Genomic DNA, 288,358 nt, shown 5'->3' with positions numbered 1-288,358 from the left:
TATTAATAGCCACAAAAATGTGGTTCAGGCAACACGTGCATACATGATTATCTCCACTGCATGTATATACTGTATGTATATCTTTTCAGTTTCATTTTAAAAATATGAAACACTAATTTGTGGTTCAGGCAACATGTGCATACTCTGATTATCTTCGCTGTATGTATATGTATAATAAAATAAAATATGACATAAAACACAACCCTGTCTCTTTTTGTTAAATGTCCGTTTTAATACTAGCCATTATGAAAGTATAAATATAAAGTAAAAGAAGATCATAAAATAGGAAATACAGACAAGCAAACAATTCAGTCATACGTAAAAAGCCAGTGTTCTACACCTGTATATATATAAATATAAAGTAATGAAACTTAACTTTGCCCTCATCCAAAATGATATGCCAGGGAACAAATAATAGATTCATAAGACCAAAGACTGCCAGCTAGATATAAACAAGACAAAATATATCTCATATTTAACCATTATAGAGGCATCTGGCAGTCAGTGGCAAATGTCAGAAGATCTAGCCGAGGTAAGACTAGCTGGATCTCACAACTTCGAAAACATCGGACTAAAAAAATGAGATAGGAGGGAAAAATATATGGTATGCTATGTTTCTCTCGTTGTCAGTCCTCTGAGAAACTTTGTCTTTGTTAGAAAAACCTTTGCACATTTGTCTTTGTTACTGCAAGTATAAGCGGTTAATAAGGGTTCCCTCTCAAATCTTCTTTTTGATAAAGCAATTGTTTCCGCAATGCACCGGTATGGCGGTATTTGAAAAATGCATATCGTATCCGAAATGAAAACTGGTATACCAGTTAAATTGGTGTATCATTGACACTCTTGACTCATATAGGCCTACATCATTGGGATCTTTGAAACCCCAAACATTAAAATAATAAAGTCAATCTCAGCAAACATGAGGGTTAAAACATAGATAATTATGTGTGTTGACACTCAAATTTATCCACACAAGTCTTCATTAAAAACATGCTCAAAGATAAAAAAAAATATTACAAAGTGATAACAGCTGAGAAAAACTCAACTGCCCTCACTGACTTCATCTGATTTGCTTCATTGAGAATAGGGTCCTATAGATCCCTTGGCAGGAGTTCTCTGAGTGGGTCTATAAATATTGACCAACCATTTCCTTGACACAACCATAAAGAAGCATGTAAGCTAACAACAACATTGTAGAAGAGCTTTGCAAAAACACCTTAAATGCACTAATCTTAAAGCCTGGATCAGTTAAGAGAGAGTTGTGGTAGGAAGTGTACAAAAATTCCAGCCTTCCAGTTCTATCATGTGCCTAAACTTTTAGAGGTTCAAATGTTGCCTTTTTTAATTGTCAAAATTGTTTTTAGAAATTAAGATTTTGGGGGTAAAGCCCAACAAACACAAAAAGAGTTGGTAACACTTTATTTTTGATGGTCCCTTTTGAACATTCTGCTGACTATAAGTAACTTTGCAACTACATGTCAACTTATTCTAACCCTACCAGTCTACAAATACTCTACTAGACATGCATGTGCAACTTTACTTATGGTCAACAGAATGTGTTAAAGGGACCATTAAAATAAAGTGAAACCAAAGAGCTAAACAAGCATGGCAAGGAGTGTCAGGGCATGTGCCAATATGACATGAGATTTTATGCAAGTTATTGCATAAAACATTATGTGACGCCTTGATATCAAATGTGATGATGTATATGAAAATCATTTGAGAAATCAAAAAAAGGGGGGGGGGGGGTAGGGGGGGGGGGGGGGGGGGTCAATGTATAAGACTGTATTGAATGTTTTGTTTCTAAGTATTGTCAAAACGCCCAAACATTGCGGTCAAGTCATTCATAATTTGATCTCCATGCTTGGGCATATTGACATTGACAATCATTTTGATATGCTCTATGTCTAATTTGTTCATGTCAGTTATACTGTTGCCTTTGGTATGTCTGGAATTTCTTTATATTTCCTGTTTCCTGTCCTTGTGCCATCTCAATTGTTGAATGTATGTAGAAGGTCCGTGTCCCTGTTCCCTGAGTTCCTTGTTTCCCAGTTCAATTCAATTCATATTTATTTGTATAGCACTTTTCACAATACATTGTTTCGAAGCAGCTTTACAGGAAATGCATGACTCCAGTTCTTGTTTTGTTTTTTTAAACAACCCCTGCATTGAGATCCATGTTTCTGCCTTCCATCTCGTCTGCTCCCCCTTGTTACAATGTGTTATTTATGAGTTTTTTTACTAATAAATTTGAATTCCATAACTTTTGTTGGCATGGTCTGAAGATGATGTAGCTCAATTTATAATAATGTGAATAATAATAAAAAATGAGTTAATGGACACATATTATAAGTGTACAGAGCTTGAAATTAAAATTTATATAAGAGCAGATCATTTTAAATGTTATGTTTCCATTCATACTGAGATCTTTTGATTCCAGATTTTGGGTATCTTGTCAAATCTATGCACAGTTCATGGCACTGGCATTAATACAAATAAAGGGATTTTTTTTTTTTTTTTTTTGAGAAACAGGACATAGTAAATTCTCCATTTACTCTCCATTTAATCGTATTGCTGTCTTGAAGAAACAACAGAGATGATATATGGTTATTTCACATTTGCAAAGCAAATCAGTCTGTTCTGCATTCTAATTGAGGTCTCACCATGTACACTGACAAAAAAGGACCAAAATATCTTCCCCGCATTTCCAGAAATCCTTCACAAGCAAATACTACAGTAAATTTTCTGCTTCATTTCTATTACCCCAGGTAAAATATTGCAAAGAAATTCTTACTTTTATCATAATTTGGAACCAACTCAAAAAGTTCATAATGGGATAAAATGAGATCCATATACACTAATATTCTTAATGGATTTAAATGAGAAAAAATCTATTTTGACAAGCACATTTGCACAAATAGTATCAAACACAGAAGAGCGCTTGCACTTTAGCCTGTCCTCGCTTTGTAATTTTGTGCACTATATAGTATGATAAAATAAATAATCAGCCTCAAGCACCACAGCTAAACCTGCATTCTGTAGATCTTCTATTACAATCCCTCTATCTTTTTTGGAGCTTGTAGGTAGGAAGGGAAGAAATATGTTTTTTTTTAGGTGTCCCCGGGCGGTTTTGTAATTTCATGCCTGTGTATGATAATTTTATGCTGTTCTGCCTCACGTAACTCCAAACTGCCAGACTCTGACAGCTGATAAATATGATCTTTTTTCCACTCTGTGCACAAAAACCTGAAATGAAGAGGAGAGAAGAGGAAAGGTGAAGACAAAAAGAAGGCAATAGATAAGGTTTGACATAGTCCAAGGAGGGATGTTGGAATGTGCTATTCTGATGCAGAAGAGGTCTTGGCAAGAGTGAAATGAATGGAGGTCTTTGTTGTCAAGGTAATTTCACGGTTTGCCCATGCACTCAGCTGAGTCCACCTCATTCCCCACCTACCAAGACAACGTCATGGACATTACAGGAGACAGGTCACATCAAATGGCTGTCCAAAAACTAAACACGCATGGTTTTACTTTGAGTCCATGGGTCATGTCCTCTAATTTTCAATAAGAAGGACCTGGAAAAACAAAAAAAGAATATTTGATATCAACAGTCCTGGACAATTTATGACCTCATATTGGCCTGGAAACTACAGTAAATCCACTGAAATGTCTCTTTAGAGCTTAGACTTGGAGTCTAAACTAAAATCTAGTCTACACAAGCAGACCCTATATGGCAGAACTGAATGTGTCCTTCACGAAGTACACTAATTTTGAGGTAAGTGGTTGAGCATAGTACTGGTCAATACTGGTCAGCGTTTGCTGTAGCTGTTTGCAGCACGCATTCAGAAACCCTCCACTTTCCCCAGCTCCACCTGTTTAGATCTGCTACGGGTAATTCATGTCTGCTCTTTTGAACAGCAGCAGCATGTCTTACTTGCTCACATATTGGCAGCAGCAAGTCCCATACTTTCTGCAGCAGCAGCCAATAACCATCAGCAGCAACAGCAACAACAACAGCAGTGTAGCAGATCTATTCCACCATGACCAACATTGTCATAATGATTTCCATTACACGAGAGTAGATGTTAAACCTAAGGCTGATTTGTACTCGGCTTTCGCCAAGATAAGCACAAACTAAGACCTAGCTTTACAGTAACCAATGCTTCTCTCCTCCATCTCTCCATCCATTTACGCTTCTTTCCATATGGTGATGTGAATCTCCTTCTGCCCGGCGTTAACGGCTGCAGTGTACTTGGCGCGTAAGTACACACAACAGCTGCAACTACAGTGTGGTCTCCCCAGTGGACCAGCACGACAACCGTCTGGATTGAGCCGAGTAGGGGACATCTCTAGGGTCTTCAAGTGGGCACTTCGTTAAAGTAGTTTCAGTGGCAACGGTTCCGTATGGCATACTACCTACCGCAAAACACAATATCTGCCCAAACACCAACCCTCATTCACGCAATTTACACAGGAACTTAATAACTGTAATTACTATGCAAACCATACAAATAAACAGACTCTTCGAGTTTTTCAAGAATTCTACGAAACCGTAGCGTGGCGCCCTGTACACAGCCAGCCAGAATCTTTCCGTCTCAACCACACCCAGTTGCTGCTCCTTTCTGCTGCTTCAGATAAGTTATTTACTGTGCGACGCAACTCTTGACCACTGAATCAAACGTCTCTGAGGAACCGGGTTGTAGAGTGTGCCACAAATCCTCGACAGCCCACTTCCACTGGATAAACCTGGACTCTCCATCCTCGCTGTTCTGCGTCAGTGGCCAGATGAGCATACCAACATATAAGTTTCTTCCTCTCATATGCCTCATCTACAGCATCCTCCCATGGCACTGTTAACTCTATCAGTTGAACAATGCGTGCTGATCCAGACCACAAAACAATATCTGGTCGTAGGTTAGTGGTGGCAATCTCAGGTGGAAAAATAAGCCGTTGATCAAGATCAGCCAGCATCTTCCAGTCCCTAGCAGCTTCCAGTTGTCCTGGGCGAGAATTGGTTTTAACACCTTTTCTTGGTGGTTGCTCGCCTGGGCAGAGGAACATTGTCTTCTGCGTGTAATGTTTTGCTAGAACAGGCGGCAACTTATTGGTCATGTTGCGCTTGCCTTCCAATGCTAAAGCCAAACATCGCAGTACTTGGTCATGGCGCCAAGTAAACCGACCTTGGCTAAGAGCCACCTTACATCCTGTCAAAATGTGCCTTAATGTGGCAGGTGATGAACACAAAGGACAAGAGGGATCCTCTCCTACCCAGAGGTTTAGGTTCTGTGGTAATGGGAGAACATCATATGTTGACCTGATAAGGAAACTGATCCTACTCTCTTCCATTGACCAAAGGTCTTGCCAGCCCATCTTGCGTTGTTCCACACTCTCCCATCTCATCCACTCTACTGTACCTGCTTGGCCTGGGAAATGGCCTTTATACACCTCATCCTCTCTTCCTGCTTTCGCACCTCATTAACTACCAGCTTCCTCCTTTGAGCTGGGCCTGCCTTGTGCCATTTAGGAGGATCTAAACTGAGCCCAAAACCCCCTCTTCCATGCTGTACCTGTCCCACGATATCACCAATTTGAAGGGCAGCCTTTGCCTCTACCACAGATTTCTTTGCTGACCACTTCCTACCAGTTTTAAACACAGGTGCTGCCTCCCTTACACATTTGTCACATGACTCTACTACATTTCCAGTCTGACCTTGGCACACTTAAACTCCTCGGTTAAAGCAGAGACTGGCAGCTGCAATATTCCTTTACTATAAAGTCCCACTCTGCTGAGGCAGCGTGGAACTCCCAACCATTTCCTGATGTATGAACTTATTAACGCTTCCAGCTTATCCACTGTTGTCAAAGAAACCTCGTACACAGTCAGTGGCCACATCAACCTTGGCAGTAGACCAAACTGAAAGCACCAGAGTTTTAGTTTGCCTGGTAGAGCACAGCTGTTTATGCTCTTCAAGTCTTCCACTGCTTGTCGTCTAACTTCTGCCACTCCAACTGTGTCCTTTAGATCCCCATCGTGCCATCTCCCAAGACTCTTCACTGGCTTCTCAGAAACTGTTGGTATTGCCTCACCATTAATGAAGAATGTTTTATCTACTACCTTTCCTTTAACTATCGAGATGCTCCTTGATTTAGAGGGCTTAAATTGCATTCTTGCCCATTCAATATTATCGTTTAACTTACCCAATAACCGATTAGTGCAGGCTACTGTTGTAGTCATGGTTGTCATGCCATCCATGTATGCTCTGATTGGTGGTAGTCGCAACCAAGAAGCCAAGCGCTCTCCTCTTACTACCCATCTCGATGTTCTAATGATTACTTCCATTGCCATGGTAAAAGCCAGTGGAGAAATGGTGCATCCTGCCAGTATTCCAACCTCTAAGCATTGCCATATAGTGCTGAATTCTGGAGTTGAGAAACTAAATTGCAAATCTCCAAAATAGGCTTTCACTAAATTTGTTATTGACATTGGTACTCTGAAAAAATCAAATGCTGCCCAAAGAAGCTCATGCGGCACTGAACCATATGCATTAGCCAAATCCAGGAATGTCACATGGAGCTCCTTCCTCTCCTTTTTAGCTGATTGAATTCGTTGCCATATAACATTGATGTGTTCTAAGCATCCTGGGAAGCCTGGAATGCCCGCTTTTTGAACTGAAGTGTCAATGAAGCCATTCTTTAATAGGTAGGTGGACAATCTCTGAGCAATAATGCTGAAGAAAATCTTACCTTCAACGTTTAATAGCGAAACAGGACGAAACTGACTGATGCTTGTAGCATCTTTTTCTTTAGGTATAAAGACTCCACCTGCTCTGCGCCATCCTCTAGGTACAACCTGTTTTTCCCATGCCACTTTTATCAATTTCCACAGAATTCGTAGAACTCCTGAAGCACTCTTGTACACTCTGTACAGAACTCCATTAGGCCCTGGAGATGATGAAGCCCTTGCCTTTCTCACAGCCTGCTCTACCTCTTTCCACTTAGGTGCACAGACCTCCATTTGGTATTCTGGTGGATTGATAGGTGGGATGTCTGATGGAATTGACATAGGCTCATGCCTTTTTGCATCTGCATCGGTCATATACATTACCATGCCAAACACTCAGAGAGTTGTCATGACATATTAATTGGACACAATGGAATTGAATGAAATTAGGACAAAATAAATAATATTTGTGTTGCTTTAGATCATTTTAATTAAGTAAATTGAACAAGCAGCACAAACAAAAATCTAAGCATAAAGAAACATCCAACAAATTGACTCTAACATATCAATAGTTGGTCAAACTTCTTACCTGTTAATTTTTATTATTGATTGATATTCGTTATTATGATTCTTTTTATGCTTTTTAGACATAAGCAAGTTATTGAAAAGTTGATTCTACCTTGTGAAAAATAAATATACTAAAATGTATTTGAAACACATTTATTTAATGCTAAGTATACTACAAATACATGTACATATTTATGTATTTAATATAAATACCCTGCAACTGTACTCTTGGTAATTGGTATACTTAAAGTCTGCTAAATTGGAACAACTAATTTTATTTTGTAAAAATATTCTATTTTAAATCTATTTTGTACTTAATGCATTTTAGTTTTCTGGAAATAGTGCTGAGGTCCAATTAAAGATATACTATATATTTGATTGAGCTAAAGTGGAATTATAGCAAGTATACTTTAGGGACACTTTAAATTTCTTGCATTTAAAGACATATTATACAGTGATCAAACTATCCTTACTAATAGTGATATTAAAACAGATTTTTAGGCTTAATATTAAGAAATGTGCAGTCTGCAATAACGAAGTACTCCAAATAAAGGTTAATTATAATATTTATATCAAGTTTCAAGCGATATGTCAGTAAATGTTAATGGATTTGTAGTATACTTAGTATGAAATAAATGTATTTTAAATACATTTTGGTATAGGTTTTTTTTAGCTAGGGTATGTATCTATGTTCAGAACTAATTACAAAGTTGTTAAATCATTTTTACAGCAAGAGGATGGGTAACCTTTAGAGTTAAAAAAAATCATCTAAGCTATCATAAAATAATCTAAACTATTGTTTATTTTTAGAGTGAGTGAGTTTCTCTAAAACTATGTTTTTGGGTGATATGTATCTAAACATGCTTACATGCTTTTTAGTGCAAACAACCACACATTTACACAGAGTTGTTCTCTCTTTCCATTCCCCCAGAGACAGAAACACTCCCACAGTGACAGTTCCCTTCTTACCTTTCCTAAATCGAGGCAAAAGAAAACAACATGTAAATACAAACAAGTCGTGCATGTCATAAACTGGTACCTCTCATGGGACCGGTAAAATACTGCACTGCTTGGTTAAATCAAACACCTTTGCAAGCATTTAAGTTTTCATAATGAAGTGCTTGAGAAAAGTGGAGCAGATTTTCAAAATGTTATCGTCCTTTTCTTGCATTCATTCCCAAGGGAAACAATATCTCAGGGTTCTCTCACCGCGTCACTAAAGAGACATTGAAATACTGTTGTCAGAAGCACTGGCATAGGATGTGATGCACAAATAGTCCCACCGCGACGCTGTTAAAAGCCCATTAAGTGCTAGCGCCCTTGCTAACGCTGTCAGAGTAGTGTGCTAGTGTTACTGACACCAGAGGGAAATAGTGTTTATTATTTTTATTCTGTCATGTGGTGGAGGAAATCACAGCCAGTTTATATAAAGCAGAAAGTTTGTTTGCTGTTGTGGGTGTACATTTACATTTCCATCTACATTATTCATTGTGAGAAATGTTGTTTTGGGAAATAAGTGTTTTCCCACTTGAATGGACATGTTCACTTCCCCACTATTGAATGAGAAAAAAAACTTGAACGATGAACACACCACTGTTTTCTGCAGAGCCGCTTTATAGCGAATTCATAATTGATACATTTTTGCAACATCAACACTGTTATTGAACTGAACTGAATCAACAATGATCTAACTTGAGCTGAATAATGACACTATTAACTAAAATCTAAATCAAAATCTAAACTGAATGCAGCTGAATGTTACATACAATGCAGCACCAGATGCCATTTATGCCTTGAGGTGATGGCATAAAATACAGACCTGGCCCTCTCTCGTCCTTCACTATCCTCCACCTTTTATCCTTCCAGAGCTCCTCCGTGGGACTCAAGACTGGTGTGGGGAACAGGTGACGCTCATTAATAATCCCGCCACCGTCCTCGCTCTGTTCCCACGGCTCTCTGCCCCACCCTGCCTGCCACATACCCCCATCGCCCTCCGCAAGTATACATGTGAACTCCTGACTTTGCCACAGGTGGACTCCAATCAAAGTGTACAAACATCTCAAAGATAATCCAGAGAATCTAGCATGAAGACTCTGGCCCAGTCCCAATTCTCACTTGAGCCCTAAGGCCTTCCTGGAAGTGGACACTTGTTGAAAGTGCACTTAGCGGAGTAAGTGCGCAAGGGCCCAAAGCTGTGAAGAGCAGAATTGGGACAGTTTTGCACACGTCACTTCTGTTGTGATCAGGAGAGCAAACACCATTCATTTGGCTAATGTGTGTGCTGCTTATAATAGCTGTAACATGACACAATCCTTTGAATGAAAAAAATAATATCTTTTTTTACTCTTAGCTACCAACCTTTCTTTTAATGTTATTAATATTAAAACAGTTTTTGGCTAAGATAAATTGTGATTGGGGTTTACCTGGGCTTATACTGCCTTACCGTATTCACAGCGATTCGAAATGCAATTTTAATTATGTTATTATGGAAATTGATATATGAAATTCTTCCCATCCCATACATGAAAAAAATACATGACGTGTTGGTGATATATTATATATAGGCTAAGGCTATATTAAAAGTCTTACATAGGCTATATGAAATAAAATTTTGTTAAGTTTTATTGATCAATAATAGCCATTATTAAATTATAAGTAGCCTAAAAAGTATAAGAAGCTATATAAGTCAAGAAATAAAGCAAGTTAAAAGATTCAGTCAAACATAAGTCAACAGGCTAACGTTACAACGTTACAGTTAAACAGCATAAAGATATAAAGTTATGAAACTTCACTTTGCCCTCAGCCAAAACGATTTGCCAGGGAACAAATCATAGATTAATGAGACCAAAGATCGCCTGTTAGATATACCAGCAGCGATATACACAAGCCGATTTATAGCTCATGTTTAACCACTAGACACAGAGCCCGCGGGAAACGTCAGAATGACTAGCCGAGGTAAGGCTGTTCCAGGCGGGGTACATGAGCGCTGTGCGCCCGCTGATCCCTGGAACTCCGAAAAAGTCAGATCAAAATTTTAAATAGGCGCTATCTTTATAAACAAACCACAGATTTGAGCTTTAAACAACCATATTCTCGACTGAAAAACTCTTAAAACTACATTTCGTGACACGATAACACTAATATTTTTAAATTTCGCGGCCTTGAAAAACACTTCACCATATCAGCTTCCTTTATCTTCGGAGTTTCCGCTCCCGAACAGCACCATAGCAATCATTCTCCCCCATTGGTTAGCTGTTCCAAACGTCACAACACTACAAGGATTCTGGGTAATATCCCACAGCAAACTGATGCGCACTTGCGAAAGGGGTGCATTAAGTGCCCTTATGATCACCCCTGGAGAACCCTATTAGAGGATCGGGACACCCTACGGTCTTGCACCCCTTAGCGAGAACGCGCATTGAGGGGCACAAGGGCGCAAGTGCGGGTATTGGGACAGGGCCTTGTATTCCGTTTGTCATTCATTCATAAAATTCTACCCAATCAATGTATGGCTTCAACTTTAAACATCCATCACAGCCTATCATTCCGCTATGCTCATTAAGCTGTTGTGGCATCCTCCACCTCCCTCTGTCACCAGTCTCACCCCTATTCTGCTCCAGGGGGTAGGGTAGATCATTGCTGATCTGGTGTTTCGATGAGATTCCATCGACAAAGAATCCATAAAATCTTCTTAAATATATGTTCTTGCACGCATTCTTCTTCTCCCTGACAGAAAGGGGAAGCACCTGAACTAAATTTAAGTGTCACAGCAAAGGATCTGATTTTTTTCTTTTTAATACATTTTATAAAGTTCTCAGAAATAGTTTTTTTGCATTGTCATTATAGGGAATGGAGTTTAGACTGATGTGGAAAAAAATAATAATTCAAAGCATTTTAGCATAAGGATAAATGCAGCTCTGGGACATTGGCTATAATTAATCCAAATGGTTGCTAAGGGAATTGTGGCTCATGGAAAAGTGGAAACACTCACAGATTAAAGAAAGACATGAGCCCCATGGGGAGGAAATAAAAGTATTTACAGCAGAAAGATGGACTTCCGCCAGACCTGCTAATTGCAGTTCATTTATCTCATATTGATTTAATTAGCTTATCCACACTGCTCCAAATTGCTGATTTATTCCCTTATGTGAGAGGGCTTGAGGTGTTGGATATGTGTCTACTATGTTTGCGAAATGTAAAAGTCATAATATCCGGCAAATATTTTAATTTAAAGGAAAAATCTGAATTTTTTTAATTTCCATTTCATACATACAGATCCATTTCTTTCTCAAATAGAACAGAAAATGAATCAAAAGAGAACATAATTTCACATTGAATGCAGTTCTGCTGCCCATCATTGTTTCAGCCTGTCTTCTTCACACTGACATTTCCCACTTGGAATAGGCCTACTCCAAAAACTGACTGCTGGTCTCTACCTAGAGCAGATACTGTATAAATGTCACCTCACACAATTGCAACCCTAATCACTGAATTTATTATCATGACACTCAAGCCAAAATATGAATTTGCTCGGATGTGTATTTCAAGTCTTACATTGCTAAGGTTCTTTTTTAATGTTTGTGACTCTAACATTTTGTTGGAAGAGAAGAACACAGAGGGTGCGTCTCAATCAGCTCCCTATAGTCAGGGCACTGATCTGGGAGTCGGCCATTTTAAGGGCTGTTTCAATCATAAAATCATACGTGCACTGAAACGTTCGCTCCCTAAAAACTCTCACAATGCACCGTGATAACACCGTGATTTATATGTCCCCTAAAAAGGAAGTTCTGAAGTGCGAAACATAAATCACTTGAACCAACACACCACACATTATGGCCCTGTTTACACCTGACATCAAGATGCGTTTTGGTCAATCGGATCGCAGGTGGATGACGCTAAATACAGGTGTGAACGGGGTGTAAAATGCTTTGAGCTCATTCACTTTTTACACCTGGTATTAAGATGCGTTTTGGCCTCTTAAAAGAGCTGTTGGATTAAAGGGTTGTTGTGGGAGATGGAGAAGTAGCCTATGTGATCTGAAGTAACTGCAAGACAGAAAAAAAATTCAATTACATTTGGTGTTTACACAAAAACAACCACTTCTGTCCTGATTTATTCGAGCTTTTTTAGATATTTCGATATACTTGACAAAATAAGCATGCGCAATTTACATATGAACGCACACCGAAGACATTAGCTTTCGTTTTTGCTCTGACAGCCGCAAGACCAGCCGAACACTGTGAGCGTGTGTTAGAAATCAGGAATGGTGAGAGAACATCGAGCTTGATTCGTTTTTCATCTCCACACCAATCTCTGGTCTTCAGCTGACAAAGTTTAAATCCCGTCTGTCTAGTGTGCTTCCCATAATTGTACGCATTAGGTCAGTAGGCAGAGAGTATAGGCTTCTTTTGAAGCTATTCGACCACATGAGCGCTTACACTACGAAAGCAATCCGGTCAAATGCGTTTTTGACTATCTCTGTACAGTAAGTGGTCGAAAGTGGACAAGCTCAAAACATTTTAGACCCCATTTACACCTGAATTTAGCATTGTCCACTTGTGATCCGATCGATCAAAACGCATCTAAATATCAAGTCTGTACAGGGCCTTCGAGAGGTAGTCAAAAACACATTCGACCGGATTCCTTTCGTAGTGTAAACTCTCATGTGGTCGAAAGCATTCAAACAGCCACAAAAGACCGTCTATTCTCCACCTACTGATCTAATGTGTAAACATTATGGGAAGCACACTAGGCAGACAGGATTTGAACTTTGTCGGCTGGAGACCCAAATTTGGTTTGAAGACTAAAATGTACTGAGCACAAGGTTCTCTCAGCATTCCTGATTTCTAACACACACTCACAGCGTTCAGCGTGATCTTGTGGCTGTCAGAGCAGAAACGAAAGCTGATGCTCTCCGTATGTTTTTCCGTCATCTCCAGGCACGTTCATATGTAAATTGCACGAGCTTATTTTTTCCATCAGATCGAAATATCTGAATAAACACTCAAATGTATCCGCCCATAGACCCTTCCCTTGAAGAAATCAGGACAGAAGTTGTTAAAGTGGACAAAAGAGGCGGATTAAAACACCATGTGTAAACAGGTATGGGTCTCCCTCGTCTATTTGTGATCCGATTGACCAAAACACATCTTAATACCAGGTGTAAACAGGTCCAATGACACACGATAGATGTTCCCTTTTGAGGGAACTCCAACTGCGTCGAATGACACTTTGGGGGGAACGCCCCTCAGCGTAGCGCCTCTGAAGTATGAATGAAACTAAGCCAATCTCCGATTGGTGTTGCGTCATGACGTAATGTGTGACGGCACATAGGCGGAAGCTATAAAGGGTCGCCGGCCACATGAAATGTCAGCTTTTTGTTCTTCAGCAAGCGCTCTGTGTCAAACTGTCAGTCTTATTTGGTGTTGTTTGTCCCATAAGAATTGTCCTAAATTATTGCAATATGTAATCTAGTGGCTCGGATCTCGCGTTTGCCGAGGCAGCGTGTAGATTACTGGTCTACTCAGCAATAAAGATTCTGTGACTGGGATCTCGCGTTTGCCGAGGCAGCGCGTAGATTAAAGGTCTGCATTGCAATTCAGAATCTAGGTGCTCGGATCTCGCGTTTGCCGAGGCAGCGTGTAGACGGGTCTACTTTTGCAATAAAGATTCTGTGACTGGGATCGCGCGTTTGCCGAGGCAGCGCGTAGATTTAAGGTCTGCATTGCAATACAGAATCTATAGTGGCTCGGATCTCGCGTTTGCCGAGGCAGCGTGTAGATTAGCTACGAGTCTACTTTGCAATTAGATTCTGTGACTGGGATCTCGCGTTTGCCGAGGCAACGCGTAGATTTAAGGTCTGCATTGCAATAAAGAATCTAGTGACCAGTGATGGGAATAACGGCGTTATAAATAACGCCGTTACTAACGGCATTACTTTTTCCAGTAACGAGTAATCTAATTGATTACTCTTCTCATCTTAATAACGGCGTTACCGTTACTGCCAAAAAATGCGGCGCGTTACTATAACTGATGAAGCTGTTTTTTTTTTTCATCAGACCAACTAGATCTCTGAGCGAGAGGCAAATACTTTTTTTACTGTTCTTCCTTGGTTAGTGGGCAGAGCATGAGACAAGCGCATAAATGCTGACGATTGGCTGAGGTAGAGTAAAATGTCATTGTAAGCCAATCAGAGGTAGAGTTGGGCGGGTGTTCGAAAGCACGCATAGTTGTGATGGGCATTCTGCTCTTTTGACTCAGCTCACTGAAAAGAGCCGGCTCTTTTGGCTCACAAACGGCTCTTTAAATGACTTTGACTATAATATTTCAATTTTTATTACATAATTATTTAATTTCTATAGGCTAAATTTGTAAAAATAGAGTCGGCTCTTCAGATATGCGAGATATGGCTCATAGAGTCGGCTCATTCGCGAATCGCGAACGACCCATAAAAAGCTCATTCGCGAACGAGTCGATCCATCATCACTAACGCTCATTCGCGAACGACCCATCATCACTAACGGCTAACGCTCATGAATTGCGAACGACCCATCATCATAACGTATAGTCGGACAGGACAGGACACACAAGGAACAACACAAGCCAGTCAGTCTTTTTGGTATATTGCTTAACAAGCTTAATTTAATTTTGCCCAGTTGTGGCCTGTTGAGGGGCAACAAATATCAAAAGTTCCAAAACATCTATTGTGTTATTTGCATTGATCCACTATATAAACATAATATCTACATACATGGCATTTGATTGGAGGCTAGTCTCACTTTGTCCCACAGCAACATAATTTGTTTCTGTTAATAATGTATTGTATTAAGTGTCCATTTCATTATAATATTCAGATTTATCATAAATAATTGAACATGCACATGTATTTTAAGTTCCGTTAAAGAGGGGTAGAGGTGGGGTCACATTTGAGCATTTAAAATTTAATTTTACTTGAAAGTAACGCAAAATTTACTTTCTTAAGTAACTAGTTACTTTTAAAATTTGTAACTGAGTAACTAATTTAGTTACTTTTTGGAAGAAGTAACTAGTAACTGTAACTAATTACTTTTTAAAAGTAATTTGCCCAACACTGCTAGTGACTCGGATCTCGCGTTTGTTGAGGCAGCGCGTAGATTCGGTCTACTCTGCAATAAAGATTCTGTGACTGGGATCTCGCGTTTGCCGAGGCAGCGCGTAGATTTAAGGTCTGCATTGCAATAAAGAATCTATAGTGACTCGGATCTCGCGTTTGTCGAGGCAGCGCGTAGATTCGGTCTACTCTGCAATAAAGATTCTGTGTGGGTGCGAGGCATGCACAGTCAGCTCCTGAGGGCGCTGGCTGTGTTCATTGAGAAATATCTCGACGCACACACAGCCGTGTGTTCGGGTGTTTCAGCCTCGCGCCCATTGACTTTCTTCTCGAGAGATGAAAGCCAAATATATTGTGAATGACTCGAATCTCGCCGTTGCCGAGGCAGCGCGTAGATTACGAGTCTACAATAATAGGGACACACAATCTGGGAAATAATACTGTTTTGTGCGAGGCATTCACAGTCAGCTCCTGAGGGTACTGGCAGTGTTCATTGAGAAATATCTCGACGCGTAGGCCTACAAAATTAACCATGCGCTGTCGGATGTTTCAGCCTCACACCTGTTGACCTTTATTCTCGAGGGATGAAAGCCAAATATATTGTTACCGCTCGATTCTCGCGTTTGCCGAGGCAGCGTGCAGATTGCGAGACTGTAATAATATTAAAACAGTATTTTTTGGTGAAAGAGTACCGCTTCTTGAGCCCCTCCTCAAGGAGCTTGGGGGCATAGACGGCACTCTCAGGCGAAGCCTCAGCCTAAACAGGGCGACCTGAGGGTCGTCCTGCAGGGTTAAGAAGGCTTCCTCAAAGAGGTCCTAACCAGCCTAGGTTCTATGCGGGCGGCCCCACCCGTGGTGGAGCGACCGAGGTCGTCTCTTTCGCGGAGCCCGCAGGAAATCGATGTTGCTCTCCCGCCGTTAAACACGCTTCGGGACACATCGGTATCCAGCGAACGCAGGTTGCACTGTCCGCCCCACAGGCTTGCGGTCAGGCAGCATTCACGTCCGCCCATCGAGAATCGTTTTTGGTTCAGCCCTGCCGGGAATCCGCTTCAGGGGGCCGAGAACGAATCCCGATTAATACCCGAAACCAGGCTCGATTCATAGTTCCCAAGAAGGATGGGGGGTTGCTTCCAGTAATAGATCTCAGGCACCTGAACCGTTCTCTGAGGAGATTCAGGTTCAGGATGCTCACTATTCCCATTATCGTGAGTCAAATTCAATCCGAGGATTGGTTTGTCACGATAGATCTAAAGGACGCATACTTCCACATATCCATCCTTCCATCTCACAGGAAGTTCCTGAGATTCGCTTTCGGGGGCGAAGCTTACCAATATCGGGTTCTTCTGTTCGGCCTAGCTCTCTCCCCTCGCACATTTACCAAATGTATGGATGTGGCTCTGGCACCGCTGAGGCTTCAGGCCATCAGGGTGCTCAATTATATCGACGACTGGCTGATTTTAGCACAGTCACAAGAGCTGGCGGTTCGGCATTGAGATGTCGTCCTCGCCCACATCCACAGCCTGGGGTTGAGACTCAACAAGAAAAAGAGCGTGTTGACACCAGCCCAGAGAACCACGTTCCTGGGAGTGGTGTGGGACTCGGTCACGATGCGGGCACAATTGTCTCCCGAGCGGATCGAGTCCATCCTGACCACAGTGTCCGGGATAAAGCTAGGCCAAGCCATCACTGTAAAGCACTTCCAGAGAGTGTTTGGGCTCATGGCAGCAGCGTCCAATATCATTCCATTCGGCCTGCTGCACATGAGGGCCCTTCAGTGGTGGTTAAAAACCAAGGGGTTCTCCCCGAGGGGAAACCCGTTCCGCATGATCAGGGTTACACGCAGATGCCTTCGTTCCATATCTATGTGGAAGAAAGCTTGGTTTCTGTCCCAAGGGCCAGTGTTGGGAGTGTCATGTCGCCGGAGAACCGTTTCGACAGACGCCTCCCTCACGGGCTGGGGCGCGGTCATGGACGGCCGCTTTATGACAGGCCTATGGCAGGACCATCATGCCTCCTGGCACATAAACTGCCTGGAGATGTTGGCGGTCTTCCGAGCTCTGAGGAGCTTCCTGCCGGACCTCAAAGGTCATCATGTCCTTGTGAGGTCAGACAACATGTCGGTAGTGGCCTATATAAACCATCAGGGGGGTCTGAGGTATCGCCCTCTATGCAGACTGGCGCATCAGATCCTCCTGTGGTCCCAGGGGAAACTGTTGTCTCTAAGAGCAACATACATCCCAGGGAGTCAAAATCAGAGAGCAGACATCCTGTCGAGACAGGGGCTGAGGCCCGGGAATGGAGACTCCACCCCGAGGTGGTGGAGTCAATGTCTCAGAGGTTCGGCCCAGTGGAAGTGGACTTGTTCGCGTCTCGAGAGACGACCCACTGTCCACTGTGGTATTCCCTCTCCCATCCAGCCCCGCTGGGGTTGGATGCCATGGTGTAGACGTGGCCGAGGCTACGTCTGTACGCATTTCCCCCGATCGCTCTGCTCCCGGGAGTTCTAGAGAGGGTCCGTCGCGACGGGATCAGTCTACTGCTGGTAGCCCCGTTGTGGCCGGCCCGAGTGTGGTTCTCCGATATAATCTTGCTCCTGGACGGCCCTCCATGGGAGATTCCCATCAGGAGGGACCTGCTGACACAGGCAGAGGGCTCAATATTTCACCCTCGGCCCGAGTTATGGAAACTGTGGGTCTGGCCCCTGAGGGGGCACAGTACCTAGAGGCCGGCCTATCAGCTGGAGTAGTGGAGACCATACTCAGCTCTAGAGCTCCATCCACGAGGAAATTGTACGGCTTAAAGTGGAACGTCTTCACCGTTTGGTGTAGGGAGCGTGAGGTGGACCCAGTTAACTGCCCAGTGGCTTCAGTGCTGGAGTTCCTCCAAGATCGCTTCTCCACTGGTCTTACCCCGTCCACACTCAAGGTGTACGTGGCTGCCATTGCGGCTTTCCACGCTCCTCTGAGTGATGGGCCTCTGGGGAGACACCAGTTGGTCGTACGTTTCCTCCGTGGGGCATGGAGGATGAGACCTGCGGCTCGTACCAGGGTTCCCACATGGGACCTGGCAGTGGTTCTTGAAGGGTTGGCTGAGGCCCCCTTCGAACCGCTGGAGTCGGCTGAGGCCAAGAACCTGTCGCTGAAGGTCGGTTTTCTGTTGGCCATTACATCTCTGAGGAGGGTAGGAGATCTCCAGGCGCTCTCCATATCTAACGAGTGCCTGGAGTTTTCTCCAGGCAACATTAAGGCCATCCTTCACCCTAGGCCCGGCTATCTGCCTAAGGTGCCGTCCAGTGCGGCACGGCCTACGGTTCTGCAGGCTTTCCATCCTCCACCTCACGTGACAGCGGATGAAGAGAGACTTCACTTGCTCTGCCCTGTCAGAGCATTGAATATTTACATTCAGAGGTCCTCTTCATGGCGGAAGTCGGACCAGTTGCTGGTGTGTTTCGGGTCGCCCAGGAAGGGGCTTCCCGCTTCAAAACAGACCATCAGCAACTGGATTGTCCATGCGATTTCCACGGCCTACCAGGTGCGCGGAATGCCTTCACCTTTGGCCGTGAGGGCTCATTCTACCAGAGGCATGGCGTCCTCGTCTAGAGCCCTTCTCGCGGGGGCCCCCATCCAGGAGGTCTGCGATGCATATAATAATTATATATTAAAGCATAAACATACATTGTTAGACAAGTAATACACATAATCTAGGTAACATTTATCATTTATTTACAGCTGAAATGTTTCACGTATATGTAAAAAGCAAATAATTTATCATAATGTAGGCCTACTACTTTAAATAATATCAGTTCTGCTGTTGTTCATAACTACGAGTATTGATATTGTGCAATGAAGACATTGTCATGTTGCCAGAAATAGATTCATCAGTGTCCCAATGTGTAGTGAGCCAGGGTCTTTACTGTCCTTTCCAGTGCCCGAATTCGTGTACACAATATATTGATTAACGACCTAGGAAGCAAGGGAGCTTGCAGAGACGCGCACACAGTGTGCTTTTTCCAGCGACTTCCTTTTCTGCCATTCCGTATGTTCAAGATCAAAATGTAGTGCTGAGGATATCTCATGACATAACCTGACAGCAACTGTCAGAAAAAAAAAAAACAAGACATCACCGTCTGAAGGTAATAGATAATGCCAATTTAGCTGGTCAGATTCTAGACCTCTCAAAAAATCTTTAGTTGCTCAATTATTCCTCTGATTGTTTCTTAAAGAGTACACTGAATACATATAAAATGGTTGTAATATTCTTACCAGTAATACTAAAGCCAAATTCATTTTGTGTGCAAGATTTTTGCCTTAATTGGGAGTTTGTCTGTTTTTAACCATTTTCTAATGAGCTGTTTATTGTCTAACAGTGCAGACCATCATTGTTGAATTAACAAATATCAACTGTACTGGTGTGAGAACAGCCTAATTATCATAAATTACAGCCTTATTGAATGTGGTTGCAGATTAAATACTTATAAATCATTCATTTTTAATACATTGCCGGCTATAAAGCACCAGTTCATCAAAGGACCCACCAGGCGCATATGAGCTTAATAGTTTTTATTAGGCCACACTAAATGTAGTCCCTATAGTCATTATGAGCAATTAGTTTTGCACTGGATTTGTCCACACAAAATTAGAGACAATGATTTGATAACTGGACTCATGTATTGTGAATAGTGTAAAATAATAATGTGAATATAGGGATGCATTGCCACTGTTCATTGTTTTCTTTTTTAAAATATGTCTCTTTATGCTGTATTTCTGTTTTCAAGTGTTTAAAAGCACAGAATTTCATACCTCTGGCTGAAATTTACATGCAGTAAAATGTCGTCATGTAAGCATAATAGCTTGTTGCCTGTAAGCTTTATAATAAGGTTCTATTTTAATATTAAAATATATTAGCATGTAGAAATTACTAATAGTTAATGTTAACTATTGTTAACTAACCTATCTGTAGAAAATGCTAAAATATCTCAATCATTCCTTAGCATGATATTAATTTGATACGTTTGCTCAAATTTTTCTCCAGAGAAAAGTACTATATTCTTATGTCCACATTTATTTATTTGCCTAAAAAATAGACTTTGTTTTGTAGATAATTTCAGTCTTAGCTGTGATTTTCAGTGTTGATTCTCATACAGGTGAAGCTCTGATGCAGCATTTACTTTACAAACCTACCTTACTAAAACCTAAACTTACCGAAATTTAACACTGTTATTTTGCTGCCTTGCAGGGGTGTTTCACAGGAAATGCTAATCTGGTTTCTAAACAGCAATTGTGGACTTTTGCAATCGTGCGCCTCTGAAGAATCAGCATTTGTCCTTTTTCTCACTCTAACAGGCTGGCTCCAGTAAGGAGGGGGAGGGGGAGGGGGAGGGAGGGGGGGGGGGGGGGGGCATACACACTGTTTTATGTTTGTGAATGTGGATTATTTAGGCTACCTGTACATCTGTCAAACGGCCTGGGTAAATGGCTGAACAGTCTCATCCATATTTCAGAGCTTGTGGCAGAAGTAACAATCAGAGCTCTTGTATGGCAGGGAGACCAAACTCATGAAATATTGAAGGCATAAAGATCAGGTTAGATCATCCAGAGACTGTGGCCTGTTAAGCAGCAACTTTAGTATGGGTGGGATGTTTACCCGCTTGTTTCCCCACAAGGAAACCCACCACTTTTAAACACAGAACAGACAGACAACAGACAGTTGAACAGCTTGAAGTGTGTAAGCAATTCAGTTATTTATCATATGGGCACTATCTATCTATCTATCTATCTATCTATCTATCTATCTATCTATCTATCTATCTATCTATCTATCTATCTATCTATATGCAAAAGTGGTTCTAGCCCACATAGAATACATTTGTAAGCTTGCATAAACACTGAAACGTACATTATCAACATATTGACAGCATCTAAAAATGTTATGAACAACTTTAGAGACATGCGGATATTTACAAATCCCTTTAGGGTCATAAAATATTGAATTACAGGTTTCCTCAATTGCTTTGGCACTTTTTTAAAAACAGTCTAAACATTCTCTGTAAGTGCAATTGTCACAACTGTTTCCCGGAACATCACAACTTTATTGCATGTCTGCAAAATGCAGTAACTCAACCAAAACATTGAATTCATGCTTTAAAACCTATGTATTGTGTCAGTAAAATGCCACAAAAAAGTTGGTTTATGTTTTTTTTTTTTTTTTTTTTTGTCATTGTGTGAACTGTTCTGGTAAAAAAAAAGTAAGTTTTTTCACCATGGCAGTCAACCATGGGAATGTTTGTTATATACAAATTTCATGTTTGTTCCATACATTTTTGATGACACTGACTGCTTACTGTCCTATACAAGAATTTTAGTTTTGTCTAGCTGAATGCTCTTTTGTATTACACTGCCCTACTGAAAAATCCAGCATAAACCAGCATGAAGACCTGGTCCAGGCTGGTTTATGCAGGTTAGTGCTGGTATAGTGCAGGTCTACCAGCATAGTCATGCTATTCTCAAGCAAAACGGAGCTGGTGAAGCTGGTTCAAAAGTCTTGCTGGGTTGAGTTGGGTTTGTTCAATAACAGGGTTATGAGTCTTTTTTAAAAGACTTTTTATCCTCATTTGGGAACTGATATGTGTCAATCCAGCAGTCAGTCACTGATTCCAAAAAGTACACATAGTAAAAAGTATGTCATTGCAGTCAGGAGCATGAAATATTGTAGACAATAGTGATAGCATGCAATTTCAACAGTTGCTGAAAGAGATTTAAGCAAAGTCAAGGCCCAAGTGCCCAAGTAAATGGAACACTAATCACCATAATGGTAACTACAAACAGGCTTCAACAACTTTTGTAAATGTACCATATGAAAAAAATAAATCCAAATGGGTTTATAATATGTGAACATGGTAATGCTGTTTTTGAGTTGTATAAGCATATCCTGGTGAGATAGCCTATTATTGATTTTATTTGCAGTTGATTCCATCTAAGGCTAGGTGATTGTAAGTAGTTGTTGTGCTGCCTGCTTGTCTCTTCTCTTTTTTTCTGTTCTTTTTGTTCTTCATCTTCAGTGATTCTGCTTAATTAATTAATTCTCGTATGTGTGATTTCTGATACCGTATTCAAATAGTTACAACATTTTAATTTGGATGAAAATCTGTTCATTTCTATTTTGTTTGCTGTGGGATAACTGCAGCAAAAAAAAAAAAAGAAAAAAAAAAAGATCATGAATGGTAAACATTCTACTCATGCATTATATTTTTCCAAAAATGTCTTTATAATAGTATGTTGTAACTTAAATAAATATTTATTATATATATATTGTTGAAAATATATTGTTGAGAAGTAGTTCTATGACAAAACTACTATAATCGAATTGACATTGCTTTTGTAAACACCTCTAATCAGAAACATTCTGGAAGTTTTGCACTTGATCACTACAGCATGTCATGTGAATTGCAAGATTTGTTTATCAACCTTTTCTGATTGTCTTTGATTGAGCTCAGTAAGTTTTCACCCCATACCATCACTGTCTGTAACAGTCGACATAGTATTAACGGCAGTCGGTTTAGGCAGAACAGTGATTTTGCATGTGTCTGTGAGGGGCCTTGATGATTGAACATCAACTGATTGTGGAAGTCCAGCTGCCTTGAATCATCAGGCATGTTTATTAAAGAGCACACACACTCACACACTTTTTTTTTTATCATGCTCAGGATTTCCCTTCGGCTTCATTTGTCTCTTTGACTTCTTTTCTAGCTAATTAGCTGAAATTTGCCTTACACTTAAACCTAACCCTGATAAAAGGCTGTGTGCATTTTAAGATTGTTCTTAAGTTAGGCTGTTTTGATTGTTGGCCATTGACTTGTCCCCACAATGTTGCTTTCAGGATTTATTATCCTTGTCTGGACATTTAGACCTTACGATGCAAAACATGCATGCACAAATGAATCTTTGTACATGTTACTCAATTTCCTTATCCTCTATAATAGATTATAGTGTAATTTAGGAACACACTACCCTGGTGAAATGTACATACAGTACAGTTTGTGGAGGTTTATTCTAAGAGCTCTATAAAGATTTAAACATTTAAATTTGTAAATAAATAAAAATTCCCCGTGTGTCAATCACAAATCAGAGTGATGACACTTTCTCAGCACATCCTCAGTAGAATTTCCTGTCTGCAAAAAAGAAATGTAATTGTTTTACTTTTTGAAAAATTTACAACAGAAAAAGCGCCACATTTGATCTACTTTAGTCTCTGATTATTTATGGTTTCTACATTTGACCAGTCATTGTACTTTGGGAATTTATTGCATTTTTAGTAATAAAAAAAACACTGTCACCTGTTTTTGGCAATTTGACAAACATTTTTTACATTGCCTTTACAACTTTCTCAAATGAGAACTTTCATCTGTCTACTTACAACTGTTGGTGATGAACTTATCAGAAAGCTCCAGTCAACGGATCCACCTGCACAGGGCCCATTGAGGCTTGTTAAACCCCTGAGGAGGGTCCCTAGTTGGCCCATTTTCCACTGCCCTTAGGGCCAGCTAAGGTTCTGCTCTCTCAGGTCAGGTAGTCTAAGTTTGGGCCACTGGGGTGCTCCAGGCCAGATGACAAAAAAAAGTATAATGCAACCTAGTGAATAGGGAATCAAGGCTGCTTTGCTCTGAGGATCTTTGGGATGGTGTTTGGATAATAATAAGGGTTGAAACTTTTCGGCTTGTTTCCATGGAGACCTGGGTTGCTGTGAGAAAATTGGGAATATAGCCCTGGGCATTGCAGAGGAATGTTGGACATGCTGATGCAATACATATTTCTGCCTAAAAGACCTTTTGTTTTCTTTCAGATTTTATATTTGTTTTTTGTTTTTATATTTCTCGAATCTTATGCCAAGTCTAAAATGACACTATGTTAAATAAGTTATATAAAGAAAGAAGGAAAAAACAGGATGACTTTGAAAAGTGAATGAAATAGTCTCGGGTTACGACTGTAACCCTGGTTCCCTGAAGAGGGAATGAGATGCTGCGTCGAGACGCTGTGGGAAGGCCCCTGCGTGATTGTGTCGTGAAGCACGTGTATAATCAGTCCAATGGAGAGACGAGACGTCATAGGCGGGTGACGTCATCAACCAGGAAACTATAAAGCACACCTGAAAACAGACCGTGCCAGCTTCTGATAGGCCGAAGAAAGTCGATCACAGGCATTCAGGGAGTATGACAGGGCGATGCAACGTCTCGTTCCCTCTACAGTCGTAACCTGAGACGTTCCCTTTCAAGGGAATTCGAGCTGCGTCGAGGCGCTGGGGGAACACCACGATGCCATAGTAACAAGTGCCAGTCCGTGGGAAATCTCTGCGCACACCAAGCCGAAAGAAGTTGCGCCCCTGGAGTGGAGTCGAGGTCAAGGTAAAAAACCTCACTAATGTGTGCGTAGTGACATCCTGCCACATCACAAACATATTGAAGGAAAACTCCTGACAATAATGTTTTAGAAGCAGCCATGCTCCTAGTATCTTGGTCTGACACCTCACAGTGCCACTAAGGAAACGTTACTAGAGGGTGTCTCCCCAATGATACACCACTTAAAGGGATGTGGTAAGCAGCTAAGGCCGCCATGTACACCTTTAGTGTGGAGGGGGATAGACCTGCGGAGAAACGCTCCTGCAGGAACTCTAGCACTGGTACCAGAGGCAGATAACTGGGTCCTGCTGGTGCTCTCCTCTGCGTCCACTTTGACCAGGCGGCACTCACACGTGCGCGGACATCCGGGAGGGTGTCACCGTTCGATGAGAGTATTGATCCAAGGTACTTGAAGTGTTGAACTTTCTTTAGACCCGTTCTGTCGATGCCAATGGTACCATCAGTCTGAGGGCCACACTCCAAGTACTCCGTCTTTGCGAGGTTGAGTCGCAAGCCATTTGCATCCAGGCGATCTGGACTGCTGGAATTTTCTCAATTAAATACAGCCAAATATCAACCAGACAGGTAAACATGGTCTGGATGAAAAAGCTGAATAGTAAATTAATACAGGCATTTAACTTCTCAAAGATCAGATGAGTATTCTGTATTCAATTTTCTCACAAATTAAATGCAGCCAAATAGCAACCAGACAAGTAGAAACGGTCTGGAATCCAAGCTTGAATGGATACTTTGACAACTTTCAATCTGGTTTCTGACCGCATCACAGCACAGAGACAGTGCTCATAAAGATAATAAAAGAATATTCGCTTAAATACTGATTCAGGCAAATTATCAGTGCTGGTTAGGGATGGGAATTGAAAACCGGTTCCACTCGAGAACCGGTTCTAAGTTTTACGATCCATCGATATTGTATGCCCTCGACGTTAACGAGTCCTCTTATCGATGCTCCTGCTCTGAGTCAGCCATAGTATGTAGGCTACAGACCGTGAACTCACAACTGTCCCTTTTGTCCTTTATCAAGCACCATAGCACGGCGTCCAAAGCGAAGTTTTGTACCGTCAAAGTCTTATTTGATCGGTGAGTAATGTAGATGAACTGCTGCACTTGTGACAACACGCATGTTTAACTGAACGGCAGAGAGAGAGAGAGCCCCGGTCGCGCGCGCACACACTCTCTCTCTTCGGAGCAAGGCGGCTTCACCATCTCAAAACTTAGCGCTGTCTTGCTCTCTCCCTCGCACATATTAATCAAAATAAACGACACGATGGTAAGGTCGGGAGACTAAAGTTTCATGTGGAGCATTCGGAGATTTGTTTTTCCTGAATTACCGCTGGGTGTGAATTGTGCTAAAATACGTTGCCTTATCTTCTCTGAAAAGCGCTCCGCACATTCAGCTGACATAAACCACACTTTAAATAAACGAAAAAAACTATCCAGTGATGAAATGTTTTCTGTGATGACACACATCTTGTGGGATGTCCCAACCAGGTGTTCTGACGATTCATGCTACCCATCGAGATTTGCTACTTACTGGTTGCGCATGTGCAGATTCAGTTTTTTTTTTTAAAAGGTACATTTTCATGTGTTATAAAGTAATTTCCCTTTAAAAAATGATAACTACCATATGAATATTTGTACGGTCAGCCAGCTGAACAAGAAAAGGTGTGCTTTGACAAGTCAATATTTGATGATAATTTTTACTTTTCACACCGTTTAAAAAATAAAAACAGTAGTCTACAGTATACAGTAGCTACTCATAACTTAGAATTGTATTATAATTTATTTCATATAATATTAATCGACATTCTGTGATCGATTCACACTACGCTAGCATTTTTCGACAAGGCATCACAAATCGTCAGGCCGAGACCGCCCTGCCTGAGTTTCTCCCTGCCGAGCCTGAGCTTCACGTCAGCCCTGCCGAGCCTATCCTCCACGTCAGCCCTGTCGAGCCTGAGCTTCACGCCAGCCCTGCCGAGCCGTCAGTCCTGTTGAGCCTGAGCTGCTTCACGTCAGTCCTGCCGAGCCTACGCATCACGCCGTGGCCACCAAACCTGAGACTGTTCACGTCATGCCTGCCGCACAAGAGACTGTTCACGTCATGCCTGCCACACAAGAAACTGTTTACATCACGTCTGCCAAGCCAGAGACTGTTCACGTCTCATCTGCCGAGCCAGAGACTGTTCACGTCACGTCCGCCGATCCAGAGACTGTTCACGTCACGTCCACCAAGCCAGTGTCTCCGGACAAGATGGCCGTCGCCTGAGCCCTCAGCAGAGATGGCCACCGCCACGCCTGAACCTGAGCCCTCAGCAAAGATGGCGTCTGTCCCTGAGCCGGTGTCTGTCCCTGTTCCCGAGCCGGTGTCTGTTCCTGTTCCCGAGCTGGTGTCTGTTCCTGTTCACGAGCTGGTGTCTGTTCCTGTTCCCGAGCCGGTGTCTGTTCCTGTTCCCCAGCCGGTGTCTGTTAGTGTGTCCCTTGACAGGACCATGGAGGCTGCGCTGCCATGGCCTCCCGAACTGTCTGAAGGATCGTCACCTCCCTGGCTGCCTGAAGGGTCGTCTCCTTCCTGGCCGCCTGAAGGGTCGTCCCCTCCCTGACCCCCTGAAGGGTAGTCTCCTCCCTGGCCGCCTGAAGGGTCGTCTCCGCCCTGGTCGCCTGCACTGCCTTCCCCACCCTGATCCCCCAAACTGCCTGGTCCACCCTGGCCACCTGAACTGCCTGGCCCACCCTGGCTGCCTGAACTGCCTGGTCCACCCTGGCCGCCTGCTCCGCCCTGGCCTCCCGTCCTGCTGCAGTCTCCAGGCCCTCCATCCCGCCCCCGGGTCCACCTCCGCTCCACCACCCTCCTGGACTATTCTTTCCTGGGGAGTGTCTGGAAGCCACTCTTGGGGTGTGTGTGTGGGGGGGGGTTGGTTATGTCATGATTCACGTCTGTGTTCCCCTGTCTTGTCCCATGTTAGCAGTTCCCGTTATGTTGATTAGTCTCCCCAGGTGTTTCTTATAAGCCACGCCCCCTTGTTATCTTGTTTAGCTTGTTTGCCTGTGTATTTAAATCTCTGTGCTTCAGTTGTTGTTTGTCGGTCATTGTAGATGTAGCTGTTCCTTGTTCCTGTCCCGAGTTCGGTTGTTTGCCCTGGATTTCCTGTTTGTTTCATTAAAGTAGTGCTTGCATGTGGGTTCTCTCTCCGCTTCGTCTTTGCCTCACCGTTACACCTTGTATCAAACAAAATAGAAAAAAATTACAATATACAACAATTTAAGACTAAAGGAAGCTGAGATATAACCTGTTCTCTTTTCGGCGGGGGCCAATTTGGATTTTATGGATAACTGCCACTAGGGGGACCACCCCAACTTGTATCCATTGATTTTTGAAAACCTTAGGCCTATACCTAACACCCTGCCAAAAATCAAAAACTTTTCCAGAAGTGCCCAATTTTCATGAATTGCATCCTAGCTATAATGACTCATTTGAACCAATTTGTTTTAATGAATGGTTAAAACAACTGACCTTTCCAACACTGAACTCAAGGGACATTTAATCGGTGTATAACTAATCGGTAACACTTTACAATAAGGTTCCATTTATTACATAAATTACATAAAAAGTACAGTTTGCATACTGAAGTGTAAGCTTTAAAACAAATAAAACTTTCTTAGTGCTCGTGGAGGCGGCACAGGCTTACGGCGTTCAGACTCTGCTTCTAACTGTAAGCTTCGCAGTTTGATATCCCTGTGAGCCTTTACTTCAATAGCACGGAGTTGAACAACTTTAGTCTCATGCTCCTGCTTTTTAATGGCCAACTCGATCTCTTTTAATTTAATCTCTAGTGAAGGATCCATTCTAGACTTAACAGCCGTAGCACTAGTTTCAGATAAAACATTTTCTTCTTCCTCCTTCTCTTCCTCTTCCTCTTCCTCAGCCTGCAAATCAGCTGGTAAAATACCAGTGCTGGCCAATTCACTGTACAGCTGATCCTTTAAAACTGCCTTTGTCATGTCTTTAGACACAGAAATATTATAGAACTCAGCAATCAACACTAAGTCTTTCTTACGACAACGATCAAAAACTTCTACCGTTGGAGAAAGTGTAAACCCAATCAAATCAAACTCCATCCCTTAGAGTACAACCACTCCACCCGTCAAGAAAAAAAAAAAAAAAGCACAATAGCGGATTAATCTTTAGTTCTATCTATATAGATAGATAGATCTCGGACGAGCCCCCAATTTTCACTGTTACGTCCCAGATGTAAAATTTGTCTAGGTTAAAGGGAGTAGACAGTGAAAAGAAAAGAAATGTGCCTGAGCCCGTTCCCAGCCCCGTACGACAGACACATCAAATTGTAGCTCAAAATTTATTAACATAATATATATAGGTATGATTGACAAAATTAAACAAAAAGGAAAAAAAAACTAATTACCTCAGGAGGGGGGTAAGCCAAAATAACAAACACAAGTACCCTCTGACTAGTTGGGGAAAAAAACTTTTTAATCTGCCAAAAGAAAACAAATAAACCACAGAAAGTTACACTAACTCCCTAACTAGCCAAAAACGGGAGAAAAGATATTACAAAAATAAAAATAGGCACCCACCTCCCTACAGCTTCCAGACCGTTTGGTATACGAAAGTAAAGTAGCAACAACAACAAAAAGAAGTGGTAGTATAGGCTACAATAAACCTTAGCCTGGTGAACAATAAGAAGTCTTAAGATTGTACAACACAACACAATACAACAGCAAGTAGACCAACAAGTGAGAAACAGTCACAACACTCTGGAAGGCAAGCTTCAGTTTGAATGTCCTCCGAAGCCGCGTCTCCAGTATAACGAGCAGCAGGTGCGTTCAATCATCTCTCTCTCTCACCTGGTAGAGCTGCAGAGTTGCAGAGAGGGGGAAAAGAGAAAACACACACAAAACCCCAACACTGCCATAACACAACCACTGAACGTAACAAGCTAAACAAAGAAAAAAGCTGAAGTCACTGCGTTTGGAAACAAAGATGAAGTTCTCAAGGTGAACGCATACCTTGACGCTAGGGGTCTAACAACTAAAAATCAAGTCAGGAATCTCGGTGTGATTCTGGAGTCAGACCTTAGTTTCAGTAGTCATGTCAAAACAATAACTAAATCAGCATACTATCATCTCAAAAACATTGCAAGAATTAGATGCTTTGTTTCCAGACAAGACTTAGAGAATCTTGTTCATGCTTTCATCACCAGCAGGATGGATTATTAATGGACTCCTCACTGGCCTTCCCAAAAAGACCATAAGACAGTTGCCGCTGAGCAGAACCAGAACATATGAACATATCACACCAATCCTCAGGTCTTTGCACTGGCTCCCAGTTAGATTTAGGATTAATTTTAAAGTATTATTACTGGTATATAAATCATTCAATGGCCTAGGACCTCAATACATTGCAGATATGCTCACTGAATATAAACCCAACAGATCACTCAGATCACTAGGATCACTTGAATGAATGAATGAAATACACTTTTTTGTAACCCAAAGGGGAAATTTGTGTTGGACTCAAGGTGTTTACATTGACAACGAAACATTGAAATGCATACATTAAAATCACTAGTATTATAATAAATAACAATTCCTATACACACACATACATACACATACATACACATATATACACACCATTCATCATTTAACAATTTAATTGAAAAAGGGATAAAAGACTTCTTAAAACGGTTATATCTACACATATAACCGTTTTAATCAGCTAGAAATACCAAGGGTTCACTTAAAGCATGGTGAGTCCGCTTTTAACTATTATGCCAGCCGCAGCTGGAACCACCTTCCAGAGGTGATAAGATCTGCTCCTACAGTAGTCACATTCAAATCCAGACTCAAAACACATCTGTTTAGCTGTGCATTTACTGAATGAGTACTGTGCCACAGTGCGTCTGACTGATTACACTATATTTTATTTCTGCATTCTCCGTTTGATTCTAAACTATACTGTATTCTTCCTTTTGATTCTAAACTGAACTCAAATGGCACTGATTGATATGATGAACCGGTGTTTTGCTCTAAATCCTGTGGTGGAGTTTGAGAGGGATTGACTCATGACGGTCAAGGGAACACTGTGGTGACTAGATTACTAGTCTGTTACGGATTATCAAGAGAACACTGTGGTGACTAGTACAGATTACTGGTCTGGACTGGTACAGATTACTAATCTGGTGTGCTCAGATAATCCATGGTACTACTGAAAATCCACAGAAGAATACTGACCGTCATGGGGAAATCTCAAAATCAAAATAAGATACAGCAATGTTTTGCCATCATCTTTTTACTATTTCAATTAATTTTACTCTAATTAATTTTATAATTATATCTCCTTTATATATATCTCCTTTTTATAACTGCTTTAATTTCCCCCTGTCTGTTTTCTGTGCAAAGCTATATGAATTGCTATAGTGTGATTATTATTATTCCTTTCTATGTAAAGCTTTTGAATAACTGTTTGAATTTTCCTTGCTTTTATTTTGTGATTATTTCCTCTCTATGTAAAAAACTTTGAATTGTCATAGTGTATGAAATGTGCTATATAAATAAACTTGCTTTGCCTAGGTGAAAGGCTGAATATAGTGATTTTAATATAGACTTCATATTATAATCTCAAACAATAAAGAATACATAATTAGTTTGCACACAATCATAAGAAAACGATGAGAAAGGGAAATTCCCTTCTGCTCAGTTCCCTGCGCATATTATACATTGCGGACCCATTATGTACACGTTGCCTCGGCAAACGTGAGATCTGAGCATATAAGCTATCGTGGTCTATTTTCAGGTGTGCTTTATAGTTTCCTGGTCAATGCTGTCACCCACCCCACCCATCCTTTGGACTGATTATACACGTGCTTCACGAAGCAATCACGCAGGGGCGTTCCCACAGCGTCTCGACGCAGCTTGAGTTCCCTTGAAAGTGAACCCAAGTTTCTAGCAACATATTCAGTTAGACCCTGACCTGAACGAACCATCAATCATTAATTTAAACCTCTTATCGTTTCTTAACAGGGTTACAAAACTTGCTACCGCTTTAGATTACAGCCCGGAAAGTACTGTGTAATTAAGAGGAATTTACAGAGTAACTTTCGGTAATTATAGTGTACCTATAAATTACTTGCATGTAAGTATAAGGGAACAATATGTAAAGTTTGGGGAATAAAGGGTTAACAACCAGGAGAATTAAAAAAATATTTATACTGTAAGTATTATAGAACTAAGGGGAACTTATTCTACTATTATGATACAACAATCTTACATTTGGGAGCAATTTAGCGAGAACACTGCGTACCTTTTTGTAATAATTGTTTACCAATACATACTGTATAGGCTTTTTTTAAATTACAGGGTACATATCCACGCATTTATACTTTTATTTATTTATTTTTTGATAGCAAAAGTGCAGATGTTTAAGTTGGGCTAACATGTTTCAAGGCAAGTAAAGCTAAGACTATTGCAATTTTTTTAAATACTGGGAAATATATCTTGTTTCATGTGGTGACAGGGTAAGTGGTGCTTGTATAATAAATAAAGGTTTCCGAGTCAGTGATATAAGATTGTGTGTATGCATTTTTATTGTTACAGTTACCCTGTAACTACATGGAACAAGAGGGTAACAAGCACCACTTTAATTTACGGCCCGCAATGTCACACTTACCCTGTAACTACATCGAACAAGAGGGTAACAAGCTACATGAAACAAGAGTATCTTTCCACAATATTTAAGCAAAAGTTGCAATAGTTTTCGTTTTCAGTGCACTTTTGTTAAAAAAAGATTACATTAAAAAAATTACAGGCATATCTATGCATTTATAAAGCCTATACAGTATGTACTGGTTCACCATTATTTCAAAAAGGTATGCAGTGTATGTTCTTGCTAAATTGATCCCAAATGTAAGATTGTTATATCATAATAGTAGAATAAGTACCCCTTAGTTCTATAATACTTACAGTATAAATAATTTTTTAATTCTCCTGGTTGTCACCCCTTATTCCCCAAACGTAAAATATTGTTCCCTTATACTTATATTGTAATTACATTATAGGTACACTATAATTACCGAAAGTCACGCTGTAAAATTGCTTTAATTACGCAGTACTTTCCGGGCTGTAATCTAAAGCGTTACCCAAAACTTTATATTATAATTCAACTATGATCTTGAGGCTTGTACTTGTGTTTGCTTTTAGTTTGTGGAGATCCCCTTCTCTGAAAGGAGTTTCCCAAATTCATGCATTTGCTGGTCCAACACATTCTCACTCCGATCTCGTCACATATTGACGCTTGGTCATGACCCCTTGGCATCACCTTTGAACGCACAAGGTACCCATTTAGCATCATTTTTCAACACGCAGGGACCCCCTTTGCTTTCAATGAGAAACCTTTGGCAACATACACAGACGCGTTGGGCATGGGAATGTTATCGTCATGATGAAATTATATATTGGGTTATACTTTTGACATTATGACATGTCGGAGTTTGATTCTCAATTTAATCAGTCAGCACAATTTTATTTACTTTTATTTATTTATTTATTTTTATTTACGCTTGAACACGTTACCCAACCCCACCCCTAAACCTACCCATTTGCGTATTATGATATAAAACAAAGGAAGAAAACAGGCAGATATGACTACAGGCACAATTTATTTAAAAAGTACAAACACCCCAAGTGTTCCGAGGTCGAGCTATTGATTTGTGTGAAGAAAAGCTCTAAATTAAAATAATTAAAAGCGATCACTGTCTCTATCTGCCGTACATCATATGCACACATTCAAAAAACTGTCACCCTTAGAAACGTTACGTCAGCTTTAATAGTGAAATTTCATTGGCTCTCATATGTCTCATGATCGATTGCTTCATTACATCATACAGCTTTGATTGTGAAATGGGCTTTTTTTGCATGAGACATGACGAAGCGTTTACGAAGCGGGATCATTCAGCAATTAAAACATTAAGATCCACTGTTCTACACATAAAGATATCGTATGGCTTCAGAAGAAGTTTATATATTATACTGTTTTTGGTCAGTTTTTGCAATAAATACCCGTGACTGTACTTTTATTTGCCTGTTGTGTGTTTTATATTGTTCAGAAGTGGGTAGGTTTAGGGTAGGAGTGGGGTTAGTTGCTCCAAAATATAAAAGTAGCCTATAAATATTAATAAAATCATGTCTACTTTTACAAATGCAAAGAATTATGCATCTTGATCTGATGCATAAGGTGAACAACTAAAAGCAATGAGGTACCCTGCGTGTCGAAAAATGAAGCTAATGGGGTACCCTGTGCATTTAAAAGTGATGGCGAGGGGTCATGACCAAGCATCAAGATGTAATGAGTTGGGTATGAGAATGTGTTGGATGGTCTGGTTGCAGTGATGTCTTGGGAAGCCCATTATGGATGGTGAATTGATTGATGCGTAGAAGTCACATGGATGTGTTGAAGTTTGCTTTGGCATAAAGATTAGAGTCAGAAACTGAGGCTTTGTAGGAAAATTTAACTTAGAAAATGAGACCCGAAAACGGTTAGATGTCTTGTTCATGCTGGCAGCCTAGACTAGCCAGGATCAGAGTCCTGTACGCGGGCAAGGGTGAACCACTAATATTTGATGTAAAGGATGAAATAACATTTGTTGTCATTAGCGTTGCGGGTGAGGGTCGGGAATCAATAGGCATGGACGGACTGCTGGTCCAATAGTGACCTACGGTACCTACTGATAGGCAGCTGCTTTCAAACAGTCCCATGCTTATTGGTCACATTCTGTAGTCTGAAGACTATCAAAGATTTCAAATTACAAGGCGATTTGCAGCATTTAGCATTGTTTGTCTATGCTCTTTGAAGCAAAGAAAAACAGTTCATAAGCATTAGACTTTATTTTGATGGTCCTTTTAGACATTCTGCTGACTATAAGTAACATTGCACCTAGCCTCCTACATGTCAAATAACTTTCATTAGAGTATTATTTGAGTATTAGTAGACTGTTAGGGGTGGGGGTAAGTAGGATAAGGGGTTATGGTTAGTACAATAAGATGAAACGTACTTGCAAAATTAATTATAGTCAGTAGATTGTCTATTGGGAGACCATCACAATAAATTGTTAGCAGACAGTCTGTTAATACTCTATACTCTTATAAGAGTTAGTTGACATGTAGGTGCAACTTTAGTTAGTCAACAGAATGTCTAAAGGGGATCATCAAATGAGCCTAGACAAACTAACAAGTTGAAACAAGATGGACATTTAAGGGATAATGTAGTCTTATAAATTATTACACAAATCTCTTTCCCTCAAACGAAAGTTATTTGGAGTCTAAAATCTAATCTTTTGAGTCAGTTTGAGCTACAGTAAAGTAGGGTAGACATGGTTTTGAATCAAGGAATCAGTCATACTGCGAGCATTGGCTCGAGAATGGGGCACTGCCTCCAAAATGATGGCCAGGGGTTCATGATAAACACACTTGACAGGGAGGTAATTGAATCCACACAAGCTTTATTGAACACACAAGCTGAAGCAGAGGTAAACAGGTGAGTGAGTAGTTATCGAGTTTATGGATGGAATGCAGATGATAATGAAATGTCTCTCTTACAGGTGATAGACGGAAGGGGTGGATGGCAGTGGATGGGTGGATTCTAGCTCAAATAAAGGGAATATAATTATAATAACTGATCATGAATATGATCATGAATCACATACATATATTAAATTACCCGTAAAGGGGATACGTTGCCAATGTATCTGTATGGACAACTAAATACAACTGATTATAATCAATTATCCATACAGGTAGGCAAAAATAGATCAATTGTATATATCAATAATAAATCACAACGAATTATAATTAAATATTAATATATCAATTGTCTAGAATCGATCTATTCTCAGGATAACCCTTAATGGAATTAATTTGTTATCGAACAATCTGTTCATGCAGCAAACTGACCGTACGATCTTTCATCAACCCTCAAGAAAAGTTATCCTTCTTATAGACTCTCAAGAAAGGCCATTTTTCTGGCCATGAGCAATAACTTCCCTGTTCTATAAAAATACTATTTAAAATATCAACATTTGTAAAGCTTGTAGCTTAGATCGAACATTTTAGGGACTTCGTAATATGAGCAATAGACAGAGTCAATAAATTAATATAATGGATTTAATAAAAGAAAACTACGTATACCGGTGACTAAAGTTACAAGGAATAAATGTATATACACAAAATAAAGCAACAACAATGAAAGAAAATGAGAATAAGAGAGGGGTAGAAAGAGGGAAAAAATGATCAACAGTTATGGCAAAATCACAGACAAAAGGAAACTTGAGAGAGAGACAACAAGAATCAAATCGCCCTATAGGCGGGGGCAAACAAATCCTAAACGCCTTGAAAGCTCGATAAAACGAATACTTGCATATATAGCTCTCTTGTGTTGCTGAGTAAAGAAGGTGTGTGTGTCGGTCCTTCGGAGCTTCACGCGTTCTCTCGGTTCGTCCGGAGCGAGCGTCGTCACAGGAAGTTTAAATTTCAATTGAACGTAAAGTTTGCCAGCTAATTCAGGCTAAGTTCATTTCACTCGCAAGTAGAAATGAACCAAGGAGAATACGAAAAGGGAAAACAAAAACTGAAGAAGACAAACAAAAGAAAACAGACCCGAAGAAGTCTGAAGGGTAACTGAATAAATAATTGAAGACGAAGAGGAAACTGCTGGTCATGACTTTAAAAGGGGGTCCGGGTTCACACCATCCGGGGTGAACTGACCAATCGACTTGGAGTTCGGTGAGCGGGAAAAATCTTTCTTTGTCTTGTCAAGGCGGCTCATCTGCATAGTTTATAATGGTGTTAAAAGTTGTAATTTCTCCTTCAGAGAAATGTTATACATATAATCATACATTTTACTGTATGCTCATATATATATATACACTCACCGGCCACTTTATTAGGTACCCCATGCTAGTAACGGGTTGGACCCCCTTTTGCCTTCAGAACTGCCTCAATTCTTCGTGGCATAGATTCAACAAGGTGCTGGAAGCATTCCTCAGGGAGTTTGGTCCATATTGACATGATGGCATCACACAGTTGCCGCAGATTTGTCGGCTGCACATCCATGATGCGAATCTCCCGTTCCACCACATCCCAAAGATGCTCTATTGGGTTGAGATCTGGTGACTGTGGAGGCCATTTTAGTACAGTGAACTCATTGTCATGTTCAAGAAACCAATTTGAAATGATTAGAGCTTTGTGACATGGTGGAAGTAGCCATCAGAGGATGGGTACATGGTGGCCATAAAGGGATGGACATGGTCAGAAACAATGCTCAGGTAGGCCGTGGCATTTAAACGATGCCCAATTGGCACTAAGGGGCCTAAAGTGTGCCAGGAAAACATCCCCCACACCATTACACCACCACCACCAGCCTGCACAGTGGTAACAAGGCATGATGGTTCCATGTTCTCATTCTGTTTACGCCAAATTCTGACTCTAACATCTGAATGTCTCAACAGAAATCGAGACTCATCAGACCAGGCAACATTTTTCCAGTCTTCAACTGTTCAATTTTGGTGAGCTCTTGCAAATTGTAGCCTCTTTTTCCTATTTGTAGTGGAGATGAGTGGTACCCGGTGGAGTCTTCTGCTGTTGTAGCCCATCCGCCTCAAGGTTGTGCGTGTTGTGGCTTCACAAATGCTTTGCTGCATACCTCGGTTGTAACGAGTGGTTATTTCAGTCACTGTTGCCCTTCTATCAGCTCGAACCAGTCTGGCCATTGTCCTCTGACCTCTGGCATTAACAAGGCATTTCCGCCCACAGAACTGCCGCTCACTGGATGTTTTTTCTTTTTCGGACCATTCTCTGTAAACCCTAGAGATGGTTGTGCGTGAAAATCCCAGTAGATTAGCAGTTTCTGAAATACTCAGACCAGCCCTTCTGGCACCAACAATCATGCCACGTTCAAAGTCACTCAAATCAACTTTCTTCCCCATACTGATGCTCGGTTTGAACTGCAGGAGATTGTCTTGACCATGTCTACATGCCTAAATGCACTGAGTTGCCGCCATGTGATTGGCTGCTTAGAAATTGAGTGTTAACGAGCAGTTGGACAGGTGTACCTAATAAAGTGGCCGGTGAGTGTATATGGCTTGGTCAGACCAAGAGGATTCTGAAGGTATCAAGAACTGCACGAAAAGGGCATATGAATACAGAGATACATCTTAATTCATAATTACAAGCACTTACAGTTCATTTAATACTACAATAAAATCATAGATACCCCAATATGACATGGGCAAGCAGGCAAACATACAAACATATCAAATATATCTTAGTAATGTCTTTATATGAGGAAGTTAACCCTCTGGGGACCAAGAACGCGCCCGCGCGTTTTGCTGTTTTTTTTTTCACATAGCAGCAACATATACTTAAAATACTCCGTCATTTATGGTCATATAAATAAAATCAATACATGATTATAAACTATAGAGGGTCTTCTTTTTTTGTGTACACTCACATTAACATCAAAACCTTGTTTTTTTTTAAAAAATAAATAAAATAAACAGGGTGCGCTTTCAGCTCACTCTGTCTCCGCAAAAATCTTTCTGAAACATGTCTGGAAAATGAACGGAAACTCCGCTAATAGTTATCACACAAACATGAAACATACGTCTAAAGAACGCTTTAAATTTCTACTTTTAAATAAAACAATTCACATTTAAAACAAATATTCTCCTGCAATGTAATCTGTCTGAAACTAAAGAGAAGTACAGTTTCTCCTGTCTCAGCTCATTATCGTTAATTTGTTCACACCCACTCGCAGAGCGCGCTATTCATAAGATAATGTGTTGAGGCCATTTGCAAAATAGATAAACGCCCCCAGGCAAATGCTGTAAACGCACTATATTTTTTAGTCAGATTAAGATTCGTCTTGCGCGGGTTTGAGGAATAATCCTGGGACATTTAATACAGAAGTGCTGGTTTATTTTCACTTCGAGGAGGAGCAACAGATTCAGCTGAGAACTGTAAGTGTTTTATGGCTGTGCTTTGTTCTAATCGCGATATAGAATAACGCTAGTGTCTGTAAACGGAAAAATAGCATACTGTTTAAATGTGAATCATGTTTCTCTCTGTGTGTGTGTGTAAATGAATGAATGAACGCACAGATACGCACTGTTACAGACGAAATAAAAGACAAAATTTCGTTGACTAGTTTTGGATAAAGTTTTTCAAATCAAATAAGCATTAAATAAGCTTCAAAATAAAGACATCAGCTTTTGTTTGGAGTTTCTGGGGATAGAAGTGTCCAGACTGCACCCTGTATTTTAAAGAAGAACATTTAATTATTTGCGATACATTATTCATTCACAAAGAATTCAGGGACATTATTCACGTCCCTAAAGGTTAGAGTTTTCCTAATTTTTTAATTAAGGCATTAAGATTTTTTTTATTCCTCTTTTTAGTCAACTTTAGCATGGGTGTGTTCTCTTCTCATTCTAAGCAGTGTGTGTGTGTATATATATATATATATATATATATATATAGCCTATAATTAAAAAGCTATTTTAACCAGAAAAATCTACAATGCATGCCCAAAGTCGTGCAGCCATATAGTTTCTCTTGAAATCAGTCCTGCTGACTTCAACATTCACAGGAGACTGTAATGAAAAATCAAACACCTTGGAAATGACAGGTATGTACTATGTTTCAGGAATGGGACAATGCTGTGTGACTGTGCAAGCCTCTGTATTTAGATCAGTGTGTTTACTAAATGTTTACTTAAGATCACTAAATTTGAGGCTTCTGGTCATTCCTAGGATATCTAAGTCCACTAAAGGAGGGCGTTCTCACATTTAGCTCCTAAACTCTGGAATAGCCTTCCTGACATTGTTCGAGGCTCAGACTCGCTGTCCCAGTTTAAAACTAGATTAAAGACGCATCTCTTTAGCCAAGCATTCACATAATGCTTACCTTTTATACCACTGTTGAATCAGATCGAATGCATCAATATTATGAACAGCAGCTACGCTAATTATTTCCCATCTGCTTTTCTGCTGTTATCTCGGGACGCTAGTCCCGAGGTAAATAGCGTTCGTCAGCTCCAGTTTGTATCCAGCCTCTCACGGAGACTTCAGATGCCCCAACACCTGCGATGAGACGACTAAACGCCTGTGAAGAGACGACTCAAAGCCGGCGATATGTTATGCCCTAAATTAATACATGATTAACTAACTGTATTTTTCTATGTACATTTCTGAACTGCACTTTCTGTAAAGCTGCTTTGAAACAATATGTATTGTGAAAAGCGCTATACAAATAAATTTGAATTGAATTGGAATTGAAATTGAATATTTGAGTGACAGGTGTCATTGATTAGAACTTGGGTGACTTGGATCGTTAAATGGTGGTGGTGAGAGAGCCTGGTGAACCCATGGCGAGGAGTTATCAACTCTGGCCCTCGAGGTCCACTTTCCTGCAGAGTTTAGCTCTAAACCTAATCAAACACACCTGAACAAGCAAATCAAGATCAGGATGACTAAAAAGCTACTGGGAGTTAAGTTTGATCAAGGTTGGAGCTAAACTCAGGAAATTTGACCTCAGAGGCCAGAGTTAAGAACCCCTGGATTAGTTGGTTGGTACTGGCTCTGGGACAGGCAAGGTTCAGGTCTGTGTTAAAAAGGGTCTGGGAGACCTGGAGCAGACTTACGAAGTTCCAGGAGGACTAGAGAGTAGTCAGGAAATCCCTGGAAAGACTGAGGTGGATTTTGGAGGCTCTGGGAAAACCGGTATATTAGATAAAGATATTTTTGGTGAAATCCGAGAGGTGTCTGACCCCACATAGGCAGAAACGTCATTGGAACTTTCAAGGCCTAGAAAAGTAGTACACACATCATTAAAATAGTCCATGTGTCTACAGTGGTTCAACGTTAATGTTATGAAGTGACGAGAATACTTTTTGTGTGCAAAACTTTAACAATGTCTTTACTACCTTTCTGGGCCTTGAAAGTTGCAATGAAGTTGCTGCCTATGTGGGGTCAGAAACCTATCCGATTTCCTCAAAAATATCTTAATTTGTGTTCCTAAGATGATCGAAGGTCTTATGAGTTTGAAACGACATGAGGGTGAGAAATTAATGACAGAAATTAAATTTTTGGGTGAACAAACTATTTAAATATTTGGTCAGTGTCTTCTGTAGCAGTTTGCAGTGCTTTTTAAAAGTGCATCTGTACCCTCCACATTCTCCAACTCCTCCTGAATAGATCTACTATGGGTAGACTGTAATGGTATTCATCCCTCTTTTTTGCAATCCAGCATGACTAAAACATTTCTTTCAGCTATGGAGTGGACTGCATTTTCTCTCATTATAGATCTACTATAGTAATTTCATATGTGCTAGTTGTGCAGCAGCAGTATGTCCTACATGCTCACAGCAGCATGTCTGTGTATGTATTGGCAGTAGCAAGTCTCTGTATTTGCAGCAGCATAGCATATTATTTCGCCAAGACCAAATACATTAACGTTGTTATATCAACTACCATGCTAAACTCTTCAAAGAGTTGTCATGATAGAAATATCCTTAAATAAATTGAAGTATAGTTAAACAATTTTTTTTTTCAATTTCTTTTTGATGTCATACAGGGCCATAATTGGAAATCACATAATCCTATTGGGAATTACATGTTCCAAAATATTAGATTGATCTAGTTTGAACCATTAGCTTTAGTTTGATGTTGGAATCCTAAACGACAGTTCCCTGTATGGTTCTAAAAAACTGATTCCAAATAATTCCCAGATGGGAATGGTTCATTAATGAATGTGTACAAATAATTAATGTGGAAGTGGAAATTCCCATTTCCGTTATTCATTCCTTTCACCATCCACAGATATATATATAAAAAAACGCACTTAAAACAAAACAGTGGTGGAATAAGGTTTAGAGTGACTTTGGGAGACATACTAAGAAGAGTGGAACAACCAATACGTATTCTATTAAGAAGCGGTTAAGGACACCCTTGGAGGGTGTTTAAAATTTAATTTCTCAGACAGAGTTGAGAGAGAGAAAGAGGTGAACTGGTTGAGCAGAATAAAAAAGATGACAGAGGGAAGAGACACGGATGTAAAGGGCATAGAAACAAAAGCAGGGAAAAATGGGGGGGGGGTTGTATAATGAGAGAAAATGCAGTCCACTCCATAGCTGAAAGAAATGTTTTATTCATGCTGAGGCCGTAGATGCAAGACATGACAGAACAGAGGATTGCAAAAAAGAGGGATGAATACCATTACAGTCTAGCAAACACCACTGAAATATAAATAACTTGTTTACTACTCACTGAATTATCAGCTTTGTTATTAGTTTAAAAAAATCAGTTTATAGTCAAGTTAAGTTAATCTAGGATTTTATTTGATTCTGAAATTGTTTATGAGTAGCCTAGTATCAAGGAATTCAACATAGGATTTATTTAGGGCCATTTTCTGGCCATTCTCTTCTAGTGAATATGTTAATTCTTTTTTTTAATTGATTTTGAATGCTTGGAGATGTTTTGCTGTAGTTTTGCTATGCTTATCACCTTTGAGGAGTTCACCTTTATAGTTAACAGCTATGCCGTTCCATCACTCTTTGAAGTGCACCTTCCTTCTCTCTTATTGAAAATGCTGTGAGCATCGCCACTCTCTCAGCTCACGGACAAGGATGCTGGAAACACCCGAGCAGACAAGAAAAATGATCCTCATTTTCCAAAGGGCTGCAAGTCACCCAGGAATGTCTATTATTCCATCGACACTGTCTGTATTAAGTTATTTCCCTCTCTAAATACGAAAAAGTTCATGAATATCTATTGAGTTCCAGGTGCGGACTCAGGGGGCTTTTCTTCACCACAATACTGTTCTCTTGTGAGAGATGGAGACTCTATATTCTACCTCGCTAACTTTTTCTCCTGAAATTGAAGTGTAAGACAATAGAATTGGAAATTGGCTTATAAATCCTTTGAGAAAAGCACCACTACATCTTTTTCTTTTCCATGAGAGGGTTAAAGATGTTCTTTGTGTTTTCACCACCTTGTCTCTTGAATTTGATTGCTGGGCAATTCTACACCTGTTTAAGTCTGTACCCTTGTGCCAGCCGAGGCTCATGAGAGAGATTTTAATGTGCTCCAAAGCCTGTGAGAATGGCAGCATGCCAGGACTTGACTGGAGGGTGATGCTGAGTGGAGCTACAAGCTGTTCATGCGCTCCCTCAATCATTTAGGTAAATAATATCATAAATAAAAGGGCCTGAGAGAGCTAGCACATGAGGAATTGAAGAGGGATGAAGGGAAAGAGCAATGTTTGAGACACATACAGTACAAGAAGGGAGGAAATCAGCCTGTGATTTTACCTTTAATCACAGGGAGAATTTAATTTAATCACATTAAATTTAACATTTCATTTAATATTCAACAATAAATTGATCTGCCTGCATTGACACTATTATACAAGATCTGAACTGAGCTGGACGATGACATCACAGTTTACTCCAGAGTGGATATATATACACTGAATGAAATTATAAACGCAACACTTTTGTTTTTGCCTCCATTTTTGATTAGCTGAACTCAAAGATCTAAGACTTTTTCTGTGTACACAAAAGGCCTATTTCTCATAAATATTGTTCACAAATCTGTCTAAATCTGTGTTAGTGGGGCGAGATAATCCATCCACCTCACAGGTGTGGCATATCAAGATGCTGATTAGACAGCATGATTATTGCACAGGTGTGCCTTAGGGTGGCCACAAAAAAAGGCTACTCTAAAATGTGCAGTTTTATCACACAGCACAATGCCACAGATGTCGCAAGTTTTGAGGGAGCGTGCAATTGGCATGCTGACTGCAGGAATGTCCACCAGAGCTGTTGCCCGTGAATTGAATGTTCATTTCTCTACCATAAGCCGTCTCCAAAGGCGTTTCAGAGAATTTGGCAGTACATCCAACCGGCCTCACAACCGCAGACCACGTGTAACCACACCAGCCTAGGACCTCCACAACCAGCATCTTCACCTCCAAGATCGTGTGAGAACACCCGGACAGCTGCTGCAACAATCGGTTTGCATAACCAAAGAATTGAAGAATGCACAAACTGTCAGAAACCGTCTCAGGGAAGCTCATCTGCATGCTCGTCATCCTCATCGGGGTCTCGACCTGACTGCAGATGGCAGATAGCGTGTATGGCGCTGTGTGGGTGAGTGGTTTGCTGATGTCAACGTTGTGAATCGAGTGGCCCATGGTGGCGGTGGGGTTATGGTATGGGCAGGCGTATGTATGGACAACGAACACAGGTGCATTTTATTGATGGCATTTTGAATGCACAGAGATACCGTGACGAGATCCTGAGAACATGAGATCCCCCAGATCCTTGCAACTTGGGGCCGTGCATTATCATGCTGCAACATGAGGTGATGGTTGTGCCATTCATCCACGACCATCACCTCATGTTGCAGCATGATAATGCACGGCCCCATGTTGCAAGGATCTGTACACAATTCCTGGAAACTGAAAACATCCCAGTTCTTGCATGGCCAGCATACTCACCAGACATGTCACCCATTGAGCATGTTTGGGATGCTCTGGATCGGCGTATACGACAGCTTGTTCCAGGTCCTGCCAATATCCAGCAACTTCGCACAGCCATTGAAGAGGAGTGGACCAACATTCCACAGGCCACAATCAACAACCTGATCCACTCTATGCGAAGGAGATGTGTTGCACTGCGGGAGGCAAATGGTGGTCACACCAGAAACTGACTGGTTTTCGAATCCAGTAAAACTGCACATTTTAGAGTGGCCTTTTATTGTGGCCAGCCTAAGGCACACCTGTGCAATCACCGCCGCCGCTCCCACCACGCGCATCACGCGCTGTGCGTAGGGCACCAAGTGCTGAGGGGGCACCAAAAATAGCCTAATGAAAAACCAATCATCAAACTTCTTGTTATAATCAGATTCAGCGCGTTCTTCCTCTTCATTCCGCAGCGGCGCCGAGCAGAGACAGAGAGCACGTCAGAAACACAGGACAGGGTGTGTGTGTGTGATGTGTTCATGTGTGTGTTCATCTGAGCCTCATTGGTCTGTCACTGCTCGTCAATGTCAGAATATTTGAGATGACCAATTAAATCAAAGTAGGCGGGCTTTATGTTCACAGACGCTGAGCGCGAATTTTAACAGTGCAACTCGACGCTTCAGTGTACGGTCAAGTGCGAGATAAGATGTAAGTAGCTAAACTTAACTTTATTTGACAGTTTTTTTTAAGTCATAAATGTTAAACGAATGACAAAAAATAATTAGGCAAACTAATATAGTTTTGTCTAATTTCGCCATTTTGAACTGAAAATAGGGCTATGTAACATGTAGCCTAGTGTAATAGTTTAGGCTACTGTCATTGTGAGGGGACAAGAAACATGAACAAAGCCGTTTTCATCATGTTAGGCACAGGATTTATAATGAATGTGTACATATTGAGAATAAAATACAAATTGTAACCTTTAGTAAATTAAAAAAGCCAACTTTAGGAGGGGAAGAGACAAAGAGAAACAAAGAGAAAAAGAGTGTGATGCTGATGAGGAGAGAAAAATAATCAGCTGCCCACTGACATGGTTTTAAAGCTGTTGTTATCGATTTTTTTTTTTTTTTTTTTTGCCTTCACAACATCTTTAAAATGCACATCTGTAGTTCAGAAAAATCCCAAATTTCCCCCGAACACCCCTAACTAACCTGCCTCAAATTCGGGATCCCAGTGATTATAAAACCATGCCATTGCATAATGAAACTAGTTAATAGTAAGCATTAGACCCTAATCTAAAGTGTTACTTTTTAGCTTTTTAATTTTTTTATAAATCATACCCTCATTGGGGGCTTAGCCCCCCTAAATGAAAATCCTAAATAAAAATGTTTTTTTTTAAGGGGGGGCGGGGGGGCATCATAAAGGAATTATGCTTAGGGCACCAAAATGGCTAGCAGCGGCACTGTGTGCAATAATCATGCTGTCTAATCAGCATCTTGATATGCCACACCTGTGAGGTGGATGGATTATCTCGGCAAAGGAGAAGTGCTCACTAACACAGATTTAGACAGATTTGTGAACAATATTTGAGAGAAATAGGCATTTTGTGTACATAGAAAAAAAATTTACACAAGATCTTCTTAGATCTTTGAGTTCAGCTCATGAAAAATGGGGGCAAAAACAAAAGTGTTGCGTTTATAATTTTGTTCAGTGTAAATAAATGTGACTTGACTTGACATATACCTTTGTAAGGACAATTTTTTAAATTACCTTTTGAAATGTGTCTGTTTTTTATGTGTCAACTATTTAAATGTGTAAACTATTTAATGTGTCAACTATTCAAATTTACAAAATAGAAGCACTTTAATATTTTTGCATATAATTATTAAACATTATTTTGGGGATTCTTGTTTTTTATATAAGTAGTTGTCTACACTGAAAAAAACAATTGTGCAGGATTTATTTGGAAACAACTTGTACACAGTAAATTTCACAAATAATTACGAAAAATAGCAGTAGCACATTGAATTTAAATGTGAAATTTTGAAGTAAAGGCAGAAAATTCGTGTTCCTTTTCATTTTAATTTGTGGTGCTGATATTTAATTACCTGCTATTCAGTCCTTGATTGTGTGATGTGATAATTTAACTCACACATCCTTGCTTCCTCTATCTTTACTTTTCCCAACAAATCCCCCACCCCCACTTTTACACTTTTCACACAGATCTTTCACATCCTCCAACACACATAGCCACACATGTTGCCTCTTGTCAGTTCCCTCTTCGCTAGCGTGATCACACTAATGCTACAGAGGCGATTGTGTAGAAGAAACAGTACTCTTACTGTTACTCAGCATGTACGTGGATATGCAAAAACAAAGAGCCAGAAACAAAGAGAAAGATGCAACCTAAAAATAAACCTTAAAAAGCCCAGACAAAACTGGACAGGACATTATCCTCATTTTATAAAATAGAAAAAAAGCATGTATGAATGATGAGTATTTTGTATAAGTCATTTAATTTTCCAGTAAATGTTCCACAAAAAGTAAAGTCCATTAATTACATTTTTGTCTTATAGATATAAACGAAACTTCCCCCAAAATCAACATTCTGCCATTATTTACTTTATTACTTTCCTTCATTACATCATTTCATATCATTCCAATCCTGCACACTGAAATGTTTTTTTTTTTCCTGTGCAACAGAATCCAACTCTTTTCCATACAACAGTTCATAGTGACCAAAAAACACCATAAAACATGTTTGATTCTAAGTCTTCAGAAAGACTGTATACAAGATATATTGGTTCTTGACAAATGTAGTATGGATTTTTTTATATATATTCTTCAAAATGTCTCCTTTTGTTTTACACAGAATATATAACAACAGCATGTTTGGAACATCTTGAGGGCAAGTAAATAATGATCTTTACATTTAACTGAATTGATTCATTGTATTCACTGGGAATACAATACTTTTAAGAAAAAAAATGTAATCTCTTAAATCTTACTGCTGGCACAAAGTAAACCATACCATACCAATCTTACCATGCCAATGAGTAAAAAATTAATGCTCTATACTTTCTATACACACTTTCCTTTCTCTGCCTCCCTCTCTTTCTTGCTGTCACTCTCTCTCCCTGGTTTTTGCCTTGCTGCTATGTCTCATTTGAATAATTCAGCACAGTACTAGTATTCTCCAGGGCTCCATTGTCTCAGTGTGGCAGTCAAGCAAAGGAGAGAGAGAGTGGAAAGGAGCAAAGAAGGAAGGGCAAAAGCCATAGCAGTGAGGCGTTCTTGCCTGCTCGCCTGACTGTGTAAATCAGTCCTAATGAGCCGGTGAAATGGCAGATAGTCCAACACGCACACACACACAGCAGCCATCATATCTTCCAGAAGCTTAAGGTATTGACTGCTCACCTGACCTTCTCCTTATTCCTCTACTACCATCTCTGTACCTTTTCTCTGCCTTTTCGACTCAATTCAAGCCAATTGTGGTGGCAAACAAGATACAGAATTGTATTTAAATGAATTTAAAGAAGCAGAATTATATTGTAATGAATTCAAATATATTCATTTAGCTGCTGTAAGTTCAGATTTTAATAATGCACTTCATTTGTTTAGTATGAATTACTCTTAAATGTCATCATAACACAACAAATATGTAAAAAATAAAAATAAAATAAAAACATTAGCTAGATCCATCCATCCATTTAGCTGCTTAGCATTCCACATGTCCTTTTACCCTGGCAACTTCCTCTAGTTCCTCTTGATGGATACCAGGGCACTCCCAGGACTGCTGGGAGATAAAATTCCTCCAGTGCGTCCTGGGTCTGCTTGGGGTCTCTTCCCAGTTTGAAATGTCCTGGAACACATCCCGGATATATCCTGACTAGATGCATAAACCATCTCAACCTCTCAGATATCTGAGCTTTGCATCTGGTATCTAAGGGTTAGCCCAGATACCCTATAAAGCTCATTCCAGATACTTGTACTCCTTCTTTCAGTCCCTACCCAACACTAATGACCATAGCTAAGGGTGGGGAAACAGATGCCCTGAAATCACCTTTACTGGAAGACATCATGGATGTATCCTGACCAGATGCATAAACCATCTCAACCTCTCGGATATCTGAGCTTTGCATCTGGAATCTCAGGATTACCCTACAGAGAAAGCATTTCAGACATTTGTATTCCTTCTTTCAGTCACTACCCAAAACTCATGAGTTTCATGACCATAGTTGAGGGTTGGAACACAGATAGACTCATAAATTGAGAGCTTTGCCTTCAAGCTCAGATTCCTCTTTGCAGCTTCCTGCATTATAACAGTCACAGCACCCATCTGCCTATCAACCTCATTCTCCAACCTGCCATCACTTGTGAACAAGACCCTGAGATACTTGAAGTCCTCCACTTAGAGAAGCAACCCCCTAGCCTGGTTAAAAACCAGACCATTCTCAGTTGTAAATGAGTTATGGTCTGGCAAAGCGTCATAGACAAATCATTTCCAGAGGGGCGTCACCAACGTGTTGTTCTTTGCTCGGTTTTTAACAAAAAGGAAACGTTCAAATGGCTTAAAACAGACGCGATAGCTGATTCGAACGAGTGATGTTCGACGGCGGCATCCATCTTTGTAATGTAGGCTACAAAATCTGCTTCAAAATCCCAGCGCTGTCGTCATCGTGTAAAGCCCGCCCCAACGTTTCTGATTGGTGCCTCGATTTCGACGGATTGGAAATGGGCTTGAATGAGCTCTTTGCCAGACTAACTTTCAGAGCAAATCTAAATTTGCCGGAGGTTGTCTGGGTTTTCCCAGGCTAGCAACCCCCTACCCGAAGAGGGCAATCCACCTTTATAGCTAAGAACCATGGCCTTGGATTTGGAGGTGCTTTTCCTCATCCTCACCGGTTTTGAGTTGGTTGTCTAATGGTTTGCAAGAACCTCTTTGAGGCAGACACAAAGTCCTTCTCTATGGCTTTTCCCACAGCCAAGTTTTTGCCTTGACTAACTGTAGCTGCAGCTTAGCTTGCCATTATACCTGTCTATTGCATCTGAAGTCCCACAGGTTAAACAATGCTGAAAGGTCTCCTTCTTCCACCTAACAGCTGTTGGTGTCCACCAACGTCTTTTTTTGGGTTGCCACCATGACAGGCACCAACAAACTTCCAGCCACAGCTCAAAGTAGCTTCTTATGCAATGGAGCCTTTAGAAAACCCACTTGAACTCCATGTCTCTTACCCTGAAAATCCAGAGTTCTCGCGAGAGCACAATTTGAATTTGCTCAGCGAGTCACTCTGGCATTGATTAATGATGCTCATTAACCTGTTAGGCTGCAACCCCACTTTTGAAAAATCCCCAGAAATGGCATACCCAAACTGAAACAGAAATATAGTTCATGAACCCTTTGTACTAAAAGCACAAGTATGATCTCATTTGAAAGCTGACACCTGGCAGTTTATTGTAAATATAGAATTAATTATTGTCATAATGCAAAAAGATTGTTATAAATAGCTTCAAAGTTTTGTAAAGTTATTAGAAATGTATTTTTATGAAACATCTTCATGAAAATAAAATTGAAGTTGGCATTGTATCAATCTAGAAATGCACTGCAGCTATAAAGCCACATGTCTGAACATGTTATATTTAAAATCTGAAGATGACAAGTCTAAAACTCTGTATTTACTGTAGTTAAATGTTTTTCAAGATCATGTGGAGGAGTGAGACGGCTCTCAAATTTAATCAAAAATATCTTAATTTGTGTTCCAAAGATGAAAGAAAGTCTTACGGGGTTGGAACAACATGAGGGTGAGTAATTACTGACAGAATTTTTATTTTTGGGTGAACTAACCCTTTAATACAACAAAATATGCATCCACAAATGGTATTTATTTATCAAAAATATATTAACAAACATTGTATTTACTAGTGATGGGATGGTTGACAGGGGCTCCGATGCTCTGACAGTTTTCAGAGCACTATCACACACTGTACCGATGCATGTATCAAAATGACAATACCACGTGATTGATGACGTTTGAAGCTTCGAAAGTCATGCCGTATCAGAAGGTCAGGACAGCTCATCTGATGCACAAAAAGGAAAATGATTATGGAGGAGGCATTGTTTAAATGTTTTAGGCCTAACACAACACCTCCCCATAACATAATTTATATATTTTTTAACACCCAAAAATATTTTTCAATTACAATTACTATAATTATGATCACATAGGCCTACTTGTATATTTTATATTATTGATCAATATGTGAATCCGTTGACCAGGCTTACACTTGACAAGAGTTGTGGTCTCATTGGCACAAATTAATTTAGATGAGATAGAACTGTATTGATCCCACACTTGTATGTCACGGACTTCCAAAGCTTTGTTTGGTCACGTGCTTTTTCCGCTCTGCGGTGATTTGTTAGATATGGTGGAGAAAACAAGTCAGTTCGGTTCGGTGTACTGGTTCGACCGGTTCACAAAAGAAGAACCAGTTTAAAAGAACGATTCGTTCACGAGCCGGACACCGCTGTCACATCACGGAGCAATATGGGTTGGAGATGTGTGTTCGGTTGCTCAAACACTCGAGTTTTATTCCGTTTTCAGAATGAAATGGCTAGAATTTATTCACACCTCTAATGTTACTATTGAATCCAACGTATCAGCGCTCGGATTCGCTTCCATGATGATGGTGCTGTCAAGTACGACTTGAAGTCTGTGAGGTAAACTAAATGCTATTGGCTATTTGAAAAGGCGGAGCCATTCAATATGTCTCGCCTTAGCTTCCTGTTTCAGTGGAAATTACGTCAACGCATCATACAAAGCTGCACGTTTCAAGGCACTTCAGTGGGCCTTTAAAGGAACACTCCGACTTTTTGGGACTTTAGCCTATTCACCTTATCCCCCAGAGTTAGATAAGTCCATACATACCTTTTTCATCTCCGTGCGTGCTATAAGTCTGTTTGACGCACCCACCGCTAGCCTAGCTTAGCACAAAGACTGGATCTAAATGGTTGCAGCTAGCATACTAATCCAAATAAGTGACAAAATAACGCAAACATTTTCCTATTTACATGTTGTGATTTGTATAGTCACAGAGTGTACAAAAAACAAAGTCACATGAGACACAGACATATGTTTGCTTTATTTTGTCACTTATTTGGATTAGTATGCTAGCTGCAACCATTTAGATCCAGTCTTTGTGCTAAGCTAGGCTAGCGGTGGGTGCGTCAAACAGACTTATAGCACGCACGGAGATGAAAAAGGTATGTATGGACTTATCTAACTCTGGGGGATAAGGTGAATAGGCTAAAGTCCCAAAAAGTCGAAGTGTTCCTTTAAAGGGTTAGTTCACCCAAAAATAAAAATATTTCATTAACCCTCATGTCGTCCCAAGCCCGTAAGACCTCCGTTCATCTTCGGAACACAGTTTAAGATATTTTAGATTTAGTCCGAGAGCTTTCTGTCCCTCCATTGAAAATGTATGTACGGTATACTGTCCTTGTCCAGAAAGGAAATAGAGACATCATCAAAGTAGTCCAAGTGACATCAGTGGGTTAGTTAGAATGTTTTGAAGCATCGGAAATACATTTTGGTCCAAAAATAACAAAAACTACGACTTTAGTCAGCATTGTATTCTCTTCCGGTTCTGTTGTCATCGTTCAGTGACGCTGCTGACGTGTAATCTTGATATTAGTTAGTACAGTTGTTTTTACTGTGATATTTCTGTTTAAACCACAGGAAAATGCCATATATCGTCACCAGAGATGGATTAACACAGTTATGAATGCGCACCATGCCAGATTGACTGATCCCCCATCTGAGCCTGGTTTCTCCCAAGGTTTTTTTTTTTCTTTATTTCTGTCACCTGATGAAGTTTATAATACCGGTATTTATTTTCCTAAAAACAAAAAATCACATAAACTAAAAAGATTATTTATTATAAAGACCATAAACTAAAAGCCTGTCCTTGATTTACATTATTTAATAATGTATATCACTTCCCCATTAAGTAACACAAACATAATTTGTTCGCACATAACTTGGGTTAAAAATGGGTTATTTGTATTTTAAGTGACCGAATAAAGTAATCTCAAAGTGATTTGATATGGTTCCCATGGTTCTCAATTCCAGTTTGGTCCATGCCTTTCTGTGACAATAAACACCAACTTATCCATGTTGAACTGGCATTTTTCCGCACTCTGTCAAACCGCAGATTTCCAGTCTCTTAAGTAGGCTATACTGCATTAGTTTATCATGAGACTCTTTGTCAGGTGCATGATAATGATGTCATTTGAAATGTTCTCTGCCTTTAGTGCCAGCCAGAACAGTGGCTATTTAATACTGGCATGGTTTATCCAAATCTGCTCTCCTTTCACTATGTTGCATTCACATTATCTGATCTCTGCCCCCTTTTTTGGACCCAAGATTCACTGTCTCTTTTACCTTAATTTCTGAAGTGATGTGCATTGCCGCCATCTGCTGTTCAACACGTTCGCACTGTGCTTGACTGTCTTTGTCAATCACAATCTCTCTCTCTCTCTCTCTCTCTCTCTCTCTCTCTCTCTCTCTCTCTCTCTCTCTCTCTCTCTCTCTCTCTCCCTCTCCCTCTCCCTCTCTCTCTCTCTCTCTCTCTCTCTCTCTCTCTCTCTCTCTCTCTCTCTCTCTCTCTCTCTCTCTCTCTCTCTCTCTCTCTCTCTCTCTCTCTCTCTCTCTCTCTCTCTCTCTCTGTGTGAATGCTCTTTTATAGATTTGCACCTCTGAGTTCTCTGAATTCCAACTTCCACCATCCAAGAGAACCTGCTGATTCTTATAAATGCTTGAAATTCTTTCAAAATACTACTACTACTACTAATAATAATTACAACTACAAAAAACTCACAACATCCAAGGTCTAGTTCCAGGAGGCATGAAAAATCAGATTTTTCTTATCTTGTTGAAAACATATATTTCCTTTCTGAATATTTCAGGTTTGTAAATGATGTTTTTTGCATGTGAAAATTAAGCATTTTGATTCCTTCTTCTACAAAATGAGTGTAATGTGTTTGCAAAGACAGTATTATAGGTTTTGGAAATAGGCTAATTGCTTCCTTGTTTAACAAAAGAAAGTTCCCTTTCGAGGGAACTCGCGCTGCGTCGATTACGCTTTGGGAGCGCCTCTACGTGATTGCCTGTGAAGCACGAGTGTCAACTCCAATGGCGAGACAGAATGTCACGGACAGGTGACGTCACGACTAGGAAAGGATAAAAGCACATCTGAAATGACCTGCCTCAGCTCAAACTGTGTGTCTTAGTTAATGTTATCTGCCCCGATTTAGTGCAGTACACAAAATCACACGTATTATGGCGAACCAAACATGCAAACATGCTTCCTAACGGGTGGGGATTCACGACTTGTGTGATGTGTTTGGGAATGGATCATGCTCTGTCAGCCTTTGAGGGGACTGCGAGCATTGTGAGAGGCTGCCGCTTCGCACACTCCACTCCCGCCTGTCACTTTTCGAGGAAAGTGTTCAGGTTTGCTTTACTCATTTTGGCCCCGCTGCTGCCAAGGCAAATGGATCTCTCGGAGGGGTTAGAGACGGGCGCATGTCTCCATCCTTCCACAAAACAGGAAGTTCCTGAGGTTTGCTTTCGGGGGCGAAGCAGTATCGGGTTCTTCTATTCGTTCTAGCTCTATCACCCCAAACATTCACGAAATGCGTTGATGCCGCTCTGGCCCAGCTCAGGCTGCAAGGAATTCGCGTTCTGAACTATATAGACGACTGACTGATATTAGTGCAGTCGGAGCAGATGGCGGTTCGGCATCCAGATGTCGTTCTCGCACACATGCAGAAGTTGGGGTTGAGACTGAATGCCAAGAAGAGTGCTTTCTCCATTAGAGGGGGGAACACCTTTCTTGGTGTGGTGTGGGATTCAGTGACGATGCGGGCCGTCCTATCACCCACTCGTGTTGCTGCTATCCTCACAGTCATAAAGATAAAGCTAGGCCAGTCACTGTGAAACAGTTTCATAGACTATGGGTCTGATGAACAGTGTGAAGAGTGTGCTTTCTCCATTACAGAGGACCACCTTTCTTGGTGTGGTGTGGGATATGTAAGGAAGTAAATAATTAAACAGTTAAAGGGGATTTTAGGGAATAAGAAAAAGCAATAAAAAGTGTAAAATAAGTTAACTGTCTAATTGCAGTTGTGAAGTAATCATTTTACACTATTTGCAATTAATATTTTGTTTTAAAATATGCACACATTCACTCAGATTACTGTTGGTTAACCATGTATTACATTTAGCCTACATTTAATCAGTTAGCAGATGCTTTAATCCAAAGCGGAGGAGAGCAATATAAGCAATTAAACTAACAATAGGACATTTGCAAGTGCTGGGACCCTTCCCAGTTTAGTCTAACGTATTTTTTTTTAAAAGATATAGAATACAAGAGGAAAGAAAAGAAAGTGTTAGTATTAATGGACCAAGTGTTGCCGAAAAAAAAGAGGCGTTTTCTTCAGTCGTTTCTTGAAAATGGCTACGGACTCAGCTCGGGTTGAGTTTGGGTCATTCCACCTGCAGGGAACAGTCAAGGTGAAGGTCCGAGAAAGTGATTTTGTGCCTCTTTGAGATGGCACCACGAGGCGACGTTCACTTGCAGAACGCAAGCTGCTGGATGGGTCGTATGTCTGGAGTAATGAGTTTAGGTAAAAGGGAGCAGAGCCAGTGGTTGTTCTATAGGCAAACATCAGTGCCTTGAATTTGATGTGAGCGGCAACTGGCAACCAGTGCAATTTTGTGAGGAGAGGAGTGACGTGTGCTCTCTTCGGCTCTTTAAAGACTCTCGCTGCTGCATTCTGGATCAGTCACAGAGGTTTGACAGCGCAAGCTAAGGCCTGCCAAGAGAGCATTGCAATAGTCCAGTCTGAATAGAACATGTATTACTGGCTCTGCAAGGCTTTTTAACACATAAAAAAAAAAAATAATAATCTTTGAATTTTTTATCATTTCATTAGTTTACATAACCGCTTTTCATTAAATTCACGAATTCAGTTCCACCAGGAATCCCAGTCTTTGTATTATTATATCAATATACACGATTATCCCATTGAAATCAATGTGATAAACAAGTTAGGTCAAAAGTAACCAAAAGGTAATCAAAAAGAAGTCAGAATACATTATGAAAAATCGATTACATTACTAACTACAATTTTTGTCTTGCATGTCATTTTCTTTAATTTGTAAGTAATTACCCAGCACTGTTTTTATGGCAGTGTAGAATAAATGACATAATAATATCTCAGCAAAGAATTGGATACTCTTCTCTCAATAGATTATTTTATATAATAGGAAAGCATGATTCTGGCAAATATAATAAATGCAGACATTCAGAATGAGAATTTGAAATAGAAAGAATCCAGCACAGAGAATAATTAAACCCCAATTAATATTCTTGTATAGCATATAAACTATTTAAAAGAAATACATTTCTATAAACAGAATAAATATTATGTTATACAAATGTATTTCTTCCCCAGTCCATTCACATATCAACGCGTCACACTCCATCCCAGTAGATGGCGAATGTGTACCGATAGCTTGAAAACCGCTGTAAAACCTAGTAGAAGAAGAGGGGGGAAAGACGAAGAAGAAGACATCGGCGCCAAATTTCAACGTTCATGGCGGAGTTTGGTTTCACTTGTTGATGTATAGATTTTTTATGCAATCATATCTAAGTCTTTTTAAGAAATTGTACTACATGGAAAATCGTCTGGAAACGCCTGTGACATTTTGCGCCTTTTAATTCGAAGTGTCATGCCGGGTGATAGTTAATATTACGCGTCGCGTTTCACCTAAGTTAACTATAAGCGTCAAGAATGTGGAATAACGTCGAACTTCTGCTGAACGAGGACACTAACACAGTCCGACTGTACAGCGATGCTGAACAAGAGTCCGGGAACGCTTTATATCAAGTGGATACCTTGGTTAAAATCTCATCCTCTGAAAGGGTTAGCAAAAACTGTCTTTGTTGCTATTTACAATAACACAAAGTAACGTTACTTGTCATATTGACATATTTTTTGGAACAGTGGTAATGACAGCTGGCATTTGACGTAACGTACCATGCATTACGATCTCATCAATATACAGGACCGGTTAAAAGTTTGGAGACATTACTATTTTTAATGTCAGAAATCTTTCTAATATGCTGATGTGATACTCAATTATTATAAATGTTGGAAACAGTTGTGCTGCTTAATATATTTTTGGAAAACCTGTGATATATATTTTTTCAGGATTCATTGATGAATAAAAAGTTAAAAAGAACAACATTTAAAGAAAAGAAAGAAATATTTTCTAACGTGTAATCTTTACCATCACTTTTGATCCATTTAATACATAATTACTGAATAAAAGTATTAATTTATTTCAAAAAGAAAGAAAAAAATCATTGACCCCAAACTTTTGAGTATTTTGTTACAAAAGATTTCTATTTTAAATGGTGTTCTTTTTAAACTTTTTATTCATCAAAGAATCCTGAATCCTGTATCACAGGGTATAAAAAAATATTAAGCAGCACAACTGTTTCCAACATTGATAATGACTGAGTATCAAATCAGCATATTATAATGATTTCTGAAGGATCATGTGACACTGAAGATTGGAGTAATGATGATGAAAATTCAGATTTGGATAACAGAAATAAATTATATTTTAAAGTATTTTCAAATAGAAAACCATTATTTTATATTTTTCACAATATTAATGTTTTTTCAGTATTTTTGATCAAATAAATGCAGGCTTGATGAGCATAAGAGATTGCCTTCAAAAACATAAAAAATAGAAATGTTTCCAAACTTTTGACCGGTAGTGTATGTATATAGTTTGTACATTTGTGCATTGCATACCTTGTTTAGTGTTTTACACTGCAATTAATATTTATCTGTATTTGAGTTGTACTATATAGTTTTGTATAATGATGATAATAATAACAATTATTGTTTCTTTTCCTTTTGTTGTCATTAGTATTGTTCTTGTTCTTTTATGCTCCAGGTACTGTGTAATCCAAAGGTCTACGCCTCCAGTACTCCAAACTGCTGTATTGTTGTTGCTGACACTGCAGTGGTTGTCTTTGATCCTGGTTTTCAGACTGTTTTGATTCACCTGTATTTTGGTAACACAAGCTCTGTCATGCACAGTTAACATTCACTGTCCACAGTACTGTAAAACCTATATCTTCAATTGCTCTCATGTGTGATTCAGACTCCGTGGTAGATGCTGTTACTGCTTGCCCCCAAGGCCAGTTTCTTCTGGTTGGAGAGAGAAATGGAAGTCTGCACATCATCTATGTCCCTCTGAAGAAGACGGTGCTGACCAAAGTAAGCTGCAATAAATGGAATTGTATTAATTGCCAGTTTGACTCCAATATCACAGAGCTGAAAACAAAGTTGCGGTAGTTTTTTTTTTTCCCTTATGGTGACTGAGTGGAACGGCTTCTTGAACAAGAAAAAAATTTAGGACGGGACTTGATTTTGTCCATCAGGAACCGATTGAATCATTGTGGTTTGTTATTGCTGTGATCTCATGTGAGTGACAGGTTGTCCTCCTGCCCTCGCACTAGTAAACACATTATCAGAGAAGAGATGAAGCTGGAAGGGGAAGTTAGTTTGATTAAAGATTACAAGGGCACATGAATAATAATAAAAACGGATAAAAAAAACAAGAATTAGCTATTTGATTTCACGGTAACTAATCTTTTTTCCAGACTCTGCACCAACAAAACCCCTGTGATGGTGATGAGACGACCTTTAAGAGCCTAATTCTGCACGAGACACCTGGTTCTAAAGGTGAGTTTCTATAAATGGTATAGTAAGCAGTAAAATAAAGATGTATATAGAAGAACATGTACTACATATATAGATGTGGACACTGATAGCATTTCCATAGTCTGTACTTGTTAAATTATCAAAACAATTTCTTTCTTTTGTGTTTTAGGAGTGTATGATCTATTTTTCATTGTTAACAATGGTTTCCTACACACATCGAATGTGGCTTTGGGAAAAATACAGAGCGCGATTGAAAACATGGATCTAATGGCTTTAAATAAGGTAGATGTTTCAATTAATCAATCAAATGTCACATTTCTTTTATTAAAGGGTTAGTTCACCCGCAAATGAAAATTCTGTCATTAATTTCTCACCCTCGTGTTGTTTCAAACCTGTACGACTTTTGTTCGTCTTAGGAACACAAATTAAGATATTGTTGATGAAATTTGAGAGCTTTTAAACCACTTCATTCATATAAATGACTTTTTTGAAGCGTGACATTTTTGGGAGAATGGGCTTTCATTGGAGGGACAAAAATCTCTCAGGTTTTTATTGAAACTGTCTTTGTGTTATGGACGATTAATGAAAGTTTTATGGATTCAAAAACTTGAGGGTGGGTAAATGATGATAGAATTAAAAATGTTGGGTAGACTATCCAGTAAAAAATGATCATAGCTGGTCATAGGAATGGTTGTCTCATGAGATATGAGACCAGTCTAAATCAAAGGAAACAAGAAATGAGAAACAGGAGAAGGAAAAATGTATTATTTTGTTTTCCTTACAGATCCAAGATGATATTCTAATGAACTTCTGCTCTACTGAAGAGATTCATGAAGATGGTTGCATCTCAGCAGGTCTGGTCTGCTTTGGAAGCACAATCCACCTTCTGATTGGGGTAACTTTGATTCTAAATCTTAAACTCAACTGCATTTTCTCTTCCTTCCCCAAAATAATCTGATGCTTCTTTTCCTCCCGCTTTCCAACACAATTAATTGCTGTGGAATTATGACATAAGTTGATTTCTGAAATAAAATTCAGGTGTTAAGGGGCTGTCCCAGTACAATTTTCATTCCATTGACTTCCATTTATACGCATTTGAATGCAGGAGATGGGAAACTAAAGCTCAAGTGGAGAAGTTACACATTTTGCTGCATCCAGAAGTTCTAGTTTGTTGAACTCTGACCTGTGAATTTGTATCACTTGAAGACTTGTGACTAGGGCTGGGTGATAAAACGATTACAATAATTATCGTGATTCTTCAAAATGATAACAAGAGTTCTATAAATGTTCGATATAATGTATGCTCAGAGTGAGCTTACTAGATCAGATGCGTTTACTTACTAAACAGCGCTGTGAGAAACACTGTGTGCAACGGTACAGTCAGAAGGCTTTTCAATCTACAAATCGCTATGGATGTACTGTAGTAACACTAACTGCACCATGGTATTGTGGCAGAAATGTGGGATATTCATATCGAATTTTATTATATATTTAATGTAGATGTATTAGATGTATTAAAGGAGTAATGTGATTAAGCTATAGCATTTGTGCATTTATAATAAATGTAGTGTACTGTTTTTTTTCTTCATAAAAATACCATAGAAACCATATAGTTACATTTTACCATGGTAGTTAGTTGTTATGCATGGTTTTAATCTGTGGTTAACATGATCTAAATTTTGCACTGATAAGGAAAAAAGTGAGCTCGTCGCGCCGGTGCGAAGTACTCTTACTTAGATGTATTGATTAGGGAATTAAAATGCATTTTCAAAGTAAATGTTATTATCATTCCCTTTCAATGTCTGATATACAGTCTTAATTTGTAAAATGAAATGTAGGAGCTTTAAGTAATCACCTGTATCTATATGACAGGCTGATGGTGCTAATGTTCTTTCACTTTGGACCATGGGTCATGGGCAGACATCACTGTCTCTCACAAAACTCCTTGACTCTGCTTTAATGTCAGGTACTAAATGTGTTCTTGCTATGTTTACATTGATTATTATTACTAAATATGAAGTGTGTTAACATAGCTGTAAATAAATGAAAATGTTCTATTTGTCTATTCAAGAGGTGAAGAAGATTCAAGTTGTGGATAATTGGATGTATGTCCTAAACAAAGAGGTAAGGCCTTGTGGAAACTGATGTTGATGCTAGAGATGCACCCAAATTAAAATTATTGCCTGAATCCCAAAATATTTTGGACACTAGGGGTGTGCGAAACTGACAAAAAACAAAACAAACGGTTCTGACGCACTCAGTGTCCGAATTTGTTTCACTCATTTCATTGACTCCTTCAAGGGGACTATACAGTCCCTCCAGAAAAACGCAATTATGCGATCGCTGAATTCAGTGCATAATCAGCCATAGTCCGCATATTTATGCGGGGGTCGCATTTTTTCAAATACTCCGCAATTTTGCCGCATAAATTGCTGATTTCCGCGCAAAATATGCGGGGCTTGCATGAATTCATAATCCCCGCATTTTCGTCGCAAAAAAGTGACATATATCTTAGCAGAAAGTTGGGAAATGTTGCGTTTGCTTCACACAAGAGCAGCCATTTCCCCCTGTTGCCATGGGAACGTTATGAAGTGATGTTACGCGGCGTGAACATCATCGAAAAGCTGTAAAACAGGAGGACACTTTATTTTTAAATATTTCATTTATTCATTTTTACTGAAGTTGTAGCATATTCCTCTAGTAAAGCTACAGAACTTGTTTGACTCATCAATGTTTTGTAAGTTTGATGTGTTTATTAAGGTCTTGTAACGCGTTGTGTCGGGAAGAAAAATAGGGATAGCTCACAGCTGAAGTTATTGCAGAGGCCAGACAGATCTGTCTGCAGTAACGTTATATTGTATGTGCGCCTCGAACACCCCATGTGTGCGGGTAATTTCTGTTTAATGCAACTTCTTTTATCTTATTTTGTTTATTAAGTAACGATGTGGACGGTAGAACGTGTGACAGACAGTTATACGAGTTCGATTTGGGAATAAAGTGCGAGTTGTCTCCGTGAGTCACACCTTATTTCCACTCGTTACAGTCTGAAATAAAACAAGATGAGAAATTAAATATTTCCAGCACTTTCTGTTATGTAGTATGCTTGCTTATCATAGGAAGTAATAAGAAAGGACTCTTTACATTAAGGTAGTAGCCTAGTGAGAACAGGGTGTTGGGGGAATCACTTTTTTTTTCTCTTTTTCATCAAACCGCAGTTTTTGCAAGTTCCCGCAATTTTTGCAAGTTCCCGCAATTTCATCGCAAAAAATTGCATAAATATCCCGCATATTCCATCGCATTTTTAAAGAAAACGGGCCGCGTAATCAAGGATTTTTGCCCGCAACAATCACAAAAAAACTCCGCGTTTCTCTGGAAGGACTGACTATATTAGTAGACTAATGTAGGGCATAGTGAATGAGTGTATAGGGAGCGATTCCGAACACAGCTAAGGTCAACTTCCAGGCAGGAGAGTTGGAGCTGCTGGGGGGATCTGCTCTAGGGGGATCTGGGGAATGCTCCTCTGGAAGAAGAAATGTAGATAAAAAATGTATATGCATTGACTTCTACCTGTACCTTACAGTCGAGTCAAGCCTCTATTTAGATATGTAGTGTCACTGTCCACATTACATTCACAGCGGTGTTTTTAGGAAGCCAAACAATTTGCTAAACAATGAGATCTCAAGGAATTCGTCCAAAATGCCTCCATAATCAATCAGACCATTTTCATAATCGATCATTGGTATCACTTTCGATTACCTGGGTACTCTGGGTGCCCATCCCTAGTAAACAGCATAATGCAGAATTGAGTACCGACCCACTTCAAGCACTGCCGTCACTGTGATATTTCAGACTGTCCTCAGGGCTGCCCGATATCCCAGGTCAAGCATGAAAGATGCTCTGATGACAGAATTTGCTACATATTGTTACGAAAGTTGATAATTTTCACGTATTTTGTATTTTTGTCTTGCCAATTTAAGCATTCAAGTGATTTTAAATCATTCAAGCATGATAAGACTCTACATACAGTGAAGACTGAAGTGTTCTATTTTTACATTTGATTATTCAGTTCATTACTTGAATGCTGCTGTTAAATAGAGTGCTGCAGGGATGGCGTATCTTTGTAGGCCAATCCAGGAGTTAGCATCACACTGGTTCCCTCGTCAAAAAACCCAATAGGATTTTTACATAGGCTTTTGAATTATCTCATAAAATAAACTTTTTGATCAATAAACATTTATTAATCTTACGTTTTTTCCTAGATATTTTTTCCACAAATTAATAACTTTTAAAGCCTGAATAAAAAGCTAACCATGGTTGCTTAACTTCAGCATCACCACCAAGCTTTTCATCAACAACTCTTTCAGTCTTTATTTACATTTTCCTTGACAGTTCGAGTTAATAGTTTGCAAGAGTGCGATTATAAATACAAGGCTGTGAAAGCAGACTATTGCGCATATGAGTTTACCTGTTTACAACGTCTGTAGTCCCATTTAGCAACATGTTAGCAACCACCTTTTTCAAGACATGTAAAAGCATGAGTGGGGTATCATTGGTGTGTTTTATGCCATAGAGTAAAACGGGAAAATATCTTGAGCTTGTTTTCACCTCAGACCTTATTTCAGGCTTTTAACCAAAAACTCAAAAAAAAAAAAAAACATTGAATTTGGGATGATGGACCTAGAAGTGCTAAAATGCTAACTTGTTTATGGGTTTTCGCCTACAAAAATACATCATACCTGCAGCACTCTATAGACCCGCTGTACCTGAAAAATCGAAAGAAGTTAATTTCATTTGTACCTTTATTTTGTGTTTGCCCTATGGTTTGTAATTTGTTTCTTTGTTCTTACTTTTAATAACAGAGATAAAATAAATAATGAAATAAAATAAGTGAAATTATAATTGATTGGTCATATTGCTCATATGTACTTTGGTCTAAATGGTATGTCATTCGCACCCCTACAGTCAATGATCGCAGTGTTGATATCTGCAGTGTAAATTATTTCTAGTTATAATTGCACAATGCATATCTGCATAATTTAATTTTGATTTGTCAAAACTGAATTATGTGAACTATTAGTGAAGCTTGGGGCATTAATTAGTAAAATGGCTTGCTATAATGTGTCAGCTGATGAGATCAGTGACATCATTAAAGATGTATCAAATGGAAATTTGACTACTGTTTTTTTTTTCTCTGAAATCTTGAATCATCAGTCCTCAGGCCATATAGCGCAAGCGTGGTGTTGATGCTAGTTTAATTTCTTGCATGTCATACATTAGGCAGATGCTGTTTATAGAACTTTGTTCTCTGTGGAATTTGTTATGAGCCTAGATGACACAGTTGTCATAGCTCTTGGTGGTTGTTTTTATTTATGAAGACCTTCCTGAGATCAGAGGTTCAGGAAATGACATAGAAGTTTCCGGCTGTTATCTAGCTGAGATTTAGCTGAATAGTTCTCTGAACTGTTCAAAACGGTTAATGTTAGCATTATTGTTAGCAAAATTGACAATTAAATGACAGTTTGGTGCAGTTTTCTGTATAATTTGTAAAAAAGTTGTTACAAGGGTTACTTTAAAAATACATATTCTTAGTGATCTGAATGATATGGGCTAATGTTATTGGCATCAGCTTAAAATGTCCTGATCAGTGCACCACTAATTTGTATATGAAATATTCTTTTTCTTTCTAGGGCATGCTCAGCTTGTTGGACATCCACTCTTTTGTCATGCTTTGTTGCTGGCCGGATCAATACATTGTTGATTTCCTGCTGATATCAGAGAGAAACTCCTCATCTATTACACAGCAAGTGTCTTGTTTGACTTCTTTTTGTAAGACATTGAGAGAGCTTGTTTTTCATGATTAATCCACACATTGACAGATAAATGTCTTTTGTGTTGTACAGGCAAGATGATAACAGCTTGAAAATCATGACCTTGGTAGCTGAAGAAAAGAAGGTATGTCTATTACCATTTCAGTCATAGACGACTCTTGTCATACGTGAGAGACTCCATGAATTTTCTTAGCAATTGTTTTTTCAGGGGTAGGTTGCTAGGTCTCTCCCCAACCCTCCCCATTATATGGCTGGGGACTCACACACACGTGCACTCACACCCATGGACAATTTAGCATCACGATTTCACCTATACTGCATGTTTTTGGATTGTGGGGGAAATTGGGAGCACCCAATGGTAACCCACACGGACAGAGGAAGGATGTATATATGTAATTGAAAAAACAGTTTTATTCCTCACTTGTTTTCTTTGTTATCGATGTCAAGGGTCATGCTAGGAAGCTTGTGATTCAGTCCCTGCCTTCTATGGAGGTTTTCTACTCACTAGAAGTTTCTTCTGAGTCGTGGTTGATCCAGAAGGGAATCAATATGGTAATTATAACAATGCATATTAACAGTATGGAATATATATGAAATTAAATTAGATGTAATGTAATGCAAACCTGTAATATTTGTTGCTAATGTTCAACGGGTTGTCCTTAGACTTTCTTTGTCATATTTTGTAGGGGAGATACTGGTTGAAATAAAGCTCAAATTTGAATATTGTTTCTATCGTGATTATGCCAGTGTTTCTTGGCTGAATCTCCAATGTCTGTGCTATGGGTGTAACTGTACACAAGAATGACAAAAGTGGTACAGTATGTTTTCAGCACGGCAGGGGGGAACATCTAAATATTAGTTGCTGCTTCAAATTTCTGGAACTTTGAAAATCTCACGCTACATAAAACATTAACAATGTCAGTCTGTTGTAGGAAACATGCGCAAAGTCGTTGCAGAAACAGGGTTGTGTTGCAAAGTGCACTTTGAGCGAAACATACCGAAAAAACTGGTCTACAAACCTCTGTGACCAGTGGAGACGGCAGCACGGAAAATAAAGTCACTATCCTTCAAATTTTTGGACAACTTTGGACTCGTTGATATCCAATACTTCCAAAAATTGGTTACCAATGCAAATTAATCTGCAAAGCCTATTGGTCGACCTTTAAAAGAAACGATACTTGAATATTTATGCCGTTTAATACATTTCTACCAGCATCATCCATCCCATATATAGTTATGATGAGCCACCTGTCCTTGATATCTTGTATGGAAGGTAATTCATAAATTAAACTCTTTTCTTCAGGACACCATCTATTTGCTGGAGGGAATTTTGGCGAACACAAAGAGGTGACTAACAGACACAGTTATGACAGTCTATAGATATTAAGGCCAATGAACTTTTGCATTTATATTGTGGTGTTAATATGTTGTAGTGAATTCATCACATTTGTGGATAGCGAAAGATTAATTTGAATAATTTGTATGTTTTAAAGCAGCCATGAAGATCCAGTGTCTACTGTTGTGATAAGATGCTTCACAGAGGCGCTGCCAGAAAACAGGTGCGCTCTCGAGAACATAAGTAATACTGATTATAATTGAATTTATTTTTACTTTTATTTTGGTTTCAGAAAGATATTGTTAATAGATTCCGCTGAAGGAATGCACTGCTTGATTTTAATGCTTGTTTGGGTGGTTTTGCTCCTTATGCATTATTTATTTTGTTTATTTTATTTTCTATATGTTGCTTCACTTTAATACTTAAATTAAATTATACTTTTCTTCAAGCAAGCAGACTGCTTTTAATGCAGTACTTTGTACACTGTTTCTCTCTCTGCTTCCTCCAGACTGAACAAACTTCTTTATAAGCACAAGTTTGAAGAAGCAGAGAAATTTGCAAAAGCTTTTGGGCTTGATGTTGAAGTAAGACATTAGTACATTTTCCATATCAACATTTCCTATATAACAGATTTTTCATGGTAAGTTGACAAGGTTTCTTTTTGTTTGTTTTAGCTGGTGTATAAGGTTAAGCTGAATGTTGTGCTGGAAAAGCTCATCTCGACATCAGGCAGTGATCAAACCCTTGAGTGGCCTGAGCTCATTGATGAGGCTAAAACCAACCTGATGAAGATCATGGTAATATTCAGCTTGGCAACAAATGTGAATGTGCAGGGCTTCATGGGAGACTTACACACAATGGTGGCTGGAGAAACTACTATCACTCTATTTCACACATATGTACAGTTAGTAATACTACAGTATGCTGTACTGTTGGGATGCATATGTCAATTTGCTGATATTAAAAGGGTCATGATGACACGAGTAATACAATTTTTGACATACTGTAGTAGTAGTGGTCATTGCTCCTACTCTACCTTATCACTTTCATAGCCCACCCAGCAGTTATTACGATGCATTGCAATACTTCAGGCAGTCATCCTTTGTGATATATTGTGAATGTTTAGCACCTAGTCTTCTCACATGTCCCACAGGATGAGCAGTTTGTGGTGCAGTACTGCCTAACTGCTTCCTGGCCTACTCTCAGCATTGCGGAGGAGATGTTAAATTACACCTTGAACCGTTTCCCGTGCTGCCAGATCCAAACAGCCTTGGCTAAGCTCGCCACCTTTGCCAGCATGTATGGACCCAACAACTTTGAGTACGTTAAGCTGGCCAGCAGTTACTTATTTTCTAAGTTTTTGAAATGTTAGACATGAATTTTGTCCTCCATAAGCTTGGAACACTTTAGAAATCATTCATTTCTTGTCCTACACATCCTTCTGGGTAATTGTATTCTCCATCTCCATCTCCATTACAGGGGGATCTCATGGATTGAGTTTTTGAACAGCACAGATTATCTTAAAGACATCCACGCTCTTCTGAAAGAAGGGAATCTTAGTGGAGCACAATATTTGTGGCTGCGACACGAGGTAAAACTCAAAGTGTGGTTTGTTCTGTTGCTTCAGTATTTGACCAGGAACCTGCCAATGGCTAGTGAATTGAGAATTTTAGCCACAATAATTTTATACTGGCCTTGAATGTGTATTTTACATTTGCATTTTTTCATTTTTACATAGAAATAATTATTTAGCCAGTTTTCCCTTTGTGTTTACAACAAATCACAAATCATTGTTATATACTCTAGCCCGGTGGTTCTCAACCTTGTTCCTGGAGAGCAAGAGCAAAAGTGCTGTCTTTTCTGGAACATTAGCATGATTGCAAATGTCTTATTGATTTTAGGAAACTGGTCAATAAACTACAAAATAATATTTTAAGTTACATTTTAGAGACATTATTATTTTTGCATTATTCTGTCAACAAATTTCCCAGTGAAACCTGTGGTGGCAAACAAAATGATATCACTGAATAAGAGACTTTTCACAGTTTTGCGTCTCCGAGCAACACAGCAGTGCTTTGTTACTGAATAAATCTGCTGTTTGAACTAATCAGTTTAATGAACGATTCAACGACTAAATGAATCATCCGTTTGAATGAATCATTTAACTGAATAACTCAATGACCCAACTCATTTATTTATACAGTGATTTGCTGACACAGACTGGGGGTTTTAGTTTCATATTTAAAGTTCATATTTAAAACAAACTTTGCTTGAGTTTTAAAACAAACTGCCATGACCAGCGGTTTTCACTCTACAAATTGAGTATATAAGCTTCACCATCAAGTTCTGAGCACAAACATCTGCCGGTCACAGACACTAAAAGCCTCTGTGCAGTGCAGCAGTCAGACGTGTACCTGCACCAACCATCAACAGCATGTGCCAAATCATTGAGAATGAGTCTAGAAAGGTCCATTGTTAAACAAAGACAAATGCATATTAACAGTTCAGAGACAAAGGAAAACAGACAAAAAGAGAAATAAACAAACAGCTTTAATGTGATGGGGCAGCAGTTATTAAATTAATTTTATCTATCCCAGATTCACAGGAAATGTGAGTCAGTATGGAGTCCAAAACCACTGATTCAATTGGGATGTTAAACATAAACTAAAAACAGAGTGCACTTTTAAGGCATTTTATGAATTTGTTACTCATTTCATTTTGGTAGAATTTTCCTCCATGTGGAGTTTTGACAATGAATGAATTGAATTTCTGATTTTATTTAAGTTTCTGATGGTATAATTTATTTACTACTAAGGTAGAAGGTGCAGGTGCAAAAAAAAAACACACTTCCCTAGACTATTTAAATCTCTTTGTTTTTAATTCTTTTATTTTTTATTTATTTTTTATTTATTAGTAGTCGGCACTGTAACTTAAAGTTGTTACTACAGGTTCTTTCCCCATGATAATTAGGTTTTTATTACATTTCTCTCTTTATTGCATTGCCGCCATCTGCTGTTCAACACGTTCGCACTGTGCTTGACTGTCTTTGTCAATCACAATCTCTCTCTCTCTCTCTCTCTCTCTCTCTCTCTCTCTCTCTCTCTCTCTCTCTCTCTCTCTCTCTCTCTCTCTCTCTCTCTCTCTCTCTCTCTCTCTCTCTCTCTCTCTCTCTCTCTCAGGGTGAGTTTGCCAGTGCATTCGATGAAGACTGCCTGCATGCTCTGTTGGGCTCCATTTCATCAGACATCCCCTCACAGGACCTAAGTCTGTGGTTTAAGGGTGTTGTCGTCCCATTTATATGGAGATTGTTGCCCAAAGGAAAGGTATGAGGGCAGTTAATACACTTGATTTTAAACTACACAATTTTTTTTCAGATTGTCTTAATGACCATAGTTTTATTCGACTTTAATTAATAACACCAGTTATCGGGAATAATTCTTGCCCTGCAAGGTGGATAAGAAAGGGTTTTTTGTGTATGCCAGTTTTGATGAATCACTATAAATAAGGTAATACAATTCAAGCAAAATGTTTGAAAAGCAAATAGTTCTTGCATAATCTTACTGTAATTTTAAATCCTGTTGTAATCTCTTGGTTGAGAATGGAGCAGTGATATTTGAAATTAACTAGTTAGTTGTGCTTCATATTAACACTTTTTATATTTTAAATGTACACAGAAAATCCTCGCCAGGTGGTTGGAGCAGCGTGTAAGGAATCTGGAGTTAACCGAAAAGGTAGTTAACTCTTATGACAAGTTTAAATTTTTTTTTTTTTTTTTAAATTGACATATCAGGATATTACTTTTCAAAATAAATTCTGAATTTATAAACACAACCTAGCAAATGATTAGCCAGCCCATTTGTGATCCTTTCTGTCTCTAAAGCATCATTTTGCGTTTTGCCAGACATCGATAGTCACACATTGTGTAGCCAAATCTCAATTGGGCCAAAGTATACAAAGATTCTCTTTCTCTCTTAAGTAATTTGATTTATTTTATTTTTTTATAGGGTGACTGGCCTCATAATGGACTGGTTCTGGCTGAACTTGGCTTGCCTTCTCTTTGGAGGTCAATGGGTTTGGTAAATGTCAAGTTTACCTAACATTTTGTCCCCAAAATTGAAGCTGTTTGAAAGCGTTGAGGACCATATTCCTGGAAAGTCGGAGCGACATCCTCAGATAAGAATGAAATTGTTTTTCAGGCTGAAAACTGTGGAGCAGAGGAAGTGCAAAATCTGAGGTCATTAGTGGCAAACCTCCGACAGCTTTGTGACCTCTACACCAAATATAACTGCCACCTTTCACTGTCTGACTATGAAAGGGTGAGTATGAAAGTTTAGATGTTCTTATATATCAGTGGCCCTAAAAGTATTGGACACTTAATCCAACGGACAAGTTACTTCGAAAATGTAATACATTATATATTACTAGTTACTGTCAGTTGAAAGTAATTAGTTACATTACAATATTACTGTCTCTGAATTGTAATGCGTTACACTACTTTTGCGTTACTCTTGAGTTACTTTCACCAAAATAACCACAGAAGTATGACTAGGCATTAAAAATTCCTCATTATTGCTCATTATACATCCAGTGGAGGGCGATGTGATGTAGCATAATGACTGTGTAGGAAGGCTCATGACGCAATACAATAAGTAACAATCACTGTCAGAATCACAAAAGTAGACAAACGAAGTCTGATCTGGTAAATTATGGAAGAGATTCCAAACACAATAGAGCTAGAGCCCACTATAATGTAACCTATAGCCTAATGACATGACAAAAGATATTCTTATAAAAATATATATAACACCACTTGCGTTGTTGTAACGTACATTACTAAGATTGTAACGAGTATAACATTACCAACATTTTATTAGTAATGCGTTATATAACTGTGTTACAGCAAAAACTAATATATTACTGTATATTATTTATTACATTGATTATAATATTATTACTTGTGTAATACGTTACTTCCAAAGCTTGCGTTCACCTGCAGGGCTCCAGACTAACAGTTCTACAGATGGTGGCACTAGCACCCGATTTGGTAGCGGTGGGGGGATTTTTAATCAAAGGTGATTTAATAATAAAATGACTTATTTTGCATCAATAAGTGCAGTAACTAATAATATTACATGTTTATTTCTTGTAAATTTGACAGGAAATTTCTTGACACATTTGACTGTAAAGCACTGAGCTTAAATTGAGATGCAGATAAAATCAACTTTTATTAAAGGGGTCATATGATGCGATTTCTTGTTTTCCTTTTTCTTTAGTGTGTTATGGAGCTGTTAGTGCTAGTATAAGATCTGCAGAGTAACAAAGCTCAAAGTGTCAAACCTACAGAGGTATTCTTTATAAAGATTAAAGGATTAGTTCACTTTTAAAATAAACTTTTGCTGATAATTTACTCACCCCCATATCATCCAAGATGTCCATGTCTTTCTTTCTTCAGTTGAAAAGAAATTAAGGTTTTTGATGAAAACATTCCAGGATTTTTCTCCATATAATGGACTTCAATGGGCCCCAAACGGTTCAAGGTCCAAATGACAGTTTCAGTGGAGCTTCAAAGGGCTTTAAAGGATACCAGACTCGTTTCTCACACCCATAGCGGGACACAACGCGTAAAAATACAGTATAAGTCATTATAATCAGCATATGTCCCCAATGAAATAAAACCTTACCAATCTGATACGATCTGGTCCAGTCGGGCAGGCAAAGTTGATCGATTGAAAAGGTAGTACTGACATTATCAGCTGTCATTATTGCTTTGGGAGCTGATGTTCCAAATCTGGTATGGGTCGTCACTTTTCCGTCACACGCTTAAGGTTTTTGGGCCAATAACAATGCACTGAATCGCTGGCCAATCAGAGCACACCACGCTTTTCAGAACGAGTTTTGTAAAAATATATATATATATTTTTTAAAAACCACGTAAACATATTGCATTAAACCAAATACACAAAATAATGTTCTTTTTTTAACCATCATATGACCCCTTTAACAACAGTTGCATGTAAAAACTGTTGTTTTTTTTATGGAGAAAAAAAAAAAAAAAATGTGGTCTTTACATTAATAATAACATTTAAATTGGACAGTAGTTAGAGCTTTGAAGTGTGAAGCACTTGAAAGTCCTTGAAAAGTGCTTGAATTTCATCTCAAAAGGTTTTACGAACCCTGAAATGAATAATGTAAAAAAACATTCGACTATTTCTACCACAATACCATGGTTACAGTTAGTATTACTACCTTAAATCCATGGTGAATGTTGGTAATTTTTGTACTGAAAAGCCTAGAATAGAACCATGGATAGAACCAAATCTCTGTCCCACTTTTTTCTTTTTTCGATAATCTGTTATAATATAGATCTATCGCTACTTCTGTTTCATTGCGTTAAATAGATGTTCTAGCACCTTTGGTTATATTTGTACTGTTTTGCTGCTTATTCTTTTTTTTATCCCCTGAAAGTGTCTGGGCATCACTCACCTACTGTGAATGGGACTTATTGAGTTCCAATAGTTCATTTAGTGAATGTATAAAGTTAGTTCCCCTCCCCACAGTTATAATTCACTACAAGAGAAATGTGATATTGCCCATATAATGGCAGGGCTAAATGAAAATGTAAATTCACTTTCTGACAGTAGGTGGTACTTATTGAAAAGCAGGAATACAGCAGTTACCCCTGTACATAATCCATCCTATCAAATTTCAGATCTTTGACTTAAAGTTTGATGCCCAGGCAAATCCATTTGTTGCAGATTTCACTTGGTGTCATACTTTTTATCTAATGGATTCCACACATTTTCTTTTTAGAACGGTTTCAGTTTTTTGTAGGGCTGTCAAATGATTAATCGCGATTAATCGCATCCAAAATAAAAGTTTGTGTTTACATAATATATGTGTGTGTAGTGTGTATAATAATTTTTGTATATATAAATACACACACATGCATGTATATATTTAAGAAATATTTGCATGTATATATTTTATATATATTTATACATAATTAATATTATATATAAATATAAATATTTTATATATTAATAACACATTTTTCTTAAATATATACATGCATGTGTGTGTATTTATATATACAAAATAATTATACACACTACACACACATATATTATGTAAACACAAACTTTTATTTTGGATGCGATTAATCGTGATTAATCGTTTGACAGCCCTAGTTTTTTGTTTTGTTATTGGACCCATTGAATTAGTTTAATTTATCTATAAAATGTTTTTTTTTTTTACATGTATTGATTATTCATGACACAAAGCATTGATTAACCTGTGTTCTGTGGCAGGGAAGCACGCGTAGTATGGCCTTTCTGATGCTGGATAAGGTGCAGGCCCCAGAGCTGATTCCTGCAGTTATTGAGAGCAGCGTCGAACCTTATGCTCTTGAGAACGGATTGGACCTGGACCAGACCCTCTTACACTATATCAAGGTCGCCTTTATTTTTCAATAATTAGGAAAATGGTCATTTATAGTATTATTTTTTAGATATACTCTTGTTTCACCAAAGTTTTATATTAACATGTTTTTTGCTGTGTTAAGCATTGTAGCCAATCTCAGACATGTGATGCTTTGCAGAAGGCCCTGTCGAGGCCACTAGACAGCACTCAACTGTAAAAACACTCTATATTATAATCAGTAGTAGTCATATAAGGTCATGTATTGTGCGCATACATTCTGGATTCTGTTTTGTGAGGGAACAAAGTCGAACAAAAACTGATAATTATATCATACAAATGTAAAAAATTAATTAATAATAATAATGTAAAATTATGTAAAAAATAAAAACAATCAGAATAAATCACTTACTAAAAAATATTTTGTTTACCTGTATAATGGTTGACAATTAATCAACATAATCAACAGACAACCATGTAAAATTATTGAAATATAAGATTAATATCAGGTTTGAGTACCGTATTTTCCGCACTATAAGGCGCACTTAAAAGCCTTTAATTTTCTCAAAAAACGACAGTGCGCCTTATAATGCGGAGCGCCTTATATATGGATGGTGAACACACGTTCACCAAGACGAGGAGACAGCGCCGGGCGACTTACGCCACTATCTGCCAATGGATCGTGGATGCCTGGGCTGATATATCAGTCTCAACTGTGATCCGAGCTTTCACGAAGGCAGGAATAATCTCTTTATTCAGCCAGCTCACATACCCGTATTTACTTACTGTTTTCGGCCGAAGACCACAGTAGTTGATTGTCGAGTTCGCCAATTAACACATTGTGTAATGTGTAATGACACATTAAGGTTGTTAAGAGGCTAAAAGCAGGTTTAAAACTTGTCCCGTTTAAGTCAACAGGGTGCACATTTTAAAAAGAGGATAACACGGTGTAGGCAACACCGGTTTTTGTCATTGTTATCTGTACTGACAGCACTCCAAATTTACAAAAAATGAGCTCAATATTAAAATTGACCGGAGTTTTCCTTTATCGTTTGAACAACGTTACCATGGGAGTGAACGGAGTTGTCAGAACGCTTAATAAAGTTTGACTTTATCGGACTGTTTTGTTGACATTTCTTGACATCTAGTGGATGCATAACGCAAACCCAGTCAAACGTTTGACTGCAGTATCTTATGCGCCTTATAATCCGGTGCGCCCTATATATGAAAAATGTTCTAAAATAGGTCATTCATTGAAGGTGCGCCTTATAATCCGGTGCGCCGTATAGTGCGGAAAATACGGTAAATATTTGAAATCAATTTGGCTGACAAAAAAAAGTTTGTGAATCCTTAATTATATGATTGGCTTTATATTCCTAATGTTTCATCTCATTTTGGTAGTTTTAATGTTTTAAACATTTAACGTTTTTTTCTCAAGTAAATTATCAATTTTACATGGAAAATCTTAATGTTGATCACTGTCGAATTTTGTCACGGTGGGCAAGTGATGTAACCGGTGTTGTGGCTGAACACCCGTAACACAGACTATCGCAGCAAGCCTAAAAGGGTACGTGAATGTCCTGTGTCAGTCACTGTAAAGGTGTACTTTAACAGAGCCAGGTGGAGCGGCACACAAATAGCTTGAACGTGTAAGGCTATGCACAATAACCAAGGAAAAATATTAGCGAAGCCTCAGGAAGTAAAATAAAATGCTGCATTATTTTGTGTTAAGCAGCCAAAATTAATCACATGAATAAAAAAAAAAAATTCCAGTCCTAGTTGATGTATTTATATTTATTATACATATATTAATTAAACATTTTAATGTCAAGGTGTAATTAATTTGGGTATTGGTTCCTGAAAACTTCTCGTTGTAGCAGCCTTGTGTCTTGTGCAGGAAAATATGACTCTCAATCTGCTCATAAAAATGTATGAACAATGATAAAGCAATTTTTTTTTTTTTATCAAGTCCCTAATATATTTGTATACAATGTACACAGACATCAGTGGTCTATTAGTCTACCTTTTGGGACTGGTAATTTTTAATGAACTGTTATTATAATAAAATAGTTTTAATTTATTGTGCTATCAGTTTATGTTTTGATGTGTTTAAATTTTAGGACCTGCTAGACTGTTGCAGCTCTCAAATCACCTCTCTCTTCACTGAATGGGAGGCCAAAGCCGTGGCTGTACTACACTGCATGACAGACACTAATGTAAGATCTGTTCACACATCTAACACGGTATTCTGTTACACAATATCAGATTTATATAAATTATTTATTTATTAACAATTAGTGATGCAATTAGTGAAAATTCTTTACTCACGGTAGGGATCGGCATATACTATCGATACTATTAATACTGGTGTTGTATAGAGAGGATCGATCCTCACAAAAATATTGATAGTGTTTGACTAGGAACTTTATGAAATATTTAGTGAAAATAATGGCAAAGAAAAAAGAGAGGAGAAGAGAAAAGTCACAGAGAGCAGTCATATGGAGTTCTCTTTCTTATCTTACGATGGGAATGGTTCTTAACTTGTCCTTAGACAAGCCGTAAAGGTATGTCGCCAAAATGAGCTGTTTTTGATAGCGTGCATATTCACTACTATAGTGAATATTATTTGTGCTAGGGATAAACTAGAGAACATGTTACAGTGAATTCTCTTTCTAACTGTACTAGTATGGCGACTGCTAGTTCTTCGAGCGGTGGAGCGAGGGGAAAAGAAGCCTCTAACCTATGTGTGTGTGGATGAATATTAGGAAGGCGGGACTCCCGCATCACTGTCGTGACTCGGTATTGGTCTGTCAAATGTGATATTGGTGCTTCCAGGATTGGTCAAATTGGCTTTCAAATATAATTACTCATTTTGACTAAAATTTATGTATGTATGTGTAGGCTATATCTAGAGCTGTCAATTCTAATCGCATGAGAACTAGAGACTGCTGGGGATACAGCAAAGTTGAGTAGGGTTTCCTAAATGCTGTCAGTGTGAAGGCCTACTGTCAAATTTACTTTAACTTCCTGTTTTTAATCACAGTAGATTCTGTTGGCAAAAGATTGTCTTTTTACATGTTTTAGAAGGTGATGGATGCTGTGATTGAAATAATGTACAAGGCCGTGGTGCCCTGGAGTGAAACCATCGAGAAACTTGTTCAGCAGCACTTGGAGAAGGAACATCCAAAGTGAGTGGTGTGGTAAAACATAAAAATTTCATTTTTTTATTTTTATTTTTTATCTATAAGCTCTTTTACATGACTTCACTGTAGAGTGAGGCTTCAATGCCTGCTCCGGTGGCACATGTTAACCGCACTCAGAGTTTATTCTATTTCAACTCATACTTTTTTAGGGTAGCTTTTATTTTATTTATTTGATTACTTGAACTAGTTTTTATACCATTTACTTATGGAACTCTTTTGATCATTTTATCTTTGTATTGTATATTTGAATGTACTTCTCTTTTTTGAATGCTTTTCTTTTATAATGTTGTATTTCTCTTTTGGTTTTTTTGTGAAGCGCTTTGAGATGTAACTTTTAAAGGCGCTATATAGAAAATAAACTCATCTGCATTTTACTTTTTAAAAAATACAGCACATAATTATTGACTCATGCACTTTAAAAGTTTGATTTCAGTTGGACTAACGTAATAATTTGACTTTTTTTAAAATGTAATGTAAACACTTTAGTCTGACTGATCTCATACTAGTCTGATTTTTGGGAAGACCTGGGTGATGAAATTGTAGCTTGACTCCATCCAGAATTTATACATATTAATCGGACATATTAATAGAGTATTTGTGACCTCAGACTTTACAACTGGATAACTTATTCCTGTGTGTTTGCAACATATAGCTGCAGTACTTCAAATTCAGTTAGCACTATTTGTAAGTATTTTCATATCTACAGACAGGAGTTACTGAGAGAGGGTTACAGATTGATGGAAATAAAGAAGCTTCTCAGATGCTATGGCATCCGCACCTTAGCCCTCTCTAACTCTCGTGATATCATGGTAAGTTTGTCTTCATTAACTTAAGTCCTATTATGTGTGTTCATTTAACAATTTTACTATTCCTTACTTTCTTAAAGATGTAAAGGTTTTGACCATTGTATCAGCCACTCTGTTCCTGCAAGTACCTGATATTTCACTGTTGTTTGCTTTGTTTAGATGCTTGTGAGGCACATTCTGAAGCAGGACCTGCCCACCTCTCTCGAGGACTCACTGAAGTTGATTGAGGCCTATAAACTAAACCCAGCAGAGATCCACCATCTTCACTGCATCCAGCTTATACAGTGTAATAAGGTATGACTTCCACAGAATTGGGACTTGGCGGTATATAGGTAACAACATGATGGACCCTCACATTTCTTCTTAGAGGCAGAACTCATAAATGGGTACCTTCAAATGAGGGACTACAGCAAACATCATTATTGCATTTCCTTTTGCTCATATAATAAAGAAAAATCCTAGATAGCATTTCCATGACTTTCCAAAAGAGAAGAAAATATATAGAGATGAATTACGCCCATCAGAAGAGAGAAAGATGTCAATTTTACCATTACTCCCTCAGCCGTTGTATTATAAACACATTTGCAGGGTAGTATATCACAAAAAATAACTGTAACACATCATTACAGTCTGTCCACTTGTCTTTTTAACCTTTTCTCAACTTTTAGTTATTCATTTTGCGCTAAATTAAACCATCAAAAGTCCCGCAGGGCTTCCGGTGGCGCAAGAGAGCGAGATGGACGTGTAACGGTTTGCTCCCCACAGTCGTTTAAAAAAATACCTCCTAGCACTAGAAAAAGCAGTGAAATAAACTAAACTCGAGTATGAAAGGAGGAAGAATGCAAAGAAGTCATAAGATCGACAAGAAGATGAGCAAAAATCAAGTAAACTCGGATGTGGATGTGGATACCGGGCCTGACGAAGATGGCGGTGAAGGAACAGCCTCAGGTAACGCTTCTGAAGCTAAAGTTACTGTTAACCAAAACACTCTGCTCGAAAGCCTGGCGCTTCTATCCAAAGAACTGAAGGACTTCAAGCAAGTTGTGAGACAGGACCTGAGTGATTTTAAAAATGATGTCATGAAAACTATGAAGGATGACCTCGTTGAATTCAAAACCGAAGTTTTGCGAGAGGTGCAGAGCCAAAACGCCAATATCATAGAGGCTCAAACACGAATAGCGGACCTGGAATTAGCCTGCTTAGAAATGAAAGATACGCTGATAACAGTCGTGAAACAAAACTCGGAGATGCAGGACAAGCTAGTGGATTTGGAGAGTCGCTCTAGAAGAAATAATATTCGAATTTATGGAGTACCGGAAGAAAAAGAAGGCAAATCGGTCACTGACTTTGTAAGTGAACTATTCAAAACCCACCTCGAACTGCCAGCTGAAGTTGAGCTCCAAGTCCAACGGGCACATAGAGCGCTCGTTTCGAAACCGGCAACAACCGCACCACCGCGATCAATAATAGTGAACTTTTTACAATTCTGTACCAAAGAGATGGTTCTTCAGAAAGCATGGCAGAAGAAGGTTGAAATCGATGGCAAGCGAGTTTACTTTGACAACGACTATGCAGCTGATATCGTCGAAAAACGCAAAGCATATGGGCCAATCAAAGCTGCCCTGAAGGAGAGGGGGATCCGATTCCAGACACCCTACACGAGGATGCGAGTACACTGGGACTCCGGGCTACGGATCTACGGGAGTGCGGATGAAGCAGCTCAGGATTTGATTAAACGTGGATTTCAGATAAAGATTACCGCATCGAAGAGGAACGCTGCAAGAGCTGTTGAGGAACGTCTGAATGAACTGTTGCCATGGAAACGCATCAACACTTCGGACAGAGCAGCTCAACGTGCAAGAGAGAGGCTTACAGAGTTTAGAAGAGACCTGCCACTACATAGTTAATGAGATAACTATGGCCCAGAGGAAGAATAAATGAGGCTAACTTTACAAGTATTAGTAGCAAAATAGCCTACGCATTAAATTTTTTTTTTGATTCACGACAGGTTTCTCAGGCAGGCTAGCATGGGCCTACCTATGGATACTCCCTTCTGTTTATTTTCGACTCTATTTCCATTTTAACAGTCCGCAATAAAAAATTAATAAATAAGAATAGGCTAATAATAATAATAAAATTAAAAAAAGTCTTGTGACTTAATCCAAATAGTTCATGAAACTGACTGAGGAGCTTTCTTAAACGCTTAATGTTGGACATTTCTAGTGAAAATGAGTATTTCCTCATTACTAGGGAGGGCCCCTACGAAAATGAGGCACCTTTCCCTCCTCCCACCAACAGGGACCATGAAGGATGGGGAAATCCATCCTTGTTTTCGGAAGGCACAAAGTTCTATGTTCAATTGATGTTCAATGTTTTTTTTACTTTTGTTATGTTGAACTCTGGATTACAACTTTTCATCCATGGGAATGATATTACGTGAATGAATAACATAAAGATACTGTCGTGGAATGTTAATGGTCTTAATAATCCCATTAAAAGACGGAAGGTAATGACCAGGTTAAAACAGCACAAATCTCAAATTATATATCTACAAGAAACACATTTGTCTGGGCAGGAATGCGAGAAACTTAAGAGGTTTGGTTATAACAATACATTTTATAGTTATTTCCGTCATGGGTGTAGAAGAGGGGTGACTATACTAATTTCAGATTCAGTTAAATTTGAATGTTCTAAAGTGATTAACGATAAGGAAGGAAGATTTATTATTGTAAAAGGAAAGTTAGAAAATGAAAAAGTGACACTGGTTAATGTTTATGCCCCTCCCAACAGTGGAAAACATTTCATCAAAACTCTGCTCGACAACATTATTCTGGAAACAGATGGCATTTTGATATGTGGGGGCGATTTTAATATTGTGTTGAATGATAAACTAGATACAACAAACAAAAACAAAAAATGCAACCACATTACTAAAATAATCAAAACTACATTTAAAGAATTTGGTATAGTGGACCTTTGGAGGGAATTTCACCCCCTTAAAAAGGATTACACGCATTACTCGGCCCCTAATGATAGCTACTCCAGAATTGACTATCTATTTATGAATAAAAATGAGTTGTACCGAGTACAGGAGTGTGAAATTGAAGGTGCAGACATATCAGATCACTGTGCAGTTTACATAAAACTCCAGTTGAAAACACAAGAGAAAAGTAAATTATGGAGACTAAATGTTGGAATTCTGAATCATAAAAAAATAGCTGAAGAGATTAAAGAGGAGATTAAACTATATCTAGCTGTAAATGACAATGGAGAGGTTAGCCCTGTCATTCTGTGGGATGCCCTTAAAGCAGTCCTGAGAGGGAAAATTATAGCTAAGACAGTGTCTATTAAAAAAGCTAGAGAAGAAGCATTTAAGAGAGAAAAGGAGAAACTATCTGAAATTGAACAGCTACATAAGAGCACACGCGATTCCTCATTATTACCTCAAATTAAAGAAGCTAGGGATAATATTGATAAAATGTTAAGTATAGAAACTGAAAAGAAGATTCGATTTTTAAAACAATCATATTATGAAGTGGGACCAAGGGCTACCAGATTACTAGCAAAAAGATTAAAAAAGCAACAGGCTGATAGAACAATTCACAAAATACGAGATGTAGACACAAACCAGATGACATATGAACCCAAAGAGATTGAATCTAATTTTAGGAACTACTATAAAAATCTGTACAGCCAACCTCCATCACCCACTACTGACCAAATGAGAATGTTTCTAGAGAATCTTGACTTACCAGCAATTGGGAAAAAACAAAATGACCTTTTGACCTCACCCATTACAGTATCAGAAATAGAGAAAGCAGTCAGTAGATTAAAAGCGAAAAAATCCCCGGGTAGTGATGGCCTACCAGCTGAATGGTACAAAACATTCAGGGAGCAACTTATACCATTACTTATGTCATCATTTAATTATACACTTGACCATGGCAAACTACCACCATCCTGGAAGGAAGCAGTAATAACAGTGATCCCTAAGGGGATTAACAAGGATACCTGCTCAGGCTACAGACCGATTTCTATACTTAATGTAGATTATAAATTATACACCTCAATTTTGAACAAGAGATTTGAACAATTTATGAACGACATCATAGATGAGGATCAAACGGGTTTTATTAAGGGGCGCCAAACCCATGACAATATAAGGAGAACCCTACATATTATTGAACACGTTAAGCAAAACAATACCAGTGCAGCCTTGATAAGTCTTGATGCAGAGAAGGCATTTGACTGTGTTAATTGGGCATTTCTATATCAGACACTTGAAAAATTTGGATTGAACAAGAAGGCTGTTCAATGTATTAAGACACTTTATCAAAAGCCGACTGCTAGGATAAAAATTAATGGGAGTCTAACTGAGAGTATACAGTTAGAAAGATCTACCAGACAAGGTTGCTGCCTATCACCAACACTGTTCGCATGTTTTATAGAGCCCCTGGCGCAAGCAATTAGGCAGAATACAGATTTGAGAGGGATAAGGGTTGGGGATGAAGACCACATCATTGGTCTTTTTGCTGATGATGTGATCTGCTATTTAGGAGACCCAGACGCATGCCTTCCAATATTAATTAATCAACTCGAGGCGTTCGGTGTCTATTCAGGTTATAAGTTAAACTTTGCCAAAACACAGATCTTAACATTGAACTATCTACCATCCAAAAATATACAACAAAAATACAATCTCAATTGGAATGCAAATACAATGAAATACCTTGGGGTTACCTTAACAAGAGGAATGGATGATCTATATGAGACCAACTATGTTAAAGTGGATAAATCCATTAGAAATGATGTAGAGAGGTGGAATGTCCTTTCTCTGGACTTTAGTTCCCGGATAGAGACTATAAAAATGAGCTTCCTCCCTCGACTCCTCTACCTCTTCCAATCACTCCCTATTGAGATACCGGAGAATCAATTTAGAACGTGGGATAAAGTTATCTCTAGGTTTATATGGAATGGTCAAAGGCCAAGAATCAAATATGAAACTTTACAGCTTGGAAAACATGAAGGAGGTATGGCGCTCCCAAATCTTAAGGAATATTTTCATGCAGCACAACTTAGACCTTTAGTCTGCTGGTGTGCTAAGGATTACGAGGCTAAATGGAAAAACCTAGAGCAGTATGTACAAGGGAGGGAAATTCAAAGTCTTATTGGGGATGAAGGGGAAGCTAAGGATTTATTTAAACAGATAGATGCTATCACCCAGTTTTCATTAAAATTGTGGTTCAGCATAATACGAAAATATAAATTAGAGGCCGATCTCCCTCTACTTAGATGGATAGCTTATGACAGACACTTCACCCCGAATACTCTTGACCAGAGATTCCAGCAATGGAGACTGAATGGAATAACAGCACTGTGTACAGTAATGAAGGACGGGAATTTTATGAGTTTTGAAGAGATGAAACAAAACTTTACATTATACAATCAGGATCATTTCAGATACTTACAATTAAGGGATTTTTATATGAAGGAAGTAAAACCAAAAGTAAATCTGGGGGAAAACGGTATAATTAGAACTATAATAGGAATATACAACTCAAGGAAATACAGAATAATATCTACATTATACCAGCAACTGATGGAGAGGAAGGGAAATACAACGTCATATGTCAAGCAGAAGTGGGAAAAAGAGCTAGGTATGAATATATCTGAAGAAGACTGGTTACATATATGGAATACACAACAATCTACCACATCGTCTCGTATATGGAGGGAATTCTGTTGGAAAAATGTAATACGATTTTTCATTACACCTAAAATTAAGAGCAAATTTTTGTCAGTACCACAACCATGTTGGAGACAGTGTGGAGCGGTAAATGTAAACCATTCACATGTCTTTTGGCTCTGTCCTGTTATTACACAGTTTTGGGAGGATGTCCACTTGGTTATTGTTGAAATCTTGGGTTATGATATACCCAAGTCATGTTCAGTGCTGTATTTTGGTAATATGGAAAGAAACATTGTGTCAAGAGAAGATCGATACCTGTTTAAAATTTTGTTAGCAGCATGTAAAAAGGCCATTACGAAAAGATGGTACAAGCCGGACCCCCCAACACGAGATGAATGGCTGAAACTAGTGTCTGAAATAAGTGTAATGGAATGGTTGACTCATAAGATAAGAGTTCAAGAGGATCAATGCGCAAATAATTGGGGAAAATGGACTGTATTTACATCCCAACGACAAGAAGAGGTCTGAAGTTGATGTATCTCATTCACTAAATTGTAATGTTTAGGTGATCCAGATTGTTCCCTTTTTTTTTTTTTTTTTTTTTTTTTTTCGTTGGTTTGTGTTTGTTTGTTTTACTAATTATAATTTTTGTATATATGTGATGAAACTATAAAAAATAAAGTATAAAAAAAAAAAGTCCCGCAGAGACCACTTGAGTGATAATACAAGCTAAATAAATGAACTGACTCAGCAAATATTTTAATGATCAATGCAGAAGAACTGATTCAAGAAAACATTCAGTCAAAACGCAGCGCTATAGCGCATTCTACAGGCTAGCAGTATCAGAGCAGTTCACAGTCAATGAAAACCACTCATTTATGCCAAGCGATTGCTTACGATCTACTGTTGATGAATTGACAATATTTACTTTATGATGTTTGTATTGTAATGTTTTGGATTGTTCTAAGAGTGCATATTTTATCTCCCTTGTATGTTTAAGTGAGGAGCTGGAAAGTAGTTAAGGCATTTCAAAATAAGAGTTTGAGTGTATTTCAGGCTTATTTATAATTAAATGTCCTGGATTATACAGAGCATGTTTTTTTTTTTTTTTGGTTATAATTGGTGTTTCGGGTTACAAAATAAAGTGTATCTGGCATATACTTTAATATTTAGAATATACATAATTCCTTAATTATTAAATAAACAATATTTGAAGCAGAAACATTTAAAAACCTAGTTAAATAATAATAATAATAATAAATTAATAATTTTGCTTGTAAATGTCTCCTTGTATCCCTTTATTAAGGAAAAACTGATTATTGGATATATTTTTAATATGCCCGTAAATTTGCTCCAGAATTTCTCAAATTACCCGAGGCTACTAATATCAGACCTGACCCATGCCTGAGGCACTTTTCGGGTTTTCGAATCGAAGTGGACCAATGAAGACCTGTAATGAAACCACTGCAATATCCAACAAATTCATATTCAGTATTGTAAAAATATATATCTCCTAGACTTAATCAGCAGTTACAACATGTTAAGAAAGTAATTTTAATTCAGATAGGAATCAAGGGTGATATATTTGGACATTGTATTCACAGAGGGAGAAGTGCATTGCGCTGCTGAAGAATCTGCCCCATTCTGAAGCAGAATTTGTGATTGAGCGAATGGCCTGTTGGGCAAGACTTGAACTTCAAGACAAGCGACACATTTCTGAAGAGGTCTGAATTTGTTTTTGAATGTGGTGTTAATTGGTTAAAAATAAGAAATTATATTTTGCATAAAGACTATAGATTTATATTGACAATGTTTTAATGGAAAAAAAAAATCTTAAAACTAAAGTAGGATTAGTTTTCTATATGAAAAGTTTTTGCATTGTTATTGTTAAACACATTTGAATATGTTCATCTATGTAAGCAAAATTGATATATATTCTGAATTAAATGTATTTTCTTTCAATAGCAGAAGAGATTACAATTGCTAATATCACAGATTATGGTTGAAGCTTTGAAGTACCTGCAGAGCATTCAGACAGGTGAGTGCACAACCAAGTATTTACTGGTTTCCGATGTCTAATAATGAGGTTTTAAAAGGATAGGTCACCACAAAGAATTTACATTTTCGCCCCTACCCCCCTTTGAACCCAAACCCCAGAAATTAAAATATACCCAAATTAAAAGTACCCAAATTAAAATATAGTTTATGAAGCCCTTGGACTAGAAGCATAATTGTGGTCTCATTTGAAAGACAGTTGGCAGTTTGTTTTATTAAGACTCATAATTACAGTCACAAAGAAAAAATAGTTATAAAGGCTTAAATGTTACATTTTTATCAAATAATTTTCATTACATATTTTGTCAATTTATTTTAAATTGGCCTTGTTGCAGTCTAGAAACCCAGTGCAAGTTTGACCATGTTCCATTTGAAATAAACATCAGCTATGAGAATTTGTGAGATTAAACCATGTTTTTTTTCCCCCTCTCCATTATCACTGTGAAACATCAGTTTAGAGTTTAAAATAACTTCCCTTTGTTGTCTCAGGTGGTTTCTTGTAGATTTATAGGTTTTTCCTCAGTGGATGCATAAGAGGCTTGTTAAAGGCATTGATGGCATTTTTTTATTCTATAAAACGGATAGTTCCGGTCCTTGATTCTGATTGGTTGAGCTGCGTTTGAAGCCGTTGTAAATTACTCAACAAACATACACCTGTGACCGCATTACATTAATATTACTGCACAACTGGTGATTCTTTGTTGCTGCATGTGTTGCTTGGAAACCTCTTTGGAACTACATTGCTTGGCGGAGGAATAAATGTGTTATAACTAGTGCTGTCAAACGATCAAAATATTTAATCACATTAATGGCATAGTTAACTCACGATTAATCGCAATTAATCGCACATTTTTATCTATTCTAAATGTCTCTTGATTTCTTTTTGTCCCATTCTTTTTTTCTAATTTTAATGCTCTTATCAACATGGAAAAGTGGATCGGCTTGCTTTGTGCAAATGTTTTTTGTTTTATTGAAAACAACATTGACAATACTGTGTTCAATTTCACACTAACATTCTCACTTGGAGCAAATAATCTCACACAATGTAACACTGTCCATCAATAAAAGGGTGAAAGAAATACTGACGAGGTCCTGATATTGACGAGGGGCGGGGCAGGGCGGAGAATTCGCATCAGCTGTGTGTGTGTGTGTGTGTGTGTGCTTGGCCATCATCAAGCGGTATTTCAGACTGGACGTGCTGCTATGATGATAGCTCAGTTCACAACGACAAAACACACAGATCACTTTGGTCTTGTCAATGGGACCATTTGGCAACTTTTTAAAAGTAAACTTTCCATTCAGAATCTTATTAGCATCCATTTCGGCGTCTCGCGCTCGTCGTCCACTCAAAATGTAACGTTAACCTACTATTTGGCCAGCTCGCAAGCCTAAACAAGTGTGTGCGGCGTGCCTGTTGTTTTGTTTCCGGTCTAGCTAGATCCGCTTGCGCTTTCAAAACGTCCTCGCGCGGCGCAAGCCATTTAAATGAATGGGTTTCATAGCGCAGCGCCGCGCATGCCGCGTCCTGTTGCAAAAGCATGTGAAAAAAAACTACAAAGTTTGCTAGGCCAAAAAGATTGTTAATCGCGCGATAAAAAAATTAACACTATTAAAATGGGTTTGCGTTAACGCCGTTAATAACGCGTTTAACTGACAGCCCTAGTTATAACGTTATATTTTTTGTTGCTGGTGTTTATTTTATGAATAAAATAAATATTAAAATGAATATTTTATGGAGTAACCGTTTTATAAAAGCAATAAGCCCCTTGAAGCCGTTTTTTACAGTGAATTTAGAACAGCTAAGGGTTTTTTTTACAGCGGCCCTTTGCTGTTCTAGATTCACTGTAAAACACGGCTTCAAGGGGCTTATTGCTTTATTATATACCTCATATAACAAATGTAAAAAAAAAAATTCTGTCACTATATGATTTATATGATATATATATATATATATATATATATTTATTATAAGACATCAGGCCTTTCTAATTTAATAAAAATAATTAAGACTTATGCAGTAAATATAGTAAAACAGAAAGGGATTACTGAACAAACAATACTCATTTTGACTGGAAGAGAAGTGTGTACATGAGGTCAAAATCTGCAAAATTTTAAATATTTTAATCGACTGATAGTACTACTACGAGCATAATCAATTTAATAAAAAAAAATCATGAACTAGATTGATTGTTTTAAGACAGTTAAAGTTTCCTGTCCTTTCTTCTTGTAGATGATGCGTTCAAGAAGACTGAATGTGGGAACAGTCTGAACATGTTCACAGCCATGTCTCATCTACAGGTCTTTATTTGTTCATAATAGATTTGAGGCATTTAATGCCATATTGGACATACATTTGCAAATGGGTATGTTTATTTTAAAATGTTTTTGACTTTAGGAAGACTTTGACATCTTCTTAACACCAGAAGAATATGAGGATCCTTTAGTGAGACATAAGTTCAACCAGCAGCTCATCACCGCATATGAGAATGCACAAGCATGGCGGCGCTCAGGAAAACACCCTGACAAGGTTTCAAGTAGTCACCTGAATGGTAATGCTGCAGTAGCCAATGACCCTGATGGTAAAACGAAGACACTCTCAACTGAAGCTGGGCTACACCGGCTGGCCAGGCAGCTGCAAAAGACAGAGCAGGAACTGTGGGCAGACCTGGCACTGAGAGCTCTGGATGCTGGAGATGTGGAGAAAGCCCTGCAGATCCTAAGGTAGGGGAGAAGGGAATGATGGGTGGGTATTTAAGGATCTAAATGCTGTGAAAAAGTATAAACATTTGGAATAGGCAGTTATTTCTCACATTTTAAAAATAATAGGCCTATTACCAAGCATTCTTTTCAATCTACAGTCTAATAAAAGTTCATCAGAAAAATAATACAACCGCACCTGATTTTTTTATATTGATTGATCAAGTGATCCAAAAAGTCTATAACAAAGTACAAAACAAAGTGGTAGTTGTTAATAAAAAATAATTTTAGTATGCATAGCCTACAATTTAATTATATCAAATGTGTGGATGAGGAAAATATAGCGTCTTGAAAACCTCTGCGTCTCATCAAAAAATAAAAATGTTGCGGCTCTGTCAAATGAAGGAAGGGCGTTTTGAGTTTCCAATGCTGACAAAATAAAGGTAAAATACACAAATAACCTGTTACTTCTTTATCTAAATACAATACAACCAGACAAGCTGCTCCACTTCACTGTCCGCTTCTAATATTTCCTAATTTTATAATATTATCTGTGTAAATAGTAAGCCATAAAGTAGCTAATTTCAATGGTCTCATTACTCTCTACATTTTACAAATATTGAGATGCGAACGATAAAAATACAATTTGTGATATGCGCAAAATTATGTTTGTAAACTGCTCAAGTCAAATCACCTTTATTTAGGGCTTTATACAATACAGATTGTTTCAAAGTAGCTTTACAGTGATAACAGGAAAAAGATTCAGTGATGCACACTTTCTCACTCGAAAAGCAAGCACATTTCGGCAAATGGACAATTTGATGAGAGAGTATAAAAAATATATTCATTTATGTTAAGATGAACAAAAGTCTTGATTTTGGAATAACTAGAGGGTGAGTATATGATGACAGAACGTTCATTTGTGGGTGAACGTTCCATTTAACTTCTAATATCTTTTCTCATACCTTTTTTTTTCACCTCATATAGTGAGCTATACCAGCATCACTCCAACTGCAGCACAGGACGAGTTCTGTTCAGCACTGCGCAGCGCCTCTGCCAGATGCTGGAGGAAAACGTCCCCATGGTTCTACCTGAAAAGGTTAACCTGCCTGCTGTCATCCATAGGCTGGCCTGCCAGGCCATTACAGTCTGCCACAGTGGTACTGAAACACTTCACCATTCATATTCTCTTAACGTATATATCACTTGAGTTCTCAATCAGTCAGCTCATCTATTTATCACTCATTTGTCCTCTACACCAACTTCAAAAAGTACATGTATTTTCCCTTTCACAGACCTCTTGCTTGACTGTTTGGAGCTGTGTAAAAGCACCAGAAGTGCTGCAGATGTGTACAGACAATGTCAGATTGAAGATTTTGGATTTTTACCTAAGGTACGCTTGCTAAACATTGTCTGTTTATGTATACACACACGTGAGTGTTGACAGCACCCCAATATATTCCATCAAGCTGTCATCACTGGAAGCATCAGTGTCAAGCCTTTAGTTGACAAATGCTATCTTCATCTGGAGTGATATTCAAGCCACTTTGCTTTCCCCATACACTAAAAATATATAGAATAAGAATATATGTAAATTCAGTGTTTCCTACTGAATTTTGTGAGACTGTTGGGTGGAGACTGAAAGGTTGCAAGTTCGTTCCTGTGTGGTGCAACATTCATTTTTTATATTTCAAAAGCTGCAATTTAAACATGGATGTGTAGACTTTTATTATATACCCACTGTATATATTTCTTTTCAGGAATCTGCACTGAGTGGTGAAGAGGACACTTACACTGATTCCCATTTTCATGATGTCTTTAATGAGGACTGCATTGTGCTAGATCCCGTCTCAGTGCTTCCACTCCAGTATAAAATCACCAGAAATTTGTTACCACTTTCAGGTAAGAGTTTGCTGTTACTGGTGTGATTAATGCAAACTAGTGCCTTGATATGAATGATGGTTTTAAAATTTTAATATGGGAATTGTTGAAGTGTAGGGCTGGAATTGATATTTGAAATTCATTGAATTAAGAAACAGTTTTTGTTTATTCCTTCCTTTATGAACATGTATTAATTTGTTCCTATGATTGAACTAAAACGTAATGATTTAAACATAAAACTGTCCTTTATTCTAGAATCGAGACTTTATCCTTTTGGCTGTTCCTGCCTGTCATACTGTGCTCTCAAAGAAGGTAAGAGCATCATATTATTGCTTTGACTAGTATGCTGTGAGACTGTTTATACTATGCTTAATCCCAAGGTAAGGTCTTAAAAGACAAGTTTATCATTTAATGGTCGGCAAAATTCTGTCGGCAGATGCAAAATGTTGGCTGTCAAAAGTCTTTTGCTTGACAACCTGGAGAAAGAACATTGTTCATTAACATATATTCTGACATTGTAACAATCCAAAGCTGGTTGAACATCAGCGAATGTGTACATAAGCAGAGAAGGACAGTCCAATTACTGTCCAAGAGTTTGGTAGAGCACCAACTCTTGCTTTTTCCCCACCAGTGAGGTCAAATTCTAAAGTACCAGATGCCAATTTCCGCATCCAAGGTTCAGTTTGCACGGACCTATCTGTTCTCTTCACCTGCCAGTCTTTGTTCATCCCACTGGTCCCCTATTTAGGGCCCTATAAAATCCGTTTTATTTTTTCCCAAATTCCGTTAGATTTTTTCCCAAATTCCGTTTTTTCCGTTTTAATTTTTGCAAATTCCGTTTTTTCCATTTACATTTTTGGGAATTCATTTTTTTTACCCTTTACTGTTATTTTAGTTGTAAAAAGAGTGTGCTTTTAATGTTAATGATTAAAATGTACACAAATAAAATAGGAATGACCTTAAATTTATTGAGGTAACAGACATTTAATCTTACTTTTCAGCACAAATACTGCACGATGCAACATAACACTGCACTCTAAGTACTTCAAGTAACAACAAAATATGGTTATGAGCTTTAAACTGTCCAGTAAAATAAATTATCTATAAGTTGAAATAAAAGTCACACTCGGTCTCTCTCGCGCAGTGTCACTTCGCATTTGTCTAGTCCGGCACCTCTTAGACAGACGTGTGTGTGTGTGTGTGTGTGTGTGTGTGTGTGTGTGTGTGTGTGTGTGTGTGAGACGTGTGAGTGACAGAGAGACGGAGGGAGAGCAGGGAAAGGAAATGCAACTGAAAGAATACACTGCGTGTTTTAAATAGCATTAAACAAAACGCAATATGTGGCGGCCGGTGTTGATTCGGTGGCGCACCTCTACGAATTAGTCTATGTGTGGGAAACACTTCATAAAAGTCACGTGCGAACTGCTCGGCTCGGTACTAAGGGCACTTAGCGTCGAGTTTCTTAACTTTTTCGCCGACGAATACTAGATTCCGCGTTTATTGGCCAATTCCGCGATTCCGTGATCGTGGAAATTATAGGGCCCTACCTATTAATCTGTGCAATTGGTGAGCCCACAAAGAGGCACCCCCACATTTTTTCCCCGGTCTAAACCCGACTGGAACCCATGGATTAGAGAGCCCAGCGACCTTCCGCTTGCCTGTGAGCTACTCTCCCTGGCCTGGCTTCTGGAGAAGGCCCCGGTATCCCTAAACCGGGCAAAGTCTTTCTTATTTTGACCACATAATATGGGAAGGGGTTGAGCTAATCTTTGTCTATTATAATAGGTTGTGGTGGTTGTTGTTGAATATTAGAATATTATGCATTAATCAGTCCTAAACACTTCACTTTCATGTTTTCATTATTTTCAGGGCATATTCAACATTACCAACTTTAATTGGTGACGACATTAGCTTCTTCTCTGTAGATTCTGTAGTTATATGTTGAAGACTAGCAGCTTTAGGGGGCCAATGGAAAAGGGGCATGTGTTAAATTTTTATTGTGTTGTGAGAGGCAGATTTAAATAAAATGTCCTTATTTTCACAGAAACTGATTTGGTTGGGCCTTTACTCAATCCCATGGCCTCAATGCTGCAAATGCTACAGGAGTGCAGTCAGCTTGAACTGGCTCTGCGACTTCTGATGGAGTCTTATGGCAGTATATTACTGCACTTTGTTTCTAACAACATGGACATCTCGCTAAGCAAAAGGGTGAGAATTCTGTTAGAAAAGACTTCTTGTCCTTTTTTTTCATTGTCAACTTTTAGTCTGTAATGTTGGTGTTTGAGCATGAAAACGGTCTGCAAAGTTACAAAGCACAAAGACCACTCCAATGGGAGTTATTCTCTATATCAGTAAACACTGTTTCTGAACTCCCAGAAATGGCTTGATTGTAGTCTTGAGTTTTTTTTTTCTGGGAACGAACACATCACATCACAATATTCCTCATTTAAATAATTCCCACTCCAGGCATATGCAAAATAAAGGTGTGAAACCTGGTTGAGTTGTGTTAGTAGTGTGTTGAAACTCGCGGTCACGGTGAGGGCATCAGAGCACATTGCGCTTTTCGAAAGGAGGGGCTTCATAGAGAGAGAAACTAAACAGAGCGTTGCTGACAGACTGGGAAGAGAGGTGCTGCAACAATTAAAAATTTGTGAAACATTTGTTTTTTGAACATTCAAACATGAAAGCCTATTTTAGTAGACCCTAAAATCAAAATCAAGTCTTTGTAAAAGGGCATAATATGGCGTCTTTCAATATAATGCAAATGAAAGCGTTTTTTTGACGATGTTGTATTTCTCATTTCCAGCTTCAGTCTAACAACCGCATGGCCAGAGACAAACAGACTCTTGACAGGATAGAGAAAACTGTTCTCTCGTCTGTCACAGTGGTTGTGGTCTCCTTGTTACAGAAGGTGTGCAAAGGCACTTTAGATGCACAATTATATTATTTCTATGAAATTATGTAGTTCAGTCAATTCATTAACTGTAACGGAGTTGTGTTTCAGGTGCTAAACTGGAGAGTGGTCGACTCTGATTTGGCCATCGGACTTTGCACCATTTTGTCCAAGGCAGCGGTCGTGGATATTTTGTGGAAGATGATCACCAGTGCCTGGCAAAATTACGACAAGATAAAGGTCAGACTGAAATTTGGTTTGTGACTCGAGCTTTCATTTATTAGTTGTGCTTGCTAGGTCAAACTCCTAACCTTAAGTATTGAAGGTAGGGTAGGCAATTTTGGAGAGGCTAGCAATAGCAAGACCGCTTTAAAAGCATATGATCCCACCCTCCCTTCAGAGCGTCTCCAAAGCCACACCTCCTTCAAAACATATAATATATATATATACTGTATATATATATATATATATTTGATTATTACTAATAAATTAAGCTACACTACACCTTCACTCAAATTTTCCCTAGAAAATGTAAAAATATACTTGAATAAAAAATGTATTTATTTATCTTCTATAGGTTGTTGCTATGGTCGGAGCCCATCTAAGTTTTTTGTATAAGGATGAAGAGGAGAGAGAAAAGTTTTTGTCTGTCATCACTGATGCAGAGTGGGGCATTCAGCTTGGCAAACTTGGGGTCAGTGCTGAACTTATGCAAAGTATTTCATTATTAAAAAAACACAATATGGCCAGAACTGTGTGAAAAAAATAAAATAAACGTATACTATGTCCATTGACATTTCTTCTTAGGTTTCCATCCAGTCTGTTTTCAGGCAGTGCGCAGAGACGAAGAGAAACTTGATTCCTACACTTGTGAAAAACAAAAATATCACTCCTGACATCATACTGCATTACTGCAGGCAAGTCAGCTATTCACTAATTTGCTTTATTTATAATGGGTTTTAAAACACATATTTGGTAAGGTTTCTAAGATTATCAATATTTATTAATAATAATGTATCAGTGTTTTTGAAAAGGGAATGATTCTCATTAATACTGGGCATTACTGTTTGAGCTGAAGAGTGAATGAACAACAGTAAACTAAAGCACCTTAGAAGCGGGTTAATTAACTTATTCTCATATACAGTGTTTGGTTTGGTTATTTTAGATCTGCACAACAAAAACGTAATATTACAGCTTACATCTGCACAAACGGATATAAATGCAGAAGTGAACTCGGCCTTGCTAGTCAGAATGTGTAACTTCCGTTAGATGCGCTCTTCTCATAGCAATGTGCTAAAACAGGCAATCGAAAGCACAATGAATTCTCAGCATGCTATTACAATTGTGTTCTCATAATGTTATGAATTTGTCAGATGGGCACGGCATATAACTGCATTTTTCAAACCATGGTAATCAAACATGTTTTTAATGAGAATTAAAATGTGAAACGGTAATACTAACCATCTGGAATTTTGCAGTGGTTTGTTGTGTAACCGGTAACCGTTTCATCCCTAGTGGAAACAGACTGGAGGAGAGACATGAGTGAGGATGTTGGGAGAGAAACGAGATTCCAGTTGTAGTTCAGTGAGACATTAAATGAGATGCTGTTTAAATTGAGTGACTGGTTCAGTGTCTGTTATCTTTTTCACGTTCCCAGAGCATTGCAATATTTTAACAATATTTTACTGCTGGATGAAAACGGAGCATGACAAATTCATAATCCAGTCAAAGGGACGGACAATTATTATTTATAGTGCGAATACCTCTAATAATAATAGAGCATTACAATCAAATCAATGTGATTGAGCTGGTTTTAGTCATTAAGAGGTTAACAAATTATTTTGAAACAAACAAAAACAATGCACTAAATGTAAAAGAAAAAGACAATGTGTCAACCGACTATAGCTAATATATTTAAAAGCTAATGTTTCATTTACTATACAAACTTGCATATTTTTATGGAAGCTTGTTTCCGCCACAGAATAAAAAAGGTAATTGCAACTTTTATTTCACAATTCTGACTTTTTAATCTCAGAATTGTGTGATATAAACTCCCAATTGCAAGAAAAAAGTCTGAATTGCAAAATATAAACTTTCTTAAACAATTGAGACTTTTTTCTTGCAATTGCGAGTTTATATCTCACAATTCAGACTTTATAACTTGCAATTGTGAGTTTATATCTCGCAATTCAGACTTTATAACTTGCAATTGTGAGTTTATATCTCGCAATTCAGAGAAAAAAAAGTCAGAATTGTGAGATCAAAGGTCGCAACTATCTTTTAAATTGTTTTATTCTACCGAATTTTCTGTATTCATTTGTATTAAAACGTGCTTTGCACAGTATTTTAGAGTTGAAGGAAATTTCCATGAACTTAACGGATAATATCCTGACAGAATTTTACCAGTACATTTTCTGTTGTTGTTTTTGTAATACTCACTTTTTTATTTATTTTTTTATTCTACAGCACATTTGGATTGGACAGCGATTCTGCAATCAATCTGTACATAACCACTCTACTACTGCAGGAAGATAGATGGTATGAGATGGAGATTGAAGAAGGTGATGCCAAAGGTACCCTGCGGGGTGAAGAGTCGCTGCTACGAAAAGATGACATGCTAGAAAGAGCTCTACAGATTGTTCCTCAGCTCGGCTCTACCAAAGACCTTGTGTTCAGTCTCAACTCTGCCTTGACCAAGGTCTTGTATTGCATACTTCACCTCTGATAGCCTAATCCCAGTGATCTTAACTTCTATTCTCCATGCAAAATATTTCATAAGATGTTTGTAATATTTTATGGGGTACAGGACATAAGGCATTGACTAATGTATAGTTTGTGCCACTAAGTGACATTTGATTGCTCAAATGTCATTTTGATGTGTTGTAGTATATATTAATCTAATGGTGTATACTGTTTATCAATGCAATATTTACAGCTAAATCCTTACAACTATGAGTGGATAGAGAGAGTCCTCAAAACTATTCAGATGGCTGATGAGAGCACAAACCTTCTACCCCTTGGTCAGGTCAGTGAAATTCCAAGATTAATTTTTTTTATTTTTTTAAAGATGGCTGTTTGATTTGGCCCAGGAACAAGTTTCATTGTAACATTTTTATGATTTATTGTTTAGATGGTTGGATTACTCCAGCATTTAAAGTCACATAGAAGAATCTCTCCTCCCACTGACCTGGAGAGCTCATATCTTTTGGAGAACGGTCTTGAACCCACTGCTCTAGCTAACACCCGCCTGCCTTTTCATCTGCTATTCCAGACCAACCACGCCTTCTGGAAAATTGTCTGTGTGTATCACACTTTTTGCAACCTTATTCATTGTGCCACAGCCTTCCAGATTTACCTTATTGTGTTTTTAATTTTGTCCTTAATTGCTCATTTATTTTCTGTACAATTTGACGCTTTCCTCTGTTTTTCTTATTGTGTGCCGTGTCAATAGCTCCTGAACTTAGCGAGGACACTTTACCCACGCTGCTATTCATCTGTAAACTGCTGAAGGTAACACACTGTTGACGGAGCTAAGATCACTGTCCTTATTATTATTCCTGGTTTTAGTTTTTTTTTTTTGCATGTCAATGATTTATTATTATTAGAACTTCTTGCCATGTAGCAGATGTTTTTGTAGGTAAAGTGACATCACACAGTTTGCTTTTACAACGCTAATAAAACAAGGGCTTTGAAGTGCCCCTTTCACACAGAAATTCTGGAAAATTTCTGTAAAAGTCGTTCCACAACTGTTTTGGGATTGCGTGGTTTTGTTAATTCACACTGCTAGAGCATTCCCGTACTCTCTGCATTTATTCGTAAAGCTAAAGTGACATAACAATACCCCCCCATTATAGTATAATATATTTAGCTCTACACATATTATCTGACATAGATAAATATCAAAATTCAACAACCCAACAATATTAGTGCAGTTTTTACAAACATATACCTGACATTCATAAGAGCAAGAGTTATGTGAAGTAACCAAAATTGCCACTTTTACAGGAGATATTTACAGTATTTTTCTGTTTTGCTTTTTACCCAGCTTAATCTTGATAAGCTGTATGTTTTAGCTGTGAACCATGTGTTCAAGAAGAATCTTTTGCCTTTGCTAATGGATCAGTCTAAGAAAATCCAGCATCTTGGTCCCAGCAAAGAGTCGTCCAGTGTGACTCAGAGTATCTTTAAACATGCACTGTGCATTCAGAATCTGGAACTTGCTGCAGCCACAATCCATAAAATTGCTCAGGACCTTCCTGCAGGTGAGTCTGGTGGTATGACCGCACTCGATCCCTTCAATTTTTTTTGAAATCTTGTTCAGGTTTCTCTTTTACATACCCCGTACAATGGAAGTGAATGTTGGCAAATAGTGTCAAGCTCCAAAAATGGACAAAAAGTAACATGAAAGTTACTTGCACATTATGTCGCAAGTCTTCTGAAGAAATACAATAGCTTTAATGCGAGGAACAGACCAAAGTTATTCACGGACTGTGTTTTCCAACATATACTTTGGTGCCTCATGCTGCTGCAGTGGACTTGAGCAAACACATTGTAATAAAATAAAAAAATAAAAATTGGTTGGACAGTTCTGTGTATCGCATTTGATTCATTTTTGTTTATTTTTTACTTTTTATTATTATTCTTTTATTTCAGGTGGAGAAAAGACTGATTTCTTAAAGTTCAGCTTGGAACTCGTACACAAGTTGCAGAAGTCTGATGCTCTGGAGGTATGGTGACGTCCCAAAGAAAATCTAAATGTATTGGTTTGAGGACAAACTATGTAAACCATGTTTTGCAAGTGCACCATTTATATATTTTTAAGCTGTCTTGATAAATAGATAAACATGACCATGAAACATGGCTCATCTATTAAACCAACCCACTTTACAAGGGAAGACAGAACTTGATTGGATCACAAGTGGTCAGTTTAAAGAAATTAAGTACACCTGATATTAATGCATCTCCAGTAGCCTCTTGTGATCAGATTTTGTCGAGTGTGCTGGTTTTGTGACTACACATACTTTTAAGATTTTGCACATTTTGATGCGAAGCATGACAACAATGAAAGATTTATTTACATAGTGCCTTTTCCAAGCAACACAATATTTATATTTACATTTACGTTTAACCATTTAGCAGATGCCTTTATCCAACTTACAAATGAGGAGAACAAAAGAAGCAACACATCAACAATAGACAAGTGCTGTGACTAGTCCCAATTAGTCTAGCACAGTACATGCAAGCTTTACTGAATAATATATAGTAGAATACTAAGTGTTAGTATTAACGAGTCAAGTGAAAAAGATGCGTCTTTAGCCGTTTCTTGAGAATGGCTAAAAGCTTGAGTTGAGTTTGGCTGGTCATTCCACCAGCAGGGAACAGTTAAGGTAAAAGTCACTGAAAGTGATTGTTGTGCCTCTTTGGGATGGCACCACAAGGCATTATCAAGATTTAAATATGGGTAGGGAGTATAAAATGATTAATTGATTGATTACTTGAGTTATTTTCAGTCAGTGCTGCTGAATTTGCTGGTTTAATTAATCTCCCAAGCCTGATTTAGGTGTTGCCAAAACAGAGCAGCTGTTAGACTGGAAAAGTGCATCTAATTGACAACCAAACACAGATCACTTTTTGTATATGATGTTTAGGGGCAGGTAAAACTGGGGTAGCAGCTCTGGACAACACCACAATAATGAAATGATGAAAAGAGTTTGCTGCAAAGTGGTTACAGTAAATAAATAACCTCAAACAAATCAAAAGTTTGAGTATTCAAAGTCTGACCTGAATCATATATCGATCCTTCTCCCTCTCTGTCACCCCTACATTCCAGCTTGATTCTATTGTATAATATAAAAAAAGCCTTTAAAAACTATCAGACCATCAGAGGCTTTCACAAAAAATGAGCAAATTCAATGTATGCTCCTGAATCATATGCCTTCATGCAGCTGTATCATTGTGTTCTGTATGATTTTGAACGACTCAGAATAAGAGTTCCAGCAAATACTTATCAGTTAATGATGGAGAAAAGTACTTCTCTTTGCATCTTCATAAATGGAAACTCAACAGGTATAAAGTATAATTAATAATTAAAGAAAAGAGAGAGAAAAAAAAACACTTTTAATAAGAAGACCAGCACTTATATTGGTTGGTTTGAAAAGGTTAATGAAGGATAATTGTTAATGGCTGAAATCATGATTCATTGTTTAAATCAACAGCCCTAAAAAGTAATAATAATAACTCTGTCCTTGTGAGTAAGTGTGTATTATGTAGGTGCATTAAATGTTGTTACAGTTTGCAGAGCCTCTATCATTAAAAATGAACTGGGAACTTGTGGTTGCCCGATACTGTTTAAAATTCACTTAAAGGAATACTCCACCTAAACAAAAAAAATGGCATTTGCTCACCCTCGTGTCATTCTGAAATTGTGACTTTCTTCTGTGGAACCGTTTAGAACTGTCCATGCTAGTTTGCTAGTTAAAACTAGTGAAAATTCACGCAAAGTAGAAGCTGTTCAGTTTAAAGAAATAACAAACACGTAGGAATGATTGAAGGAATTTCCTAATTTCTACCTGACAGCTCAAAATTTTAATCATTAGGATGTATTTACCGCCATGGCTTTGCATTTTGGTTCACTATACTGTGTTTTATTGTGCAATGACACCTTGTCAAAAAAAATGGATTTCTGAATTTATGATTCCTTTAGTTTTATTAGTAAGGACTTGATGTTGTTGACCACATTCATTTCACAAATCTCTGTCTGCCCCAATCCTTCGTTACTCTATCCCTCTCTCTTCTTGATTCTGTCTTGTTTGGATCATTTACCAGGAAAATTTGCAGTCTCGAGGTGAGGCACTCATCTCTAAACTGCAGTTGCAATATCAGCGCTCGGCCACAGAGAACGCTCTCCTTTCATCTCAGCTCAGCTCCCCAGAGCTCCTCAAACTCACAGGCCTGCCTGGGCGCCTGATTGTAGCTCTCTTTGAGCATAGCTCAGTGGTGGACCATATGAAGAACCCTGCTGGGATGACTTACCCTGGTAAGGACAAGGAGTATAGTATATCTGTGCTATAAGATCAATTTGATCTTGCATTATTTGCTGTTTTTTTATTGATCAAAAGTGACAGTAACCTAGTGACATGTTAAAGTCTTTAATACCGGTAAGTTCTTTTGAACATTCTATTCATCAAAGAATCTTGAAAATAAGAAACTTCTTTCAAAAACATTATAGAATCTGAACAACCCCAAAAAAGTTAAGGGTACATGTATGTGTGCTTGGATATTTATTCTGCCACCTTTTTTCTGAAACTGGACAGACATTCACAGCGTGGCCAAGGAGATTGCCTCCATCAATGGTGTCGATCTTCTGAAGATCCGGAACATTCTTTTGGAGAAATGGTTGTGCCAAACAGGGCAGTCTAATGGCAAGGTGTGTAAAATATATCAGACACACTGCAAATTCTGCAAAGTCTTTTGAGAGACCAACACATTTATTGCTATAGTAGTACAGCAAATTCCGACTGTAGCTTGATTAAATCTACACATGTAAACATACTTAGTATGAGGGTGCATTATTAAACACGACTTAAATTGATGCCTCCTTTTCTGTAGGACATAAATCAGCAGGACTATGTGACTGATATAAATGATGACCCTGATCTCATGAGGTACTAATACAACATACAAAAAGATTTTACCATGGAACATTACCAAATGGATTAAACATGTTTCTGTAACATGGTTAGAAATCTTATTGAAGTCTTTCTCTTTCCCCTGTTTCTTTTCCTCTCATTCTCTTTATACTGCAGAGTTGTTTATTTGCTGCAGATGCACCCCATGGATATAAGTGCTCGCTTGCTCAGTCCCATCCTGACAGCACAAACGTGGGTAAGTAGGACTTTTCACCCTCAACAGAAACCTGGGCATCAGGCCCTGTTTATACTTGTGCGTTTTCGTTTTAACATGACGTTTTAAAATGAAAACAATCCTCGTCCATACTGGCGTTTCCACTGCATTTCAGAAAAGATCTCCGTCCACACTATACACCCGAAAACGCACGTCACATGAACATTCATGCACACTGTGCGCGTAGAAGTGTAAACAGTTGCTGATTGTTTCCGATAACTCTAAAATAAAGGCTTATCTCTTGCACATGTAGACGGCTGCAGTAATATAAAATGCAGAGTTTAACTGCACAACTGCTGCTAAAAAGGTTAACAAAGTCAGCAAAGCTTGCAGTTCCGTCTCCATGTTATTGTTAGCACGGTATGTTACAGAGCTGTCAAGAGCGACGGCTCTGGCCTGTTATTGTCGTGTTCCGGTAGCGTAATGGTCATAGGATAGGGGCTTGACGAATCAGGGAAGGATACGCAGTGATCCAGAAGACCCAATCAGGGAGTGAATGTGGGCAGCCACGCCTTCGTTTTCAACAAAGTGTTTTGTGTGAACTAAAGCAGTAATAGTGCCGAGACAGTGGAATGAGTCTGTCAATGTTTAAGAATTTGTTGAAAGCGCACCTAATGTTGGTAGCGTATAATGGTTAGATGTGGTGTTTTATATGTTGTCTATTTATTGGTCTATGTGTGTCGTTATTTTATTTTATTTTTCAATTTTATTTTTGTTGAATTTTTGACTGACTTAACCCTGCAGAAACCCTGTTTATACTCTTTTTATTTCTGTTCAATTTGGGGAAAGGAGTTCAATTAAGAGGTCACACACAGCCCCAATCAGAAGTTCTAGAAGCTCATAATTCATGTATAGTCAGGTCTGAAAAGACTCATGGGAAATCACACAGGAGAGAAGCCAGTCAGTTGAGTTTGTGGCAAAAACTTTTAGTGCAATTTTGTCTTTCAATGCATATGATAATTCATACTCAGAAAGTAGACCTGAAATGACATTCATTTACAAGATGATTAGTTAAAACGTTTCAAAATGCACCTGCAGACTATTTTTCTAGTCATGAATTTTGTCATTAAGAATTTCTTAAAAATACTGTGCAAAAATCTTGTCTCGTTTTCGTGAACCCAATCTCGTGTCTCGTCTCGTGAGCTAAGTGTCTCGTCACACCCCTAAAAATGACATTAAATGTTCTGTTAGATCTATAAATATAAAATAGTAAAAAGTTATAGAACTTACCATTAACCAATTAGCGTTTTACCGTTAAAAATTACAATTATTTTAAATTTAACTAAACTTAAAAAATGGTATTAAAATAGAAGCAAACTTGAAGATGCAAAACAGGCATGCATTAGATAAGGATTTGTCAGATTGCAAGAGTTACTTCTGATAATGTTTGAAGCATCATTTAAAATTTGTTGAAAATAAAGAAATCAGTGATGTAAAGAAAGTAAAGGTCTGACATGCTTAACATTTGTTCATCTCTTCAGCCCCTGGGAGGATCGGGCCTTCGTCTGACCTTTGAACATCGTAGCCGTGCTTTGATCTGTCTCACTCACTTAGCAGATGCTAACACTTTGGAGGCACTTTCCAACCGGCCTAGTAGCAAAATCAAGTGAGCGGCATCTAGAATATACTATTAAATTAAATTATTTCAGTTGTTTGCGTGCAATTTTAATAAGAATAGAACTGTAACCATTTTATATGTCTAAGTGTTAATGCAAAAAAAAAATATATTATGGCATTAATGACCATAAATTGATGTTTTCACAGATATTATTTGAAGTGTTACATGTACCTTGCCCAGATGGAAGCCCTGAACATTCCCTACACCTTGGAAATGTTCATCAGCAGCCCAAAGGAAGGCATGATCAAGGGTTTATGGAAGAACCACAACAACGAACCTCAGGTAGATAGTGCAACTAATATTGAAAGAAACGCATCATTTCAACAGACAAGTTCTGTCAGTTCTTACTAAAGTTTTAAAAAAAAGTTTAGTATGATGAGAAGTGGTGGGGGAATTCAAAATTTTTAAATCTGTAAGATTTTTTGTTAGTTTGTCTTATTGTTTGGTTCTTTTTAAGAAATTAATACTTCTATTCAGCAGGGATGCAATAAATTAATCAAAATTGACTGTAAAGACATTTACAAAAGATTTCAAATAGATGTTGTTTTTTTAACTTTCTATTTCCCAAAGAACTCTGGAAAAAACATTGATTATAGAAATGTATATATATATTTTTTTAGCACTTAAATACATTTAAATAGAAATCGCATTCGGAAATCAGACTGAATGTTCATCTTGATGTGAACAGGCCTTAAGGCCATGCTGTGCTTGAGTATTTAAGATGAAGTGTGTAATTTTCTCTGTTTTATATACTTTCTCCTAACCAGTTTAATAATGAGCAGAGAAAACTGTTAGTAATCCATTTATAGTTTGACGACCTGAAGAGTATGAACACTGTGGCATTGCTCTTTTTGAGTGTTGTTGGACCCATTGTAAAACATGTAAACACTAACAAGTAAATAAATAAATATCAGTTAAAGCTTTATGTATGTGTTTTATGTATGTCTTTATTGTCATGCAGACTATCTCACAATTCCACTAAAGCATAATCTGCATAGATTTTTCATTATTTTTTCCAGGCTGTCCGTCTTGTGGCAGATCTTTGTTTGGAGTATGAGGTTTATGACTTGCAGCTGTGGAACAGTGTCTTGCAAAAACTTGTGTCGTTCAATATGGTAAGTCACATGTACTTTACTATCCTTTTAAAGCTGTTGCAGTCATAAGTTAGAGTCATTTTGTGTACTTGTGCACAAACACTGCATCCTGAAACAATGGCGATGATATTGGAAAAACTCACGAAAATTGTGCATGCGAACTATGAATCCTGTCTCTTTTTAGACGATTAGTCATGCTTTTTACTGCGTTTGAACTGTATACCTAAAGCTGGCTGATACATGTGATGTTTGTTTAGGTGGACGGTACATTGCTGCCTCCTTGTGTTCATTGCTGTTGTAAATTTCAGAAAATGCTTCTTCTTTTTCTTCTATAGACAAGCTACTTGCAGAAGGTTCTTGAAGCTCTCATTGCAGTGCCCAGCCTGTTAGAGGTGATCATTTTCCTAACTTTTGTTTTTATTTAGATCAGGGGTGTCAGATGTTGATTCTCTTACAAAGCACACACAGCCATCATGATGGTAATCCATCTGAACCAAGAGGATATATCAATGTCTTCTGAAGCAAAACAATAGGTGTGTGACGTAGCATAAGTGTGTTGTGAAACTCAAACATTATGTGGAAGCGCAGAGTACCGTATCTTCTTGAATGAGCCGTAACTTCTAGTACTTGCATCGCTTCAGAAGACGTTTCACAATGTGTTTATTTTTACCTCAACTCACACACTTTATCATATTAAAAATGTTACCCATTCATAGCAGAGGGCCTTAAATTGAAGTCTTAAAGAAAACACACCCTTTTAATGTGAAATATTTCAATCAGGGCTAAAATCAGTTTAGAAAAGGGCCTTTATTCCTAAATTGTCACAGTTTTTGATGTAAAAATCCCACATTATAATTGGACCTCAGGAAACATAAAATAGAAATTGCTGGATTGGGCTCCTCCATGGGTAATGTCTTTGACACTTCTGATTTAGGTCAATTTAACACCAAACTGCCAAGATTTGTATTTTATTTTTTTATATTATTTTCCTGCAGGGGCAAAGTCTTTCCAGGATATGGCGAAGTGTGATTCAAGCCCCTTTCTTGACAGGTAAAAATGGAAATACTTTGAAGTATTACTTATTACTAATTTGTATTACTTAAATGCTTCACTGTTTGTCTTTTGATTATTTTACAGCCTCTCTTCCTCTCAGCCCTCGACAGCATGACGTTATGTATCAGACATTCGTCCTGCTTCTAAAGTAAGTCTTCAGTCCAAGGGTCTGTTTGATCAAAACAGAAAGTATGAGCATAGGGTTAGGGTAGGTTTATCACTGAAAATTGTATTGTTCTTTGTCTACTGTTATTGTAATAACTGAACACAATGGCAACAGCTTTCTTACATGTGCACAATGGCTTTTGGCTTGGTGGGATTGGGCAGAAGGTGCTCCCCTCTCCTCCTTCCTAATTAACTGACAGAATGGCAGTCTCTTTCAATGTTTCCCCTGCATTTGGCCTAAAACACTGTGTTCATTGTCTTGTCATCCATTTTGAAATGTTGACTACAAATACAGAGGTTCACAGCCTACAACGCACTGGATGCTTACCTGGAAACTGAAAATAACTCACTGCGTCTAATAGGGCTGTAGTCAACCAAAGAAATCCTTAGTCGACCAAAGTCTTGTCCTGCGCAACGATTAGTCGACTAAAAAAAAAAAAAAAAAAAAAAACGCGATGTTTTGATTGAACAATTTTTAACAATTGTCATAGAGCATTTATAAAACAACAACGAAAAAACATCAAAAATACATAAAACTATAATAATAATACAATTCTTTGAAAAACTGCAAAAAGTGAGGAGCTCTGTCCTCCTAGGTCTATAGTAACAGTCACAATCGCGCACCTGACCACACCACACGCTACAAAAAATATAACTGCTATCTGCCACAATGAAAAATCCTAACAAAAGCTCTCGTTTATACAGGCTGTATATTCTTCTTTACTTTCAAAGCTATGGGTTAACTTTTGTCCAGCCGATCTAGGAGTTTTAAAACAAACACACACAAAAAACCAAAGAGCCTAAAAAACATTCCTAATAATAATAATAGGCTGTATTGTAGGACCGCATATAGGTTTATTTTCGTTTTGTTACATTATTTAGGCTATTTTCAAATGCGTCAAGTGTACAAATAAAAACAAAAACATATCAAGAAAACAATCTATTGAGTCAGCATGATAAAGCCGTTAAAGGGACTGCTCACGTCTTTTGCGCGCTCAAGTTCGATTTCAAATGTAGGCGCGCGGTGTGCGCGCTCATGATGGAAGCAACGGGGTCGCGGTGCGACGCGCTCTTTTTTTTCCAAGTGCGTCCACGCCGCATCAAGATAAAAACATATAGTGTATAAAAACATAAAAACCGAAACAAGTAGCGTTCTAACTGAATGAATACAGCTAAACTACCTATATCCCTTACTGAGCACGAAGCAGCAGCGCAGCCAGCCACAGGTGCGAACCGACTGTTCTATGTGTGTGCGCTAAACTGTGGCGCTGTTACAAAATAGCCTAAATTAAAGCATTTAAAGTTGGGGATAAACCATAGGCTAATTATATTTAGAATACAGTAATATATAACTGCTTATAAAGGAATAAATATCAAGGAGTAAATCATTGAAAAATTCTTTCTATTGGTAAAAAAAAAAAAAAAAATGCGACTGGTCGACCAATAAGAACGTCAGTCGACCAAGACGGCATCGACCGATTAGTCGACTAAACGACTAAAGTTGACAGCCCTAGCGTCTAAACATTTACTCTTTGAATTCTTGCACACGGGAACAATACACAAGTTTGCTAAGAAGTAATTCTTACTAAAGCTAGGTGGTATTTGACTCTGGTCAAGTCTATCCATAGCAGACTGATGGGAGTGGTAATTTTGCTGGAAAACTTGGTTTAATATTAAATCAAATAAAAACATTGGAAAATAAGTAAAGAAATTATTCCAATATAATGGCTAAACAAGCCATTCTCTCATTTTTTTTAATTTTTCAAAAGTGCATACTCTTTCTGCCACTGCACAGAAGGAAGGAAGGAAATTATTTTATTTGAAACAGGGACAATGCACAATAAACATTAAACTTGTTAAACAAGAGAATATGTCTTGGGCCAGGTTGTAGCAACATTTGCTAATTTGCACCTGTAGTCCCTGAAGAATGCTTTGACAACATTGTCCCGCTACATAATTCAATTGTATCTGTGATTTGATTATTTGTTTCTGCTGTGTCTTCAATATTTACTCAATACGGAGCGCCTAAAGGGACGATGGTGGAAAAAATATGGGATGGGACGGGAGGAAAAAATATATTTTTCAAAGCTTCTGCATCGTCTCACAAAACTTTTGCATTCTCTCGCAAAGATTTTGTTCTCTCGCAGGATTTTGCGTTCTCTCGCAAAACTTGTGAGTTTGGACATTCACTTCCTGTTTAATGTCCCGCTGGCGATGTTTCAGACAACTCTTCATTAACAATGGAGTGGTTCGTCGAGTTTTCTTGTGAACTTGGACTTAAGTATAAAGAAATACATAGTCAGTGCTTAGTTCAAGAAGTTCAGTAAATTTGGCAATATATTCACAGATTCGAACTTCCCGGATCAATAGCTTGTGAGCTAAACGTTGTTAACACAAATGACACCTCTTTCTAATCATAGTAACGTAGACAACGAGCTACTACCTAATTTTCCTCAAAATGAGCTTTACAATATAAATTGGTCTCTAAGCAGGTGGCTGATGGTCAAGTCTGAGGGTAGCGTATGTAATGTGCAAAACCCGAAAAGCGTTTCTACAAAAATAGGCATTAATGTTACACACTGTAGTGTCACCAAATTCAGTTTAAGTCGAGTCAAGTACCCTTTATTTATATAGCGCTTTTTACAATACAGTTTACACATCAATGGTCCCTTACTGGTCATACTACAACCCATAGTTTGATATAAATGTGCTTTTGCATAATTTTTATGATTTTCTTTTATGAAAAATATTCAATAACTTCACTGTAACACTGCTGTCATCAAATTCAGTTCACACATCACTGCACTCCTGCTGGTTATACTACAACACTTAGTTTGATTTTGCATAATTTATTATTATTATGTATTAAGACATTATGAGATAAAATCTTTACTGTTATTAGAAAAAAATATTCAATAACTTCACACTGTTAGTCTGTTATACAGTGTAATCAATGGCGCCACCAGGGGGTGGCCAGGGGTGGCCATGGCCACCCCTGGCCGACTCCTGGCCACCCCACTGGCCACCCCAATGGCCAGAATAAATTTTAGTAGCATCAGTTATGCATTTCATAAATAAGTCAAAAATATTCTTTAGTAAAAGAAGACGGGGCATTATGTGTCGTGACGTTCTTTTTAAGTGCCAAATGGTTACAGTATACTGTTACAGCAGCTTTTTGATGTGTCTTTGCCACGTTTTGACAAGCAGGGATGGAAACAGCGCGCTTTTCGGCGCCTCTCGCTTAATTACGTCAGTTTGGGTGACAAAGTCATCTGAAGTCATTACATAGCTTAATGTGAGGGACAGAAGTCTATTTACATCATTTAAGTATACGGAAACTCGTTTTCCCTCCTCTGCGGCTGTCAATCATTCTCCATTCATATTCAAACAGCGCGCGCGCCTCTTGGATGCACGGTAAAACTCTCTCCAATATGATATATTCACATTATAATGCATGATCTGTAGATAAAAGGCCGTATATTTGCATAAAATTACTTTATTTTGTTGGAGTTTGTTGTTGTTTTTAAACGACTCACTACCGTGTGCTTGCTAGATTATCACACACATCACAAGGACTATGAATCGGCATCAAACGCGCAATAACTGGAATATAAAACTGAAACAAAGGAACAAATCGCACTAGGATTTGTGCGCTCGACATTTCTTCGCTTTGTGACGTGAACTTTTAAATACGCACTTATGCAGCGCAGTGCTGCACATAGAGTCACCATGTTGCTTTGAGCACATCATTCTGCACCCGCGATGCGCATACACGCTGTGTGCGCTCTGTTTTTCATGTTATCATGGGTTTGCGCACTGAAATATTATTAAAAGCCAATATATTTTGTTATACCTAGCCTGCTCAATACATTTAAAATAAGCATAATTTAATTGTATATTATTTCTTTGTAGTGTAGGCTATATGCACTTCTGAATTCTTGATATTAATATATAAATATAAAATTGTGAAATGTATGATTGCCTGATTGAATTTTATAAGAGAACTAATAGTAATTTGTTTTTATTAACATATTTAGATTTTATAAAATTACTGTGCAGATTTTTTCAAGAATTACTTTTTGCTGTTGATTTATACACTCATTAAGTTTATTAAAAATTCATAGTACATTTATGTAATATTTAAAGGTGTTAACTGTAATCTTACACTGCAAAATAATAACTTAAAAAGGATTACATTCATCACAATTATGTAAGTATCTGGAAATTTGCTGCGGGGCGAGGGCCCTTATATATATATCATATATATATAATATATATCATTATATATAATATAATATATATTAGTAGGGCCCTACTAATATCATTAGTAAGCTAACATTAAATATAACACAATAAACCAAAGTATATCAGTAGGAGTTTCCTTAAGTCTTTCTGATAGTTTTCTACAGGCCGGTTTACTACAACAGTAGAATAAAATTCTGAAATTATGGTTTATAGTTTTGGTGTGCCACCCCAAGATTTTAAGTTGCCCAATCTGGCCACCCCTATGAAAAATTTCTGGAGGCGCCACTGCGTGTAATGCCTTCAAATTCAGTAAGCAATTGTCATGCAAAAGCTATGGTTGTAGATAGTATGTTAGCTGCGTACCAACATAATTTGTGTAAAGAATAGGCCTACTTATTTTTTATGTGCTATTACTTGCCAAACTAAGTGTTGTAGTATAACCAGCAGGGGAGCAGTGATGTGTGAACTGAATTTGGTGACAGCAGTGTGTTACAGTGAAGTTATTGACTATTTTTGTAGAAACGCTTTTTGGGTTTTGCACTTTGCATTCGGTATCTTCAGACTTAAATCTAAATGTGTTTTAACAACGTTTAGCTCACAAGCTATTGATCCGAGAAGTTAAAATCTGTGCATATAGGCTATTGCCAACTTTACTGAACTCCTTGAACTACCGGTAAACACTGACTGGATTTCTTTATACTTCAGTCCAAGATCAAAATAAAACACTATAAAACGCTCTATTGCTAATGTATGGAGTTGTCTGAAACACTGCCAGCGGGACATTAAACAGGAAGTGTTTGTCCGAATTCACAAGATTTGTGAGAGAACGCAAAAGTTTGCGAGAGAAGGCAAATATTCTTAGCCAGAGAACACAAAGTTTCTCGGGGGAACACAAATGCTTTTCAAGAGAACGCAAAACTTTAAAAAATATTTTTTTATAACTCAAAGATAACCATTTCTCTTTTCTTCTCTCTCTTTTTTTTTTTTTTAGATGTCCATTTTTATTCACTTTGGATCTGGTTGCCATTGCCAAGCGGTTTTCTCAGTTCAGTCTGCAGGCCTTCTCTTTGGGCACACTCTTGCTCATACCTTGTGTCAAAAAGAAGGAACCACAGATTCAAGTAGGTTCACAATTCATAACAATAAGAGGGATCATAAAATTTAATTTAGTTTTTTTCAATTGCCTTGATACTATTTTTACAAGCAAATGGTAAATATCTCATCTTTTATGAGAAAATGCTTCCCTGCCATTGACGATATTTTACGGCTTTCCCTGTATGGGGAAAGGGGCGCTATTTCACATCTGAACGAGTACAGTATCTCCAGATCAAAACACAGGCAAAGAAGCAGAAACAAGCAGCCTCATGTGTAAGCACATGCATATGAAAAATAATGCGATCATCAACAAAAAACAGCATATAAATCAAAATGACCTAATGTTACCGAGTGAAATGTCGACCCAGGACGGTTAGTGGTTAGGACTGTGAAGATTTGGGTGTGTTGATGGACTCGATCCACTGCATCTTGGTTTTGATCATCATTCTGAATCCGATCTTTGAAAAGAGAAGAAAAACGCAATTTTCTCAGCTTTTTGCTTAATGTTGCTTTTTTATGAAACCCCTTCAAGTGTTGATAAAAAAGAATGAGAGAAACAGAGGATCTGTTCTTTTTCTTTTGATATATTGCATGTTCAGATATGCATACAACTAAATATTCTGGGGGACATTTTGTATAAATGGCCAAAACGCTGGCGATTGCTGGCAAAAAAAAAAAAAAAACTGCAGGGAAGAGTTAATTGAAACATAATTTTTTGTAAAGTGCGTTTTTGATGATCTGTTATTAGATTAGTACTGAAAGTTTTGAAAATGTACCATTTGCTTGTGAAAATAGTATCAAAGCGATTTAATTAATATTTTTATGATCCTTATTTTTTTTAAATAACATTTTGCATTTTCTGGAAGGTGTATGCAAACTTGACTTCGACTGTTGATATATATATACACTCACCTAAAGGATTATTAGGAACACCTGTTCAATTTCTCATTAATGCAATTATCTAATCAACCAATCACATGGCAGTTGCTTCAATGCATTTAGGGGTGTGGTCCTGGTCAAGACAATCTCTTGAACTCCAAACTGAATGTCAGAATAGGAAAGAAAGGTGATTTAAGCAATTTTGAGCGTGGCATGGTTGTTGGTGCCAGACGGGCCGGTCTGAGTATTTTACAATCTGCTCAGTTACTGGGATTTTCACACACAACCATTTCTAGGGTTTACAAAGAATGGTGTAAAAAGGGAAAAACATCCAGTATGCGGCAGTCCTGTGGGCGAAAATGCCTTGTTGATGCTAGAGGTCAGAGGTGAATGGGCCGACTGATTCAAGCTGATAGAAGAGCAACTTTGACTGAAATAACCACTCGTTACAACCGAGGTATGCAGCAAAGCATTTGTGAAGCCACAACACGCACAACCTTGAGGCGGATGGGCTACAACAGCAGAAGACCCCACCGGGTACCACTCATCTCCACTACAAATAGGAAAAAGAGGCTACAATTTGCAAGAGTTTACCAAAATTGGACAGTTGAAGACTGGAAAAATGTTGGTCTGATGAGTCTCGATTTCTGTTGAGACATTCAGATGGTAGAGTCAGAATTTGGCGTAAACAGAATGAGAACATGGATCCATCATGCCTTGTTACCACTGTGCAGGCTGGTGGTGGTGGTGTAATGGTGTGGGGGATGATTTCTTGAGTGATTTCTCACTTTAGGCCCCTTAGTGCCAATTGGGCATCGTTTAAATGCCACGGCCTACCTGAGCATTGTTTCTGACCATGTCCATCCCTTTATGGCCACCATGTACCCATCCTCTGATGACTACTTCCAGCAGGATAGTGCACCATGTCACAAAGCACAAATCATTTCAAATTGGTTTCTTGAACATGACAATGAGTTCACTGTACTAAAATGGCCCCTACAGTCACCAGATCTCAACCCAATAGAGCATCTTTGGGATGTGGTGGAACGGGAGCTTCGTGCCCTGGATGTGCATCCCACAAATCTCCATCAACTGCAAGATGCTATCCTATCAATATGGGCCAACATTTCTAAAGAATGCTTTCAGCACCTTGTTGAATCAATGCCACGTAGAACTAAGGCAGTTCTGAAGGCGAAAGGGGGTCAAACACAGTATTAGTATGGTGTTCCTAATAATCCTTTAGGTGAGTGTGTGTGTATATATATATATATATATATATATATATATATATACACTCTTATCATTTCTGAAGTTCCATTAAGTCCCCAAGACTTCATTTCTGAAGTTCCATTAAGTCCCCAAGACTTCATTTCAAGACACATATGACTGCAAGGGAGTCTCTGACAGATTTACGGAGTTCATGTAGTGAAGCTTTTGTCAGACTGATTTCAGAAGGATTCACTAAAAGTTCAGATATTTGTTTGTGAATCAGAATTTTGCTCAGTATATTTTCTTATTAAATTTAAAAGTGAATTATTAAAATATCTAAATATTCACTTTAAGTTGACAGCATATCTCATTTTCTGCCCACTATGTGATGTTACTGTTAGATGTACAGTGTAAACCGTAAAAGAAACATTTATTTAACACTTTTCACCATATTGTTCCAAAACAGTTTTATGGAAAATAATGCTTTACAACCCAAAAAGGCTGAATGAAACACTAATAATATCATACCTTTTGTTTACCTTTGTTGTATGGAAAAGAGTTTCTTGGACATTCTGCACATACTGTATCTATTTTATACTTTGCAAAATAAAAGTGCTAAGTTTTGTGAGTTTTGTATACTATGAGGGCAAGTAAATAATGATACTTTTTTTTCTTTTCTTTTTTTCTTTAATTTTAATTACCCAAACAGGCACTGAGTAATATATGAATTAACAACGTGTACTTACTATACAGTTAATATTGGGGTTTAGGTTTAGTTGCTTGTAATTATGCATAATTTACTATTATTACTACTATAGTAAGTACATGTTACGTGTAACTGTGTCACCTTAAAACAAAGTATTGTGATTTTGATTTTGAATGTATACAAGCTTTCCTGCTTCACTGATCTTTGATCTGAATAATGAGTCTGATTTTCAGTTTGTACTACAACAGTGTTTTGTTTTGTGTGTTTTAAACAATAGAGCTTCCTGTTGTCCTGTAACCCTTCCCTCATTCTGGATCAGATAGAGGAAAGCATGACCACTGGAGAGTTAGCCGGCATTCCTTCACAGGTTATTCCTTCTCTTTTTGTTAAACAAATCTTTTCACAGTACTTCTGTTGTATATTTTAATTCATTTTTATTTGCTCTAGATTAGAGACACAGTGTTCACGTTCCTTTGTGAAAATGGCAAGTCCCAGACGTTGATGAAGACCAAACACTTCACTTATTTGAAGAGGCACTTGATCTCCAAGGGTCTCTCTGAACTAGTGCAGGAGCTGCTGAACTGCCTTATGGAGCAAAATGGGTTAGTTGATCCTACTTGAAATTTCATACATTATTTTTTTTCTGATTCAGTTCATGAGTTTGCTAAGTTAAACAGCATTTTTTTTTCTGTACTGTTGTTGTACTGGTAAGGCTGTTCTACATAACAGATTTACAAGGAATAATGTACAGTCAGCCGGTCAGTATTGCAAAATAAACCTTAACAGAGTGATCGGGAAGTATTAATACAAACACTGCAACAATTAAAGGATCTGTTCGTTTACTCATAATTTACTCACTCCCATATCATCCAAGATGTTCATGTCTTTCTTTGTTCAGTCGAAAAGAAATTAAGGTTTTTGAGGAAAACATTCCAGGATTTTTCTCTATATAGTGGACTTCAACGGGGAGCAACTTGTGACGTAGGCGGAAGTACCGACCCGGTGTTTACAAAGCGAACGTGCAAAGACTAAGTCAAACGGCCTTTACAAAAACAATGATGTCGGACAATTTTGAAGTTGGAGGACAAAATGAGATGGAGGTTTTCATCCTACCTTACATCACGTGTGACCTTTCCATTGTGACCACGTAATGCGTGAAGTCGTGGACGTACATCGCAGAGCGAATGAAAGACCAGCATTTGTGGTTAAAACGTATAAATAAACTTTAAACTATATAAAGAAACTGCAATTTGGACCTTCAAACCATTGATCCCTGTAGAAGTCCACTATATGGAGAAAAATCCTGTTATGGTTTCGTCAAAAACCTTAATTTCTTGCAGAAAGAAAGACATGGACATCTTGGATGACATGGGGGTGAGTAAATTATAAGGAAATTTTAATTCTGGAGTGACCTAATCCTTTAATACTGAAGTTCTCTGAGGTCAGATAGAATTTTTTTTTCAACTTACGAGAATCATTTGCTCCTCTTGATTAACATTCTTTAATATAATATTATTGATTGTTAGCATCCACCCTTCCACTTTGCTTTATAAATTTCTTTGTAACAATCTTTAAATTAGGGGTCGCAACCAGTGGCACGTGAAAATAGCTAAAGAGGTGTACAGTGTATGTATTAAATTAAAATACATTCCCTTGAACTTGCATACAGACGTACTGTACATTTTGAGGTAATCATTACTTAGTCACAGAGCCTGTTAGGAGCTATAACTACTATTAAAATGTGAGTGTAGGAGCCATTTATTTGCCTTATTTGAAGGATAATTGTGTTAATCTTTTTCTTTTCTTGAGAGGTGCACCCTCTGCAGGACAGGTGAAGCTTAAAAGCTAGGCGTGGCTTGTAGGAGTGTGGCCTGCTGGGAGCACATGGTCTTTAGACCTTGCTTTCTGTTTGTTTGCCAGCAGTTGTTTTGATTTCAAGGATAGTCACTACAGTAAGAGTTTAAAGCACGCAGTATTTCTGGCAAACTATGCACATTCTTCTGTGATTTTTCTGTGATCATTGAGTAGGGATGGGCATTGAAAACCGGTTCCACTCGAGAACCGGTTCTAAGTTTTACGATCCATCGATATTGTATGCCCTCGACGTTAACGAGTCCTCTTATCGATGCTCCTGCTCTGAGTCATCCTTAGTATGTAGGCTACAGACCGTAAACTCACAACTGTCCCTTTTGTCCTTTATCAAGCACCATAGCACGGCGTCCAAAGCGAATTTTTGTACCGCCAAAGTCTTATTTGATCGGTGAGTAATGTAGATGAACTGCTGCACTTGTGACAGGGTGCATGTTTAAGAGAGAGAGAGAGAGAGAGAGAGAGAGAGAGAGAGAGAGCGCGCCCTGGTCGCGCGCGCGCGCGCGCGCACGCGCACTCTCTCTCTCTTACGGTAGAGATCCACTTTTGCGACATGACTGTAGCGTGGTGTCGCGACGCCTCCCCACATTTGTACATTGATGGGCGTTCCTCAAGTTTACCGCTATGGGCGTGGTTTTGAGCCAGCGGCCAGTCTAGAACAGAGGACCTGCGAGAGACTTCCCCCCGTCTACATATGCTCTGCTTCTATTGGATAGTCGCGTCGCGTTCAACGGAATTTATTTGCATAAAGATGGGCATCGGCCAGCTTTTTGACGCGCAGCATTTTTCCAAATGAAGCGCCGCCTTCCCGGGATGCTTTGCGGGCGCGTTAAAGTCGCGTGACGTCACCCATAGGAATAAAGTGGAGCGCGGCGCAATAGAAGTGTCGCACGGACAAGTGGATCTGCACCGTTACGGTACTGATCCACTGTTGCGACACGACTGCGTGGTGTCGCACCCTCTCCACATTTGTAAGTTGATGCGCGTTCCTCAAGTTTACCGCTATGGGCGTGGTTTTGACCCAGCGGCTAGTCTAGAACAAAGGCCCCTCGAGAGACTACTTCTATTGGATAGACTCGTCGCGTTTGACGGATTCATTTGCATAAAGCTGGGCATCGGCCAGCTTTTTGACGCGCAGCATTTTTCCAAATGAAGCGCCGCCTTCCCAGGATGCTTTGCGGGCACGTTAAAGTCGCGTGACGTCACCCATAGGAATAAAGTGGAGTGCGGCGCGACTGAAGTGTCGCACGGACAAGTGGATCAGTACCGTTAAGCCCCGTTCACACCGCCAGCGACACGCAGCGACAAAGCGACACGATCCCATTCATTTCAATGGAGCGCTGGCGACATCCGGCGACAAGAGCGACAGTGACCGTTGGCGACAGAATGTGGGCGTGTCAAGAGACAAGCGACAAAAGTTGAGAATTTTCAACTTTATGCAAATGAGAAGCGATTTTCGCGAGCGACAACCAATAGGAAAGAAGACTTTCAGTGGAGCTCACGTCTCGAGTGCAGGCAAGACAGAAGAGTTCGAGGGAGATTTCACTGTTTTATATGATTTGACTGTAACCACATACATGGATATAATAAAATGACGAATGGAAAAGAAACTGTCGACAGTCTCAGTGAGTTTAATTCATATACATTTATAGTTTGAGTGTTGTAATTTTATGATGCAAGTTTAGCACTGCAGCAGATCATTTTACAGTTTCCCTGCATTATGTTGACTATTAGGGACAAGAAAATTGATTATTTGTCAAATTCGAATGACGTTTTAGTAATTTATGACAGAATGAGTGAGTTTAATTTGTTGATTGATCGATCGTTAATCTAGTAAATGATTTAATCCACTGAACACTGCTGTGGTAATATAAAAACACTCTCCCAACAGCATACTGTTTCTTTTGAGCCTAATTCCTAGTCAAATTAAAATGATATAGTTGTATATGTCACTTCTGATGGTATTTTGTGTAGATATATGGCCAGACGTGCAGTCAACCAATAACATTAGAGCGACAGCACTACGAACGCCCACAAGCGACTGTACAGAGACAAGCGACATGTAGCGACAAAATCGCTGGCGGTGTGAACGGGGCTGTTCGTAGCAAAGCGAAAGGGTTCACCGTCTCAAAACTAAGCGCTGTCTTGCTCTCTCTCCCTCGCACATATTAATCAAAATAAACGACACGATGGTAAGGTCGGGAGACTAAAGTTTCATGTGGAGCATTCGGAGATTTGTTTTTCCTCAGTTAGGCTACCGCTGGGTGTGAATTGTGCTAAAATACGTTGCCTTTATCGGAAAAGCGTTCCGCACATTCGGCTGACATAAACCACACTTTAAATAAACGAAAAAAACTATCCAGTGATGAAACGTTTTCTGTGATGACACAAATCTTGTGGGATGTCCCAACCGCGGGATAATCACACAACGCGCACACGTCCGAAAATTACAAGTCCGATTCGCGAACTAATGACTCATTTGAACCGATTCGTTTTAATGAATGGTTAAATCAACTGATCTTTCCAACACTGAAGTCACGGGACATTTTTAATCGGTGTATAACTAATCGGTAACACTTTACAATAAGGTTCCATTTATTACATAAATTACATAAGTACAGTTTGCTCAAGTGTAAGCTTTAAAACAAATAAAACCACTTGTTTTTCCCCCGAAAAAGCATATGACTAGCCTACTTTTTTCCACACAGTGCAGTCTGTGCTATCAGGAATCGATAAGAGAATCGTTAAAGAATCGGATCGATAAGCAGAACCGTTAGTGGCATTGATATTGATCAAATCTTATCAATTCCCATCCCTATCATTGAGTGCCATAGGTTGTCGACCCCTGCTTCAAATTAAGGTATTTTTTACCTTTACATTTCATACTTTATGCTAGGCTTTTTTTCCCAACTGAGTAACAGTTATTCAGAAGTTAAACATTCACATCAAGATACTGTTTAGGGAAAGTAACTACTTTCAATACATAATCCGTATTTATCTTTGATTTGATGTGTGTCGGTTTCATTTGTCATTTCATAAGTTATTTATTTTTTGGTTTGAGTAGTAAGAATCAAGATATAACATATTAAAAGATTCTGGTTCTTTGTAATAAATAGGAATGCACCTATTTTCTGGTCCAAGCAAATATAGCAAAACGAATTATCAGAGAGAACTGCTACAGATTTGACTGCGGCCTAACAGTAATGGGATGTTAATAAAGAGTCCCTTATTTACTAGAAAAAATAAATAAATGAAGTGACATTTTAATTTTTTTACGTCACAAAAACCCGCTGTTGTAAGGCCCTCCCCAATCGGTCCAACGACAGTTTCCAATAAGTGGGTGAAGGTTTCTGCGCGTTCTGTCTTTTCAGAAGTAATTTAATTACAATTCAACTTTTTTCTGACTACATTTTATCTCGACCTCGAATTTTGGTTAAAATGCCAATTCATTATTGATCATTTATATGATAATTTATCTAGGCATCTGATTATTCTATTTAAGTCTTTACTCTTATTGTACTCGTTCATTCGGGTGCCAAGGTCGCACGGTCCTCGCACCGGCCGTTACTTTTTATGTGGACCCACGATCACAAACTCGCCAGTCAGATCGATAAGCAGAGGTTATGGCTAAAGCAGTTTAATAATGCTGCTATTGTTAAAAGGTACCCATGTAGCCCCCTACAGTCGCCTATATAACGACTATATAAGTTAAAGCTCAAACAATAATCAGAGGTTATGGCCTGTACTATGAGGTAATGTCGCCCAATTCTTACTAGAACCCCAATAGTATTTTGGTCTGGCCCCCTATAATTAATAATATAACTATATAACAACTTAATTAAAGCAGAGACAATGACCAGATGTTATGGCCAGTACTACGAGAAATGCTGCCCCATGCTTACTATTACCTCATTAGTATTTTATCTAGCCCCCTATAGTGAATGTGACTGCATAACAATGCTTCATACAACCCGAGATCTAGTATGTGTATACTAGTATTTTATACTGTACATTTAGTGTATAAAGCAAATTGCGTCGTACTACCAGCATATATTCAAAAAAAGAGATAGCTGTTACAATTTGAGAGGTTATGGCCAACTTAAAGTACCAGCTTTCAGAACTACGAGGAAAAGTATGTGTGTGTCTGTGTGTGGCGTCAGGCTCTGGAATAACCTGAGTGCCCAACTCAAGCAGTGCCCAGTTCAAATCTAAGTAGAAACAAGTCATACTGTCTTAAGTACAGGACGGAAGAATATCCTTAAATGTGGAAAGGGTATTAATTGACGATTCTTCTTTTCTTGTCAAGTATTGTCCTCACTTGTCTTGGAATCATCAGAATGGTTGTGAGTTAATTTTGTTGATTGTATGGGCACTGGAAAAGTTCAACATACATATGTATCAATTGTTTTCTTGATTGTAGTAAATGTAACTACTGCATAAATGTATAAAAGGGGGTAGGCGTCAATAAGCTTAAGCTTCTGCCTACTCCTTTTGAGCATCATATTCACGTTTTTATTTATTTTCTTACTTATTCATTGCGCATGTATCCTTCTTTAGTTTAGCCTACTGTGCTGACCTTTGTTACTATATAGAACTTTGTGGATCCTAGATGCTCAAATAAAAGTAAATCTCAGATGTCCTTAACCCTGGACGCAGCTTTGCGGTAACAAATGGATACAACGTAATCTACTAGAGTTATAATTTTGGAGTAAGTCAAAATAAAATAAAATGTAACAATGTATTAATAGTCAGGTAAATGTATCATGCCAATTACATAATCAATTCAATGATAATCAATACAAAACATCAAATTCTCTGGAATAAAGAGTAAAAGATGCATACCCGACATCAAAAGAATACCTAAATCTGTTTACAGAATCACCCTGAGCCTTTTGAATCATTTCTGTAAATACTCCTGTCCAAGACAGAAACCTCTTTCAAATGGAAACATGAGCTAACAATGGGAATCTGCATTAATCACGGTCCCAGACCTGTGCAGTTTACACCTTACTGAGGACAGAGGGCAATTTACATCACCCGCCCACCACAGTAAGCGAAATATCTCTGAACTCTTAAACTAGGGATGCACCCAAAGGAAAATACTGGGCCGAAACCGAAAATTCTGGATGCACTTTGCCGAAATAAAGTTTTTTTTATTTTTTTATAATTGTATACTTTTAAATTAAATGCAATCATTTTACTGAATCTGAATTTAAAAAACTACAAGCCAACAAAATAAAGTAACTACACTTTTATTTAAAGTGACACAAAAATAGGACAGAAAATAGCTGAATATTAAATATGAATATATTATTACAACAGAATCATATTTAACATATTTATTTTTTGATCATTTATTCATGGTCAAAAAAATACATATACACTTTTCCGGTGAGCGTGATCGGTACATGAGTGGAGTGTTTGGGCTGTGAGCGACAGCGGAGCAGAGAGAGGGGGTGATGAGGAGACTGTAAGGGTGAGGTGTGGTGGCGTTACTTATGCAAGAGAGTGTTCAAATGTTAATTTCCTTTGTTTTCTCACAGAGAGTAGCCCTCTCTTCCAGTTCTTCCAGTTTCTCCAGTGTTTCCACTGTTTTAACAGGAGGGTGCCGATTTTTTATATCCACTGTTACTCAAGTAATTGTTTCTTTTCATTTTCATTTTTCTTCCAAAAATGTTTCTTCACAAGTAACTTGCAGTGTTATGCTTCAAACGCTAGAGGGCCAGAAGTTACATTTGTGTAGCTTTAATGATGGAGGTATTTTTATTAGATAGGTGTTCCTAATCTTTATAAGTAAAACAAGTTCATTTGTGTTTCTAACACAAAGTTGAATAAAAGAATAGTTTCACTGAATCTTTCACTGTCCTTTTTTTCCTTTGAATAGTGAAGAAGAGGCCATTTCCTTTGCCCACGAATATCTGAAATACAGAGAGATGAAAGGAGGACAAACAGCACCTGTGAGCGACACTCTCTCGGATCCTGTCAGGGTAATAAAGCTTAAAATATTTTAACAAAATGTACATTTATTTGTAATGAATGTTTATTGTGGTTAAATAAAATCTACTAAGGTTCTCGTTTCATTTTTGTTTTGTCCTTCAGGTATTTTTGGACAAGGCGCTGGAATCTAGGGGTGCTCAAACATCGGCATAAGATTATGAAAGAATTATGAACAAGTAAAATGTTATCTGCTTGCATATTTTACATTGTATATTGTAACTTAATAGTATTTCAGTACTCATGTTTTGTGGATATAAACACCATTGTGTATGTAGACAGCTGATTTAAATAAAAATTACTATTACTTTTTTCGATAATATGGAAGTGTTTATGGAGCATTTTGAAAAAGGACCAAGAGCATCCCTTGGCACGTGTCGGTCATGGCTGGTTTGGACCAGAGCCTTTGAAAAACAGAGCGCCGATAGACTACCATAGGAATTGAAGAATGTAGAAGTAATGCGTCGTTGGGCAACCAATAGTTCCAAACACTGAGTACTTCCAGCATTGAACCCCGTTCATTTCAGTGTTTCTCAAGCACACTTGCTGGTAGGTTGATGAAATTACTCAATTCTCTACATTCCCTTTAGGAATCTAGTAGTGGTGTTTTATGATTTAATTCATGTCTATCATTAGATAATATATAGTTGTACTGTAATTAAAGTTAGCTGACGTGAGCAACAGTTACCATAACCATGGCAGTTGTTATGTTTTTAACCGTTGTTAGATAGAATTCTGTGATGAATGTAAGATGCTCCACACGTTTATGGCTCCCTGTGACTAATAATTGTGAAAATTATTATTCCATTTAATTTCCCAGAAAAATGGCTTGTAATCTTTTGAGAATGTCAAAGAAAGATCTCCTTCTGTTGATTCCAACTTTATCTGGAAGAAGCACATATTACACTGCTGTTGTAGTGATACTTTGAACTTTAATCTATCACTTTACTTGTGCATAAAGAAATGTATCTTTCAGTTAACAGGGCAGTTCTAGTGAAGTGACGGAATTGCAGGCCGACTTTAATTGAATGAAAGAACTACCGTTTGTTTATTGGATTTTCCAATTTATTTATTTTTTGGATGACATTTCATTTTGCTTTATTTTGGATAACAATTTTTTCCTCACTTTTAGGAGGTGATGGAGAGGTCTAAAGCAAGAGATATCCCTATGATCATTGATGCAGTAAATCTCAAGTTCCAGCTGTTGAACAGATCGGATTTTCTTATGGCCGAGGCTTTTAGCATAAAGTGAAAATATTAGTTATTTTAAATATTAGTTTGATGCTAATAATGCAAATAGTGGCAGATACTGTTTGCACCTCACTATATTGTAGTTGCTACATACAAACAGTATGCAATAATAACATTGTGTATATGATTATATTTATAAAATCATTATTTATTCTGCCTTCTCTCATTTTCCATATCAGTAAACACCTCCGACACATTTTTTTGTTTTGTTTCGTGGTGACTAAAACAGTCAGTCTTCTCATAGCTTTTGCCAGCTCTGACTAGCTTGGCATTTTCCTGTTTTTTTTTTGATAAATCACTCATCATGAAATAAAGCTTAACCTGAATGCCTGATATAACCGTGTAAATGGTATTGTTTGGTTCAACATACTCCCTGTTGATCAAAAATGTCTTCTTTGCTTTGTTTTATTTTGTGACTGGAAGTAGCCTTTATTTTTGCAATAGGCCTACATTTTATCACTTTGATTATAAACTCTTATTTACCTTATTCATTTTTGATAACTGATAAACTAGACCTGCTGGAACCCATAAATAGAAATAGAAGCTGAATTGTAAGTTTCGGGTGGGGTGTATATTGTATACTGTAGCGCGTATGACGCAAAGGTGGCACCTCTGTGATGATTTATATGTGAACACTTCAGACCAAATGTTAGTTTTGGCGTTATTAAAACGCGCATTATTACTCCTCCCACAGACAGCAATGCTGTAGTACGACTCAAACCGGGTGGCCACGAAGCCAGAACAGGTTTTTCCTCCATGTCCTACTTAGCGTCGCAACACGCAAGAAAATAACCCTCACACAGCCACACTGGATTGTCTAACGACGGATACTTTGGAGCATAACAACATACGAGAGGGAACTGTTTGTTAACCACAAACCCCGAGAGCACCATAAAGGATGAATTCAATACGACAGGTGCCTTCGCGGGTTAAAAGCAAAAGGACGGAAACGATTTTAGGAGGCGAGAGAGATCATTTCGAAAAACAGCAGGTATGGCAACCCATATATAGTTGATATCTTGTTACGATGCTAATGGTTGGTTAGCGTTCTTATGTGGGTACTGTGCTAGCAATGACTATTTTACGACATAATATGGTGCACATTCTAACCAGCAGAATAGCCTACATTATTGTGGATGCACGATTACAAACACAGCTTGCGTAGGCACTTTCTCATCTAGCAGCTACACTATTGCAGTTATAGCGTATTTCCAGAAATGTCGGCCGTTGAAACATTCAAGTGTATTTATTTATTTAAAGTGTTAAACTGAAACTTGCAGAAACGAAACAATAGGTTTTCAACAACTGGCAAGACCAGTTTGTATTTGACATAACGTCATCCGGGGACTCGTTGAACCTGAGACAACGTTACCTACAAAATGATAAGAACACCACCAATGTTCACCACGTGATATTAACATATGTTATTCTTTTGGCAATGATTATTAATTCTAGACTGCTTCCAGGATTATCTGACTGGACTATATGATTTGTGATGCTCATGTGCACTGTCAAGAGTAAAAATAAATGGATGACGTAAACTGTATCAAAGTAAAACGATGTATGTATGCCATAGATTGTTTTTGACGGTTCCTTTAGATTTAGCAAACTAGTCACATCTTTCTCTATTATTTGCCAAAAAAAAAAAAATATGCTGAGACAGCTACTATACAATTTGGATAATATTGACCAGTACAGACATGCATTTATGGCCTAATCTTGATTAAAAAGTTCAAATGGACAGACTGATGTTTAAAAAAATAAAATAATCTGAAAGCATAATGAATTGCGGTTTTATATTCCTAATTTGGAACCTTTCAAGGGAATTAAACAGAAACCTCGTAATCAAATAAGATCAAACTAAGGGGGAAAAAACTATATTATTGCTGATTATTATTTTATTTTTTGGCATTTTGAGAAGGAAAAGAATATATCTCCTGTTCAGGCCATTAAACATCAAACTCTTGATGTCACAAAATTATATCTATGTCTGGTATTTTTCCCTTAACCATAAGTAAATGTGGTTAGGTCTATTGTAGGCCTAAGTGTCTTGACAAGTTAATTATATGTCAATACCAACCTATAGTCAATAGCATTTCAGTTGTCAGTTTCCCTAGTCATTAGTATTTTGAACAGTTCCGCCAAATAATGCTACAAATAAGTTGAATAATATATTTCTGTCATGGAAGTAATTGTGTATGCTTCCAAGCAAATTATTGAATTAAAAATAAATAAAAATGAATGTTTACTGTGGTATATCCATACATTTTGATATTTTAATTCAATGTTTCCTGTTGGTCTTACAACAGCAATGATACTTTTCACGTTACCTATTAAGTTGCTGTTAGAGGAGAGGGGCAGAATTTGTGTGATAAAGCATCATACATTTGGTTAATATATAAAAAAGGGTTACACTTTATTTTAAGGTGTAATTGTTACACTGCAATTAGCTTATACATTTAAGTACTGAGTAATAGTTTGGTTTGGTTTAGGGTTAGTTGCATGTAATTATGCATAATTTAGTTATTATAGTAACTTAATAACTTATATGTAACATGACACAGTAAAATAAAGTGTTAACAAAAGAAGAAAGCATGTGATGTTAAAAGGCTGCATTTTTCCCCTTAGTTATGCAGGCCCAAGAACCTGGTTTGGCAGGTTGTTCTTCCCTTTTGCTTTGTATTCCACACATAGTGTTGTTGCTGGTTGAAAATGGTGAGGATCAGTCCGTCCGTACTAAATTGACTTGCGATATCAAGTAATGGTTTGCATACTATAAGTAGCTTGTCAACTAACTCTCATTAGAGTATTAGTAGACTTTTAGGTTAAGGTTAGTTGTTTGGGTAAATAAATGGAATAAGTTGACATGTAGTTGATATAAAGTTACTTATAGTAGGATGTATTTTGGGTGAGCATCAAAATAAAGTGTAAGCAGATGTAGACAAAGTCTACTAATACTCTGCTAACTGACATGTAGTCGCAAAGTGAACCATCGAAATACAGTCTTACCCAGTTAATTAGGAGTTTTATGATAATTTCTTGCAAAAAAAAAAAAATTTAAATCATGAAATATTTTCAGAAATGGCATGTGCTTCAAGAAAGGTATGTAATTTAAAGGGATAGTTCACCCTAAATTATAATAACGAGTATAACTTGTTCTTCCATGTAGCACAAAAATAAATGTAATGCAGAATGTTAATGACTGACAGCCTCAGTCACCATCCACTTTCAGTGCAACTTTTATCAGTCTGTCTCTAAGGCCCAGTTGTTCAAAAGAAATGTAATCAGATTTTGGTTTTCGGACTGGCTCAAATCTTGAAAATGGTTCAAAAGAAAAAAGTCTTCTGAAATCGGATTAGATCACGTAATCCAATCTTGGTTTTGATCTGGATCAAACCCTCAGTAAGTGTTGTTCAAAACTGTTTAGTAAGATTGGAACACCTATGATCCCAAAAATATGGATTATCCTGATTCCAGCAAAAGGATTCAGGATTAATATAAGACACAAAATGTAAAACTTGGTCAAAAATGGCAATGTTTGTGTTTATGTAGTAAATGTACACATTTATGTTTTGCACTTCATTTGTTTAAACATAGCTGTAGGCTATCTATTAAGCATTGCGGTATAAAGTTAAAAACTATTGAGATTGTGTCCTTTCAAAAATAATGATGAGATGACAGAGGTAGTTTCTAGCAATTGCACCCCTTATTGCATGTATAGATTTATTTACTTGGTGTGGGTCAACCCATATGTTGTTCGGCTTGTTCCAAACCCTGTATGAGTTTCTATCTTCTGTTGAACACAAAAGATATTTGAAAGAATGTTGGTAACCAAACAGTTGATGGTAGACTTTGACTTCCATAGTATTTATTTCCCCCAATGGCTACTGTCGACTCAACTGTTTGGTTACCAACATTCTTCCGAAATATCTTCTTTTGTGCTCAACAGAAGAAAGAAACTCATACAGGGTTGGAACCTGAGGGTAAGTAAATGATGACAATTTTCATTTTTGGGTAAACTATCCCTTTAATTGTGCTGCTTTCAGTCTCTTCAATTAAAAAAAGTGACCCAGTAGCCAACATTATGATATGTAGTCCCATTTAGAGCTCTGGAAATAGGGATTTGGTAAAGTTTGTATCTAGATCAGGGTGATCCGGTCCAGAATTTCTTTAAAAAACCGGCACAAAAGTAATAAGAATTTCCTGGATAGCAAAATATGACATTTCCCTATCTAGATCCAGATTAAAGTTTTTCAAAAACTAGGCCTAAATGAAAGAAAGTCATTGGAACATCATGAGAGTGAGGGTGTTAACTGACCTTTCATTTTTAATGGAACTGTTCATTTAAATGCTCACACAAGACGTCAGAAACGATCTCTCACAAAAGCCCGATGTTCTTTTCTCACTGACTGGTCAAATATCCCACATAGTCCTGTCTGTTTACTTTGCAGCCCTATGTGTTTGGCGTCAGTCTGCTGTAAGCTCTCGCGTGAGTTGGGTCGCCCTGCACTGACAAATGTTGCCAAGCAACCTATTGCCTTTGTGTTATCTCTCTGTAAAGCGAGTATTCAGAGGTGGTGAGTATATGTCAGCCTTTCCGTAGGGATGTCCTTGCACGAGTCAGTGAGCGCACTCTCTGTGTAGGTTGTGTCAGGAGGGGCATCCAGCATAAAACATATGCCAAATGTGAATGATCCTCTGTGGTGACCTCTAGCGGGAGCAGACGAAAGTGAGAGCGCGAGAAAGAGAGATCGTACGGATGTCCTTGCTTCAGGAGTGTGTATGCATAGGAAGTTACCTTGAAAGAACAGAGTGTATTGTACACTGCTGACGTGCTGAGCTTTTGTTGGTAACCAGACTGTTGACTGTAGCCATTCATTGACTTCCATAGTATTTTTTTCCTACTGTGAAAGTCAATGGATAGCGTCAACTGTTTGATTACCAACATTCTTTCAAATATCTTTTGTGTTCAACAGAAGAAAGAAACTCATACAGGTTTGGAACAACTTGAGGGTGAGAAAGTGATGACCCTTTAATAATGTAGCAATGCTACTGAGAGGATATTCACACACAAGCCCTAAAACATAATAACAAACCGCAACTATGACAACAAAAAATATGGTACAATTGGGCTAAACATATTACACGTTAGTAATATAACAACCGTTGGTTGTTTGTGGTTGCAAAACAACATAGTACATTAAAATCGATTGCACTCAGATGTGTGTGTCAGCATATTTTATAATGGCTTTCGATGTGGCTAATCAAACCAGAAATGAAAATTTATGAAAATCTGAAGTTGTCTGTCAGTATATAATGTTTTACCAGTGTTCTTGTACCTCAGTTTCACACAGTCGTCCTTTCTTATTAAGTAGGTATAGAATGCCATTCTATTCACTGAGAGCAGGAAGGGCAAACTCAGTTCTGGCTCAGGTTTCCTTCAGTGTTGAGTGTTTAGCCGCCTCTATTTGGTGACACAAAAAGACAGTAGGCAAAATGAGAAGCATGTGAAACAAAGTCTTCCAGGGACAGTTTTTTGCTCCGCTAATGGCCAAATGGAGTTCAATTTCATACGTTTTATGTAAAACTAGGGGTGTACACGTATTCGTATTGAACCGTTCGGTACGAGGCTTTCGGTTCGGTTTTCGGTACGCATTTTTTAACCGAACGGTTCGTTGGACCATTTTTACTGCCGACCAAAATTTCGTTATTTCAAATGTAGGCGCGTCGCGCGTGGGCGAGCGCGCTCATAATGTAAGAGACGCTGGCGTGACCACAACATTGCCCAACATCAAATGGCAAATGTAATGTAAGCGGAACGAAACCACTCGTTATTGTGTGGTTGACGGACCGTTAATCAGTTTGGACCAATGCAGCGCGAGCCGATCTTAATCATCAGCACTGTTAACGTTACTACACAGCGAAATCCAGTAAAGAAAGCATTTGAATACGCCAGTGAAGTAATAACATCGCTGCGAGATCTAGTGAGACACATTCACATTTCTCCGTTATTAACGGATCAAACCAGGAAGAAATATTGTGCCATGAATGAACTATTCAGTGTCCACAGATCAGCAACATTCACCATGGATTTACTGTAGTAATAACACTATAACTAACCATGGAAGTTTGGCAGGAATAGTAGGCCTATAAATAATACTTTCAAGTAAAATCACGTCGGTTTTATTTTGACATTATGAATACAATTGCTGCCCTCAAATGTTAATCTGAACTAAAATAAACCTTTGTTTATAACTACTACAATATTACATTTCATTTTGTCCAAGGAGCTGTTTTGTTTTATAAGCTTGTAAGAAAAGTCAAGTATAGCTCCATCATTGCTCAAAGTTAAAAAATATCATAGGCTACTTTATGATGTTAGTTTTAATAAAAATATAATTAAAAAAATTAAATCAAGGAAATTTCTCGGGCATTTCTTTCTTTTTGCTGTATCGGAAACGTACCGAACCGTGACACAAGTGTATCATATCGAACTGAACCGTGAATTTTGTGAACCGTTACACCCCTATGTAAAACGTATATCCATTTTTTTTTTTTTTTTTCATTTTAATGGTTTAATTAAATTAAAGAGGTCATTTATTATACCCTTTTACAAAGTCTTGATTATTTTGATTTTGTAGAATAGGTTTTCATACTTTACATATTTTTCATTATTGCAGCACCTCTATTCCTAGACTGTACCACTTTGTTTAGTTCCTGTCTCTATGAACCCCTCTGAAAAGTGTAGTGTGCTCTGATTGGTCGCTGGACCAGTGGGTTGTGATTGGCCATCCGCTTCGTCACGCCCCTTACCATAACCACGAGTTTTAACACACTAATGTAGCTTAACCAGGCCTTGCCCTTATTTTTTTTCTTTGCATATGCCTTGGTTAGGAATTATTGAAATGAGGAATAATATGGCACGTTCATTCCCAGAAGAAAACTTCCAGGGCGCTTCAGCCTTCAGGGCGTTTCAGGGAGTGCGCACTGATATAGAGAATAACTCCCTTTGGAGTGACTTTGTGACTTTGCAGAACTACAGTAAATAAAGTTAAAAATGTAAAAAAGCATAATAGGTCCTCTTTAATTCATTAAAACAACATGTCAATTGAATTCATAACGTTTAATTTGATCAATATTTTAAAATCCAATCAAATGAAAATATGACAATTCTTTTTCATTGAACATTTTATTATACAATAGTAAGATATTTCTATCATAATTTATTTAAGTTAACCTGTTTCTGTGCAATAATTGCTGACGCTAGTCCATATCGTGAATATTATGAAAACCTTTTCACAATATTCTAATTTTGAATTTGGGGTTTTCATAAGCTGTAAGCCATAATCATCAAAATTATAACAAATAAAGGCTTGACATATCTCACTTTGCATAATGAGTCTATATAATATATTAGTTTCACCTTTTAAGTTGAATTAGTGAAATAAATGAACTTTTGCACAATATTCAAATTTTTCGAGTTTCACCTGTATACATAAATGCCTCATTAGTGTGTGTTTCTACGGGCTGCTATACGTAAGGCGTCCACCTTATTGGAATGGTCAAATCTGGTCCGTGAACACTCGAGAGCAAGTTGACTGCATCCGCAACCTAGTTATTCACACGTTTGAATATCTATATCTGCAATAGGCATTAGCAGATGATTTTCACAGCATTCAGTTTATCATTAATGTGATAATTCTGCATATTGCTTATTGAGTTATACACATAAACACAAACCAGCACATTCTCACCTCTGAAAGGTCATCCCATTTCAAATGGAATTTATAGCTTGGTGGTTTTTGCTTTAATTAATGCTGTGATAATTTCTATGAAAATTCATTGATTTGTCAGTGTGAAGAACAGCATCATGTTAACTGTTCCAAGATGGCGGACGCATCAACGTGTCTGGAGTGGTCGAATGTGGCATCTTCGTATCTATGAAAAACCTGCCAGTTTAAACCAATGTGACAAGATTGTATCGTTTCCATAGAACCAGCTCTTTACTTAAAGTCTGTGTGAACCGGAAGTTGCAGTGTTGTGATGTATTTCCTTAATGAAACTGACATCATTGGAAACAATCCTCCACTATCTTTCCTGTGAGTGCGCTTAAATATCATTCTCTGCATGTTTGGTGTGCTGTAAAAACAGTGTATTTGGTGATGTTCTGGGCCAAGCATATCACACGGACCTGATCCTCTGATTCATAATGAGAAGCAGGACCGCTGGCACTATCATAAACACACTCCTGTCATCTCTCAATGATATTCTTAAAGTATATGCACAGTTTAACAAACCCATTAGTAGTAGTATTTCTGCTGTAACTCGGTTCATAGTTTCTCATGCTTACTATAGATTATTGCAAAGACTCGTGGTTTTGTTATATATAATGTGTTCTTGGAAATAAATGATGTCTTAAATAATGTATTATGTATATTATTTTAATATGTCAGGATAAGTTATAACAGGGTAATCCAGATTTTTGTGGATCAAAGGTGTTCCAATCTTACTAAAGAGTTTTGAACAACACATACAGAGGGTTTGATCCAGATTACGTGATCTAATCCGATTTCAGAAGACTTTTTTTCTTTTAAACAACCCATTTTCAAGATTTGAACCAGTCCGAAAACCAAAATCTGATTACATTTCTTTTGAACAACTGGGCCTTAGAGACAGACTGATAAAAGTTGCACTGAAAGTGGATGGTGACTGAGGCTGTCAGTTTAACCATGGAGGGAAGGACCCCCCAAAACGGGGTCTATCATGGAAGTTAGCCAATAGGAAGACCATCTGTCTAAGATTGTGTGCCAGCGTTTGGCACCTAACCAACCCAATTCCTCGGGCTGACATGCTTTGTTCTGCACAATCTGCTCTTTGTGCTGTCCATTGCCTTCATTTTGTTCTCCCAGTTTTGGGGCCGACCAACACAATCTCACTTGCACATTAATGAGCCACAGATCAACATTCAAAGGAATGCACATTCAATCCTGTGCTTCTGTTTTGTGCTTTTGTAAAACATCTTCCAAACTCAAGATTAAGTTGTCAACGTTTTATTTTCTTATATATACCCTGGCCTAGTCGATCTGAGAAATCACTGACTGCTAAACATGCAAGAGAATTTATAATATAATGTCAATAATTATTATTTATTTATTTGTTGCACTATTTTTCATTTTCAAGTATGTAAGACTTTAAGAATTATTTAATTAATGTAATGAAGATAAATGTTATTTCTAGTAGTATAATTTGGAAGACGCATTATTAGTGAGCATAAAGAGTGGTTATTTTATTAGTGGTAAAGATATTTTCTTGTTTTAAAACATACAATGTGCAGCTTTAAATTGTACCTTTTGCCACACAAAGGTTTATCTAGTGTAAAATTGTATCCATAAGTTGGATTATATTTCATTTAGGTGGTCATGTGACGGCTGATCCCAAAACCAAAGATGTGTTCACACAGATGTTGGAATTACTTTAAAACGTATATTTACAACTTGTAAACTCTACCGCTATATGTGATGAGACGCTCAAAATGGCAGCAGTTTCAGCTGTAAAAATTAGTTATCTAGTAATGTTTATGTTGAATAATTCCTAATAATGTAAAAATAATCAGTTTAATGTAGCTAGCGTAGAGTTACTAATGTCTTAAATAAGGTAAATAAACGTAAGGCATTTGCATAACTGTTACTTGCATTGTGGTTGTTGTACACATTGTGGCGCTAATATTTATGTTTAATTCAGTTTTTGAAAGGAAAGATAACAAGGCTGTGAGGGATGGAAGTACAGTGAGCCACAGACCAACATTCAAAGAGTTCAATAGATTGTACTGTTGTTTAACAACAGACCGATTGTTCAGCTGACATAACGTCTTTCCAAAAAAGTAGACAAACACGTCATAAAACAGTTTTGAAACTAAGTTGTGAAAATTACATGATCTAGGATGTTTTTGTGTGCCATTGTAAATCAATACGTTTTTTCATGTTTTTAAAAGAAGTCTCTTGTTTACCAAGGCTGCATTTATTTGATTAAAAATACAGTAAAAAAATTGTGAAATATTATTATAATTTAAAATAACTGTTTTGTTTTTTTATATATATATATATTTAAAACTGTAATTTATTCTTGTGATGCAGAGCTATATTTTCATCATCATTACTCCAGTCTTCAGTGTCACAGTGATTTGCTGCTCAATAAACATTTATTATTTTTATCAATGTTGAAAACGGTTGTGTACATTTTTTTTTTTCAGGATTCTTTGATGAATATAAAGTTAAAAAGAACAGCATTTAATTGAAATAGAATCTTTTTTAACATTATAAATGTATTTACTGTCACTTTTGATCAATTTAATGCATCCTTGCAGAATAAAAGAATAAATACTTTAATTTCTTTCCAAAAAAAAAAAAACCTTACTGACCCCACACTTTTGAACGGTAGTGTATAATGTTACAAAAGCTTTCTATTTCAGATAAATGCTGATCTTTGGACCTTTCTATTCATCAAAGAATCCTGAAAAAAAAATGTTTTCAACATTGATAATAATCAGAAATGTTTCTTGAGCCGCAGATCAGCATATTAGAATGATTTCTGAAGGATCATTCAGCTTTGCATCACAAGAATAAATGACATTTTATTATATATTCAAACAGAAAACAGTTATTTTGAATTGTAATAATATTCCACAATATTACTGTTTTTGTTGTTGTTGTATTTTTAATTAAATAAATGCAGCCTTGGCGAGCAGAAGAGACTTATTTTAAAAACTTTAAAAATCTTACCGATCCCAAACTTTTGAACTGCAGTATATATATATATATATATATATATATATATATATACTGTATATATTATGAATAGCCTATATATAGGTAGGCATATGGATGATCACTTCTAATTGGACGTCTGTTCCCACAGCCTAATGTGAGCCCTCACATCATTATGGAGCCTTCACATGACAAGACACTATGCCTAATGTTTTTAGTTTACTGTTTTTGTATTTATTTGACAGGGAAACCTTGAAAAATCACTTTGAAAGGACATGAGGATTAATAAATAATCGCATAATTTAAAGAAACTTGCAAAGTAATATTTTTTTTGTTTCTCTTTCCTTTATAGCTCAGCAGTATCAGTAAAGCCATCAATTCCACAGAGACGCCGCTGAAGGAGAAACATGCACGCAGTATCCTTAATTCAGACATCTGTTTATTATTGTTTATTCAACTATTATCATACTAGGTAGGTCAACTGAACCCTTCGCTAGAGGATAAGGAGTAGAACTGCAATCCGGTCGGAACTTCTGTGTTTGTTAATATGGGTTTAAAAGTGTTGAAAATAGTTTCAAACTTTGGTGTCTGATAATGTTGTTAATGCTTGTCATATCATTGAGTGTGTTGACACGCACATTCTTAAACCGATTATAATAAGCTGACATCATGCGTGGTCATATAAACACTTTAAAGCGTTTTCCTTTATTGGTGTAATATCATAAACGGCTTAAGAATAAACTGATCGACAGAGCTAAATTTTTGACCATTACCTGGATTTCACCCAGCATGTAAACACTTTAACCTGTTCTGTCAGTTTATTGAAGTGTGCATGTGGCAGGAAAATGTCCTTATATACACGTAAGGCTGCTCACTGCAGAGCAAATGGGTGGAGCTTACATCTAGCTCCTCCTCACTAGACATCCAGCGGGGAGGAACGAATGTAATCTGGGCCTGATGGGTGGAGCTAGAATATCCAAGCACATCCTAACCCTACCCACAACTCTTTCCCTCCACCACATTAGATGTCCAGAGAGGTGGAGCTGGATGTCATTTGACTCTGCAGTGAGCACAGCAGATGTTATATACAGCAGATGTAAGCACATCCAGCCACAGCGAATGTTTTGCGGTAGGGGAGGAGAAATATATCGCAAACTCCGACTTTTTGTTGACCCAAGAAATACACTGCCCAGACAAAAAAAAAAGTCACTGTTTGGATTTGTTGAAATAGTCTGTGATTGGATCATTATTGCAGTTATGATTGTATTTCTAGCATGTTACATGTTTGGCAACAGTTCAACAGTTCTTCTAACTCTAATTGATGGAGTGTGAAGCTTTTCATTTCTTTAACAACCATGTAGGAAACACCTCATGGCCAAATTCCAGGATGACAATGTCAAGATTCATCAAGCTCAAATTTTAAAAGAATGTTTGGGAGGAGCATGAAGAATCATTTTCACACATGAATCGGCTCCTCTGAGTCCAGACCTTTAACTCATTGAAAGTCTTTGGGATGTGCTGGAGGAGACTTTACAGAGTGCTGGACTCTTGCATTGTCAGTACAAGATCTTGACCAAAAAAAAAGAATGCACCTCTTGATGGAAATAAATGTTGTGATATTATTTCCAGCGACTTTTTTTTTTTTTGTGGCCAGGCAGTGTATTTCAAAAAATGTGTTCTCGTCTCGTGCAGCCAAAGTACAAGTGGTACAGTTGTAGAAACTTCAAATATGAGAGGAGAATGAGTCTGTGCAAGTTTGACATTTTGAAATACTCTGGGGTTTTAATGTTTTATTTAACATCACAACTCACATAATAAATAGAATACTCTTGAGTGAACATGTGTACAGGACCATGTACTTTTCATAATACATATACAACACCGAAATGCAACTGTTTGCCGTAGTTATTGTGTAGCAGACATTACCTCATAGCACCATCTCGCATCCAGTCATTGCTAATAATCAGTTTGAACATGGATACCGTACTGGTGTGAAGTCTACATATCAGTCTTGAAACAGTTACACAACAGACTTTCCCTTAGTTTGATGAATTGTGATATTGCATAAAACAATTTATTAGTGTGATGTGATAATCAATTGTGTTGAGATCTTTTCCTTAAAGGCATGAACAGGAATTATTTTGGGAACCCACAGAGAGAAGGGGGCCTATACCTTCTGGTCATATGCTGTTGGTCTGCCGTTGCCAACCAGCGCCATCCTTAGCTGGAAGTTCTCCCATGTATTACACAAAATCTTGCGTGATGGTCACCGAAATGTAAGCATGCTTTCATTTATTATTTATCTATTTTTGAGCACAGATGCATGCAATCCAAAATTCAGTTCTCTTTCACAGCTTATTGCGCTTGCATGGTCAAATACACACCCAATTGTCAAAATGCACATCGTGTGGAGTATTTATGTAAACACAATCTGCTATGTCCTACGCGAACGTTAACAGTTAGGAGAGAATCAGATGTGTAACAGTATATTAGATCAGTGCATTCATTCTTAAAGGGACAGCAGCCTCATAAACCTGCCATCCGTTTCATTAATGTTAATAAAATAATCACTCACTGCTTTTGGCTGGATCACTTTTGTATCTTTAATATGAATCAATTTATATTTAATTCATAGAGCGAAGACTATACAGTGTTTTATTTTTACATTTGATTATTCAAATTCTGTACTTCTTACTGCATGTTACATAAACCTAGGCTACTGTACCTGGAAAACCTGTAAAATTAAATTAAATTTGTTAAATTAAATTTGTTCAGGTATTTGTCTTATTGTTTGAAATTAGCTTTCTGTGTTCCTATTTGTAATATATAAAATAAAAAATTGCCTGCGTTGCTTTATTACAGAAGATTGCCAGTCATGTGAGTAATGATTGCAGTCAGCTTAATACTAATATTGGGTTGACTAAAATGGGAAGACAAACAAAATAAATGTCAAGGTTCACATTTAATTCAGTGTGATTTACTTCGGTCAAATAGGAAAAGTAACACGAAACAGTAAACTAGAATCAAATCTATGCATGTATTGAATCGAAATTTGATTCAAAATCAAGAATCGATTTAATGAGGCACCAAAATATTCCCACCCCTATTGTTTTAGAAACATTTTCGTATTTCTTAAATATATTCATTTCAATTACAATTAGAAATCAAAGTATGTGTGCATTGTCTAATGTCTTTTGTTCTTGGAGCAGACTGTATTGTTTATTGTCTTATTCATTCTTACCAGAGCTTACAAGACTGCATGAGACACTACAGCAACATTGCTGAGACAGGGTTAATGTGGGTAAGTCAAGGTTCATCCACAAAATCCCTAATCTCAACATTCACAAAAAAAGGAAACTTCGTTGTGTATTTCTTTTTGACAGGTTTGACTGAAAAAATGTAATGGTTTATTGTCAATCATTTCCATCTTCAGAGTAACACGCGAGACAGACATGGGTATGCACAGCTGGTTTCTCTACATTCCAAACTCCTCTGCACCAAGATTGAGTTCCACACAAAGGTACATTTTGATATATTCACATTAAGCCCATAATATATTTTCCACATTGAACAGCCATTATTTTAGGTCAGTGGTTTTTAGCCTTTTTGACTTCAAGGTTCTCTTTTGTATGAGACAATATTCAAAGGCCCTCCAACCAGATCTCATGAAAAAATTTAACTCTTTTACGAGGTGGCGATTTTGTATGAAAACGTATGAATAAAAAAACACCCATAAGCAAATCATACAGAAATGTATGCATGACATTGTACAAATTCATACGAATTAACCACCAATTTGCCAAAACTTAAAATTGTAATGAATTGTGATGAGAGTGTGTTGGGCCTCTTGTTGTAACTCTGCAAACCTTTGGCATATTGACACCAAACTTTTCAGTCACCTCACACTGACCACAACACATTAATCTGGTAACATTAGTCAAAAGGGATAAGCATTTAAATCATATTATTAGTGATTGTATTTATGATTTTTCAGCTATTTTGATCTAAAAATGTCTTAAATTACTCTTTGTTGCAGTTAGTCTGATGCTCCCAGACATGCTTACATAACTCATTATGCCTTTTTTATTCTTGGCCCTATTAGTTGCTGCTTGCAGCTATATTTTCATTTACAATTATTTATATATCTACATTTAAATAATTTTAAAACTTATTGGGGCTCCCTTGGAGGTTTGACGAGGCCCCCTAGTGGGCCCCGGTCCCCTGGTTAAGAATTACTGATTTAAATAATAAAGTATACCTCAGTTTACTCAGAAGTATTACACTTAAAATGTGAAAAGGCTGTTCTTAAATATGGTGAAATCTTTTAAGTTTTTCCATATGATGAAAATGTCATTTAAATTGATAAACCATAAACTTGCTCTAGACTGAAGTGATGACATCTCCAGCAAATATAAAGGGAGGATTTTTTTTTTTGCATTAAATGCCAATGGTTTAAAAACTGTGACAGTTTTTTATTTTATTTTTTTATTTTCTCATTAACATGCCAGGGATTGGTGGCTTGTTATGAGCCAAATGTAAATGCTCATGTGAATAACTTTTGTGAATGTTTTTTTATTTTTATTTCACCAAGTAGCACAATGGATTCCAGTGTGAACAAAGGGATAGTCCTACTTAGTTGAAATGAAGTTTCTCTGCGCTCTCTTTGCAGCATTCTGAAATCCCAGCCAGTCTAGAGGTCTCAGATGAACTCCTGGAGCGGACAGCGGGAACAGACATCAATAATGTGTATGTGGAATTCCAATTACTCTATATTTATTTCTTTTGTATTATATCTCGGCAACAATAGCTTTTCAGACTTTGCGCTACAGGACCCCTACATTAGGTCTCCAATTATTATCGGTACTCAATTATTAATAATGGTTCTTTTTATAAATGTTGAAAACAAATTTTTGCTGCTTAACACTTTTGTGGAAATTGTGATAGTTTTTTCAGGATTCTTTGATGAATGGAAAGTTTAAAAGAACACCATTTATTTGAAATAAAAATTTCCATTACTGTCACTTTAGATCAATTTAATACCTCCTTGCTAAATAAAAGTATTCATTTTTCTTTCATTTTTTTTCTTACTTACCCCAAAACTTAGAATGGTGGTATATCATGGTTTCCCCAAAAAACATCAAGCAGTGCAACCTTGATAATAGTAGGAAGTGTTTCTTGAGCACCAGGGGCCTCATTTATAAAACTTTGCGTAGGATTTGCGTCAGAAGTGGCGTACGGATGAAACATAGGACGTGCGTACGCACAGAAATATTCGGATTTATAAAACCGTGCGCACGCACATCCTACGCATTTTTCCCTTAATAAATCACAATCAATTCTAAATTTAGCGCAGCTTTTGCGGCTTCATGTCACGCCCATAGTTGCCCATAAATAGTCCGTGAAACGCCCACAAGTTAATATTCATCGATTGCGAAATCATGGCAAACATAGAGAGGAAATCAAAAAAACGTAACTTCACTCAATGTGAAGTAGAAGTTATCATTGGCGAGGTGGAAAAGAGGAGAAAAATGTTGTTTGGAGGGCACAGTGTGGGCATTACTAATGGCAAAAAGGCACTTGAGTGGCAAAAGGTTGCAGACGCCGTAAGTGCTGTAGCCTCACAACCTCGGACTGTGGTCGAAATAAAAAAGAAATGACAAGCTACAGATGTCGGTTATAATCTACTTGGAAATGGGAAATAGTTCAGCGCAAATGTAATTTCTTGCAGCTTTCTGAATGGTTGAGACATACGTCATACGTTATTTTATCAAAAATAAAACAAACTAAAGGCATATGCATGAAATACCTGCATGAATACCATGATTCCGTAGCTGATAAAGACATTTTTACTATGAAAACAACTTTCCCCAGTGTACATCATGTATCAAATAATACATCTATTTATCTATCTATCTCTCCCTAATTATCTATCTATCTGACTGACTATCTAGCTATATCTGCTCCGCCAGACGGACACATTGGCGAGAATATCAGTTTTGTACATTATTTCGTTCTGTTTACCATCTTATTTATGAGGATGAATTGTATAACATGCCAATATTATTGCAGAACATAACGGTCTACAATTTCACACACTTTCACGTGTTTCTTCCATCTGCCGACGGTGTCGCCATTTCTCATTTCACCCGTTTTTGTGCGTACGCCTGGGTCAGAGCTTGCGTGAAGGACCGCGCATTTTACCGTCAAGTTTGCTTTTTATAAATACCCATCATTGCGTAGAGAGCGGCGTACGCCTTCTTTTGTGCGTACGCAACGTTTATAAATGAGGCCCCAGATCAGCATATTAGAATGATTTCTGAAGGATCATGTGACACTGAAGACTGGAGTAATGATGATGAAAATTCAGCTTTGCATCACATGAATAAACGGCATTTTAAAATACTTTACAATAAAAAATAGTTATTTTAAATTGTAATAATATTTACTGTCTTTTTGATCAAACAAATACAGCCTGGCTGAGCAGAAGAGACTTCTTTAAAAAATAAATCTTAATTATTCCAAACTTTTAACTGATACTGTATTTTTTTTTTAACGCTTTCAAACATTAAGAATATTGTCAATATGATGGTGTCAATGTGAAGTTCTTCTACTGCTTATTGCTGGCCTAACAAGTGAAAGCACTTTACTAGATTAAAATGCACTTTACAAGATTAAAATGACAAGATACTCCCTCTCACTCCAAATACATTTTAGATGGTTTTAAAAGAGAAACCTTATGCTTTATTGACAGCTTTGTTTGGACACTGAGGACCCAAGAGCAAAGTTAGTTAACCTTTATTGAATGATAAAGTCAAATAAATAATAATAATAATAAAAACCTCTCTGGCTAAACATATTGTAAAAGATGCTGGCTAATGTAGATGTGCACCAGGTAATCTTGAGAGATTTTGAGGCCCGTGATGGAATAATGATATTAGCCATGTGGGACATTCCATTCTATCTATTCTAGATGAAGAGTGTAGTAGCTAAAAAAAATAGCTTATTCTTATGCACATAAAAAAAATGTATAATAGCTTTAAAATAGCAAAATAATTGTTCCATGTTGCTTGTAGTGTAAGCCAATCACATGGCAGCTACTCAATCTATTTAGGCATGTAGTCATGGTCAAGACAGTCTGCTAAAGTTCAAACTGAGCTTCAAAATGGGGAAGAAATGTGATTTAAGTGACTTTGAACGTGGCGTGGTTGTTTGCCAGACAGGCTGGTCTGAGTATTTCAGAAACTGCTGATCTACTGGGATTTTAACTCACAATCTTTACCTCTAATTTGGCTTTAACAATATGAAAGCATGAATCCATCCTCATCCTGAAAGCATGGGCCCAGATCTCAGTCCAATAGAGCAGCTTTGGGATGTGGTGGAATGGGAGATTTGCATCATGGATGTGCAGCTGAAAAATGTGTGATGCTATCAGGTCAATATGGACCAACATCTCTGAGGAATGTTTCCAGCACCTTGTTAAATCAATGCCATGAACAACCAGTGTAGTTCTAAAGGCAAAAGGGGTCCGACCCGGCACTAGTTAGGTGTACCTAATAAAGTGGCCGGTGAGTGTATGTTAACTTCTTTATCTCTGATTCCTGCTTCAGGTTCCAGCTCACAGTAGAGGTGTTTGATTACATGGACGCAGAGCTTCGATTAGCAGAAGCTGGTGAGTGTTCAGATTATGGTGTTGTCCCAAAAAAAGGTTTTACCATTGACTTTGCAAATGTGGTTATAAAAGTTTCAGGCAAACCAAAATCAACCTTATTATAGAAGTATAAGAAGTTAATGTTGGATATTTTAGTCTCCTACTTTTAGTTTGGTTTTGATTGTGTGTCGTGGAGGTTACTGTCGTTTGAGTTTGACATACATGAGAAAACCTGCATAATCTGGTGCGAGGTTATTTTACTCTGTGTTCTTTATATTCATAGTGCTCCGCCAGCTCAACGTGTCCATTGCTATCTCCACACTGACGTCAAGCCAGTGTAAACTAGCACCGCTCATCCAAGTCATCCAGGACTGCAGTCACCTGTACCACTACACCGTCAAACTGCTCTTCAAACTGCACGCCTGTAAGAGCTCGAGTGCTGCTGTCGCTCCTTCATGCTAATTCTACTGATAATACTTAAAGCTGATCCACAAAGAAAATAGTTGTAAATGTCTTAATCAAATCATAATTAAGCTTCTTAAAAGCTTACCAATGGGGCAGTTAAGTCATGTTGGCATTTCTACTTCAATTTATTATCTTAGTTTTCAAAATTACCGAACTTAAAACCAGCTAATAATGCTCGCAATGTGACTTTAACGTTAATGCATTTCTAATAAATGCTGAAATTGCACCATAATTGCTGGTTTATTGATACTGGTTGGTATGCTGACAGGTTTACCAGCTGACACACTCCAGGGACACCGCGAACGCTTCCATGAACAGTTCCAGAGGTACATTTAATCATTTTCATACTAGATAAAAAAAAAGACATTTTTATTTTCTCTGTAGCATTCTGTACTCTCCATATGATTCACCGAAAATGCTTGAGCTTTTAAGTGTACAACATTTATATGAACATAGCAGTGAGAGGGCATATGTCTTTAATCACTGTATTTTTAGGAAATGGGAAAGAAAATGTTGCATGTGGCTAAAATCATTCAATTCATGGTTGATTTAAATAGCTGTCACTTCAAGTTCACCCAAAAATGTTATTTCTGTGATCATTTACTCACCAACATATTCTCATCGATCATTTTCATAAAAAATGTTTCAATGTATTCTAAAAAGTGATAAAACCTAAATATACAAAGATATTTTTGAACAGAAGATTATCAGTGAATAATGATTTAAATTTCTCATACTGGCTTCAGAATATTTATGTAGCACACAAGTTGTGTTTATGATCATATTTTAGTCCTTTTTTAAATTAATTTTTGAAGCAATATCCATACTGTACACGCCACTGCTCCTCTTAATGGATGGGTTTCTTTTGTAATTTTGTCTGGCTCAGTCAGACAGTGGTGGGCAGAGGCGGGTGGAATGAGAACATGATCACTACATTTTTTTTGATTTACTGCTTAAACCAAATTAACTCAACAAATTATGAAAATGACTGTATCTACTTGTAACATATTTTCTTTGATAGAGTAATAGATTTATATTTACATATTACCTCAAGGATTTTTAAAGAATCCCATGGAGATTTTTTTTTCTTATGTACAGTTAATATGATTATTAATTATCATTATGATGATGATTATATTTTTTAGCCTCCAAACATTCCTCAATAAAGCACGAGATATGCTATACTTCAAAAGGCTCATCCAAATACCTAGACTGCCTGATGTAAGTAAACTATCTTTGAATTCCGTTCAACTTATTGAAACATAATGCTGACAAGGAATAAGGATATATTTGTAAGTGTGATACATATGTTTCTGATTAAGTATTTTCAAAACAACTATCTTTCTTTCAAGTCTCCACCCAACTTTCTCCGGGCCTCTGCTCTGGCTGAGCATGTTAAACCAATGGTTGTCATCCCAGATGAAGAGGAGCTTGAGGAGCCTGAAGAGGATGAACCCGAGCCTCTGATAGATGTTAGCGAAGCACACCCTATCATGGCATCTCAGCCAACGGTACTTAAAACTAATGAGCGTGATCGTATAGATAGGGTGATAAATAAAACATTAATTGTGTTGGCACATAGACCTTTTTGTGGATTGTCAAATGTTGGAGCTTTATAGAACATGTAGCATGATCCATTCTTAAATTTCTCGCCTCGGATTTATTTAGCTTCTTAAATGTCTCCTGTTTTGTTTTTTAAGAGTGATATATTTGACCAGGCCTTTGGACCGCCTAATAATGGATTTGATGATAGGTAGGTTATTCTTGATAATCATACCATAATAATTTGTTTTTATGGGGAACTATGAAAGAGACATTTATGAAAATGTCAGAAAGTTCATATTTTAAAGATATGTCTACAAGTATGTACCTTTACTTTACTTCTTCTGTAACGCAGAGACCTCCAAATCGAACACCTGAAACGAGAAATTGAATTGCTGCAAGCTGAGCTTGAGAAGATCAAAGGAGAGGTGAGACACTGTCCAGATTATTTTCAAGCATTTAGACCTTTGAAATTGGAAAACACAGGGTGGCCGCGGGTCCTTAAAAAGTCTTAAAATGTCTTAAATAAAGTTTTCCTATTAAAAGGCCTTAAAAAGTCTTAAAATGTCTTAAATTCAGATTCGATGGGTCTTCAATATTTCTGGTCACATTAGGCCTACTAATCTTTCTCCAGTCTAACGAACCGAATGTCTGTCAAATAACCAGCGAAGCATCGAATCCCGAGAATGATTCTGATTTTATTACATAAACAGCGATTGATAATGATAATGTATTTCTGGTAGCGCTGTTGAGGCTCGCCTGTCTCTGAGAGATTTTATAGTGATTAAATAAAAACAAACGAGCATAACAGCACACATAAACTCACAGAAGAAACATACTGAGGTAAAAAGTCAAAATGTTGAGTTTTTTATTTATAAAATATGATATAGTTAAGTAACATAACATGACGGGAGCTATTTTGCTGAATATTCTCACGATTGCAAATGTAACATTGATTTTAGTTCAATAAACAAGTAGTTAATATTAAATTACTTCAATTACTTAGGTTCAACATTAAATATTACATAGCCTATAATGTGTATTTCCATCACAGGTTTGGTCTTAAATTTCATTCAAAGTGGCACTAAAAAGGTCTTAAAAAGTCTTAAATGTAACTTGTTAATATCTGTAGACACCCTGAAAACAGTTTTTGAGATGAAACAAGACTCCAGACTAACATCTGAGAACAGTGGCACCTAGACTTGCCACGACATCACCATTTTCAAAGCGGTGCGGTACCATGTATAAATGACCCCTGTGGTGTGGTCCAAAGGAGTAGCGCTGTTTCGTTCTAATTTTGGAGTGTGTGCCATTTGATGTTTCTCATATACAACAGATATGACAGCCCTTATCAGTTGAGCAACTTGATAGTGGCACCAGCAGGAAAAAAGGTCACAAAATGTGACCATTTAGTCACAGTTTAGAGCCCTGTAAAATGATACTGGCTGTTTTCTTCTTCATGCTTCAGCCAAACAGCAAGTCCACACAGCTAAATATGTATCTGTTCAGATTTTGTTTACATTTGTATTGGAAAAATTCTCATATTCCACCTCAAAATTCCAGCTAATTTTGTCAGCAACAACTAAACGGGATTCTCAACTCTGGCCCTCGAGGTCCACTTTCCTACAGAGATTAGCTCCAACCTTGATCAAACTCATCTTCCTATAACTTTCTAGTAATCCCAAAGACCTTGATCAGCTTGTTCAGGTGTGTTTGATTAGGGTTGGAGCAAAAACCCTGCAGGAAAGTGGACCTCGAGGGCCAGAGTTGGATCCTTGGATCTTTTGCATCCTTTTTGAAGCTTGAAAGCGAGCCACTATTCACAGCCACTGAATTGGGCAATGTGGAATATTCATCAACATTTCTCCTTTTGTGCACTGGAATATGTGCTATAATCTCAACATTGTGTTTCTTTTCTGTCCCTTTCGCTTGATTCTACTCTTCCACCTCTCCCCTGTGTTCAGGCTCAACGCTATATCACACAGCTCAAGTCGCAGATCAACATTCTCGAGGCAGAACTGGAGGAGCAGCGCGTGCAGAAGCAGCGCACCCTGGTGGAGAATGAGCAGCTACGCATGGAGCTAGAGACCATCCGCCACCGCAACATTGAACATGAGAGCATACAGAGCAACTTTTTTGAGGCAGAAAGTGAGTTTGTGCATCTCTGCACATAGATATTCTTAAACGAAAATGTGGCAGCTGATGCTGATGACTTTCTCATTCATAGAAAAATCCCAAGCAACAGAGTTGCGTTATAATAAACTGAAGGAAAAGCATGCTGAACTGGTTGCCAACCATGCTGAACTCCTACGAAAGGTATGACAAAGAATACAGTGTACATATATGTGTGTATATGCGATCACAGAGATATTACTTACCTTAGATTGCATTTGTTTCTAATAACTTGATATTCTGTTTTCTGGAAATCGGAATAAATCAACTGGTATATGCCTTTGTTACATATCATTTGTTTAAAGGATATGCAGTTGTGAATGTGTCCTTTATCTTTTATAGAGTGCGGACACAGTAAAGATGCTGTCAGCCACACAGCAGACTCAAGAGGAAATTGAACGAACTAAGCAACAGTTATCCTTTGAGGTAGATAGAGTCAGACAAGAATCAGACATGAAGGTGAGTGTGCAGACAAGTCTTCCTTCACTTGAACTGTAACAGCACCCAAGGACTGATTGTAACAAGTTATCTTGTTGCTTTAGTTTGAAGAACAAAAGTTTGATATGGATAAGCTGAGAAGGGAGCTTGATGCGAAGAATGCAGAGATCCAAAGAGTCAAGAGTTCATTGCAGACCTCTGAGAAGGTATAGTGTCTAGTGTTAACATAACTTTCAGGATGCCTTTCCTTAGCTCGTCGGCTTGCACCATCAGCCAATGAATTACTGTTATACGGGCTTCAGAGAGTTGTCACAGATGGAGGGTTTTCCCATTACTGAATGGGTGTCTGAGGTTAATGAATGTGTTTTTGATTTTGATTTTCTGTGTTTCGTTCAGTCAGGAGAACAGATCAACAGCTCCATGGCTGCACTTCTGGCGGAAAAGGATAGGCTAACACAGTCTGTGAGCAAGAAAGATGCCGAGCTGTCCTCCCTGAAGAAGGAAGCTCAGCTGAAAGAGTGTTCTCTACAGCAGGAGCGAGACAGGACCATCAAGGAGCTGGGAGAACTACAAGGCAAACTCAAAGAGAAGGTAGGGTTATGGGTTATGCCAGGGGCGGCGCCAGATAATTTTTAACGCAGGTGCTGAGGGGGTGCTAGATCATGGACAGGGGGAGCTGCGCAATTAGCCTATCTATATATATATATATATATATATATATATATACACACACACACATTATTATTTAAATTAGCAAAATTTATGATGAGATTTGCTCCAGTTTACGTGCAATGCAATCGCGCCCGCGCCTCCTTATCTTTATCATATTGTCTATATTTGCTTCTTATTTAGGCTATTATACCCAGTCAATTGGTTGATGAAAAATTGATTAAAATTAAGATACAATTTATACAAAACGAAATTCACTTTAAAAAAGGCTTTCTACAAAACAAAAATTAATTTATACTTAATGTAAAAAAATAAAAATAAAAATCCTTTTCCTTTAAATCCTCGCTTGTCTGGCTTATGCTACTCCGAGCAATGTCCGAACTTGGTATTTTGAGCACTTCTTGCGTTGTTTTTGCCTTTTCACGATGACTCGCTTGGTTTAGTCCTTTGAGTCGCTTTGGATAAAAGCGTCTGCTAAAATAAATTACTAAATGTAAATGTGTAAATGTAAATTTAGTGGTCAAAATCATGTCTGACCCATCATATCTTCCGATATATCGCGCATCTTACTCATGCTGTTCAATTTTCATAATCAGCATAGATGTAAAAAAAACAACAACAACATTATAATAATTTAACAAAAATGAAATTAAATGTGCTTATTTAATGGCCACAACACACATATAGTGGGCCTGACTCTCTAAATATTGAAACAATTAACATTAACAATGCTGAAGTGCAGTTAATTAATAGTAAATGTTAACTAATCTAATTAAGTGTTACCGATTTTTTATACACCGATTCAGAGGTCTCGTGAGTTCAGTGTTGGACATGTCAGTTGTTTTAACTATTCATTAAAGTGAATGGTTAAAATGAGTCATTCGTTTGCGTAACGGACGTGTCATTAGTGGATGTCTATACGGCACGCTTGTGTGATTATCTCGGCAGTTTAGGACATCGCACAAGATTTGCGATACAGAAAACATATCACTGGATAGGTTTTTAAATGTGGTTTAGATCAGCTGAATGGGCCGCGGAACGCTTTTTAGAGACGATAAGCTAGGCAACGTGTTTTTTTTAGCACAATTCACACACCGCGGTAATTCAGGAGAACAAATCTCCAAATGCTCCACGTGAAACTGCGGTCTTCCGACCTTTTACTATCGTGTCAATTGATTTTGATTAATATGCGCGAGAAGTGTTTGAAGACGTGAGAGTGTGCGCGGCCGGGACTCGTGATCCGCCCTGTCAAACGCAGCAGTCATTCTATTCTACATCACTCACCGATCAAAAAAGGCTTTGGCGGGACAAAAAATTTGCCGTTATTATGTCGAAATACCGAGATATTATATTGAAATAACGACTTAATATCTCGAAATTACATATATTTGAATATAATTGATTCCAGACATTATTTTGGGGGGTGCTATCGGGGGGCTTTGGTCTTTCTTGGGGGTGCTGAAGCACCTGCTAGCCCCTCCCTAGCGCCGCCCAACTATGCTAATGAAGAAGCCTTGGATTGATCTATATTGTGGCAAATTCACTATATATATTTTTTTGCAAGTCATTATATAGAGCACAACATGGCTCTATAACATAGTGACCACCCACTCAGAACACCTTAGCAACCCAGAACACCATTGAAACCATTTAGCAACCGCCCACAAAACCCAAGCAACTGCATCTATTTATCTACCCATTGTAACGCGTGGGTTAAATGCTAACTTCACAGTTCTTACCCAGCGCTGTTCCGTGGGTTCTTGGCTTTGTTCTGTCGATCGTTTTATCACCACTGTATGGAGGACACCGACAAGGACCTCTGGTGGTCACAACACTTGTTTTATTGAACATTTGGAGGCGAACATCGTGAATTGGCCACAGCTGATTAAAGAGTGTGTCTCATCTCTCTCTCCACTATCACAACTGCCGCGCAGACTTTTCTCTCCTGCAATCTAACTCGTGGGGTGCTGTTCTCGTGATATTATCCCCCAAATCCTATATAAAGTTGTAGAACATTATTTATAACCTTAAATTTCACTCCATAAACTATCTATTAGAGGTAGAAAAAAAACGTACAGCATTGCATCCTGATTCTTTTTTTAGCCATTCAAAATCGACAACCCGAAGAAAATAAAATATTATTCAGAGTTTTATTTTTAACTGCTTATGTGTGCGCTAGAAACAGACTAGTTTGGAAAGGGTAAAGTAAATTTTAGTGTGGGTTTTTGCTGACAATGTGCCATATATACACTATTTTGGTGAAGAGAGTAATACCCACTTTACAACAACAACAGTGCTAAAGACTTGCAATCATTTAACAAAGAAGAAAGCTCCTTGTTTATCTGACAATCTTTCTGTAACTATATATCCTAGAACAACTTAATATTACTTAATATTACCCATATCACCTTATCAACTGCCTAGAGGGTGCACCCACTACCATTTTTCCTTTTCCTGACAATCGGCAAAATTAATCAAAAGCTATTGCTTTTGACCACAATGTAGTGTGCCATTGTCATTATCATGTGACCTACCTGTATCAGATGCGTTGCTTCACCACCATTCACAAATCCTCTCCCATGGCCTCATGGGATAGTAAAGTGTCCATTGTATGCACACTTCAGAATCTCAGCGGAAGAAGTAGGTCATCCGGGTACTTTTCCTTCATTAGTACCGTGAATTTGGACATACTTCTTTTGTCACATACTGTTTTCTACTATATAGTTGTAGGGAAGTATGTGATTTCAGATGCAGCCACAGCCTCAGAATGGAGGCCATGTTTCTCAAGGCACACTACTAACACTGCATGCAAATTTTGAAGACAATTGGACCAACAGTTCTTTAGTTAGAGACAATTTAATGTTTTGTTGTATTATAATGACACCAAATGACACATTCCAAGTTTCGTAACAATACATCAGTGCTTTTGTTAATAATAGTATTGTACTGCAATTTTCAAAATGGATTGCTTCCAAAATGTTTGACATGGGAAATTTGTGTATCGATCATTTTGGTACAGTATGATGCACGGAATCTATCGAGACCAGTCTCATGATTTTTGGTCAAACCATTCAGAAGTTATAACTAAGCATCAAGTAAGCATTCATAGCAATGTATCCCTTTGGTTTGGTACGGATACATGTACTGTTGCAGCCAACGGCACTACATGAATGGTATTTTCTCCACATTTGTTTTGCGGTATTAAATTTAACAATTTATTTGAATGAATATCCAGTATTAAAATTCCTGGCCCCTATTTTGGGGTCACTAGCTTTATACGCATATACCAGCAGTGCACTGTGCTAAGGTAACTTTTGCGCAATCTGTTTGTAGTCGAGTCATGAGGAGCAGCTGCAGCAGAAGTTGTTGGAAGAGCAGTTTAAACTTCTGCAGGCGACAGTCACTGAGGCCGAGAACATCATTCAGGACGCCGTCGCTACACTGGACGACCCCCTGCACATCAGCTGTTCCAGCTCCCCAGGTACTGCCACTCATCCCAATAAAACTTTTTATCTAACAAGTATTGACATTTTTTTATGAGCTGGATGATCTGCATGATTTTAATCAAACAATCCTCAAATTGACTGTCACTAGATTACCTCATTACCCGAGCAGAGGCCACGCTGGGCTCCATTGACAAGGTGCAGACGGGCCACTCCGAGTATGTGAAGAGTATGAGGGGTATGTTCTGTCTCTCACTCCCTCAACATTTATGTATATGTTTGCATATTCTTTATTCATGCTTGAATGTTATGTCCTGTTTACTGTTTTTGGTTCAGATGCTGGGGGTCTGGTTAGGGCTCTTACTAAGTTTTCTCATCTTGCTGCTGACACAATAACCAATGGCAGTGCAACGGCACACATGGCCCCTACTGACGACGCTGACCGTAAGAGCACACACTTATAAAGCTTGCTCTTTGTGGAAAACACTTACATATGCACAAAACCCACAGCTGTGTTAACATGGATTATGTTTAATTGTTGTAAATTGTTTAATTGTTGTAAATTGTTTTTGCAATTTACTGTTTTGTTATGTCAAGACGAATTTATGTTTTTGGACGAATCTCAAAAACATGTTCAGGTGACGTTTCACTCCAAAATCGAATTCATAATTAATATATTAGAGAAAATAAGGCCTATTTTTGCGGCATAACATTATTTCATGACAAAATCATTACTGTATTGAAATATTTATGTAATTCTCATTTTTTGTAATATGAAAAATGTACTATTTAAATTGTACTAATCATTTTATTAGGGCTTGCTGATGCAATCATATCAAGGTATCATATGTCATAATTGATATCAAGGTTTCAGGTTATTGTCAATATTTGATTTGGTTGATATGTTAATTCATATAATTTCCCTTGCATTTGCTGCCAATATGGATTTAATTAAGTTATTGTACGGTATTGAGATGTATTGAATCATTCCAGATGTCATGAGATGTATCATGTTATAAGGTAGTTGGCCTTTTTGCCTTATTTTATTTATTGGTAAGTATTGTAGACTTAAAAATAGAGTTGAGAGAGGTGGAGTTGGACAGGAGATAAAAGAGGTTGGACTCAAAACGGGGTACTAGGGTGAAATGTGAACCTAGGGATATTTTCATGAGATTTGCTCTTGTAGAATTGCCTACGGTGTAACTTTGTGTCAGCTTATGTGTGTATGCGTGTTTATTTATAGGTTTGACAGAGCACTGTAAGAGTTGTGCCACCCAGAGCCTGCAGTATCTTAGGAATCTCAAGTCAAAATCAACTGTGAAGGGGGCTGATCCCACCTCGATTCAAGCTGCGGTGCAGAGGATTCTTAGAATAGCACAGGTGAGGAGTTGCAAAGCACACACACAAGCTCTATTCCAAAGTGAGTGAGCTGCTTTGCTGTCTATATAGGCAGCTACTTTCAGCATCATTCTTACTGAAATGGAGCACTCTACATAGGCAGCAGTTTTCTTGAAGCGGTCATGACATGAGAAATCAAATTTGCCTCGATCTTTTGACATATAAGAGGTCTTTGTACAATTAAAACATCCTATGAGTTTCACAGCTTAAAACCTCCTCATTATAAATGAAGCAATTATTTAATCAAGCTCCAAAAACGTCTCGTTTGGATATTGTGGGATTTGTGACATCACACGGCCAAATACATTTGCATATGACTTCCCCCAGAGCAAGACATCAATGAATAGCTTTACATCATCGCACCATAGGCCCTGCTCAGTGCCCACTGGCATTCAGTCGCTTAACAGCTGATATTTACCTACACTGGATGTGAGCGTCGCATTGTGTTAAAACCCATTATAATCACTGACGCTGTCTACACTGGATACAGTATACAGATGCGGGTTCAGTTTCTGACATACTCCACGCGCTTGAGTCTGCCGACAAGATTTCAAATGGAAGAGTGAAAGAACGTTCGCTTTAATGCGTCTAGTTTAAACAGCTCATAGGCTACGCATGCTACACACAGCCTATGACGTAGCTACGGCGTAGGTTCGACACAGAAGTATAAATCAGCCTTAATGGTTAGAGAGTCAGACTGGTAACCCAAAGGTTGCGGGTTTGATTCTCAATACCGGCAGGAAACAGCTAAGGTGCCCTTGAGCAAGGTACCTAACCCCCAATATCTCCCCGGGTGCCAAAGCAAAATGGCTGCCCACTGCTCCAGGTGTGTGCACTAACTTGGATGGGTTAATGCAGAGGACAAATTCCGAGTATGGGTTACCATACCTTACCATGGCCTTCACATTTCGCTTATATACTATCTTTATTAACATTATAAATTAACCACAAGGAATATATTTTTAAAAAAAAAAATTAAATCCATGTCATGACCCCTTTAAGAGTCACACAATTGTGTCACATCACACAAATAGTGCAGCACATCCAAACTGAGCAATACAGAAAGTTAGCAATACAGTACTCTAATGAACACTAAAAACAGCACACACTAATATTTGGTCAATTTGTTTTAATTATTTCATTTTATAGATATACTGCAGCAAATTGATACATTTATAGCTCTATTTATAATTCACATTCAACATACGAGCTTGTTGCAGTGCATTGTGTATTAATTGATTCAATGTCATTCTTCCTTCTGTTCATTTATTGAAACAATGCCTTAATTATGTTTACACTGATTTTTAGTTATTAGATTAATAATTTTTCTACCTCACATGAATGACTGCTTTGTTAATGACATATATGATATACTGTCTGAAGGCTGACAAATATTGAGATCATTTGTGTTAGCTATACCACCCAACTCAATACACAATACTTTATATACATATTTAAATGCTCACACAATTAATATCTCAATCATTCTTTTACTCCAACTTTTCTCTGCTTGTTTCACTCTCTGATTTTTCTTGTCCCTCTGTTTGTATTATATATTTCCTTTTCCTTTTTCAGGATCTGAGGCCAAAAGGAATGGATGTTGGAAAGGACGAGCTGGGCGACATGGTGGATAAAGAAATGGCTGCTACCTCTGCTGCTATTGAGGAGGCTGTTAGGAGAATAGATGTGAGTAAAAAGGGTACACAGTCATTTATTAGTCACAGAAAACCTCTTCTATCTTAAGCATCTGGTGTAGAACATTCCTGGCATATAATAACCTCATATTGCAGCATAGTGTCCAGCTATGAAACACTGACAGACATGTTCACAGCCATGTTATGGATAATAGCTTTATGAAGTCTTATGTTAGTATTTGTGTTGATACTGGGTCACAGAGGAGCATATTTTGTTCGTATTCACATTCATTTTAATATTTTGTTATTGAGGCATTAAGGTTATTATATATTATATCTTTTGCTTTTGTTTTGATCTTGATTTTAATTGTTTTGCTGTCTAGGAAATGATGAGTCAGACCAGGAAGGACGCAACAGGAGTCCAACTGGAGGTCAATGAAAGGTCTGTGATTTGTATGCCTGTAACCAGTTGATTTGTTGAAACCTATAAAGTGTCACTCGTCCATTTATATGCATTTTCTCTTTTCATATTTTTCTTTAAGGATCCTAAATAGCTGCACTGGCCTTATGAAGGTAAGATTAGAACATATGGAGTTATAGATACTGGAATTGCCTATATATTGGAACTGGAAAATTTGAATTCTATTTACTTCAGTAGATATGTTTCCATCCACCTATTTTTATGCAAATGTGGGGGTATCGCAGGGGTATCTAGCAACATTTACCAACTTTCAAGCAGGCTTTAGCTACTTTCCATTGAAAGCTGTCAACATTGCACAGTGGCTCCCTGATTGCAGCAACTTACATTTTTATTTCAGGTATTTTCCCAGGAAGTGACGATTCTGTTCTCTTAAAACATATGGGATGGAAACTATGCTTGTTATTTTGTGTGCAAATATTTTATGCGATATTCCAATTTTGCGCATAAGTGAAATTTGCAACTTTGATTGGAAACATAGCTAGTGATGTGAATGAAACAAACTTAGTACTTTATTTTAAGGTGTCCTTGTTACTGTGTAATTACACAAATTAGTACTGAGTGATATTAATTAACAACATGTACTTACTATACGGTTAGTGTTTGTAAATATGCATAATTGAATGTTATTACAATAATAAGTACATGTAACGTATAAAAAGGACACTGTTAAATAAAGTTACTGTGTATCATTTATTCATTATTCAAATGTTAATATCCTGCAGGCAATTCGTCTTCTGGTGTTGGCATCCACAGACCTGCAAAAGGAGATTGTGGAGAGTGGAAAGGTAAAGTGTTACAAGTAGTATTAATATTATTATCCTTGTCATTATTGTTTTATACTTAAGATATCCTTGGTGACCTAAAGTGTACTTTAAACTTTAAAGTTAGTTTCAGTCTGTATTATCAAATGGAAAGTTTTAAATCCTAAAAATATTTCTGTCTGTTTCTGATATTATATTTGTGCACGTTTAATTTCTAAAGAGAAGTCCTCAAAGTTTCAATAGAATTGATATAAATGTGATTGTTGTGTGTGTGTTACCTGAGAGATCCCTCAACATGCAACACTTCTTTCTAGGGCGCAGCTTCGGTGAAAGAGTTTTATGCTCGTAACTCTCGCTGGATGGAGGGTCTTATTTCTGCCTCCAAAGCTGTGGGATGGGGCGCAACACAGATGGTGTATGTATTTTTGCTACATGTCCGAGAGTTATAATACATCTTATGATACAAATTTTCTTTATATATGAAAACTGTTTTGTTGTGTGCTTTTCCTTTCCAACAGTGATTCTGCTGATAAAGTGGTGTTGCACACTGGGAAGTATGAGGAGTTGATCGTCTGCTCTCACGAGATCGCTGCTAGCACTGCACAGCTTGTTGCCGCCTCCAAGGTGAAACTTTTATATCATATATTGTAACGTTCGGCCTAATCGGCAGAGTTACGAAGTAAATTAGGGGTCAGATTAAACTGTGTGAGAATTTTCTTAAGTGTTTTAAAAGATGAGACAACAACAGTGCTAACGGGAATAAATAAAGTGTATTTACAAATTTCACAAAGAACTTAAAACACCACAAAACTAGAAAACTTAGGTTGTAAAAGAGTCCATAGGTTCCTCACCTTAAAACAGTCCTTAGAAATCCTTGTGTGCTGAAAGTCCCAATGTGAAAGTGTCCACCGGTGTATATACAATCCAGCTGCAGTGAATCCAATGAAAAGTGATGAGGTTTTGCCGGAAAGGTAAGTCCTTAAGAGAAACTCCTCGATCCTGCTTTGGTCTGCTTGACAGAGACCCTTGCTGTGTCCGAAATCTCCCACTAGTCACTATATAGTGGACTATATAGTGAGCTCGCCATTTTGTAGTGCTGTCCGAATGTATAGTGATGATTATTATACCCTATATAGTCCACTCAATGTATCCCAGAATGCATTTTGAAAAGTAGTGTACAACCGATGGTCACTAACCCAAGCCCTACATACCATCATGCATTGCGCTGATCGTAAAAGACCTATCAGCATCATCTTCATCTTTAACTTACAATTTGACGACGTCTCGGTAGCGTAGCAAGAACAGCACGTCGTTTTCTGTGTCTAGAAATCCTGTTTCTTTTGCTAATCCGCAAAATCTTCCGAATCACGAGAACAAACAAACAAAAAAGATAAATATTGAGTGGCATCTCCACAGAGTCTAAAAGCTGTTTTATTAAGAGTATTATGAGCAAGATATTTGATAACGTAGATCTGTTTTTTTTTTTTTCCTAATGTCGACAGGCAAGAGAAAACGGTGTGGCGCGAAAATGAAAATATATGAAATATGTGTATTAATTTTATTTATGTTTATAAGTTATAATCATGTGTGGAGTAACGCATTATAACAGAAACGGCCAGAAATTACTTTTAATTTTACAATTTTGGAGAAATAAGCTCAATATAATGTAATGTATTTATTTTAAAAAAATCTATTTAGCCCAGAGCTGGCTCGGCACCAGCTGACAGATGATGGCGCGTTTAATCAACGGCGCCGAGAGACGATCAAGTAGTGTCCGAAAGTGGTGTTTCTATTATGCTGGTGAGCTCACTATATAGTGCTCTACTCACTACCCCCTACATAGGGGTTAGGGAGTAGTGGTTTGAGTGGAGATTTCGGACACAGCACCTGTTAGTTTGCCATGCTGCCTCTTTTATCCTGGCTACGTCCTGTTTCCTGTCAGGTGATCACTCACCTGACAGTCAGCCTCATAATCATTTAAAGACATACACACATAAAATATGTAAGAGGAATAAAATGGACTAAAATGACTATGACAACATGTAAACCTATTAAAACTCTAATATAAATAAAATCATCATAATATATACATAGAGTGGTTAAAACATGTGCCATGTGTGACAGCGTCACAATATATAAGGCAGCAAATCAAAGCGATCAGAAAAAAATGAATGATGCAATCATTTTCTAATGCATTAAACGGTCTATTATAGCATATTATTAATATATTAACCACATTGTTTTTCTAATGTACTAATGTTTGGGTTTATATATGTTAATTTTATTTATTTTTTGGGGGGAAGGCATAAATATATAGCTTTTTTGTTGCTTGCAACAATACTGTTGCACCACCTATTGCCTGATGGACATATTTCACATGGCTCCTCAGAATTACATCATATACATGTGCATCACGTTCTGTGAAAATTTGATATTTTATTCAGTAGGAATACCCTTCAGAGTAAACCTGCCTACACCCATGACTAAATGTCCTGGAGAAAGCATGCTGGATCCAACTAGTACTTGACCAATACATTTTAAAGAATCTTCCTACACTGCTTTTGTTGAAATTTGACACACGTTCAATAACTACAGAAATACATGACAACAGGGGTTCTTGAAGCAAAGTTATTTATGTTGAAAGGACCCATTGTGTGCTGAATTTACTGCAATAAAATCATTTATAAACTATAAAAAAACTGTGAAAATAAATGGCTGTAACTTTTGAAAGGAAAAGCAATAGCCATTTAAGTAAAAGCCATTTATTCTCACTACGTTGGTACACAGCCTAATCTAGTCACCCATAATGAATGCACATTTATAACATATTATATTACCCTGTCATTCAATTAAACACACACACGCATAGACAAAAAGTCAACACTGCTGCAATTATCCTGCATTTCAAACTATGGTCTATACTGTGTTGTCTTGTCTCGGCCGTTTAGTTGCAGTCTGGAGCCCTGCACAATATTTGTAATATTTGCTTTGTTTTATCTCTGTTCTGTCAGTTATTTTGTTATCATCTTTGCTCTATCATCTCCAGGTGAAAGCTGACCGTGGCAGTAAGAGGCTGGGTGTTCTCCAGCAGGCCTCGCGTCATGTGAATGAGATGGCTGCTGGAGTGGTGGCGTCCACCAAGACCGGGCTGGACCAGATCGAGGATAAGGGTAAGTGGGAGGTTATAGGGGCTTTTGTGTCATGGTTGCTCATACTTCTCTTTAATTTAAAAAAAAATAAATATATATATATATATATATATATATATGCTATGACACATTTATTAAAAAATTATTATTTCTTTTTCTTCTCATGTGAATATTAAGACACCATGGACTTCTCTGGCATGTCTCTAATTAAGCTCAAAAAAGAAGAAATGGAGGCACAGGTTTGTTTTAACAAGTTTATTTTTGGTCACATGATTAATGAAATTGTAAGGATGTTGTTTGTTTGCATGTATGACTTGACAAATACTTTTTCTGTAAGGTATTAGGGTTGGGGAACAAAGGTTATCGTATCTTTTGGAAGGTTAAGATATCAAAACCTGGGAGTTCTTATTTAGACTGTAGAATGAGTGGAGGATGAGATATAAACTAAAGCCCTCTGTACTCTTTCCCCTCTAACCACCACACACTTCCTTCATTTTCCTTCTATTTATGAAAGTCTTGATGGTTTCTTCTTGAAATCAGAGAGCAGTGGTGAAGTTGTGTCGGGGTCTTTTGGAGCTGAGCGAAGAATGACGAACTTCAACAATGTTACGTTGACTGACGGAGTTGTTGTCTGGAAGTCAAGATCAGAGTCAGATAGTGGTCTTGAACATTACAGAAGTCACACCTATTTAAAGCTGATTTACTGATACAAAGGTGTAATCTTGTGCAGAGAAAAGTTTCCAAACTTATTTACATAATCAGAGTAAGCTGTCAGATTTCTGTGCTGTTAAACTCTTATTACTGTAGAAGAAGTTTAATGAAAGTTATATGGTACACGTCAACATCCAGGAAAGTAAGAGATATTATTTTGAAATGAGACATGTTACATTAATTAGTCAAGCAGTTCATTCAGAAGGTACTAAATGAAGTACATTTTTAAGTTTGGCGTAAAATACAATATAAAAACAAATTGAACAGATTTTCGAGAAATGTGAATATGTGAATTCTTTGTGCATCCATCTAAAGTTCCCTGAAAGAAACACAAATCTATAAATCTAAAGTATTTAACTAAGGTATTTTAAATTTACACACCCATCATCCATTATTTCCCCCACTTAATCAAGCCACTCTTTTGATGACATGAAGTTTTTTTCCAGATGTCTAGGCAATTTGCTATGCCTCTCATACTGAGCTTTTTAGGACATAAACCCTGAGCTGAACCCCGAGGGTGTGGGTTTACCAAACATAATGCACATATACTGTGCGTAATATGTGCATTCAGTTTGGTTAACCCACACCCTAACCCGGGGGTAGGCAAGTTCGGTCCTAGAGAGCCGCTGTCCTGCAGAGTTTGGCTCCAACACTGAAAAAAAATCCTCACCTGCCTATAGCCTTAGTAATCCTGAAGACATTGATTAGCTTGTTCAGGTGTGTTTGATTAGGGTTGGAACTAAATTCTGCAGGACAGCGGCTCTCTAGGACCGAACTTGCCTACCCCTGCCCTAACCGATCTGACCTGTGCAACATAAAGACAGTGATCCAAAATGCACCACATTAAAATAAATCTACTAATGCATCACCATATCTGATGCCAGGGTAGTTTTGCAGGGTTCCTGCGTTGCACGTCACAAGCCTGTAATGAGGATTGTATCTCGAGTCGTGTGTTCGGTCTGCTCACCAGGGGATGATGGTAATAGTCAGACAGGCAGAGGTCAGCTCTGGGAGATCAGTCCACACACAGTGTTAATCCAGGGATGAAGCGAGATCAAGGTCAGTAACAGGCAGACTTTGTTAGGAGGAAGCAGTCCCAAACAGCAAACAAATAATGGAGCAATCTCACTCCTGGTAAGAGCGCGGATTTCCTTGATGTGTTGACGTCATTTCAATTGAAACATGAAGTCATATAATATAAAATGCCAAGGTCACAGGGTTGATTCCCTGATGTGGTTCAGTATACACCACTAAGTTGACCTCCAGCTGCTTCAGGTATTCAGTGTCAATTTAGCAGTCTTGTGCGGTTTGTTGTAACATGTGCTCCACTGATCCGCAATGCTATGCCTGGCCCCGGTGCACTGGTTGATCAATTCTGCTGTCCTAGCAATCATGCTATTCTATATTTTTGAAACAAATTGGATGCAAATGAAAGGCTCAAACTCAAATAGAGTGAAAGGGTCTTTGAATTAAATGCAATTTTCACCAGCTGCTAATGTTTTAAAGTGATGTACAGATTTTTAAGAGTGAATTTCGAGCACTTTTCCAAGACCCTCAGTGGTTTAGTGTATTAATGAATGCTAGTGATAAGTTTCTGAATCCGAGCAGCGCTTCTGTGGGTAAACTCAATATGATGCATATAATATAACCTTGCCTTTTGTTTGCTCGCCCAGGTGAAGGTTCTAGAGCTTGAGACCATGTTGGAAAATGAGCGCCTGCGTTTGGGTGAGCTAAGGAAGAAGCACTATGTGATAGCTGGCGTCCCTCTAGAGGATCTGGCTCTGGACAACGGCCTGGTCGCCTCTCCAAACGTGACCGCTGGCCCGTCATCCCCCAAACCCTCAAAACCCACTGTAATGAAGAAACCAGTTCTTGCACAAAAACCCAACATCCCACCCAAAAGCACGGTAACACTCTTTTTATAAATGTTACACGCAATTTCATCTGTGTAGGTTATTGACTTTGAGGAGTTTTCATATGTTGCATGGAGTCTTTTATAGATATAAGTGAATTTATAAGTGAGTACGAATAGTCATTTTTGGTCACACTTTGGATTAGGGTCCAATTCTCACTATTAACTATGACTTTTGCCTCAATAAACTCCTAATTACTGCTTATTAATAGTTAGTATAGTAATTTAAGGGGATTTACAGTCAAAGACCCAGAACCAGATATGATGAATGAAGACCCACACCAGAATTATTATAAATTGAAGAAAAGTTTTACTGAAGATAGTTTGCAGTTTCATCAGGCAGAAGTCAGCTTCAAGACTCACAAGGAGTTCGTAGGCCGCTTCGCTTACAGTTACAAAGTTCACAGCAGTTATACCCTTCACCAAGCTCTAAGCTACGTCACTGCTTCAGGTTGAAGGATTCTCATTGGCTTAGAAATAGATAAACATAGTAATTTTCCACACATATACAGATAGACTGAGGCATATCTCCATAGATTATGCAGCTGACACCCGGACCCTGAAGTTAGGCACGCCGTGACCTTCCAGGTCGCAGATTTGGGTTGCTGGGCGCCAGCCTGTCCAGAACAAGTCAGTCAATCTCCAATAATGCCAGTGGTTCCTTAACCAGTAACCAAGAAGACTAACACACACACCGACACACAGCTTTTTCAAGGTTGGATTTGGCCATTCCTCTCAAAACATAATGCGTTCTTTCTCTCAAGGAGAGGACACTTTAGTCTAACTGGAAAGTAAGGCTTTAATAAGAAATGGTCCCTTAAACTATAGACTTCAATGACCATACTGTAGTTGTCAGGGTACCCTAGAAAAACAGATGTCTGTATTGACACATGTTGAAGACCTTTCTCAACAAAACAAGTCCATATTTCATTTCTATTCAGATATCAAATACAGACATTAGAGAATACATGAAAAGTATATTTCAGTCATAATCACACTGGTAACTTTTATAACAAAGTAAAATCTCATAAGCCTAGGGAAGTCATTCAACTCATGTGATATTTAGAAGGAAAAATATTAGTATCTTGATTATAATCACTCATTTATGGAAGCTTGTTTCCGCCACAGAATGAAAAATAAAAAAGGTAATTGCGACTTTTTATCTCACAATTCTGACTTTTTTTCTCACAATTGCGAGATATAAAGTCAGAATTGCGTGATATAAAATCGCAATTGCGTGTTATAAAGTCAGAATTGCGAGATATAAAGTCAGAATTTATTGATATAAAGTCGCAATTGCAGGTTATAACGTCAGAATTGCGTGAAATAAAGTCGCAATTGCGTGTTATAAAGTCAGAATTGCGAGATATAAAGTCAGAATTGATTGATATAAAGTCAGAATTGCGTGATATAAAGTCAAAATTGCGTGTTGTAAAGTCAGAATTGTGAGATATAAACTATTCTGAGGGGAAAAAAGTTAGTCTAGCAATTGCGAGTTTATATCTCACAATTCTGAGAAAAGATGTCAGAATTTCGAGACATAAACTCGCAATTATGTGTTATAAAGTCAGAGTTGCGAGATGTAAACTCGCAATTGTGAGAAAAAAAGTCAGAATTGTGAGATAAAAAGTCGCAATTCTGTCTTTTTTCTCATAATTGCGACTTTGTATCTCGCAATTGCGACTTTATTTCTCATAATTGCGACTTTGTATCTCGCAATTGCGACTTTATTTCTCAGAATTGCGACTTTATATCTCGCAATTGCGACTTTATTTCTCAGAATTGCGACATTATATCTCGCAATTGCGACTTTATTTCTCAGAATTGCGACTTTATTTCTCAGAATTGCGACTTTGTATCTCGCAATTGCGACTTTATTTCTCAGAATTGCGACATTATATCTCGCAATTGCGACATTATATCTCGCAATTGCGACTTTATTTCTCAGAATTGCGACTTTATTTCTCAGAATTGCGACTTCATATCTCGTTTGTGAGATAAAAAGTCGCAATTATTTCTTTTCTTTTTTTTATTCAGTGGTGGAAACAAGCTTCCATACTCATTAGATATACATTGAAGCAGCAGTGGATAATCCACCCCCTTCAGTAAGGTAGCTGTTAAGTTTAGGTATTAGGATTAATGGATGTAGAATATGGTCATGCTGATTAAGGCATTAATATGTGCTTTATAAGTACTAATAAACCGCCAATATCCAAGTCATATGCATGCTAATACAAAACTAGTTAATAGTGAGAATTGGACCCTAAACTAAAGTGTTTCCTATTTTTTTTTTTACAGCCTATTATACCATAGCACTGTTGATTCGTTGACAGGCATTCTAATTTGTTAATTAATATTCTATACACGCCACAACATGAACACCACAGACAGGTGAAGTGAATAACATTGATTATTTCGTTACAGTGGCACCTTGGTGTCAACGCTAATCTGATTTGATACCAGTAAATAGTTCTGTAGTTATTACTTTATCAATCATCTTGCCACTGCAATATGTAGCAACTAATAGTTTCAATACTACTGAGAGCCAGGGCAGACGCTATAGTAACACACAAACACAACTTTGTTACTCTGAAATTGATTAGAAACAGACTGATGTTGGACACCTAAGGTATACTTAGGAACTTTTCCCTTCAGAGGTAATAACAGCAGTTTTCTTTTAAACAGTTATCGGACTGTTGGTTTATAGAAAATGTTGGATTGAATCTCCACGCCAGGAATATTGAAACCATTCTCTTTACCAGATCCCGTCTCTTTTGTGTGGTATCTAAAACATGTTCAATATTCAAAACAGAAAGTCTTGTCTAATGCCCATTTCTGGTACCAAACCTGTATTAACTAAAGTCTTAATCTAATCTAATGGGTTATTTCTGAAAAAGTTATTGTGTACGTGAGTCATCAAAGGAAACTAGTTAACAGGCTTGTGATTCGTTTTTATCACGCATCATCAACTAAAGCTTTCTGTCCATTTCTTACAGTTGAGGTGAGCACATCTGGAGGAAGATATTTGAAGACTCAAATTGACACGCACCCAAAACCTTTATTAGTTTCTCTTTCTTTTCCCCATGTCTGGTCATTCAAACGGTTTACCATTTACATGTGACACCTTTGCCTTCTTTCCATTTGAGAGTGCCTTAGAGGCTACGGATTATTTTTATCTTAGATATGGATCTATATTGTACTGGGTGTTTATCATTTGCATACAGTTTCAAACCATTTAGTTTTTAAATTATAGACATTGTTTTATTTACAATACACATAGTATGCAATAGGGCAAGTAGTGGCTTAAAGGGATAGTTTACCCGAAACAATGCTAATTCCAACATGGGCTCATTGGAGAAACGTGCCTCTGCAACACTACAAAAACATACCTATATATACAGATCACAGCTTTTATTCCTTTTCACACAAATTATGAATACAGGGCAGATTGATTCATAATTTAATTTAACTTATTTCAATATTTCAACTGTTTTTGTCCATACAATGTTGTTTTGGATCTCATTGACTTTCATTGTACAGTATTGGCAACAACAACAACAAAAAAAACACTAAGATCTATTTTTCAAAATGTCTTTTTGTGTGTGTGTTCCACAGAAGAAATGCTAACAGGTTTGGAAAGAGTAAATAATCATGTTGATGTGAACTATCCCTTTAAGGACAGAGATAACGGTATTGCAATGGATTTTGTGTGGATGTCTGTGCAATCACAAACGTTATTTTATGTGATTCTTATATAATGTATTTAAAATATATTTAAAACATACTTCATTTTATGAAACACATAAGGGTATTAACATGGTGGAAAATAATTCTGCAATGTTGTGCATATATCTACCAAGTACTGTATAACTAGGATTTAGTGTTTTAAAATAGGGTCTTACAAAAATGTCTTTTGCTTTTCCACTGTGTCTTAATAAAATGCGTCTTTACACATCAACATCTATATATATATTAACATATTTCAGTCATGTTTGACTGTCCCTTGTGATAAATGTAAAATGAACAATAAATATTTGAAGGAGAAAAATGTTTGGAAATTGACTTATTTGTCATAATTATGCAATAAAATTTTGGGCAATGGTAATAATAATATGGATGACATTTTGTGTACTATGATTTATGTAGTATGATTCATCATTTCTTCGAGGATGTGGTGCCAGGGCTGGAACTAACCTGCTTTTTGCAGAAAAAAATTATAATAAAAAAATTCTTGTGACTGTCCCCACAAAGAGAGTACATGACCTGAAATCAGCTACTGTCTCTGCGATAACTTCAAATAACACACACATGGGAACACTTTACAATGCGGTTTGTTAACATTAGTTGACTACTTAGTTTACATGGACTAACGATGAAACATACTTCTAAACATTTACTAATTATTCAAATCAAAAATTGTATATTATTTAATGGACCTGAGCGAACATGAACAAACAATGGACGATTCATTTTTATTAACTAACGTTAAATATGAATAAATAGTGTAACAAATATTGCTCATTGTTCGTTAATGCATGAACTACTTATATAAAATAGATGTTTTATTGGAAATAAGGATTTTTTGATACCAACATTTTCGATATTAGTGAAATTTCACAATTCTCCATATAAGTTCTCAAGGAATTATTGAAGACAAGTACACAATCAGTAATAACATAAGAACAGAGAACGTGTGTCTGCTGCATAACCACTTAGATAATTGTTTTAAATGAAAATGAATAAAAATAAAGTAAAACAAATAAATACAAAAAAACAATCAATAAAGGCAGAAAAGTAAGAGGTCAAATCAATTCAGGACTAGATTTAAGTCTATTTGTTTAGTTTTATCAGGTAATATATTCATTTTTCATTTATCTTATAATAACATATCATTTATTTTATTTAAAGTGCAGATCAAAAGAAGTATTTTTATCACTAATCAGACATTTACCTCCAATTTATGCATTTCCATGCACTGTATTTTTTTCTGGGCAATGAAGAAAAATATTCGTATAAAATATATATATAGTCAAACCTTTGAGGCATGTGTCTATACCTAAACTGACTTTCAAAAATAAAACGACCCTAATAATTATTGACTCGAGGAGTAAAGTGTGACATCTCAGATCTCACCCCGGTACTGTCATGTCGCCTTTGACCGCTAGATGGCAGTTAAGCATAAACTCCGTTAGTGTTTGTTCCGAGAGAGAGGGAGAGAGAAATCATACAAACAAACATATAAAAAAATGCTTTTGAATAATTTACTAACGTACCACATGTGTTTTATAGCCATGCTGTTTGCAAACAAAATTCATGGAAACAAAACTACTTTATAGCCTACAGATTTGCCATCAGCCTTTACAGGCCTTACAGGCTAATTTATCATTTTATTTCGTTTTACCAGCTGGAAGGTCTTGAATCCCATGTCTATTGTTTATGCCTTGACCTTGGACAAATTATAACCAGCTTGAACTAGTTAGAAATCACTTAATATGTTATTTTACACACTGCAGATTTCAGGGGATTTTCAAGCAGAGTAGGCCTAAGGAATGATGTGGTCTTTCAAATGCACTGCACACAACACACACACACACACTGCAAACAAGGAGCCGTGAAATATGCTTTGATTAAAGGCTATTGAATCTTGTTTATTAGAAGTTCATCATCAAAATATGTTTGATCATCTCAATCAGAGTCTAGAGGGGATACTGACAGGCCCCATTTACTGATACTATAAATAAATGAGCCACACACACACACACACACCTCTCTTTTTTTGCCTTTCTATCTCACTATCACACACTTTTACCTGTCTCCAAGGCAAACCTTTTTTTTTTACTTGTCCCCTTGATTTCTTCTGAGAGAAAAAAAGATAAATGGATGCGTATGTGGAGTGAGTTCTTGTCCGCCTGTAATCTGCTGGCATATTTTTGCTATAAAAGAGACATAAACTGACCAAATTTCACAGACATTTGACGAACTGAAATGGAATAATGAGTCCCTGAACAGAGCATCTCATCCTCATGGACGGCAGACAGCAGATTTGTCAGTTCTTACTCCAGTCTTCCACCAACACACATCTGGAGGGACAGATGTTAGACGGCACTGCAAGGGCGATCAGCTGTCCTCCCCGTCTCTCTTACAGTTTATTGCTCAGGCCTCATGTGCAGTCCTCAGGCCTCCTGCCGCAGGAATATGGCATGATCACGCTGGGCTCTTTCTCCAGGGCCTCATTTATAAAACTTGCATACGCACAGATTTGAACTTGGAATGTGCATCCGCCAAAATTGATGCCAACATTCATATTGATAAAAACGGTCTTTGACGTGTAAAAGTGCTTAGCGCCACATCAGGGTCTAGGCAGACGTGTGCACTTTTCCTTGTGGCGAAGAGTCGGTGTACTGCAGGGATTTGGATATCTAAGCAATGATTGGCTGGCTGATTATGATTTCACTTTTCTAACTATAGTGTAATGTTGCTGTTTGAGCATAAACAAGATCTGCAAAGTTACGACGCTCAAAGTTCAAAGCAAAGGGAGATATTTTCTTTGAAAGAAATAGCTTTTTAAGGACTACAACAAATTGGCTGGTAAGGACTACACAAGCTTCCTCCTGGGTTAGTGACATCACTAACCCTCGAATTTACATAAACCCCGCTCCCAGAACACGATTTATGATCAAGACAGAATATGCTAATCAAGATAACTACACGTTAGCTACATAAATTCATCAACTAAACATTCAGAAATGTTGTCGACATGTTGTCACTTATTCTTGAGTCTCTCCATCTTTGGCTGACTCCCGTTTGAACACAAAAGGCTAAAAGTTGTTGAAATTTTCAGTGCATGTCTGTGTGAGGTAATAGAAGCTGCTAAGAATGAGCTATTGTAGCTCCGCCCTCTGTGCTGGGAGCAGCAGCTCATTTGCATTTAAAGGGACAGAATCAAAAATTCTGTTTTTTTGCTCACCCTCAAAAAGTGACAATTTTAACATGCTATATATAAAAATATATGTGGGGTATTTTGAGCTAAAACTTCACATACACAGTCACAATTCTCTGCTTGTTATGAATACAAATAGTCAAATCAACATGGCAATTCTCTGCTTTTCAAGTCACATTAATTGATACCAAACAAAGTGAAAATCCTTGTTCCTCGGTCCACCTGCTTCTTTTGCCACTGCTTGTCAACTAAAGCACAGAAGTTTGGAGATTCTCTGTAGGTCACAGTTTGAAATAGTAGTTTATTGATTGTGAGCACTCAAGTGTACCCAGATGGACACGGACACAGAGAGTGTATTTGTGGAAAAGCCCCAAAACCCATCTGTTGTTTGAAGTGATTCCTGTTGGGACGAGGTGGGGGAAAAGATAAAGAGGCTGATCATGCCTTTCATCAAACTGAGAAACAATGAAATGAAACTCCTTCCAAACAAGAACAATTTCTTTTCAAAGATGTGAAAATAGAGAGAGAGACTGAACCCAATTGAATCCATTTTTTTTTTTGTTAATACATTTTTTTATTTGATCCTATTACAGTGTCTTGGGCCAATGGTAATTATATTTTTAGTATTATTCAAAATATTCCATTGTTTAATATTATTCTTGTTGTTTTATAACTTAAAAAGCTACGACAAGATTTGTATCTTTCTAAACTGGTTCCTTTCTGCCCCAGATCTGTGGTGGGTCACAGCTGGTGTCCCATCAGCTCGGGTAGGGTTGGCCCGCAGTGATGCAGAGAGTAATGCAGGATAAAGACTGGCATCTGGCATGGCACTGGACACACAATTCCATTAAAAAATTAAAGGCCCAGGACAACTGATGGATCTGAGAAAACAGTTTTTTGCATTCACAAGTCACCTGGTGTACAATTCACATGATCATTCTTTAAAGATAGCGTGGTATGTTTGGACAGAAGACGAGACAACAGGCACTACAATGGGCCCATATTGCACAACTCTAAAAAGGTTGATCTGTTCATCTGTATATTCTGAATCCACAGTTTCTCTGTAAAATCGCGTGTAACTTCCCAGAAGCACCTCATACGTGCACTGTAAAAAAAAAAAAAAAAGTAATTTTCAGGAAAACCCTGGCAGCTGTGTACCAGAGTTTTCCTGTTAAAAATACGGTAGCTACGTTTTAGGTTTTACAGACTTTTAACCGTATATAATTTTACAGCAATAAACCGTATTTCATTATCTGATATAATGTTAATTTACTCATCTTTTGAAGTATTAATATCTTTTTTTTCCATTGTAATACACTGACAGCCAACAATCACAGCAGAGATTAGAGTCAAATGGTCAATCACAGCTCATCATTTGCAGCTCTTCCACAAAAGATTTAATACTAATATATAGAAGCTGCACAGTCTCATTCGCACAAACATTAAACACCATCATTTTAACATGTTGAAATGTAAAAAATGCAATAAGCATTAATTTAACAACATTAAATGTAACATAAAACCCTAATGTACATAACTGATTAGACAAAAACTAAGAAGATTATGAAGACACAGTTATTTAAAAACAAAATGCATCAAATGTGAAGTGTCACGCAGGGAATTGTGGGAATGTCAATTTAGATTTTTTCACTGTAAATTATACAATGACTTGTTCTTTTTCACTTCCAAAAACTGTAAATGTAACGGTATTTTACAGTAAAATTACATTAAATGTACCATTATATATATCACAGTTATTTACCGTATATAGTAAGGAAACTTTCTGTTAACCAGTTAACAGCTTTTCACTGCAGCATTTTTACAGTCTTTTACCGTCAAAATCACGATAATTTTTTACAGTGTGGCCACTCCCAAGTATTAGGTCCCTTGCCATTAATGCTTGGATAACATGCCTACGTCTCCTTCGATTAAAAATAATGGCTAGTGCGGTGGCTGTGATATACGTGAACCTATAGTCAACATCTGTAGCCATGATTTTTGGAATGACTTATCTCGGGAGAGGAAGAAAAAAAAAACGTTTTAGTTACATAACATCGGTTAATGGAAACGCCGTCCTTTGGCAATCGTTTTTTATTTATCAACATTTAGAAAATATCACTAAAGATTTGTGCAATTCTGTAATGGAAACCAGGCTATATAGCGCACAGTTTTTGTGAAACTTTCATATCACAACCGCACATGTTTTAAGTTAAAGCTGCAGTCCGTAGCTTTTCCTCTTTGTCGCCATCTCTCTGTTCGAAATCTGTAACTGCAGTGATTCGCGGAATTATCATCTTTACGTGGGTTGTAAATCGGCATGAAACAGCGCGGATGAACACAGTGTTTTGAGGCGAGTGGTGCTGTCAGTCACCGCGCTGTGTGGATACTGTCATACAGAATCACAGATTCACTTTTTGAAAGTTTGACCAACATAAGAATTTTGGTGGAAAATTCAAAAATTTTCCACTGGCGGAAACCCACCAGTACCACTGGAATTAAAATCATTATTACAAGCTAACCGTTTTGAATCTAGCTATGGCAAGCAGATAGTTTTGACCACTGGCAGAATAAGTTTTTTTTAATATAATTATTTTGGATTATTTTTAACTTAAAAAAGCTACGGACTGCAGCTTTAAGTTAGAGTAAATTAAGTGCAGCTATATCATAGATTATATAAATAATGTTAAAGAGGTCCTAGTATGCCCTTTTACAAAGTCATGGTTTTGTTTTTAGGGTGTACTAGAATATGCTTCCATGCTTGATTGTTCAAAAAAGGACAAGGACGATTCACATTTGTCACATATTTTACATAATAGCACCTCTCTCCCCAGTCTGGCTCGAACGCACCGAACAGTTCCAAATGAGCACATTCTGAAATGTGCTGTGATTGGTTCACTGGCTCAGTGTTGTAATTGGCACCAGTGCGTGTTTGGGAAATGTCACACCCCTCCATAACTGCGAGTTTCATCTGCTCAGATATATATATTAAGGATGGCGTAAATTTCAAAAAAATTCAAGCCTGATTCAAGACTTAAGAGTGTTAACAAACAAGAACATTTCATGCACAGACTTTGCAAGCACGGATTTCACAGGACGCTTCAGTTGTTTACATCATAGCAACAACATAAAAACAAAACAAAAATTGGGACTGTTAATAGAAAACGCAACTACAAATAAAAAGACATTCTTACTAGTTGTGATTCAAAAACAACAGATTGTCCCAACAAAGTGGGACCATTTCAGGAGAAGCTTTTGTGCGTAGCCTGCATTGTACTCTTGGGTTCTGGAAGGTGTTCTCTGTAAAATGTGCAGCGCACAGATACACGCTGGGGTTGTAATGTTCAGGAACAGTGTTTTAACCACTCTGTTTATCAGCCTAAGGTCAAATAAATGAGTTTTGGAAAAGGGGTGGAAAAAAACAACATCTCTTTGACATAGCAACACCACTATCTTCTCTCAGCCAGGCCTCTGCCCCCTTTTTTGCGTATTCCTTGGACAGGGATTATTTAAATGAGTAACATTGTGACTACATAAAGCCTGGAAAAAATGCCTTGTAGTTCAAATGAGCCGTTTGTTGTAGCCTAGTTCTTGGAAAGTGAATTCTGTTAAATAAAATATCTCCCTTTGGAGTGGACTTTAAGCTGTGTAATCTTGCAGATCTTTTTTTGCTCAAACAGCAAGCAACATTACACACATAAGCATAATAGGACCCCTTAAATATAATACATATTTACATGAATGATTTTTACATCAGTTCTCTGAGATTACAGAAGCATGAAGAAAGTGCATTTAGAAACTATTCCCCAATCACGTCCTGATTTTGCATCATTTTGCACATATTTTGTTGATCCTGGAACAACATTCCTGTCTGAAAATGTAGTCCTAACCATATCATTAAACTACGGAGCCCCTAAAGGGACCTTTGCAAAAAAATAAAAAATAAAGACTATCGCGTGCGCACGCGATATGTTTCTCGTGCGCACGCATTACAATTTCCGGTTTGCATACAATTTAATTCACTGTCATTACTATGAGGAAAACAAGAGCATGGATGTCAAAGTTTAAACTTCTCCTCTAGATTAAAAAAAGACCAAAGTGTTATTAAACTGTTGGTTACAACGTGACCAATAAATCCTTATTTTTTAAGGAATTGGTTTAACAGGGATATTAATCATCTTATGAATAGGTTTGATAATTATGGAAATATGTTAACATACGAACAATGTATGGAAATCCATAGTTTTCCTGTGCATTTTAAACAATTTAATTAAAGCTATTTCCCCTACTCTGATTCATCTTATCAAAAGTCATATTCAATTTAACTCCACATTAATGATACATCCAAAATAAATGGCATTGAATTGAATTTCTGTTTCCCCCCTCAGAATTCTGAGTTCAGAACTTGGAATTGCGAGAAATAAAGTCAGAATTGTGCGATATAAACTCAAACAAGCGTTCATACTCTCAGCTAACCTGGACTTCTCAGAACTTTGGCTAACGTTCTATCAAGGTTCTCTCTCTAAGTTATAAACAAATATTCTTATCATTAATAGAACATTTAAAGGAACACTCCGACTTTTTGGGAATTTAGCCTATTCACCTTATCCCCCAGAGTTAGATAAGTCCATACATACCTTTTTCATCTCCGTGCGTGCTATAAGTCTGTTTGACGCACCCACTGCTAGCCTAGCTTAGCACAAAGACTGGATGTAAATGGTTGCAGCTAGCATACTAATCCAAATAAGTGACAAAATAAAGCAAACATTTTCCTATTTACATGTTGTGATTTGTATAGTCACAGAGTGTACAAAAAACAAAGTCACATGAGACACAGACATATTTTAACCGTAAATACTGGGAACTATATTCTCTGAAGGCGAAGCACTGCTACTTGGGCGGAGTGATAACCGCAGCACCTGAGACGCGCTCTCTGCTCCTCACCATGGCTCGTCTCAGGTGCTGCGGTTATCACTCCGCCCAAGTAGCAGTGCTTCGCCTTCAGAGAATATAGTTCCCAGTATTTATACGGTTAAAATATAAAGACTTATAGCACGCACGGAGATGAAAAAGGTATGTATGGACTTATCTAACTCTGGGGGATAAGGTGAATAGGCTAAAGTCCCAAAAAGTCGGAGTGTTCCTTTAAAGGATTCTTGTACATATTTCAAGACATTTGTCATTTCAGCTTGAACTTTGAAATGATTTCCAAGAAATATCTTTCTTCTAAAAGAGTATTGTGGATTTGATTCACACTTGCATTGTTTAAAAGGTTTTTCGTGGTGGCGGGTGCCTACAATGTACATGCAGTTTATTAGAAAGACAGTACTACTCAAAAACAGCAGTACTACTCTTGTAAAACTGCAATTGTGGAACAAGACTTTGGAGCTCAGCATTGTGCAATTGACGCGCATCTAGGTAATCAAAAACCTTCTTTGAATGTACTACCTACTATTTAAAAACATTATTTAATGCTTTGACTGTAATATTCTTATGCAGAAATACCCATTCCACTATATAGAAATTGTGGCCCAGTGGCCTAATGGATAAGGTATCAGCATTGGAGCTGAGGATTGTGGGTTCGAGTCCCATCTGGGTCATCTGAGACCTTGCAGCAAATCTAAATTATTTACTGCTTTGACTGTAATATTCTTGTGCAGAAATGTAATATTTTTTTTGCAGAAATACCCATTCCGCTCTCCAGAAATTGTGGCCCAGTGGCCTAATGGATAAGGCATCAGCCTTCGGAGCTGAGGATTATGGGTTTGAGTCCCATCTGGGTCATCTGAGACTTTCCAGAAAATCAGTGGCTGAGGACAATAAGTCACAGTCTTTAATTGCCACTTGCTTAAAGGATTCTTGTACATATTTCAAGACGTTTGTCATTTCAGCTTGAACTTTGAAATGATTTCCAAGAAATATCTTTCTTCTAAAAGAGTATTGTGGATTTGATTCACACTTGCATTGTTTAAAAGGTTTTTCGTGGTGGCGGGAGCCTACAATGTACATGCAGTTTATTAGAAAGACAGTACTACTCAAAAACAGCAGTACTACTCTTGTAAAACTGCAATTGTGGAACAAGACTTTGGAGCTCAGCAGTGTGCAATTGACGCACATCTAGGTAATCAAAAACCTTCTTTTAATGTACTACCTACTATTTAAAAACATTATTTAATGCTTTGACTGTAACATTATTTAATGCTTTGAGTAGTACTGTCTTTCTAATAAACTGCATGTACATTGTAGGCGCCCGCCACCACGAAAAACCTTTTAAACAATGCAAGTGTGAATCAAATCCACAATGCACACTTGCAATGTTTAAAAGGGTTTTTTTTTTTTGGTGGCGGGAGCCTACAATGTACATGCAGTTTATTTGAAAGACAGTACTACTGAAATACAGGAATACAACTCTAGTAAAACTGCAATTGTGGAACAAGACTTTGGAGCTCAGCATTGTGCAATTGACGCACATCTAGGTAATTAAAAACCTTCTTTGAATGTACTACCTACTATTTAAAAACATTATTTAATGCTTTGACTGTAATATTCTTGTGCAGAAATACCCATTCCGCTATCTAGAAATTGTGGCCCAGTGGCCTAATGGATAAGGCATCAGCCTTCGGAGCTGAGGATTGTGGGTTCGAGTCCCATCTGGGTCATCTGAGACTTTCCAGAAAATCAGTGGTTTGAGGCCAATAATGTCACCATCTTTAATTGCCACTTGCTTAAAGGATTCTTGTACATATTTCAAGACATTTGTCATTTCAACTTGAACTTTGAAATGATTTCCAAGAAATATCTTTCTTCTAAAAGAGTATTGTGGATTTGATTCACACTTGCATTGTTTAAAAGGGTTTTTTTTTTGTGGTGGCGGGAGCCTACAATGTACATGCAGTTTATTAGAAAGACAGTACTACTGAAATACAGGAATACAACTCTAGTAAAACTGCAATTGTGGAACAAGACTTTGGAGCTCAGCATTGTGCAATTGACGCACATCTAGGTAATCAAAAACCTTCTTTGAATGTACTACTTACTATTTAAAAACAATATTTAATGCTTTGACTGTAATATTCTTGTGCAGAAATACCCATTCCACTATCTAGGAATTGTGGCCCAGTGGCCTAATGGATAAGGCATCAGCATTGGAGCTGAGGATTGTGGGTTCAAGTCCAATCTGGGTCATCTGAGACCTTGCAGAAAATCAGTGGTGTGAGCTAATAATGTCACAGTCTTTAATTGCCACTTGCTTAAAGGATTCTTGTACATATTTCAAGACATTTGTCATTTCAGCTTGAACTTTGAAATGATTTCCAAGAAATATCTTTCTTCTAAAAGAGTAATGTGAATTTGATTCACACTTGCATTGTTTTTAAAGGTTTTTCGTGGTGGCGGGTGCCTACAATGTACATGCAGTTTATTAGAAAGACAATACTACTGAAATATAGGAATACAACTCTAGTAAAACTGCAATTGTGGAACAAGACTTTGGAGCTCAGCATTGTGCAATTGACGCACATCTATGTAATCAAAAACCTTCTTTGAATGTACTACCTACTATTTAAAAACATTATTTAATGCTTTGACTGTAATATTCTTGTGCAGAAATACCCATTCCACTATCTAGAAATTGTGGCCTAATGGATAAGGCATCAGCATTGGAGCTGAGGATTGTGGGTTCAAGTCCCATCTGGGTCATCTGAGACCTTGCGGAAAATCTAAATTATTTACTGCTTTGACTGTAATATTCTTGTGCAGAAATGTAATATTCTTGTGCAGAAATACCCATTCCGCTATCTAGAAATTGTGGCCCAGTGGCCTAATGGATAAGGCATCAGCCTTCGGAGCTGAGGATTGTGGGTTCGAGTCCCATCTGGGTCATCTGAGACTTTCCAGAAAATCAGTGGTTTGAGGCCAATAATGTCACCATCTTTAATTGCCACTTGCTTAAAGGATTCTTGTACATATTTCAAGACATTTGTCATTTCAACTTGAACTTTGAAATGATTTCCAAGAAATATCTTTCTTCTAAAAGAGTATTGTGGATTTGATTCACACTTGCATTGTTTAAAAGGGTTTTTTTTTGTGGTGGCGGGAGCCTACAATGTACATGCAGTTTATTAGAAAGACAGTACTACTCAAAAACAGCAGTACTACTCTTGTAAAACTGCAATTGTGGAACAAGACTTTGGAGCTCAGCATTGTGCAATTGACGCACATCTATGTAATCAAAAACCTTCTTTGAATGTACTACCTACTATTTAAAAACATTATTTAATGCTTTGACTGTAATATTTTTGTGCAGAAATACCCATTCCGCTATCTAGAAATTGTGGCCCAGTGGCCTAATGGATAAGGCATCAGCATTGGAGCTGAGGATTGTGGGTTTGAGTCCCATCTGGGTCATCTGAGACCTTTCAGAAAATCAGTGGTGTGGGGCCATTAAGTCACAGTCTTTAATTGCCACTTGCTTAAAGGATTCTTGTACATATTTCAAGACATTTGTCATTTCAGCTTGAACTTTGAAATGATTTCCAAGAAATATCCTTCTTCTAAAAGAGTATTGTGAATTTGATTCACACTTGCATTGTTTAAAAGGTTTTTCGTGGTGGCGGGTGCCTACAATGTACATGCAGTTTATTAGAAAGACAGTACTACTCAAAAACAGCAGTACTACTCTAGTAAAACTGCAATTGTGGAACAAGACTTTGGAGCTCAGCATTGTGCAATTGACGCACATCTAGGTAATCAAAAAACCTTCTTTGAATGTACTACCTACTATTTAAAAACATTATTTAATGCTTTGACTGTAATATTCTTGTGCAGAAATACCCATTCCGCTATCTAGAAATTGTGGCCCAGTGGCCTAATGGATAAGGCATCAGCCTTCGGAGCTGAGGATTGTGGGTTCGAGTCCCATCTGGGTCATCTGAGACTTTCCAGAAAATCAGTGGTTTGAGGCCAATAATGTCACCATCTTTAATTGCCACTTGCTTAAAGGATTCTTGTACATATTTCAAGACATTTGTCATTTCAACTTGAACTTTGAAATGATTTCCAAGAAATATCTTTCTTCTAAAAGAGTATTGTGGATTTGATTCACACTTGCATTGTTTAAAAGGGTTTTTTTTTTTGTGGTGGCGGGAGCCTACAATGTACATGCAGTTTATTAGAAAGACAGTACTACTGAAATATAGGAATACAACTCTAGTAAAACTGCAATTGTGGAACAAGACTTTGGAGCTCAGCATTGTGCAATTGACGCACATCTAGGTAATCAAAAACCTTCTTTGAATGTACTACCTACTATTTAAAAACATTATTTAATGCTTTGACTGTAATATTCTTGTGCAGAAATACCCATTCCGCTATCTAGAAATTGTGGCCCAGTGGCCTAATGGATAAGGCATCAGCATTGGAGCTGAGGATTGTGGGTTCGAGTCCCATCTGGGTCATCTGAGACCTTGCAGAAAATCTAAATTATTTACTGCTTTGACTCTAATATTCTTGTGCAGAAATGTAATATTTTTTTTGCAGAAATACCCATTCCGCTTTCCAGAAATTGTGGCCCAGTGGCCTAATGGATAAGGCATCAGCCTTCGGAGCTGAGGATTGTGGGTTCAAGTCCCATCTGGGTCATCTGAGACCTTTCAAAAAATCAGTGGTGTGAGGCCAATAAGTCACAGTCTTTAATTGCCACTTGCTTAAAGGATTCTTGTACATATTTCAAGACATTTGTCATGTCAGCTTGAACTTTGAAATGATTTCCAAGAAATATCTTTCTTCTAAAAGAGTATTGTGGATTTGATTCACACTTGCATTGTTTAAAAGGTTTTTCGTGGTGGCGGGTGCCTACAATGTACATGCAGTTTATTAGAAAGACAGTACTACTCAAAAACAGCAGTACTACTCTTGTAAAACTGCAATTGTGGAACAAGACTTTGGAGCTCAGCATTGTGCAATTGACGCACATCTAGGTAATCAAAAACCTTCTTTGAATGTACTACCTACTATTTAAAAACATTATTTAATGCTTTGACTGTAACATTATTTAATGCTTTGAGTAGTACTGTCTTTCTAATAAACTGCATGTACATTGTAGGCGCCCGCCACCGCGAAAAACCTTTTAAACAATGCAAGTGTGAATCAAATCCACAATGCACACTTGCATTGTTTAAAAGGGTTTTTTTTTTTTGGTGGCGGGAGCCTACAATGTACATGCCGTTTATTTGAAAGACAGTACTACTGAAATACAGGAATACAACTCTAGTAAAACTGCAATTGTGGAACAAGACTTTGGAGCTCAGCATTGTGCAATTGACGCACATCTAGGTAATTAAAAACCTTCTTTGAATGTACTACCTACTATTTAAAAACATTATTTAATGCTTTGACTGTAATATTCTTGTGCAGAAATACCCATTCCGCTATCTAGAAATTGTGGCCCAGTGGCCTAATGGATAAGGCATCAGCCTTCGGAGCTGAGGATTGTGGGTTCGAGTCCCATCTGGGTCATCTGAGACTTTCCAGAAAATCAGTGGTTTGAGGCCAATCATGTCACAGTCTTTAATTGCCACTTGCTTAAAGGATTCTTGTACATATTTCAAGACATTTGTCATTTCAACTTGAACTTTGAAATGATTTCCAAGAAATATCTTTCTTCTAAAAGAGTATTGTGGATTTGATTCACACTTGCATTGTTTAAAAGGGTTTTTTTTTTTGTGGTGGCGGGAGCCTACAATGTACATGCAGTTTATTAGAAAGACAGTACTACTGAAATATAGGAATACAACTCTAGTAAAACTGCAATTGTGGAACAAGACTTTGGAGCTCAGCATTGTGCAATTGACGCACATCTAGGTAATCAAAAACCTTCTTTGAATGTACTACCTACTATTTAAAAACATTATTTAATGCTTTGACTGTAACATTATTTAATGCTTTGAGTAGTACTGTCTTTCTAATAAACTGCATGTACATTGTAGGCGCCCGCCACCGCGAAAAACCTTTTAAACAATGCAAGTGTGAATCAAATACACAATGCACACTTGCATTGTTTAAAAGGGTTTTTTTTTTTTGGTGGCGGGAGCCTACAATGTACATGCCGTTTATTTGAAAGACAGTACTACTGAAAAACAGGAATACAACTCTAGTAAAACTGCAATTGTGGAACAAGCCTTTGGAGCTCAGCATTGTGCAAATGACGCACATCTAGGTAATCAAAAACCTTCTTTGAATGTACTACCTACTATTTAAAATTTATAAAGCAGTAAATATACTATTTACTGCTTTGACTGTAATATTCTTGTGCAGAAATGTAATATTTTTTTGCAGAAATACCCATTCCGCTATCCAGAAATTGTGGCCCAGTGGCCTAATGGATAAGGCATCAGCTTTCGGAGCTGAGGATTGTGGGTTCGAGTCCCATCTGGGTCATCTGAGACTTTCCAGAAAATAAGTGGTTTGAGGCCAATAATGTCACAGTCTTTAATTGCCACTTGCTTAAAGGATTCTTGTACATATTTCAAGACATTTGTCATTTCAGCTTGAACTTTAAAATGATTTCCAAGAAATATCTTTCTTCTAAAAGAGTATTGTGCAATTGACGCACATCTAGGTAATCAAAAACCTTCTTTGAATGTACTACCTACTATTTAAAAACATTATTTAATGCTTTGACTGTAATATTCTTGTGCAGAAATACCCATTCTGCTATCTAGAAATTGTGGCCCAGTGGCCTAATGGATAAGGCATCAGCATTGGAGCTGAGGATTGTGGGTTCGAGTCCCATCTGGGTCATCTGAGACCTTGCGGAAAATCTAAATTATTTACTGCTTTGACTCTAATATTCTTGTGCAGAAATGTAATATTTTTTTTGCAGAAATACCCATTCCGCTATCCAGAAATTGTGGCCCAGTAGCCTAATGGAGAAGGCATCAGCCTTCGGAGCTGAGGATTGTGGGTTCGAGTCCCATCTGGGTCATCTGAGACTTTCCAGAATCAAATCCACAATGCACACTTGCAATGTTTAAAAGGGTTTTTTTTTTTTGGTGGCGGGAGCCTACAATGTACATGCAGTTTATTTGAAAGACAGTACTACTTAAATACAGGAATACAACTCTAGTAAAACTGCAATTGTGGAACAAGACTTTGGAGCTCAGCATTGTGCAATTGACGCACATCTAGGTAATCAAAAACCTTCTTTGAATGTACTACCTACTATTTAAAAACATTATTTAATGCTTTGACTGTAATATTCTTGTGCAGAAATACCCATTCCGCTATCTAGAAATTGTGGCCCAGTGGCCTAATGGATAAGGCATCAGCCTTCGGAGCTGAGGATTGTGGGTTCGAGTCCCATCTGGGTCATCTGAGACTTTCCAGAAAATCAGTGGTTTGAGGCCAATAATGTCACCATCTTTAATTGCCACTTGCTTAAAGGATTCTTGTACATATTTCAAGACATTTGTCATTTCAACTTGAACTTTGAAATGATTTCCAAGAAATATCTTTCTTCTAAAAGAGTATTGTGGATTTGATTCACACTTGCATTGTTTAAAAGGGTTTTTTTTGTGGTGGCGGGAGCCTACAATGTACATGCAGTTTATTAGAAAGACAGTACTACTCAAAAACAGCAGTACTACTCTTGTAAAACTGCAATTGTGGAACAAGACTTTGGAGCTCAGCATTGTGCAATTGACGCACATCTATGTAATCAAAAACCTTCTTTGAATGTACTACCTACTATTTAAAAACATTATTTAATGCTTTGACTGTAATATTTTTGTGCAGAAATACCCATTCCGCTATCTAGAAATTGTGGCCCAGTGGCCTAATGGATAAGGCATCAGCATTGGAGCTGAGGATTGTGGGTTTGAGTCCCATCTGGGTCATCTGAGACCTTTCAGAAAATCAGTGGTGTGGGGCCATTAAGTCACAGTCTTTAATTGCCACTTGCTTAAAGGATTCTTGTACATATTTCAAGACATTTGTCATTTCAGCTTGAACTTTGAAATGATTTCCAAGAAATATCCTTCTTCTAAAAGAGTATTGTGAATTTGATTCACACTTGCATTGTTTAAAAGGTTTTTCGTGGTGGCGGGTGCCTACAATGTACATGCAGTTTATTAGAAAGACAGTACTACTCAAAAACAGCAGTACTACTCTAGTAAAACTGCAATTGTGGAACAAGACTTTGGAGCTCAGCATTGTGCAATTGACGCACATCTAGGTAATCAAAAACCTTCTTTGAATGTACTACCTACTATTTAAAAACATTATTTAATGCTTTGACTGTAATATTCTTGTGCAGAAATACCCATTCCGCTATCTAGAAATTGTGGCCCAGTGGCCTAATGGATAAGGCATCAGCCTTCGGAGCTGAGGATTGTGGGTTTGAGTCCCATCTGGGTCATCTGAGACTTTCCAGAAAATCAGTGGTTTGAGGCCAATAATGTCACCATCTTTAATTGCCACTTGCTTAAAGGATTCTTGTACATATTTCAAGACATTTGTCATTTCAACTTGAACTTTGAAATGATTTCCAAGAAATATCTTTCTTCTAAAAGAGTATTGTGGATTTGATTCACACTTGCATTGTTTAAAAGGGTTTTTTTTTTTGTGGTGGCGGGAGCCTACAATGTACATGCAGTTTATTAGAAAGACAGTACTACTGAAATATAGGAATACAACTCTAGTAAAACTGCAATTGTGGAACAAGACTTTGGAGCTCAGCATTGTGCAATTGACGCACATCTAGGTAATCAAAAACCTTCTTTGAATGTACTACCTACTATTTAAAAACATTATTTAATGCTTTGACTGTAATATTCTTGTGCAGAAATACCCATTCCGCTATCTAGAAATTGTGGCCCAGTGGCCTAATGGATAAGGCATCAGCATTGGAGCTGAGGATTGTGGGTTCAAGTCCCATCTGGGTCATCTGAGACCTTGCGGAAAATCTAAATTATTTACTGCTTTGACTGTAATATTCTTGTGCAGAAATGTAATATTTTTTTGCAGAAATACCCATTCCGCTATTCAGAAATTGTGGCCCAGTGGCCTAATGGATAAGGCATCAGCCTTCGGAGCTGAGGATTGTGGGTTCGAGTCCCATCTGGGTCATCTGAGACTTTCCAGAAAATAAGTGGTTTGAGGCCAATAATGTCACAGTCTTTAATTGCCACTTGCTTAAAGGATTCTTGTACATATTTCAAGACATTTGTCATTTCAGCTTGAACTTTAAAATGATTTCCAAGAAATATCTTTCTTCTAAAAGAGTATTGTGCAATTGACGCACATCTAGGTAATCAAAAACCTTCTTTGAATGTACTACCTACTATTTAAAAACATTATTTAATGCTTTGACTGTAATATTCTTGTGCAGAAATACCCATTCCGCTATCTAGAAATTGTGGCCCAGTGGCCTAATGGATAAGGCATCAGCATTGGAGCTGAGGATTGTGGGTTCGAGTCCCATCTGGGTCATCTGAGACCTTGCAGAAAATCTAAATTATTTACTGCTTTGACTCTAATATTCTTGTGCAGAAATGTAATATTTTTTTTGCAGAAATACCCATTCCGCTTTCCAGAAATTGTGGCCCAGTGGCCTAATGGATAAGGCATCAGCCTTCGGAGCTGAGGATTGTGGGTTCAAGTCCCATCTGGGTCATCTGAGACCTTTCAAAAAATCAGTGGTGTGAGGCCAATAAGTCACAGTCTTTAATTGCCACTTGCTTAAAGGATTCTTGTACATATTTCAAGACATTTGTCATGTCAGCTTGAACTTTGAAATGATTTCCAAGAAATATCTTTCTTCTAAAAGAGTATTGTGGATTTGATTCACACTTGCATTGTTTAAAAGGTTTTTCGTGGTGGCGGGTGCCTACAATGTACATGCAGTTTATTAGAAAGACAGTACTACTCAAAAACAGCAGTACTACTCTTGTAAAACTGCAATTGTGGAACAAGACTTTGGAGCTCAGCATTGTGCAATTGACGCACATCTAGGTAATCAAAAACCTTCTTTGAATGTACTACCTACTATTTAAAAACATTATTTAATGCTTTGACTGTAACATTATTTAATGCTTTGAGTAGTACTGTCTTTCTAATAAACTGCATGTACATTGTAGGCGCCCGCCACCGCGAAAAACCTTTTAAACAATGCAAGTGTGAATCAAATCCACAATGCACACTTGCATTGTTTAAAAGGGTTTTTTTTTTTTGGTGGCGGGAGCCTACAATGTACATGCCGTTTATTTGAAAGACAGTACTACTGAAATACAGGAATACAACTCTAGTAAAACTGCAATTGTGGAACAAGACTTTGGAGCTCAGCATTGTGCAATTGACGCACATCTAGGTAATTAAAAACCTTCTTTGAATGTACTACCTACTATTTAAAAACATTATTTAATGCTTTGACTGTAATATTCTTGTGCAGAAATACCCATTCCGCTATCTAGAAATTGTGGCCCAGTGGCCTAATGGATAAGGCATCAGCCTTCGGAGCTGAGGATTGTGGGTTCGAGTCCCATCTGGGTCATCTGAGACTTTCCAGAAAATCAGTGGTTTGAGGCCAATCATGTCACAGTCTTTAATTGCCACTTGCTTAAAGGATTCTTGTACATATTTCAAGACATTTGTCATTTCAACTTGAACTTTGAAATGATTTCCAAGAAATATCTTTCTTCTAAAAGAGTATTGTGGATTTGATTCACACTTGCATTGTTTAAAAGGGTTTTTTTTTTTGTGGTGGCGGGAGCCTACAATGTACATGCAGTTTATTAGAAAGACAGTACTACTGAAATATAGGAATACAACTCTAGTAAAACTGCAATTGTGGAACAAGACTTTGGAGCTCAGCATTGTGCAATTGACGCACATCTAGGTAATCAAAAACCTTCTTTGAATGTACTACCTACTATTTAAAAACATTATTTAATGCTTTGACTGTAACATTATTTAATGCTTTGAGTAGTACTGTCTTTCTAATAAACTGCATGTACATTGTAGGCGCCCGCCACCGCGAAAAACCTTTTAAACAATGCAAGTGTGAATCAAATACACAATGCACACTTGCATTGTTTAAAAGGGTTTTTTTTTTTTGGTGGCGGGAGCCTACAATGTACATGCCGTTTATTTGAAAGACAGTACTACTGAAAAACAGGAATACAACTCTAGTAAAACTGCAATTGTGGAACAAGCCTTTGGAGCTCAGCATTGTGCAAATGACGCACATCTAGGTAATCAAAAACCTTCTTTGAATGTACTACCTACTATTTAAAATTTATAAAGCAGTAAATATACTATTTACTGCTTTGACTGTAATATTCTTGTGCAGAAATGTAATATTTTTTTGCAGAAATACCCATTCCGCTATCCAGAAATTGTGGCCCAGTGGCCTAATGGATAAGGCATCAGCTTTCGGAGCTGAGGATTGTGGGTTCGAGTCCCATCTGGGTCATCTGAGACTTTCCAGAAAATAAGTGGTTTGAGGCCAATAATGTCACAGTCTTTAATTGCCACTTGCTTAAAGGATTCTTGTACATATTTCAAGACATTTGTCATTTCAGCTTGAACTTTAAAATGATTTCCAAGAAATATCTTTCTTCTAAAAGAGTATTGTGCAATTGACGCACATCTAGGTAATCAAAAACCTTCTTTGAATGTACTACCTACTATTTAAAAACATTATTTAATGCTTTGACTGTAATATTCTTGTGCAGAAATACCCATTCTGCTATCTAGAAATTGTGGCCCAGTGGCCTAATGGATAAGGCATCAGCATTGGAGCTGAGGATTGTGGGTTCGAGTCCCATCTGGGTCATCTGAGACCTTGCGGAAAATCTAAATTATTTACTGCTTTGACTCTAATATTCTTGTGCAGAAATGTAATATTTTTTTTGCAGAAATACCCATTCCGCTATCCAGAAATTGTGGCCCAGTAGCCTAATGGAGAAGGCATCAGCCTTCGGAGCTGAGGATTGTGGGTTCGAGTCCCATCTGGGTCATCTGAGACTTTCCAGAATCAAATCCACAATGCACACTTGCAATGTTTAAAAGGGTTTTTTTTTTTTGGTGGCGGGAGCCTACAATGTACATGCAGTTTATTTGAAAGACAGTACTACTTAAATACAGGAATACAACTCTAGTAAAACTGCAATTGTGGAACAAGACTTTGGAGCTCAGCATTGTGCAATTGACGCACATCTAGGTAATCAAAAACCTTCTTTGAATGTACTACCTACTATTTAAAAACATTATTTAATGCTTTGACTGTAATATTCTTGTGCAGAAATACCCATTCCGCTATCTAGAAATTGTGGCCCAGTGGCCTAATGGATAAGGCATCAGCCTTCGGAGCTGAGGATTGTGGGTTCGAGTCCCATCTGGGTCATCTGAGACTTTCCAGAAAATCAGTGGTTTGAGGCCAATAATGTCACCATCTTTAATTGCCACTTGCTTAAAGGATTCTTGTACATATTTCAAGACATTTGTCATTTCAACTTGAACTTTGAAATGATTTCCAAGAAATATCTTTCTTCTAAAAGAGTATTGTGGATTTGATTCACACTTGCATTGTTTAAAAGGGTTTTTTTTGTGGTGGCGGGAGCCTACAATGTACATGCAGTTTATTAGAAAGACAGTACTACTCAAAAACAGCAGTACTACTCTTGTAAAACTGCAATTGTGGAACAAGACTTTGGAGCTCAGCATTGTGCAATTGACGCACATCTATGTAATCAAAAACCTTCTTTGAATGTACTACCTACTATTTAAAAACATTATTTAATGCTTTGACTGTAATATTTTTGTGCAGAAATACCCATTCCGCTATCTAGAAATTGTGGCCCAGTGGCCTAATGGATAAGGCATCAGCATTGGAGCTGAGGATTGTGGGTTTGAGTCCCATCTGGGTCATCTGAGACCTTTCAGAAAATCAGTGGTGTGGGGCCATTAAGTCACAGTCTTTAATTGCCACTTGCTTAAAGGATTCTTGTACATATTTCAAGACATTTGTCATTTCAGCTTGAACTTTGAAATGATTTCCAAGAAATATCCTTCTTCTAAAAGAGTATTGTGAATTTGATTCACACTTGCATTGTTTAAAAGGTTTTTCGTGGTGGCGGGTGCCTACAATGTACATGCAGTTTATTAGAAAGACAGTACTACTCAAAAACAGCAGTACTACTCTAGTAAAACTGCAATTGTGGAACAAGACTTTGGAGCTCAGCATTGTGCAATTGACGCACATCTAGGTAATCAAAAACCTTCTTTGAATGTACTACCTACTATTTAAAAACATTATTTAATGCTTTGACTGTAATATTCTTGTGCAGAAATACCCATTCCGCTATCTAGAAATTGTGGCCCAGTGGCCTAATGGATAAGGCATCAGCCTTCGGAGCTGAGGATTGTGGGTTTGAGTCCCATCTGGGTCATCTGAGACTTTCCAGAAAATCAGTGGTTTGAGGCCAATAATGTCACCATCTTTAATTGCCACTTGCTTAAAGGATTCTTGTACATATTTCAAGACATTTGTCATTTCAACTTGAACTTTGAAATGATTTCCAAGAAATATCTTTCTTCTAAAAGAGTATTGTGGATTTGATTCACACTTGCATTGTTTAAAAGGGTTTTTTTTTTTGTGGTGGCGGGAGCCTACAATGTACATGCAGTTTATTAGAAAGACAGTACTACTGAAATATAGGAATACAACTCTAGTAAAACTGCAATTGTGGAACAAGACTTTGGAGCTCAGCATTGTGCAATTGACGCACATCTAGGTAATCAAAAACCTTCTTTGAATGTACTACCTACTATTTAAAAACATTATTTAATGCTTTGACTGTAATATTCTTGTGCAGAAATACCCATTCCGCTATCTAGAAATTGTGGCCCAGTGGCCTAATGGATAAGGCATCAGCATTGGAGCTGAGGATTGTGGGTTCAAGTCCCATCTGGGTCATCTGAGACCTTGCGGAAAATCTAAATTATTTACTGCTTTGACTGTAATATTCTTGTGCAGAAATGTAATATTTTTTTGCAGAAATACCCATTCCGCTATTCAGAAATTGTGGCCCAGTGGCCTAATGGATAAGGCATCAGCCTTCGGAGCTGAGGATTGTGGGTTCGAGTCCCATCTGGGTCATCTGAGACTTTCCAGAAAATAAGTGGTTTGAGGCCAATAATGTCACAGTCTTTAATTGCCACTTGCTTAAAGGATTCTTGTACATATTTCAAGACATTTGTCATTTCAGCTTGAACTTTAAAATGATTTCCAAGAAATATCTTTCTTCTAAAAGAGTATTGTGCAATTGACGCACATCTAGGTAATCAAAAACCTTCTTTGAATGTACTACCTACTATTTAAAAACATTATTTAATGCTTTGACTGTAATATTCTTGTGCAGAAATACCCATTCCGCTATCTAGAAATTGTGGCCCAGTGGCCTAATGGATAAGGCATCAGCATTGGAGCTGAGGATTGTGGGTTCGAGTCCCATCTGGGTCATCTGAGACCTTGCAGAAAATCTAAATTATTTACTGCTTTGACTCTAATATTCTTGTGCAGAAATGTAATATTTTTTTTGCAGAAATACCCATTCCGCTTTCCAGAAATTGTGGCCCAGTGGCCTAATGGATAAGGCATCAGCCTTCGGAGCTGAGGATTGTGGGTTCAAGTCCCATCTGGGTCATCTGAGACCTTTCAAAAAATCAGTGGTGTGAGGCCAATAAGTCACAGTCTTTAATTGCCACTTGCTTAAAGGATTCTTGTACATATTTCAAGACATTTGTCATGTCAGCTTGAACTTTGAAATGATTTCCAAGAAATATCTTTCTTTTAAAAGAGTATTGTGGATTTGATTCACACTTGCATTGTTTAAAAGGTTTTTCGTGGTGGCGGGTGCCTACAATGTACATGCAGTTTATTAGAAAGACAGTACTACTCAAAAACAGCAGTACTACTCTTGTAAAACTGCAATTGTGGAACAAGACTTTGGAGCTCAGCATTGTGCAATTGACGCACATCTAGGTAATCAAAAACCTTCTTTGAATGTACTACCTACTATTTAAAAACATTATTTAATGCTTTGACTGTAACATTATTTAATGCTTTGAGTAGTACTGTCTTTCTAATAAACTGCATGTACATTGTAGGCGCCCGCCACCGCGAAAAACCTTTTAAACAATGCAAGTGTGAATCAAATCCACAATGCACACTTGCATTGTTTAAAAGGGTTTTTTTTTTTTGGTGGCGGGAGCCTACAATGTACATGCCGTTTATTTGAAAGACAGTACTACTGAAATACAGGAATACAACTCTAGTAAAACTGCAATTGTGGAACAAGACTTTGGAGCTCAGCATTGTGCAATTGACGCACATCTAGGTAATTAAAAACCTTCTTTGAATGTACTACCTACTATTTAAAAACATTATTTAATGCTTTGACTGTAATATTCTTGTGCAGAAATACCCATTCCGCTATCTAGAAATTGTGGCCCAGTGGCCTAATGGATAAGGCATCAGCCTTCGGAGCTGAGGATTGTGGGTTCGAGTCCCATCTGGGTCATCTGAGACTTTCCAGAAAATCAGTGGTTTGAGGCCAATCATGTCACAGTCTTTAATTGCCACTTGCTTAAAGGATTCTTGTACATATTTCAAGACATTTGTCATTTCAACTTGAACTTTGAAATGATTTCCAAGAAATATCTTTCTTCTAAAAGAGTATTGTGGATTTGATTCACACTTGCATTGTTTAAAAGGGTTTTTTTTTTTGTGGTGGCGGGAGCCTACAATGTACATGCAGTTTATTAGAAAGACAGTACTACTGAAATATAGGAATACAACTCTAGTAAAACTGCAATTGTGGAACAAGACTTTGGAGCTCAGCATTGTGCAATTGACGCACATCTAGGTAATCAAAAACCTTCTTTGAATGTACTACCTACTATTTAAAAACATTATTTAATGCTTTGACTGTAACATTATTTAATGCTTTGAGTAGTACTGTCTTTCTAATAAACTGCATGTACATTGTAGGCGCCCGCCACCGCGAAAAACCTTTTAAACAATGCAAGTGTGAATCAAATACACAATGCACACTTGCATTGTTTAAAAGGGTTTTTTTTTTTTGGTGGCGGGAGCCTACAATGTACATGCCGTTTATTTGAAAGACAGTACTACTGAAAAACAGGAATACAACTCTAGTAAAACTGCAATTGTGGAACAAGCCTTTGGAGCTCAGCATTGTGCAAATGACGCACATCTAGGTAATCAAAAACCTTCTTTGAATGTACTACCTACTATTTAAAATTTATAAAGCAGTAAATATACTATTTACTGCTTTGACTGTAATATTCTTGTGCAGAAATGTAATATTTTTTTGCAGAAATACCCATTCCGCTATCCAGAAATTGTGGCCCAGTGGCCTAATGGATAAGGCATCAGCTTTCGGAGCTGAGGATTGTGGGTTCGAGTCCCATCTGGGTCATCTGAGACTTTCCAGAAAATAAGTGGTTTGAGGCCAATAATGTCACAGTCTTTAATTGCCACTTGCTTAAAGGATTCTTGTACATATTTCAAGACATTTGTCATTTCAGCTTGAACTTTAAAATGATTTCCAAGAAATATCTTTCTTCTAAAAGAGTATTGTGCAATTGACGCACATCTAGGTAATCAAAAACCTTCTTTGAATGTACTACCTACTATTTAAAAACATTATTTAATGCTTTGACTGTAATATTCTTGTGCAGAAATACCCATTCTGCTATCTAGAAATTGTGGCCCAGTGGCCTAATGGATAAGGCATCAGCATTGGAGCTGAGGATTGTGGGTTCGAGTCCCATCTGGGTCATCTGAGACCTTGCGGAAAATCTAAATTATTTACTGCTTTGACTCTAATATTCTTGTGCAGAAATGTAATATTTTTTTTGCAGAAATACCCATTCCGCTATCCAGAAATTGTGGCCCAGTAGCCTAATGGAGAAGGCATCAGCCTTCGGAGCTGAGGATTGTGGGTCCGAGTCCCATCTGGGTCATCTGAGACTTTCCAGAAAATCAGTGGTTTGAGGCCAATAATGTCACCGTCTTTAATTGCCACTTGCTTAAAGGATTCTTGTACATATTTCAAGACATTTGTCATTTCAACTTGAACTTTGAAATGATTTCCAAGAAATATCTTTCTTCTAAAAGAGTATTGTGGATTTGATTCACACTTGCATTGTTTAAAAGGGTTTTTTTTTTGTGGTGGCGGGAGCCTACAATGTACATGCAGTTTACTAGAAAGACAGTACTACTGAAATACAGGAATACAACTCTAGTAAAACTGCAATTGTGGAACAAGACTTTGGAGCTCAGCATTGTGCAATTGACGCACATCTAGGTAATCAAAAACCTTCTTTGAATGTACTACCTACTATTTAAAAACATTATTTAATGCTTTGACTGTAATATTCTTGTGCAGAAATACCCATTCTGCTATCTAAAAATTGTGGCCCAGTGGCCTATGGATAAGGCATCAGCATTGGAGCTGAGGATTGTGGGTTCGTGTCCCATCTGGGTCATCTGAGACCTTGCAGAAAAGCTAAATAATTTACTGCTTTGACTGTAATATTCTTGTGCAGAAATGTAATATTTTTTTGCAGAAATACCCATTCCGCTATCCAGAAATTGTGGCCCAGTGGCCTAATGGATAAGGCATCAGCCTTCGGAGCTGTGGGTTCGAGTCCCATCTGGGTCATCTGAGACTTTCCAGAAAATAAGTGGTGTGAGCTAATAATGTCACAGTCTTTAATTGCCACTTGCTTAAAGGATTCTTGTACATATTTCAAGACATTTGTCATTTCAGCTTGAACTTTGAAATGATTTCCAAGAAATATCTTTCTTCTAAAAGAGTATTGTGGATTTGATTCACACTTGCATTGTTTAAAAGGTTTTTCGTGGTGGCGGGTGCCTACAATGTACATGCAGTTTATTAGAAAGACAGTACTACTCAAAAACAGCAGTACTACTCTTGTAAAACTGCAATTGTGGAACAAGACTTTGGAGCTCAGCATTGTGCAATTGACGCACATCTAGGTAATCAAAAACCTTCTTTTAATGTACTACCTACTATTTAAAAACATTATTTAATGCTTTGACTGTAACATTATTTAATGCTTTGAGTAGTACTGTCTTTCTAATAAACTGCATGTACATTGTAGGCGCCCGCCACCGCGAAAAACCTTTTAAACAATGCAAGTGTGAATCAAATCCACAATGCACACTTGCAATGTTTAAAAGGGTTTTTTTTTTTTGGTGGCGGGAGCCTACAATGTACATGCAGTTTATTTGAAAGACAGTACTACTGAAATACAGGAATACAACTCTAGTAAAACTGCAATTGTGGAACAAGACTTTGGAGCTCAGCATTGTGCAATTGACGCACATCTAGGTAATCAAAAACCTTCTTTGAATGTACTACCTACTATTTAAAAACATTATTTAATGCTTTGACTGTAATATTCTTGTGCAGAAATACCCATTCCGCTATCTAGAAATTGTGGCCCAGTGGCCTAATGGATAAGGCATCAGCCTTCGGAGCTGAGGATTGTGGGTTCGAGTCCCATCTGGGTCATCTGAGACTTTCCAGAAAATCAGTGGTTTGAGGCCAATAATGTCACCATCTTTAATTGCCACTTGCTTAAAGGATTCTTGTACATATTTCAAGACATTTGTCATTTCAACTTGAACTTTGAAATGATTTCCAAGAAATATCTTTCTTCTAAAAGAGTATTGTGGATTTGATTCACACTTGCATTGTTTAAAAGGGTTTTTTTTTTTGTGGTGGCGGGAGCCTACAATGTACATGCAGTTTATTAGAAAGACAGTACTACTGAAATACAGGAATACAACTCTAGTAAAACTGCAATTGTGGAACAAGACTTTGGAGCTCAGCATTGTGCAATTGACGCACATCTAGGTAATCAAAAACCTTCTTTGAATGTACTACTTACTATTTAAAAACAATATTTAATGCTTTGACTGTAATATTCTTGTGCAGAAATACCCATTCCACTATCTAGGAATTGTGGCCCAGTGGCCTAATGGATAAGGCATCAGCATTGGAGCTGAGGATTGTGGGTTCAAGTCCAATCTGGGTCATCTGAGACCTTGCAGAAAATCAGTGGTGTGAGCTAATAATGTCACAGTCTTTAATTGCCACTTGCTTAAAGGATTCTTGTACATATTTCAAGACATTTGTCATTTCAGCTTGAACTTTGAAATGATTTCCAAGAAATATCTTTCTTCTAAAAGAGTATTGTGAATTTGATTCACACTTGCATTGTTTAAAAGGTTTTTCGTGGTGGCGGGTGCCTACAATGTACATGCAGTTTATTAGAAAGACAATACTACTGAAATATAGGAATACAACTCTAGTAAAACTGCAATTGTGGAACAAGACTTTGGAGCTCAGCATTGTGCAATTGACGCACATCTATGTAATCAAAAACCTTCTTTGAATGTACTACCTACTATTTAAAAACATTATTTAATGCTTTGACTGTAATATTCTTGTGCAGAAATACCCATTCCACTATCTAGAAATTGTGGCCTAATGGATAAGGCATCAGCATTGGAGCTGAGGATTGTGGGTTCAAGTCCCATCTGGGTCATCTGAGACCTTGCGGAAAATCTAAATTATTTACTGCTTTGACTGTAATATTCTTGTGCAGAAATGTAATATTCTTGTGCAGAAATACCCATTCCGCTATCTAGAAATTGTGGCCCAGTGGCCTAATGGATAAGGCATCAGCCTTCGGAGCTGAGGATTGTGGGTTCGAGTCCCATCTGGGTCATCTGAGACTTTCCAGAAAATCAGTGGTTTGAGGCCAATAATGTCACCATCTTTAATTGCCACTTGCTTAAAGGATTCTTGTACATATTTCAAGACATTTGTCATTTCAACTTGAACTTTGAAATGATTTCCAAGAAATATCTTTCTTCTAAAAGAGTATTGTGGATTTGATTCACACTTGCATTGTTTAAAAGGGTTTTTTTTGTGGTGGCGGGAGCCTACAATGTACATGCAGTTTATTAGAAAGACAGTACTACTCAAAAACAGCAGTACTACTCTTGTAAAACTGCAATTGTGGAACAAGACTTTGGAGCTCAGCATTGTGCAATTGACGCACATCTATGTAATCAAAAACCTTCTTTGAATGTACTACCTACTATTTAAAAACATTATTTAATGCTTTGACTGTAATATTTTTGTGCAGAAATACCCATTCCGCTATCTAGAAATTGTGGCCCAGTGGCCTAATGGATAAGGCATCAGCATTGGAGCTGAGGATTGTGGGTTTGAGTCCCATCTGGGTCATCTGAGACCTTTCAGAAAATCAGTGGTGTGGGGCCATTAAGTCACAGTCTTTAATTGCCACTTGCTTAAAGGATTCTTGTACATATTTCAAGACATTTGTCATTTCAGCTTGAACTTTGAAATGATTTCCAAGAAATATCCTTCTTCTAAAAGAGTATTGTGAATTTGATTCACACTTGCATTGTTTAAAAGGTTTTTCGTGGTGGCGGGTGCCTACAATGTACATGCAGTTTATTAGAAAGACAGTACTACTCAAAAACAGCAGTACTACTCTAGTAAAACTGCAATTGTGGAACAAGACTTTGGAGCTCAGCATTGTGCAATTGACGCACATCTAGGTAATCAAAAACCTTCTTTGAATGTACTACCTACTATTTAAAAACATTATTTAATGCTTTGACTGTAATATTCTTGTGCAGAAATACCCATTCCGCTATCTAGAAATTGTGGCCCAGTGGCCTAATGGATAAGGCATCAGCCTTCGGAGCTGAGGATTGTGGGTTTGAGTCCCATCTGGGTCATCTGAGACTTTCCAGAAAATCAGTGGTTTGAGGCCAATAATGTCACCATCTTTAATTGCCACTTGCTTAAAGGATTCTTGTACATATTTCAAGACATTTGTCATTTCAACTTGAACTTTGAAATGATTTCCAAGAAATATCTTTCTTCTAAAAGAGTATTGTGGATTTGATTCACACTTGCATTGTTTAAAAGGGTTTTTTTTTTTGTGGTGGCGGGAGCCTACAATGTACATGCAGTTTATTAGAAAGACAGTACTACTGAAATATAGGAATACAACTCTAGTAAAACTGCAATTGTGGAACAAGACTTTGGAGCTCAGCATTGTGCAATTGACGCACATCTAGGTAATCAAAAACCTTCTTTGAATGTACTACCTACTATTTAAAAACATTATTTAATGCTTTGACTGTAATATTCTTGTGCAGAAATACCCATTCCGCTATCTAGAAATTGTGGCCCAGTGGCCTAATGGATAAGGCATCAGCATTGGAGCTGAGGATTGTGGGTTCAAGTCCCATCTGGGTCATCTGAGACCTTGCGGAAAATCTAAATTATTTACTGCTTTGACTGTAATATTCTTGTGCAGAAATGTAATATTTTTTTGCAGAAATACCCATTCCGCTATTCAGAAATTGTGGCCCAGTGGCCTAATGGATAAGGCATCAGCCTTCGGAGCTGAGGATTGTGGGTTCGAGTCCCATCTGGGTCATCTGAGACTTTCCAGAAAATAAGTGGTTTGAGGCCAATAATGTCACAGTCTTTAATTGCCACTTGCTTAAAGGATTCTTGTACATATTTCAAGACATTTGTCATTTCAGCTTGAACTTTAAAATGATTTCCAAGAAATATCTTTCTTCTAAAAGAGTATTGTGCAATTGACGCACATCTAGGTAATCAAAAACCTTCTTTGAATGTACTACCTACTATTTAAAAACATTATTTAATGCTTTGACTGTAATATTCTTGTGCAGAAATACCCATTCCGCTATCTAGAAATTGTGGCCCAGTGGCCTAATGGATAAGGCATCAGCATTGGAGCTGAGGATTGTGGGTTCGAGTCCCATCTGGGTCATCTGAGACCTTGCAGAAAATCTAAATTATTTACTGCTTTGACTCTAATATTCTTGTGCAGAAATGTAATATTTTTTTTGCAGAAATACCCATTCCGCTTTCCAGAAATTGTGGCCCAGTGGCCTAATGGATAAGGCATCAGCCTTCGGAGCTGAGGATTGTGGGTTCAAGTCCCATCTGGGTCATCTGAGACCTTTCAAAAAATCAGTGGTGTGAGGCCAATAAGTCACAGTCTTTAATTGCCACTTGCTTAAAGGATTCTTGTACATATTTCAAGACATTTGTCATGTCAGCTTGAACTTTGAAATGATTTCCAAGAAATATCTTTCTTCTAAAAGAGTATTGTGGATTTGATTCACACTTGCATTGTTTAAAAGGTTTTTCGTGGTGGCGGGTGCCTACAATGTACATGCAGTTTATTAGAAAGACAGTACTACTCAAAAACAGCAGTACTACTCTTGTAAAACTGCAATTGTGGAACAAGACTTTGGAGCTCAGCATTGTGCAATTGACGCACATCTAGGTAATCAAAAACCTTCTTTGAATGTACTACCTACTATTTAAAAACATTATTTAATGCTTTGACTGTAACATTATTTAATGCTTTGAGTAGTACTGTCTTTCTAATAAACTGCATGTACATTGTAGGCGCCCGCCACCGCGAAAAACCTTTTAAACAATGCAAGTGTGAATCAAATCCACAATGCACACTTGCATTGTTTAAAAGGGTTTTTTTTTTTTGGTGGCGGGAGCCTACAATGTACATGCCGTTTATTTGAAAGACAGTACTACTGAAATACAGGAATACAACTCTAGTAAAACTGCAATTGTGGAACAAGACTTTGGAGCTCAGCATTGTGCAATTGACGCACATCTAGGTAATTAAAAACCTTCTTTGAATGTACTACCTACTATTTAAAAACATTATTTAATGCTTTGACTGTAATATTCTTGTGCAGAAATACCCATTCCGCTATCTAGAAATTGTGGCCCAGTGGCCTAATGGATAAGGCATCAGCCTTCGGAGCTGAGGATTGTGGGTTCGAGTCCCATCTGGGTCATCTGAGACTTTCCAGAAAATCAGTGGTTTGAGGCCAATCATGTCACAGTCTTTAATTGCCACTTGCTTAAAGGATTCTTGTACATATTTCAAGACATTTGTCATTTCAACTTGAACTTTGAAATGATTTCCAAGAAATATCTTTCTTCTAAAAGAGTATTGTGGATTTGATTCACACTTGCATTGTTTAAAAGGGTTTTTTTTTTTGTGGTGGCGGGAGCCTACAATGTACATGCAGTTTATTAGAAAGACAGTACTACTGAAATATAGGAATACAACTCTAGTAAAACTGCAATTGTGGAACAAGACTTTGGAGCTCAGCATTGTGCAATTGACGCACATCTAGGTAATCAAAAACCTTCTTTGAATGTACTACCTACTATTTAAAAACATTATTTAATGCTTTGACTGTAACATTATTTAATGCTTTGAGTAGTACTGTCTTTCTAATAAACTGCATGTACATTGTAGGCGCCCGCCACCGCGAAAAACCTTTTAAACAATGCAAGTGTGAATCAAATACACAATGCACACTTGCATTGTTTAAAAGGGTTTTTTTTTTTTGGTGGCGGGAGCCTACAATGTACATGCCGTTTATTTGAAAGACAGTACTACTGAAAAACAGGAATACAACTCTAGTAAAACTGCAATTGTGGAACAAGCCTTTGGAGCTCAGCATTGTGCAAATGACGCACATCTAGGTAATCAAAAACCTTCTTTGAATGTACTACCTACTATTTAAAATTTATAAAGCAGTAAATATACTATTTACTGCTTTGACTGTAATATTCTTGTGCAGAAATGTAATATTTTTTTGCAGAAATACCCATTCCGCTATCCAGAAATTGTGGCCCAGTGGCCTAATGGATAAGGCATCAGCTTTCGGAGCTGAGGATTGTGGGTTCGAGTCCCATCTGGGTCATCTGAGACTTTCCAGAAAATAAGTGGTTTGAGGCCAATAATGTCACAGTCTTTAATTGCCACTTGCTTAAAGGATTCTTGTACATATTTCAAGACATTTGTCATTTCAGCTTGAACTTTAAAATGATTTCCAAGAAATATCTTTCTTCTAAAAGAGTATTGTGCAATTGACGCACATCTAGGTAATCAAAAACCTTCTTTGAATGTACTACCTACTATTTAAAAACATTATTTAATGCTTTGACTGTAATATTCTTGTGCAGAAATACCCATTCTGCTATCTAGAAATTGTGGCCCAGTGGCCTAATGGATAAGGCATCAGCATTGGAGCTGAGGATTGTGGGTTCGAGTCCCATCTGGGTCATCTGAGACCTTGCGGAAAATCTAAATTATTTACTGCTTTGACTCTAATATTCTTGTGCAGAAATGTAATATTTTTTTTGCAGAAATACCCATTCCGCTATCCAGAAATTGTGGCCCAGTAGCCTAATGGAGAAGGCATCAGCCTTCGGAGCTGAGGATTGTGGGTTCGAGTCCCATCTGGGTCATCTGAGACTTTCCAGAAAATCAGTGGTGTGAGGCCAATAAGTCACAGTCTTTAATTGCCACTTGCTTAAAGGATTCTTGTACATATTTCAAGACATTTGTCATTTCAACTTGAACTTTGAAATGATTTCCAAGAAATATCTTTCTTCTAAAAGAGTATTGTGGATTTGATTCACACTTGCATTGTTTAAAAGGGTTTTTTTTTTGTGGTGGCGGGAGCCTACAATGTACATGCAGTTTACTAGAAAGACAGTACTACTGAAATACAGGAATACAACTCTAGTAAAACTGCAATTGTGGAACAAGACTTTGGAGCTCAGCATTGTGCAATTGACGCACATCTAGGTAATCAAAAACCTTCTTTGAATGTACTACCTACTATTTAAAAACATTATTTAATGCTTTGACTGTAATATTCTTGTGCAGAAATACCCATTCTGCTATCTAAAAATTGTGGCCCAGTGGCCTATGGATAAGGCATCAGCATTGGAGCTGAGGATTGTGGGTTCGTGTCCCATCTGGGTCATCTGAGACCTTGCAGAAAAGCTAAATAATTTACTGCTTTGACTGTAATATTCTTGTGCAGAAATGTAATATTTTTTTGCAGAAATACCCATTCCGCTATCCAGAAATTGTGGCCCAGTGGCCTAATGGATAAGGCATCAGCCTTCGGAGCTGTGGGTTCGAGTCCCATCTGGGTCATCTGAGACTTTCCAGAAAATAAGTGGTGTGAGCTAATAATGTCACAGTCTTTAATTGCCACTTGCTTAAAGGATTCTTGTACATATTTCAAGACATTTGTCATTTCAGCTTGAACTTTGAAATGATTTCCAAGAAATATCTTTCTTCTAAAAGAGTATTGTGGATTTGATTCACACTTGCATTGTTTAAAAGGTTTTTCGTGGTGGCGGGTGCCTACAATGTACATGCAGTTTATTAGAAAGACAGTACTACTCAAAAACAGCAGTACTACTCTTGTAAAACTGCAATTGTGGAACAAGACTTTGGAGCTCAGCATTGTGCAATTGACGCACATCTAGGTAATCAAAAACCTTCTTTTAATGTACTACCTACTATTTAAAAACATTATTTAATGCTTTGACTGTAACATTATTTAATGCTTTGAGTAGTACTGTCTTTCTAATAAACTGCATGTACATTGTAGGCGCCCGCCACCACGAAAAACCTTTTAAACAATGCAAGTGTGAATCAAATCCACAATGCACACTTGCAATGTTTAAAAGGGTTTTTTTTTTTTGGTGGCGGGAGCCTACAATGTACATGCAGTTTATTTGAAAGACAGTACTACTGAAATACAGGAATACAACTCTAGTAAAACTGCAATTGTGGAACAAGACTTTGGAGCTCAGCATTGTGCAATTGACGCACATCTAGGTAATCAAAAACCTTCTTTGAATGTACTACCTACTATTTAAAAACATTATTTAATGCTTTGACTGTAATATTCTTGTGCAGAAATACCCATTCCGCTATCTAGAAATTGTGGCCCAGTGGCCTAATGGATAAGGCATCAGCCTTCGGAGCTGAGGATTGTGGGTTCGAGTCCCATCTGGGTCATCTGAGACTTTCCAGAAAATCAGTGGTTTGAGGCCAATAATGTCACCATCTTTAATTGCCACTTGCTTAAAGGATTCTTGTACATATTTCAAGACATTTGTCATTTCAACTTGAACTTTGAAATGATTTCCAAGAAATATCTTTCTTCTAAAAGAGTATTGTGGATTTGATTCACACTTGCATTGTTTAAAAGGGGTTTTTTTTTTGTGGTGGCGGGAGCCTACAATGTACATGCAGTTTATTAGAAAGACAGTACTACTGAAATACAGGAATACAACTCTAGTAAAACTGCAATTGTGGAACAAGACTTTGGAGCTCAGCATTGTGCAATTGACGCACATCTAGGTAATCAAAAACCTTCTTTGAATGTACTACTTACTATTTAAAAACAATATTTAATGCTTTGACTGTAATATTCTTGTGCAGAAATACCCATTCCACTATCTAGGAATTGTGGCCCAGTGGCCTAATGGATAAGGCATCAGCATTGGAGCTGAGGATTGTGGGTTCAAGTCCAATCTGGGTCATCTGAGACCTTGCAGAAAATCAGTGGTGTGAGCTAATAATGTCACAGTCTTTAATTGCCACTTGCTTAAAGGATTCTTGTACATATTTCAAGACATTTGTCATTTCAGCTTGAACTTTGAAATGATTTCCAAGAAATATCTTTCTTCTAAAAGAGTATTGTGAATTTGATTCACACTTGCATTGTTTAAAAGGTTTTTCGTGGTGGCGGGTGCCTACAATGTACATGCAGTTTATTAGAAAGACAATACTACTGAAATATAGGAATACAACTCTAGTAAAACTGCAATTGTGGAACAAGACTTTGGAGCTCAGCATTGTGCAATTGACGCACATCTATGTAATCAAAAACCTTCTTTGAATGTACTACCTACTATTTAAAAACATTATTTAATGCTTTGACTGTAATATTCTTGTGCAGAAATACCCATTCCACTATCTAGAAATTGTGGCCTAATGGATAAGGCATCAGCATTGGAGCTGAGGATTGTGGGTTCAAGTCCCATCTGGGTCATCTGAGACCTTGCGGAAAATCTAAATTATTTACTGCTTTGACTGTAATATTCTTGTGCAGAAATGTAATATTCTTGTGCAGAAATACCCATTCCGCTATCTAGAAATTGTGGCCCAGTGGCCTAATGGATAAGGCATCAGCCTTCGGAGCTGAGGATTGTGGGTTCGAGTCCCATCTGGGTCATCTGAGACTTTCCAGAAAATCAGTGGTTTGAGGCCAATAATGTCACCATCTTTAATTGCCACTTGCTTAAAGGATTCTTGTACATATTTCAAGACATTTGTCATTTCAACTTGAACTTTGAAATGATTTCCAAGAAATATCTTTCTTCTAAAAGAGTATTGTGGATTTGATTCACACTTGCATTGTTTAAAAGGGTTTTTTTTGTGGTGGCGGGAGCCTACAATGTACATGCAGTTTATTAGAAAGACAGTACTACTCAAAAACAGCAGTACTACTCTTGTAAAACTGCAATTGTGGAACAAGACTTTGGAGCTCAGCATTGTGCAATTGACGCACATCTATGTAATCAAAAACCTTCTTTGAATGTACTACCTACTATTTAAAAACATTATTTAATGCTTTGACTGTAATATTTTTGTGCAGAAATACCCATTCCGCTATCTAGAAATTGTGGCCCAGTGGCCTAATGGATAAGGCATCAGCATTGGAGCTGAGGATTGTGGGTTTGAGTCCCATCTGGGTCATCTGAGACCTTTCAGAAAATCAGTGGTGTGGGGCCATTAAGTCACAGTCTTTAATTGCCACTTGCTTAAAGGATTCTTGTACATATTTCAAGACATTTGTCATTTCAGCTTGAACTTTGAAATGATTTCCAAGAAATATCCTTCTTCTAAAAGAGTATTGTGAATTTGATTCACACTTGCATTGTTTAAAAGGTTTTTCGTGGTGGCGGGTGCCTACAATGTACATGCAGTTTATTAGAAAGACAATACTACTGAAATATAGGAATACAACTCTAGTAAAACTGCAATTGTGGAACAAGACTTTGGAGCTCAGCATTGTGCAATTGACGCACATCTATGTAATCAAAAACCTTCTTTGAATGTACTACCTACTATTTAAAAACATTATTTAATGCTTTGACTGTAATATTCTTGTGCAGAAATACCCATTCCACTATCTAGAAATTGTGGCCTAATGGATAAGGCATCAGCATTGGAGCTGAGGATTGTGGGTTCAAGTCCCATCTGGGTCATCTGAGACCTTGCGGAAAATCTAAATTATTTACTGCTTTGACTGTAATATTCTTGTGCAGAAATGTAATATTCTTGTGCAGAAATACCCATTCCGCTATCTAGAAATTGTGGCCCAGTGGCCTAATGGATAAGGCATCAGCCTTCGGAGCTGAGGATTGTGGGTCCGAGTCCCATCTGGGTCATCTGAGACTTTCCAGAAAATCAGTGGTTTGAGGCCAATAATGTCACCATCTTTAATTGCCACTTGCTTAAAGGATTCTTGTACATATTTCAAGACATTTGTCATTTCAACTTGAACTTTGAAATGATTTCCAAGAAATATCTTTCTTCTAAAAGAGTATTGTGGATTTGATTCACACTTGCATTGTTTAAAAGGTTTTTTTTTTGTGGTGGCGGGAGCCTACAATGTACATGCAGTTTATTAGAAAGACAGTACTACTCAAAAACAGCAGTACTACTCTTGTAAAACTGCAATTGTGGAACAAGACTTTGGAGCTCAGCATTGTGCAATTGACGCACATCTATGTAATCAAAAACCTTCTTTGAATGTACTACCTACTATTTAAAAACATTATTTAATGCTTTGACTGTAATATTTTTGTGCAGAAATACCCATTCCGCTATCTAGAAATTGTGGCCCAGTGGCCTAATGGATAAAGCATCAGCATTGGAGCTGAGGATTGTGGGTTTGAGTCCCATCTGGGTCATCTGAGACCTTTCAGAAAATCAGTGGTGTGGGGCCATTAAGTCACAGTCTTTAATTGCCACTTGCTTAACCTGTTAAGCTTCAAGCCCATTTTTGAAAAATCCCCAGATATGGCATTCCCAAACTGAAACAGATACAGTTCATGAACCCTTTGTACTAAAAGCACAAGTAAGATCTCATTTGAAAGCTGACACCTGGAAGTTTATTGTAAATGTAGAATTAATTATTGTCATAATGAAAAAAAATAGTTATAAATAGCTTCAAAGTTTTGTAAAGTTATTATACATTTATTTTTATGAAACATCTTCATGAAAATAAAATTGAAGTTGGCATTGTAGCAATCTAGAAATGCACTGCAGCTAAAGCCACATGTCTAACCATGTTATATTTAAAATCTGAAGATGATAAGTCTAAAACTCTGTATTTAGTTCAATGTTTTTCAAGATCATGTCATATGACTTTATTTTGATTAGACTGGTGTTTATTGTCATCTTATAAGCATCTATTCAGTCTATTGCCTCTATTATTTTGTGATGCAAAAACGAGTCCCATTCAGTCTCAGGCTCCCCTGCACATATTCACACCTCTCCAGCCTGTTTATTGCTCTAAATATGCTTTTCTTTTGTCTGCATTATAATCACTAACGACTAGCAATTCACACTGTTTCAATCCCTCATTTATTTTATAAAAGTTCTCACTTCACAGTGAAACTGTATCAAATGCCCTTTTTGAAAAACGAAACATTTCAGTAAGCATTCTTATTTAGAAAAAAAATCATAAAAATTACATCGAAGTTAGGTAGCAGGTGCTCAGTACTAGCTAGCATGTTAGCTTAGCACACCATCAATACACGACAATTTATGAGAATAAAACTATGTTTGTGCTCCAACTTACTTTATAGCGCAAGTCGAGTGTTTTAAATAACTTTCTGTAATCTGATTTGGCTTCAGATAAAAAAATCAGATAGAAAATATATTATTTTATTGTATTCTGCACAATTTGAAAGTCTATCTCGATTAGCATTACATTATACATATAATCTATTATTATGAAAATACCTGACATGACTCGAAGAACACAGGTAAATCAAATATCATTGCAATCATGTTTATTGTCTTCAAAACATCTTTATCTGCACTTTACAGCGATCTCGGATAGCTTTGTTTATGTGTCAGGACTTCCTGAATGTCACATGATTATGGCTCTTCTTCATGTGATCCATATATGGACTTTACTGTGCAAACAGCGCCCCAGACTGTGAGAATGAATGGATAACACAACTGTACATCAGAGTATACAGCGCTCAAAATGATTACATCGACGCATTTGGGTATAAATTCAATAAATATTATTCCTGTCTATAGAAGTCTGATGTAAACCTATGAGAATCTATCAATATTTCTCCAAATCTGCACATGTTTGAGCTAAAAGCCCTGAGGGACGTTGTTTTGTGAATCGCTGTCATGACGATCGCACGGGAGTTTTTTTCCGAATGAGAGCAGCTGACGCTCATAATTCATGTTAAAGGTAACGACTCATTTTTTTATTTCATAACTCCTGACACAAATTAAGACATAACTGTCACTATAAGTTTCACAGAATACAATAGTGGTCAAATACTGAAACTTGAGTCTTATATCGTTTTAATGATGTATAGTTTGTCAAGTTAATCACATTAAATATGATAGTAACTTTGAACTATTTAAAAAAAAACGCTTCAGAGCGCCCACGCACTGGTGACGGTTAACAGGTTAAAGGATTCTTGTACATATTTCAAGACATTTGTCATTTAAGCTTGAACTTTGAAATGATTTCCAAGAAATATCCTTCTTCTAAAAGAGTATTGTGAATTTGATTCACACTTGCATTGTTTAAAAGGTTTTTCGTGGTGGCGGGTGCCTACAATGTACATGCAGTTTATTAGAAAGACAGTACTACTCAAAAACAGCAGTACTACTCTAGTAAAACTGCAATTGTGGAACAAGACTTTGGAGCTCAGCATTGTGCAATTGACGCACATCTAGGTAATCAAAAACCTTCTTTGAATGTACTACCTACTATTTAAAAACATTATTTAATGCTTTGACTGTAATATTCTTGTGCAGAAATACCCATTCCGCTATCTAGAAATTGTGGCCCAGTGGCCTAATGGATAAGGCATCAGCCTTCGGAGCTGAGGATTGTGGGTTCGAGTCCCATCTGGGTCATCTGAGACTTTCCAGAAAATCAGTGGTTTGAGGCCAATAATGTCACCATCTTTAATTGCCACTTGCTTAAAGGATTCTTGTACATATTTCAAGACATTTGTCATTTCAACTTGAACTTTGAAATGATTTCCAAGAAATATCTTTCTTCTAAAAGAGTATTGTGGATTTGATTCACACTTGCATTGTTTAAAAGGGGTTTTTTTTTTGTGGTGGCGGGAGCCTACAATGTACATGCAGTTTATTAGAAAGACAGTACTACTGAAATATAGGAATACAACTCTAGTAAAACTGCAATTGTGGAACAAGACTTTGGAGCTCAGCATTGTGCAATTGACGCACATCTAGGTAATCAAAAACCTTCTTTGAATGTACTACCTACTATTTAAAAACATTATTTAATGCTTTGACTGTAATATTCTTGTGCAGAAACACCCATTCTGCTATCTAAAAATTGTGGCCCAGTGGCCTATGGATAAGGCATCAGCATTGGAGCTGAGGATTGTGGGTTCGAGTCCCATCTGGGTCATCTGAGACCTTGCAGAAAATCTAAATAATTTACTGCTTTGACTGTAATATTCTTGTGCAGAAATGTAATATTTTTTTGCAGAAATACCCATTCCGCTATCCAGAAATTGTGGCCCAGTGGCCTAATGGATAAGGCATCAGCCTTCGGAGCTGTGGGTTCGAGTCCCATCTGGGTCATCTGAGACTTTCCAGAAAATAAGTGGTGTGAGCTAATAATGTCACAGTCTTTAATTGCCACTTGCTTAAAGGATTCTTGTACATATTTCAAGACATTTGTCATTTCAGCTTGAACTTTGAAATGATTTCCAAGAAATATCTTTCTTCTAAAAGAGTATTGTGGATTTGATTCACACTTGCATTGTTTAAAAGGTTTTTCGTGGTGGCGGGTGCCTACAATGTACATGCAGTTTATTAGAAAGACAGTACTACTCAAAAACAGCAGTACTACTCTTGTAAAACTGCAATTGTGGAACAAGACTTTGGAGCTCAGCATTGTGCAATTGACGCACATCTAGGTAATCAAAAACCTTCTTTTAATGTACTACCTACTATTTAAAAACATTATTTAATGCTTTGACTGTAACATTATTTAATGCTTTGAGTAGTACTGTCTTTCTAATAAACTGCATGTACATTGTAGGCGCCCGCCACCACGAAAAACCTTTTAAACAATGCAAGTGTGAATCAAATCCACAATGCACACTTGCAATGTTTAAAAGGGTTTTTTTTTTTTGGTGGCGGGAGCCTACAATGTACATGCAGTTTATTTGAAAGACAGTACTACTGAAATACAGGAATACAACTCTAGTAAAACTGCAATTGTGGAACAAGACTTTGGAGCTCAGCATTGTGCAATTGACGCACATCTAGGTAATCAAAAACCTTCTTTGAATGTACTACTTACTATTTAAAAACAATATTTAATGCTTTGACTGTAATATTCTTGTGCAGAAATACCCATTCCACTATCTAGAAATTGTGGCCTAATGGATAAGGCATCAGCATTGGAGCTGAGGATTGTGGGTTCAAGTCCAATCTGGGTCATCTGAGACCTTGCAGAAAATCAGTGGTGTGAGCTAATAATGTCACAGTCTTTAATTGCCACTTGCTTAAAGGATTCTTGTACATATTTCAAGACATTTGTCATTTCAGCTTGAACTTTGAAATGATTTCCAAGAAATATCTTTCTTCTAAAAGAGTATTGTGAATTTGATTCACACTTGCATTGTTTAAAAGGTTTTTCGTGGTGGCGGGTGCCTACAATGTACATGCAGTTTATTAGAAAGACAATACTACTGAAATATAGGAATACAACTCTAGTAAAACTGCAATTGTGGAACAAGACTTTGGAGCTCAGCATTGTGCAATTGACGCACATCTATGTAATCAAAAACCTTCTTTGAATGTACTACCTACTATTTAAAAACATTATTTAATGCTTTGACTGTAATATTCTTGTGCAGAAATACCCATTCCACTATCTAGAAATTGTGGCCTAATGGATAAGGCATCAGCATTGGAGCTGAGGATTGTGGGTTCAAGTCCCATCTGGGTCATCTGAGACCTTGCGGAAAATCTAAATTATTTACTGCTTTGACTGTAATATTCTTGTGCAGAAATGTAATATTCTTGTGCAGAAATACCCATTCCGCTATCTAGAAATTGTGGCCCAGTGGCCTAATGGATAAGGCATCAGCCTTCGGAGCTGAGGATTGTGGGTTCGAGTCCCATCTGGGTCATCTGAGACTTTCCAGAAAATCAGTGGTTTGAGGCCAATAATGTCACCATCTTTAATTGCCACTTGCTTAAAGGATTCTTGTACATATTTCAAGACATTTGTCATTTCAACTTGAACTTTGAAATGATTTCCAAGAAATATCTTTCTTCTAAAAGAGTATTGTGGATTTGATTCACACTTGCATTGTTTAAAAGGGTTTTTTTTGTGGTGGCGGGAGCCTACAATGTACATGCAGTTTATTAGAAAGACAGTACTACTCAAAAACAGCAGTACTACTCTTGTAAAACTGCAATTGTGGAACAAGACTTTGGAGCTCAGCATTGTGCAATTGACGCACATCTATGTAATCAAAAACCTTCTTTGAATGTACTACCTACTATTTAAAAACATTATTTAATGCTTTGACTGTAATATTTTTGTGCAGAAATACCCATTCCGCTATCTAGAAATTGTGGCCCAGTGGCCTAATGGATAAGGCATCAGCATTGGAGCTGAGGATTGTGGGTTTGAGTCCCATCTGGGTCATCTGAGACCTTTCAGAAAATCAGTGGTGTGGGGCCATTAAGTCACAGTCTTTAATTGCCACTTGCTTAAAGGATTCTTGTACATATTTCAAGACATTTGTCATTTCAGCTTGAACTTTGAAATGATTTCCAAGAAATATCCTTCTTCTAAAAGAGTATTGTGAATTTGATTCACACTTGCATTGTTTAAAAGGTTTTTCGTGGTGGCGGGTGCCTACAATGTACATGCAGTTTATTAGAAAGACAATACTACTGAAATATAGGAATACAACTCTAGTAAAACTGCAATTGTGGAACAAGACTTTGGAGCTCAGCATTGTGCAATTGACGCACATCTATGTAATCAAAAACCTTCTTTGAATGTACTACCTACTATTTAAAAACATTATTTAATGCTTTGACTGTAATATTCTTGTGCAGAAATACCCATTCCACTATCTAGAAATTGTGGCCTAATGGATAAGGCATCAGCATTGGAGCTGAGGATTGTGGGTTCAAGTCCCATCTGGGTCATCTGAGACCTTGCGGAAAATCTAAATTATTTACTGCTTTGACTGTAATATTCTTGTGCAGAAATGTAATATTCTTGTGCAGAAATACCCATTCCGCTATCTAGAAATTGTGGCCCAGTGGCCTAATGGATAAGGCATCAGCCTTCGGAGCTGAGGATTGTGGGTCCGAGTCCCATCTGGGTCATCTGAGACTTTCCAGAAAATCAGTGGTTTGAGGCCAATAATGTCACCATCTTTAATTGCCACTTGCTTAAAGGATTCTTGTACATATTTCAAGACATTTGTCATTTCAACTTGAACTTTGAAATGATTTCCAAGAAATATCTTTCTTCTGAAAGAGTATTGTGGATTTGATTCACACTTGCATTGTTTAAAAGGGTTTTTTTTTGTGGTGGCGGGAGCCTACAATGTACATGCAGTTTATTAGAAAGACAGTACTACTCAAAAACAGCAGTACTACTCTTGTAAAACTGCAATTGTGGAACAAGACTTTGGAGCTCAGCATTGTGCAATTGACGCACATCTATGTAATCAAAAACCTTCTTTGAATGTACTACCTACTATTTAAAAACATTATTTAATGCTTTGACTGTAATATTTTTGTGCAGAAATACCCATTCCGCTATCTAGAAATTGTGGCCCAGTGGCCTAATGGATAAAGCATCAGCATTGGAGCTGAGGATTGTGGGTTTGAGTCCCATCTGGGTCATCTGAGACCTTTCAGAAAATCAGTGGTGTGGGGCCATTAAGTCACAGTCTTTAATTGCCACTTGCTTAAAGGATTCTTGTACATATTTCAAGACATTTGTCATTTAAGCTTGAACTTTGAAATGATTTCCAAGAAATATCCTTCTTCTAAAAGAGTATTGTGAATTTGATTCACACTTGCATTGTTTAAAAGGTTTTTCGTGGTGGCGGGTGCCTACAATGTACATGCAGTTTATTAGAAAGACAGTACTACTCAAAAACAGCAGTACTACTCTAGTAAAACTGCAATTGTGGAACAAGACTTTGGAGCTCAGCATTGTGCAATTGACGCACATCTAGGTAATCAAAAACCTTCTTTGAATGTACTACCTACTATTTAAAAACATTATTTAATGCTTTGACTGTAATATTCTTGTGCAGAAATACCCATTCCGCTATCTAGAAATTGTGGCCCAGTGACCTAATGGATAAGGCATCAGCCTTCGGAGCTGAGGATTGTGGGTTCGAGTCCCATCTGGGTCATCTGAGACTTTCCAGAAAATCAGTGGTTTGAGGCCAATAATGTCACCATCTTTAATTGCCACTTGCTTAAAGGATTCTTGTACATATTTCAAGACATTTGTCATTTCAACTTGAACTTTGAAATGATTTCCAAGAAATATCTTTCTTCTAAAAGAGTATTGTGGATTTGATTCACACTTGCATTGTTTAAAAGGGGTTTTTTTTTTGTGGTGGCGGGAGCCTACAATGTACATGCAGTTTATTAGAAAGACAGTACTACTGAAATATAGGAATACAACTCTAGTAAAACTGCAATTGTGGAACAAGACTTTGGAGCTCAGCATTGTGCAATTGACGCACATCTAGGTAATCAAAAACCTTCTTTGAATGTACTACCTACTATTTAAAAACATTATTTAATGCTTTGACTGTAATATTCTTGTGCAGAAACACCCATTCTGCTATCTAAAAATTGTGGCCCAGTGGCCTATGGATAAGGCATCAGCATTGGAGCTGAGGATTGTGGGTTCGAGTCCCATCTGGGTCATCTGAGACCTTGCAGAAAATCTAAATAATTTACTGCTTTGACTGTAATATTCTTGTGCAGAAATGTAATATTTTTTTGCAGAAATACCCATTCCGCTATCCAGAAATTGTGGCCCAGTGGCCTAATGGATAAGGCATCAGCCTTCGGAGCTGTGGGTTCGAGTCCCATCTGGGTCATCTGAGACTTTCCAGAAAATAAGTGGTGTGAGCTAATAATGTCACAGTCTTTAATTGCCACTTGCTTAAAGGATTCTTGTACATATTTCAAGACATTTGTCATTTCAGCTTGAACTTTGAAATGATTTCCAAGAAATATCTTTCTTCTAAAAGAGTATTGTGGATTTGATTCACACTTGCATTGTTTAAAAGGTTTTTCGTGGTGGCGGGTGCCTACAATGTACATGCAGTTTATTAGAAAGACAGTACTACTCAAAAACAGCAGTACTACTCTTGTAAAACTGCAATTGTGGAACAAGACTTTGGAGCTCAGCATTGTGCAATTGACGCACATCTAGGTAATCAAAAACCTTCTTTTAATGTACTACCTACTATTTAAAAACATTATTTAATGCTTTGACTGTAACATTATTTAATGCTTTGAGTAGTACTGTCTTTCTAATAAACTGCATGTACATTGTAGGCGCCCGCCACCACGAAAAACCTTTTAAACAATGCAAGTGTGAATCAAATCCACAATGCACACTTGCAATGTTTAAAAGGGTTTTTTTTTTTTGGTGGCGGGAGCCTACAATGTACATGCAGTTTATTTGAAAGACAGTACTACTGAAATACAGGAATACAACTCTAGTAAAACTGCAATTGTGGAACAAGACTTTGGAGCTCAGCATTGTGCAATTGACGCACATCTAGGTAATCAAAAACCTTCTTTGAATGTACTACCTACTATTTAAAAACATTATTTAATGCTTTGACTGTAATATTCTTGTGCAGAAATACCCATTCCGCTATCTAGAAATTGTGGCCCAGTGGCGTAATGGATAAGGCATCAGACTTCGGAGCTGAGGATTGTGGGTTCGAGTCCTATCTGGGTCATCTGAGACTTTCCAGAAAATCAGTGGTTTGAGGCCAATAATGTCACCATCTTTAATTGCCACTTGCTTAAAGGATTCTTGTACATATTTCAAGACATTTGTCATTTCAACTTGAACTTTGAAATGATTTCCAAGAAATATCTTTCTTCTAAAAGAGTATTGTGGATTTGATTCACACTTGCATTGTTTAAAAGGGTTTTTTTTTTGTGGTGGCGGGAGCCTACAATGTACATGCAGTTTATTAGAAAGACAGTACTACTGAAATACAGGAATACAACTCTAGTAAAACTGCAATTGTGGAACAAGACTTTGGAGCTCAGCATTGTGCAATTGACGCACATCTAGGTAATCAAAAACCTTCTTTGAATGTACTACTTACTATTTAAAAACAATATTTAATGCTTTGACTGTAATATTCTTGTGCAGAAATACCCATTCCACTATCTAGGAATTGTGGCCCAGTGGCCTAATGGATAAGGCATCAGCATTGGAGCTGAGGATTGTGGGTTCAAGTCCAATCTGGGTCATCTGAGACCTTGCAGAAAATCAGTGGTGTGAGCTAATAATGTCACAGTCTTTAATTGCCACTTGCTTAAAGGATTCTTGTACATATTTCAAGACATTTGTCATTTCAGCTTGAACTTTGAAATGATTTCCAAGAAATATCTTTCTTCTAAAAGAGTATTGTGAATTTGATTCACACTTGCATTGTTTAAAAGGTTTTTCGTGGTGGCGGGTGCCTACAATGTACATGCAGTTTATTAGAAAGACAATACTACTGAAATATAGGAATACAACTCTAGTAAAACTGCAATTGTGGAACAAGACTTTGGAGCTCAGCATTGTGCAATTGACGCACATCTATGTAATCAAAAACCTTCTTTGAATGTACTACCTACTATTTAAAAACATTATTTAATGCTTTGACTGTAATATTCTTGTGCAGAAATACCCATTCCACTATCTAGAAATTGTGGCCTAATGGATAAGGCATCAGCATTGGAGCTGAGGATTGTGGGTTCAAGTTCCATCTGGGTCATCTGAGACCTTGCGGAAAATCTAAATTATTTACTGCTTTGACTGTAATATTCTTGTGCAGAAATGTAATATTCTTGTGCAGAAATACCCATTCCGCTATCTGGAAATTGTGGCCCAGTGGCCTAATGGATAAGGCATCAGCCTTCAGAGCTGAGGATTGTGGGTTCGAGTCCCATCTGGGTCATCTGAGACTTTCCAGAAAATCAGTGGTTTGAGGCCAATAATGTCACCATCTTTAATTGCCACTTGCTTAAAGGATTCTTGTACATATTTCAAGACATTTGTCATTTCAACTTGAACTTTGAAATGATTTCCAAGAAATATCTTTCTTCTAAAAGAGTATTGTGGATTTGATTCACACTTGCATTGTTTAAAAGGGTTTTTTTTTTGTGGTGGCGGGAGCCTACAATGTACATGCAGTTTATTAGAAAGACAGTACTACTCAAAAACAGCAGTACTACTCTTGTAAAACTGCAATTGTGGAACAAGACTTTGGAGCTCAGCATTGTGCAATTGACGCACATCTATGTAATCAAAAACCTTCTTTGAATGTACTACCTACTATTTAAAAACATTATTTAATGCTTTGACTGTAATATTTTTGTGCAGAAATACCCATTCCGCTATCTAGAAATTGTGGCCCAGTGGCCTAATGGATAAGGCATCAGCATTGGAGCTGAGGATTGTGGGTTTGAGTCCCATCTGGGTCATCTGAGACCTTTCAGAAAATCAGTGGTGTGGGGCCATTAAGTCACAGTCTTTAATTGCCACTTGCTTAAAGGATTCTTGTACATATTTCAAGACATTTGTCATTTAAGCTTGAACTTTGAAATGATTTCCAAGAAATATCCTTCTTCTAAAAGAGTATTGTGAATTTGATTCACACTTGCATTGTTTAAAAGGTTTTTCGTGGTGGCGGGTGCCTACAATGTACATGCAGTTTATTAGAAAGACAGTACTACTCAAAAACAGCAGTACTACTCTAGTAAAACTGCAATTGTGGAACAAGACTTTGGAGCTCAGCATTGTGCAATTGACGCACATCTAGGTAATCAAAAACCTTCTTTGAATGTACTACCTACTATTTAAAAACATTATTTAATGCTTTGACTGTCATATTCTTGTGCAGAAATACCCATTCCGCTATCTAGAAATTGTGGCCCAGTGGCCTAATGGATAAGGCATCAGCCTTCGGAGCTGAGGATTGTGGGTTCGAGTCCCATCTGGGTCATCTGAGACTTTCCAGAAAATCAGTGGTTTGACGCCAATAATGTCACCATCTTTAATTGCCACTTGCTTAAAGGATTCTTGTACATATTTCAAGACATTTGTCATTTCAGCTTGAACTTTGAAATGATTTCCAAGAAATATCTTTCTTCTAAAAGAGTATTGTGGATTTGATTCACACTTGCATTGTTTAAAAGGTTTTTCGTGGTGGCGGGTGCCTACAATGTACATGCAGTTTATTAGAAAGACAGTACTACTCAAAAACAGCAGTACTACTCTTGTAAAACTGCAATTGTGGAACAAGACTTTGGAGCTCAGCATTGTGCAATTGACGCACATCTAGGTAATCAAAAACCTTCTTTTAATGTACTACCTACTATTTAAAAACATTATTTAATGCTTTGACTGTAATATTCTTGTGCAGAAATACCCATTCCGCTATCTAGAAATTGTGGCCCAGTGGCCTAATGGATAAGGCATCAGCCTTCGGAGCTGAGGATTGTGGGTTCGAGTCCCATCTGGGTCATCTGAGACTTTCCAGAAAATAAGTGGTTTGAGGCTAATAATGTCACAGTCTGTAATTGCCACTTGCTTAAAGGATTGTTGTACATACTTCAAGACATTTGTCATTTCAGCTTGAACTTTAAAATGATTTCCAAGAAATATCTTTCTTCTAAAAGAGTATTGTGGATTTGATTCACACTTGCATTGTTTAAAAGGGTTTTTTTTTGTGGTGGCGGGAGCCTACAATGTACATGCAGTTTATTAGAAAGACAGTACTACTCTTGTAAAACTGCAATTGTGGAACAAGACTTTGGAGCTCAGCATTGTGCAATTGACGCACATCTAGGTAATCAAAAACCTTCTTTGAATGTACTACCTACTATTTAAAAACATTATTTAATGCTTTGACTGTAACATTATTTAATGCTTTGAGTAGTACTGTCTTTCTAATAAACTGCATGTACATTGTAGGCGCCCGCCACCGCGAAAAACCTTTTAAACAATGCAAGTGTGAATCAAATCCACAATGCACACTTGCATTGTTTAAAAGGGTTTTTTTTTTTTGGTGGCGGGAGCCTACAATGTACATGCCGTTTATTTGAAAGACAGTACTACTGAAATACAGGAATACAACTCTCGTAAAACTGCAATTGTGGAACAAGACTTTGGAGCTCAGCATTGTGCAATTGACGCACATCTAGGTAATTAAAAACCTTCTTTGAATGTACTACCTACTATTTAAAAACATTATTTAATGCTTTGACTGTAATATTCTTGTGCAGAAATACCCATTCCGCTATCTAGAAATTGTGGCCCAGTGGCCTAATGGATAAGGCATCAGCCTTCGGAGCTGAGGATTGTGGGTTCGAGTCCCATCTGGGTCATCTGAGACTTTCCAGAAAATCAGTGGTTTGAGGCCAATAATGTCACCATCTTTAATTGCCACTTGCTTAAAGGATTCTTGTACATATTTCAAGACATTTGTCATTTCAACTTGAACTTTGAAATGATTTCCAAGAAATATCTTTCTTCTAAAAGAGTATTGTGGATTTGATTCACACTTGCATTGTTTAAAAGGGTTTTTTTTTTTGTGGTGGCGGGAGCCTACAATGTACATGCAGTTTATTAGAAAGACAGTACTACTGAAATATAGGAATACAACTCTAGTAAAACTGCAATTGTGGAACAAGACTTTGGAGCTCAGCATTGTGCAATTGACGCACATCTAGGTAATCAAAAACCTTCTTTGAATGTACTACCTACTATTTAAAAACATTATTTAATGCTTTGACTGTAACATTATTTAATGCTTTGAGTAGTACTGTCTTTCTAATAAACTGCATGTACATTGTAGGCGCCCGCCACCGGGAAAAACCTTTTAAACAATGCAAGTGTGAATCAAATACACAATGCACACTTGCATTGTTTAAAAGGGTTTTTTTTTTTTGGTGGCGGGAGCCTACAATGTACATGCCGTTTATTTGAAAGACAGTACTACTGAAAAACAGGAATACAACTCTAGTAAAACTGCAATTGTGGAACAAGCCTTTGGAGCTCAGCATTGTGCAAATGACGCACATCTAGGTAATCAAAAACCTTCTTTGAATGTACTACCTACTATTTAAAATTTATAAAGCAGTAAATATACTATTTACTGCTTTGACTGTAATATTCTTGTGCAGAAATGTAATATTTTTTTGCAGAAATACCCATTCAGCTATCCAGAAATTGTGGCCCAGTGGCCTAATGGATAAGGCATCAGCTTTCGGAGCTGAGGATTGTGGGTTCGAGTCCCATCTGGGTCATCTGAGACTTTCCAGAAAATAAGTGGTTTGAGGCCAATAATGTCACAGTCTTTAATTGCCACTTGCTTAAAGGATTCTTGTACATATTTCAAGACATTTGTCATTTCAGCTTGAACTTTAAAATGATTTCCAAGAAATATCTTTCTTCTAAAAGAGTATTGTGCAATTGACGCACATCTAGGTAATCAAAAACCTTCTTTGAATGTACTACCTACTATTTAAAAACATTATTTAATGCTTTGACTGTAATATTCTTGTGCAGAAATACCCATTCCGCTATCTAGAAATTGTGGCCCAGTGGCCTAATGGATAAGGCATCAGCATTGGAGCTGAGGATTGTGGGTTCGAGTCCCATCTGGGTCATCTGAGACCTTGCGGAAAATCTAAATTATTTACTGCTTTGACTCTAATATTCTTGTGCAGAAATGTAATATTTTTTTTGCAGAAATACCCATTCCGCTATCCAGAAATTGTGGCCCAGTAGCCTAATGGAGAAGGCATCAGCCTTCGGAGCTGAGGATTGTGGGTTCGAGTCCCATCTGGGTCATCTGAGACTTTCCAGAAAATCAGTGGTGTGAGGCCAATAAGTCACAGTCTTTAATTGCCACTTGCTTAAAGGATTCTTGTACATATTTCAAGACATTTGTCATTTCAACTTGAACTTTGAAATGATTTCCAAGAAATATCTTTCTTCTAAAAGAGTATTGTGGATTTGATTCACACTTGCATTGTTTAAAAGGGTTTTTTTTTTGTGGTGGCGGGAGCCTACAATGTACATGCAGTTTACTAGAAAGACAGTACTACTGAAATACAGGAATACAACTCTAGTAAAACTGCAATTGTGGAACAAGACTTTGGAGCTCAGCATTGTGCAATTGACGCACATCTAGGTAATCAAAAACCTTCTTTGAATGTACTACCTACTATTTAAAAACATTATTTAATGCTTTGACTGTAATATTCTTGTGCAGAAATACCCATTCTGCTATCTAAAAATTGTGGCCCAGTGGCCTATGGATAAGGCATCAGCATTGGAGCTGAGGATTGTGGGTTCGTGTCCCATCTGGGTCATCTGAGACCTTGCAGAAAATCTAAATAATTTACTGCTTTGACTGTAATATTCTTGTGCAGAAATGTAATATTTTTTTGCAGAAATACCCATTCCGCTATCCAGAAATTGTGGCCCAGTGGCCTAATGGATAAGGCATCAGCCTTCGGAGCAGTGGGTTCGAGTCCCATCTGGGTCATCTGAGACTTTCCAGAAAATAAGTGGTGTGAGCTAATAATGTCACAGTCTTTAATTGCCACTTGCTTAAAGGATTCTTGTACATATTTCAAGACATTTGTCATTTCAGCTTGAACTTTGAAATGATTTCCAAGAAATATCTTTCTTCTAAAAGAGTATTGTGGATTTGATTCACACTTGCATTGTTTAAAAGGTTTTTCGTGGTGGCGGGTGCCTACAATGTACATGCAGTTTATTAGAAAGACAGTACTACTCAAAAACAGCAGTACTACTCTTGTAAAACTGCAATTGTGGAACAAGACTTTGGAGCTCAGCATTGTGCAATTGACGCACATCTAGGTAATCAAAAACCTTCTTTTAATGTACTACCTACTATTTAAAAACATTATTTAATGCTTTGACTGTAACATTATTTAATGCTTTGAGTAGTACTGTCTTTCTTATAAACTGCATGTACATTGTAGGCGCCCGCCACCGCGAAAAACCTTTTAAACAATGCAAGTGTGAATCAAATCCACAATGCACACTTGCATTGTTTAAAAGGGTTTTTTTTTTTTGGTGGCGGGAGCCTACAATGTACATGCAGTTTATTTGAAAGACAGTACTACTGAAATACAGGAATACAACTCTAGTAAAACTGCAATTGTGGAACAAGACTTTGGAGCTCAGCATTGTGCAATTGACGCACATCTAGGTAATCAAAAACCTTCTTTGAATGTACTACTTACTATTTAAAAACATTATTTAATGCTTTGACTGTAATATTCTTGTGCAGAAATACCCATTCCGCTATCTAGAAATTGTGGCCCAGTGGCCTAATGGATAAGGCATCAGCTTTCGGAGCTTAGGATTGTGGGTTCGAGTCCCATCTGGGTCATCTGAGACTTTCCAGAAAATAAGTGGTTTGAGGCCAATAATGTCACAGTCTGTAATTGCCACTTGCTTAAAGGATTGTTGTACATACTTCAAGACATTTGTCATTTCAACTTGAACTTTAAAATTATTTCCAAGAAATATCTTTCTTCTAAAAGAGTATTGTGGATTTGATTCACACTTGCATTGTTTAAAAGGGGTTTTTTTTTTTGTGGTGGCGGGAGCCTACAATGTACATGCAGTTTATTAGAAAGACAGTACTACTGAAATATAGGAATACAACTCTAGTAAAACTGCAATTGTGGAACAAGACTTTGGAGCTCAGCATTGTGCAATTGACGCACATCTAGGTAATCAAAAGCCTTCTTTGAATGTACTACCTACTATTTAAAAACATTATTTAATGCTTTGACTGTAACATTATTTAATGCTTTGAGTAGTACTGTCTTTCTAATAAACTGCATGTACATTGTAGGCGCCCGCCACCGCGAAAAACCTTTTAAACAATGCAAGTGTGAATCAAATACACAATGCACACTTGCATTGTTTAAAAGGGTTTTTTTTTTTTGGTGGCGGGAGCCTACAATGTACATGCCGTTTATTTGAAAGACAGTACTACTGAAAAACAGGAATACAACTCTAGTAAAACTGCAATTGTGGAACAAGCCTTTGGAGCTCAGCATTGTGCAAATGACGCACATCTAGGTAATCAAAGACCTTCTTTGAATGTACTACCTACTATTTAAAATTTATAAAGCAGTAAATATACTATTTACTGCTTTGACTGTAATATTCTTGTGCAGAAATGTAATATTTTTTTGCAGAAATACCCATTCCGCTATCCAGAAATTGTGGCCCAGTGGCCTAATGGATAAGGCATCAGCTTTCGGAGCTGAGGATTGTGGGTTCGAGTCCCATCTGGGTCATCTGAGACTTTCCAGAAAATAAGTGGTTTGAGGCCAATAATGTCACAGTCTTTAATTGCCACTTGCTTAAAGGATTCTTGTACATATTTCAAGACATCTGTCATTTCAGCTTTAACTTTAAAATGATTTCCAAGAAATATCTTTCTTCTAAAAGAGTATTGTGCAATTGACGCACATCTAGGTAATCAAAAACCTTCTTTGAATGTACTACCTACTATTTAAAAACATTATTTAATGCTTTGACTGTAATATTCTTGTGCAGAAATACCCATTCCGCTATCTAGAAATTGTGGCCCAGTGGCCTAATGGATAAGGCATCAGCATTGGAGCTGAGGATTGTGGGTTCGAGTCCCATCTGGGTCATCTGAGACCTTGCGGAAAATCTAAATTATTTACTGCTTTGACTCTAATATTCTTGTGCAGAAATGTAATATTTTTTTTGCAGAAATACCCATTCCGCTATCCAGAAATTGTGGCCCAGTAGCCTAATGGATAAGGCATCAGCCTTCGGAGCTGAGGATTGTGGGTTCGAGTCCCATCTGGGTCATCTGAGACTTTCCAGAAAATCAGTGGTGTGAGGCCAATAAGTCACAGTCTTTAATTGCCACTTGCTTAAAGGATTCTTGTACATATTTCAAGACATTTGTCATTTCAGCTTGAACTTTGAAATGATTTCCAAGAAATATCTTTCTTCTAAAAGAGTATTGTGGATTTGATTCACACTTGCATTGTTTAAAAGGTTTTTCGTGGTGGCGGGTGCCTACAATGTACATGCAGTTTATTAGAAAGACAGTACTACTCAAAAACAGCAGTACTACTCTTGTAAAACTGCAATTGTGGAACAAGACTTTGGAGCTCAGCATTGTGCAATTGACGCACATCTAGGTAATCAAAAACCTTCTTTGAATGTACTACTTACTATTTAAAAACATTATTTAATGCTTTGACTGTAATATTCTTGTGCAGAAATACCCATTCCGCTATCTAGAAATTGTGGCCCAGTGGCCTAATGGATAAGGCATCAGCCTTCGGAGCTGAGGATTGTGGGTTCGAGTCCCATCTGGGTCATCTGAGACTTTCCAGAAAATAAGTGGTTTGAGGCCAATAATGTCACAGTCTGTAATTGCCACTTGCTTAAAGGATTGTTGTACATACTTCAAGACATTTGTCATTTCAGCTTGAACTTTAAAATGATTTCCAAGAAATATCTTTCTTCTAAAAGAGTATTGTGGATTTGATTCACACTTGCATTGTTTAAAAGGTTTTTCGTGGTGGCGGGAGCCTACAATGTACATGCAGTTTATTAGAAAGACAGTACTACTCAAAAACAGCAGTACTACTCTTGTAAAACTGCAATTGTGGAACAAGACTTTGGAGCTCAGCATTGTGCAAATGACGCACATCTAGGTAATCAAAAACCTTCTTTTAATGTACTACCTACTATTTAAAAACATTATTTAATGCTTTGACTGTAACATTATTTAATGCTTTGAGTAGTACTGTCTTTCTAATAAACTGCATGTACATTGTAGGCGCCCGCCACCACGAAAAACCTTTTAAACAATGCAAGTATGAATCAAATCCACAATGCACACTTGCATTGTTTAAAAGGGTTTTTTTTTTTGTGGTGGCGGGAGCCTACAATGTACATGCAGTTTATTAGAAAGACAGTACTACTGAAATACAGGAATACAACTCTAGTAAAACTGCAATTGTGGAACAAGACTTTGGAGCTCAGCATTGTGCAATTGACGCACATCTAGGTAATCAAAAACCTTCTTTGAATGTACTACTTACTATTTAAAAACAATATTTAATGCTTTGACTGTAATATTCTTGTGCAGAAATACCCATTCCACTATCTAGAAATTGTGGCCCAGTGGCCTAATGGATAAGGCATCAGCATTGGAGCTGAGGATTGTGGGTTCAAGTCCCATCTGGGTCATCTGAGACCTTGCAGAAAATCAGTGGTGTGAGCTAATAATGTCACAGTCTTTAATTGCCACTTGCTTAAAGGATTCTTGTACATATTTCAAGACATTTGTCATTTCAGCTTGAACTTTGAAATGATTTCCAAGAAATATCTTTCTTCTAAAAGAGTATTGTGGATTTGATTCACACTTGCATTGTTTAAAAGGTTTTTCGTGGTGGCGGGTGCCTACAATGTACATGCAGTTTATTAGAAAGACAGTACTACTCAAAAACAGCAGTACTACTCTTGTAAAACTGCAATTGTGGAACAAGACTTTGGAGCTCAGCATTGTGCAATTGACGCACATCTAGGTAATCAAAAACCTTCTTTGAATGTACTACTTACTATTTAAAAACATTATTTAATGCTTTGACTGTAATATTCTTGTGCAGAAATACCCATTCCGCTATCTAGAAATTGTGGCCCAGTGGCCTAATGGATAAGGCATCAGCCTTCGGAGCTGAGGATTGTGGGTTCGAGTCCCATCTGGGTCATCTGAGACTTTCCAGAAAATAAGTGGTTTGAGGCCAATAATGTCACAGTCTGTAATTGCCACTTGCTTAAAGGATTGTTGTACATACTTCAAGACATTTGTCATTTCAGCTTGAACTTTAAAATGATTTCCAAGAAATATCTTTCTTCTAAAAGAGTATTGTGGATTTGATTCACACTTGCATTGTTTAAAAGGGGTTTTTTTTGTGGTGGCGGGAGCCTACAATGTACATGCAGTTTATTAGAAAGACAGTACTACTCAAAAACAGCAGTACTACTCTTGTAAAACTGCAATTGTGGAACAAGACTTTGGAGCTCAGCATTGTGCAAATGACGCACATCTAGGTAATCAAAAACCTTCTTTGAATGTACTACCTACTATTTAAAAACATTATTTAATGCTTTGACTGTAATATTCTTGTGCAGAAATACCCATTCCGCTATCTAGAAATTGTGGCCCAGTGGCCTAATGGATAAGGCATCAGCATTGGAGCTGAGGATTGTGGGTTCGAGTCCCATCTGGGTCATCTGAGACCTTGCGGAAAATCTAAATTATTTACTGCTTTGACTCTAATATTCTTGTGCAGAAATGTAATATTTTTTTTGCAGAAATACCCATTCCGCTATCCAGAAATTGTGGCCCAGTGGCCTAATGGATAAGGCATCAGCCTTCGGAGCTGAGGATTGTGGGTTCGAGTCCCATCTGGGTCATCTGAGACCTTTCAGAAAATCAGTGGTGTGAGGCCAATAAGTCACAGTCTTTAATTGCCACTTGCTTAAAGGATTCTTGTACATATCTCAAGACATATGTCATTTCAGCTTGAACTTTGAAATGATTTCCAAGAAATATCTTTCTTCTAAAAGAGTATTGTGGATTTGATTCACACTTGCATTGTTTAAAAGGTTTTTCGTGGTGGCGGGTGCCTACAATGTACATGCAGTTTATTAGAAAGACAGTACTACTCAAAAACAGCAGTACTACTCTTGTAAAACTGCAATTGTGGAACAAGACTTTGGAGCTCAGCATTGTGCAATTGACGCACATCTAGGTAATCAAAAACCTTCTTTTAATGTACTACCTACTATTTAAAAACATTATTTAATGCTTTGACTGTAACATTATTTAATGCTTTGAGTAGTACTGTCTTTCTAATAAACTGCATGTACATTGTAGGCGCCCGCCACCACGAAAAACCTTTTAAACAATGCAAGTATGAATCAAATCCACAATGCACACTTGCATTGTTTAAAAGGGTTTTTTTTTTTGTGGTGGCGGGAGCCTACAATGTACATGCAGTTTATTAGAAAGACAGTACTACTGAAATACAGGAATACAACTCTAGTAAAACTGCAATTGTGGAACAAGACTTTGGAGCTCAGCATTGTGCAATTGACGCACATCTAGGTAATCAAAAACCTTCTTTGAATGTACTACTTACTATTTAAAAACAATATTTAATGCTTTGACTGTAATATTCTTGTGCAGAAATACCCATTCCACTATCTAGAAATTGTGGCCCAGTGGCCTAATGGATAAGGCATCAGCATTGGAGCTGAGGATTGTGGGTTCAAGTCCCATCTGGGTCATCTGAGACCTTGCAGAAAATCAGTGGTGTGAGCTAATAATGTCACAGTCTTTAATTGCCACTTGCTTAAAGGATTCTTGTACATATTTCAAGACATTTGTCATTTCAGCTTGAACTTTGAAATGATTTCCAAGAAATATCTTTCTTCTAAAAGAGTATTGTGGATTTGATTCACACTTGCATTGTTTAAAAGGTTTTTAGTGGTGGCGGGTGCCTACAATGTACATGCAGTTTATTAAGCCCCTTTCACACAGCGCTTTGAACCCGGCAAATTGCCGGCAAATTGCCAGAGTGCCTTCTGTGTGAACGCAAACACGACCCGGGACTGATGCCGGGATCGATGCCGGGTTGGGGACCTAGTAACATTGCCGTGTTCAGACCCGGAACTCGCGCTGTGTGAACAAAAGCCGTAACCAATGCCGTGTCGTAATGATGACGCTGAAGTGAAGAGAAAGCAGGCTAGTGAAACAGTACGTAATGCGCTAGTTTGTGATCGAATCAGAGAAAAAAATGCACAAGCGTGGTTTCTCCAGAGAGAAATCGCAGCTCATAAGCAAACTATACACGTTGCTGAGACATTACATGTCACATCGATGTCACGTGTCTTTCCGGAACATACACGGGTTGTGTGTGAACGCGCTCTCTGATTCCGGCAAATCACTGGCAGTGTGAATGAAGCAAAATCAAACGAACCCGGGTCAAATCCCGGGTCGCTTTATCCGTGTATTTTCCGGAATCTCTGTGTGAAAGGGGCTTTAGAAAGACAGTACTACTCAAAAACAGCAGTACTACTCTTGTAAAACTGCAATTGTGGAACAAGACTTTGGAGCTCAGCATTGTGCAATTGACGCACATCTAGGTAATCAAAAACCTTCTTTGAATGTACTACCTACTATTTAAAAACATTATTTAATGCTTTGACTGTAATATTCTTGTGCCGAAATACCCATTCCGCTATCCAGAAATTGTGGCCCAGTGGCCTAATGGATAAGGCATCAGCCTTCGGAGCTGAGGATTGTGGGTTCAAGTCCCATCTGGGTCATCTGAGACTTTCCAGAAAATCAGTGGTTTGAGGCCAATAATGTCACCATCTTTAATTGCCACTTGCTTAAAGGATTCTTGTACATATTTCAAGACATTTGTCATTTCAACTTGATCTTTGAAATGATTTCCAAGAAATATCTTTCTTCTAAAAGAGTATTGTGGATTTGATTCACACTTGCATTGTTTAAAAGGGTTTTTTTTTTGTGGTGGCGGGAGCCTACAATGTACATGCAGTTTACTAGAAAGACAGTACTACTGAAATACAGGAATACAACTCTAGTAAAACTGCAATTGTGGAACAAGACTTTGGAGCTCAGCATTGTGCAATTGACGCACATCTAGGTAATCAAAAACCTTCTTTGAATGTACTACCTACTATTTAAAAACATTATTTAATGCTTTGACTGTAAAATTCTTGTGCAGAAATACCCATTCTGCTATCTAAAAATTGTGGCCCAGTGGCCTATGGATAAGGCATCAGCATTGGAGCTGAGGATTGTGGGTTCGTGTCCCATCTGGGTCATCTGAGACCTTGCAGAAAATCTAAATAATTTACTGCTTTGACTGTAATATTCTTGTGCAGAAATGTAATATTTTTTTGCAGAAATACCCATTCCGCTATCCAGAAATTGTGGCCCAGTGGCCTAATGGATAAGGCATCAGCCTTCGGAGCTGAGGATTGTGGGTTCGAGTCCCATCTGGGTCATCTGAGATTTTCCAGAAAATAAGTGGTGTGAGCTAATAATGTCACAGTCTTTAATTGCCACTTGCTTAAAGGATTCTTGTACATATTTCAAGACATTTGTCATTTCAGCTTGAACTTTGAAATGATTTCCAAGAAATATCTTTCTTCTAAAAGAGTATTGTGGATTTGATTCACACTTGCATTGTTTAAAAGGTTTTTCGTGGTGGCGGGTGCCTACAATGTACATGCAGTTTATTAGAAAGACAGTACTACTCAAAAACAGCAGTACTACTCTTGTAAAACTGCAATTGTGGAACAAGACTTTGGAGCTCAGCATTGTGCAATTGACGCACATCTAGGTAATCAAAAACCTTCTTTTAATGTACTACCTACTATTTAAAAACATTATTTAATGCTTTGACTGTAACATTATTTAATGCTTTGAGTAGTACTGTCTTTCTAATAAACTGCATGTACATTGTAGGCGCCCGCCACCGCGAAAAACCTTTTAAACAATGCAAGTGTGAATCAAATCCACAATGCACACTTGCATTGTTTAAAAGGGTTTTTTTTTTTTGGTGGCGGGAGCCTACAATGTACATGCAGTTTATTTGAAAGACAGTACTACTGAAATACAGGAATACAACTCTAGTAAAACTGCAATTGTGGAACAAGACTTTGGAGCTCAGCATTGTGCAATTGACGCACATCTAGGTAATCAAAAACCTTCTTTGAATGTACTACCTACTATTTAAAAACATTATTTAATGCTTTGACTGTAATATTCTTGTGCAGAAATACCCATTCCGCTATCTAGAAATTGTGGCCCAGTGGCCTAATGGATAAGGCATCAGCCTTCGGAGCTGAGGATTGTGGGTTCGAGTCCCATCTGGGTCATCTGAGACTTTCCAGAAAATAAGTGGTTTGAGGCCAATAATGTCACAGTCTGTAATCGCCACTTGCTTAAAGGATTGTTGTACATACTTCAAGACATTTGTCATTTCAGCTTGAACTTTAAAATGATTTCCAAGAAATATCTTTCTTCTAAAAGAGTATTGTGGATTTGATTCACACTTGCATTGTTTAAAAGGGTTTTTTTTTGTGGTGGCGGGAGCCTACAATGTACATGCAGTTTATTAGAAAGACAGTACTACTCAAAAACAGCAGTACTACTCTTGTAAAACTGCAATTGTGGAACAAGACTTTGGAGCTCAGCATTGTGCAAATGACGCACATCTAGGTAATCAAAAACCTTCTTTGAATGTACTACCTACTATTTAAAAACATTATTTAATGCTTTGACTGTAATATTCTTGTGCAGAAATACCCATTCCGCTATCTCGAAATTGTGGCCCAGTGGCCTAATGGATAAGGCATCAGCCTTCGGAGCTGAGGATTGTGGGTTCGAGTCCCTTCTGGGTCATCTAAGACTTTCCAGAAAATCAGTGGTTTGAGGCCAATAATGTCACAGTCTTTAATTGCCACTTGCTTAAAGGATTCTTGTACATATTTCAAGACATTTGTCATTTCAACTTGAACTTTGAAATGATTTCCAAGAAATATCTTTCTTCTAAAAGAGTATTGTGGATTTGATTCACACTTGCATTGTTTAAAAGGGTTTTTTTTTGTGGTGGCGGGAGCCTACAATGTACATGCAGCTTATTAGAAAGACAGTACTACTGAAATACAGGAATACAACTCTAGTAAAACTGCAATTGTGGAACAAGACTTTGGAGCTCAGCATTGTGCAATTGACGCACATCTATGTAATCAAAAACCTTCTTTGAATGTACTACCTACTATTTAAAAACATTATTTAATGCTTTGACTGTAATATTCTTGTGCAGAAATACTCATTCCGCTATCTAGAAATTGTGGCCCAGTGGCCTAATGGATAAGGCATCAGCATTGGAGCTGAGGATTGTGGGTTCAAGTCCCATCTGGGTCATCTGAGACCTTGCAGAAAATCAGTGGTGTGAGCTAATAATGTCACAGTCTTTAATTGCCACTTGCTTAAAGGATTCTTGTACATATTTCAAGACATTTGTCATTTCAGCTTGAACTTTGAAATGATTTCCAAGAAATATCTTTCTTCTAAAAGAGTATTGTGGATTTGATTCACACTTGCATTGTTTAAAAGGTTTTTCGTGGTGGCGGGTGCCTACAATGTACATGCAGTTTATTAAGCCCCTTTCACACAGCGCTTTGAACCCGGCAAATTGCCGGCAAATTGCCAGAGTGCCTTCTGTGTGAACGCAAACACGACCCGGGACTGATGCCGGGATCGATGCCGGGTTGGGGACCTAGTAACATTGCCGTGTTCAGACCCGGAACTCGCGCTGTGTGAACAAAAGCCGTAACCAATGCCGTGTCGTAATGATGACGCTGAAGTGAAGAGAAAGCAGGCTAGTGAAACGGTACGTAATGCGCTAGTTTGTGATCGAATCAGAGAAAAAAATGCACAAGCGTGGTTTCTCCAGAGAGAAATCGCAGCTCATAAGCAAACTATACACGTTGCTGAGACATTACATGTCACATCGATGTCACGTGTCTTTCCGGAACATACACGGGTTGTGTGTGAACGCGCTCTCTGATTCCGGCAAATCACTGGCAGTGTGAATGAAGCAAAATCAAACGAACCCGGGTCAAATCCCGGGTCGCTTTATCCGTGTATTTTCCGGAATCTCTGTGTGAAAGGGGCTTTAGAAAGACAGTACTACTCAAAAACAGCAGTACTACTCTTGTAAAACTGCAATTGTGGAACAAGACTTTGGAGCTCAGCATTGTGCAATTGACGCACATCTAGGTAATCAAAAACCTTCTTTGAATGTACTACCTACTATTTAAAAACATTATTTAATATTCTTGTGCAGAAATACCCATTCCGCTATCTAGAAATTGTGGCCCAGTGGCCTAATGGATAAGGCAGCAGCATTGGAGCTGAGGATTGTGGGTTCAAGTCCCATCTGGTTCATCTGAGACCTTGCGGAAAATCTAAATTATTTACTGCTTTGACTGTAATATTCTTGTGAAGAAATGTAATTTTTTTTTGCAGAAATACCCATTCCGCTATCTAGAAATTGTGGCCCAGTGGCCTAATGGATAAGGCATCAGCCTTCGGAGCTGAGGATTGTGGGTTCAAGTCCCATCTGGTTCATCTGAGACCTTGCGGAAAATCTAAATTATTTACTGCTTTGACTGTAATATTCTTGTGCAGAAATGTAATTTTTTTTTGCAGAAATACCCATTCCGCTATCTAGAAATTGTGGCCCAGTGGCCTAATGGATAAGGCATCAGCCTTCGGAGCTGAGGATTGTGGGTTCGAGTCCCATCTGGGTCATCTGAGACTTTCCAGAAAATAAGTGGTTTGAGGCCAATAATGTCACAGTCTTTAATTGCCACTTGCTTAAAGGATTGTTGTACATATTTCAAGACATTTGTCATTTCAGCTTGAACTTTAAAATGATTTCCAAGAAATATCTTTCTTCTAAAAGAGTATTGTGCAATTGACGCACATCTAGGTAATCAAAAACCTTCTTTGAATGTACTACCTACTATTTGAAAACATTATTTAATGCTTTGACTGTAATATTCTTGTGCAGAAATACCCGTTCCGCTATCTAGAAATTGAGGCCCAGTGGCCTAATGGATAAGGCATCAGCATTGGAGCTGAGGATTGTGGGTTCAAGTCCCATCTGGTTCATCTGAGACCTTGCGGAAAATCTAAATTATTTACTGCTTTGACTGTAATATTCTTGTGCAGAAATGTAATATTTTTTTGCAGAAATACCCATTCCGCTATCCAGAAATTGTGGCCCAGTGGCCTAATGGATAAGGCATCAGCTTTCGGAGCTGAGGATTGTGGGTTCGAGTCCCATCTGGGTCATCTGAGACTTTCCAGAAAATAAGTGGTTTGAGGCCAATAATGTCACAGTCTTTAATTGCCACTTGCTTAAAGGATTCTTGTACATATTTCAAAACATTTGTCATTTCAGCTTGAACTTTAAAATGATTTCCAAGAAATATCTTTCTTCTAAAAGAGTATTGTGCAATTGACGCACATCTAGGTAATCAAAAACCTTCTTTGAATGTACTACCTACTATTTAAAAACATTATTTAATGCTTTGACTGTAATATTATTGTGCAGAAATACCCATTCCGCTATCTAGAAATTGTGGCCCAGTGGCCTAATGGATAAGGCATCAGCATTGGAGCTGAGGATTGTGGGTTCGAGTCCCATCTGGGTCATCTGAGACCTTGCGGAAAATCTAAATTATTTACTGCTTTGACTCTAATATTCTTGTGCAGAAATGTAATATTTTTTTTGCAGAAATACCCATTCCGCTATCCAGAAATTGTGGCCCAGTGGCCTAATGGATAAGGCATCAGCCTTCGGAGCTGAGGATTGTGGGTTCGAGTCCCATCTGGGTCATCTGAGACCTTTCAGAAAATCAGTGGTGTGAGGCCAATAAGTCACAGTCTTTAATTGCCACTTGCTTAAAGGATTCTTGTACATATTTCAAGACATTTGTCATTTCAGCTTGAACTTTGAAATGATTTCCAAGAAATATCTTTCTTCTAAAAGAGTATTGTGGATTTGATTCACACTTGCATTGTTTAAAAGGTTTTTCGTGGTGGCGGGTGCCTACAATGTACATGCAGTTTATTAGAAAGACAGTACTACTCAAAAACAGCAGTACTACTCTTGTAAAACTGCAATTGTGGAACAAGACTTTGGAGCTCAGCATTGTGCAATTGACGCACATCTAGGTAATCAAAAACCTTCTTTTAATGTACTACCTACTATTTAAAAACATTATTTAATGCTTTGACTGTAACATTATTTAATGCTTTGAGTAGTACTGTCTTTCTAATAAACTGCATGTACATTATAGGCGCCCGCCACCACGAAAAACCTTTTAAACAATGCAAGTATGAATCAAATCCACAATGCACACTTGCATTGTTTAAAAGGGTTTTTTTTTTTGTGGTGGCGGGAGCCTACAATGTACATGCAGTTTATTAGAAAGACAGTACTACTGAAATACAGGAATACAACTCTAGTAAAACTGCAATTGTGGAACAAGACTTTGGAGCTCAGCATTGTGCAATTGACGCACATCTAGGTAATCAAAAACCTTCTTTGAATGTACTACTTACTATTTAAAAACAATATTTAATGCTTTGACTGTAATATTCTTGTGCAGAAATACCCATTCCACTATCTAGAAATTGTGGCCCAGTGGCCTAATGGATAAGGCATCAGCATTGGAGCTGAGGATTGTGGGTTCAAGTCCCATCTGGGTCATCTGAGACCTTGCAGAAAATCAGTGGTGTGAGCTAATAATGTCACAGTCTTTAATTGCCACTTGCTTAAAGGATTCTTGTACATATTTCAAGACATTTGTCATTTCAGCTTGAACTTTGAAATGATTTCCAAGAAATATCTTTCTTCTAAAAGAGTATTGTGGATTTGATTCACACTTGCATTGTTTAAAAGGTTTTTCGTGGTGGCGGGTGCCTACAATGTACATGCAGTTTATTAAGCCCCTTTCACACAGCGCTTTGAACCCGGCAAATTGCCGGCAAATTGCCAGAGTGCCTTCTGTGTGAACGCAAACACGACCCGGGACTGATGCCGGGATCGATGCCGGGTTGGGGACCTAGTAACATTGCCGTGTTCAGACCCGGAACTCGCGCTGTGTGAACAAAAGCCGTAACCAATGCCGTGTCGTAATGATGACGCTGAAGTGAAGAGAAAGCAGGCTAGTGAAACGGTACGTAATGCGCTAGTTTGTGATCGAATCAGAGAAAAAAATGCACAAGCGTGGTTTCTCCAGAGAGAAATCGCAGCTCATAAGCAAACTATACACGTTGCTGAGACATTACATGTCACATCGATGTCACGTGTCTTTCCGGAACATACACGGGTTGTGTGTGAACGCGCTCTCTGATTCCGGCAAATCACTGGCAGTGTGAATGAAGCAAAATCAAACGAACCCGGGTCAAATCCCGGGTCGCTTTATCCGTGTATTTTCCGGAATCTCTGTGTGAAAGGGGCTTTAGAAAGACAGTACTACTCAAAAACAGCAGTACTACTCTTGTAAAACTGCAATTGTGGAACAAGACTTTGGAGCTCAGCATTGTGCAATTGACGCACATCTAGGTAATCAAAAACCTTCTTTGAATGTACTACCTACTATTTAAAAACATTATTTAATGCTTTGACTGTAATATTCTTGTGCCGAAATACCCATTCCGCTATCTAGAAATTGTGGCCCAGTGGCCTAATGGATAAGGCATCAGCCTTCGGAGCTGAGGATTGTGGGTTCAAGTCCCATCTGGGTCATCTGAGACTTTCCAGAAAATCAGTGGTTTGAGGCCAATAATGTCACCGTCTTTAATTGCCACTTGCTTAAAGGATTCTTGTACATATTTCAAGACATTTGTCATTTCAACTTGAACTTTGAAATGATTTCCAAGAAATATCTTTCTTCTAAAAGAGTATTGTGGATTTGATTCACACTTGCATTGTTTAAAAGGGTTTTTTTTTTTGTGGTGGCGGGAGCCTACAATGTACATGCAGTTTATTAGAAAGACAGTACTACTGAAATACAGGAATACAACTCTAGTAAAACTGCAATTGTGGAACAAGACTTTGGAGCTCAGCATTGTGCAATTGACGCACATCTAGGTAATCAAAAACCTTCTTTGAATGTACTACCTACTATTTAAAAACATTATTTAATGCTTTGACTGTAATATTCTTGTGCAGAAATAAAGGATTCTTGTACATATTTCAAGACATTTGTCATTTCAGCTTGAACTTTAAAATGATTTCCAAGAAATATCTTTCTTCTAAAAGAGTATTGTGCAATTGACTCACATCTATGTAATCAAAAACCTTCTTTGAATGTACTACCTACTATTTAAAAACATTATTTAATGCTTTGACTGTAATATTCTTGTGCAGAAATACCCATTCTGCTATCTAGAAATTGTGGCCCAGTGGCCTATGGATAAGGCATCAGCATTGGAGCTGAGGATTGTGGGTTCGTGTCCCATCTGGGTCATCTGAGACCTTGCGGAAAATCAGTGGTGTGGGGCCAATAATGTCACAGTCTTTAATTGCCACTTGCTTAAAGGATTCTTGTACATATTTCAAGACATTTGTCATTTCAACTTGAACTTTGAAATGATTTCCAAGAAATATCTTTCTTCTAAAAGAGTATTGTGGATTTGATTCACACTTGCATTGTTTAAAAGGGTTTTTTTTTTGTGGTGGCGGGAGCCTACAATGTACATGCAGTTTATTAGAAAGACAGTACTACTGAAATACAGGAATACAACTCTAGTAAAACTGCAATTGTGGAACAAGACTTTGGAGCTCAGCATTGTGCAATTGACGCACATCTAGGTAATCAAAAACCTTCTTTGAATGTACTACCTACTATTTAAAAACATTATTTAATGCTTTGACTGTAATATTCTTGTGCAGAAATACCCATTCCGCTATCTAGAAATTGTGGCCCAGTGGCCTAATGGATAAGGCATCAGCATTGGAGCTGAGGATTGTGGGTTGCAAGTATGAATCAAACAATGCAAGTATGAATCAAATCCACAATGCACACTTGCATTGTTTAAAAGGGTTTTTTTTGTGGTGGCGGGAGCCTACAATGTACATGCAGTTTATTAGAAAGACAGTACTACTGAAATACAGGAATACAACTCTAGTAAAACTGCAATTGTGGAACAAGACTTTGGAGCTCAGCATTGTGCAATTGACGCACATCTAGGTAATCAAAAACCTTCTTTGAATGTACTACTTACTATTTAAAAACAATATTTAATGCTTTGACTGTAATATTCTTGTGCAGAAATACCCATTCCACTATCTAGAAATTGTGGCCCAGTGGCCTAATGGATAAGGCATCAGCATTGGAGCTGAGGATTGTGGGTTCGAGTCCCATCTGGGTCATCTGAGACCTTGCAGAAAATCAGTGGTGTGAGGCCAATAATGTCACAGTCTTTAATTGCCACTTGCTTAAAGGATTCTTGTACATATTTCAAGACATTTGTCATTTCAGCTTGAACTTTGAAATGATTTCCAAGAAATACCTTTCTTCTAAAAGAGTATTGTGGATTTGATTCACACTTGCATTGTTTAAAAGGTTTTTCGTGGTGGCGGGTGCCTACAATGTACATGCAGTTTATTAGAAAGACAGTACTACTGAAATACAGGAATACAACTCTAGTAAAACTGCAATTGTGGAACAAGACTTTGGAGCTCAGCATTGTGCAATTGACTCACATCTAGGTAATCAAAAACCTTCTTTGAATGTACTACCTACTATTTAAAAACATTATTTAATGCTTATTTAATGCTCTCTGCTCCTCACCACGGCTCGTCTCAGGTGCTGCGGTTATCACTCCGCCCAAGTAGCAGTGCTTCGCCTTCAGAGAATATAGTTCCCAGTATTTATACGGTTAAAATATGTCTGTGTCTCATGTGACTTTGTTTTTTGTACACTCTGTGACTATACAAATCACAACATGTAAATAGGAAAATGTTTCCGTTATTTTGTCACTTATTTGGATTAGTATGCTAGCTGCAACCATTTACATCCAGTCTTTGTGCTAAGCTAGGCTAGCGGTGGGTGCGTCAAACAGACTTATAGCACGCACGGAGATGAAAAAGGTATGTATGGACTTATCTAACTCTGGGGGATAAGGTGAATAGGCTAAAGTCCCAAAAAGTCAGAGTGTTCCTTTAACAATGTTCTCAAAACGTTAGCACAAAAACATTGTTTAAACATTGTTCATGGAGCGTTTTAGTGGATGTCCGTCTAACGTTTTTAAATGTTACTTGTTTTAGAATGTTCAGGAAACATCCAAAAATAACATATAATGTTTGAAGAATGTTAAAATGGACTGTTCCTTTAAGGTTCGCATAATCAAGAAAAGACGTTTTTAAAACTAGATGTTTTGAACGTACAGGAAACATTCAGAAATAACATTTTAATAACTTAATGGGAACATCAACAAAACATTATATATTTTTGTTAGCTGAGCTATAACTATGGTAAGGCACTAAGTAACGTCCATAACATGATTAAGCTGAAATGACTAATGCTATTAAAAACCATACTCCCCAACATTATTTACTTATCCTCATTTCATTCAAAAATGACTTTTATTAAGGAATTGTAAAAGTATTCCATATGGCTTGTGTGCTATATTTCACATGATGTAAAAACATGTAAACCAGCCTAAAACCAGTCTTAGATGGTCTTCCAGACTGGTGAAGCTGGTGTTCAGCTAACTCTTCTCCCAACCTAAATAGCTTGAAAGTGCACAAAATCCCTTTAAAACCAGCCAACAGGCTAACTAAGATAAAAAAAAAAAAACAGTTTAGGGGTTTCTTTATTTTATTTTTTCTGTTGAGTCAAATCTTGAGAGGATAAGTTTAAAATTGAAGTTGCTACTTGCAGAAGATCTTCACCTTGGCCGTAGCTCTCAATTCTTTAAACTGTGGAATACAAGTGAAATGTAAGAAATTGTCAGTCGCTTGTGACTATGCTTTTGTTGTATGAAAAATAGCAGCTTGAACTGAAAAATGTTTGGAGTTGTAACAATATGTGTATCAGAAGTGACATGAGTAATGTCAGGTTTTTTTTTTTTTTGGTTGAGCTATCTGTGTAACTAATTAAAACATTCCCTTATGAATAGAGCCAAGAACTGCAATGGCATTGAACCGCAACTCCAGACAATACATGTTAGATGCCTTCGCCCAAGGAGAACTCCATTCTCATAAGATAAAAGCAGTGTTCATCTGGGCACAGGCTAAAATGGAGGCTCAATGTTGAAATATTGCCTTATCCAACCTCAGTTTTATTCACACTCCATCTACCTCTTAGTTTTTCATTGCTCTCATTCTGTCTTTTACTCGCATGTTTTATTTATTCTCTCTGACTGTGTAATTTTCTCTTTTTCATTCCTAACTCCCAGCCAAGCTGTATGAATACCATTATTGTTTTGCCTCCACCATGTAAATATGTATATTCACCAGCCCATCTCAGTGTGCGACTGAAACCAGTTGGAGATGGTAAATGAGTCTGTGAAACCACAGGAAACCATCCCTAGTGAGCCATTTAATCCAGCTCGGAAAACTCTAGCACGACCTCAGTCACACATCAACATCACAGGCCTGACGGTGCACTGCATGTGACTAACAATGCTACATTTACCATATATTTTTCTTTCCTTTGCCATGGAATTGTTTATCACAGTTGATTTAGTAGGGAAATGAGCTTTGAAGCACTGCTGTTTTTTTTAGGACATGTCAGATGTCCTACTCTCTGAAAGAAATCGTTTTGTAGCCTATAGTCAAGCAAATTTTGATTCGCTGTGTGAATCATTCCACACCAGTACATTCAATTCCTCTTCACAGCGAATATTCACAACAAATTCACTGTTGCTGTAAACAGGCCGTTATGTTGCAATGAAGTGAAATCTGGGATGTATTTAAGCAATGAGATACAATATGTTGTGATATTGTGAATATAGCTTTGGTATATATAAAAAAAGACAATTAAAGGGATAGTTCACCCAAAAATGAATATTCTGTCATACTCACCCTCATTCCAAACAGGCAAGACTTTCGTTCATCTTCAGAACACAAATAAAGATCTTTTTAATGAAATCTGAGAGCTTTCTTTGATGCTTCAAAAAGTTCATAAAGAGATCATAAAACTAATCCGTATGACCTGAGCGGTTTAGTAAAAATTTTCTGAAGAGACACAATCGCTTTATATGATCAACAGATTGAACTTAGGCATTTGAGACATTCATCAACAGTCGTGGTAAATGTAAGCTCAAGCATGTTCACTTGCCGTGCGAGAACCAATGAGGTTCATTCTCGTGTTACGCATCACGTTTGAGCTTCTGCATGAACCAATGAGGTTTGTTCTAGCGTGTCAAGCAGGTTCGGTTGAGCTTCTGTTTATGTTCACTGATTAATGTTTAAATGTGAATAAAAGCCTAAATTCAATCTGTTCATCATATAAAGCGATCGAGTCTTCAGAAAATTTGGACTAAACCGCTCAATTCATATGGATACGTTTTATGATCTCCTTGTAAACTTTTTGAAGCGTCAAATGGTAGTTGCGTATCTGTCAATGGAGGGACAGAAAGCTCTCAGATTTCATCAGAAAGATCTTCATTTGTGTTCCGAAGATGAACGAAAGTCCAGCTGTAGGCCTATATGTGTTATGAGGTTTAGCTGGGTAGTAAGGCTGCTGGGTTCAAATGAGGGGAAGTTCTCATAATTATGCAGCGGGCAAATGATTAATATGCTGTTGTTTCATTCCACTATTTGTGCTGCTTTTGTCCACTATAGAAGTGCTATTAGAAGGCCCGAGGAAGCTCTATCAATATCCTGGCAGCTCATTACGGCTCCAGCCTGAAGCTCCAGCCTTTATACCCATTTTTGGATCTCGCTTGTAATTGGATGTCATTTTTTCACTTTCTGTACTTTATTAAGTTGTTCAGGTAAGATAATGTTTAATCTTTTCTCACAAAGAAAGGGAAGAAAAATTAAGAGGAAATCAGTGTAAGTTTGTTACTTCAGACTAATCACATCCTCACCCCAACACCTGCTTTATAAATGGCCCTTTCATATTTGGAGTGTTACATTCCTTTAACAGTGGCTATTCCGGGATGTGGGAACCAGTGGTGGGGGAAGTGGCAAAAGTGACAGCCGGACCTTCTAGAGCAGTGCTTCTCAAACCTGTCCCAGGGACCCCCAGCACTGCACATTTAGTGTCTCCCTCATCTAACACGCTTGAGTCAAGTCATCAGCTCATTATTAGAGATCGCAAGACTGGAAATTGGGTGTGACTGTGTCCGATGTGGAAGACATACAACATGTGCAGTGGTGGGGGAACTCCAGGATGGGTTTGTATATGCTAAAGCTTGTATATGTGTGGTAATTACTAAAATACATTGGTAGCCACTTAAACCGGCTTCGTGGAGAAGGCCACAAGAGGCAACCCAAAACTGTACCATATAGTTTATTGTACAACAATAAAAAAATGTCCTTAAAATCAAACACTGAAATGTATTAAGATACCTACCTGCATAACTACGTACTCAAGAGAGGCGGAAAGAGGGTTTCCATATATATACTGACGGCCACTTGCATAAAATTCTTAGGGTTTGTTTACATGACAGCGACGAACTAAAAACTGAAAAGTTTTTCCTTTGCATTTTTCATGTACAGACGACACCTTTGTCAAAATGATTCACACGTATCCATGAAAACGACTTAAAACGCTGTATTCTGCTGCCCGGCCAGTAGTTAGCGATGTCACTTTTTAAGAAACAATATGTGCCTATAGAACATGTAATATGCATGTGCATGATGTCATTGTTTTCAAAAATTCGCGTTTTTGTATTTACACGGAGATGACAGAAAAAACGTGCACTTTGAAACCCATTTTTAAAAGCTTGTGTTTTCAGCCCTCCAAAATGCCCCTGTCGTGTAAACGCATTAAAAAGTTTTAGTTGAAAAGGGTATTCTATTTTTTTTTCTTTAAGACTAGTTATATTATTTTTTTATAACTATAGTCAGTTACATAAAATCTGAATCTAAACCTGGAATCAAGAACATTTTGTCTATCTTTGTGACCAGACTGTAATTCTGCAGTTATTCTATTGTAACTATAACAAAAAGTAACTCGTCATTGTCATTGAACATAGTGAGACATTTAATTCAGCTCGGAAAACTCTAGCACGACTTCAGTCACACATCAACATCACAGGCCTGACGGTGCACTGCATGTGACTAACAATGCTACATTTAGCATACATTTTTCTCTCCTTTGCCATTGAATTGTTTAGCACAGTTGATTTAGTAGGGAAATGAGCCTTGAAGCACTACTGTTTTTTATGTCAGATGTCCTATATAAACGCAATCGAGTCCCTTGATTTATTTTGTATAGCTGTAATCATGTTAAATTTAACCAATTTGTGTGACAGTGAATGTTGATACTAAATCTAATCACATTCAATACAGAAAATGATCATTAAAAAGTTCAATCTAAAATCAATATTTGTGTATAGCGTTCTTAGCTTAGCAACATGTTAACATGAAACAATTGGTGTCAATTGAGAGTTGAGTCTGCTTTTCTTTTCAACAGTATGTTTTATTGTTCTATTTTAAAACGGAGAAAGGAAACTGAAATGTTTGAGCTGTAAAGCTCAGGTAAAAGGTCTTCTCCCCCAAATCTATTCAGTATTTCAAAAACTGCAAATATCAAACAACATGACATAAAATATATATCCTTTAAATCCAAACATCTGAATACTATAAACACATTAACAAGATGATATGTTCTCTATCAGATAGCGCAACACAAGAAATATACAAAATGGTAAAAGCCACTATATACTGTATACTTTTTCATAAAGAAAACAATTCCTCGAGAACTTGCTCCATTACTTTTCCTTCCTTCTGGAAGGAGGTCCATGGGATATGCTGCTGAAATGGTTAAAAGGGCACAAACCCATTTCTTTAAATGTCCATCAGGACATTTAATGTTAACACTCTGAATTCTTGCAGTCCAGTTCACAATTTGTCTTCATACTTCATCCGCTCTGAAGCTTGTAGTAACAGCCCATCATTTTAGGCCTTCAAACTGTACATGAGCAACTGAGTAATATGTTTGAGTGTGCGTACTTGTATATGTAATATGCTAGATTGTGTGTACTTGTAAATGGCTGCATCCCAATTCACATACTATCTGTCCTATCACATGTCCCAAAACACAGTACATTAAAAACAGTATAAAATTAGCACCAACAAGGTTTCAAAAGCGGGGTGTAATAGCGATGCCATAGAAGAACCATTTTTGGTTCCCTAAAAAACCTTTCAGTGACCAGTTTTTAAAAGAATCATTTTAAAAGAATCATAACGAATCTTTTGTGGAATGGAAAGGTTCCATGAATGTGATGCCAATAAAGATGTCAACAAAGAATCTTTCTTTTGAAGAGTGAAGGGTTCCCTGACTTCACACTGTTTCTAGTGGATTTTCCAAGTGTGCATTAGTGCCAACTGCGCAATGGAAGGCGTTTGTGATGACTCGTTTCAGATTTAGACATTTGTCAAGGTTGCAATAGCCATTTTGAAATGTATGACTCTAAAGGTTAAGTGGAAAGAAGAATTTAGCGCTCTTTAAAATGAATGTTCCAAAAGTGATGCCATAGCAGAAACATTTTGGGATCCCCAAAAGCTCCTTTCAGTACCCATCTTAAAATAAACTTTTTTTATTATTATTTCTTAGTGTGAAGAATACTTCAATAATCTAAAGAACCCTTTTCAACTATAAAGAACCTTTTGTGGAATGGAAAGGTTCCATGGATGTTAAACGCGCTTCATGGAACTATAGATGCCAATAAAGAACCTTTATTTTTAAGAGCACACAGACGCAAACAATGCATATCATAAGCATGTGCATTGGGAAGCAGCCAACACAGTCGCATGACATTCATATGAATTTGTATGATCTCTTCCCCTTTAAGGGTTAGGTGTAGGGAGTGGAGATTCATGGTGATGTTTTGATATTTATGAATTCTCATGACATGGGGTTGGAACGTTTGTATGTGTTGTGAGTGTGCTGCATGTAGGTATCCTGTTCTGTATGTAATAGAGATTGGTTACTTGCTTGCTTTGACAGATATAGTGTTTAAGGTCTACTGAGTGAGCATGATTATGTATTGGAGCCCTTAGTACATGGCATCTTCATATATGTCTGTTCTGAGGCATAATAAGATTCCTCCTCCCAGCATGAAGATGGTGGCGCCCCAGCCCAGCCCGTAGCCCCAGTTGAACTCGTGATACGTTTGCAAGACTTTGCCATCAATGAATTTGATCGGGTAGAGAACCAGAGCACACGCCTGGAGGACCACTGCAAGAGAAAAAGACAACATGTCAGAATAAATACATAAAGGGGTGGTCACACTACTTTTTTCATTCCATTGACTTCCATTCATACGCATGTACATTTTGCAGACAGGGAACGCAAGCTCGTGCAAAGAAGTTTTGCATTACAGCGCAATCCAAAGTTCAAGTTTGGTGAACCCTGACCTGCAAATTCATATCACGGGAAGTTGTGTGACTAATAGAAGATCAATAAGTGACGGCACGACCTCTCGCTGAATTAAAAGAACGCACATTTTTGCAGTAAGTGGAGTAGATTGTATATTTTTACATTATGGATTTATTATTTGTTATTAGTCTAGTGTGACCACGACTTAACACAGCGATAATTAACAAGAAGTTATGTGTAACCGTGATTTTAAGCCAGTTACAGGGAGTTGATAGGATTAATGTGAAGCAGAGCCTAACCTCTTAATCATGGTAAAATTACTGTAAAACACCCTTGTGGCTTATTGCTTTATAAAATAGCTGTAACATGAAATACACAAATGTTCAATTTAAGAGGCCATGTTATGCCCATTTTCAAAGTCTTGATTTGGGGTCTACTAGAATGTTTTCATGCTTAAAGTTTCAAAAAAACATTTTTTAACATAGTTGATTGTTGCAAGCAAGTCGCCGTCTGATGACCCGAGTGATCTAGCAGGATTATATTTAGTAATCATATTGCTAAGGTATGCAGAAGCAGTACCATGAAGACATTTAAAAATCAATATCAGGATTTTAAAATCAATTCTGTAAGAAACAAGTAGTGTGTGGGGTAATTTAAGTAAGGTATGATTCCTCAGCCTAGTATGTACATACATTGTTGCAGCTGCATTCTAAATTCTTTGTAAGTGTTTGATAGAGCTTTTAGTTAAGTCAGCCAAAGTTCTGTTCTGTAACGAATGCAAGTATGAGGTGCTAATTAATTTGTGGAGATCTGGTGCAAGTGAGAGATAGAGTTGTGAGTCATCAGCACGTAATTTAAAGAAAAAAGTATTTTCCACAAATACCCACCACATGACATTGTACAACCTAAAATGACCTTGCCTCGTCATATAAAAGGTCTAATTATCCAATACTTTAAGAGACTTATTGACCTCTATTGGCTCTATATTCTTCTCTATTTTCTTCTCTGATTTACTGTTTTTCAAAAGAATTTAGGCATTCAAGCAGTGACAACATAACAAAAAAATATATTTTCAAGATTTTAACTATTTTTGATTTTATATTTGATTTTATCACCCTGACATTTTTTACTTTATGCCACAAAGAAAAATAAAAAAATAATAATTTTCAGGTCAGATATTAAAAACATGATAATCATAGAACAGGTGTTTTCAAATTCCTGTCTGTATGAACCGCAAATCAGATTTTAATGTATTGTCAAATATATGAATGCATATTTTAATTCATTTATTAATTAATACATTTAATTATTACAATGCAAGGTGCTTTGGTTAAAAATGTCTCCCAAATGCATAAATCTATAAGTAAATGACCCACATGTCAACGTCTGATTCTTTGGGTTGGAGGTTTGTGTAATGCCTGTGCCTAAGTATGTGCAATAATGATAGAGATAGAAGCACTAATAAGCAATCAGACAGAAAAGTTACAACCGGAGAAGATCATGTCAATCAAATAAACAGAGGACAGAACTCAAAGCAATCCTGTTTGAGTTAGCAAGTCCCCCTCTGTAAACAACAAATTAATGAGAGAAATTGTGCATGCTACCATGCTGCAGGGTCTGGCACAGTGTGTGTAGAAGACCTGCCAGCGTGACACACACACACACACACACACAGAGAGAGAGAGAGAGAGAGAGAGAGAGAGGCTCATTCCCTCAGGCTCTCCTCACACTCCTCTGCTTTGTGCGAGACTGAAACAGCTTCTTGGTGCTGCTGAGTAATATACCGTTAAGCTCCTATGAATTTGTTTCATATAAATATGCTAATAAAACCACAGACTATAACAAAACCCAATCTCAGAATAACACACAGCTTTCAAAATCAACAAGATAACTTGATTCATCTGCACACATCTGTGCTGCATGACCAAACAGAACGCCCTTCAACCAAATTTATAGGTTGAGCCAATGTTGTTGTGTCGGGCTGCATTCCCAAAAAGCATCATTAGCCAACTCTGGTCACAAGTTACAGCATTACCAACATAGGTCAAAGATTCAGATGATCCCAAAATCATAGTTCCAACAAACATCCGTAAAGAGTTCATCTCGGAGTACATACAGCTCATACAATGTGCACGCAAATGGGAATTTCTCATCTTTTTTTCCTTGTGCAAATTTCTGCTATAAATGAGTTATAATAATCTGAAATTAATACTTGATTAATTAGCAGTTCACACTTTATATTAGGGGTACAACTTGTAATTACATGCAGGAATTCTTAAATATATAGAGCAATTTAAATGCATTGTGAGAAAATTTGTTTTCAAAGTTGTAAATAAAACTATATTGATTATAAGATTTATAAGATTATTGGAGTACGTTTCACAAGAAAGTTCTGTTTCAATCTTTCTACTTCAAAATTTCACATTTAATTCAATGTATTATTTGCGGTTTCTTTGTAATTACTTGTGAAATTTACTAGCAAATTCTGAGTGAAAATAGTTTTTTCACTGTACATAAAATGTAAACAATTAATCATTGTATCAAATGATTACTTTAAATGTTAGTACATACTTTTAAAAGGCATTTAATATAAAGTGTGTGTGAAGTTATTACTTCAGCACCAGCACGACATCATTAATGACAGTTTTAAACTCTTGAACCAATGACAACGGTTTTGGAAAACATTGACTAGCACTTCTCCACAAATGAATCATACTATTGAAGGGTTGGTCAAAATCCCTTGCCTCTTCAAATACATATATAATCATATATCATTTTGAATGGTTATATACTTCCTTTATAAAAATCAATAATCAAATATATTCATTATCACATAATAATTTTTATATTCTTGTGCCTGTGAAATTATATTTTCTTAAATGCATGGATGCAAGTAACCAGTTTCTTTTAGGTGCCTTCCAATCTTACTTTGAGATTGCACGTAGTACACGCAGGACACGAAGGCCACGTAACCCACAAGGCCGTTTGTCTCTTTCTCTGGGATCAGTAGAAAGGTTAGAGGGTCCTAAAGGCAGCGTGGGCACATATGATTCTTCGCTGGACATATAGTCAAGCTATATTGAGCGTTACTATCAAACTTTAATTGTTGTATTAAAATGTATTCTTTCCAGTGTATTTCCTTCCTTGGGAGTAAATGCCAGTGATCTGTTTTTCTCCTAAATGAGTGAAGGTTTTAGCATTATGTTTTGGTATACTTAACTGATAATAAGGAGCTCAGACTCTCTTCAGCCTTGATGGGAGCTGTTATTTGCTAGTGTCTGTTATTTGTGTGTGTGTGTGCGTATGACATTCTATGTAGGTTCTGGACGGTCGGACCAGACACCCCGGCGCCCTTCTCTAACCTGCGAGGCCACCACAGACCTAAATCCAATGAGTGGACGACAACTATCTTTACTAATGGCGATAGGCACCCCTATCTCCTCACATGTGTTAAATTGTTTAGGCTCTTAATGTTTCTTAGCCAATGAGAATCATTCAACCTGTAAGCAATGACGTAGCTTAGACCTTGGAAATGGTATAACTGCTGTGATCTTTGTAACTGTAAGCGGGGCGGCCTACGAACTCCTATGTGAGTCTTGAAGCTGACTTCTGCTGATGAGAATGCAAACTATCTTCAGTAAAACTTTTCTTTAATTTTTTATAATTCTGACTCCGGGTCTTCATTCTTCATATCGGGTTCTGGGTCTTTGACTGTATACCCCTTACAGTTATGGTGGAGGATGCGCTGGCAATTATTCTCGGTGACACCCCTGGCAAATCAACAAACAAGGTAGTAAGCTTTTGTTAATTGTTAGGGCTGTCTGACTGGAAGAGATTTTGAAGGAGAGCGGGAGAGCTTCACTCCGATGAGGCGAGTGAAGCTTCACTCCGATGAGGCGAGTGAAGGAGTAAGTTAATTATACTACTGACAGTATAAGAAGTCGCTGAGAGCGTCGTTAAGGGTAACGGCAGCAGACAGCGCAAGCGAAGCGTGCTCTGTGGGGGCCCCGCTGGGCATTACTGGTGTAGCACCACCCCAGCAGGGCACGTCCCTGGGCTAGAGGTCCAGTGGCACCGTAAACCTGCTCAATCTCTTCCATCTCAGATAGGGGATCCCCGAACTTAGTGAAGTGAATCAGGCAGTTAGGGATACTAACAATAATAGGGTTGTTTGCCAGGGATGCATCAGGAACAATTCCGAGAGAAAAATTTAAAAAGTTGTGACCCAAATTGGCATGGACCAGTATATGTAACTGTGATTTTGGAGTATACTTTGCAGTTTCATCACGCAGAAGCCAAGCTGTGTTGTTCAAAGATCGCCGCCTCCATTTCTGCAATAACTTCAGGTGAGTATGAACCATGATTAAGATATGGCAGAAAAATGTAATAACTTAATCAGTAACCTGAAGAGTCCTGAAACAAATAGTGAGTCAGGAAAAGCAAACGCTGTAAGCAGCTGTGCTCTAAAGCCCTCACTTTAAATAAATTTGCAGAAATGATTAAGTAAATGGTAGTCAGGATTTTGATTCTGATTGGAAATTTAAACAACTTGACTGGCTACAACCAAACAAAGAAACTGAAAAATTAAAATGTTTAGCCTCGTATTGCTTACGATGATTACAAGAAGCAAGTGAAAGAAATTCTGGGTCAGGGATAATTTCCCTGGACAAGCGACTAAAGTTAAACAGACACTTTGTGAAAACAATATTTTGCAGCTTATGAAAATTAATGTTCTGCCAATAATAATGATGAAGATTATGATTGGGCTATTATGATTAAATCAGCCACTGGTGGACTGTAAAAGAATACAGAGAACTGCTTAATCAGTAGCTCTGTTTGCATTCCTGAATGGGACACACTGTTTCAAGGGTGTGATGCTGTAGTTGAGGCTGAAACAAATTCACCAGATGACAGAGAGTGTCTTGATTGTGGTCAGTAGGGCCATTTAACACGTGACACATTTCTGGTAATAATGTGAGTTTGAAAGTAGATCAGTGTTTATATGACGATATTAAAGTTGTCGTCTGAGAAAGAACAAGAGATAAAACAAGGTCAAAAGATTGAAGTCTTAAAGTGAATCCTTTTGAAGAAAAGATCTATAATACTAATTTTTATAAGTGTATTGATGAATACAGGTTGATGTAAAATGAATGACTCCAACAAATGTGAGTTGCAGAATATATCAAAGTAACTAAAAGGATGATTGTGTTGCCATTAAAATTTTTAAAAAGGTTTTAGATGATATAGAGAGACTAATCTCACAGATGATTTACAATAACTGCAAAAGTATCACAAGCAGAGAGTGCTTGCCTCAAACTTAGTGTGAATCCTAATTGGAGATTGATAAACTCCAAGAGAAAACTTAAGTCAAATATTAAGTTATGGTAATTGAGAACTTGACAACTAAAATTGAGATTGAGAAATGTGAAATGTTATTGAGAACTAGAATAATTACCATTATGTAAGAACAAATAAGCAGAAGCCGTACTGGATTAACAGTTGCTAAATGCTGATTAAACAAACAGCTTGAAAAGTTGACCATGAAAGAACTAGAAGCTGATGTTTTGCTTTCAAAAGATAAGTTTGTTATTGGCTGTAAGGAAACAGTTTGCTTATCTGAATCTGATGTGTGCTGTGGCTGAAACTGCCAGTGCAACAGACTCAATCTGAGTGGAAATTTGTAATGCCTAAATTTCCTGATGTGTGGGCAAAAGACAAATATAAATAATATGTTTATTTGAAACCGTATGTAATTTCTGGCAAAGATGCCTTAAGCTGGGATAGAGTTAAAAGATGATAGATAAATGTTTGATGTTAGAAGTATATGAGAGAGCAGTGTACCATCCAATAGAGTCTCAGAGTCTCTCTCATTCAATGAGTCAGCTAAAAGCTGGTATCTGTGATAATGTGTAAAGCACAGTGTTTCAGTTGAAGGATCATAGACACAGAGATGTTTTAAAAATAAAACTGAATGACTTTAAAGAAGTATTTAAAATAATAATACAGATAGAGATGACATTTTGATTAGGTTAATTTAGGACCAGTAACTTCTTTGTCTGATCTTAGTCCCCACCATGAAACGGGGGAGGGGCCGACGGAAATGTACACTGAATGTACGGTTGTGATCTAAATTCACTGAGTATAATCCAAGTAGCTAGGTTGCTGCTTTTAAGATAGTTAATGGATTTAAGTGATTAAATACTGTTGTTTTTGACCTGTCTCCCTATGTGAACACTATTAGGCAATCCGAATGGCTCTGGTGACTCTTGAACGTGCCTTTCCTAAGCTCTAGAAAACAGCTGAGTTCTGTTGAAGCAAACAGCCTGTGATGGGAAAGAGCGGTCACCAGTGGGCACGAGTGGCTACTCAATGACGGGTAAGACCTTCTATTGGCCAGACAGGGGGCAACCCAAGCCAGAGTGGATCACGTAAAGTCACTGGGCATCTCAAGATGGAGGTGTTTATGTGAGAAAGGTATGAGAGTGGAGCGGATGACTGTGAGGCCAGCAGCATCCTTTATCGTTAGGGCGGATGAGCTGTGAGGAGTTACAGACAGTCTGACCCCGAAACGTGAGTGTTCCTCTAATACCAATCACCAGAAACCGCATTCATTGTATGGCTTGTTTTTTTATTGTGACAAGCGTCTGCAAATATGCCAGGGGAAAACACCCTGATGGAGATTATAGATAAAGGGCTAACAGGAGTGGGCTTTCAAGAACCAGCTGAGGCCATGAAGTGATTCCCATTAGTTGTTGTGGAGACAGTAGCAAAACTTTTTATGTACTGGTTGCCTTACGGGCAAGGAAAATCATAGTTGATTTTGAACTAATATGTTATAACATAGTTTTAACTCTTGAAGGTCGTTAGACATGGTGGTGGCTAAAGATGAAGACAGCTTTTGATTTAAGGAAAGTCTGGATGACAAAGGTGAATGGTCAAAGGTTATTGTAATGAATACAAATTTTGACTAAGTTACAGCCTTAGGAGGCTGGTGAAAAAATTATTTGTTTATAGTGAGAGAGACTGCTTGAGCGGAGGAAGGGATGGTAACTGTGTCTGTCTTTCTGTTATTGGCCTGCTAGAGCAAGCTGAAGCAAAATAATGATAATGAAACAAAACAACCCAGCTGACCTTGTTAAATTCTAATGAATAATGAACAAGACATGCTTTGAAACTGGTTGGGAGACCATGTAAAATAAGGTAGAAGCTACCGGAAAATGGGAAGTTTAAAATCTTATTTAAAATTTAAATCTTTTAGCAATAATATAAAGAAAAATTAACATTGAAAATGAACAGTTAACATATGTGTGTCTAGTATGAGTGCGTATGATGGTGACAGCACTTTATGTCTTGTATGTATTAGTTTGGGGTACTATTATTTCCTGATTTTGAGGATATTGTGTCATTAACCTCTGGAATTAGTGTTTTATCATTACAGATGGGTTAAGTGAAATGACCAACTTTAGAAAAGTTGATAATTCTAAGTCAATCTGATGAAAAGACAATGCAGAACATGGGACGAGCTTTAATTGGAGTGGTTTTCCAGCTCTGTCTGCTATTGGTAATTATGAATGCTTTTGTCATTTATGATATTGAACTGAATTACTCTCTGGATTAGTATTTTATATAAATTGGAATTGTAAAGAAGATTGCCGTCCATTCTGGGGTAAAACTCTTGTCTAAATTCAACTGAGGGTCTAAATTTAAATAGACAACTAGGTGGGATCATAAGGATAAACGTAGGAAAAAAAAATATATATATATAGACTTGACGGCAGAGAGACAAAGTGACACATTGGCTAAGTCACTATCCAAATTATCCAGAGTGAGCTCCCTCATTTTTATTGAAAGGCCGGAGGGCGAACAAAGAAGGAGTGAATATAACTTCTAAAAAGAAAAGGTTTTATTTCTCAATCCCTTAAATGTATGTATGACATTAGATGTCTAAGAAAACTACAATTTAATAAAGGTAAAAAGAGAAAGCAGCTATATGGCTGTGGGCTGGGATCTGAGTAACATAATATTTTGGTTTCTGTAAAACTGTAAAGATAAGTGGAACTGAGACAAATACTGTGAGAAGTAGTTATAATGAAAAATAAAGTTGAAGTTAATGATAAGAAAACAAGAGTATTGAAGAATTAATAAAATACCATGATTCCCCTAACGAGGGAACTTTAAGTGTCACTAGGCTGACAGTGGTGAGAGACTCGGATGCAGAAGGAACTGGCATGTAGGGCAAGATGGAAGAAATATAGTAGAAAAAAATGTATGTTATGAAAATACAATTTCTGATAGGATTTATGGAAGTCAAATTAAGTTTAAATGGTATGAAAAAGGTTAGGGTTAGACATTGTATGATTGACAGGGATTCAAGTGATATAAGGATAAGGAATGAACAAAAGCTTTATTAAGCAAAATGGGGAACGATTCTATATTTTAGTGGTAAAATAAATACTGAAATGATGATGTGAATTTGTTTTATTTTATTTCTATTTTTGAAACAAACAAAAAAGGGTATAAGATGTTATACAATTAAAATGGTACATGCTATGTGACCGTAAACTGAAGGATGATTTCAGTAAAGACTTAAGGTGCTTACATCGGTTATTATGGGCCTTAATTATTAATATTTTATTTGTTTGTTGTTTATTTTTAGTTAGACAACCATTGTGTTTTGAACCTAAAGGGTCTATAAAAGGGGTAGTGAAAATAATGGATTAACCATCCAACTTTGTTTATAATAAAAGGATTTGGAAATCATAATTTTATAAATAAAAAAAAACTAGTGCATATATTCTGGTATTCATGATTATAGACAATGTCTTTATTTAGGATCTGAGTAGTGACTGTGGATCTAGCCCATGCTAGTAGGAATACAGCAATAGTGCTTGCTTATTTAGCCTGGCTTCCAAAGAAAAAATATGTACTTGTTTCGTAATCAGTTATGTGTTTTATAAAAATTTTAACCTGACTGATAAACTGAGGAAGAATGACATTGATGTCCTGTTGTGAGTGGAAGGTGGGAGAGCCTCTTAATGGGGACTGGAATTTTTAGTATCCAGCATGTCCATGACGAGGTGAAGAGACAAGTGTGACCCATCAGGGGAGCATGCGTCACCACTCCTCCCTTCCGTAGTGATCTCACTGGTTAGACCAGACGTGGCGGTATTGGACCCCACATTGGTCTAAAACGGGGGACTGAAGGGTTGGTCAAAATCCCTTGCCTCTTCAAATACATATATAATCATATATCATTTTGAATGGTTATATACTTCCTTTATAAAAATCAATAATCAAATATATTCATTATCACATAATAATTTTTATATTCTTGTGCCTGTGAAATTATATTTTCTTAAATGCATGGATGCAAGTAACCAGTTTCTTTTAGGTGCCTTCCAATCTTACTTTGAGATTGCACGTAGTACACGCAGGACACGAAGGCCACGTAACCCACAAGGCCGTTTGTCTCTTTCTCTGGGATCAGTAGAAAGGTTAGAGGGTCCTAAAGGCAGCGTGGGCACATATGATTCTTCGCTGGACATATAGTCAAGCTATATTGAGCGTTACTATCAAACTTTAATTGTTGTATTAAAATGTATTCTTTCCAGTGTATTTCCTTCCTTGGGAGTAAATGCCAGTGATCTGTTTTTCTCCTAAATGAGTGAAGGTTTTAGCATTATGTTTTGGTATACTTAACTGATAATAAGGAGCTCAGACTCTCTTCAGCCTTGATGGGAGCTGTTATTTGCTAGTGTCTGTTATTTGTGTGTGTGTGCGTATGACATTCTATGTAGGTTCTGGACGGTCGGACCAGACACCCCGGCGCCCTTCTCTAACCTGCGAGGCCACCACAGACCTAAATCCAATGAGTGGACGACAACTATCTTTACTAATGGCGATAGGCACCCCTATCTCCTCACATGTGTTAAATTGTTTAGGCTCTTAATGTTTCTTAGCCAATGAGAATCATTCAACCTGTAAGCAATGACGTAGCTTAGACCTTGGAAATGGTATAACTGCTGTGATCTTTGTAACTGTAAGCGGGGCGGCCTACGAACTCCTATGTGAGTCTTGAAGCTGACTTCTGCTGATGAGAATGCAAACTATCTTCAGTAAAACTTTTCTTTAATTTTTTATAATTCTGACTCCGGGTCTTCATTCTTCATATCGGGTTCTGGGTCTTTGACTGTATACCCCTTACACTATGGTGGTTAAGCAGTGAGTTACGTTGTTGTACAGGAGATGCATCCCAGAGAAATGTCTTGAAAGCGCCACAGAAACTCAGTGAATCAATCTGCAATTGGCTCACTTAAAGACTCTGCGTATTAAGCTGAGATAGGAGACTGTAATGTAACAACAAAAAAACCACATGGTCTTCATGTTTCTAATAAGAAATTACATTGACATTCTTTGAAGGGGTTGAGTGGACATCCCAACATTCCAAGCCAAACAAACGGGAACTATCCTATTCCAAAGGTCTTGGTCTCGGACTAATTTATTCATTGTCTGATACACACTACACACAAAAATTCAAGTTCCAATCCGACTGTCTGGCTTTATGACATTTCCAGTAATAAGGGCGCACGGGTTTTTACAGTTTTTTTCAATTGCTTACACACTAAAATTAAAACTTTCCCACTATTAGCAAAACCTTACACTCAAGGAGCAAAACACCAGCCTAGATTTGCACAATTGTAAGCACGTTGTCAGCTTCACCCTTTTTGCAAAACATTACACACAGTAATTTGTAAAACTCTACACACATTTTCACACCTTAGACACAGATAAGGATTGTGAGGTTACTTCCTTGTCATTACAAAGCCCCGGTTTGCCATTGACCACACTAATGAATGAATTGGATATGCACATCCACCAGGTGTGGAAGCACACATGTGCTAATTTGAAAACGCAGCACTCAGGTGTGCTATAAAAGGCAGCAGGTTCACCTGTCTTCAAGTTCACCTGTCTTCAACAAAAATGGAAGGAGCTAGAAGAAGAAGAAGAAGAAGAAGAAGAAGAAGAGTGAGAATAAGAGGGGGAGCTCAAAGAGGAGGTGAAGGAGGTAGAGGAAGAGGAGAAGGAGGTAGAGGAAGAGGTGAAGGAGGTAGAGGAGGAGGAGAAGGAGGTAGAGGAAGAGGTGAAGGAGGTAGAGGAGGAGGCCCAGGTAGAGGAAGAGGAGAAGAAGGAGATAGAGGAAGAGGAGAAGGAGATAGAGGAAGAGCCCTAGGTAGAGGAAGAGGTAGAGAAGGACTTGAAGAGTTGATAGAACCTGAACAAAGAAGACGAGGACCAAATTTGACTCAAGAAATACGTGCAACACTTATTGACCATGTTATCAACAATGGACTGACACTGATGGAAGCTGGACAAAGAGATCAACCAAATCTCTGGTTGATACTGTAACTGAATAGTTACAGTATTCTTGTTGCTTTTACAGTAGTTTTTATCAAACTGTATGTAGTCAAACTGTTGTACTTCATGCAGTAATTTTTATTTGTCTACAGATTTTATTTTTTTCATTGATTTCTTTGTTGGTTGATTACTGTAACTGATTATGGTAAGAAATACTGTAAATAAATACTTGAAATATGAGTCTGCAGAAATCAGTGTTGTGCAGTGCTTGGCAAGTTTATAGTAGGCCTGTTTGTGTACATTCTCCCTATATCTCAAACTAATCATGAAGAATGTTGTGGGTTTGTCACTATTTTTTTTTTTTCATCTAAATAATCTCTTACATAACAATGTCTGGCCAAAAATCTAGCACATGCTATTTCCTAAAAATAGTTTTTTTACAAATGTGTTTTTTATTTATCACAGCCGTGTGAAACTGGCTGCAATATTGTCTGATCATTGAGGACTGTGTTGGTTAAATGAAAACTAATAGCATTTTCACAAATATGTGTATATCTTTTGACTGAAGTGTGTATGTTTTGACAGAAGTGTGTCATTTTGCAAACAATCTAGGAATTATGCAAATTGAGTGTGGTGTTTGGATAATTGTGATTATATTTTGAAAAAAAGAACCCGGTTTTCAAAATTGCGTGTAAACAATTGAAAAAAACTGTAATAAGTCCCCAGGCAGTATAAGAATGAAGAACTAGTTAATGGATTTGCCAACATTTGTAAGGTTGACGTTTTGTTGGAGACAGTTAATAGAATATAAATGAGATTGTAAAAAATACCTGCCACGGAACAGCTGTCACATACAGTTAAAACATTTGAAAAGCAGTTAAGGGAAAGTAAAACAATTTCAAGGTTGGGAAGTTGAATTGCAAATCAAATTAGTAAGACTCATTCTAGTGTCTGAAGAAAACGTTGACCAAAATCAAATAAAAACCATAATAATCTATGGTACTTATAATAATATTTAAATCATATGGTCATAACCTGTTCATAACAAGGGTGAACTTAAAAAAAAGACCTGTAGAGAACAGTACGTTTCAATTCATTCATGGATGTCAGTTATCTAAATGGAGATCATTCCCCACCCACTGACGCTGTACCACAGGAAAAGGAACCGAGAGATCAGTATCACGCTTTTGAGGATATTTACCTCACATTTTATATCAGAACAGGATATTAAAGCCCAACTTCACTTCCCCCATAAATGCATGGAATGCTGAAACTGTTATGGGACACATTCCTCTATGTGTGATGTTGTTCCTCCAGAAATATACGCACTTTCATTCGCATCCTGTTTTTCCAAAAAGGGAAGGGATAAGGTTTGTGAGTCAAATGTTCTGACTAAAATGTTCTGGGATATGTTCTATTCAACAACAGTGGCTTGTGACTTCACATGTCGTCTTAAGGGAGATTACACAATGAATGAAGAGGAAATGTCACACCACCAACTAACATAAATGCTGTGAAAGGATGCTGAGCTGACCATGATTCAGTCAAGTCAAGTCAAGTCACCTTTATTTATATAGCGCTTTTTACAATACATATTGTATCAAAGCAGCTTCACAGTGATAACATGAAAATAATACAACAAAGTTTGTTTCTAGAAGAAAATTGCGTCAACGTCCACCTTAAGTAAGGCAGATCAATAATATTGTTGAATATTAAATGTCCCCAACTAAGCAAGCCAAAAGCCAAGGCAACAGTGGTAAGGAACCAAAACTCCATCAGGTGACAGAATGGAGAAAAAAACCTTGGGAGAAACAGCTCAATTCACCAGTAGAGTTTACAGAAATAATCAGGACAAAAGTATAACAATAAAAATTTGTTTACATAAACGTCATGGTTACGTTTGTCTGGGTTGGATACAACTCAATCTATCCCGTTCAGATTCAGAACAGCACATGAAGGCATACTAAAACCTTGCCGGTAACACCTTACAGTATGGTCCCATTGGTGTGTGTGTGTGTGTGTGTGTGTGTGTGTGTGTGTGTGTGTGTGTGTGTGTGTGTGTGTGTGTGTGTGTGTGTGTGTGTGTATTTTAGCTACTGTAGAGCAGATATACTTTTGTGTGTAAGAGAAAGTAAGTTAGGCATGTAGTAAGTTAATGAGTGTGTGGGTGGAGTGAATAAAGTAAAGGACACAAGGTGCTGAACACAGTCATGAATGAAAAATAGCAGAAATGAGACAAATGAAAACACTTCTAGTCTAGGTTTAAAATATTTAACGCACCTGGAAATGTTGACTTTCTGATGCATTTTATGTGTTTAAACAGTACATTTGTATTTCAACTGAGTACATCTCCCTGGCTGTTCCATGTTCATGTGACATCATACATCTGCAACCACACACACACACACACACATCTTTAATGACCCTCCCTGCATGGCTCCATAAGTAGACTTTTATCCACATAAGGCCGGAAAGCAATTACAGCTGGTGAAGAAAATGCAGCCGGAACAACATTCACAGTCACAACATACCAACCGAATGTCTCATTTTTTTCACTGTAGTGTATTTATACTTGAATTTTAGACAAGCAAGATAAATTACATTCATAATATATTCAAAAACAATTATACAAAATTAATAAATGCTGATAAATATCTTTTTTTGGCCTTTAAGTATTTTATATTTACAGTATAAAAGGCCAATTTACACTGCGCCGACAGACTCAGACCAATGCCGACAGTCACCAGATTACAGAGCGTCACTTCTCAGACATTCAAAGACCAACAAACGGTGATTCAACATGTTTGATTAGCAAAAAAGAGAGCCGACAGATGCTGACAGGGGTAACACACTGATCCGACCAACCCTGACGAAGTGTCTGTTGCTGTCTGCCGGTGCAGTGTGAATTGGCCTTTATACAGAAAACCATTGAGATGGGGATTACACGTTTTCCATATAAGCATCACTGTTCATCCTGTCTGAGCATGTGCACTGGCTACAAGTCCTGTGGTTTTCAACCCTGGTCCCAGGAACCCATCGCTCTGCACATTTTAGGTAGCCTAGAAATCTAGACGCACCCTAGCGGCAGCAAAAATTATTTTGCAGCCAGTGTGGTCTAGCAACTCTCCGTTGGCTTGCGAGCTGGAAAAACCAAACTCTGGTCAGGCCAATCACATCATGTATAGTTGGTGGGCGGGCTTAACAATGACGGCAGAGTTGTGACGGTTCCGCGTGATTTCCATAGGTGATTTCCCTGCTACTTGAAAACAAAGAAGATGCTGCTGGCGAACAGCGGTCTTTTGAATCGGCTTTGGCCGCGACTCTGGAGGACTTGGAGTTAAGACAACGTCACTTAAGTCATTCTTAAAAAAGGAAGATGTGTTCGGAGTTTTGACGACCAGATACGACAAAAGTTCAATATACCAACTAGCTCCGCTGGTGGGAAAACGCATGGGACTCACTCATCCACAGCCGTTCTTGCTCTGGTTGGTTGTAGCGCTATCCTATTGCGTGCCGAGGGATTTTGAAAGACAACTGTTTATCCCGCCCCTCGGATTGAGGCATGCCAATTGTGAGTTCCCAGACCTAACATCTTGATGTAGGTCTGGCTTGCCAGGCTACATTTTAGGTGCTTCTCAGTTAGAAGTCCTTCCTATACCAGTCCTTCTGAGGCTTGTAGGCTAGAGTCCTCTTCCGCATTAAACTCTAGAATGAGGTGGTGTGGTAAATGCGCATGGCTACGTCATAAATGTTTTCACCCCCACAGTCATGGCACAAAAATTGGGGAAAAATAGTTTATATTAAAAACATTTGACTTTCTAATGCAATACAGTGCATGAACACTGTCTGTGTTCATTATGGACAGTTTAGCATTTTACTTCAAACAAAAAGAAAACAGTTCCACAATTTTGTCAGGACCACTATCGTCAAAGATGATTGGCAAATAATTAGCATAAAGTTTGGACTGGTGGTATGGTTCTGTTCTAGGAAAGAACTCGCATGGATAAGAGCAGGGAGAGCAGCGATAACCCCCCTTAGGGTAAACAGAACAGAACCAACATGAATGTATTGCAGATATCATTAATGCTCAATCATTTTAATGTACAACATTATTCGAGAATTAGTCTGATTCGAAGGGGAATCAGAAGGCCAAATCCTGACTGGACGAGAGGAGCTGGGGATGGAGGAGGGTAATAAGCTCTTGAGCAACGCGATAAGCTTACCGATCATCCAAAACAATGCTGTGTGATGTGCTAAACGTGCTCAATGTATGTGTGTACAAATTATGTTTTTTTTTACCAGATGAGAACTCAAGAAGAGCTTCTAAAATGTGCAAAAGACTTTAAAGGGACAGTTCACCCAAAAATGAAAATTAGCCCATGAGATTTACTCACCCTGAAGCCATCCTAGGTGTATGACATTCTTCTTTCAGACGAATACAATCGGAGTTATATTAAAAAATGTCTTTATAATGAGAGTGAATGGCTGGAGAAAATTTGAAGCCCAAAAAATGTGCATCCATCCATAATAAAAGTAATCCATATGGCTCCAGGGGGTTAATAAAGGCCTTCCTAAGTGAAGCCATGCACTTGTGTAAGAAAAATATCCATATTTAAAACTCTATAATATTTAATCACTAGCTTCTGACAGACACATTGATTTACGGTGGAAGATTAAGCCCTGACCCGACGCACAACGCAATGACGAACGCTGAAAGAAGAATGTCATGTACACCTAGGATGACTTGAGGGCGAGTAAATTATGAGCTAATTTTCATTTTTGGTTGAACTAACCCTTTAAGGTTGACAAAATGTGCAGAGAGTCCCCAGGACCAGGATTGAAAACCACTGCACTAGTCTACGGCTTTAACAAGTTAGGAGATGGGGAGTATGAGAGAGAGACATGGAAAAGTTGACTGGACAGCAGGAGTAAACAATGTATCAATTCGCCATACAGGCAGATTCATTCGTCACTCTTAAAAATACAGTTCTTTAATGGCATTGATGGTTTCATGAACCTTAAACATCCATGAAACTTTTCCATTCCACAAAATGTGCTTTATGGTGGAAAATGGTTCTTTTAGATTTTTTACATTTTCTTAACAATAAGAAAAACAGTTATTTTAAGAGCTGTCCACTGAAAGGTTTTTTGGGGAACCAAAAATGGTTCTTCTATGGCATCGGTGCAAAAAACCTCTTTGGGAACTTTTATTTTTAAGAGTATACTCTATTCTCATCAGACTGAAATAACTAAATTCATCTTTCCATCTATGCTCTCAATGCCTTCATAAACTCTGTTTTCCTAGACAGCGTTACGTGCACCAATAAGGAGAACGGTCTTACATAAGAGGAAATATGTCTTACATTATGTCAAAAGACTGTTGGCAAGTAGAAACATTTTTTTCTCAGCCGTTTCAAACACTGATGCATGTGTAAACTGAGTTTGGTACCACTGAGAACAGCTGTACTCCTGGTCCAAAATTAATACTTGCCAAAGGCCAAATGAGAGTAAATAAAACAACGAGTACATAAAATGTTACTTGCCAGTTGGTGGATAACATTTTCAGCAATTGCATTAATTAGCCATGCTTAAAACCAGGGTAATATAGGCTACTTTAAAACTGTATTTTCTCAAGAAGCTACTACTGAAAACTTAGTCAAGCTTTTAGCTATGCTATTGCTACTACACTAAAGCCATTTTAAAGGGATACTCCACTTTTTTTGGAAATAGGCTTATTTTACAACTCCCCCAGAGTTAAACTGTTGAGTTTTACCGTTTTTGAATCCATTCAGCCGATCTCCGGTTCGGGCGGTACCACTTTTAGCATAGCTTAGCATACATCATTGAAGTGGACAAGACCATTAGCATTTCTCAAAAAAAAATGACCAAAGAATTTAGATATTTTTCCTATTTAAAACTTGACTCTTCTGTAGTTACATCGTGCACTAAGACCGACGGAAAATGTAAAGTTGCGATTTTCTAGGCTGATATGGCTAGGAACTATACTCTCATTCCTGCGTAATAATCAAGAAACTTTACTGCCGTACCATGAGTGCAGCAGGCGTAATGATATGACGCAGCGCCTGAAAATAGTCCCCAGCTCGGTAACTTCCAACGTGACCGGGACTAAGTACCTGCGCCTGCTGCTCTCATGGTACGGCAGTAAAGTTTTTTTATTACTACGCAGGAATGAGAGTATAGTTCCTAGCCATATCAGCCTAGAAAATCGCAACATTACATTTTCCGTCGGTCTTAGTGCACGATGTAACTACAGAAGAGTCAAGTTTTAAATAGGAAAAATATCGAAACACTTTGGTCATTTTTTTTTTGCTAATGGTAATGGTCTTGTCCACTTCAATGATGTATGCTAAGCTATGCTAAAAGTGGTACCGCCAGAACCGGAGACCGGCAGAATGGATTAAAAAACGGTAGAACTCAACAGTTTAACTCTGGGGGAGTTGTAAAATGAGCCTATTTCCAAAAAAAAGTGGAGTATCCCTTTAAGGGAAAACATATTTAAAAAGTACAACTATCATATGATGCAAATAATCATTAGAGCAATATTTATCAAGCAGAGAATCCAAGTTTGGGATCTCAGTTAGAGACGACAGGTTAGTTCAGGTTGGACCATGGAAATAAAGCGTTACCGAAACTATTATTTTGTTAACTAAATTATTTTTTTCTGTAACACTTTCTTTCGATGCTCCACTTTAGATATTCTACTAACTATAAGTAACTTTGCAACTACATGTCAACTAACTCTTTTTAGAGTGCAAGTAAAATGTCTGTTTAACATCTGCTAACACTTTATTGTGATGCTCCCCAACAGACATTCTACTGACTATAAGTAACTTTACAACTACATGTCAACTTATTCTACTAATCTGAACTAATTCCTAAAGCTGTGATCACTCTAGACTTTGAGCATGCAAAATGTCTCCAGACACTGCAACGGTCGTGATATGACGACACGCTCTGCAGCGTCTTTACCAAACGTAAACTTTGGAACGCAGAGAAATGCGAAACTTGAGCTTGCGTTTGTGGTCTGACGCATTTGAATGAATGGAAGTCAATGGAACGAAAAGTGTAGAGTGACCGCCTCTTAACCCTAACAGTCTAATGAGAGTTAGTTGACATGTAGTTGCAAAGTTACTTGTAGTTAGTAGAATGTCTAAAGTGGACCATCAAAATACAATGTAACCTCGGGTACAAATATTTTTAAATGAAATACTTCATTTCATAGCTGGTATGAAGTATTAATGACCTTGAAGGTTTGTTCTTTTGTTGTTGTGGGCAAAAAATTATACTAGCGAGTATAACAGGGTGCTGACCTCAGATCAGATTGCTTATGTCCCCTGCCCTGTGCCATTACCCCATTGTTACGATTAAACTAACGGAGGTTCTGGAACAGCATGTGATTCCTCACATGGAACATGCATTCCTGAAGTGCAAATTCAGATCCACACACACACACACTGATATAATAGCTAGTGAGGGTTTCATGGGAGCTGGCGCTCTCATATAGAGCATATTTTATTTGATGTAGTCGGCTGTTTCTGAAGGTAATTTTCTGGCATTAGAAGTCAAAGCCACTGGAGACGTTGCTCAAGGCACACCAGAAGCAGCTTTTAAAATCCTTAACCTCCCTATTCTCTCTCTATCTTTTCCCTGTACTCTCATATAAGGATAATCCTCACACTGCCAGAATCCACCCAGAGCTAACTGAGAGAACAGCAGACTCCTGATTGAGAAAGTCTGGGAAAAGAGAGGAGGGGAGAGGGGGGCTTTTGGTGAGGGAACATTTTTTCATGCGTTAAGTAATGGTTGGTGGGAAAAACAGAGAGAGGAAGGAATTTCTCTCACATGATACTACCTTTCTTTAACCCTCAGATTCTGTTCTGCCCTTTTAATTGCTAAAATACATGTTTAAATGAATAATTCACCAAACAAATTAACATTCTGTCATCATTTACTCAGCCTGATGTCATTCTAAACTTTCTTCCATGGAACATACACTCACCGGCCACTTTATTAGGTACACCTGTCCAACTGCTCGTTAACACTTAATTTCTAAGCAGCCAATCACATGGCGGCAACTCAGTGCATTTAGGCATGTAGACATGGTCAAGACAATCTCCTGCAGTTCAAACCGAGCATCAGTATGGGGAAGAAAGGTGATTTGAGTGACTTTGAACGTGGCATGATTGTTGGTGCCAGAAGGGCTGGTCTGAGTATTTCAGAAACTGCTAATCTACTGGGATTTTCACGCACAACCATCTCTAGGGTTTACAGAGAATGGTCCGAAAAAGAAAAAACATCCAGTGAGCGGCAGTTCTGTGGGCGGAAATGCCTTGTTGATGCCAGAGGTCAGAGGAGAATGGCCAGACTGGTTCGAGCTGATACAAGGGCAACAGTGACTGAAATAACCACTCGTTACAACCGAGGTATGCAGCAAAGCATTTGTGAAGCCACAACACGCACAACCTTGAGGCGGATGGGCTACAACAGCAGAAGACTCCACCGGGTACCACTCATCTCCACTACAAATAGGAAAAAGAGGCTACAATTTGCAAGAGCTCACCAAAATTGAACAGTTGAAGACTGGAAAAATGTTGCCTGGTCTGATGAGTCTCGATTTCTGTTGAGACATTCAGATGTTAGAGTCAGAATTTGGCGTAAACAGAATGAGAACATGGAACCATCATGCCTTGTTACCACTGTGCAGGCTGGTGGTGGTGGTGTAATGGTGTGGGGGATGTTTTCCTGGCACACTTTAGGCCCCTTAGTGCCAATTGGGCATCGTTTAAATGCCACGGCCTACCTGAGCATTGTTTCTGACCATGTCCATCCCTTTATGGCCACCATGTACCCATCCTCTGATGGCTACTTCCACCATGTCACAAAGCTCTAATCATTTCAAATTGGTTTCTTGAACATGACAATGAGTTCACTGTACTAAAATGGCCTCCACAGTCACCAGATCTCAACCCAATAGAGCATCTTTGGGATGTGGTGGAACGGGAGATTCGCATCATGGATGTGCAGCCGACAAATCTGCGGCAACTGTGTGATGCCATCATGTCAATATGGACCAAACTCCCTGAGGAATGCTTCCAGCACCTTGTTGAATCTATGCCACGAAGAATTGAGGCAGTTCTGAAGGCAAAAGGGGGTCCAACCCGTTACTAGCATGGGGTACCTAATAAAGTGGCCGGTGAGTGTATATTCCAAGGATGTATTGTGCAGAATGTTCATGCTGTCGTTTTCCAGACAGTGAAATTGGATTGTGATTTGGTCTGTACCCAAACCACTTACCCAAACAACATGCATACATTTTTTTTTTTTTTAAGAAAACCCCGACCCGAGACAGACTCGATAAAATGAGATCCGAGTGTGACCTGACAGCAATTATTTTTTAACCCAACTGGACGCAAATATAAAATGTAGCATTTATAGTTTGTATGAGAACATGTTTCCTGTGGATTTTCAAAAAAATAAAAAATTGTTTGATGAAAAGCACAAAAATACACAATCATTTTTTAAACTTTAACTTTAAACTTATTTAGTTGATTAGTTTGGTATCAATTGCATTTAGATTAGTCTTCTGCAATCTTTATATGGCAACAGTGGGGGGGGGGGGGGGGGGGGGGGGATGGTTCTGCTTGGACGACCAATTCCAAGTAGATCAACTGCTTTTTTTTTTAAAGTATCATTTTTTACATAATTTAATATTTCTATATTAAAAAATTATATTTAAAACAATCTCATAACATTATTTATGCAGTTGTTATTGCATTGCAAATGCATTCATGTCACCAAGATGATGCATACATTCAATATGGTTAGAAAAAAAAAGACCCTGGAATTCAATTTAAGAGAGCAAATATTGGCCCTTAATGGGAAAGTTAATTTCTGTCTTTCATGTATGTGATAAATCACAGAAAATAAATATGTGAAGTTAAACAAATCGCTACTGTCAGGCAGAAAACCTTGTCCAAAACCCCAACTTTTCAGGAAATTCAGGACTTTTTTTATTTATAATTAAACACTATATGGTGTAAAAGTTGACATTGTGGCTTTATATATGGTCAGACACCTGCATGTGTCATTATTATTAACATTCTACCAAAATCAAGCTCAAATGGAGTTAAGAGGTTTCTGTAGCGAAAGTCGAACATATGCGTTTTGCCATTAGAATGGCTGCATCTGAGGCAGAAAGTGCATAGCATTGTGTTTTCATCAACTTACGGGTTATATTACAAAGTTTATTGTAGCTATGTGGGCACTCAGTTTTTTCTGTCATTTAGCCAAAATTTCATGTTATTAATGATGAAGTGCTTTGCATTGGCTATTTAAGACAGTATTGGCTAAACAAATGCTAAATAAAGACACTCTTCTCCTCAAAAACATACAACATTAGCCTATGTATATATATATATATACATATGGGGTTTCTTAAATAAAGAAAATTCTGTACTTATTCAAAGAAACAGTTCATTTACTATTGCATTGCAAACTAGCAGAGACGCTACAAAATGAGTGCGGCACTTCATTCACGATAGAGGTGCGTGGAGTTATGAGGTCTGACCGACAATTTGAGGAGCCAATGCAGTAACAAGGTTCAGTCACATGCTCTTTTTAATACTTTTCATTGGTTATATACATGTTTCTGTTATTTGGTACTGTGACTCGACTTGACTTGCTTGGTTTGAGCCACTGACTTGATATGCTTAATGTGTATGCACTGCGGATTTAGACTGGACTCGAGACTTGATGGCAGGGACTTGAGACTTACTCGTGTGAACTGCTCTCACCTCTGGTGTGTGGGCACGAGAGAGACAAACAAGCTGAGGAAATTTCTGACTAAAGCTATTTAATAACCTCAGGTGTGACCATCAGGACCCAATGGCATTTACACAATAAATGTTTTGTGTTCTGCTTGTGCTTAGCACTATCCACTTGCTCATTGGATGTTATGCCAGGTGTCAACGTGGGATTAGAGGTCAAGGGTCACATTCCCAGAATTCTCCTGCTAAAGGCTTGTGACCAAAGTCATTGTTTTCCAGCAAGATGTTAATGTGAGTCTTACCTGCTGAGAAGAGGAACACTGCAACCATACGATAGTGCCTTCTGTGTGTGCCTTTACACAAAGAGATCAGTGCGATAAGAAATGCCACTAATGTCACAGATGCCCCGGCTAACAACAATATCAGCGTCGCTATTTGCCAGTCTGAAAGAGAGGGACACAGAAAATCATTGGTTAAGAAATCATTTACAACTGACAAAGTCATAACTGTCTATTATAAGAGTTAAAGAGATATTTAATCATCCAAACATTAAAATTCATTCGGACTACAAATGGAGAAATGTAACACACATAAAAAAAGTCCTGTTTGCACTCGTCCATATAATGGCAATGACCTGCGCCCAGTCTCATCATGCAAGAAATTCCAAGTGTTTTGAGGGCAAACTTAAAATTTAATTTAGTATTAAGCACATTTTTCTTAATTCTGATTTCTCAACCGGAGTGATGGCCTACTGTTGCTCTTACGCACGCTTTAATGAACATCATAAACGCATGAAGAAGGTCGCTGTTCACTGTCATTATGGACGAGCGTGAGCATATTCACACGGAGTGCACATTTTCAAAGCAAAAATCCATTAAAATGGAAACAAAGGACTCTTCTGGATTGATTGTGAACATTTTCTTGGTGATTAACCACTGAATCATATTGTATGTGAAAGATTTACCTTTGATCAGATTTGATGGGAATAGTTTTAAGGTGAAAATGTGTCGGTCGTTTGCAACGAGTGAATGAGCTTAACACTAAGCAGAGTCAAACAATCTAAACATCTCTAACCCCACAGAGGCCATTAAGCAAACAGATGGGAGGAAACGACATTATATTTACACTTGCTTCTATCTGCCAAATGGCAACGTTCCATCCATCCCCCCTAAACACTCATTTAACACCCATGTGAACGAAGAGGCATTGAAAATGTTCTTAGGACAAGCATTACAACCAATTAAACATGTTGACATTGCTGGACAAAGGCATTACATTTAGGCAGCTTTTTCACTAAAGCCTACAGATCCTATTTAAAGTCAATTTAAAGTGAGAGTTCAATTGATTGTAGCACTGTAAAACCACGATAAATGCAACAAATACCAGTGACCGCACATTTAAAATTAATGCCAAGCTGCTATGTTGTTACATTTTGCCATACATAGTACCAAAAATGCATTTTGGCTGGATTAATGGGGCCAATGCCCCGGGGCCGATGACTGCCAGGGGCCTGGAGAAGTGAGCCCTGTAGTAACCTGACAACCAAAGAAAAAGTACTGCGAAAGTAAAACTGATAATGATAGACAAACGGTGCATTGAATGTGTGCCAGTAACTGCACTGACAAAATGATAAATGTTATTTGTCCAAGGCACTTCCTCTGCACAAATGTGGCTTCTGAACGCATTTTGTTAGTGATGCAGTTAGATTCATTTTTTGTAATTGTGACCATATTTGTGTAAATGTGTGTATTGTTTGGATTTTTTTTTTTCTTCACATTTAAGGCACTGCAGACCTACATAGATTTTAATTAACCACTTAATTTACAATTGTAAAATAAAGTTGAAATTCAGGTTTTGAGTAGGGGTGGGCGATATCTCGATATTTAAAATATATCGAGATATTTTTTAAACACGATATGGATTTTGACATATCGTATATATCGATATATTGTTTATATTTAATCCTGATTTCGCCACTTTGCTTGTTTGCCTTCTCTGTGCTGTGCTCGCCCCCGCCTCCTTGCTTTTGTTCCCCCTCACCTCGCGTGTTGTCTCATTCAACAATTGTCTCATCCGCAACCAGCCCGGAGGCTACAGAACTCCGAGTGTGTCTGCGCGCGAGCGACAGAGCACGAGAGAAACCGAGTGTGAGCATTAATTGCATTAGTAAATTGGTAGCCTACATACTACAATATATAATTACTATATAAGAGGCATGGAAGTTCGATTAATGGACTCCAGTAATCAGAAGGCTACTACAAACGTCTTGTTTTAAACTATTCCAGGGCTCGAATTTCGGCGCGGGTATTGCGCATAATTCTAATCATTCCCGCAGGTCTCCCATTTATAATGCGGGAAATTCCCGCAATCGTAATCCACACAGATTATAAAATCAAATCATTCTTTTAAGAACTATCTGCCAGACGCAATTTCACAAACAGCGTGAGTGTTCAGCGGTGCCGCTTCTTTCTCGTCTCTCATAATGTGTTGTGCAAGGCAAGCATCAAGAGCTGCGGCGATCATACACACTCGCGTTTAGGAGTCGGGACATGATGGATATTCACTCGCACAATCGGGCCAGCAGTGCATCGTGACTGAAGTTTACCATTTGCACGTCTTTTTAAGTCTTACCCGTTTAAACATTCAAGCGATTTTAAACTAATCAGTGCTCGCGCGCTCTCTGAGAGATTATTTTCTATGCGCACATTCATAGAAAATCCGCCTTAAGAACAGCTGGCCAGTAACAAAAGTTATTTTTCGCGGATTATATTGCTTTAACACGCACAATTGTCAATTTCGGTCGTCGTGAGTATACTCTAAACATAGTCGGTTTTGTCTTTAATAAGCATAAAACGCATGCCAGTATAATGAACACAGGATCCGTGCACTAGCTCTTAAAGTGACGGCAGCCATATGTGTGTCATTCATTTTGTTGTCAATACAACAAAAGATAGCTTTAAGTTAAAGGAAGCAGGATTAATAACCTATGTATTTAATTTATTCAGGACTAAAATACTACTCAGTGTTATTTTCCATTTGATTACTTTATTCAGTTTCTGTATATGAATCACGTGATAATGATGACGAAATTCAGGCCCTGTGTTTCATTTTTCTCATTTGGTTACATTCTGTTATGGAAAATTAATTTTCTATTGATTGTAGGCCTATATTTTGAGTTGTATTCACATCCATTTTCCTGTAAAGATATCGAGATATATATCGAATATCGAGATTTAGCAAAATATATCGAGATATATTTTTTGCTCCATATCGCCCAGCCCTAGTTTTGAGATTACAATCATAAGGTATAAGATCTCTTTTGCATTCTTTTTTACTCACAAAATCTATGTATGGGGCAATAAGAGGAGGGTAGGTGCCCTGGAACCTTCAGTCATAAGGCTATAAACTATCCATGACAGTCTCATGAGTTCGCTAGTGAAATGGAATTAGAACAGAACGCAGAGGTCACGTTTTTAACATGCCTTTTAAACTCACATGCCAAAGATGTCTGCATATAGACTAGCAAGAAAGCAATTAAAATGCATTGCAGACAGAATATAAGAATGCATCCTGTGTGCAAAATGCAGTGCTGTGTACTGTAGATTAGTGATATGCAAATAAAACAATATGCTGAATTCTAAAGTCCCTCTTTGTAATGTCTACTTAAAGCTTTGGTCTGTCATAATAAATTCTAAAAATTGCCAACGCATTTCGGCTTGAGGGCCTTCTTCAGGGCATACAACAGACACAATGCATGAAGAAAACATCTCCATACTGAGTTACTTATACAAAGAAAGTTATCAACGGCTGACAAGCTCCACTCAAGACGTCACACTAATTGGTTAAAAGGTTAATGATCAAGATGAAACGATCATCAAATCAGAAAACATATTCCCGTTTTTGCACTTATATTGTCTGCTTCCACGCACATGTGAACTGGTAAAGTAGCTCCAGATCCTACCTTACTTGCTCTGTCATAATCTCTGCAAATATTAATGTTTGTGATTAAATTGGATTAATGAGCAATTGGTATTATTACTTATTAAACAGGCAATTATTTGCTGGAAAAACAGCATTTTCAATAAAACTTGGCTGCTTATGCGATAGAAAGGTGTTTTTTTTTTTTTATCGTTACAATCTGACTAGAGAAAACGGAGAAAAGGATGTGTTGTCTTTCCTTTGGCAAAATAGGTATGAACACTTCAACACCCATAATGCACTGGGTATGTTGCCGCCCAAGGCCACTCCCAGTCTGCTCCTATTGGATAAGCATATACCTTGAAGGAGTAGGAAATCCTACTTATCAAACTTTTAGTCACACTCACAATGGTGTCGACTGGTTTTCTAGTGAAGGATCCACCGCGTTGTAGGCAGAGGCCAATGGCAGCAAAGTATAGGAAACATGAAGACAACACTGCACTGGAAAATCTGAAAAACCCTTGTGTTTGTAGTTTCCATTTTAAAGGGTAACTAAACCAACTTTTTTTAATTAATGATCTGTAAGACTGGGGCTTTATTAGTGCTGTTCATTGATTCGAGTAACTTTTTTGACATTTTTGGTATAAGTGTTTTAATTCTACAATATATGGTGTGAAAACGTCTGAGTGCTGCCCTCTTCAGGTTGAACGGTGGCTACTGCAGTTGAATTTTCCTATTGGATGTTTGCGGTAGTTCGTGACGGTAGCGGTGAGAGCTGACCTAAGCAGGTTTCAGCTTACCACGCCCTTGGTACGAGCTACCATGTCCATGGCAGTATAAAAGCCATCTTGTTTCGTCAAAACCACTGTAGCGAGTCAGGAGTTGGAATTGTGAGTATTGAAAACGATCAGGATAGAGTATCCGTTCATCCGGGACACATGATTCTATAGAGACTATGAGGATTAATTATGAATTTGCCACTACTGATCATGTGCCCTTTTCTTTAGCTATAAATCAGGGCAATTTACCTACTCTTTTGTCCGTGAATAACGATATAAGTGTTGGGAAAATAGACTGGTCTAAACTGTCAGAGGAGGATCTTGAAGTATATTGTGGTCAGTCTGATGTGTTGTTAAGTAATATTGACTTACCAAAAGATGCGGTTGCGTGTTGTGATATTAACTGTAAGAACCAACAACATGGTATTGAGTTGTTTTCCTTGTATGATAATATTGTGGAGTCCCTTCTGGTGTCAAGCAGGCCTCTATACAAGACCAAGATGTATAAAGCCAAGCCAGGTTGGAATGAATATGTTGAAGAGTTTCATGCGGAGGCTAGAAGGGCTTTTAACGCTTGGGCTGAGTCAGGTAGACATAAACATGGTCCCTTATTTGAATATAAGAAACAAGCAAATGCACGTTTTAAATATGCCCTACGTTTTATAAAGAGGAATGAGAACACAATGAGGTCGGACTCACTTGCGAGGAAACTGCAGAAAAAGAATCCAAATGATTTCTGGAAAGAAATCAGAAGAATAAATAATTGTAAAACATATTTGCCAACGAATATTGATGGTATAAGTGGCCAAGAGGAAATTACTCAGGTGTGGCAAAAACATTATTATGAGCTGTTCAACTGTGTTAAAAGTAATCCGCTTGCTGTAGGCATCATTGACAAAAATGAAGATGTGACTGTTTCCTCTCAAGAAGTCTATGATGCAGTTATGATGTTAAAAGATACCAAGGCATGTGGTATGGATAAGATATCTGCTGAACATCTAAAATTTGCGAGTAGAAAACTTTGTCCTCTTCTGGCAATGTGTTTTACAGGGTTTTTAGTTCATGGTATTTTACCTGAGTCTATTTTATCGGTGATCTTAGTGCCTATTATTAAAGACAAAGCTGGCAAAATAAATAGCATGGATAACTACAGGCCTATAGCACTAGCCAGTATTATATCCAAGGTCTTGGAGAGGACCTTACTGCTCAAGTTGGAACAGTTTGTCCTGACCATTGACAACCAGTTTGGTTTTAAACCTAAACATGGCACAGATATGTGTATTTTTGCATTAAAGGAGATTCTAGATTTATATAAAAGGCATAATTCTACAATTTTTATGTCTTTTATTGATGCCTCTAAAGCTTTTGATCGTGTAAATCATGAACAATTATTTTATAAGTTACTCAACAGAGGAGTTCCCAAATCTCTGGTGAGAATTCTGGCTTTTTGGTATGCTCATCAGTCAATGCATGTGAAATGGGGTAACTTTGTGTCTGCTCCATTCAATGTATGCAATGGAGTCAGACAGGGAAGCATTCTGTCCCCCTTTCTTTTTAATGTTTATATGGATGAGTTATCAAAATTGCTAAACAGCTGTGGAACTGGTTGTATGGCTGGTAATACTATCATCAACCACTTAATGTACGCAGATGATTTGGTTATCTTCTGTCCATATAGTGCTGGGCTTCAACAGTTACTGAGGGTCTGTTCTCAATATGGCTCAGATTTTGACATTAAATACAATGCAAAGAAGAGTAATGTTATGATTGTCAGGAGTAGGGAGGACAGGAAACTATTATTTCCTGTATTTTCTCTGTCTGGTATTGACCTTATGGTATGCGATGAGGCTAAATATTTGGGACACTATATAACTGAGGACCTGTCTGATGATAGGGATATTTATAGACAGTGTCGTATGATATATGCACAGGCGAATACGTTGATTCGCAAATTTTGTATGTGCTCTGGATCTGTAAAGATTGCACTTTTTAGAGCATATTGCACCCCGATGTATACTGCCCATTTGTGGCGGCGCTACAGAAAGAGCAGCATGCAGAAACTCAATGTAGCATATAATGACGGAATGAGGCTGTTGCTTGGGGTGCCGCGATGGAGTAGTGCAAGTCAATTGTTTGTCAGTGTTGGCGTGCCCACCTGTTCTGCTGTTCTGCGCAATCTCATGTACAGATGTATGTGTAGGTTGTTAGACTCTGCAAACAGCATAATTTCAACATTGACAAACCCGACCCTAAGTTCAGTCAGGTTCTCCTCTGGTATGTGGAACCATTGGCGTTTTAGCCTATATGTAAACATGTGATATTGTGTTGTTGTTTTTTTTGTTTTTTTTTGTTGTTGTTGTTTGTGTTTTTTTTTTTGTGTTTTTTTTTTCTTGTCTGTTACTGTGTGTGATTGGACCATGTGTGTCCTTAATAAAGTTTTGATGATGATGATGATGATGATGATCCCCTCTATCTCCGCTGGGCTCCGCCCACTTTTCCAGCATTTTTCAAATATTGCCAGTGGGTGGAGTCAGGATCTGACCAGGGGTTTAGTTACCCTTTAAACTAGATAACTAGCCTATGCGTTTTCACGAAATCCCTAAAGCAGTCGCATTTTGCATCATCCGGTGGACTTTTGCTGACAAATAAACTGGAATTTCTCGGTCTAGATAACAAAGAAAAAGTAAACTAAGGCCATTTAGATATACCACTGTACTGACATTGTAACAATACAAAGCAGGTTGAAATTTACAAACAAAACAAAGCGGGGTTTTTTTATTATTATTTTTTTACTGAACATAATACATGCAACAGACTGCTTTCTGCTGTTATAGGCACATGTTGTTTTTAGTGTGCTGGACAGTTACTGTGAGAATGCTGGATTTCTGATTTGCCATAATACAGTAGTGAAATGTTTCATCACACTAGGCATAAAGCTTATGCCACAGTTCTCTCTCACACACATTCTATTCAATCGTTTTTTTTCATAATTCCTCTCAAGTCTAATCCCACTTCTCTTGCCCCAAATAAGACAAGAAAGACACTCAGAGTAAATTAGCCCTTAATTTGATCCTTTTACAATGATCTCCCAGGGGTTCAAGGATTGTGCGCGTCTCACTCACACACAAACACATGCACCTACATACACTTTACCTCAAACACACACACACTCTCTCTGATACCTCTAAGCACTTTATTCATTTGTGTCCTCCTGGGTGTTGTTTTTTTAATGAGCTGTACCAAAAAAGAGCAATGAGCTCAATATAACCCGTAACACAAGCACCATCAGTCACAACAGCCAATCATCAGCATGAGTGTGTGAGACAGAAAAGACACAAGGGTTTTCCCAGGGTATCTATGTCATTGATTATGCATTGAGCCCTGTTCTCTAAAAACACCATGTAAAATGGAAAAGAACCAGAGTGAAAGCAAGTTAAAAGAGTTTTGAAATGCCTTCTTCTACATGAGCTCCACCCAGCTCTTCTTACTGCCTGTGGACAAGGAACAGAACAACCTTACAACAAAACTTTACTTTGGTCTTTATTAGATCTTTATATAAAGTAATTTATCATTTATATTCAGTAGGTACTGAAAAATCAGCTGTCTGGCTTTGGAGTCTCTTCAGTTGAGTGCGAGTTTGATGCAGAATTAGTAACAATAAATTAAGGAAATAGTTCCACCCAAAAATTATTTACAAACCACCATATGATTCCAAACCATATGTTTTTCTTAAGTGGAATATGAAAACAGATATTTTGAAGAACGTTCATGATGCACTTTTCTACAAAACAATTTCAGATATTTTAAGCATTATGTGATCATGTTTGTTTTAATGACTTTGTGTTATTGATATTAGGGCTGGGTACCGAGTTCGGTACTTTTTAGGTACCGACCGAATTGCCTCGATACTACCGAGTATCGAAACATGTCTTGTTTTTCGGTACCACATTTCGGTACCTAAGTGGTTAATCTCGTCAACGTCAGTGAAACAATAAGCATGCAGCATGATTGGCTGTGGCGGAAAAACACTAGATTACGCGGCTGCCCAGAGACGCGGCTCGTCGCACGTGAGGCTGCAGTGTGTGTGTGTAAGCGTGCGTCCCAACCCAGATAGATAGAAAATATGTGGAAATTATCCAAAGTGTACCTATGTCATGTGCCAGACTCGATGCCAGATGCACGCGATGCAATATTTTCGACAAGATCATTGCTGCCAAGACCGGCAACACGGTAAATCTAGGCACTGAAGCGCACAAAATACACTTGAGAGTAATGGTGTTCACATCGAACGCGAATAGAGCGTCAAATACGCGTCTATCGCGTCTAGTTCGACGCTTGAATCTTCAGCTCGAGTTCAAATTTTTCAACTTGCGCGGAAGACGTTCGCGGCAAACGCGTCACCCAATTCGCGTCATTCGCAACGCCCGGCGCGAATGATGCGTCTATTCGCGTCTTTGCATTGACTATGTATGTAATCTACTCGCACAAATAATTAAATTCGCGTTCGGTGTGAACACACCATTAGTTAACACTTGTTCATTAATAAACAATTAAAATATCTCCTTGCTATTGTTTCCACATCCATAATCATTAGGCTACTTTTGCCAGTGCTTTGCTGCAAGCTTCACGTGCAGGTATTTATCCCGCCCCCCAGTAGCCTATATTTAATTTAATTCACATTTATTTGTATAGCATTTTTCACAATACATATCGTTTCAAAGCAGCTTTACAGAAAATGCATGTCTAAATTACAATTTAGAGTGATCTGTTATCAGAGGTGACAGTGTAATGCATTTCAATTAATTTTCATTCAGTTTCATCGTTAATTAATGCATTAAGTTAAAGCAGAAACAATGAGCTCATTGAAGTAAAGAATACATGTTGTTAAATGATTAGGAAACATAGAAAACTTTAGCATTGGTGCTTTTTTACATACTCAAAATATGAGTGTAAAAAAGTCAACAAACTGAAAAAAAAATTAGGTAATGTTATATTGTTAAACCTGGTTACATAAAATTGGTATCGAAAAAAGTATCGTTCAGGAACCGGTATCGAAGTCAAGGTATCGGTATCGGTATCGGTACCGAACATTTTGTTACGATACCCAGCCCTAATTGATATACTGATCTATTACTTAGTGGGGAAAAATCAATAGGTCACTGTAGAGCTCAAATAGCATATTCATATCTGGTCATCTGTTTTATGGAAGAGAGAAAGTCTAATTGAAGTTGACAAAGGCAAGTGAATGATGACAGAATGGGGTGTAACTATTACTATAAAACCTTACTATGTAGTTAGACATTTTCAGAAACTGGACTATCAATTATAGGCTATCTGTTAAGGACTGATATACCAGCTGTCTGATTTGGAATATCATAATTTGATTATTATTAGACTGTGTTAGTTGGTTACAGTTTCCAGAACACAGATTAAGTTCAGTCCACAGAGTCTGATCCAGAACTAAACCGCACTGTGACTAAACCTAATCCTGTTCGCAAAGACTCAGAGCAAGTCGTACCCCAATCAAATCCTCGAGATTGTTAGAATATAATAAGAATATAATGCAGGATTGCCTTTCACTTACCCCTGCATGAGCTCATATTAATTTAGAAAAATCACACACTTCAGAATTAAATCACATACAGAGGGTTTCAAAAATCTGAGACTAAAAATTAGGGCCCGTATTCATAAAGATTCTAAGAATCCTCTCAGAAAACTCTTAATTTAGCTTTAAAACTTTTACGTAGGAGTCTTAGCTTAAGAGCGATTCAGGACCAATCTGAGAGCAACTCTGAGTAAGGAAAAGACAAAAACTTTCATCTTAGTGAGGAGGCGGGGTTGACCCCGTTGCTATGTATGACACAATCTTTTGAAGACTGTGATTGGTTGGTTGTCCAAGAAGGAAAAAAAAGAGTGATTTTAACTATTCTAAGCCTTCACTTTGAAATTACATGCATAATTTTTCCTATTTTACCGTTCTCACACACACCTTTTTTTTTTACCATGCTGTTAATTTCCTATAAGGTATTTGATTGGCTTAGAATGATAAAACCACATGATTTTGTTTGTATGACATGACTGATTTAGCATACAAACGTTGGTGGTAGGGTTGGTTATCGTCTGAGTTTTAACAATTCCGATTTTAGATTCCAAACCCTAGTTGGTGTAAGTTTTTAAAAAATGAATAAGCAGTGAAACAGTTCAAATGTTTTTATGAGGATATGCTAAACTACTTTTTAAGTTTTCATTTAAAAAAAAAAATATTATCCTGACAGTCAAGTCATTAAAACATGCTTATCATAAAAGAGATGTATTTAAGTCATTGTCTACAAGACTACAAGCATTTGTAGTGGTCTCAGGCTTTTGGAGTCCACTGCCCATCTGTTCTATTTCTGTTCTATTTTTTCCAGAGCATTCTGTTTCGTGAATGTGCCCATGGGTTTGAGTGGTAGGGGTCACCACACTAAGTTAAAAGAGAACATGAACTGACCTACATGAATGAATCACAACGGAGACAAAGTAAGAAACAGGTGTGTATCCTTGAATTAGGCACAATTCAGTTCATCAAAAGCCACATAAGCCATTTAGTCATTGCATTGTTCAAGCAAATCGGCACTTATGTGGCTTAGTCTGGCTCTATTCTGGTGTGTGATGGTTACATTTCACAATCCAACATTAAAATCGTGTCTGCATTCATTTTATTCACCCTTCAAATATAAAGTTTCAATCACAAATTGCAAAACTAAAATGGGTTGCAAACGGGTTTGATGTTACAAACAATACAAAAGCATCAACTCTGTGTGTGTGTGTCTCTCTCGCAAGAAATCCTCTTATCTCTGTCCCACAAAGCACGCAACAACCCCTTCCAGTCTAAGTTTAAGAGTGTACCCTCAGGCTTCCCCTTTAGGACAGATCTGTACAGAGAGATAGGCTAATGATAAAAGATGATGAAGACAGAGAGAAATACGGACTATACATCAATATAGCAGCCATAATCCCACAGAAAGCATCTGGGTTCTCTTCCACACTCCATTCCCTGTGAGGAGCCTGCTGTAGGCTTATTATCATCAGAAACTGCCCTGGGATTCTTCAGAGATTGCCATCTTTCCCAGCAGTGTATGCCAGAAGGACAACAAGAGAGCCAGACAGAGAACATGAGAGAGGGAATGCACCAAAGAACTGTTTCAAGACATGCCAGGGACCAGACTGCAGCACAGCGGCACAGAAAACCCTGTGTCTTAAAGCTTTTTTCTATATGGCTTGCAAATGTATTCTCAACACAGATGTGGTCTGGAATGGAATTCAATTTAAGATCTGGTTCACTGCAAATTGACACTCGATGTGACCAGGGTTCTAAATTAACTTTTTTGATCACCAGCCAATGTGGCTGGTAACTTTCTAAAGTTACCAGCCATTTAGGATTTCCACTAGCCAAATTTTTTACGGTGAAAATAAGTGAAATTATGAGTGCTACTGAATGCATTTGAGCATTTTATTAACATTGTTGGCATGAAAAACACATATAAAAGTACAATACAACACAGAAAGTGCAAACATTTCATTTCAAGTTTGGGATCTATCTATCTATCTATCTATCTATCTATCTATTAGGGATGTGCACGAATATTCGAATTTTCGATCTGTAATTATTATTCAAAAAATAAAATACTATTAGAATTTTACTGTTTTCTTTATTTATTTTTTCGCAGTTATAATTAAATGCACTGGGTGGAGCATTTAACAAGTGGATTGTATTTGATCACATAATGTCATTGTCTGCCTCGCGAAGTTTGGAATTACTTGATTATCAAATGATAGCCTATTACAAAATGGAATTACGTTTAATCAATTATTTATTAATTAAACTGAGTTATCATAATATCACCGACACCACCACAATGAGAAATAACATGAAATCCAAAGAAACAGCAGTCGACTGAGGAAGACTGTGTCCATCACTGCATTAACCACTTCCTTTAAGTTTCGTTGGGGGATACAGAAAACGCAAAGTGCTGTTACTTCACTTTGCACACACACGCGTCTCTGCAACGTCTGTGTCAGCGCAGCGCGTTTTCTCACTCGAGCATGTGGATATTATTGTTTTTGTCAACATGAACGTGAAACAATATAAACACGATAATCATATGCTGACTCGAGTATGTACGTTCTGTGTTTTTTTGTGCGTTTTTTCCCCGTTTGCGCTGCTTGAGCTTAAATGCTTTTGTTGTTTATATTTTTTTTTACACACATTGTTTAATGTTTTCAACTAAAATAAAACCTTAAGATATATAGGCTAGTTGTGTATATTGCCTATGTATAAGCTTGTTCAGAAATAATGACAAAAACCTTAAACTTAAAAAAATAACGTATCTCTCGTTAAACGACATTTACATTTAAACCCAGAAGTCTGTCCCAACCACCGCTGCATTTAGTTTAATCTTAACTTTTTACTTTAGCTACTTTACTAGCTCCCTCCTCTTTCAGTCTGCTCCCTGCTCTGGCTCGTTCTTCATCTTCCCTGTGTTTTCTGGTGGCGGACGCTCCGTTCGTTTCCATGATCATTTCTCGCGCATGCTTCACTGCAAACTGCGCGCAGCCAATAGGCGTATGAAACGTCATCACGTAGTATTACGGCACAGTGTTCATGGGAAATGTAGGAAGTACTGCCAGAGGGATAAATGACCGAGAACAGAGCCTTATGGATCACCGGCCAAACTGGCTAGTAAGTTTTTATTAACACCCTCCAAAAAATATTTTAACCCGCATTTGGCGGGTTGGCGGGTGTTAATTTAGAACCCTGGATGTGACGTGAGTGGTCTGAAATAAGAAAATTCTGACATTTACGCATCCTGATGTCATTCCAAATCTGTATGACTTTGTTCTTCAATGAGCAGTTTCAAATTCTGAAGACTGTGTGCAATGTCATTGCAATTACAGTGAATGGGGAACATTACTAAGGATGCAGCAGCACCATAAAAGTATAAAAGTGGTCTATGACTCATGCATTATATTCCTGCAAAGTTTCCTAAAGACATTCAATAGCTTTGTGTGAGGAACAGACTGAAATTTGCATTGTTATCCAACTGATTATATCCCCTTCCAGTGAGCCACTATTAAGTCGAGGAACTGGATCCAGATTAGTCTGATTTCTGAATGAGTTATTCAGACCGGGTTTATGAACTGGACAAAATGATACAATGGATTGAACTCAAAAGAACACTTCCTTCACGAATCACATACACTACTTTTCTCATTAACTTGCTAAGGAGAATGTAAAGGTCTTCAGTAAATAATGGTCTGGTCTTCGAAAGACTTAAAATATACCACAAAAGTCCAAATAAACACGTTTGTGGTGTTCTTGTATTCTATTCATTGTAAATACATGGAAAAGAGATCAAAATTTCTCCTTTTGTGTTACCAAACTACAACATGTTCCTGGATCAACAACTTTATTGATCCGGGAACAACATTCCAATCAACCAATCAGATTTGAGGGACAAGTTTAAAGTTTATGTCAGGTTTAGGCTTACAACCAGGGTTAGGTGCTTCTACATCAGTGTTATTCACCAATCATTTCCCCTTTGATTTTAGGGATAACGGGGTAGGGATATGGTTATGACTAAAGTTTCATACAGGAATGTTGTTCCAGGATCAACAAAATATGTTGATACAGGAACATGTCTTGGAAAAATCACGGTGACCAAAAAGGTCATAGTTTTGAAACCACACTAGGGGGAATGATCAGAAAATCGCATTCCTTTTTATACTTCAATGGACTAATGCATTGAACGCTAGCACATCATGCTGTATTTGGTTTACAAAAAACGTCCCCCCAAAAAGCATGAAAACAAAGACATTCCTGCCAGCTAGACAACAATGGTGAGGAACACGCCCACCCCATCACAAAGCCCACGAGAGTCGACGCGAAACCTCCCAGATGGTGAAGAATTGCTCATCAACATGAAGAGCAACAGAAGGGTGTAAGAGATGCCTGAACATCTGTCTTTTCCAGATTATTGTTGAGCTCGATTAGGAGTTGATTTTGGGCTCAAGATAATAAAAAAGCAAATGATCTAGCCTACTGCCGCCAGGTGTTTAAAATAATAGACAAACTGAGTCGACTAGCAATGACCCATTGTTTGATCAAGTCATCTGTGACGTGCACCACCGTAAATTCCGCACATTTCTCATATCAAATTGTGACAGTGTTGTTATGTTCAAGTGAAACGGCAGATCATCACCATATGGGCTTGTTTTGGACACATTTGGAGACTTGGGCTTTGATGTTTTCTCAGCTTCAATTTTTTCCGCTAATTTTAACCATCTCTATGGTTAAGTGTTCAGGTGCAGACAAACAAAGCAAATCATGGCTATAATAAAATGCGATGTGTGACGTCAATTGCCAACAATCAATCAATAATTGGTACATTCGAAGTTTGTTTATTTATTTATTTTTTGTTTGTCTACGGACTCTTGGGCGTAAAATCGTGTTTACAGCTTGAACACACCAACAACACAATCGTATAGTTATAGCTAATAACTAGTTATAATGGCTACAATCCCCATATTCATTTATAACAGCATGCATTTGTCTCCTTGAAAACATTGGTAAGGGCACTGACCAGACTTGAGGGTGGAGATGCAGGTCCAGTCGGTGTCGATCTCCCTGCATGACTCCCATAGCGACAGCGCGTATCCATCCGCCGTCACCCACGCGGGGCTCAGCAGCGCGACAATGTCCAGGCAAAGTGCGAGAAACACGCAGAGAAGAGCGATGAGTTTGAACGGCCGGAACACGTATACATCATTCACGGACATTTTCTCATAGCAGACTGTCGCGGGTCTCGCTCACTCGCGTCGGGATATGGAGTTCCGAGAGGCAGCAGCGGTGAAGCGCTCGTACCGGCAGTGAAAGTTTGTCGGTCTGTAAAGAGTTGAGCTGTGCGTGCCGATGACACTTTCCCGAACACTCGAAACGCTCTGCGCACACAGAGCAACCGAGAGCAACGCGCCACCCAACGACCAATCGAGAAAAACAACAAACATACTGGGGAGACGGAAATGAAGTCAAGGGAAACGTTTAGATAGATAAATATCCATTTAGGACGGTAAAACAACGTTAAAAGTCCAAATACACAAAAGTTTGTTTCCCCACCCAAACATTAAAAGTCCAAATACACAAAAGTTTGTTTCCCCACCCAATCAGAATCAAGTACCGTCCGAAACTATAATTTAAAAAATATTGAGGACAAGTGAACACAATAACAATAGGGGAAGACGCCCCCTGAAGAACAATGTGAATTTACTTTTAAATTGTAACATAGGCCTATTTAGATAGACGTTTAGCATGTGCAGGGTGATGATGCATCAGCCAATGTGTTAAAAGTAAATTGAAACATTTGCTACAACTGTACAAATGTAAATAATTGTACTGATGATGACAGACAAAAAAATAATCCTAGTAAAAGAGATTCTTCTGAAATGTAAAATTATTCTATCACTTATAGCCTACAGGCATATGGATATTAATTGCTCATATTTTAATTGGAGATATGTCAGTGCACTAATGCAAATTGAATGATTTCACTCAACTAATCGGTTTTAGTGAAAACAAAGATGTCTGAAATGTACATCTAAATCATGGAACTACTAAATAATAACCCCACAATAATTATTACATTTAAAAAGTAATAACACTAGTAACAGCATGCCACTCGGGGCCTTCTGTGCCAATTCTGGGGGGTGGGTGGATAAGTCATCTTACCCCAAGGGTCTAATTTTATCTTTACTTCAAAATAAAAACTATAACTTTTACTTCACAAATCTAAATATAGGCCTATATATATATATATATATATATATATATATATATATATATATATATATATATATATATATATATATATATATATATATATATGTGTGTGTATATTAAAAGTAGCTAAATTAAAAGTAGCATAGCCATGCATCAAAAGTGCTGAGATGAGATATTGTGTCATCTATGGTCAGGAGAAACAATTCTCCTTCCCCCGACTTACCCCTTACCCTATGAAAATGTTTTGAAGCAAAATTTTATGTAATTTCTGTTAGGTTTTTAATTAGTCGAACACTGCTTTTCACTTGAACTTGAAGTGGGACAGTGATTTTAGGAAATATTTAGTAGCATGTATTTAACAGTATCTTTTGTAACGGTCTATTTGATTTTTTTTTTAACGGTCTTTTTGATGATTTAAAACCCACAATAAAATTGTGTGACATATTACTTGTTTAAGATGAGCTTTTGTTGATGCTTCCACTGATGATGTCAGACAAATAAATTATCTCCTAACATTTAAAGGACAATTGATCATACAACTTTTTTGTCGCAGTTTACCTGATGTCCCTCTTTTGCTGAACTTTTTCTCAAGACATTTTCAGAAATGTTTCATGTTGACTGGTTTGTGTAGACTACCTTGTGTTTTTGTTATTTTGACGTTTATGAGGCATTCTGCCCTGTTCTGTTTCCTGTGCCACATTTTGTAGTCCCTTTGTAGTTTTCTTCTTGATTAGTTCCCTGATTGTGTCCAGGTGTGTCTTATAGTCTATTACGCTGTGTGTAACCCCAGTGTTTCCTGTGTTCATTGTCAGGTCTTCATGTCTATGCATTGCTGATCACAGTTCTGTTCCTAATGTTCTGTGATTTCCTGATGTTTTTTTAGTTTAGATTATACCTTTATCTTTGTTAAATAGCCTATACCCTGCTTTTGGATCCTGCTCTCCCTCGTTTCTGAGTTTGACCACGTTACACAAGTTTTATGTTATAATTTTATATAATTCATCATTTACCAGTTCAGTTAGCCAACAACAGTTTGGTATGTTTGTAAGATTATAAATTGTTTCGTATTTTTACTGTCACAATGGATAATTTGTTATTTTGAAAGTAGGCCTATACCGGTACATGCAAATCGTCAATTTATGTAAATTTTTTATGGAATATTGCATTGTTTATTATACATTATTTGGTTGGATTTCATTATTATTATTTTAATCAATGTGTCCTGGCTTTTTTTGAAATCTCCCCAATCCCTCATTCACTATTCCCTACATTACTCCACTTGAAGGAGTGAATAAAAACGAGAGAGTGAATTTGGACACTAGGAGGGCTGCCGTGCCGCTTTTGTTTGTTTTAGTTTGTGCTTGTTGTTTAACGATCATTTGAAACTTAGCAAACGGGCAGCTCCAGTAAATCAAAGATTTATCTTGAACTCTGTCATGGAAACTAAAAAGGCATTTATTCCTGTATGATATTACGCTGTACCAGCAGATAGGAAAATGGATGGACAACATCAGTTGTACACTCTTTATTGCGGTGCATTATGGGATTCAATGAGTGCACTCAATAACGTCCACTATGTTTTCAGACACCAAATGGCTGTACCCTCAAATAGTGCCCTATTTAAGGCTAGGGGGTGATTTCAGACAGCCAGGTGTGTTCAACTTGATCAGTGTAAGAGATTAGAGATTAGAGAGCAGACAGCTCCAATTCATCACAAAAAAAAAACACTTTTAATAATTCCTGGAAGAAAAAAAAACACATTAAATAGATTAAGATACACATTATATAAGATGCCTTTTTTGATAGATATGTCAAAAACATTACATATCAAATCAATGTCAACTAAAAAAGTTGACACTGAATAGCTTTTCTACCTTGAATGCTGCTTGACAAAGCCTCGCCAGAAAGTACAAAAAAAGTTGAGTTTGAAGGTTATACAAGCTGTACAGACAGACAGTAGGGAGCAGTAAAGTCCTTATGCTTGATATTTAGAGTTTGAAATCACAGACTGTCAATCAAAATCAAGCTTAACTGTCTAAAATCACTGTAAACCACGGCTTCACTGGGCTTAATGCTTTTATAAAATGGTTACTACATAAATAAGCATACAGCGATAAATAATAATATTTCTACCAAGCATTAATTCTACCACTCAACAATTCTTCAGCAATTTTTAGCAGAATGGTTGCCAAGCAACACATAACAGCTAGACCCAGAGGCACAGTAATAAAGGAATAAACCCCTTAAAGGGTTAGTTCACCCAAAAATGAAGATTATGTCATTAATGACTCACCCTCATGTCGTCCCAAGCCCGTAAGACCTCCGTTCATCTCTTCCGGTTCTGTTGTGTATCCGCGTTCAGTGCCGCTGCTGACGTAAGACGCTGCTGACGTGTGTCTGGTGCGCCCGAGCTTCGTTCACAGTCTGAGGGAGACGCACGCTGTAAACAAAACCATCTTCGCAAACATGTCTAAGGATTTCGACACAGAGGAAGACTTGCATTTTTTTGCCCAGCCATATTTATTTGAACCCGAATACACGGACGCACCAGACACACGTCAGCAGCGTCTTACGTCAGCGGCGTCACTGCGGACCTGTGAACGTGAATCCACAACAGAACCGGAAGAGAATACAATGCTGAATAAAGTCGGAGTTTTTGTTATTTTTGGACCAAAATGTATTTTCGATGCTTCAAAACATTCTATCTAACCCACTGATGTCACATGGACTACTTTGATGATGTCTTTATTTCCTTTCTGGATAAGGACAGTATACCGTACATACATTTTCAATGGAGGGACAGAAAACTCTCGGACTAAATCTAAAATATCTTAAACTGTGTTCCGAAGATGAACGGAGGTCTTACGGGCTTGGGAGTCATTAATGACATAATTTTCATTTTTGGGTGAACTAACCCTTTAAAGCCGTGGTTTACAGTGAATTTAGAAGAGCAAATTTTTAGGCACAACGTGGAGGGGAGTGCCTAAAACCTCCTTAGCTGTTATAAATTCACTGTAAACCGGCTTCAAGGGGGTGTTACGTCCAAAGCCGTAAGGTTTTGTTTGTGGGTGCCCAAGCTGTGCTGTTCTTTTCTCTCTCTCTCTCCCTGTCTCTCTTCGTAGGAGAATGGTTTCCACCTGAGGCCAATAGGGGTGTAACGATACCCTCATGTCACCATTCGATACATATCACGATCCTGAACTCACAATACGATATTATTGCGATACTCCAAGACATATGGTAAAAGGTTAAAGATTAAAATGCTAAATTTGATATTACATCGTGTGTGTAAATGAATAGTCTTGGACTTGGTGCTGGAAACCCAAAGCACAGGACAATAGAGACACCAGAATAACAATATTCATGATTCTGAAGCTGAAAACAGAATTATTTTAGACGAACATGCTTTCACTCTGACTAGTTGTATTTAAAATATTGTAGGCCACGGTTTACTGGCAACATAAAACATTTGGCAATTTCAGGACCCACAAATATTCCCTCAGTGCATTATTATGCATTATATGTAGTAGTTTAATTTAGTACTGACACTAACTCTGTAAACGTGAATTTTTTTCTCGCATAGTAAATTTTATTTTGGGTGAACTAAACACAATACATATCGTCACTATCCACGATACATATTGTTGCATTTTTGTATTGCGATATATTGTGACACGATATATTGTTACACCCCTAGAGGCCAATAATCAATGCCCTGCTGTGATTGGATGCTGGGAGGGGAAGGAGACTATTTAAACTGCAACCATCATCAGAGCTGTGTTGGTGGTGGCTTGGTTGTGTGCAGCGGCTTTGAGGTCCTATCTCCAACCCCAGACCTGATGTGTTGTTGGAACAAGTTGAGAGTGTTGTGTATCTCTAACTTATGTTGGTGTTCTACTTATAGTAGCCTAGTAGTTTTCTCTCGGTCGTCCCTTTTTGACCACTCTATGATGATTGAGATTCACAAAGGTAGAAGTGTTCATTTTCATGATTTATTGTATAGTTTAATTCATCTGTTTTGTCTCTTACTTGCAATTTGCAAGTTAACGATTTCTTTATTTATTTTGGGTAGGGAGGTGGGTGCCATTTGTTTTGACTTTGACTTTTTCTCCTGTTTATGCAAGCAAGGGAGTCAGCTTATTTTGCTGTACTCTTGTTTTTCTTTTCTTTTAGTTTGATTAATAAGGAGTTAGATTTATTGTTTTGGCAATACCCCCTTCTGAATCTGTTAACCCCTTTCTTTTGTTTGATTTGTAAATAAAAACTACTTTCTTTAATGAGATAATTGTTTATTGTGAAAAAAATTCTGGGTCTGGAGACGGGGTGACTTCATGCTGCTGCACATTCATTTCACCACCATCCATTTTCTTTTACTGTTGCTTTCCTCCCCTAGACCAATCAGGAAAACGTAACAGGGGTTATTGATTTAATAAAACAGATAGTCCATAAAAATATATATTTTTAAATATTTATAACAGTTGTTGTTTGTAGAGTAAATTACAGCAGCTTTGAACAAGGCTCAACCAATCAGAATCAAGGAATGGAACAACCCGTTTTATAATACAGATGTAATGAGGTCATAGGTGTGTGTTTATAGAGAATATTACAATGGTTTAAAATGTAGCCAATCATAATTAATGACCGGAACTATTTGCTTTATAATTTGCCATTATAGATCTGTCTAATCAAACAAGAAAAAAAGACCAATAATTACCACCTATAATTTGATCTAAAACCTTATGTGATTTTTATTGTTCAATCATAATGTTTAGCTTTAGCTACTTTTCTTTCCGGGACTTTAAATGTTAGTTGTTTTTCCTTTACTAAATTATTAATTAAAGACATGTTTATATGTTCATACTAATGGGAATTTGTACGATGTTATGTAGGCTACAGCAATTAACTGTATTTGAATGTATTTTTCGATTAGCATTAGCTAATTAGCATTTCTCATTTGATATCTAGAGAAAGGGTCATATTTTACATGTAAACATGCCTTATGTGTGTCTTTACAGGTAGGCTATGTCCATAATTACATAAATAAATAAAAAATCAAAGAACCTTTGCCTTTGGATGGAGAGAGTAAACTGTAATGATGAACTGCAGCTTCTAGGTTTGGGCTAAAGAAGACAGAAGTCGTGCTTCAATCGGTGAACAAGTTAAACTCCAATCCACCGGTAGTACTGCAGGTGAGACAGTGCTGACGGCCGTTGACAAATTCTGCTACCTCGATAGCATTCTCGCAGCTGATACGACAGCGGACTCCGACATCAGTGCCCGCATCGCTAGTTTTGCCTTTGGTCGACTCGACTGTCTAAGGGAATGTGGGATGAGTATGGCATTCGGCTGGACACAAAAGTGGCAGTATATAAGGCAATCATCCTCACAGTGCTGTTGTATGGATCTGAGTCCTGGACCATTTATCGCCGGCAGATTACCAAACTTGATCAGTTCCATATGCGCTGTCTCCGTCGTATTGCACATGTCAAATCAAACGGCAGGATAAAGCCCCAAATACTGAGGTACTTCAGACCTGTGGCATCACTGGTATTGAGGCCTTCCTGCTTGCTGTTTCGCTGGTCTGGACAAGATTCACGCCTGCCGAAGGTGGTTTTTTTATGGCCAGCGGTATGCGCTCTCAAGGAGGGCAACAAAAACGCTACAAGAATAGCCTCAAAGCCAATTTGAAACGATGCAACATAGACCCAAGTGACCTTGAAGAGATGGTTGCAGACAGGAAGTCATGGCGAGCACATCAAGATCAGCCTCTATTCACATCGTAGGACGCACCAACAACAACAACTGTGACGAGATCTGTCGTGTCGACAGCTCAGACCATTCATTCAAACTGTAATGATACACAGCAAACATTCCCCTAACCTTAAAGTGTATGGTGTACGTTTGGTTATTTGTTTCTTTGGGAACCAGTTTCTTCTGGAACTGTTCTACAAACATTGTTTTTAGATTTGAATTTTTAATTGTAATTTTTTAGCAGGGTATTGTAACGGTGGTCTGCAGTGCGCACGTCTTTATTTAGAATAACAAAGAGATATCGAACAGTAGGAGAAAATGCAAACCACATAAACTGAAACGAGAACCGACAAGGGTGAACATAACAGTGAGTATAAATACAATACGAACATAATGACTGACAGGTGATAATTATACGTAACCATAGAAACAAACGAGAATATAATCAGTGACCAAAAACAGAGCAGAGAAACATGAGCTAAATAAAAATCCTTAAGCGTGACAGGTTTAAGCCACAGTATAGGGTGAGTTTGAAGAGAAAGATAATCACACAACATAGGTAGGGATTAAATTGCTGGTGGCAGATATTAGTGTATTAGATGATTAAAACCAGACCATTCTCAGTTGTAACTGAGTCATGGTCTGGCAAACCGTCATAGACAAATCATTTCCAGAGGGGCGTCACCAACGGACGTCGCGGATAGACCTAAAACCAATCAGAGCGATGAATGAGATGACGTATGCAGAGCGGCGGAGAAACATCTTCCGGAGATGTGTTGTTCTTTGTTCGATTTTTAACAAAAAGGAAACCTTTAAATCGCTTAAAACAGACGCGATAGCTGATTCGAACGAGTGATGTTCGATGGATGCGGCATCCATCTTTGTAATGTAGGCTAAAATCTGCTTCAAAATCCCAGCGCTGTCGTCATCGTGTAAAGCCCGCCCCAACGTTTCTGATTGGTGCCGCGATTTAGACGGATTGGAAATGAGCTTGAATGAGCTCTTTGCCAGACTAACTTTCAGAGAAAATCTAAATTTGCCGGAAGTTGTCTGGGTTTTCCCAAGGGGGTAATCCATCAGCCGGAAGTTGAAGCCTCGCGGGAGCCGCCATTGTAGCAGAACTTCACCTGCTGTTAGCATTCCATTGACTCCCATTCATTTTGGCGTCACTTTGACAGCGAATAACTTTACATCTGAGGTGTCCAAAGACTCCATTTGTCCATTATTTATTTCTAAAGAAACACGACAATGTATAAAAGGCTCCATTACCTTGTATCTTACGTTATGGCCCCGTAGAAGCAGTTTTTGTAAAAATTGGCTAATGATTGCGTCGCACAGTAGAGAAATTACCGTATAGACAGGAGGAGAAGCTCGTAGGCAATCGGGGGGACGTGGAGGCATAAAGTCTGATAAAGTCGAGGGAGAAGCCCATAGAGAGTCATAAAGTTGATCCTGCTGCTAGCTCATGGACAGCTAATACTCACTCTCTCCGTCTCTGTGAGATTCGGAAGGGAATTATTCAGATTTCACTCGGCACAGCTACTAGAAGACATACAGGTTGCTCACGTGACAAGCTCAGTTTGAGCCTGCGCAGTATACGCCTGGCTATCAGCTTTTAACGGGCTTCAATTTTCTCTTTTGAAATCAATGGGGTCGCTGTGTTCATTTACTGTCTATGGGTTTTCCCAGGCTAATTTATATGGTTAATAACGAGGGTAATATCACACAGTCACAGCCCCGATCATCACCCAATCACCAGGACTCGCCCACTCGTTCACAATCACCATAGGCCTACTGACTCGCTGCACCTGCACTCCCTCATCAACACAGCCTAAATATTCACAGTTCACCATCCTCTCATTGTCTGGTCTCGTCAAAGTTACCGTCAGAATACCATTCTACTTATGTGATCAGCTCGTCAAGTCTTAATTAAGTATTAATTCAGGTAGTACATGATTGCCATGACCTTAGCAGTATTATAACGTGTTTCTGTTTTGCAGAGGGAAAAAAGGAACAACAGGGGGAATAAATTATGACAATATTTAAATTTTTCTGCATCCTTGTGAGGAATGTGTCTAAACGGACATTCAAAAATAGCATTAGAAATATAAAATCTCATTAGCACTTCAACAGCAAACTTTGTGCATGAAGGTTTGAAGTCAAACATCATTGGGTCTTGCATTTCTCGTAACCGTGCCATATTTAAAAATGGGTAAAACACAATTTTGAGAGCTACGAATGAACCTAACCCTTCTCCCAAGAAAGAGCATTTAAGGTGTCTCTGAGTGACTCTTATGTAGGTGCTAAAAATACAACACTGCTGTCAGAATTGTAAGTGCACTGTGCGGAATTACACATATTCTCTTCTGACCTTAAAGCGTGTTACAAACGTTTCAGCGGACCTGCATTTTTCTAAGATTTAATAGGTTTGTAACATGAATATTTGGATTAAAACAAAGATGATCATCCACATAAAATAGTGCATGTTAAGTAGGTCAGTGTCTTCAGAAATCTTCAGTCATGAATGATACAAACCATGTGAACTTCATCCAGCCTTAATTAGCTCTGCCCTTTGCTGATACCATGACATGTCAGAAAGAGATATGGGAGTGTCTGGAAAGAAGAAAAAAGAAAGAGATAGGAAAAGCTTTTGGAGGAGGAAATCATAGCATAGATGATTTATAAAGAGAGACAGAATGAGCCTTTTTAAGATCCCATGCTGCACCAGAAGCTGAGCACCGGAACATATCATCATAAATACACACACACACACAAATTTAAACAACAACACTTGTGTACACACATATGCAAATAGATGCTGTATACATGTCTGAACTGGACATTCCTTGCTTGCCCTGCCATCTGCCTATCCGCATCCCTGTTACTCATCCTGTCTCCAGGTCTGACTTGTTAGCATAATTGCCATTCCACAGTCTTTCACAGTTCATCTATCTACACTCATACAAGTCTGTCACATATGTGTCTGTATATACAGTAATCAATGGTGCTTACTAAGGCAATGAATGTTATACTATGCACGTCAGGGTTGTAGCTATAGGTGTAAAAAGTGGAAATGATCCAAGAGGTGCATATTAACTGGTATGTGCATGTTGGTTGGGGGGATGGTCTTATTATTCCAGAGGATATATATAGAATAACTAGAATTGAGTATGAATAAATGAGTAAAAAAATTAATATACTGCCATATTGACCAAACCCATTTCTTGGGGGGGGGGGGGGGGGATTCTTGGAATATTGTGTTTTGTGGAATAAAACCACTGGAAAAGATCACCCTTTCAAATATCTATATCTATATATATATATATAGGACTATACAAGCTCTAAAAATTTATAGCTTGTATAGATCATACCATATCAAAGGCCGATTTCCTATGTATTTAGAGTCTAAATACATAGGAAATCGGCCTTTATGGTATGCTCTCTTGTTATTGTTTTTTCTGCGTTGTTTTTTGTAGATGTTTATATGTTCATGTTCTTAATATGTTAAACATGTGTGTTTGTATTATGTACGCATCTATGGTGGAAACAAATTTCCTCTCGAGGACAAATAAATCATCATCAAATATCCCTGTCATCACCCATTCACAGTACCGTTACAATATACACCATCATGTATCCTAAAAATATATATAAAGATGGTTATTTTAGGGAAACAAAACCAACATTGAATATTACTCTACAATCTAATTATGCATAGCTTTTCAATTGGAATTGTATGCCATCATAAAAATGACATTTTTGCTTGAGCTGAACAAGGACATTTCATTCTTTTTCTTTTTCAGTTTTTTGTATGGATATGTGACATTTTCTAGGGAGGAAATAATAAGAAACCAGTCATATTTTCTCAAATAAATATTATCTTCTACATCCACTATGCTAGCCTACAGTGGATTTGATTAAATCCTCTTTGTTATGAGTTTGAAAGAAATGCCATAAAAGAAACCCTGAAGGCAAGGGCATAGAATTTAGTACCAATATCCAGTGACACTGATATACCCCTAGCAATAATTTCGATCAAAACTTAAAATATATTTATACATTGATGTCCCCGTCCCTACCAATTTCAAAATCAAACCTACGCCACTGCCTGAAGGGAATTTCGAATGTAAGCTGACATCTCATACATTGCATCTAGATCCATCCATCCATAAAATCACCACGAAAACGTATTTTAGTGTTTATAAGCTAATCCTCTTTGACAATGTTGTGTTGGATTAAAGAATTCATTGTTAAAGGATGTATAATTAAAAGTTTGTACTGTGCATGAAACATGTCATAGTATGGAAAGCGATTTAGGAGACGATTGCTATTAGAAAGCAACAGTCTCGAGGGATTCACATAAGTGTATGACCACACTCTTTTATTAATAGATCGCTAAACAGCCGAGGGTCAAGGACAGCTTTAAGACGTTGATAGCGGTATACGTATCGGTGTGATTCAATCGATTTGACAGATGAGAGACATGGGCTGTCTTTATTTAAGATGCATAGCCTATAACAAGCCTGCGGTATCACCAACACCCGCAAGGTCATTACTGGCATTTTCACCAACCGGTGTCGTGTCTTCAGTTCAACTGTTAAACGTTTGTGAGACAACCAGAGAAAGGCGCGGTTTAAAAACGACAGTTGATTTACTTGTCATGGTAAAGGTGAAGCAAACTGAAATTGCGTGGAAGCGATCATGTTTTTGTGCTTATAAATCGCGTTTGGTGTGAAGATAGGCGCTGCCACTCTCTCGCGCGACAAACAGACGCTTCTTCCACTCACGACGCGTGACCACACACACATCTGTCTTTTCTTCCTGGATACTCCAAGAGGATGCTATCGACATCTGCAATTAGCTGAATTGCATTTTTGCTACACCAACATGGGAAGGCAGTAACTGGAAATAGTTCCGAATTGATTTCAGTAGGCTACAGCAACCCTAAACGGACTTAATTTTTTCTTTCAACATGATAGACGAGCGAATCATTTGGAGGAACTTTTTCACGCCCACACCTGACGATTTGCCTAGACTTTTTCAAAATGGGTCAACCGAGGAACCCGTTTGGACCACTACCGTGGCGCACATAGGACGTCCGGACCCCAGACTGCCGAGTTTATCCACATATCTTGGACTTTTTGTGTGTTTGCTGCTGTTTCTTCTGGCCTTAATGATTGTGATGCTTTACCGGATGAAACACACAATCGCCCCGTTACCGCCAGACGCGGAGAGCGCGGGGCAAACGGAGATGTTTCCTGAGGTAGAGTTACGCGCTGTCTGATGATGTGGATCCAGACGCCTCTATCGTTTTTAAATAACCGATAATTAAACTGTCACCGATTTTGACATTTCTTTCACTTGTTAATATGTAATTTTAACAACAATTGGGTTATCCTCATACTAATAAATTGCTGTGAAATTGTTTTGATCGTTATATAGGTTACTTTAATGTAGGCTATAGCCTACTAAATTAAGTGAGATGTACAGTAGGTATATGTTGAGAGTTTGATGGTGAAAAAATGTTTACATTGATATTTAAAAAGCAGAAACTATCTATTTTAATGCATCTTCTTAAAGATAGATTTCAGTAGGCTATGTAATTATTATTTGCCTATTATTTTTTTTCCGATTGACAGGCTGAGAGGGACACATTCAAAGAGATATAAAATGTTTAACTGGATCGTTCAGTTGACGTAATGTCGTTACAAAAAGGGTGACAAAACTACAAATAAAATTCTGGGTGCAATCTAGAAAAGATGTTATAAAAGTTTGACCAGGTAGCCTATATGATCACAAATTTGCATACTCTCTGAGTAGGACTTTTAGGCCTACATTTAATTATGAACTTGCTTTGCGACTGTTACAAAAGTATGTTTTTATGCAGACTAGTGTAACTAATCGACTAATGATATCTAAACACTAGCCTGGCTAACGCCAGACCCAATTCTCGTTGAGAACCTCGCCTTTCAGCGTGAATAAAATTGCGCTGCGGGAAGGCAGCATGGGGAAACCCAGACTATCTTAACACAGCTTTTTAGGGGGAAAAACAACAAAAAACAAGAACAGAATCCAAAAAGCACAATAAAACAGGGAACAACACGGACCAAAGACATGTAAACTAATCAAAAACAGGACATGATGTCACAAGATGTGTTTGTGACCCTAAAAAGCAAGGAATGCTCAAGCACACCAGTTGCGATGTTGCCCATCACAGTTCGGTACAGGCATCAGAACCGCGTCTCCTCGCTGCAGATCTGAATGTGACAGAGGGATTCCTGACGCTGTTCTGAGTCCTTTACACATATTCACGAGTTCTCAGCTGTAAAAATACCATCATATGTAGGCTACGCACCTACAATGAGTGCATTTAGCCCAGAACACAGCATTGTTTTGGATCTTCAGTAAGTTCCGTCATGAAATATACGTCACCAATCAGGTTGTGAATGTATCCCTATGCCTTTAGGTTCTGTATCTGTACGTCCAGTGTTAAAAACGCTAATGTGAACGCTAAGAACGCTTTTTCTGAACCAAACGAACCAAGCGAACCGTTACCTAACTACAAGTGTGAACACACCTTAAAAGTACAAATAACAAGACAACATCTAAAAGGCATGACAAAGTATGAATGCGAATGCAATCCAGATGTAGCCTACTACATGTTGGCTTTGTCATGTGACCTACGGCGTCAGTTGCATCTCTTACCTGCCATTCACGACTCCTCTCCTTGCCTCATGTGATAATAAAGTGTCCATCGAATGCGTACTTCAGAATCCCGGCGGAAGTAAAAGGTCATCCAGGGACTTTCTGCCTACAGTTTTTTTAATACTATGGCTGAATCGGAAATCACATATTTCCTTGCGATGAAGTAGGCGAAAAACAATATAAAGAGTAATCACAGTATTAGTATGCAACAAGTACCCGGATGACTTATACTTCCATCGAGAGGATTTATCGGTCAACTCAGCCACACAGTCACCTGTCAAAATAGCTCATATCAAAATCATGGATGCATCTGATCGCTACACAAACCGTAATGCTATCTAGGATATGCTACCAATGTCAGGGGTTACTGTTTTTTCAGTGTTGTGTATCAGCACTGTGATCAATGCAATCTTTTTAATCGGCTGCAGGATGGGATTTGCACTTTTTTTGGTATTACACAATTTGCAAGTATGAAATGTAAAGATTTTTTATGGTTTCAAAAATAATACCTCAAAAAATCCCCAACTCACTAAGAAGTATGCAAATTGCATTTGAGAGAAATTGATCATGCTCCATAAGAGAGAGAAGTCCAAACAAATCCACAGGGTCAAACTAGTGCCCATTCAGAGACGTATGCTATAGGACAGGACAGAACAGGTAAATGAGTTCAAATGTTCCCGAAACAGACCAAATAATGCTCATGGCTGAGTCAAGTCACCTTTATTTATATAGCGCTTTTTACAACAGAGAGTTTCAAAACCACTTTACAGTGATAACAGGGAAATAATGCAACAAAAATACCGTCATAGTCCATCTTAAGTAAGTTCAGTGTTGGTTCATTTTTTTTTTGTAAAAAAACAAAAATATTTTAATTTAGTTAATTTATATATATAGCCGCTCTGGAGAAAGCAGTGATGTCATCGTCCAGCTCAGTTCAGTTCTCATATAATGGTGTCAAATGCAGGCAGATCAATAATATTGTTGAATATTAAATGTCCCCAACTAAGCAAGCCAAAAGCCGAGTCTGACCTCCTGGGGCTTTTTGGTCCAATATTGAGTCACTAATATTAGTTGATTTTATGCTGATCTGAGATGACTGTTGCATTTTCTCAGTTCAATGTAAACATACTCTTGGCTGGGAGTCCAAAATCATTTTGAGAACCTGAACATTATCCAGAATATTTGCAAGGAAGTGCTCTTTGGTGTCGGAAATAATGTCTGAATGAGCCTCTTGTGTTCAAACGCAATTTGTGGTTCCCT

General features: G+C 37.8%; 3 protein-coding genes and 57 non-coding genes across 62 annotated transcripts; 59 read left to right on the top strand and 1 right to left on the bottom strand.

Annotated features, from left to right (window-relative positions):
• The first annotated feature begins 56,172 nt into the window (after positions 1-56,172).
• kntc1 (kinetochore associated 1) lies at positions 56,173-119,937 on the top strand. 3 transcript variants are annotated; one of them, XM_056247341.1, is made up of 60 exons: positions 56,173-56,311; positions 57,357-57,477; positions 57,567-57,682; positions 58,069-58,150; positions 58,299-58,411; positions 58,914-59,024; positions 60,002-60,095; positions 60,201-60,253; positions 63,817-63,929; positions 64,030-64,081; positions 64,405-64,509; positions 65,261-65,304; positions 65,454-65,516; positions 65,802-65,877; positions 65,968-66,090; positions 66,447-66,613; positions 66,773-66,884; positions 68,473-68,616; positions 68,968-69,024; positions 69,298-69,369; positions 69,490-69,609; positions 72,601-72,744; positions 74,830-74,925; positions 75,794-75,897; positions 76,619-76,721; positions 76,878-77,012; positions 84,012-84,131; positions 84,373-84,445; positions 86,693-86,760; positions 86,858-87,183; positions 88,147-88,319; positions 88,455-88,552; positions 88,920-89,061; positions 89,296-89,352; positions 91,085-91,248; positions 91,847-91,951; positions 92,045-92,173; positions 92,511-92,627; positions 92,741-92,850; positions 94,400-94,631; positions 94,869-94,958; positions 95,064-95,232; positions 95,385-95,443; positions 95,979-96,195; positions 96,587-96,660; positions 98,759-98,969; positions 99,247-99,359; positions 99,542-99,597; positions 99,739-99,817; positions 101,317-101,441; positions 101,600-101,735; positions 102,473-102,568; positions 102,883-102,939; positions 103,543-103,597; positions 103,685-103,748; positions 109,002-109,131; positions 112,177-112,266; positions 112,347-112,501; positions 119,653-119,755; positions 119,868-119,937. In XM_056247341.1, the coding sequence occupies exons 1-60, from the start codon at positions 56,180-56,182 to the stop codon at positions 119,916-119,918; spliced, it is 6,696 nt and encodes a 2,231-aa protein (XP_056103316.1). In that variant the 5' UTR covers positions 56,173-56,179; the 3' UTR covers positions 119,919-119,937. The 3 variants fall into 3 exon arrangements, with proteins under 3 accessions (XP_056103316.1, XP_056103317.1, XP_056103315.1); XM_056247342.1 differs by having other exon boundaries at positions 65,451-65,516; positions 98,771-98,969; XM_056247340.1 differs by having other exon boundaries at positions 65,451-65,516.
• A 1,746-nt stretch (positions 119,938-121,683) lies between these two features.
• Positions 121,684-161,566, top strand: hip1rb (huntingtin interacting protein 1 related b). The gene is made up of 32 exons (XM_056247343.1): positions 121,684-122,004; positions 132,129-132,192; positions 133,910-134,052; positions 135,021-135,077; positions 135,210-135,296; positions 136,446-136,522; positions 139,384-139,445; positions 139,708-139,848; positions 140,158-140,215; positions 141,035-141,110; positions 141,242-141,400; positions 141,590-141,642; positions 141,787-141,859; positions 143,396-143,579; positions 143,659-143,747; positions 143,946-144,062; positions 144,146-144,247; positions 144,438-144,632; positions 148,044-148,191; positions 148,305-148,391; positions 148,490-148,597; positions 149,397-149,533; positions 151,127-151,237; positions 151,569-151,627; positions 151,728-151,758; positions 152,389-152,451; positions 152,742-152,842; positions 152,946-153,051; positions 155,474-155,597; positions 155,754-155,815; positions 157,961-158,194; positions 161,196-161,566. Exons 1-32 carry the CDS (start codon positions 121,912-121,914, stop codon positions 161,202-161,204), a joined length of 3,210 nt encoding a protein of 1,069 aa, XP_056103318.1. The 5' UTR covers positions 121,684-121,911; the 3' UTR covers positions 161,205-161,566.
• Positions 161,567-170,847: 9,281 nt separating this feature from the next.
• On the top strand, positions 170,848-170,920 carry trnar-ucg (transfer RNA arginine (anticodon UCG)). The gene has a single exon. It is a non-coding gene; the product is annotated as a tRNA-Arg (tRNA).
• Positions 170,921-171,722: 802 nt separating this feature from the next.
• trnar-ucg (transfer RNA arginine (anticodon UCG)) lies at positions 171,723-171,795 on the top strand. Its single transcript has one exon. It is a non-coding gene; the product is annotated as a tRNA-Arg (tRNA).
• Positions 171,796-172,944: 1,149 nt separating this feature from the next.
• trnar-ucg (transfer RNA arginine (anticodon UCG)) lies at positions 172,945-173,017 on the top strand. Its single transcript has one exon. It is a non-coding gene; the product is annotated as a tRNA-Arg (tRNA).
• Positions 173,018-173,991: 974 nt separating this feature from the next.
• On the top strand, positions 173,992-174,064 carry trnar-ucg (transfer RNA arginine (anticodon UCG)). Its single transcript has one exon. It is a non-coding gene; the product is annotated as a tRNA-Arg (tRNA).
• Positions 174,065-174,702: 638 nt separating this feature from the next.
• trnar-ucg (transfer RNA arginine (anticodon UCG)) lies at positions 174,703-174,775 on the top strand. Its single transcript has one exon. It is a non-coding gene; the product is annotated as a tRNA-Arg (tRNA).
• An 803-nt stretch (positions 174,776-175,578) lies between these two features.
• Positions 175,579-175,651, top strand: trnar-ucg (transfer RNA arginine (anticodon UCG)). The gene has a single exon. It is a non-coding gene; the product is annotated as a tRNA-Arg (tRNA).
• Positions 175,652-176,499: 848 nt separating this feature from the next.
• On the top strand, positions 176,500-176,572 carry trnar-ucg (transfer RNA arginine (anticodon UCG)). The gene has a single exon. It is a non-coding gene; the product is annotated as a tRNA-Arg (tRNA).
• Positions 176,573-177,046: 474 nt separating this feature from the next.
• On the top strand, positions 177,047-177,119 carry trnar-ucg (transfer RNA arginine (anticodon UCG)). The gene has a single exon. It is a non-coding gene; the product is annotated as a tRNA-Arg (tRNA).
• Positions 177,120-177,432: 313 nt separating this feature from the next.
• On the top strand, positions 177,433-177,505 carry trnar-ucg (transfer RNA arginine (anticodon UCG)). Its single transcript has one exon. It is a non-coding gene; the product is annotated as a tRNA-Arg (tRNA).
• A 972-nt stretch (positions 177,506-178,477) lies between these two features.
• On the top strand, positions 178,478-178,550 carry trnar-ucg (transfer RNA arginine (anticodon UCG)). Its single transcript has one exon. It is a non-coding gene; the product is annotated as a tRNA-Arg (tRNA).
• Positions 178,551-179,187: 637 nt separating this feature from the next.
• On the top strand, positions 179,188-179,260 carry trnar-ucg (transfer RNA arginine (anticodon UCG)). The gene has a single exon. It is a non-coding gene; the product is annotated as a tRNA-Arg (tRNA).
• Positions 179,261-179,734: 474 nt separating this feature from the next.
• On the top strand, positions 179,735-179,807 carry trnar-ucg (transfer RNA arginine (anticodon UCG)). The gene has a single exon. It is a non-coding gene; the product is annotated as a tRNA-Arg (tRNA).
• An 803-nt stretch (positions 179,808-180,610) lies between these two features.
• On the top strand, positions 180,611-180,683 carry trnar-ucg (transfer RNA arginine (anticodon UCG)). The gene has a single exon. It is a non-coding gene; the product is annotated as a tRNA-Arg (tRNA).
• An 848-nt stretch (positions 180,684-181,531) lies between these two features.
• On the top strand, positions 181,532-181,604 carry trnar-ucg (transfer RNA arginine (anticodon UCG)). The gene has a single exon. It is a non-coding gene; the product is annotated as a tRNA-Arg (tRNA).
• A 474-nt stretch (positions 181,605-182,078) lies between these two features.
• trnar-ucg (transfer RNA arginine (anticodon UCG)) lies at positions 182,079-182,151 on the top strand. Its single transcript has one exon. It is a non-coding gene; the product is annotated as a tRNA-Arg (tRNA).
• A 313-nt stretch (positions 182,152-182,464) lies between these two features.
• Positions 182,465-182,537, top strand: trnar-ucg (transfer RNA arginine (anticodon UCG)). Its single transcript has one exon. It is a non-coding gene; the product is annotated as a tRNA-Arg (tRNA).
• A 972-nt stretch (positions 182,538-183,509) lies between these two features.
• trnar-ucg (transfer RNA arginine (anticodon UCG)) lies at positions 183,510-183,582 on the top strand. Its single transcript has one exon. It is a non-coding gene; the product is annotated as a tRNA-Arg (tRNA).
• Positions 183,583-184,219: 637 nt separating this feature from the next.
• On the top strand, positions 184,220-184,292 carry trnar-ucg (transfer RNA arginine (anticodon UCG)). The gene has a single exon. It is a non-coding gene; the product is annotated as a tRNA-Arg (tRNA).
• Positions 184,293-184,766: 474 nt separating this feature from the next.
• On the top strand, positions 184,767-184,839 carry trnar-ucg (transfer RNA arginine (anticodon UCG)). Its single transcript has one exon. It is a non-coding gene; the product is annotated as a tRNA-Arg (tRNA).
• Positions 184,840-185,642: 803 nt separating this feature from the next.
• Positions 185,643-185,715, top strand: trnar-ucg (transfer RNA arginine (anticodon UCG)). The gene has a single exon. It is a non-coding gene; the product is annotated as a tRNA-Arg (tRNA).
• An 848-nt stretch (positions 185,716-186,563) lies between these two features.
• trnar-ucg (transfer RNA arginine (anticodon UCG)) lies at positions 186,564-186,636 on the top strand. The gene has a single exon. It is a non-coding gene; the product is annotated as a tRNA-Arg (tRNA).
• A 474-nt stretch (positions 186,637-187,110) lies between these two features.
• On the top strand, positions 187,111-187,183 carry trnar-ucg (transfer RNA arginine (anticodon UCG)). Its single transcript has one exon. It is a non-coding gene; the product is annotated as a tRNA-Arg (tRNA).
• Positions 187,184-188,687: 1,504 nt separating this feature from the next.
• trnar-ucg (transfer RNA arginine (anticodon UCG)) lies at positions 188,688-188,760 on the top strand. The gene has a single exon. It is a non-coding gene; the product is annotated as a tRNA-Arg (tRNA).
• Positions 188,761-189,909: 1,149 nt separating this feature from the next.
• trnar-ucg (transfer RNA arginine (anticodon UCG)) lies at positions 189,910-189,982 on the top strand. The gene has a single exon. It is a non-coding gene; the product is annotated as a tRNA-Arg (tRNA).
• A 972-nt stretch (positions 189,983-190,954) lies between these two features.
• Positions 190,955-191,027, top strand: trnar-ucg (transfer RNA arginine (anticodon UCG)). Its single transcript has one exon. It is a non-coding gene; the product is annotated as a tRNA-Arg (tRNA).
• Positions 191,028-191,664: 637 nt separating this feature from the next.
• trnar-ucg (transfer RNA arginine (anticodon UCG)) lies at positions 191,665-191,737 on the top strand. Its single transcript has one exon. It is a non-coding gene; the product is annotated as a tRNA-Arg (tRNA).
• Positions 191,738-192,211: 474 nt separating this feature from the next.
• On the top strand, positions 192,212-192,284 carry trnar-ucg (transfer RNA arginine (anticodon UCG)). Its single transcript has one exon. It is a non-coding gene; the product is annotated as a tRNA-Arg (tRNA).
• Positions 192,285-193,087: 803 nt separating this feature from the next.
• trnar-ucg (transfer RNA arginine (anticodon UCG)) lies at positions 193,088-193,160 on the top strand. The gene has a single exon. It is a non-coding gene; the product is annotated as a tRNA-Arg (tRNA).
• An 848-nt stretch (positions 193,161-194,008) lies between these two features.
• trnar-ucg (transfer RNA arginine (anticodon UCG)) lies at positions 194,009-194,081 on the top strand. The gene has a single exon. It is a non-coding gene; the product is annotated as a tRNA-Arg (tRNA).
• A 474-nt stretch (positions 194,082-194,555) lies between these two features.
• On the top strand, positions 194,556-194,628 carry trnar-ucg (transfer RNA arginine (anticodon UCG)). Its single transcript has one exon. It is a non-coding gene; the product is annotated as a tRNA-Arg (tRNA).
• A 1,503-nt stretch (positions 194,629-196,131) lies between these two features.
• Positions 196,132-196,204, top strand: trnar-ucg (transfer RNA arginine (anticodon UCG)). Its single transcript has one exon. It is a non-coding gene; the product is annotated as a tRNA-Arg (tRNA).
• Positions 196,205-197,353: 1,149 nt separating this feature from the next.
• On the top strand, positions 197,354-197,426 carry trnar-ucg (transfer RNA arginine (anticodon UCG)). The gene has a single exon. It is a non-coding gene; the product is annotated as a tRNA-Arg (tRNA).
• A 1,146-nt stretch (positions 197,427-198,572) lies between these two features.
• On the top strand, positions 198,573-198,645 carry trnar-ucg (transfer RNA arginine (anticodon UCG)). The gene has a single exon. It is a non-coding gene; the product is annotated as a tRNA-Arg (tRNA).
• Positions 198,646-201,303: 2,658 nt separating this feature from the next.
• trnar-ucg (transfer RNA arginine (anticodon UCG)) lies at positions 201,304-201,376 on the top strand. The gene has a single exon. It is a non-coding gene; the product is annotated as a tRNA-Arg (tRNA).
• A 2,191-nt stretch (positions 201,377-203,567) lies between these two features.
• On the top strand, positions 203,568-203,640 carry trnar-ucg (transfer RNA arginine (anticodon UCG)). Its single transcript has one exon. It is a non-coding gene; the product is annotated as a tRNA-Arg (tRNA).
• Positions 203,641-204,786: 1,146 nt separating this feature from the next.
• trnar-ucg (transfer RNA arginine (anticodon UCG)) lies at positions 204,787-204,859 on the top strand. Its single transcript has one exon. It is a non-coding gene; the product is annotated as a tRNA-Arg (tRNA).
• Positions 204,860-205,832: 973 nt separating this feature from the next.
• Positions 205,833-205,905, top strand: trnar-ucg (transfer RNA arginine (anticodon UCG)). The gene has a single exon. It is a non-coding gene; the product is annotated as a tRNA-Arg (tRNA).
• A 3,773-nt stretch (positions 205,906-209,678) lies between these two features.
• On the top strand, positions 209,679-209,751 carry trnar-ucg (transfer RNA arginine (anticodon UCG)). The gene has a single exon. It is a non-coding gene; the product is annotated as a tRNA-Arg (tRNA).
• Positions 209,752-210,200: 449 nt separating this feature from the next.
• On the top strand, positions 210,201-210,273 carry trnar-ucg (transfer RNA arginine (anticodon UCG)). Its single transcript has one exon. It is a non-coding gene; the product is annotated as a tRNA-Arg (tRNA).
• A 789-nt stretch (positions 210,274-211,062) lies between these two features.
• trnar-ucg (transfer RNA arginine (anticodon UCG)) lies at positions 211,063-211,135 on the top strand. Its single transcript has one exon. It is a non-coding gene; the product is annotated as a tRNA-Arg (tRNA).
• An 848-nt stretch (positions 211,136-211,983) lies between these two features.
• trnar-ucg (transfer RNA arginine (anticodon UCG)) lies at positions 211,984-212,056 on the top strand. The gene has a single exon. It is a non-coding gene; the product is annotated as a tRNA-Arg (tRNA).
• A 474-nt stretch (positions 212,057-212,530) lies between these two features.
• On the top strand, positions 212,531-212,603 carry trnar-ucg (transfer RNA arginine (anticodon UCG)). The gene has a single exon. It is a non-coding gene; the product is annotated as a tRNA-Arg (tRNA).
• Positions 212,604-214,106: 1,503 nt separating this feature from the next.
• trnar-ucg (transfer RNA arginine (anticodon UCG)) lies at positions 214,107-214,179 on the top strand. The gene has a single exon. It is a non-coding gene; the product is annotated as a tRNA-Arg (tRNA).
• An 849-nt stretch (positions 214,180-215,028) lies between these two features.
• trnar-ucg (transfer RNA arginine (anticodon UCG)) lies at positions 215,029-215,101 on the top strand. Its single transcript has one exon. It is a non-coding gene; the product is annotated as a tRNA-Arg (tRNA).
• A 474-nt stretch (positions 215,102-215,575) lies between these two features.
• On the top strand, positions 215,576-215,648 carry trnar-ucg (transfer RNA arginine (anticodon UCG)). Its single transcript has one exon. It is a non-coding gene; the product is annotated as a tRNA-Arg (tRNA).
• A 448-nt stretch (positions 215,649-216,096) lies between these two features.
• trnar-ucg (transfer RNA arginine (anticodon UCG)) lies at positions 216,097-216,169 on the top strand. Its single transcript has one exon. It is a non-coding gene; the product is annotated as a tRNA-Arg (tRNA).
• Positions 216,170-217,494: 1,325 nt separating this feature from the next.
• Positions 217,495-217,567, top strand: trnar-ucg (transfer RNA arginine (anticodon UCG)). Its single transcript has one exon. It is a non-coding gene; the product is annotated as a tRNA-Arg (tRNA).
• A 636-nt stretch (positions 217,568-218,203) lies between these two features.
• On the top strand, positions 218,204-218,276 carry trnar-ucg (transfer RNA arginine (anticodon UCG)). Its single transcript has one exon. It is a non-coding gene; the product is annotated as a tRNA-Arg (tRNA).
• Positions 218,277-220,120: 1,844 nt separating this feature from the next.
• Positions 220,121-220,193, top strand: trnar-ucg (transfer RNA arginine (anticodon UCG)). Its single transcript has one exon. It is a non-coding gene; the product is annotated as a tRNA-Arg (tRNA).
• A 635-nt stretch (positions 220,194-220,828) lies between these two features.
• trnar-ucg (transfer RNA arginine (anticodon UCG)) lies at positions 220,829-220,901 on the top strand. The gene has a single exon. It is a non-coding gene; the product is annotated as a tRNA-Arg (tRNA).
• An 803-nt stretch (positions 220,902-221,704) lies between these two features.
• On the top strand, positions 221,705-221,777 carry trnar-ucg (transfer RNA arginine (anticodon UCG)). Its single transcript has one exon. It is a non-coding gene; the product is annotated as a tRNA-Arg (tRNA).
• Positions 221,778-222,230: 453 nt separating this feature from the next.
• trnar-ucg (transfer RNA arginine (anticodon UCG)) lies at positions 222,231-222,303 on the top strand. The gene has a single exon. It is a non-coding gene; the product is annotated as a tRNA-Arg (tRNA).
• A 1,661-nt stretch (positions 222,304-223,964) lies between these two features.
• trnar-ucg (transfer RNA arginine (anticodon UCG)) lies at positions 223,965-224,037 on the top strand. The gene has a single exon. It is a non-coding gene; the product is annotated as a tRNA-Arg (tRNA).
• A 110-nt stretch (positions 224,038-224,147) lies between these two features.
• trnar-ucg (transfer RNA arginine (anticodon UCG)) lies at positions 224,148-224,220 on the top strand. The gene has a single exon. It is a non-coding gene; the product is annotated as a tRNA-Arg (tRNA).
• Positions 224,221-224,693: 473 nt separating this feature from the next.
• Positions 224,694-224,766, top strand: trnar-ucg (transfer RNA arginine (anticodon UCG)). The gene has a single exon. It is a non-coding gene; the product is annotated as a tRNA-Arg (tRNA).
• Positions 224,767-225,240: 474 nt separating this feature from the next.
• Positions 225,241-225,313, top strand: trnar-ucg (transfer RNA arginine (anticodon UCG)). The gene has a single exon. It is a non-coding gene; the product is annotated as a tRNA-Arg (tRNA).
• Positions 225,314-227,157: 1,844 nt separating this feature from the next.
• trnar-ucg (transfer RNA arginine (anticodon UCG)) lies at positions 227,158-227,230 on the top strand. Its single transcript has one exon. It is a non-coding gene; the product is annotated as a tRNA-Arg (tRNA).
• An 8,201-nt stretch (positions 227,231-235,431) lies between these two features.
• Positions 235,432-273,803, bottom strand: LOC130082487 (transmembrane protein 47-like). Its single transcript, XM_056247339.1, has 3 exons — positions 273,450-273,803; positions 258,433-258,573; positions 235,432-235,847 (listed from the first exon to the last, which is right to left on the bottom strand). The coding sequence occupies exons 1-3, from the start codon at positions 273,643-273,645 to the stop codon at positions 235,666-235,668; spliced, it is 519 nt and encodes a 172-aa protein (XP_056103314.1). The 5' UTR covers positions 273,646-273,803; the 3' UTR covers positions 235,432-235,665.
• Positions 273,804-288,358: the final 14,555 nt, after the last annotated feature.

The sequence above is a fragment of the Rhinichthys klamathensis genome, unplaced genomic scaffold (assembly GCF_029890125.1).
Source record: "Rhinichthys klamathensis goyatoka isolate OS25496 unplaced genomic scaffold, OSU_Roscu_1.1 h1tg000046l_1, whole genome shotgun sequence".
In the NCBI taxonomy this organism is placed as follows: Eukaryota; Metazoa; Chordata; class Actinopteri; order Cypriniformes; family Leuciscidae; genus Rhinichthys; species Rhinichthys klamathensis.
Note: the sequence above shows the minus strand (reverse complement) of the source record. Positions and strands in the feature narration are given on the sequence as shown.

Bases quoted from the DNA above. Each gene is read 5' to 3' on its own strand.
- kntc1 (XM_056247340.1), top strand. From the start codon at position 56,180: ATGTGGAATAACGTCGAACTTCTGCTGAACGAGGACACTAACACAGTC. The intron at 58,412-58,913 runs GTAGATGTTTCA...TTTTCCTTACAG, and splicing joins ATCTAATGGCTTTAAATAAG to ATCCAAGATGATATTCTAAT. The intron at 69,025-69,297 runs GTAGTTAACTCT...ATTTTTTTATAG, and splicing joins ATCTGGAGTTAACCGAAAAG to GGTGACTGGCCTCATAATGG.
- hip1rb (XM_056247343.1), top strand. From the start codon at position 121,912: ATGAATTCAATACGACAGGTGCCTTCGCGGGTTAAAAGCAAAAGGACG. The intron at 140,216-141,034 runs GTACATTTAATC...TATATTTTTTAG, and splicing joins TTCCATGAACAGTTCCAGAG to CCTCCAAACATTCCTCAATA. The intron at 152,843-152,945 runs GTATGTATTTTT...CCTTTCCAACAG, and splicing joins TGGGGCGCAACACAGATGGT to TGATTCTGCTGATAAAGTGG.
- LOC130082487 (XM_056247339.1), bottom strand. From the start codon at position 273,645: ATGTCCGTGAATGATGTATACGTGTTCCGGCCGTTCAAACTCATCGCT. The intron at 258,574-273,449 runs GTCAGTGCCCTT...CCTCTCTTTCAG, and splicing joins CATCTCCACCCTCAAGTCTG to ACTGGCAAATAGCGACGCTG. The intron at 235,848-258,432 runs GTAAGACTCACA...TTTCTCTTGCAG, and splicing joins AGTGTTCCTCTTCTCAGCAG to TGGTCCTCCAGGCGTGTGCT.